The 288,358-nt window shown below is 41.8% G+C and overlaps 1 protein-coding gene across 1 annotated transcript; it reads right to left on the bottom strand.

Moving 5' to 3' along the window:
- Window positions 1-47,855: 47,855 nt before the first annotated feature.
- PLPPR1 (phospholipid phosphatase related 1) lies at window positions 47,856-233,646 on the bottom strand. Its single transcript, XM_056519271.1, has 8 exons — window positions 233,290-233,646; window positions 134,387-134,487; window positions 91,374-91,562; window positions 87,224-87,356; window positions 64,097-64,347; window positions 57,849-58,025; window positions 53,566-53,697; window positions 47,856-48,240 (listed from the first exon to the last, which is right to left on the bottom strand). The coding sequence occupies exons 2-8, from the start codon at window positions 134,447-134,449 to the stop codon at window positions 48,208-48,210; spliced, it is 978 nt and encodes a 325-aa protein (XP_056375246.1). The 5' UTR covers window positions 134,450-134,487; window positions 233,290-233,646; the 3' UTR covers window positions 47,856-48,207.
- Window positions 233,647-288,358: the final 54,712 nt, after the last annotated feature.

Here is a 288,358-nt window from a genome sequence, read left to right as displayed (position 1 = left end):
CAAGTCCTCCTCTCCTGCCGGAGCTGGATTTTTTTTTGCGTCCAAAAAAGATGGCTCCCTACGTCCTTGTATTGATTACCGCGGACTTAATAAAATCACGGTAAAAAAACGCTACCCCTTACCTCTTATCTCGGAACTCTTTGATCGCTTACAAGGTGCCCACATCTTTACCAAACTGGACTTAAGAGGTGCTTATAATCTCATCCGCATCAGGGAGGGGGACGAATGGAAGACCGCATTTAACACCAGAGATGGACACTTTGAGTATCTGGTCATGCCCTTTGGCCTATGCAACGCCCCTGCCGTCTTCCAAGACTTTGTTAATGAAATTTTTCGTGATCTCCTATATTCCTGTGTTGTGGTTTATCTGGACGATATTCAGATTTTTTCTGCCAACTTAGAAGAACACCGCCAGCATGTCCGCATGGTTCTTCAGAGACTTCGTGACAATCAACTTTATGCCAAAATGGAGAAATGTCTCTTTGAATGTCAATCTCTTCCTTTCCTAGGATACTTGGTCTCTGGCCAGGGACTACAAATGGACCCAGATAAACTCTCTGCCGTCTTAGATTGGCCACGCCCCTCCGGACTCCGTGCTATCCAACGTTTTTTGGGGTTCGCCAATTATTACAGACAGTTTATTCCACACTTTTCCACTATTGTGGCTCCTATCGTGGCTTTAACCAAGAAAAATGCCAATCCCAAGTCCTGGTCCCCCAAGCGGTAGACACATTTAAACATCTCAAGTCTGCCTTTTCTTCCGCTCCCGTGCTCTCCAGACCTGACCCATCTAAACCCTTCCTATTGGAGGTAGATGCCTCCTCAGTGGGAGCTGGAGCTGTCCTTCTACAAAAAAATTCTTCCGGGCATGCTGTGACTTGTGTTTTTTTTTCTAGGACCTTCTCCCCGGCGGAGAGAAACTATTCCATCGGGGATCGAGAACTACTGGCCATTAAATTGGCGCTTGAGGAATGGAGGCACCTGCTGGAGGGATCAAAATTTCCAGTTATCATATACACTGATCACAAGAATCTCTCCTACCTCCAGTCTGCCCAACGACTGAACCCTCGCCAGGCTAGGTGGTCGTTGTTCTTTGCCCGTTTTAACTTTGAAATCCATTTTCGCCCTGCTGACAAGAACATTAGGGCCGATGCCCTCTCTCATTCTTCTGATGCCTCTGAAGTAGAGGTCTCTCCGCAACACATCATTCCTCCGGACTGTCTGATCTCCACTTCTCCAGCTTCCATCAGGCAAACTCCTCCAGGGAAGACCTTCGTTTCTCCACGCCAGCGTCTCGGGATTCTCAAATGGGGACACTCCTCCCACCTCGCAGGCCATGTGGGCATCAAAAAATCCTTGCAACTCATCTCTCGATTTTATTGGTGGCCGACTCTGGAGACTGATGTTATTGATTTCGTGCGGGCCTGTACTGTCTGTGCCCGGGATAAGACTCCTCGCCAGAAGCCTGCTGGTCTCCTTCATCCTCTGCCTGTTCCTGAACAGCCTTGGTCACAGATTGGTATGGACTTTATTACGGACTTGCCCTCATCCCGTGGCAACACAGTTGTTTGGGTGGTCGTTGATCGATTTTCCAAGATGGCACATTTTATTCCTCTTCCTGGTCTTCCTTCAGCGCCTCAGTTGGCAAAGCAATTTTTTGTACACATTTTTCGCCTTCACGGTTTGCCCACGCATATCGTCTCAGATAGAGGCGTCCAATTCGTGTCTAAATTCTGGAGGGCCCTCTGTAAACAGCTCAAGATCAAATTAAACTTCTCTTCTTCTTATCATCCCCAATCCAATGGGCAAGTAGAAAGAGTTAATCAGGTCCTGGGTGACTATTTACGGCATTTTGTTTCCTCCCGCCAGGATGACTGGGCAGATCTTCTACCATGGGCCGAATTCTCATACAACTTCAGAGTCTCCGAATCTTCTGCTAAATCCCCATTTTTCGTGGTGTACGGCCGTCACCCTCTTCCTCCCCTCCCTACTCCCTTGCCCTCTGGTTTGCCCGCTGTGGATGAAGTGACTCGTGATCTTTCCACCATATGGAAAGAGACCCAAAATTCTCTTTTACAGGCTTCATCCCGGATGAAAAGATTTGCTGATAAAAAAAGAAGAACTCCCCCCATTTTTGCTCCCGGAGACAAGGTATGGCTCTCCGCTAAATATGTCCGCTTTCGTGTCCCCAGTTACAAACTGGGACCACGCTATCTTGGTCCTTTCAAAATCAAGTGCCAGATCAACCCTGTCTCTTACAAACTCCTTCTTCCTCCTTCTCTCCGTATTCCCAATGCCTTCCATGTCTCTCTCCTTAAACCACTCATCCTTAACCGCTTCTCTCCCAAAGTTGTTTCTCCCACTCCAGTTTCCGGATCTTCTGACATCTTTTCTGTGAAGGAAATTCTAGCATCCAAAACGGTCAGAGGTAAAAGATTCTTCTTGGTCGACTGGGAGAATTGCGGCCCTGAGGAGAGATCCTGGGAACCTGAGGACAACATCCTGGACAAAAGTCTTATCCTCAGGTTCTCAGGCTCCAAAAAGAGGGGGAGACCCAAGGGGGGGGGGGGTACTGTTACGCCCCCGTTCCTCCCCGGAGCGCTCGCAGCGTTCTCTCATTCGCAGCGCCCCGGTCAGACCTGCTGACCGGGTGCGCTGCGATATTACTCCCAGCCGGGATGCGATTCGCGATTCGGGACGCGCCCGCTCGCGATGCGCATCTCGGCTCCCGTACCTGACCCGCTCCCCGTCTGTGTTGTCCCGGCGCGCACGGCCCCGCTCCTTAGGGCGCGCGCGCGCCGGGTCTCTGCCATTTAAAGGGCCGCTGCGCCACTGATTGGCGCAGCAGGCCTAATCAGTATTCTCACCTGTGCACTCCCTACTTATACTTCACTTCCCCTGCACTCCCTCGCCGGATCTTGTTGCCATTGTGCCAGTGAAAGCGTTCCCTTGTGTGTTCCTAGCCTGTGTTCCAGACCTCCTGCCGTTGCCCCTGACTACGATCCTTGCTGCCTGCCCTGACCTTCTGCTACGTCCGACCTTGCTCTTGTCTACTCCCTTGTACCGCGCCTATCTTCAGCAGTCAGAGAGGTTGAGCCGTTGCTGGTGGATACGACCTGGTTGCTACCGCCGCTGCAAGACCATCCCGCTTTGCGGCGGGCTCTGGTGAATACCAGTAGCAACTTAGAACCGGTCAACCAGCACGGTCCACGCCAATCCCTCTCTGGCACAGAGGATCCACCTCCAGCCAGCCGAATCGTGACAGAACGTAAAGTGCTCTGTGGGTGCACTAGAGGGCTCAGAAGTGAAAAAGCGACTATAGGATTTTGGAGAGTGAATTTTGCTGAAATTGTTTTTGGGGGGCATGTTGCATTTAGGAAGTCCCAATGGTTCCATAACAGCAAAAAAAAAAAAAAAAACATGGCATACTATTAAACACATGGCATTAGAAAACACATAGCATACCATTTTGGAATCTACACCGCTCAAGGCACGTAAAAAGGGGTACAGTGAGCCTTAACACCCCACAGGTGTTTGACAACTTCGTTAAATTCTGATGTGGAAATGAAAAAAAAATGCTTTTCACTAAAATGCAGCTTTTTTCCCCAAATTTACCATTTTTACAAGAGGTAATAGGAGAAAATGCCCCCCAAAATTTGTAAATACCCCAAGTGTGGACGTCAAATGCTCTGCTGGTTCACTACAATACTCAGAAGAGAAGGAGCCACATTTGGCTAAAGCAAATTTAGCTGAAATGGTTTTTGGGGGGCATATCACATTTAGGAAGCCCCTGTGGTGCCATAACTGCAAAAAAAAAAAAAAACATGGCATACTATTTTGGAAACTAAACCCCTCAAGGCACATAATAAGGTGTATAGTGAGCATTAACACCTCACAGGTGTTTGACGACTTTTAGTTAGTCGGATGTGTAAATAAAACATTTTTTTTTTTGCTAAAATGCAGTTTTTCCCCAGATTTACCATTTTTACAAGAGGTAGTAGGAGAAAATGCCCCCCAAAATTTGTAACCCCATTTCTTCTGAGTATGGAAATACCTCATGTGTGGATATAAAGTGCACTGCGGGCGAACTACAATGCTCAGAAGAAAAGGAGCTTTTGGAGAGAGAATTTGTTTGGAATGGAAGTCGGGGGGCCATGTGGGTTTACAAAGCCCCCCGTGGTGCCTGAACAGTGACCCCCCACATGTGACCCCATTTTGGTAAATACACCCCTCACAGAATGTAATAAGGGGTGCAGTGAACATTTACACCCCAGTGGTGTTTGACAGACTTTTGGAATAGTCGGCTGTGCAAATGAAAAATAAATTTTTTCATTTTCAATGACCACTGTTCCAAATATCTGTCAGACACCAGTGGGGTGTAAATGCTCACTGCACCCCTTATTACATTCTGTGAGGGGTGTAGTTTCCAAAATGGGGTAACATATGGGGGGTCCATTGTTCTGGCACTATGGGGGCTTTGTAAATGCACATGGCCTTCAATTCCAGTCAAATTCTCTTTTCAAAAGCCCAATGGCGCTCCTTCTCTTCTGATCCCTGTAGTTTGGCAGCAGAGCACTTTACATCCACATATGGGGTATTTATATAAGAAATGGGGTTACAAATTTTGGGAGGCTTTTTTCCTATTACCCCTTGTGAAAATGAAAAATTTGGGATAACACCAACATTTTTTTTTATTTTCAACGAAAATTCTTCAAACACTTCTGGGGTATTGAGGCTCACTGTACCCCTTGTTACATTCTGTGAGGGGTGTAGTTTTCAAACATGTGGGTGTTTTTTTTTTTGCATTTATGTCAGAACAGCTGTAACGATCAGCCACCCCTGTGCAAATCTCCTCAAATGTATTGTACATAGCGCTTTCACTCCTGAGCTTTGTTGTGCGCCCGTAGAGCATTTTACGTCCACATATGGGGTTTTTCTGTACTCAGGAGAAATTGCGTTACAAATTTTGGGGGTCTTTTTTTCCTTTTACTGCTTGTGAAAATAAAAAGTGTGGGGCAACACCAGCAAGTTAGTGTAAAAAATTTTTTTTTTTTACAATAACATACTGGAGTAGGCTCCAACTTTACCTTTTCATAAGGGGTAAAAGAAGAAAAATCCCACAAAAATTTGTTAGGTAATCTCTCCTGAGTATGGAAATACCCAATATGTGGCCCTAAACTGTTGCCTTGAAATACGACAGGGCTCCAAAGGGAGAGAGCGCAATGCTGTGGCAAAACTACAACTCTCAGCATACCTGGACAGCCACTGGCATGTTGTGATTTTTCAGCTGGAGGCACCCTGCTTCGGAAACACAGTGTGTGTGGATGTATATACACGTGTGCATATTTCTTTGTCTATGTAATATTTGTTTTGTGTGTAAATCCTTTGTATGGGTCTATTTAATGCGTGTGTGTGTATATCTGTTTAAAGTGTGTGTGTGTGTGTGTGTATGTATATATATATATATATATATATGAAATGTGTAGAGTATGTGTGGTGAAATGGGGGTGCAAGATATACTTGTCAAATCGTGATGCCAGAGCAAAGTTAACTTACACGGTCCAAGGTGGAGTAAAATCTATCCAATGCATCTTAGCACTTTTTGGATATACATGCGGGGGATACCTCTAGCCTAAGGTTTTCTGGAATCGAAAAGGTTAAAATGCATAAATGGATAGGAGATCATGTTTGGAAGCTCCGTAATCGAGAAATTATGTGTATTTGTTTGTTGAACAGTATATATCCTAATGGTTTGAATAGCAGGGATGTCACACAGTGATATTTGTGTATATTATCCCTGTACTGTGACATCACTGTGTATATTATCCCTGTACTGTGGCATCACTGTGTATATTATCCCTGTACTGTGACATCACTGTGTGTATTATCCCTGTACCGTGACATCACTGTGTGTATTATCTCTCTACTGTGATTTCTCTGTGTGTATTTTCCCTGTACTGTGACATCACTGTGTGTATTATCCCTGCACTGTGACATCACTGTGAGTATTATCCTTGTACTGTGACATCACTGTGTGTATTATCTCTGTACTGTGACATCACTGTGTGTATTATCCCTGTACTGTGACATCACTGTGTATTATACCCGTACTGTGACATGACTGTGTGTATTATCCCTGTACTGTGACATCACTGTGTATATCATCCCTGTACTGTGACATCACTGTGTATTATCCCTGTACTGTGACATCACTGTGTATCCCTCTACTGTGACATCACTGTGTATCCCTCTACTGTGACATTGTTGGGTCTGTAATATTCTGATATTGATTGATATTGATCGCTATAGCTATACTCATATGCCTTTATTAAATCCTATATGCTATTGCTAAATATTGCAGAAGAACTTTCCTTAATTCAAAACATTTCAGTTTGCTCTTTGCCTTTAATTAAGACTAGAACCTTGAGATGGAGTCTGTGGATACAAGAAGTCTAAACATTGGGCTTTGTGGAAGGATGGAAAAATCTCAAGCTAGAGACCTTGCAACATAAGTGACTTATGCTACGCCATGCTCAAATCAGCATATAAAATGAGGATTTGATGCATAGTTTTGGCCTCCCCTTTTTGTCAGATTGTAAAAACTAATGTGATGTCCGGATATTAAACAGAACAACACCTTGACAACATCACTATGTGTTTTATCCCTGTACTGTGACATCACTGTGAATTATCCCTGTACTGTGACATCACTGTGAATTATCCCTGTACTGTGACATCACTGTGAATTATCCCTGTACTGTGACATCACTGTGTATTATCCCTGTACTGTGACATCACTGTGTGTATTATCCCTGTACTGTTACATCACTGTGTGTATTATCCCTGTACTGTGACATCACTGTGTATATTATCCCTGTACTGTGACATCACTGTGAATTATCCCTGTACTGTGACATCACTGTGTATATTATCCCTGTACTGTGACATCACTGTGAATTATCCCTGTACTGTGACATCACTGTGTATATTATCCCTGTACTGTGACATCACTGTGTATATTATCTCTGAACTATAACATCACTGTGTATATTATCCATGTACTGTGACATCACTGTGTATATTATCCCTGTACTGTGACATCACAGTATTATTATTGTACTGCGATTTTTTTTTATTTTTTTTTTAGTTACTAATGGTTACCACATGTTGACATAACTTAGCCTAATGGTGCATTCATACATACAGGATCCTGCGCAGGTTTGATTCGCAGGATTTGTAACTGCCGATTAGAAGCTGAGCTTAGTCATTTAGTTTACATTGAAATCTGCAGTAGAAAATCCTGTGCATCAAATCCTGCGCATCAAATCTGCATACGTGTGAATGTACCCGTAAAGGACAACTGCAGCATTATTACACTTATCCCCTATCCACAGGATAGGGGATAAGTGTTTGATTGCGGGGGATTCGACTGCTGGGACCCCCCGTAATCTCCTGAACGGGGCCCCCGCATAAGCGCTCAGTGAGATCACTAATGCGTGTAGCGTCAACCTAAAGAGGTTGCTGGTTACGCCCCCTCCCCGCCTTTCCCCATACAGTTCTATGGGAGAGGCAGGGAGGCACGAATGCTGCCTCCTCACCTCTCCCATAGAACTACATGGAGGAGTCGTGTCAGCCGCGGCATCATGCTGCGGCCTGCATGCCTCCTGCCCGTGCACGAGATCGCGGGTGGACCCAGCGTTCGTACCCCCCACGATCAAACACTTGGCCTTTAAAACCACTTTGAAACTACTTCCTAGCACTGTTATACAAGGCTTTGGAGCTCTTAGGCAGTGTTGTAGATCTGTTTTGGAGATTATTTTATTGTTAGTTCAACCAGAACCAAACATTTCTGGAACATTCAGAGAGTCAGCGAATCAAACGTTTGCTCCTCTCTAGTCAGGTCTCAAGAAGCTGTGCGCCCATTTGTAGTACTATAAGTCCTAGCACTGCGCCTTTTAATTTTATTTAGGTAAACTTAAAAGACCTGCCTACAGGTTCATGGCATTAACCCCTTAAGGCTCAGGCTTTTTCTGTTTTTGAACCTTCGTTTTTTCTTCCTCACCATATAAAAATCATAACCCTCAAAATTTTGCACCTACAGACCTATATGATGGCTTGTTTTTTGTGCCACCAATTGTACTTTGTAATGAAATCAGTCATTTTACAAAACAATCTATGACAAAACACCCCAAAAAAATGTTGTCAGATAAAATTGAAAAAAAAAAAAATACAATTTTGTAATTTTGGGGGCTTCCGTTTAGACGCAGTGCACTTTTTTAGGAAAAATGACACCTTATATTTATTCTGTAGGTCCATATGATTAAATGATACCCTACTTATATAGGTTTGATTTTGTTTTACTTCTGGTGAAAATTGTAACTGTTTGCACGGAAATTAGTATGTTTAAAAATGTCCTCTTGTCACCCCTATAACTTTTTTATTTTTCTGCATGTAAGCAGTATGAGGGCTCATTTTTTGCACCATGATCTGTTTTTATCGGTACCATTTTTGTTTTGTTGAGACTTTTTGATCACTTTTTATAAAAAAAAATGTTATGGTATCCAAAGTGACCAAAAATACGTAATTTTGGACTGTGGGATGTTTTTACAAGTATGTAATTAACCGTGTGGTTTACTTAACATTATATTTTTATAGTTCGGACATTTACACTCGCGGCGATACCACATATGTTTATGTTTATTTTTGTTTACATATATATAGATATGATTCAGACATTTCTTAGGGAAGGGGTTAATTCACATTTATTAACTTTTTTTTCCATTTATTTTTACACTTGTATAGCCCCCATAGGGGACTATAACATGTAATATTCTGATTGTTATAGCATAGCATTGATCAGTGTTATTAGCGCATTGCTACTCTAGTCTGGATCTCCTCGGACGCTGAGGAGGCAGGTAGGGAACCTCCTCGTGTCTTCTCAGCTGATCGGGACACTGCCCTAATATGTACATCTCTCACTCAACAAGTGAGGAATTAGTATAGCAGAAGTGTTTCCCAGATAAAGATAAAATACAAAAATAAAAATTCCATATTGCACTAGAATAGATAGAGGACTACAAGTCTCATAATGCCCGTTAAAAATCAGTAAACTATCCCCATTTAGTTTAGATGGCAGAAAAAAAATATTAGTGTAGCATAAATTAAAGGACTATAAGTCCCGTAATGCCCTTGGTCCCATAATGCCCTTTTGGTAGTCAGCAAAATCATTCCGTTTGATTGATATAAGAGGTGAATGTGTAACTGGCAGCCAAAGGTGAGAGGCTGTGAGACCCGTAATGTACGTTAGTTTGCTGCTGTTTTAGTGAAATAACACATTACAAGAATATGGGCTGTAAGTGTTGGTTGTAGTTGATATTTGCTTACTATAAGCTTTTTGCAGCTGGTGCTGGGACGGGCTGCAGGTACCGATCGCACGTCTTAGTGAGGTCTACAGTTCCTTAGCAGATGGTGGATAAGTCAAATCTGGGAGGCAGGTGTGTAAACTGATTCCAGGCGGGTAGTGGCCAATAGCAGCATCCTTATGGTTAAAAAGCAGGCATCCAGTTATATGAAGTAGCGATGTGGTAATGTTTTATGAAATGCATAAATATATTAAAGGGACTGGACGCATTTCAGAGCAAGACTCTTTCTTCAGCAGTATAGTTAGTAGGATATTATGCATAGTATCCTACTAACTATACTGCTAAAGAAAGGGCCTTGCCTTCACATTGTAAGCGGTTCTCGATGGGGAGTAACGGCAGTGTGATAGGGGCCTTAGTTAACTTGCTTCACAGCAGGCTTAGCTGTAAGAAGAAACTAAACTTAGCCTAAACCTCCTCTCCTCACATGGTCCAGCAATACACAGTCTGACTAGATGCTTACACTTTTCTATGTAGGGCCAGACTAACCAGCTTAGACTGGTTCAAGCCCTCTGGTGAGAAAAGCTTGGACTTAGGAGACTCCTCCCTCGGATCCTTCTAGCAGATTTTAGTAGAGGCTAGTCTAGAGGAAAATCATGTGATCAAAGTCCCATGTATCCTCTATGTGTGTAATCCACCAGTTTGTTGCAATATTAACCCTTTCACCTTCTAAATATCACAGTTTATGCAAACATAACAATGGTTTGTACTCACTTCAAATTGATATATGTGGGGGAATACAGACATTAAATATAGCGCCTGCAAGAAAGAATATCACCCCAAGAAAACCAAGAAGCAAAAAAAAAAAAAAAGAAGGAATTAAAATTTTATTAAATAGACAAAGTATTGTAAAAACATATAAAAATACATACAGTATCACACATTCATGTTTCCCATAGGGTATAAAACGCTAATGTTTTCCATACAGTATCACACGCTCATGTTTTCCATATGGTATCTCACACTTATTTTTTCTGTACGGTATCATGCGCTTTGTTTTCTGTACGGAATAGCACGCTCGTGTTTTCCATACAGTATCACACTTATGTTTCCCATAGGTTGTGACACGCTTGTGTTTTATGTGGGGTATAACACGCTTATGTTTTCCGTACGGTATCATGCGCTCATGTTTTCCGTATGGTATAGCATGCTTGTGTTTTCAGTACGATATAACACGCTTCTGTTTTCATATGGTGTAACACGCTTAGGTTTTCCATACGGTATAACTCGATTTGGTTTCTATTACAGTATAACACATTGATTTTCACAGAAGGTGTCATATGCTTATGTTCATATGGTATTTCACACTTATGTTTTCTATGTGATATAGCACACTTATGTTTCTTTCGGTATACCATGTATAACACATTATGTTTTCCATACGGTATATCACGCTTATGTCTTCCATACGGTTTAACATGCTTATGTTTTCCATATGGTATAACACGCTTAGGTTTTTATACAGTATAATACGCTTATGTCTTTAGATACAGCATACACTTATGTGTTTCGTACAATATCACATACAGTATAACACTTATGTTTTTCATGCATATCGTACGCTTATGTTTTCATACGGTATAACACGCTTATGTTTTCCATACAGTACATGCTTATATGTTTCGTACAGCATAACACGTATGTTTTACATGCGGTATCATATGCTTGTTTTCCTACGGTATAATGCGCTTATGTTTCCATACGGTATCACACGCTTTTGTTTCTTATACAGTATAATAAGCTTATGTAGCCTTTCGAGATGAGTGAATTTTTGAAAAATGCTAATAAATTCTTCAATAATGTGTTTAATGAAGTGTGTGAGTTTCACTTTTTCCCATTTTATTTAAATTTTTTAGGTAGTATTACTACTCCCAGCACGGAACAGACTATTCCATGATGGGAGTAGTAGTACCTGTGCTAATAGACAGATCACCCTGGATGTCACTCCTGACACCCACTGCAATCGTCCTGTATAATGTATATTTGGTGGCCCACGGTGTATGGTGGGACCACTGGGTATAGCGGTGTAGGTGGTGGGGCCAGATGGTATTAACCCCTGGGGCAAGATGTTGTCAACCCCTAGTGTTCGTGACGCCAGGGTGTGGTTGTATGGTGTAGGGCACCTCCGACAACCAACCCAGAAATGGCATATATCAAATTAGAGTCCAAAGCAGGTTTTGATGCAACTGGAACTTTACTGAAGAAGACATTATAACATTTCTTACAGATAGCCAACTTCCACAGAGGTGACGGGGACACAGGGAACCTCTCAGGCTTGCTTGCATATAACAGACATAGCTGACATTTTTGACTGACAAGGACATTTTATGCGACATTAGATTAGTACTATGATATATCTGACTATGACTGACATTTGACTGACTATTAGACTTGGTATGCTTATATATACACTTTGACATTATACTACTGTTTATTTTTGCTGTTAGACGCTGGTTTGGTTTGGTTGGGTTGCTGGCGGCTTTCTGCCCAATGACTGGGCTACTAGGGTCTATCGGCATTACACACTTCCCCCTAGAATACTTTACTCTAGATAACATTTGACATTCTGTTACCTTACTTTTGTACATGCATTTGGTTAGCTACAGGAATACCTTCTGGCCAGTAAAGTACCCTGGGCACTCAAAGACTAAAAGAAATGACATTAGTTGTATGACATTTTAGTAACTACAGTGGTGTGGACTGATATAAAAATGCTACAGTCCCTAATGTATATTTGACTGAAGTTTGTGACTGATGTACATGACTTTTGTAATTTAGGCTTATGTGTACACACTATTTAGGTCAGTCTAGATATCTGGCTACCTATGTGGTATCACTAGAACACCTTTAAACCATCCTGTACACGTGTACAGTAAACCATTTACACTTTATTACATTTTGTTAGGCATAATTTTTAATACCTGTAGACATGAGTGTTAGGTACAGCTAATATAATAACTGGTCCGGTCATTTTTGGTCCACCTGTTATTCTTGAGTGCAAAATGGTGCACAAAATATATTACTTTGACTATATATACATTGAAGTTCACATATTGCTCAGAAGTCCCAAAACACTATGGAGTCTCTGGTTAGAATCACGGCCATAGCCGGGCACAAGACTTACAAAAACGTTGCAGGATAAACTGGCTTGACAAAAGTCTGTCAGGTACTCTTCTTGAACGTTGCTCTATTTATTGTAAACCTGTAACAATAAGAATGTACTTGTTTACAGAAACAGTTAGTCATATACCCATAGTAGGTACAGTCATTGTACACAAAACTTTAGATGGGCACTCTTCTATCCCAGCCTCGCCTATCCGTATGCTTCCCAGATTGGGACATAAATCTAGGAGCGCAAGACTGGACCCCCTCCATGAGGTTAACATGAGTTAAAGCCACATTGGTTAATCGTGCAATTGTCGGGCTGACAGTGACCACTAAGCTCACAGTAGCAGCTTGCGCCACTGGGGATATTGTAGGTGCCTGTTGGACCAGCCAAACCTCTTTGACATTCTGAGTAGGCTGAGGCACATTTGTTGGTGCCTTTTGATCAGGCCATACCTCTGTGACTGGAGTAGGCCTAGGCACATCAGTTGATGCCCGTTGATCACCTCCTCAGGGGGAGTAGAACTGGAAACATTTTCTGTGAAGGAAGATGAAGAGCTGGATCTCTTAAGAAACTGGGGAGCCATAGCAGGTGCCTCGGGCATGTAGATCTCCTCCTGAAGGGCGGCATCAGGGATCTTCCTCTGTCTCGCCCCCAAAAGGATTTGTGTCCCAGTCGTCCAAAGGGAAGTAGGTGAATGTCAGCTGAGTTGGATTCTTTGGCCTTGTCACGGCTGCTGCCCACTCTACTCGCAGACTCCTCACCGGAGTATACTCCACAATTTCACCTTTCTCCAGGCAATGCAGTGCTGGGGGAAGATAGTCTGTCTGGACAGCTCTCCTGTTGACAAGGATGATGCCCCCAAGCTGGCAGTCCATGAGTGTGTAAAATCCCCTTACTCCACTAAATTTCATAACAGTAGCGCGGCTGTGTTCCAGGGGTGGCTCACCTGCCTGGGGTTGTTCCAGCTTTCGGATATATAGGGCCCCCAGCTGTTTTGTGCCTTGCTGCTGTTCTTGGCGCATCTCATACAGCAGCAGCTTGGGCCCATACATCTTTCTCTTTTGTGCCCTGAGTTCCTTCACTGTGGCAGTAATTTTGGCTTTCCTGCGGGCTTTCTTTCGGCCTGGGCTGTAGGAACTGGGGGATGATGCTTCCCTGGCAGGGGAAGAATGTGCTCTCTCATATACCGGATTAATGCAGGTTCATCGCCGAACAACCATCGGGGTAGAAGGGGTGACTGTGGGCGTGCAGTAGCTTCAGCAGATTTCTAGGCCTGGGTTTCTCTCACTGGGCTAGAAGTGGAAGAGGGTGTAGAAAATGCGGGCTCAGCCAGGGTACTTACTTCTGACTCCTTGGTAGCAATCTCTGCCCAAGATCCATCGGGAGGAGACAGCCTCACTGGCGATGCTTCTGCTGACTTGCATGATTCCCCTTAAGGTTCACTTAACCCCTTGTTACATTCCCCGAGGGGTCTAGTTTCCAAAATGGTATGCCATGTGTTTTTTTTTTTTGCTGTCCTGGCACCATAGGGGCTTCCTAAATGCGGCATGCCCCCAGAGCAAAATTTGCTTTCAAAAAGCCAAATGTGACTCCTTCTCTTCTGAGACCTGTAGTGCGCCAGCAGAGCAATTTTCACCCCCATATGGGGTGTTTTCTGAATCAGGAGAAATTGGGCTTCAAATTTTGGGGGGTATTTTCTGCTTTAACCCTTTGTATAAATGTAAATTTTTTGGGAAACCAAGCATTTTAGGTAATTTTTTTTTTTTTTTTACATATGCAAAAGTCGTGAAACACCTGTAGGGTATTAAGGTTCACTTTACCCCTTGTTACGTTCCCCGAGGGGTCTAGTTTCCAAAATGGTATGCCATGTGTTTTTTTTTTTGCTGTCCTGGCACCATAGGGGCTTCCTAAATACGGCATGCCCCCAGAGCAAAATTTCCTTCAAAAAAGCCAAATGTGACTCCTTCTCTTCTGAGACCTGTAGTGCACCAGCAGAGCACTTTTCACCCCCATATGGGGTGTTTTCTGAATCGGGAGAAATTGGGCTTCAAATTTTGGGGGGTATTTTCTGCTATTACCCTTTTTAAAAATGTAAAACTTTAGGGAAACCAAGCATTTTAGGTAAAAATTATTATTATTTTTTTTACATATGCAAAAGTCGTGAATCACCTGTGGGGTCTTAAGGTTCACATTACCCCTTGTTACGTTCCCCGAGGGGTCTAGTTTCCAAAATGGTATGTCATGTGGGGTTTTTTGCTGTTCTGGCACCATAGGGGCTTCCTAAAGGTGACATGCCCCCCAAAAACCATTTGACGCTCCTTCCCTTCTGAGCCCTCTACTGCGCCCGCCGAACAATTAACATAGACATATGAGGTATGTGCTTACTCGACAGAAATTGGGTTTCAAATACAAGTAAAAATTTTCTCCTTTTTACCCCTTGCAAAAAATCAAAAATTGGGTCTACAAGAACATGCGAGTGTAAAAAATGAAGATTGTGAATTTTCTCCTTCACTTTGCTGCTATTCCTGTGAAACCCCTAAAGCGTTAAAACGCTGACTGAATGTAATTTTGAATACTTTGGGGGGTGCAGTTTTTATAATGGGGTCATTTATGGGGTATTTCTAATATGAAGACCCTTCAAATCCACTTCAAACCTGAACTGGTCCCTGAAAAAAAGCGAGTTTCAAAATTTTGTGAAAAATTGGAAAATTGCTGCGGAACTTTGAAGCCCTCTGGTGTCTTCCAAAAGTAAAAACTCATCAATTTTATGATGGAAACATAAAGTAGACATATTGTATATGTGAATAAAAAAAAATTATTTGGAATATCCATTTTCCTTACAAGCAGAGAGCTTCAAAGTTAGAAAAATGCAAAATTTTCAAATTTTTCATCAAATTTTGGGATTTTTCACCAAGAAAGGATGCAAGTTATCAAAAAATTTTACCACCAAGTTAAAGTAGAATATGTCACGAAAAAACTATCTCGGAATCAGAATGATAACTAAAAGCATTCCAGAGTTATTAATGTTTAAAGTGACAGTGGCCAGATTTGCAAAAAATGGCCGAGTTCTTAAGGTGAAAAAGGGCTCAGTCCTTAAGGGGTTAAATAATTGTGCTGTGGCTGCAGCAACTTTCTGATCTGCTATCTTGGTGCCATCTTGGTGCTCTCTCCATGTGCTCCGATATGCTCCGCCATCTCTGTACTCCTCTCTGCCTTCTCCGGACTGAAGGGCGGCCATCAGGTGCAGCACTGACTTCCGTTCCCCCAGCAATAACAAGCAAATACAAGCAGCTCCCCTTCACCATGGAGATGACTACATGTTTTCCACGCCCAGGGGTGGGATTTTGAGCAGCGCGGGTACATTTTCATGCGTTTCTTAGGTTTCTCTTTAACCCTTGCAGGTACAATTTGCAATGGAGTGCCTAACATGGCTTCGGCCCATATCTTACACATGGCAGCAATACACTATTCTTCACCTCCCCCCTTACTTTTTTCAGTGCCCTGGCAAAGCACAATTTCACAGACAATGTCCCGTTCAGTTTTGTGCACTATTTCTGTCGCAGCTTGCGACAATTCCGGACAATTCTTTGAATCAGTTCTTAATAGGGGGAGGACTGGTGGCTTTGTGGCAATGGCAAACACCCATATCCTGTTGCGGGTGACCTGGTGGTTGAGTGGTTAAGGCACACACCTGTATCCTGTTTGTGACGCCAAAGTTGTGGTGACCCACGGCGTATGATGGGACCACTGGGTGTAGCGGTGTAAGTGGTGGGGCCAGATGGTATTAACCGCTGGGGTAAGATGTTGTCAACCCCTTGTGTTCGTGATGCTGGGATGTGGTTGTATGGTGTAGGGCACCGCCGACAAACAACCCAGAAACGGCATATATCAAATTAGAATCCAAAGCAGGTTTTGATGCAAGTGGAACTTTACTGAAGATGGCATTATAACATTTCTTACAGATAGCCAACTTCCACAGAGGTGACGGGGACACATGGAACCTCTCAGGCTTGCTTGGACTTTTAGTGGTAATAATGATGATACAGGCCACTGTGCTACTGTTATGACTTTGGTAAGGACAGTAGAGACTTGACTTGTAGACATAGATGAGACTTACAGATCAGATGTGGCTGCAGACTTGTAGGCTTTGGCCTAGCTGTACTGGACGGAACTTGTACAGGACTTGTGCTTGCTTTAGTGTCCAGGAAGAGAACTAGTGTGGAGACTACAGCCCTTTATATATCAGGGGCTGGACTAAAGCCCATTGGTAGCTGGTTGCCTGTGGTTACCCATGGCTCTGGAACTCTGGGTATCAGGTGATCACATATCACAGGACATCCTAATAACCTTTGCATATAGCTTATATTCACTATAACGTACATAATTAAAGGGGTTATCCACCATAAGGTGATTTTAGTACTTATACAAAAAAGGGTTACTCAGTCCTCAGCATAACCCCTCAAAAAAGACTGTACCATGGATAAGTAGTCCAGTATGGAAAAGAATTATAGACTTCCAGATCAATATAAAAATATTTAATACTAAAAAGTCAAACAATATTAAAATTATGAAAAATAGATCAAATGAATTGCAGCTGCAGGGCCCTACGGCTGCATATAAAATATATAGAAATTATTATGTAAATTATTCTATCACCAATAGAACCTTGGAAATATATCTATATGGCTAGTAGTATTTCACTGTGATCGATCATGAGAACAGGGTTTGAAAATGTATACAAAAATGTATGCTACACAATGTAACAAAATGTAAAATGTAGCACAGTGATAAGATAAGTAGCGATGTGATAGTAGTAAACCTGTAAAGAAAAAGGAATTGTCCTATGTGGGTATCAGCGTCCGTTCTGAAAAATAAAAAAAATAAATGAGTGTACAATGGATATATTGTCCAGCAATGTATCTGGGGATCCTGTGAGGGGGTTGTTAAGCACCTATGGTGGGGTAACAAGTGACTGGAAGTACGGCTGGAAGGACCTGCTGTGCCAAGCTATTAATAGGAACGACACAGGCACCGATGTGCCACTCACCCACTCCGCGATGGAACCGGACTGATGATCATTCTGCTCTAGCTAAAAACGGCTGGAGCACCGGCAAGTGCAACCGCCGCCGCAAGCTCCCGGCGTCTGACGTAGCGGGTGGGTGGTCACGTGTCTGGCAGTCAGCTGATCAGTTGGACTCGGCCTGCTTCACAGTGATGTAACGGTTGCGATGGTTACGGCAACACTTGAAAGCTTGTGTGAATAACAGCCGATGGAAAAGTCCCCGCACAGATGAATTCCCAGGTACGCTGGAAGATGAATTCCCAGTAGTCCGGTATGTCCGTTAAATGGCAAACTGAATTGTCTTTTATGGAAACAAGTCCCCAATATTAGGGTAAAAACTGATAAAAACGGATAAAATCAATTATCTGCCAATAATATGGAACTAATAGTCTGGCAATGACAGAAAAAACAAAATTAATAAAGGTTAATTTGTTCCCCACATTAATTTTGAGGCTTAACCGATATCTCTCCAAGGTCATTTGATCTATATAAATAAAATAAATACCAAACGCGTTTCAGGGTATAAAAATGAGCATAAACCGCTCTAACCCCTTCCTCAGTTGTGAATGATATGGTGAGATGGTGGATTATGTGAGGTTATATATGGTCTGGAAGTACAACACCTGTAGCTTTAGTAAGGTTTTTCTCAAAATGTGGGATGGATTTAGTAAAAAGTAAAACATGGAGAATACATCCATAATAATTATAGTAAATGGAAAAATTTAGAAACAAGAATATCAGCTTAAAAATTATAATCATAAGAAGAAATGAATAAAACTAAAAATACAACATAGATAATACCCAATGTCAAAATGTATGAATAATAACAATAATAATAATAATAATACCGGAAATAAATATGAATGAAATGCATAATAATGGTAATAATACTAATAAAAAATATGAAAAAGATATGAAAAAATGAAAAAATAAATATGAAAAAATAATAATAAAAATAAAACAAAATAAGATAAAATAAAATGAAAATAAAAATAAGAAAAATAAAAATGAAATAAAATAAAATATAAAAGAATTTAAAAAAAATTCTGACTCGTATTTATCTCATTTTGAACAAATAATTTCCTGATATTTTTGATATTCTTGATTCTTCTCAAATTTATCCAAATCTAATTTAATGTCTGTCTCTCAGACCTGGTTATCCACAAAAGGCTTTTTTGGGTGTGGATCCTGCTCTGGCTGTCAGATGTCGGGGGGGTCCTAAAAAAGTAAAAGAAATTCAGTCTACGGCAAACTCTTTTAAATGGAAAATCCCAGAACTCATCACTTGCAATTCCAGGGGGGTCGTTTATGTCCTACAGTGTAGTTGTTCCAAGCAATACATAGGCAGGGCTAAACGACCCCTAAAAGTCAGAATTTCGGAGCACTTATATAATATCAAAAAAGATTGTTTGAAACATCCCCTATCTAACCATCTTTTTCAATTTCACAATAAGGATCCTTCAGGGTTGTTTTTTGCAGGCATTATGGTTATTAGGAAGGATTGGCGGGGGGATCTTTCTTAATTACAATGTCTAAGGCTGAAAGCCAAAAAATCTTTGAATTTGATAGTATGGAACCCAGAGGATTGAATTCTAATTTAGAACTTTTTGGATTCCTGTAGGCATCTCTCTCTTTATTCTGACTCCTCATTTATGAACAACTCAATCTTTACATTTTATTTTTATTATTTTTTATTCTTTTAATTGTTTTTATTATTTTCTATTCTATTTTATTTTATTTCATTTTTTATTATTTTTATTTTCATTTTATTTTATTTTATCTTATTTTATTTTTATTATTATTATTATTTTTATTTTTTCATATTTTTTCATTTTTTCATATCTTTTTCATATTTTTTATTGGTATTATTACCATTATTATGCATTTCATTCATATTTATTTCCGGTATCATTATTATTATTATTATTATTATTATTATTATTCATACATTTTGACATTGGGTATTATCTATGTTTTTAGTTTTATTCATTTCTTGTTATGATTATTATTTTTAAGCTGATATTCTTGTTTCTAAATTTTTCCATTTACTATAATTATTATGAATGTATTCTCCATGTTTTACTTTTTACTAAATCCCTCCCACATTTTGAGAAAAATCTTACTTAAGCTACAGGTGTTGTACTTCCAGACCATATATAACCTCACATAATCCACCATCTCACCATATCATTCACCACTGAGGAAGGGGTTAGAGCGGTTTATGCTCATTTTTATACCCTGAAACGCGTTTGGTATTTATTTTATTTATTTTTGCTGATATAGATCAAATGACCTTGGAGAGATATCGGTTAAGCCTCAAAACTAATGTGGGGAACAAATTAACCTTTATTAATTTTGTTTTTTTCTGTCATTGCCAGACTATTAGTTCCATATTATTGCCCAATTATTGGATTTATCAATTTTGATCTGTTTTTACCCTAATATTGGGGACTTGTTTCCATAAAAGAGAATTCAGTTTGCCATTTAACGGACATACCGGAATATTTTATTCATCTTCCAGCGTTCCTGGGAATTCATCTTCCAGCGTTCCTGGGAATTCATCTGACTGTTTATTACACAAGCTTTTAAGTGTTGCCGTAACCGTCGGCCAGCCATACTTCCAATCACTTGTTACCCCGCCATAGGTGCTTAACAACCCCTGCACAGGATCCCCAGATACACTGCTGGACAATATATCCATTGTACACTCATTTATTTTTTTATTTTTTCACAACGGACAATTCCTTTTTCTTTACAGGTTTACTACTATCACAGTGAAATACTACTAGCCATATAGATATATTTCCAAGGTTCTATTGGTGATAAAATAATTTACATAATCATTTCTATGTATTTTATATGCATCCGTAGGGCCCTGCGGCTGCAATTCATTTGATCTATTTTTCATAATTTTAATATTATTTTATATTGTTTGACTTTTTAGTATTAAATATTTTTATATTGGTCTGGAAGTCTATAATTATTTTCCATTCTGGACTACTTATCCATGGTACAGTCTTTTTTGAGTGGTTATGCTGAGGACTGAGTAACCCTTTTTTGTATAACTTCTTTTCACTGATTCTTTTTTGGGTGTGAGAATATCTCAGTTAACCTCACATATTTTTTCTGTGAGCTGCACTCATCTATTTTACATATGATTTTAGTATGTACCTGGCAGGCAGTAATGGACATGCTTAGGAAGGATCTGTGCTTGTCTTTGGGCTAAATGGCTGTGAGATTATCATAATACTGTGGCTAGCTTTTTGTGAACTGGTATTTCCTGTTTAGTTTTTTTGACTACAAATTCCATAATTCCATTTTCCTCCCTCCCCACACATCAGCCACCCCACCCATGGAAACATTAATGAGCTGCATCCATTCAAAAGACCTGTGGTTTTCAATCAGGGTGCCTACAGCTGTTCCATTAGTTGCAGATTGATCTCTCTCCCACCAAGCGATCACTCCACCCATTGAAGCAGACATGCTCCCTGTCATCAGCTGACTAGTGAGTCAGGTCTCGGCCGCATTGCAAGCTGAGAAAAATCTGAGACAGCAGTCATTTTGTATGCTGGTAAAAATAAATCTTGGGGTTAAAATCACAGAATTGTGAGAAAATCATCACACACAGGTACAGACACTATATTATGAACTACACTATCTTTACAGCCCCTGTAGCATAGTCAAATAAAAAAAATCCTGGAATGCCCCTTTAATGTACAATATAAATCATAAGAATGACCTAAGGGGATCCTGCAGGAGAGCCCTGTGGACTTGAGGGACTCGAGCTGAGGGGACTTTAGGAACTGTACAGAACCATGTTCTGTACCGGGACACGACATATAGATGCGAGCGGCTTTCTCGCATCTAGATAGGATGATTGCATCGGGTGTCAGGAGTGACACCCACCGTGATTTGTCCTCAACTGCAGGTACTTCTGCTCCCAACATGGAGCACACTCTGCTCCATGCTGGGAGCTGTAGTACCTGCATTAATAGACAGATCGCAGTGGGTGTCACTTCTGACAACCGATGCGATCGTCCTGTATATTGTATAGATGCGGTCGGCTGGCTGCTCTTCTCTTGCCCCACTGTAGTATGAGTATTTGCCATACAGTATATATACCTATTATTCATATTTCCCACAAAGAGCTGTGATTGACTGGAAGCCAATCTCAGCTCTCTGCAGGAAATATGAATAAGTTATGTGAATTCTATTCACATCACTGGCCGGCCGGAGTATATGTGTATGTGTGTGTACATAATTGTGGTACTACTACTACTCCCAGCATGAAACAGAGTATGTTCCAGGCTGGGAATAGTAGTAGTACCACAATTGCTAAAGTAAAAAAAAAGAAATAAAAAATGCCTGCAAAATCGCCAATGTTAAAACCCACATGGTGTTTTTAATGTCGTTTTTTCACTCCCATAGACTTCCAAATTTTTCAGAATGAACACCATAGTCTCAACATGCAGTCGTTTTTTAAAAACTGCCACTAAGCTCAAAAAAGCAGAACAATGTCAAACTGAAAAACACCAAGTAGATATGGCATGATGCAGTTCCCTATTGATTTGCTGCTAACATCTTTTTCACTGGAAAAAAAAAACGCTGTGGGGCAGATTTGCCATTTTACTTGGTGTTTTTAAAAAAAAAAAAAAAAAAAAAACACAAGTGGAAACCTAGCCTCATATTTATAAAACCAAAAGTGGAGGCTACTGTATTTAGTGTAACAAGACTCTGCCTTTGCATTATGCCTTTGAAGTGTGTTGGTTGAACTGGGAAATGTTATACTTATTGCATTGACATAGAATGGGCTTAAAGTGTTAGAATATGTTCACATAGATTTTTTAAGCCTGATTTTGATTCTTAATGGTTTTATTTGTGGCTTGTCCTTAGTGCACAGAGCCCTGTCTGTCCGCCCACATTTTTTGTATTTTGTCCCAGCCTAGACACACAGGCAATAGCTGCAGGGACAAGACAGCATTTATTCACCCAAAAAGATACACATTTTTTACAAATATACCTATAGTGTTATTATCTACATTATAAAAAAGTTTTTGCAAATGACAATTCCCATTTAAAATAAAACTGACAGCAGGGTCATCTGCCCTAACCTGAATTTACAGGAAGATAGTGCTGGCGACCCTGTTTCTAACGCTTCTTATTGGGTAAAAGTCAGTACAACTAGTAAGGACATATTCATTTGCTGCTGTTGTATGAGCAATGCTTTCTCTCACCCCACCGCCTCTGCCAATAACTCTGCCCCTCCATAAATATTTATCCCCTCTTCCTCAGTATGTCCATGAAAAGGGCAGAGGAGGGCAGGGTTATCGGTCAGAGTGGGTGGAAGAAAGCATTGCACTTACAGCAGCAGCTGTGTCCAATGCAGTTAAAGGGGTACTTCGGCGATAAGATGCCTGATCACGGGGGTCCCGCCACTGGGGACCCCCGTGATCTTTCACGTAGCACCGTGTTACCATCAGCCCCCGGAGCATGTTCGCTCCGGGTCTGATGACTGCCGATCACTGGGCCGGAGTATTGTGACGTCAGCTGACACGCCCCTTTCCATAGGCTTGCATTGAGGAGGCGGAGCATGACGTCACACGGGGCACAGCCGTGACGTCACAATACTCCTGCCCCATGATCGGCAGTCATCAGACCCGGAGCAAATATGCTCTGGGGGCTTATGGTAACGGGGTGCTGCGTGAAAGATCACAGGGGTCCCCAGCAGCGGAACCCCCTCAATCAGGCATCGTATCCCTTTAAGAAATAGCTGCACCAATTTAAACCCAGAAGCATTAAAGACAGGGTTACCTGCAATCTATATGTATATTCACGCTAGTGCAGGTGAGCCTGCTGTCAGTTTCTCTTTAATAATCTGGAAACATAACACTGTCAAAATGATACTTATTTAAAAAAAAAATTTAAACATTCTATCATTCATAGTGTTTTACAACAGTTTTTGCTTCTTTGCTATTTATTGTGACAAACACAATGTTTTGTTCATATATGTTGTAGTTTTATGGAAATCTGTTCAATTTACTCCCCTGCCATTGTTTGTGATTTAAAGGGGCATTAAAATATTTAGTGGAAACCTGGTCAGTATTTTAGTTCATTGCTTTATATTCACCAATACATCAATGTAAGGTTGGATGTGCTCCTGAAGATGAGGAGCAGACAACTAGGATTTAATGCCAGCAGACTGATTAACTGCATTCCCATAACCCGACTGGGGAATATATGCACAAAGCAGACAATATTTGTCTTTATAAAGCCAAAGAAAGTGGAAGGCATAACGAAAGTTTAAATCAATGCATACCAAATAAGATTTTTTAAAAAGGTATAAATAAGTCAACCATAAGGAACTGGCAACAATTTGTATGTTCTTAGATTGCAATGTTAATGACAATCACAATTTATTGGGGGAAAAAACTGATTAAATTCCTATTACAATAGAGTGGAAAATAGCAAGCAGCTAATTGAATTAAAAAAATCACATGAGCTGTTATTATTTTTACATCATCTAGCAATTTACCCTTAGAAGTCACATGATGTACATGTACGTTGCAGAGTTCCACGCTCACTGTTTCAGCAGTTGGGACCTCATGGATAATGGCCCAGATCCCCAGGCAGACAGCGCTGCTTTCTGCTGTATGTGCGACTCACGTGCATACAGCAGAAGGCCTCCTCTATGTGAGCCACATCTGTGGCTTACACAGAGAGGAAATGTGACCTTTGTCCCCATGCAACACGCAGTGCAGGCGCCGATGACATCACTCATCGATGCCTGCACTGTGGAGGATGGAAGACGCGGACCCCTTCTGTGCCCTAGAGGAAGAAGATCGCGGAGTGGGAAATAATCAGGTGAGCAGATTATTTTTTTCCATCCTGGGAGGGGAGGTGGTGTTGGGGCAAGGGGGGACTCTGCTGCCTGAACCTACTGTGGGGGAACTCTGTTGCCGCCAATAACTACTATGGGGGAACTCTGCTGCTGCCTATACCTACTGTGGGGAACTCGGCTGCCTGTACCTACTGTGGGGGCACTCTGCTGCTGCCTATAGCTACTGTGGGGGAACTCTGCTGCCGCTTATATCTACTGTGGGTGAACTCTGCTGCTGCCTAAACCTACTGTGGGGAACTGCTGCCTACCAAATGTGGGAGACTATATACTATGTTCCTGCCTAGCTAATATGGGGACAAACTACCAAACTACTAGGCAGGTTTTCATACAGAGGGCAGCTATCTGGGGAATTTACCTACAGGGGGCATGATCTACTAGGGGACACTACCTCTTGGGAACACTACCTACCTGGGGGCATTATCCTACCTGTAACTTCCATAAGCAGCACCTTATTTTCTGTCCACTAACACTCTGATAGTGCTCCTCCTAAGACTAGACTCTGGATCTGCCACTGGGTGGAGGGGGTGCTGGCTACCTACTTGACTAACTACTTGTCTTCCTAATTTTATACCTGGATGCCAAACTACTTACCTACATACCTGGCTATCTAACTACCTACATACCTGGCTGCCTAACTACCTACCTACATATCTTGCTACATACCTGGCTACCTGACCAAAAGCAGTCATGTAAGCTGATCGGGACCCTGTGATTAACTGTGATTACTTCATGGTGGTCCCAATCAGCAACACCATTCAACCACTCATAGGAAATTACCTGCTTTAGGTCCCGCATAGCAGCTGCGGTCCCTGGCTGATGATTCCAGCAGGGGGCCGCATGGTATGGGACGGGATGATGTCACAATCCCGCTCTGGAGCCGATACCCCCTTCCCTCTATAGTAAGAATGGGTCAAAGGAAGTGCTCCTAATCGTATCTTGTTACCTATATTAAAGACACCTGTCCACAGAAGCAATCAATCAACCAGATGCCAAGCTTTCCATCATGACCAAGAGCTGTCCAAGAATGGCAGACAGGATTGTAGACCTACACAAGGCTGGATTGGGCTTCAAGATAATCGCCAAGTAGCTTGGTGACATGTTTACAACAGTAGGTGCAATTATTCACAAATGGAAGAAACGTAAAATAACTGTAAATCTCCCTCAGTCGGGGGCTCTCTGCAAGATTTGGCCTTGTGGAATTTCAATGATCATGAGAGCAGTGAGGAATCAACCCAGAACTGAACCTTGAAGCTGGGACCATGGTCACCATGGAAACAATTGGTAACACACTACACTATGAAGGATTGAAATTGGAGATTTTCCTAGTCCTATGACAGAAAATATGGATTTTATGAAAGACAGGAGACGAACATTATGCAATTAACTTTCTTTTACTGACTCAGCAGCAAAGCATAGTATACAGAATACAGAGTAAAAAACTTTTGCGCAGCCCCACATGACATGTGTAGGTACAGTATCCAATCAGAGTACAGTCACATGGATATATTGTAACCATAGCTCCTCCTCTTTCTTTGCAATAACCGTGGTTGAAGGATATGTCGGAACTGGAACTTGAAGATATCAGGAGGACATTTAAAACCTTCTTTTGGAATAAACAGAAGACTAAAAGATAGTCCATTGGTAATGTAGATGAAGAAATTCAAACTAATAATTATAATCCTTGAAGATCGAGAATTAGGTAAAAATCCGAGTGATGGATGACATCCATGGTAATCTAATATGCTGAAAAAGAATATAAAATAGTTAAATATAAGGGAAGGGTATAAGGGAGGGATAATGTTTGTCTCCTGTCTTTCATAAAATCCATATTTTCCGTCATATGACTAAGAAAATGTCCAATTTTATGACAAGACCGGAGACTTCACATAATGCAAGTTCAAAGCTTAATGATAGTACAGTAAAATATATATAGAACAACTAAATAATAGACACAGAAACATGAGGTTCAGGTCTAAAATAGAAGGTTTTAAAAGTGGATGCAGAATACGAATTGGCGGCTTTGAGTAAATCATTAAGAGAACCTCCAGAATGAACAATTTTGGTAGATGTTGCACTTCTAGTAGAATGAGCACCAAATACAGATATGTCAATACCAGCAAGGGACATAGATTGTCTAATCCATATGGCTAAGGTAGAAGAAGAGACTGGAAGGTGGGGTTTACAATAAGAAATAAGAAGTTGAGGAAGAGCTGGATGGCGAAGAGATAAGGTTCTAGATTCATAAGATTGTAAACATCTAACCACGCAGAGTTTAGGTTGTTGAGAAAAGGAAGGATAAAAGACTTCATGGATATTAGTTTTCGTGTGTCTATGAATAGTAAAAATTACACCTTGAGGTGAGTATTGTCTATGAGATACGTCAAGAGCTTAGACATCAGAGACACGTTTGACAGAGATGAGACATATCAAAGAGGTAAGTTTGAATGAGAGAAGTTTTAAAGATAAGGAATCATTATCGTCCCAAGAGGTAAACAAAAATAGTACATTAACATCCCAAGTATTAAAATATTTGGGACGAGGAGGACGATTAAAACAAATTCCTTTAAGAAGTTTGCACACTAAAGGATGTTTGCCAATAGTAAGAGAATTTAAAGGAGAATGAAAAGAGGAAATAGTCAAACGGTACAAATTTAAGGTTCTATAAGACTTACCGGCATTAAAGGATTCTGTAAGAAAATTTAGGATGTGGGCAAGAGGTGCATGTATGGGATCCAAATCCCATTGTGAGCACCGATGAGACCAAACTTTCCAGGCTGATCTGTAAGCAGAACTGGTACCTGGAGCCCAGGCTTCACAAAGGTTGTCTCTAGTTGAAATTTGAAAGTTGAAATTTCTGCGTCAAGAGAGATTGACCCAAAATTAGCCAGGCGATCAGAGGAAGGTGATCCGATAGAATTAGAGGATGTTGGTTCCCGGATGGATCGATAAGGAGATTGGGTAAAGAGGGAATTATCCTCGGGATATCGATTAACATCGCTAGAATTTGGGGAAACCAAGACTGGGCTGGCCAAAGAGGAATGATCAGGACTAAGGTTGATTCCGGAATGGAGGTTTGAAGAAGAACTCTGGGAATTAAAGTGAAAGGAGGGAACACGTATAAAGTTTCTGAGGGCCAATTTTGAAGCTTCTGGGTCTGGACGCCAGCTGAAAAACGAGGGATTTGACGATTGAGACGGGATGCGAAAAGGTCCATATAAAGAAGACCCCAAAGAGAATCGAGAAGATTGAATATGTGAGGATGCAATCTCCAATCGCTGAAATCTTTCAGAGAAGGAGAATTCCAATTCGTGATGGAATTGGAAAGGCCTGGAATATATTCTGCTTTCAGAACAATGTGTTTGTCCAGGCAAAAGTGCCAAATGTCTTTGGTTATATTGAAAAGTATTCTTGATTTAATTTCTATTTAAGGATTGACAGCGGAGATATTGTCCATACGAAGGAGAATACAGCAATGAGATGTGTCTTTTGAAAAGCTCTTCAGAGCAAAAAAGTCTTCCAAAATCTCCAAGCAGTTGATGTGAAATAGAGATTCTGCAGGGGACCATTTTTCTCCAGTAGAGGGTTGACCACAACGAGCATCCCAACCTTGGAGACTAGTGTCTGATTCCAAGATAATGTCCGGTTTGGAATTGAAAATAGTCTTCCCATTCCATTCTTGGATATGATGTAACCACCAAAGAAGTTATTCTCTGGCTTCTAAGGATAGACGAATTTCTTCTGAATATCCTAACCCTTCTTGTAAATGACGTATTTTCAAATGTTGAAGCGCCCTGTAATGTAATGGGGCCGGAAAGATAGCCTGAATTGAGGCTGAAAGTAAACCTACAATTCTGGCAATAGACCAAAAAAGAAATCAAGTCTTTGTTTAAGAGAGATTTGATTTATTTCCAAATTGTCTTCAATTTCTATGAAGGAAGGCTTAAAAGGGCAGATTGGGTGTTGACAACAAAGCCTAAAAACTCCACTTCCTTGGAAGGAATAAGAACAGATTTCTCATGATTCATCAGAAATCCAAGATTGGTTAAGGGAGAAATTGTCCATTCAATGTGGAGATAAACTAAAGAGAGAGACTGGGCCATGATCAGGATGTCGTCTAGATATATTATGAGACGAACACCTCTGGAACGGAGAGCAGCCACTACAGGTTTCAGAAGTTTTGTGAAACACCATGGCGCTGATGATAGGCCGAAAGGAAGGCAAGTGAATTGCCATTTTTGATTGTTCCATATGAATTAAAAAAAATTTTAGAGGATGGTGAATGGGGACTGTGAGATAAGCGTCTTTGAGATCAATCTTTATCAACCAGTCCCTTTGTTATAATAAATCTCGAAGGAGATGAATTCCTTCCATTTTGAAATGTGGGTAATGAATGTAATTGTTCAATAGTTTTTAATTGATAACTGGACGGTTTGGGTGGGGAAGATGAATTTGAGTCGGAAAATTCAGGAATTTGATAACCTAGTACAGTGTGTAGTATTCAATGGTCAGAAGAGATCATATTCCAATTTTGGAAAAAATTAAGGAGTGTTCCGCCCACAGGAAAATGGGAAAAAAGCGCAGATAATCTTACCTGGAGTTGGTCTGGATCTGATTGAAGAAGATGATCTTCTTTGCCCTCTGGTCCTCCAGGGGCGTCCCCTATAGGGGAACAATGGGGTTGTTTGTGTATAAGGCGTGGTATAAGAGGATCTTTTTTGGTTAAAGGAGCCTCTATTTTGGGATCTAAATTGAGAGGAGTGGCTGGCAAAATGACCCCTTCTTCTGCCAGCCTTGACAAAAACTCTATTAGAGAACACTTTTTTAAAGGATGATTGAGCCTTGTCAAGTTATGAAAAAACACCAATGTATTTATTTATTTCTTTAATGGCCTGGTCGCCAAATAATAGACCCTCAGTAGAGGTGGATGGGTCGGAGGTGGCCAGGTGTGTAAGCTGTGGGTCTAGCTTTGAAAGTATTGCACAGCGCCGTTCGGCGCAACGGCATTGTTTGTGTTGCTGAAAAGACAAATGGCCCTTTGGGACATCCAAAGGGTTACCCGAAATCATGGATTCCTCTGTCATGTCCAGGATTTTAGTTAAAGGACCTAATAGATCCAACAGTTTGTCTTGACAGGCATTTATGGACCTGTCAATACCCTTTCTAGGGTTTGATCTGTTTTTTTGCCAATATCTGACAAGGATAGGGTCCAAGTCAGGGGTAAGGGCAGCATTGGATGGCAAGGAAAGGCGAGGGCATTCTGCCCCCAGTATGTTACGGACAGCTTTGTCAAGGCCCTTTTTTTTTACCCAGGAAGTAAGGTATTGTGTAACCTGGGGGTTACGGACCCATTCTCCTGATATGTGATGTTTAATTTGCAATGGGTCGAAGAATGATTTTCCCATACTATCCAGAATGCCAGATTCAGTAGGTTCAGAATTTTCATCATTTTCAGAGAAACTTCCCTCAGGGTCCTCAGGACAATAGGAGGAGTCATCTAGATCGGAATAATCTGAATATAAGGAAATATCACCATCATATTCAACATAGAAATCCGGTTTGCCACATTTAGTGGATTTTTTAACCAGATTAGCAGAATCTTCCTCACGGGTGGAGGGTTTGAAATGCAACTTTTTGGCACTAGTATTGTGGCCGCTGGGTGGAAGCCTGCCTTTACCTTTGTCTTGGCCACCAGAAATAGAAGAAATGTTCTTCATTTTATGAGTGGAGTGGCCATCATCAAGGTGATGCCTCTTAGAGGGGGCTTTTTTAAGTGTTTTTGAATAGGCATGGGGGATTCCTCAGCAGACACAAATGTATCAGAGGAGGTAGAGGGGTGGATCTGTGAAGATCTCTGAGCTGATGATTGTGCAATTGCCATAGTAACTGACATGGCAGATTTTACTGCACAATGTACTTAATGAGAAATAGAGCGATCAACTAGATCCTGGATCTGATCTCCAGCTAAATATTCACCAGATTTAGAGATTTCTTTTTCGGCAGACATTGTAGAATAGAATAATTAAGTATGTAATATATGTAAATATTGTGAATATGTAGATAGGAATAAAATATATATTCCAAATTTGTACATATTAGCACAATTTCTGAATAGCTCTCTATACCAACCAATACCACTTCACCTGCGCATGCACACGTTGGTCCCGCCCTCGGCCTTATAACTTGCACAAGAAAAGAATTGTCCAGCGCTGGGCTTGCGGTTAAAAGCTTGTTCTTTATTTGGAAAATACACGAATATCACTTGACAAAGGACAACGTCTTTTCTTGTGCACATTTTTAAATATATATATATATATATATATATATATATATATATTAAATAGAAGTTAGTAATAAATAAATAATTACTTAAGAAATAAATAAGTAAAGAGGAATGGGAATTATGAGGTGTTTATGAGGCAAAGATATATCTATGGCCACAATATTATAAAGTAGTGGTTGTAACAAACTGAACAAGCCACAAGGTGGCAGTTTAAGATAATGAGGAGAAACGCGATGACTAAGGAGCTGTCTGAGGAGACTGTCAGCTGTATAGGAGCCAATGGACCGACACAGGGGCGGGAAGAAATGCTTCAGTGAGAGCCGACTGAAGCGAGATTTCGCGAGAAGCAGTGAATTAACACTGTGTCAGCAAGATCAGAAGAAGAGGCATGCGCTGATATATATAGGGAATAGGAGGACAATGTGTATATATATATATATATATATATATATATATATATATATATATATATACATACGAATAATAGGGGTTGGCTGTCCGGGCATGCTGGGAGTTGTAGTTTTGCAACACCTGGAGGTCCGCAGGTTGAAGACCACTGGTAGGAGGTAATACTCACGTGTCCCCGCCACTCCGGACCCGTTACCGCTCATCACCGCTGCCCTGGATGTCGCTCCATCGCTGTCGCCGCGTCCCCGTGGTGTTCCCAACGCTCCGGGCGTCTTCTCCCCCGGGATCCATGCTCTTCGTCGGCCGTCATCACGTCGATACGCACGCTGCTCCTATTGAATAACAGGACGGCGTGCGTGACGATGTGATGACGTCGAAGGAGAGCGCCGGCCATGCAGGGGATCCCGGCCCGGAGCAGACACCGAGGAGGCAGGTAAGGTCCCTCCCGGTGTCCTGTAAGCTGTTCGGGACGCTGCGATTTCACCGCGGCGGTCCCGAACAGCCCGACTGAGCAGCCGGGTTAGTGTCACTTTCGCTTCAGACGCAGCGGTCACCTTTGATCGCAGCGTCTGAAGGGTTAATACAGGGCATCACCGCGATCTGTGATGTCCTGTATTAGCCGCGGGTCCCGGCTGTTGATGGCCACCGGGACCGACCCGATAGGTGTGTATTCGCCATATAAGACGCACCAACTTTCCCCCCCCCCCCCCAGTTTTGGGGAAGAAAAGGTGGGTCTTATACAGCGAAAAATACTGTATATAAAAATGGGGGAAAGAAAGGAAATGTAATGATAAAATAAACAGGTATATACACATATATCTATATCTGTGTGTGAAGATACACACACAATAAATAAAATATATATGTACTAAAAGCAGAGCAATGAAAAACGGTACTTATCCTTCTGCTGAGCAGCAAAGAAAGAGGAGGAGCTATGGTTACTATATAATTTATCCATGTGACTGTACTCTGATTGGACACTGTGCCTACACATGTCAAGTTTGGTTGCACAAAGTTTTTTGCTCTGTATTCTGTATACTGATGCTTTGCTGCTGAGTCAGTAAAAGAAAGTTAATTGCATAATGTGAAGTCTCCGGTCTTGTCATAAAATCCTGCAGCGCCCACAGGGTCCCCTTTACCTGAATGTTGTCAAATCCCCTCAATCCACCTGACCCAGCAGGTTATAATGTTGGCAGTTTGTAAGGGAATCCAAAGTGTCCATTTTATAACCCGATCCCTAACTGGGGAATCCAGGACACTTGACCCAGATCCCCATGTCATCGAGCTTCAGCTGTTGGTGTAGGCCTCAGCCTAAAGATGGCTAAAGCTAAAGTTACGGTGTTAATCAGAAGCGGAGTGTAACCTTTTCCCTGGTACAGGTGATGATGTCACTCATTGCTGCCTGCATTGGAGCATCTTGGCATCTCCATCCAGAATATTTTTAGCTGGAGATTTCATTGTGTGAACAAAGCCTTACTATGTTAAGTATAATTAACTCTAAAATATACTCACTGCCAAAAAAAAACATACACTAGGAAGGAGTTGGAAGGTATTGTTGCAATAGGATGAAATGTTATATGTGTGAACATACTTTTAACTGTAAGTGCATCCTAATGACTCGCTTAAAGGTTAAAGGAAAACTGTCAGCTTGCTACCGCTGCACTAACCAGTGGTACTGGCTGGTAGTGCGGGGGGGGGGGGGGGGGGGGGGGGGGGGTCGCTGATCAGTTTGATGCCTACTGTACCCGGACTTTCGGTATATGCTAATTAGGTGCTATCTGGCACAGGCCGGGCTAACTGGCACTCTGATGTCAGCAACGTTGGCTGCAGCACCACCCAGCTCATCAATATTCCTCCCCCTCCCTCCGCCTCTCCCTCTTCAGTACAAAGTGGGAAGAAGAGGGAGAGGCAGAGGGAGGGAAGGAATGTTGATGAGCTGGGCTGCGGAAGATTACTGCCGAACGGCAGGGCCGATCTGGGCACGGTAGGCACTTTAATATGCACTAATTTGTAAGTTTGAAGAGCCATTGGCTCCTTACCCTGTCAGTCACACTGTATCTGTCATCAGCATTATGCCAGCAGCCACAAGATGCCAATCATCACTTACTCTGCACTTACCTTGCCTGCAGAGTTGAAAGGAGGGAGTAAAGCAAAGTTGTGGACTGTAGTGTAGCTGGGCACAGCTATCTAGAAAAGTCTATCTACAGGAGCAAATATTTCCAGGAGGTATACCAGGATCCAACTATCTAGGGGATCTAACTACAAGGGGCAACTATCTCCAGGGGATCTACTTACAGGGACCACTATCTCCAAAGGGTCTACCTACAAGGCGCAACTATCTTCAGGGGGTCTACCTACAGAGGACAATTACCTACAGGGGAAACTACCTCCAGAAGTAAACTGTCTAATGGGAAGTTACCTACAAAGCGTAACTGTCTATGAGAGACCTACATACAAACGGTAGCTATGTATCTACAGTGGACCCACCTAGAGAGGACAACTACAGGGGGTCGACTTACTCTTCCCGAATACACATGTATGTGGGACACCACTGGGGGTATTATTACCCTCACATGTTGAGGGCAATATGGATGATGGAAAACTATGGAGACTAATATCTTTGCCGGAAAGGTTCTGCAGCAATAAATCATAGCTGGAAGAAATCATCATGATAGACTGGACTGGATGGAGAAGAAAAAGGAAAGGGAAAAACAAGAGAAGATGTTACCTGAGAGCCATTGGATGTATCAGCATTTTAATCACTTATATCCTCTGTAGTGTTAATGATAGCAGTTAACCCATGTACAGGTGATGACGTCACTCATTGCTGCCTGCATTGGAGCATCTCAGCATCTCCATCCGGAATATTTTTAGCTGGAAATTTAATTGTGTTAACAAAGCATTACTGTGTAAGTATAATGAACTCTAACATGTAGTCACTGACAAAAAAAACAACAACAAAAAACATACACTAGGAAGGAGTTGGAAGGTCATCAGCATTATGCTAGCAGCCACAAGAGGCCAAGTATCACTTACTCTGCACTTACCTTGCCTGCAGAGCTGAGAGGAGAGAGGAAAGCCAAGTTGTGGGCTGTATGGTAGCTGGGCACAACTATCTAGAAAATTCTATCTACAGGGATAAATATTTCCAGGAGGTATACCAGGATCCAACTATCTAGGGGATCTAACTACAGAGGGCAACTATCTCAAGGGGATCTACTTACAAGGATCCCCTAAGGGATCTCCAAAGGGTCTACCTACAAGGTGCAACTATCTCCAGGGGGTCTACCTACAGAGGGCAATTACCTACAAGGGAAACTACCTCCAGAAGTTAACTGTCTAAAGTTACCTACAGGGAGTAACTATCTACAAGAGACCTAGATACAGAGGGTAGCTATGTATCTACAGTGGACCCACCTACAGAGGACAACTATCTACAGTGGGTCTACTTACTCTTCCCCAATACACTTTTCTACACATGTATGTGGGACACCATTGGGGGTATTATTACCCTCATATGTTTAGGGCAATATGGATGCTGGAAAACTGTGGAGTATAAAATCTTTGCCAGAAAGTTTCTGCAGAGATAAGTCATAGCTGGAATAAATCATCATAATAGTCTGGGCTGGATGGAGAAGAAAAAGGAAAGGGAAAAACAAGAGAAGATGTTACCTGAGAGCCATTGGATGTATCAGCATTTTAATCACTTATATCCTCTGTAGTGTTAATGATAGCAGTTAACCCTTGTACAGGTGATGACGTCACTCATTGCTGCCTGCATTGGAGCATCTCAGCATCTCCATCTGGAATATTTTTAGCTGGAGATTTAATTGTGTTAACAAAGCATTACTGTGTAAGTATAATGAACTCTAACATGTAGTCACTGACAAAAAAAACAACAACAAAAAACATACACTAGGAAGGAGTTGGAAGGTCATCAGCATTATGCTAGCAGCCACAAGAGGCCAAGTATCACTTACTCTGCACTTACCTTGCCTGCAGAGCTGAGAGGAGAGAGGAAAGCCAAGTTGTGGGCTGTATGGTAGCTGGGCACAACTATCTAGAAAATTCTATCTACAGGGATAAATATTTCCAGGAGGTATACCAGGATCCAACTATCTAGGGGATCTAACTACAGAGGGCAACTATCTCAAGGGGATCTACTTACAAGGATCCCCTAAGGGATCTCCAAAGGGTCTACCTACAAGGCGCAACTATCTCCAGGGGGGCCTACCTACAGAGGACAATTACCTACAGGGGAAACTACCTCCAGAAGTTAACTGTCTAAAGTTACCTACAGGGAGTAACTATCTACAAGAGACCTAGATACAGAGGGTAGCTATGTATCTACAGTGGACCCACCTACAGAGGACAACTATCTACAGTGGGTCTACTTACTCTTCCCCAATACACTTTTCTACACATGTATGTGGGACACCATTGGGGGTATTATTACCCTCATATGTTTAGGGCAATATGGATGCTGGAAAACTGTGGAGTATAAAATCTTTGCCAGAAAGGTTCTGCAGAGATAAGTCATAGCTGGAATAAATCATCATAATAGTCTGGGCTGGATGGAGAAGAAAAAGGAAAGTTATAAACAAGAGAAGATGTTACCTGAGAGCCACCGGCAATGTACCTGCATTTTAATCACTTATATCCTCTGCAGTGTTAATGCTAGCAGTTTTGATGTGGCAGTATTATTTAGGCATGGATATAATTGCACTGTAATGATGATAGAGGTTGTTGTCTCATTCTGATAGTATAGAAGGTTCTCCTATTGCAGTTAAAGAGGTATTCCCACAATTAACTCCTGACACTTTATGTTTTGCCATCAGGCAATGGGTAATTATTGATATATATGGTGGAACTGTCTTATTAGACTGTCTTATTGGGATGCTGTGTTAAAGCTTGTTAACCATCTCTCTGGTTCCCAATTTTCCTAGACTTTAGTGCTCCTTTGGTTACCCTCCGCCTCTTACACTCAAGGTACGGTGATTTTGTTATTCAACTTATGTGTGATGCTTAATTTTTGATTCCCCTACCTTGGCACTCAACCACCCCCAAATGTGGCCAAGTGCATTGCCAAAGCAGACCAAATAGTTAAAAGCATTGGTAAGCTGGGATTGTGGCTCACACAACCATAATTTATGCATTTTGCTACCTTGGCAAATATTTTACCCCACCCAACCCATTTTAATATTCTATTTAAAGGGGTTCTCCACTGCCTTAACCTACTTTTGGCAGTTAGTTAGTTCTGTGTCTATATGTTATTGTTGGAGGCCGGCCTGCCCCTCGCTCCGTACGTGCCCGCCTCCCGCGCGACGGAATCCTCTGTCGTCATCAGGGCGCACCCTCCTTACTTTCAGCTTCTTCTAAGCTGAATGCGGATTGGGCTGCTTTCGGCGAATCGGATGCCGTGATGGGCGCATGCGCAGTTGGTCCTCGCTCCGGAGGATCATCTGCGCATGTGCCATAGTGATGTCAGCATCGGGCCTGACGCGCTGGAGGATTGTTAACCCTAACCTGGCCAGAGGTGAGTCCCTGAGCGCTGGACAGCTCCTGAAGGTTTGCTATGGCAGTGTTTCCCAAGCAGGGTGCCTCCAGCTGTTGCGGAACTACAACTCCCAGCAAGCCCAGACAGCCTTCGGAAGAAAAGAAAAAAAGTGGTCGAGGCAAGGCAGGAAGAAAATGAAGAAACCAGCTTCCGGGTCTGGAAAAAAGGTAAGTAAAACACCACATACAGAACCGTTAGCAACATGAAAAAAAGCCATAATAACATATAGCCACAGAACTAACTAAAGTAGGTTAAGGAAGTGGAGAACCCCTTTAAGCCACCCTGCATACCTCTTTACCCCATATTTCCACTTGTGATATACTGAAGCATATTTCAGTCTTCCCCTACCAACTTTTTTTTTCCCTCTCCGAGGAATATTCTGTCATACTGTTTCCCCCCTTTTGATTCCTAATCTCCATTGGCATCTAGCATACTGTTTAAAGAGTACCTGTCACTAAATAAAACTTTTAATATAGTGTCCCTTGTGTAATTAGCAGACACTTTCCCATTCACTTGCTTTTAAAATTATCAACATAAATATGTTTAAAATGTAATGGCCACTAGGTGGCTCTGTTCTGTTCCCTGCCACAATTAATACAGTGAGTTTGGTCTCCTCCCGGCCTGGCAGGAGTCCAAATTCAGGAAGTGCTTCTCTGCATTGAGCTTGATTGACAGCTGCACAGTGCCTCACTGGAATATGCATAGAGCCTCATTGAAATATGCATAGAGCCTTACTGAAAGCTGCATAGAGCCTCATTGAAAGCTGCAAAGAGCCTCACTGAAATATGCACAGAGCTTGAGGTCTTCTCTTCATCACAGCACTGCAACCATGTAAGGGCGGAAGTTGTTCCCCAGCAGGCTTCAGTGATCTCATGCCTGCTGGGAAACGCCCACTTTCTCCTGCTGGGAGATTACACTCTCTGAGCAAGAAAAAAGGTATGATACACAGCTTTTTAACCCCTTACGGCCCATTTTGGCCTTAAGGACCAGACCAATTTTATTTTTGAATTTTCGTTTTTTCCTCCTCGCCTTCTAAAAAACATAACTCTCTTATATTTCCATCCACAGACCCTTATGAGGGCTTGTTTTTTGCGTCACCAATTTTACTTTGTAATTACATCACTTATTTTACCATAAAATGTACGGCCCAACCAAACAAAAATTATTTATGTGGGAAAATTGAAAAGAAAACCGCAATTTAGCAAATTTTGGAAGGTTTTGTTTTCACGCTGTACACTTTCCGGTAAAAATTACATGTTTTCTTTATTCTGTGGGGCAATGCGATTAAAATTATACCCATTATTATATTCTTTTCTATAATTGTACCGCTTAAAAAAAAATCTCAAAACATTTTAACAAAATTAGTATGTTTGAAATTGCCCTATTTTCACCACCTATTACTTTCTCATTTTTCCATATATGGGGCGATATGAGGGCAAATTTTTTGCGCCATGAACTGTAGTTTTTATCAGTAGCCCTTTTGCTTAGCTTTTACTTTTATTTCAATTTTTAGGAATTTTTTTTGGAATAAAATGTGACAAAAAAGCAGCAATTTTTAACTTTTTTTAAATTTTTTTTACCTTTACGCTGTTCACCATACGGGATAGTTAACAATATATTTTAATAGTTCAGACTTTTACGCATGCGGCGATATCAAATATGTATGAATTATTTTTTTTACTCTTTTTTGGGGGTAAAATGGGAAAAACTGACATTTTACTTTTTTATTGGGGGAGGGGATTTTTCAATTTTTTTTTTACTTTTTTATTCTACATTTTTTTACTTTTTTTTTACACTTTTTATGTCCCCATAGGGGACTATTCATAGCAATCAGTTGATTGCTAATACTGTTCAATGCTATGTATAGGACACAGCACTGCTCAGTATTATCGGTTATCTTCTGCTCTGGTCTGCTCAATCTCAGACCAGAGCAGAAGACCCCGGGAGATGGCCGGAGCCAGATGAGGAGACCTCCGGCCGCCATGCTGGACGATTGGATCGCTGCGGCAGCGCTGCGGGCGATCCGGTCATCCATTCAAAGTACCACACTGCCGCAGATGGCGTGATCTGTATTGATCACGGCATCTGAGGGGTTAATGGCGGACATCCGCGTGATCGCGGATGTCCGCCATTACTGGTGGGTCCCTGGCTGCTGATAGCAGCCGGGACCTGCCGGGCATGACGCGAGCACCGCTCCGGTGCTCGCAATCATGGCGGCGCGTAAATGTACGTCATGGTTCGCTAAGTACCACGTCACCATGACGTACATTTATGTCCATTGTCGTTAAGGGGTTAAAGCTCTCAAATTTGTTTTAAGGGTGGGAGGAGTGTTAGGAGTAGTTAGGGAACATAGCCTGAGTTAGTTTAGAAAAGTTTATTTGGTGACAAGTACTTTTTAATGTTTTGGAATTGTTGCCATTATGGTGGAGTCTGTAAACTCTGATTCCTATTTTACTCAGCAAGGACTGTTTGTTTTTCTCTTCCATAATTGTTTGAAAATGATTACAAACATAATTTCCCCCCAAAAAAGGAAAGAATGTGACACTATAGAGACCCCACCTCACAATCTACAGGATTTGAAGGATCTGCTGCAACCATTTTGGATCCAGATACGATAGGACATCAGAGGGGTGTAAAGTCTGTTTGTACAAGATACCGGTTCCGCTCACCACCTTTTAGGGAACATGCATCAGCTGAGCACGGACGTGCCAGTCCCGCCCTCGGCCAAATACGGAATATGAACAAAGAAGTCGTCCAGCTCCCAAGATGCAATAAAAGAAGTATTCTTTATTGATCCAGCAGATAGGATTGACACACAGAAGCCGAAGCGTCTGACGCGTTTCGCACAGAACGTGCTTATTCGTAGACTCAGTCTACAAATAAGCACGTTCTGTGCGAAACGCGTCAGACACTTCTGCTTCTGTGTGTCAATTCTATCTGCTGGATCAATAAAGAATACTTCTTTTATTGCATCTTGGGAGCTGGACGACTTCTTTGTTCATATTCTGACATCAGAGGGGGACCTATAAAATATTAGGTCCTTGGCTGATATAAGGTTATGGCTGACCAGTATAAAAGCAACAGGAAAGTACATATATAACATAAATAATGTGATGGCAGCCCACAGCTGCAGGACTAGACTGGACAGATGTACCCCTGATTTGTAGCTTAAGTTTTTGTAATCTTACTGCTAAGTGGCATCCATCATTAGCTTATGTAGGAGGTATATGTCAGGGAGGCCTCTGATATATACCTCTGCTGAACACTGCGAAAACACATTCTTAAAAAAAAACTAACACAATTTCTATTTTGAAAGAAATAAAATAGATCATATTGTTTAAAATTGAACAGTTTATTGCTCAAAAAACGTTTAAAATTTTAACATCACCAAGTACTTACTGGATAGGACCAGCATGAAATACAGACATTTCAAAACACGAAAGTGATATACCTTGGTAAGTACTGAAAACTGAACAAAGTCAGCTATACATTACCAAAACAATAAAAATTCCCTATATAAGGATGACTGATCACATTTTTTTCTTACTATTTTAGAAAAAAATTTTGCGATAGAAATGAAACATAGTAAATCGACCAAAAGCAATGGGAGAGATTCATGAAAACTGTTTACTAAAACATGGTTTGCCCATAGCAACCAATCACAATGCAGCATTCATTTTTAAGAGCACTGTAAGATATTGTATCTGTGCTGTGATTGGTTTCTATGGATAACTACATTTTATCTGTCATTTTTATGGATCCCTCCCACCCATTGTCTTGTACCAGTCATCACACTTAACTTAATTCCCAAATACACAAATCCTGTATATATCCATCATGCTTGAGTAGTATTACAAGGAAATCCCAAATAGTCTTTAAAGTCTCATTTGCTGTGAAAATCACCAGGGTTATATTTTACATATATAAATTGAGTTCAGGAAATATACAAACAGCAAGCTTTATTTATTAAAATGTAAGCAAGAGAGGTTTAAATAGGCAAATAAGTAATTGCTTTCTATAGAAGCACTAACATTGTGTTCACAGCCATTGTGGTTCTAGCACAGGTTTTATATGAACACCAGTAAAACAATGGTTAAAAGATTTGGGCAACCTCTAAGAATATTTAATTTATGAAGACTCAACTCACATTATTGTCTAGTTTTCTCTTAGAATTGTAGCTGAATTACTATCCGGAGTTTAAAGGGGTACTCCGGTGGTGTCAGAAAGTTACTGGTGCCAGAAAGTTAAACATATTTGTAAATTACTTCAATTAAAAAATCTTAATCCTTCCAGTACTTATTAGCTTCTGAATACTACAGAGGAAATTATTTTCTTTTTGGAACACAGAGCTCTCTGCTGACATCACGAGCACAGTGCTCTCTGCTGACATCTCTGTCCATTTTATGAACTATCCAGAGCAGCATATGTTTGCTATGGGGATTTTCTCCTACTCTGGACAGTTCTTAAAATGGACAGAGATGTCAGCAGAGTGCCCTGTGGTCATGATGTCAGCAGAGAGCTCTGTGTTCCAAAAAGAAAAGAATTTCCTCTGTAATATTCAGCAGCTAATAAGTACTGGAAGGATTAAGACTTTTTAATAGAAGTAATTTACAAATCTGTTTCACTTTCTGGCACCAGTTGATTAAAAAAAAAGGTTTTCCACTAGAGTACCCCTTTAAAGAAACTTCAGAGAACAAAACATATCTAGTGTTTTAAACACAAAACTATGGCATGGAGAAGTAAAGGAACTATTTAAAAAGGAAAGCCACCCAAAAACATTTTCTAAAATGTCACTTGAGAAAATGTCTTGGTGCAGGCTGATTTGCAGAACAAATTGTTTGTAATGTTCTAAAGAAAGATTGAACCCTTAAAGAGGAACTCCGGTACATAAGTATTTACAGAATCCTGTGGATAGGGGATAAGTGTATGATTGCAGGATCGCAGAGGGTTCTAAAATGCTGGGACCCCCCACAATCTCCTGCCTCGCACCTCTGCTCTCCTCATGCACCGAGCATTCGCCTCTCTGTGCACGAATTACTGTCGACCAAGGCACAAAACTGTGGTCAACATGCCCGTACATGTATGTCTATGAGAGAACAGGAGATACAGCACTCGTGCATATTCGGCTTTCCCATAGAGATACATAGAGGGTTGTGTTGGCCACCGCTGTGGTTGACAGTATTCTGAGCATGGAGCGTAGGTCGATTTGTGCATGGGGAGAGCTGGGGTGCCAAGCAGAGATCACAGGGGGTCCCAGCGATTGGATCCCCTCCCCCCCCCTCCCCCCACTGGATCCTGTGGATAGGGGATAAGCACTAATGCACTGAAGTTCCTCTTTAAGGAATAACCATTAAAAGAAAGTGATTTAAATGGCTGTGGGTTAGCTCCTGTGATTGGACTCTCTGAGAACAAGAGAATGGGTTCCTTTGCTTAAAGGGGTATTTCAGTGAAAAAATTTTTTTTCCCAAATCAACTGGCTCCAGAAAGTTAAACAGATTTGTAAATTACTTCTTTAAAAAAAATCTTAATCCTTTCAGTACTTATCTTTTCTGTCTGACCACAATGCTTTCTGCTGACACCTCTGTCTGTCTCAGGAACTGTCCAGAGCAGTAGAAAATCCCCATAGCAAACCTCTTCTGCTCTTTACAGTTCCTGACATGGACAAAGGTGGCAGAAGAGAGCACTGTGGTCAGACAGAAAAGAGCAACTCAACTTCAGTAGCTGATTAGCACTGGTAGGATTAAGATTTTTTACAAATCTGTTTAACTTTTTGGAGCCAGTTGATATGATTTTTTTTTCCCCCACCGGAGTACACCTTTAATGACTTAGGAAGTATTAAACCTTTTTAAAATGACTTACATTAGTGACATCTTTTAGCAGCGTTTTAGAGCTTGGACACTAACAATTAAGTAATTTCATAATGACAGTTGGTTAATTCATACTCATCAACAGCGGCTTATACAGAAATCTAGTCTATATGTATCCTATGTCAACTTTGGTTAAGGACTACAATTCCTCAAAAATAAAAAATAAACTGTCCAACATAATATCATGACACGCTATCAGTATAATCAAAAGTCTTCATTTCCATTTCAAACACTGGGAGTGGTGCGGTTGGCCATAGCAACCAATCAGGCTGCTTTTTTATATATAAAAAAAACTCTGAAAAATGCAAGAAGCAACCTGATTGGTTGCTATGGGCACTCTTTCTCTACACAGTTTATTTTAATTAATCCCCCCCCCCCCCCATCCCCACCCCGCTTCCCCTGGGTGTACACAAGTAGACAAACACCTCACATAAATCTCAGGACAGAGTGTCATTAATCATGTTGTTGTGAAAAGCTGGTAATGTCACATCATACATCAATATGTTGAGTTCAGAGATAAGTTAAGAAAAGACACATCTGTGAATTATTAGACAGTAATGGATGGATATTGTTCATATAATCATTGGATATATATGTAGCTAAATCATCTTTCTGCTTCCTTTGCAGCCTTAGGACTTTAAAGTACTAGATATGTTCTGTAATAAGAAAAATTATTAAAATCCTTTGAAACGTTCAGTTGAACTACATACAGTATCTCACATAAGTGAGTACACCTCTCACATTTTTGTAATTTTTTTATTAAATCTTTTCATGTGACAACACTGAAGAAATGACACTCTGCTACAATGTAAAGTGGTGAGTACACAGCTTGTATAACAGTGTTTCATGTTGTGTCCCCTCAAAATAACTAAACACTCAGCCTTTATTGTCTAAACCTTGGCAACAAAAGTGAGTACACCCCTAAGTCGAATTGTCCCTATTAGGCCCAATTAGCTATTTTCCATCTCTTGTGTCATGTGACTAGTCAGTGTTACAAGGTCTCAGGTGTGAATGTGGAGCAGGTGTCTTTAATTTGGTGTTATCGCTCTCACACTCTTTAATACTGTTAATGAGCAGACCATATGCCACACACTGCTTTAAAGGGGTACTCCGGTGAAACCATTTTTTTTTTTTTAAATCAACTGGTGCCAGAAAGTTAAACAGATTTGTAAATTACTTCTATTAAAAAATCTTAATCCTTTCTGTACTTATTAGCTGCTGAATACTACAGCGGAAATTCTTTTCTTTTTGAAACACAGAACTGTCTGCTGACATCACGAGCACAGTGCTCTCTGCTGACATCTCTGTCCATTTTATGAACTGTCCAGAACAGCATATGTTTGCTATGGGGATTTCCTTTTACCCTGGACAGTTCCTAAAATGGACAGAGATGTACAGGAAGGATTAAGATTTTTTAATAGAAGTAATTTACAAATCGTTTTAACTTTCTGGCACCAGTTGATTAAAAAAAAAAGTTTTTCACCTGAGTACCCCTTTAAATTGGTCTACATGGCTGTCATCGCAGAACGAATCCTCTTCTAAAGATAAAGCACAAGAAAGCCCACAAACGTCCTTTGTAATATGAAACTGAGATAAGAAGTATAACAAATATGAATTTTGTGTAAGAATGGATCAGTGGGTTCTTTGGCATAAATCTTAACTGTTTATTTTACTTTAATGTTCATGTTTCTTAAATCTGAATTCTTGGGACCAATAATGTGTAATGACCAGCTTAAAGGGGTACTCCGCCCCTAGACATCTTATCCCCGATCGCTGGGGACCCCGGGATCTCGGCTGTGGCACCCTGCTATCATTACTGCACAGAGCACACTCGCTCTGTGCGTAATGACCAGCGATACAGGGGCCGGAGCATTGTGACGTCATGGCTCCGTCCCCTCGTGATGTCACGGACCGCCCCCTTAATGCAAATCTATGGGAGGGGGCGTGATGGCCGCCACAACCCCTCCCATAGACTTGTATTGAGGGGGTGGACCGTAACGTCACAAGGGGCGGAGCGGTGAAGTAACGATGCTCCGGCCCCTGTATAGCCCGTCATTACGCATGGAGCGAGTTAGCTCTGTGCAGTAATGATAGCGGGGTGCCACAGCGGAGATCCCGGGGGTCCCCAGCAGCGCCGATCTGACATCTTATGCCCTATCCAAAGGATTGGGGATAAGATGCTAGGGGCGGAGTACCCCTTTAATTTGATGCTCTAAGAAACCAATGCAAAACCTGTTACCATGTTCCTTCTAATACTGATATCTTGCTATGTGGCTTTTGGGCCCCTTAGGCACCCAAGCCTGAATATTACCTCTGCCCCCTATAGCTACACCTCCTGATACTGAGTATTCATCTCTTTATACACACACTCTTACACATACAGCTATGCACAAGCTATGGTCAGAGATCTCTATGTACATAAGTCTGTACAGAATGAGCCAGACACAAGCTGTATACAAAAATCTATGTCTGGGAGTGTGTGTGAATAATAATATGCATGCTCATCATACAGACCCACTTCCAGGATTTTGGCTCAAGGATCAAATTAAAGTGAAATAAAATATTGTCAATACAAATATTTTAGTATACAATGAATATTTAGTCACTTCTAAATGTGTAAACCATTAACCCTTGTTATAGCAACAGAGCAGTCTCAATTATTGGAAGTTAAACTGAGAATGATAAAAATGTGTATATTGTGTGAACACATGTATGGATATGCCCTTTCCTCATGGCGCAATATATCCCAAGATGTCCATCACCAGAGTAATGACTTGGAAAAAGCATAATTTTACAATACTCTGTTAAGAGATGTACAAGCTATATGTCTATGTGTGGCTAGCCAGTGGTTATCATGTGAGCTTCAGCCTGCAGGGTTTTGTTAACATGTCCTGATACTGGATGGAATTGGAGTCCTTAAAGGGGAGCTCCGGTACTTAATTTCTTATCTCCTATCCACAGTAGATTTATGTTCAGAACACCGACTCTACTTGTGCACGAGGCAGTGGTGGTCAACACACCCCTTTATTGCACTGTCTATGGGAGAGAGACGGAGATACACAAGCTCTGTACTAGTGTATCTCCGGCTCTCCCATAGAGATGTATGGAGGGGGCGTGTTTCCACCGATCAGACCCCACGCTATCAGCCACTTATCCCTATCCTGTGGATAGGGGATAAAAAGTTAAAGGAGATGTCTCACACTTAAGATACATTTTAGATTGTCTGAATGGAGCTCCGGAGCTCCCCGGGAGTGCCGCTGACACACCTCCTCCATATATCTCTATTGAAAAGCTGTCCGGCTATTTTCTACCATAGCTCTACTATAGAGATATATGGAGGGGGCTTGGCGGCCGCCGCTTTGGGCAAGAGTCATAATGCGCTGCTCCCGGGGAGAGCCAATGCTCTGTACAGGAGATCGTGGGGAGCCCCAGCAGTCAGACCCCCCTCGATCTAAAAATTATCCCACATCCCCTATCCTAGGGGATACGTTTTTCTTTAATTTTAAGTATTAGACATCTCCTTTAAGTACTGGTGTTCCCTTAATAAAATTTAAGGGGGGGGTCGACACATCCGTGAATCTCTTTGCATACATACTGTATGTCTGCGTGTATCTTGCTTTAATTGTCATAACATGCATAATAAATTACAGATCATAAAACATGCATGGAGTACTTAAAGTACCAAATTGTATCACTTTTGTTTTATTTTAATTTTTTTGTAAACTATGCACTAAGTTTAATGGAGTTTTCCAGAAAAAAAAAAAATTCCTATCACCTGGTGACAGAAAGTTCAAATTACTTGCAGTTGCTGACATGGCCAGAGGTGGCAGAAGGAAGCACAGTGTCTGACTTAAAAGACTACAAAACTTCCTTCAGAGCATACAAAATCTGATAAGTACTGGAAGGCTTGAGCTTTTCAAATAGAAATTATTTACAAATCTGTACAGCTTTTTTCACCAGTTCATTTACAAACATGTATTTCAGCGTACCCTAATGGTGTAATGAATAACAACGAAAACATGATTTTACAATACTCTGTAAAGATATGTGAAAGCTATATATGTGTGTGTGTGTGTGTGTGTGTGTGTGTGGCTAAACAGTGGTTATTGTGTGAGCTGCAGCCTGCAGGATTTTGTTAACATGTCCTGATACTGGATGGAATTCGAAAAACCGAAAACCCCTCAGTCCTTAAGGGGTTAAAAATCTTAATCATTCCAGTACTTATTAGCTGCTGAATACTACAGAGGAAATTATTTGTGTTTTGGAACACAGAGCTCTCTGCTGATATCACAAGCACAGTACTCTCTGCTGACATCTCTGTCCATTTAAAGAAAATCCCCATAGCAAACATATGCTGCTCTGGTCAGTTCCTAAAATGGACAGAGATGTCAGCAGAGAGCACTGTGCTTGTGATTCAGCAGAGAGCACTGTGTTCCAAAAAGAAAAGGATTTCCTCTGTAGTATTCAGCAGCTAGTAAGTCCTGGAAGGATTAAGATTTTTTAACAGAACTAATTTAAATATCTGTTTAACTTTCTTGCACCAGTTGAAAAAAAAAAGTTTTCCACCGGAGTATCCCTTTAAGGTACCATAATGTCCTCTCTACTGCTCCAAAAATGTATATTAAGGAACTATTCTACAGCAAATACAGTATACCTAAATCTTAAGAATTTTGTTTTGTTATGAAAGCTCAAAATAGCTGCATATGCTGTCATTTGCTCAGAGAAAAAATAAATGGCAGACCAAACATAAGTCCATGGGGGTAATAAATAAAGCCTAAAAAAGAGATCATCCTGTATCCTGTAAAAAACAGAACTGTATAACACCATTGTGAGCCTAGGCAGTTATTAGTGATTTCCATACTCTTAACCCATAAATATTTTCAGGAAAACCTAAATTAAACGATCTCTTGGAATGTATGTTGCTGTAGCCCCCCAAAAAAAACAAATATGTTGCATTTCCAATAATGCACTGCAAAGTAAACATGAGAATTGTTTGGTCACTCCGGACTTCAAGGCCGATACAATCTGGATGCAAAAATCCTTAAGTCATTAGTTTCTTATTAAAAAAGGGGACAATATGTACAAATAACCATTGTGGTTAGCCATTGCTGTAAGTAAAATGGATTATATAGTATAAAGAACAAATTACTAGGAATTCAAGTTATGTCCACTCCTTTACACACTTCAAGTATAGAATTCTTCTGTCTTGAAAAAATAAAAAATAAATAAAGAATGAAAGTGGGTGATAGCGTTTTCATTTACACAGCAGTTTTAATGCTTATAAAATAATACAAAAAAGTTGTATACAAACATCCAGAACAATGACAATGTAAAAGAATGGTCTTTTTTTTAGTGCACCATATACTGTAACAGGAGAAAAATCTTGCTCATGGCATAAACATGGGATGTTGAATGTTGACACTACAATAGAAAATAATATCAGGGCAAGCTACATCACTTCCGTAAACAAAATTGTACAAAAACATCAGCTTCTAACTAGATATAACATAATACTGAGTCACAGTTTAACAATGAGCAACTGTGTTTCGTGGTGGTCTCCATCTAATGTGGTATAAAAAACAGTTCCTTTTATGTCCATTCCGGGATTCAGGTGACCTCAGTCATCGATGAAGAGTGATTCTGTCAGATAGAATACAGATAAAAAGATTTTGTTTATTATTGTTCCTAATACAAGTACATTAATATATTATTTTAGCTTATTGTGGCTTTTCATAGGAATGTAGATAAACAAGCTAAACTGTCTTAGATCACTGAGCAAAAAGACTCAAAAGAGATATATAGTTCGGCTACATATGCAGGTCTAATATTGTTCCATTTTGATAAACACTTTTATTTACAAAAATCCTTTTTCAGGTTTCACATTAAAGGGGCAGTTCCATGCTTAAAATCGGAGTTGGCTGTAGGGAAGGTGGATGAAGGGGATGGGATGTGATTCTTTACTTCTACATATGCATTAATGTATATCTATCTAAAGGATAGGGGATAAGATGTCTGATCGCAGGAGTCCCTCCACTGGGGACCCTCGCGAACTCCCCTGCAGCACCCCCGTTCATGAGCTGCACGGAGAGAAGATCGCTCTGTGGCTGATAACAGGCGATACAGGGGCTGTGTTATCATGACGTCATGGCTCAACCCCCTCGTGATGCCACGCCCCACCTCTCGATGCAAGCCTATGGGAGGGGATGTGATGGCTATGACATCATGGTACCCCAGCCCCTGTATCGCCCGTCATCAGCCACAGAGAGATCTTCATGAACAGGGGTGTTGCAGTAGAGATTGCAGGGGTCCCCAGTGGCGGGACCCCTGTGATCGTACATCTTATCCCCTATCGTTTGGATAGGGGATAAGATGTCTATAGGTGGAGTAGCCCTTTAAAGGTATTATCTAAGATTAGAAAAACAGCACAATTTGTTTCTTAAAACAGCACCACACCTGTCTTCAGGTTTTGTGTGGTATTGCAGTTCAGTTCCATTGAAGTGAAAAAGCCAAGTTGCAATACCAGACATAGCCTGAGGACAGGTGTGGTTGTTCTTTTCAAATCCTGGATAACACTTTTAAAAGGCTATGTTCACGTGGTGAAATGTCAATGCAAAATTCCGCTGCTCAGTCCCATTCCATTCCGCTGCTTAGTCCCATTCCATTCCGCTGCTTAGTCCCATTCCATTCCGCTGCTTAGTCCCATTCCATTCTGCTGCTTAGTCCCATTCCATTCCGCTGCTCAGTCCCATTCCATTCCGCTGCTTAGTCCCATTCCATTCTGATGCAGCCCGCAGCCGGGTCCCATCAATAGGATTTTGCTGCATTGTGCGCATGGTGGAAAATCCTGAATCCAGAGTCAACAGAGTAGATCTATCTATTCTTTTAGAAAATTTTGCTCAGAAATTGGTTGCCATGCTGCGAGTCACCCGCACATGTACAGTTTACTTACAGACATCGCAGTCGCTCCCTCTGCTTCCTGCGCTAAGCCAAGAGTGTCCGCGATGTCTGTGAGTACATTGAACATGCACACACAAAACTTACAGCTCTCTCTGTGTCTGTTCATGGCGGCGGATTGCTGCTATGAGCAGACAACTCAGGACACAGAGCAAAGCAGGAGACTCTTCTGTAGCGTTAGGGTTGTCCTGCTGCCCAGTGCAACCAATCAGATTGCTTCTTTCATTTTTAAAAAGGTCTCTGAACAATAAAAGACGCAATCAGATTGGTTGCTATGGGCAACTAGTCAACTTTTCCTTTATACATTTTGATAAATTTCCCCCTATATCCACAGTTATCCCCTCTCCAGGCTAGGTTTCACAACTTTTTGTGATAGTCGGGTCCAAACTTTCAGACCCTCACTGATCATATACTTCTTACCTATCCTGTTAATAGCAATTAACTTGTAATCTTTGCATAACTTCTTTACACAGGTGTGCCCATCTGTGGAAAACCAAAAGATCTTTTCTATACATATTTTGTTTTTGGTTAGGGAGAATAGTGGATAGACAGAACTGAGTAAGGCTGGGTTCACATATGTCCTGCGTCCTGCAAATATAAACCCAGCCTAAATCTCGACACAACTGATGATAACATGAATCAGTTGTCATCAGTTGGGTAGCATCTGTGTTCATTGTTTCTGAACGCTGGACAGGGGAATGCAGCAAGATGTGTTCCACTCTCCGGTGCTGTCTGGTAAGTCCAACCATCCGGCGTCCAAATTAAGATGCCAGAGGAATATCAACTGTCCCATTCAAATGAATGGGATCAGTTCTAGCATCAGTTTCCCTCCAGTGCTTTTTACCAAGCAACAGAGTAAAAAACTGACTGACGCCCGACATATGTGGACGAGCCCTTAAACAGCAGGACGAGGCCACTCTGGGCTGGTTTGTATTCTGTCCCCATGAATATAAAAAGAGAACAGTAGATATATGCAGAATTGTAAAATTGTTCTAATCCAGGCTAATTATACATTTTACATCAGTATGAGAGGGGTTGGGAGGTAAAAGTGAGCAAGTAGGTGTGCCAGACTGTGTACAGCTTGTTTTATACCCTACAGCTTTTACCAGCAAATACAGCTGACAGGTTCCCTTTAACCCCTTAAGGACCACAGGTTTTTCCTTTTTTGACACCATATCTTTATTCTGTACGTCCATACGGTTACAATGATATCCAATTTATATAGGTTTTTATTTATTTTACTACTTTTTAAAAATTATAACTACATGCACCAAAATTTGTATGTTTTAAATTGTCCTCTTCTGACCCCTATAACTTTTTTATTTTTCCATATATGGGGTGGTATGAGGACTATTTTTTCACACCGTGATCTGAAGTTTTTATTGGCCCCATGATTGTTTCGATCGACTTTTTGATCACTTTTTATACATTTTTTTAGGGTATACAAAGTGACCAAAAATATGCAATTTTGGACTTTGGAATTTTTGTTACATGTACGCCATTGACTGTGCGGTTTAATTAACCTTATATTTTTATAGTTCGGACATTTACGCACACGGCGATACCACATATGTTTATTTTTATTTACATTTTTTATTTAAATGGGAAAAGAGGGGGGATTCAAACTTTTATTTAGGAAGGGGTCAAATCCCATTTATTCCCTTTTTTTTTTTTTTTTTACTATTTTACACTTTTTTTTAGCCCCCACAGGGGACTGTTATTTGCAATCCTTTGATTGCATACACTGTTCAATTCTATGCTATAGCACAGCATTGATCAGTGTAATCTGTTCTCGATTGCTCAAGCCTGGATCTCAGGCTTGGAGCAATCAAACGCTGATCGAACAACGTGGAGCACGGTAAAGCACCTCTCGTTGTCCTCTCAGCTGTTCGGGACGCCACTGCGGCAGTCCTGAACAGCTCCGCTGAGCTAACCGGCAGTGTATTCTCCTGTTTTAGATGCTGCGAACAACTTTGATTGCGGCATATAAAGGGTTAATACTGGACATCAGCCCGATCGCCAATGTCCGGTATTAGCTGCGGGTCCTAGTTGCTGATAGCAACCGGGACCCAGCAGATACGAAGTGCACTCAGCTTCTGAGCAAGCTTCACATTACGGGAGCCGGCCACGGATGTAAATAGGGGTTAAAGGCTATTATAGAAACTAAAAAAAAAGGTATACTGACGTGGAATATCCACAACCTACCCATTGACTTTCATAGACTAAGCATAGCCTAGCAGTGGTTACATTTGTCTGTTTCCCAAATGTATAGAATGTCTTTTAGGGATTTAAAAGCGTAGTAGTACCCTTACATCAGTGGAGCATTATACCTTTTTGCCTGTATACAGATATATACAGGTAATGTTTACCAAAAATGTGATGTGGATTTTTTTTTCCAAGCTGAATTCTTTCTTATCTGTTTATTCTGTTTGCCCACTAGAGGGACCATGTGGCTCTTTTTTTACAGATTGAGTCAAACATCTCTCCACACATTGCAATTTTACATGGTTGCTACTCCTTTTGAAAAATACAGACACGTGTTTTTGTTTAGTGGAAAAAATAGTTATAAGACAATAAGCATTATGTGAGTAAATATATTGCAAACATGATTTGTTGTGTTATCTATGTTGCCTTTAGGGCCTTTAGGCACCCACCAAAGTTAAAGTCAAGTAGGTCAGACTGGGAACTATCCAGAAACTTTGAAGCCAACTATTCACTATGCATAGAAACATTAAAATAAACATGTACATGACATCTTTAACCATGATTTACTAACATTTAAGGCAACATAGAAGTAAACTGTAGCACAAGTTGGTAGTGGATACAAAAGTTACACACGGCATTTTGGTGATACACTAACACTTTCCATGTATTCCAAATTCAATGTGTGTGGGAGGCTGGGCCTCTTTGTACCCCGCCTACTTTATGCTAAATCTTACCAACACAGTGTAAAGTTGTAAAATGCATTAAGCACAATGTGTAAAAGTGTAAAGCACAAAATGTAAAAGCATAAAGCACAGCATAAGGTTGTAAAAAGCCACATTTTTTTTTTTGTTCAGTTGTGTGAAGATATTTTTTGTTAGATATTCCAATATTGGACTATGACCCAATTGTTTTGTTGTGTACTTCTGTTATAGTTGAGTTATGTACCTATCCATGCATTGATACTTATTATGGTATGTTGAGTGGTTGTAAGATCTTTTTAGCAATGGGTTTGAACCGGTATTTGTCTGTGCGGTTTGTGGATCACTGAAGATAGATTTGTCAAATTTCAATATTCTGCATTTGATCATCTTTTTTATTTGCTATGGTTTGAACATGCAGATAAGCACTAACATACATCTATGGTGGTGCCCACCTTCTCCTTTTTGACTGACATATCCCTAAAGTATTTGCTATGAGAAAACATATTTTTGCTCAATTAAGCAACAATATTATTATTATGAATTAAAGGGGTACTCCGGTGGAAATTTTTTTTTTTAAATCAACTGGTGCCAGAAAGTTAAACAGATTTGTAAATTACTTCTATTAAAAAAATAGTAATCCTTCCAGTACTTATAAGCTGCTGAATACTACAGAGGAAATACTTTTCTTTTTGGAACACAGAGCTCTCTGCTGACATCATGACCACAGTGCTCTCTGTTGACATCTCTGTCCATTTTAAGAACTGTCCAGAGTAGGAGAAAATCCCCATAGCAAACATATGCTGCTCTGGACAGTTCCTAAAGTGGACAGAGATGTCAGCAGAGAGCACAGTGGTCGTGATGTCAGCAGACAGCTCTGTGTTCCAAAAAGAAAATAATTTCCTCTGTAGTATTCAGCAGCTAATAAGTACTGGAAGGATTAAGATTTTTTTAATAGAAGTAATTTACAAATCTTTTTAACTTTCTGGCACCAGTTGATTTAAAAAAAAAAAAAAAAAAAAAAGTTTTCCACCGGAGTACCCCTTTAATTCTGCATCAACAGACTATTACAGAATAAACACATCTGGATACAGTAACAAAATAATACCTGTGCACTCAAAGTCTCCAGAGGACTCTCTACTCTGGGGAAAGCCATTAGGGGCATTCCTCGCGTGTCTTCAGGCTTTGGCTTAGATGGAGCACTATGCGTTCCTTTAAAATTGTGTACAACACATAGTCCCTGCAAGGACAACATTTTTCATGTTTATAACATAAAATATGCAGACCAGGACCACCAGCAGATGGGCCATTTTCACGGCGCAACCAGAAAGCACTATATATTTCATCTTCATGAGAAACATTTTTCTTTGCACATATAATGCATTTTAGAAGGTAACACCTACTTGAGACTACTTTGGTACAACTAAGAGCTGATTCTTTTAAACATATTGGTACCACCCAGGTCGTCATAAAGAGTATTCTCCAGTTGTTCTCTTTTTCTATTGAGAGTATAAGGCTACGTCTCCACTTGTTTTTTTTGGCAAAACGCCAAGAAAAACGCCAATTCTGCCGCATGGAGTTTTTTTGGCCAAAAAACTATGTGGCCAGATGTTAGCTGTAAATCAATGAGAAATTGCAAATTTCTTATTCCACTTGCAGTTTTTTCACTTTCGTGTTTTTTTTATCCTTTTGGCGTTTTTTCACTTTTTTTTTGTGCATTTTTTCAGCTCCTTGGCGTTTTGAAAAAAACGCTGTATGTCGCTCAAACCGGCGTTTTTAGTCAAAATTGTGCCATTTTGCTCCAATAGAAGTCTACGGGAGTGAAAAAACGATATGTGGGGTTTAACTTTGGCGTTTTTGCAGGCGGTTTTTAATCTTTTTTGGACTTTAGCGATCCAAAAAAGTGATGGAGATACCTGTTTTGAATAAAATTTCGTAGGGTACCATTAAAAAAAAAAAAGACAGAAGTGAAGGAAAAAAATATATCTAACGAAATTTATATTTTTTTATAAAAAACATTTTATTACTTATTAAACAGGGATCAATTTATGTGTGCGTGGAAATAAACATGTAGCCGACAATTATAAAAATTTATTGTGTGTGTGTTTTTCACTTTTTTCTTTATCTTAAAATTTTTTATAGTTAGTACTACTACTCCCAGCGTGGAACACACTGTTCCATGATGGGAGTAGTAGTACCTGTATTAATAGACAGATCGCCTGTTGCGATCCTCCTGTATAATGTATAGATGCGGCGGGCGCTCTTCTATGGTCCCCTGCACTGACGTATATATACACATATTCATATTTCCCGCAGAGCTGTGATTGGCCAGATGGTTCCAGTCAATCACAGCTCTCTGTGAGAAATAGGAATATGTGTATATATACGGCAGGGCAGGGGACCATAGGAGAACGGCCGCTGCATCTATACATTATACAGGTGGATCACAGAGGGTGTCAGGAGTGATACCCACTGTGATCTTTCCATAACTGCAGGTAATACTACTCCCAACATGGAGAACACTCTGCCTCATGCTGGGAGCTGCAGTAGCTGCATTAATAGACAGATTGCAGCGGGTTTCAGAAGTTACACTCGCTGCAATCTGTCTATCAATGCAGATACTACATCTCCCAGCATGGAGCAGAGTGTGCTCCATGTTGGGAGAAGTAGTGCCTGGAGTTAAGGACACATCACAGTGGATGTCACTACTGACACCCGCTGCGATCGTCCTGTCTATAGCATATATCATCTGGTATACAGCGCTCCCCATCTCTGCACTGTACTCCGGCCACTCATTCATTCATATTTCTCTCAGAGCTGTGATTGGCTGCAACCATCCGGCCAATCACAGCTCTGGGTGGGAAATAGGAATGAATTATGTTCTATTCACATCACTGGCCGGAGTACAGAGCAGAGATGTGAGCGCTGTAAAGAGCGGCATCTGTGCTTTTTAATGGACGATCGCATCGGGTGTCAGGACTGAGATCCAGGGCGATCTGTCTATTACTACAGGTACTACTACTCCCAGCATGGAACAGTCTGTTCCATGCTGGGAGTAGTAGTACTACCTAAAAAATGAAAAACATTTAGAAAAAGTGAAACACACACTTTATTGAAAAATAATAAAAAGTTGGTTATAAAATATATACATTTCGTTTAATAAAATGCTTTCCATCACTGCAGCATCCTAGAAAAAACGCATGATGACGTACAGTGCACTGGCAATTTTCCAGGCGTTTTTCTGGCATTTTATTTATCCCTAAAAACGCAGGACAAAAAAACAAGTGGAGACTGAGCATCACAGAAATAAGTACAAATATACTGCCAACTAACTATTTGGAGGTCTAATTTTTATTGAGATGAATGTTTAACCATCCAAAACTAAAGAGTTCTGCAGATAACTGGAAGTTTGTCTTTGACTGGCCCTCTTAACTGGTACTCACTATTCATTCTGGAAAGAATCGCTCACTCTGAAAACAATCTCCACTGGCAGATCCAGCTTATGGCTTTATTATCTTTACATAGAGAGTCATGTAATGCCAAACTGTTGTTCAACAAATCCTCAGCGGATCGAGTGTTCAGAGTTTTACTCTTCTTTTCCCAATATTAGACAGCAGTTCATATTGTACTTTGCATTAAAGAGGGCACATTTCCTGTTGTCTTATGGTATGGTATATATTTCCTGTTGCCTAGTGACACATGTCCTATTAGGAAATACAGTATGCAGTCCCTAATGCCCAACTGCATACTCCTGTGTACTTCCATTCCCATAAGTGCACAGATACTCATTCATAAACAAAAACATTGTTTCCTTGCACGTCTTTAGAAATGTTTTTCATCTTCTGCAATAGGACATTGAATGGCGTGTAGTTCATTATTAACCCCTTAAAGGGGTACTCCCCTGGAAAACATTTTTATCCTTCCAGTACTTATCAGCTGTTTTATGCTCCACAGGAAGTTATTTTCTTTTTGAATTTCCTTTCTGTCTGACCACAGTGCTCTCTGCTGACACCTCTGTCCATTTTAGGAACTGTCCATAGCAGGATAGGTTTGCTATGAGGACTTGCTCCCACTCTGGGCAGTTCCTAAAATGGACAGAGGTGTCAGCAGAGAGCACTGTGGTCAGATGGAAAGGAAATTCAAAAAGAAAAATACTTCCTCTGGAGCATACAGCATCTGATACGTACTGGAAGGGTTAAGATTTTTAAATAGAAGTAATTTACAAATCTGTTTAACCAACTTGCACCAGTTGATTAAAAAAAAAATGTTTTCCAGTGGAGTACCCCTTTAATATATCAAACATGACTTCTTACCCTAGAAAAACAGCTTTACCACTAGGTGCCTCCCTTCTCTGCCAACTGCTGTTCACAACTTGTCGGGGAATTCCATCTCTAGTAACAGAGACAGCATGACAGAACACAGGAAGTGGGAGCTGAGCTTAGCATACACTATGTGCAGTAGAGAAGACAAGAGAAAGAGAGCAACCCTGGGGTGTGTACATACAAGCTGAGGCTTTCTCCACCTCCAGAGGATCTACACAGTCCATTAAAGGTAGGCTTCTCTATCATCTCAGCAGCAGTGCAGGTTAGCATTTAATGTAACCCATTCCTTACTGTTTTACTGCAGAGCTGTCCACTAAAGGTGGATTGAGGCTTTCCTCTAGTCTCAGCATTGGTTCAATGATTTGGGTAACCCCTGCCTTGCCATGCTGCTGTTTTTCTATTTGCTCACATAACACTTTGCAAAGCCAGTAATTCCTTACTCTTGCACCCCCTTATTTAGGATTAAACAGTGCCTCTCATAAATGTGCATCTGCCTAATAAGATTATTGTTAGGCATACAAATGCCAAAATGCTAACAATGACTACATTGCAGTGCTTCAGCAAAACACACCAGGGTTTTAGGTGGCACTGCAATATTTAGCAGGGAGACAACAGACTAACAGGTGCAGACTCTGCATGGTACAAACATAGTAACAGATACCATATTGTCAAATTAGGTGTAGGGATTAGGGCAGACTTTAGTCTCGACCCTACCTCTTTCCCATCCTACTTGGATGATTCTCCCTAATGGTGCCCCCCCCCCCCCCAACTGGGTGACAGTTCCTGTTCCTGTACTCGCTAAGTGCATCAGGCATATCAGAAAGGTCAAGTCAGCATCATACAGTCAGTTTCAAAATCAGTAAACAAGGGGGTTAACCGGGGACAAGCCAGAAAGTCTGAAACCAGGAGGGAAGCGCGGTACAAAGTCAGGATGAGAATAAGAGGCACAATGATGAGAGACACCACCAGCCGGGCAAGTGAAGACTGGGGGCAGAGTTGGAACCATGTTTGTTAAAGTCCATGGCACATATACAATACAATAATGGCACATTGTTCTGATGCCACTTACCAAAAATAAAGCCACAGCAGTCCCCAGAATGAAGCCACCAATAACATCTACACAGTGGTTTCTGTATTCAGATACACGGTTCAGTCCAGTTAGAAATGCAGAACACAGAGTCCCAAGGCAGAGAACAGGTTTAGCTAGTCTGCTGCTTTTCGTTTTAATTGTGCTCGTGATGTACATCTGAAAGAGAAGAGGGGATCCCTTGTTAGTTCAAAAGGATTATGCTTCTTTTAACTATGACTTCAAAAAGAATTACAAGGTCTGTATGACACATCTGGAATTGAAAAGTATCTACCCGAATTGCATTATTTACAGAATTATACAGACAGCCAGAACATAACAATAAGACCAGAACCCGATGAAAACAAATGATGGCATGAGGTGATTTGTTGGCAATGGTGACAGAAATGAATAAGAGTAAGGGCCATATAGAAATGTATACTGACTTATACTATGAAAATAGCAAGAATGTTTCCTCTTTAACTAAAACAATTTTTAATTATAAAACAGTCTGTTAGATCATAATATTAGATTTCTGCAAGATCAGACAACCTTCTAAGGTTCTGTTTACATTTGGCTTCTATCATAAAGGTGTGGTGTCCCGGTACAGGACCGTGTCCTGTCCCTGTCTTAAGTCCCTCCATTCCACAGGGCTCTTCTTCAGGGTTTACCCTTTACTCACCTCGCATAATGCATTAAAGATATAATGTATATTGGTCAATATGTATACAATTATGTACAAAGTTGTATAGTATAATGTATAAGACCTTCCGGGGTCATGTGATACTGTCATGTGATGTACCCAGAGTTCTTTGGGTTCAGGACCTCCAGGCTTGAAAACCAATGGGATTAGTCCAGCCCCCTAGTATATAAGGGGCTGCAGTCACTAAATTCTCTCTCTTAACTCCCGGATCCAAAGCAAGAACAATCAGCAAATCTCAATTCATCGTACCTAGGCTAAAGCCTAAAGAACCAGCAGCCACTAAAACCGTGAGTTACCAAGCACTTTCTACAAATTCCTAGTGACTACTATTCAACTTAAATCCTATAATTAGTAGCACAGTGGGCATGCTTAAAGCTCAAGACTATTAGTCCCAGCAAAGCCTGTGAGGAGCCTGCATCCCAGTTACCTCAGGAGAAACTGTATATTTATAAAAACTGTTTACTCAAGAAGTTAAGTAAAAGTTCCAGTTATCGCATAAATCCTGCTATGGACATTCCATTTATTCCCTGCTGTTTTTGGGCCAGTTGGCGGCAGGGCCTTCTATACTAAGCAAACCTCACCCTGGTGTCACGACAAACCAAGGGTTAATAACACTAGACCCTGTAACATCATTGCCTCACCCAGACACCACTGGGCAATGTTGTTCTACCACTAATGTGGCGATCCAGGAAGTTGTATGCTGGGACCTGTAGTCCTACTCTGATGTCAACTGTGTTGCGAGTGGTGTGGCAGTCCCATGTAACCCTCCAGATTGCACACAGGTTTGTCAATGAAGGGCTGCACAATACAATAGCTGGAACCCTTGGTGCACTTCCCAGTGTGTTGTGTGCTGGTGGGTGGGATTCCCTTTTTATTGTGTGTAGGTGCAGATAACTGGACCCAGGGAAACAAAGAGAAAGGGCAACACAATTGATGTTAAATAGCAGTAACAGTTCTTTTCACAACTCTCAGGCTGTAAATGCTGCACAGGTTCTAGTGGGGGCAGAGTATAGGTGCATGTTACAATGTATCAGTGACTAAATATATGTGACTTGTAGAAAATACGGCACTCTCTGTTCAAACGTGGGTGCTCAATTGGTGTCCCAAACCATTTACAACCAAAAACAACGTAGCACACCACTTGCAGAGAAAAAAGGAGGTTGTTTTATTAAAGCAATGAAAAAAAAAAGTGTTGTTTCGGTCAATAAAGACCTTCCTCAGACCTATGTAGAACAACATAATATCAGTATATAGTATATACAAAAAACAGTCCACATTGCACTAACATGGTCATTATTAGAACATATAAAGAGATTGCATCACAGGGAAAGAATAGGTAGACATAGGCAGAATTACTATAGTTAATCTTTGTTATAGAGAGTAACACATATGGCGATCATATTCCATAGGACATACATTGTGAATTGATGCAACGCCGCTGCAAACTTATTCTATAGTACACATTGTATACATATTATAATAGTGGACATTGCGCCAACCTGGGACATATCTCATAGTGAAAGGCAATACAGAATATATTCAAATAGAGAAACATTGCACCAGAAATAACATATGCCGGGCAGAAAAAGTACAAATGCCTAGAAGGCGATGAATTGTCTGCTGGTTGGCATGGTGACTCACCGGATTGCTGCGGAGGAATAAGAAGTCAAGGAGCAAAATAGCAAAATATTTATACGTCTTCTCAGCCACATGCGACTACGACACAACTTACCTGTGACTAGGTATTTGACCGCTATTTTGCTCCTTGACTTCTTATTCCTCCGCAGCAATCCGGTGAGTCACCATGCCAACCAGCAGACAATTCATCGCCTTCTAGGCATTTGTACTTTTTCTGCCCGGCATATGTTATTTCTGGTGCAATGTTTCTCTATTTGAATATATTCTGAATTGCCTTTCACTATGAGATATGTCCCAGGTTGGCGCAATGTCCACTATTATAATATGTATACAATGTGTACTATAGAATAAGTTTGCAGCTGCGTTGCATCAATTCACAATGTATGTCCTATGGAATATGATCGCCATATGTGTTACTCTCTATAACAAAGATAACTATAGTAATTCTGCCTATGTCTACCTATTCTTTCCCTGTGATGCAATCTCTTTATATGTTCTAATAATGACCATATTAGGCAATGCGGACTGTTTTTTGTATATACTGATATTATGTTGTTCTACATAGGTCTGAGGAAGGTCTTAATTGACTGAAATGTCACTTTATTTTTTGGATTGCTTTAATACAACAACCTTCTTTTTTCACCGCAAGTGGTGTGCTACGTTATTTTTCTCTTTACATATATTTGACTTGGATAGTGACTTTCTTGCATTAGGAGTTCTGAACTCAGCGGGTGGGTCCATCCCAGGACATGACTTGTCCCTATGAAGAGCATAACCTGACTTGTTCCTTGCCTCTGAAAATGGACCACTTAAAGGGGTACTCCGGTGAAAACCTTTTTTCTTTTAAATCAACTGGTGGCAGAAAGTTAAACATATTTGTAAATTACTTCTATTAAAAAAATCTTAATCCTTCCTGTACTTATTAGCTGCTGAATACTACAGAGGAAATTCTTTTCTTTTTGGAATGCTCTCTGATGACATCACGACCACAGTTCTCTCTGCTGACGTTATTATAATAATAATAACGCTTTATTTATTGTTGTCCTTAGTGGGATTTGAACCCAAGTCCCCAGCACTGCAAGGCAGCAGTGCTAACCACTGAGCCACCATGCTGCCCTTAGCATACATCTGCTATGCATGGTTGCTAAAATGGACAGAGATGTCAGCAGAGAGCACTGTGCTCGTGATGTCATCAGTGTTCCAAAAAGAAAGGAATTTCCTCTGTAGCATTCAGCAGCTAATAAGTACTGGAAGGATTAAGATTTTTTAATAGAAGTAATTTACAAATATGTTAAACTTTCTGCCACCAGTTGATTTAAAAGAAAAAAGGTTTTCACTGGAGTACCCCTTTAATAGGACCAGGACCTAGAGGCAAGCCACACGTTTGACTTGCACAGGGAACAGAACAGAGTCGCCTAGTGGATGTTTTCAATCACATTAAAAACATCTAAATGTTGAAGATTTTAACAGCAAGTAAATAGAAAATTGTCTTATAATTGAATAATATATTATTAAGTTTAGTTTGGTGACAGGTACTCTTTAATGAGGACCTAGCATTTTTTGTGTAACGTCTGTGTGTGGTGCATTAACCCTTGTAATACCTTGCAGCGTGAGCTTAACTAGGCAAACGATACAAAATCATGCATATAAAATAAATAAAACTTATTCTGATATAAAGACACAAGAATGTATCTGCCACCCAGAACTATTACCCATTGTGGGACATCACACTCGCTGACCCCTACTCATGGTTGACCTATGATGTCTATGTCAGAAACATTTTGGATCTAAACCCAGTGGCAAGTGCTGTACTACATACTTTTATGAAAGGTTTAATAAAGGCTATGTTTCAAAACTCAAACCAGGATGGATATCCTTTCTGTTTTGCAAGTTGTGTTTGGGTTGGAGCCTTCTCATGTGGCCATTGTGCACACGTGTTTGTATTTCCCAGAGACAAGCACGGCAGCACAATAATAAAGCATCGGGGAGTGTCATCTGATGAGACGGCTTACAGTTATTGAGGGTGTAGTCACATGTACGGTATCCTGCGCATATTTGTTGATGTGTTCAGTCAATTAGTTTACACTGGAATCCGCAGCATAAAATCTGCAGCTTCAAGTATGGAGCATCAAATATGTGCAGGATGCTGTATGTGTGAATACACCCTTAAACTCATCCACAGAAAAATAGCTCACTTTACTTTATGCTGCACTTCAGGGTCACATGTCTAATTTTCATACAGGGAAGTTTTAATCTTGAAAGTACAGATGTCTCTAATGTAAAGTGGCCATTCTGTGCAATTTTGTAATTCTACTAATAAACACTAGAGGGCAACAGTGCTTTACAGCTGTGAGAGTCTTTTCTAAAATCTGAGATAGTTTGATGGTTGAGGTGCTGAGCTAAACAAAAAAATTGAAGTGCTGAGCTAAACAATACTTAAATGAATAGAGAAAAAAGCTGTTTTCCTAGTAAATATTTCCTGTGCTCTATGCATACTTATTGATGAAAGTATGTAAAGATTGCTCTACCTATCCACAATAACACATATTCTGTTTGTGGCTCGCATACAGATAGCACAGAGATGGAAATCAGATGAAGTTCCCACCATCTCTGAATTAATAAATACTGTGCATAGGAACTATAAGATGGAGAGTTTAGTGGCACAAAAAATGCTATCCATCGGGTTATACGAACAAAGATGGAGATTGTGAAAAGAATTTCGGAGGAATATTTGAATTTCATTTTAGGCAGTTATCAAAGGACACAATGGAGTGAATAGGAATAGATTAATAATGTAATAATCTCTGGTTATGTATCACAGAAATAGACTGGTGTGAATGGTTCTGTGTGTGTTTCCTTCTTTTCCTCTCCCCTCCCCTTTCTTTTGAGGGATTTTGACTCTTCCTGTATTTGTCATATGTATATATGTTACACTTAAATGGACATTCTCATTAATACAAATTTTTGCTATTGCACTCCTTATGGTAAATAAAAAAAAATTTCTAATATACTTTTGTTTAAAAAAAATGAAGTTTTCTTCATTTTATTTGTGTTTAAAAAAGCTCAAGAGCACATTTTCCCCCATCTCATACACAGACTTTGGACCGAAGCCCAAACACAGGAAGTGCAGCCTGGAGTGCTGAGGGGGGTGTGTCCAACCAACAGCATATGGCAGTTAAGCTATGATTGGATGAGGCTGGACACATCCCCCTCAGCACTCCAGGCTGCACTTTCTGTGTTTGGGCTTCGGTCCTAAGTCTGTGTATGAGATGGAGGAAAGTGTGCTCTTGAGCTTTTTTTAAACACAAATAAAACAAAGAAAACTTCATTTTTTTAAACAAAGTATATTAGAAATATTTCTTTATTTACCATAAGGAGTGCAACAGCAAAAATTAGTATTAATGAAAGTGCCCATTTAAGTATAACATTATATATATATATATATATATATATATATATATATATATATATATATATATATATATATATATATAAAACACCAATAAAGCAAAGAAAACTTAATTTTTTAAAGCAAAGTATGTTAGAAATATTTTTTATTTTCCATAAGGAGTGCAATAGCAAAAATGTGTTTTAATGAGAGTTTCCCTTTAAAGAAAAAAACAATAAAAGAGATTTAAGAACAAAAAAAACCATTGCTCTACCTATAGCAGTTGCTCCAGAACTTGAATTTACTTGCGTAAAAACATTTGTTACATCGCAATACATCCTGTTACACATAGTCTTCTGATCAATAAGCAAAGGCATTTTCACCATATACATAGATAAGAACAGTGGTCTCAAACTGAGGCCCTCTAGATGTTGCAAAACTCCAACTCCCAGCATGCCCGGACAACCATTGGCTGGAGGGCCGCAGTTTGAGACCACTGGTTTAAAATGAGATCTTACTTACTGTTGCATATAATGCAGAGTATATACTTAAAGCTGCATGTTTGGATGGGAATGACCTCCTGGCCTTCTCGATCACTTTAGGGTCACCAGTGCAGATATTTCCATTGCTGATAAACTGATGGTGGGCAAGACAGTCTGTTCCAGTGTAGTTTGGTTTACACACAGTCAAGAAATAGGGAGTGAGGTTGCCTGTCACTACTTGGCCTGCGTTTACAAAAATGTCTGTGGCAAACAGACCGAATGCGAAAACACCTGCAAGAAAGGGGGGGGGGGAAAGGAATTAGAAGAGGTTTTGAGTTATTAAGGATTGAATTGTATTATGTTTCATAGGAGCCTGACAGCAGTTTTATATCCCTTAAAACTGCTTACAGGTATACCACTATATAAAGCTTAACCCCTTAAGGACTCAGCCCATTTTGGCCTTAAGGACTCAGACAATTACATTTTTACGTTTTCATTTTTTCCTCCTCACCTTCTAAAAATCATAACTCTTTTATATTTTCATCCACAGACTAGTATGAGGGCTTGTTTTTTGCGCGACCAGTTGTCCTTTGTAATGACATCACTCATTATATCATAAAATGTATGGTGCAACCAAAAAACACTATTTTTGTGGGGAAATTAAAACGAAAAACGCAATTTTGCTAATTTTGGAAGGTTTTGTTTTCACGCCGTACAATTTATGGTAAAAATGACATGTGTTCTTTATTCTGAGGGTCAATACGATTAAAATGATATCCATTATTATATACTTTTATATTATTGTTGCACTTAAAAAAAATCACAAACTTTTTAACCAAATTAGTACGTTTATAATCCCTTTATTTTGATGACCTCTAACTTTTTTATTTTTCCGTATAAGTGGCGGTATGGGGGCTCATTTTTTGCGCCATGATCTGTACTTTTTTTTAATACCACATTTGCATATAAAAAACTTTTAATACATTTTTTATAATTTTTTTTTAAATAAAATGTATTAAAAAAGTAGGAATTTTGGACTTTTTTTATTTTTTTCGTTCACGCCGTTCACCGTACAGGATCATTAACATTTTATTTTAATAGTTCGGACATTTACGCACGCGGCGATACCAAATATGTCTATAAAAAATGTTTTTTACGCTTTTTGGGGGTAAAATAGGAAAAAACGGACGTTTTACTTTTTTATTGGGGGAGGGGATTTTTCACTTTTTTTTTACTTTTACTTTTACATTTTTTTACATTATTTTTTACACTTGAATAGTCCCCATAGGGGACTATTCATAGCAATACCATGATTGCTAATACTGATCTGTTCTATGTATAGGACATAGAACAGATCAGTATTATCGGTCATCTCCTGCTCTGGTCTGCTCGATCACAGACCAGAGCAGGAGACGCCGGGAGCCGCACGGAGGAAGGAGAGGGGACCTCCGTGCGGCGTTATGAATGATCGGATCCCCGCAGCAGCGCTGCGGGCGATCCGATCGTTCATTTAAATGGCGAACTGCCGCAGATGCCGGGATCTGTATTGATCCCGGCACCTGAGGGGTTAATGGCGGACGCCCGCGAGATCGCGGGCGTCGGCCGTTGCCGGCGGGTCCCTGGCTGCGATCAGCAGCCGGGATCAGCCGCGCATGACACGGGCATCGCTCCGATGCCCGCGGTTATGCTTAGGACGTAAATGTACGTCCTGGTGCGTTAAGTACCACCTCACCAGGACGTACATTTACGTCCTGCATCCTTAAGGGGTTAAAGGGGTACTCCAATGGAAAACACTTTTTTTTTTTTTTTTTTTAAATCAACTGGTGCTGGAAAGTTAAACAGATTTGTAAATTACTTCTATTTAAAAATCTTAATCCTTCCAGTACTTATCAGCTGCTGTATACTACAGAGGAAGTTGTATTTCTTTCTCGAATTCGTTTCTGTCTGACCACAGTGCTCTCTAGTTTACTATTTTGTTCCTTTTAAAGTCTTAAGGGCCTAGATACTGGGAAAGGCCAGCCAAAAAAACTACTGGTGTTGTGGACAAATACTGTTTTAAGTGTAGTGGAGCGTATTGTACTCCCCTCATATACGCACTAAGTATGTCAGGCAGATAAGTGCCAGGACGTGCACAGAGGAACGGCAGAGGCTTAAATTTATCAGGCAGAGGTCACAGCAGACTAAGGGCGAGTGGCAGCAGGAGTCGCAGCGAGAGGCCTGAGTTTCCGGTCTCAGCTAGCGGTTGTTTCTCGACCAGCAACCCATCTGCCATCATTGGTTGGTTAACACGGTAATCCACTTCATCACAAGTGACATCTGACACCCCCAGTCAACAGTCGGTGGGTTCCTCAGACACAACCCTAAGTTGGCATGGCCCGGGAGCAGTCCCTGTCCTCCCATTGCCTTTGTCCTATGCTGTTCCCTCCCCTACAGAAGTATCTTATGCTGTAGGTTCAGCTCCACTATTTAGTGAGGACGATCTACTAGAGGACAGTCAGCAGCTACTGCCCAGCCAAGAAGTGAAGGAGACATCCGCCACTTTCTCCTCTGGCAGGCAAGTAGTGTTGAGGAACCTGAGGAGGACATCAGTGACGTGCAGACACAACTCGAAGATGATGAAGCCGATCGCACTTATTTATTTATTTATTTATTTATATAGCGCCTACAGATTCCGCAGCACTTGGGAGCCGAGTGTAGAAGGGGCTTCATCATCAGGATAAGAGGGTCGCAGGTTGCCTGTGAGGCAGCAGCTGAGCCAGAAAGGTGGAAGCATGGTTGGCAGTCAGCATGGTGGCAGAAGTGGAAAGTCTGAGTCCTTTAGGGGGCTCTCTGCCCTCACCTTCCACTGCCATGGCTGTTGGGGAGGGGTGGGGTGGCAGGAACAGTACCAGCTCCATCAACAGCAGCCTGAATCTACAGCGCTGAGGAGCACCTTTCTTCACCCGCACAGTGAAGCCACTCATCAGCAGCAGGTACACCTGGAGCAGGACCTGAACCAGCAGGTGGTGGCATACCTTGACATGACCCTGCCAACACACCTTGCAGATCCACTGGACTTGTGGGCAGCCAAACTTGATTTGTGGCTACAACTAGCAGAGTTTGCCCTTGAAAAGCTGTCCTGCCCGGCCAATAGTGTGCCATCAGAGCGGGTGTTTAGTGTGGCCGGGGCCATAGTCACCTCAAGGAGAACTTGTCTGTCCACAAAAAATGTGGAGAGACTGACCTTTGTAAAGATGAATCAGGCATGAATCAGCCAGGATTTGCACCCACCAATGCCTGATGCATTAGAATAGATTGACCATGGTATCACACCAACACTTCACAAATATAGATAGTGCAAAACATAATTAAGGTGCCGCTCCCCAGTTACAGACATCCCTCTGCATCAGACCACAAGTAAGTATTGAGGATAACTTTTGTTAGGATAAAATAAATGGACCCAAAATTATTTTGAAATCAAATAAAAGGAAAGGTGTGCAAAAAACACCATGTACCACCTAGACCACCAAGTATTGATGTGATGCAAAGACCACTAAAAAGTGGAAGGGAACAGCATATGGTTCATTGTAACCCATGGAGGTAAAAACTTCCCCTGTAAGGCCCTAGTCTCGCATTATTAATTCCCTTCTTGGCAAGTGTTACTCGCCCTAAAAAGGGCGGCCCCCCCACAGGAACACTGCCATTTGTTAAGATGAAAATAGGGAGAGTTTCCTGTGTGTGGCCGCCCTTTTTAGGTTGAGTAACACTTGCCATAAAGAGAATTAATAGGGTGAGAGTAGGGCCTTACAAGGAAATTTTCTACCCCCACCTGCTACAATGGACAATACATTGTTCCCTTCCACATTTTTTAGGAAAGTGTTACTCGTCTTAAAAAGGGTGTCCCCACACAGGAACCTCTCCCTATTTCCACCTAAAAACCCTGGGAAAAGGCAGTGTTTGCAGGTGGAAATAGGTAGAAGTTCCTGTGTGGGTCTGCCCTTTTTAGGGCGAGTAACATTTGCCAAGAAGGTAATTAATAATGCGAGAACAGGGCCTTGGGTACTGGTATTGCCACCCACCGACCCAATATGTCACCGGGTCACTTTCAGGACTCCTGATGCTGCTCATGCCAGGCTGTCTCATACTGCCACCATGTTCTCCTCATGTTGTTGCCAGCTTCATGCTTTCTCATTCTGCCACCATATGTTCTCCTCATGCTGCCACCAACTCCAGGCTGTCACTCGGCCACTCTGTGGTCTCCTCATGCTGCTGGCACATTAAATTAAACTTTTTAGGTTTGAAATCTAAAAAGTTTAAAATCTTCAATTTAAATATTAAAACAATATCTTTAATCTTTTCAATTGTTAGGCCCTATGGTCTTGTCAGGCTGTTGCCACCACCAGGCTGCGTGATTCAGCTACTTTATGGTCTCCTCATACTGCCGCCACCTCCACGCTGTGTCATTCAGCCACTATATGGTCTCCTCATGCTGCCGCCACCTCCATGCTGTGCCATTCAGCCAATATATGGTCTCTTCATGCTCCAAAAGGTGTGTTCTTACTTTCTTACTAATGCGATACTTAATCCCCCTGTACTATTATTCCCCCTCCATCTTTATCCCCCTGTGCCATTATTCGCCCCTCCCTCGGATCCTCTTTTGCCATTAGTCCCCCCTCCATCTTTATCCCCTTGTGCCATTATTATCCGATATGGCAAAAGGGAATCAGAGGGAGGGGGGAATAATGGCGCCAGAGGATCAGAGGGAGAGGGGAATGACAGCACAAGGGGATTAAGATGGAGGGGGAATAATAGCACAGGGGGATTAAGATGGAGGGGGGATTAATGGCACAAGGGGATTAAAATGGAGGGGGGGATAATCAACACCCTCCCTCCCTCTGATCCCCTTTTGCCGTTATCCCCCCCCTCCATATTAATCCCCTTGTGCCATTATTCCCCCCTCCAACTGAATCCACTTGTGCTATTATTACCCCTCCATCTTAATCCCCTTGTGCCATTATTATCTGATATGGTAAAAGGGGATAAGAAGAAGGGGGGGGGAATGGCAAAAGGGGAATAAGAGGGAGGGGGGAAAAAGCACAAGAGGATCAGAGGGAGAGAGAAATAATGATACAAGAGATTAAGATGGATTAAGTATTAATCCCCTTGTGCCAATATTCCCCCCTTCATCTTCATCCCCTTGTGCTATTATTATCGGATATGGCAAAAGGGGATCAGAGGGAGGGGGGATAATAGCACAAGGTGATTAATATGGAGGGGGGGTTAATCATCCCCTTCGTGCAGCTCTCGGCGGGGCCGCACTGACCTGTGACATCCTCCTGCGCTGTGCGGCACCTCCGCGCAACATCAGGGGAGGTCACACGTTTCCCCAGCAATGACACAGCTCAGGCCACGCTAATGTGCAGTGAGCTGCCGCGGCTCTGTGCTGATAAATACTGGCCAATGCATGGCCGGTATTTGTCAGCGATTTGATGTACCCCTGCTCAACCTGTGGTGTGCCCCTAGGGGTACGCGTGCCAGGGGTTGAGAACCCAGGCCTTACATCACCTTGCCTATCTGATATCAGAATGACTAGTACATTTTGAATAATTCTAAAATGAAGTTTAGGTTTAGCCACTGACCACATGTGGCAGGAGTGGGAGCTGTTTGGTTGAGCAGCAGAAGTTGTTGCCCACTGCTTTACCAACTAACTCAGCCATCCTGCTCACAGACATGACTTGGAAAATTGCAAAAGTCCAGGTAATGTTTAACCCCTTAAGGACAGACCCATTTTTTACCTAAATGACCAGACTCTTTTTTTTTTTTTTTTGACATGTGTCTCTTTAAATGGTAATAACTTTAGAATGCTTTTTCTGGGCGGAGCGATTCTGAGTTAGTTTTTTCTTGACATTTTGTACTTTTATATAAGTGGTGCATTTTTGTTGACACGTGCAGCATTTTTTGTGAAAAACTCCAAAATATTGTGAAAAACTGGAAAAATGTATTTAATTTTTTTATGGTGTACACTGTGCAGTAAAAGTTAAGTTATATTTATTCTGTGGGTCAGTATGATTATGGCGATACCCATTTTATATAGCTTTCTATGTTCTTTTTCCTTTTCTGAGCAAAATTATTTTTCTGCCATTCATTTTCCAACAGACATAACTTTTTTATTTTTCATCCGACGCCATTGAGTGAGGGCTTATTTTTTGCAGGATGAGCTGTAATTTTTATTGGTATAATTTTTGCGATACGTGCTATCTTTTGATATTTTTTATTCTGCTATTTGTACCAAAATTGGCGAATTTTGTGTTTTTTTTTTTTACGGCGTTCACTGTGCAGGATTATTGACATTAAAGTTTTATAGTAAATGTCATTATAGACATGGCAATATGTTGATTTGTGTTTTTCATCTTTGTCGGTTATAATACAGGGCTTTTATTGGGAAAGGGGCATTTTTTATTTTCTTCTACACTTCATACTTTAATAGACGAACTTTTTATTTTCTTTTTTACACTTTTTACAGGTTATACCATGCTGCAATACATTTGTACTGCAGCCCAGTATGACCTGATCAGCTCACCGTTCTTGTGATCATTTTGACACCACAGGGTGACATCTTGCGTGGAGCCCCAGATCAAGGGAGATTTTCAGTGTCTTGTCTTCCATTTTCTAATAATTGCTCCCACAGTTGATTTCTTCACACCAAGCTGCTTGCCTATTGCAGATTCAGTCTTCCCAGCCTGGTGCAGGTCTACAATTTTGTTTCTGGTGTCCTTCGACAGCTCTTTGGTCTTGGCCATAGTGGAGTTTGGAGTGAGTGTTTGAGGTTGTGGACAGGTGTATTTTATACTGATAACAAGTTAAACAGGTGCCATTAATACAGGTAACGAGTGAGGACAGAAGTTACTGGTCTGTGAGAGCCAGAAATCTTGCTTGTTTGTGGGTGACCAAATACTACTTTTCCACCATAATTTGTAAATTAATTCTTAAAAAATCAGACAATGTGATTTTATGGACTTTTTTTCTCATTATGTCTCTCATAGTTGAGGTATACCTATGATGAAAATTACAGGCCTCTCTCATCTTTTTAGTGGGAGAAATTGCACAATTGGTGATAGTTGACTAAATATCATTCCTGTCTTCCAAAAGTTTAGCAGAGACAAAGTAAGATAACATCCATAATACAGAAAGAGATCCTCCTGCATATATAACGTTTAATATGAAAGTGATTTATCCTGCTCTTCTGTGGAAATTTCAGGAATTGCTACATTAAATTTAAGCCATTTAAAGATGAAATACATATTGCATTGTCTCTGGAGAATATACCCAAATAAAGCCCTGGCACCTCGATGGACTATATGGGAATAAATTGGACTAACTCTTTAATGTAAAACTAATTAAAAGTGTAACATCAACATTGTCCCAGCAGCAGAAGTGTTTGATTGGTCTTCTGCAATGTACTGTCTGCTCAGCCCATGATGCCCAAGGGGAATTCTACATGATCCACTCTATGGCTGTTTGCCAGTCATCAATATCATAGATGCTCACAGACAGATCAAACTCAAGGATGTCTCAAAGTTATTTATTTAACCCTTACATGGCAAATTCAGAACATCTAGGGGCACATTTAGTTTACAAGATATACAATGTTATTCCCGGAGTTTGAAGACCAAATGTAGGTTTCAGAGGGTTTTGCCAGTAATTCTTTATTAATCTGCATATTAAAAGATTAAACATTGAATGTTCATAAATAATTAATTGAATCATTTCTTAGCTGAGAATTTTCTGTCTCTTATTACTCATTTCTTATCTGTGATCTTATAACATGTTTTGAACATACATTTTTAAGTATTTTCGTATGAAAACACTATCAGCAGTCCCAGAATAAAACAGCATGGTTCCCCTTTAATGTTTAAATTGTGAAGAAGTCTTCTGACACACCAGAAAGTTTCAGAAAGTTAAATTTAAAGATACAGAGAAAAAATACCTATTTCAATTTACACCTCTTATTATAGGAATTACATTATAGATAGATATTATATGAATTATATTATATTATATTATAGATAGATAGATATAGATTACTTCAAGCTTAATTATAATGTAATTCTAAGAGAATTTCTCTTCAATTATTTTAAAATATTCAGAACTTTAAAGAGGCTTGATACGCCGAGCGCTCCGGGTCCCCGCTCCTCCCCGGAGCGCTCACAGCGTTCTCCTATTCGCAGCGCCCCGGTCAGACCTGCCAACCGGGTGCGCTGCGATAATGTTCCCAGCCGGGATGCGATTCGCAATGTGCATCCCGACTCGCTTACCAGACCCGTTCCCCGTCTGTGCTGTCCCAGCACGCGCGGCCCCGCTCCTTAGGGCGCGGGCGCGCCGGGTCTTTGCGATTTAAAGGGCCGGTGCGCCACTGATTGGCGCATGAGGTTTTAATCAGTACCTTCACCTGTGCACTTCCCTACTTATACCTCACTTCCCCTGCACTCCCTTGCCGGATCTTGTTGCCATTGTGCCAGTGAAAGCGTTTCCTTGTGTGTTCCTAGCCTGTGTTCCAGACCTCCTGCCGTTGCCCCTGACTACGATCCTTGCTGCCTGCCCTGACCTTCTGCTACGTCCGACCTTGCTCTTGTCTACTCCCTTGTACCGCGCTTATCTCAGCAGTCAGAGAGGTTGAGCCGTTGCCGGTGGATACGACCTGGTTGCAACCGCCGCTGCAAGACCATCCCGCTTTGCGGCGGGCTCTGGTGAAAACCAGTAGCAACTTAGAACCGGTCCACCGACACGGTCCACGCCAATCCCTCTCTGGCACAGAAGATCCACCTCCAGCCAGCCGAATCATGACAAGGCTATTCAGGAAAAATATATATTCAGCTGTGTAATATGTCCCTATATCACTGTTGTCAGGAACTGTCCAGAGAAGGAGCAATCCCCATAGCAAACCTCTCCTGCTCCAGACAGTTCCTGACAAGGACAGAGGTGTCAGCAGAAAGCACTGTGGTCAGACTGAAAAGAACAACTCAACTTCCTCTGTAGCATACAGCAGTTGATACTGGAAGGGTTAAGATTTTTTAATAGAAGTAATTTACATATCTGTTTAACTTTCTCACACCAGTTGATTTGAAAAAAAAAATCTCCCTTTTACATACAGAAAACACACAGTCTCTGGTATACAACTTTATCATACAGTTTAGAGATAAGAATAATAATGAATTGGTCACTGTCCTTTTAAATAATACTTCTTTTCCAAATAATATGCAGAAATAAATTGTAAGTGCACATGTACGTGGAACTATATGTAGGTGTGTGTTTATAGTATATTTTAAGTCAAGTTCTAGGTAAAATTTACAAAAACTGCTATACGAAGATCTTCACATAAACTGTGGTACAATGTGGACTCAACTTTGTCTCCTAAAGTGTAAGTAATCTAAGAAATGACACTTATAAAAGCGTATCAAGGAGAAGTCCTCCTTGGCAGACAGGCTAGCAATGGTCTGATCAGCAGTCAATAAAAGATCAAGTAAAAAACGTATCCGTTCTTGAGAAAGTCCTCTTGGGCAAGTAAGACTGAAGACTGTATTTTCACACAAATTCCCACAAAAAAAGAGAACCATTACCATCTACAACACTATTCCTACACAGTGGTGAGAAGAAGGCTATGCTTACACCTCAGAATTTCCATGCGGAATTCTGCATTGGAATTCTGTATGGAGATTCCGGAGCAGCAGAGTCAGTTTGAATTCAACAGGATTCTGCTGCACTGTGCACACAGTGGAATTTTCGTGTCAGATGTTTCCGGCACGGAAATTACGAATTCCATGTGATGGTGCATTTCTAGAGAATTTCCTGTGGGGACGTTGCATAGTGTGAACATAGCTTAAGGCTAAATAAGGACAGTACAGAAAAAAAAAGAAAAAAGAAAACTTTTGCTTAATGAAGACTTGTTAACATTTTATAATCCTGGAGTGAAGTAGAAATATTACCAAGCAGTGATGTTATAAGGGCAGCAGCTGATGAAGGGAAGTGTAGAAGCAAGCTCCTCATTATTTTGGGGGTGTGCTACCGCAATAACATGACTCAAAGTAATTACTCAGTGAAAGCCTCATCCTCTGTCTGACAAGTGGTAATGTCAGCAGCCTCCACTATCAATTACTGGCCTCCACTATCAATTACTGACGGAGAGTGAACATTTTAATAGAGGACATATAATAGAGAAGAGCCTACAATGGTGGCTGTACGAGCCCACTGCTTTAATGTGACATACACTGACATAGAGCAATTATAAATGCATTATTTATTGTGGTAAATACGGTAGCAAGAGAAGCTTAAGCCAAACACAATGTATCCTACAGAAAAAAAATATATATATATTCCATTAACTGGGATATGATATATATGTTTATATGTGTGTTTCCAATCAGAATTTTTGTGTAACAGTCTATACCAGTGGTCTCTAAATTGTGGACCTCCAGATGTTGCAGAACTATAATCCCCAGAACGCAGTTTGGAGACCACTGCCTTATACAATCTATATCACCTGACAAGTAATGTTTAGCTTCAGTCTAAGTCAGGGATTCCCAAACGGGGTGCCGTTCGGCAGTGCCCGGGGCTCAGGAGGGGAAAACTTTTTTTTTTTTTTTTTTTTTTTTAATTTAAAGCGGGGATTTTTGTTAAAAATGGCACAAGGGAAGGGGATTGAATGTAAGCAGGGGCAAGGACAGAAGTGGGGCATGGGGGTGTTTGAAAGCAGGGGCAGGAGCAGGAAGGGGTTTTGAATGAAAGCAGGGGCAGAAGCAGGGAGGGGGTTTGAATGAAATCAGGGGCAGAAGCAGGGGGGGTTTGAATGAAAGCAGGGGCAGAAGCAGGGAGGGGGTTTGAATGGAAGCAGGGGCAGAAGCAAGAGGGGTTTGAAGGAAACCAGGAGCAGAAGCAAGGGGGGTTAAAGGAAATCAGGGGGGCAGAAGCAAGGGGGCGTATGAATTAAATCGGCAGGGTTTAAATGAAAGCAGAGGCAGCAGCAGGGGGTCAATGAAAGCAGGGGTAGGAGTGGTGGGGTGAATGGTAGCCGGGGAAGGAGAGTTGGGGTGAATGAAAGAGGGGCAGGAGCGGTGTGGTGAATAGAAGCAGAGGCAAGAGCAGAAGGGTGAATGGAAGCATGGGCAGGAGTGGTGAGGTGAATGGAAGTAGGGGCAGGAGCAGTGGGATGAATGGAAGCAGGAGGGTTTGGGGTGAATGGAAGCAGGGGTAGAAGCGGTGGGGTGAATGGAAGCAGGGGCAGGAGGGGTGGGGTTAATGGAAGCAGGGGCAGGAGCAGGGGGCTGAATGGAATCAGGGGTAAGGGGGGTGAATGGGAGCAGGATTTTTTATGAAAATGGATGCAGGGGAAGGGGAAAGGGTTTGAATGTAAGCAGGGGCAGAAACGGTGGGCTTTGAATGTAAGCAGGGGCAGAAGCAGGGGGTTTGAATGGAAGCGGGGGGTTTGAATGGAAGCAGGGGCAGGGGAGGTTTGAATGGAAGCAGGGGCAGGGGGGGGGTGGAAGCAGTGGGGGTGAATGGAAGTAGAGGTGGATGGTTGGGTGGCTGCGGGTGAATGGAATCAGTGTCAGGGGTGGATGGGTGGCTGTGGGGTAAATGGAAGCAGTGGGTGACTGGGGGGTGAATGGAAGCAGGGGTAGGTGAATGGGTGGCTGTGGGGTGAATGGAATCAGTAGCAGGGGTAGATGGGTGGCTGTGGTGTAAATGGAAGCAGTGGTTGGCTGTGGGGTGAATGGAAGCAGTGGCAGGGTGGATCGGGGGGTGAATGGAAGCAATGGGGGGATGAAGGCAATGGCACTGGGAGGCAGGAAGCTGAAAGCAACGTGGGTGGGTGGCTAGGAGTCTGGAGGCAATGGGTCAGTATGAAGGCAATGGTGGTGGGTGGCTGGGAGTCTGGAGGTAATAGTGGTGGGTGGATGGGTGTCTGGAGGCAATAGGGGTGGGTGAAAGGTTGGAGGCATATGAGAGGTTGGAGGTATTTGTGTGTGGGAAAGGCTGGAGGCATTGTGTGTGAGAAGGGGGCTGGAAATATTGTGTGTGGGTGGGGGAGAAAGGTTGGAGGCATTTGGGGGGATGATGGAGGTATTGTGTGTGAGGCTGTTGGAGGCATTGTGTGCATGCGTGAGGCTGCTGGAGGCACTGTGTGCATGTGTGAAGCTGGGGGCATTGGGGAAGATTTATCAAAACCTGTCCAGAGGAAAAGTTACTTAGTAGCACATAGCAACCTATCAGATTGCTTCTTTTATTTTTGAAAAGGCCTCTAAAAAAATGAAAGAAGTGATCTGATTGGTTGCTATTGGCAACTCAGCAACTTTTCCTCAGGATAGGTTTTGATGAATCTCCCCCATTGTGTGAATGTGTGAGACTGCTGGAGGCATTGACCGGCATTTATCATTGTAGTGTAAGTGAAGCATTTTTCTACACCTTTTTTGTGTTCTGATAATGTGTAGGAGCACCAAATGTATGAAATGGTCACAGAGCATTTGATACATTTTGTGCAGGTCACATTTTCTGAAATTTCTCTCTTCACATACACCAAAAAGCTAAGCTAAGTCTGGGCTGGTGTAGCTTTAGAGACTTTTCAGTGGCTTTGTGCCTTTTTGTGAAAATGCGCAGTTCATAAAACCCTTCCATATCATGTGTATTGCCAAAATCTGTGGATTACAACTCAAAATCAGCAGAAATGTGTAAACGAAAAGGCGCAAGAAAGGTGCAAATAAACCCTGCTTGCACCTTTTTTGGCGCCTTTTGTAGACACAAAAAACAGTCTAAAGACGTGAGAGGCTGCTGGAGGCACTATGTGTGTGTATATGAGGCTGCTGGAGGCACTGTGTAAGTGTGTGTGTGTGTGTGAGAGAGAGGCTGCTGGGGACATTGGAGGACATGTATCAATGTTGGTGTAGGTAGACGTTTTTTGTAGATCATTTTGGTTGGTCTAAATTTGGCGCAAGTGCACCAAAGCTACCATACTTGTGCAAGGCACATGATAAATTTTGAGCAAAGTTCTAAATTTCCACACAGTTCTATTTGTACACCTGATCTACACCTCACAGGAAAAGTGGACACAGGGATTTTGCTCTATTGCTTTGAGGCTCGGATTCCATTGAGTTTTTTTGTCCACCAGCAAAAATCCCAGAAAAACTGTCACAGGTTTTTCCTTCATTTTTTCTTGCATTTTTGCTGGTGTGTGGAAACAGTCGTTTTTGTACCCTGTGGCCATTTTTTTCACTGCCTTAAGGTACCGCTCTGTGGGTCAGAGGCAGAGCGCCCGGCCCACAGAGTGTAAAGACGTAATGAGTGATGCATAGTATATACATATACAGGGTGCATAGCATCACTACTTACCTCTGCCGGCTGTATAGTATACAAGGGTGCATAGTGTACCCATGTATGCCATACAGGAGCCCAGCAAGGAAAGAGTTAACCCATGCAGAGTACAAAAAAATGGACTAACCTTTTTTTTTCTTCTCATCTCAGATTAGTGAATGCAGAGGACTATGTCAGATTCGGTGGATTGCGACAATGACCAGCTTTTTTTTAATGTCAATAAAAGGGTTAAAGGGGTTATCCAGGAAAAAACTTTTATATATATCAACTGGCTCCAGATTTGTAAATTACTTCTATGAAAACAATCTTAATCCTTTCAGTACTTATGAGCTTCTGAAGTTGAGTTGTTCTTTTCTAAGAGCTCTCTGATGACACGTGTCTCGGGAGCTGTCCAGAGTAGAAGCAAATTCCCATAGCAAACCTATTCTGCTCTGTGCAGTTCCTGAGACAAGCAAAGATGTCAGCAGAGAGCACTGTTTCCAGACAGATAAGAACAACTCAACTTCAGTAGATGATAATTATTGGAAGAATTAATAGAAGTATTAATAGAAGTACAAATCTGTTTAACTTTCTGGAGCCAGTTGATCTAAAAAATAAAATAAACATTTTCCTGGAATACCCCTTTAATGAGGGCTGTGGGGGAGTGTTTTTTTTTATAATTTTTTTTCAATGTGTTGTTTTTTTTATTTTTTATTCAATTTTCTGGCTTAGTAGTGGAAGCCGTCTTGTAGACGGAATCCATTACTAAGCAGGGGCTTAGCGTTAGCCCCAAACCAGCTAATGCTAACCCCCAATTATTACCTTGGTACCCACTGCCCCAGGGCGCAGTAACAGGCTGGTGTTTATTTAGGCTGGGGAGGGCCAGTAACAATGGTCCTCTCCCACCCTGGTAACGTCAGGCTGTTGCTGCTTGGTTGGTATCTGGCTGATACTGAAAATATTGGGAACCACAAACTTTTATTTATTTATTTAAAAAAAGCACATAGGGTTCCCTATATTTTCAGTATCAGCCGGATACCAGCCAAGCAGCAACAGCCTGACGTTAGCAGGGTAGGCAAGGACCATTGTTACTGGCCCTCCCCAGCTTAAATAACACCAGCCTTTTACCACCTAGGCCCAGGAGCGCCATATTTGATGCTTCGGGCCTGTTGGTACCGCCTCTTCCCGGAATCCCTGAGGCAGTAGGTACCAGGGTAATAATTGTGGGTTAGCGCTAGCTGTTTTTGGGGCCAATGCTAAGCCATGGCTTAGTAATGGACTCCGTCTACAAGACAGCTTCCACTACTAAGCCTGAAAATTCAATTATAAAAAAGACGACACATTGGGAAAAAAAAATATTTAAAAAAACATTCCCCCACAGCCCTTGTTAACCCATTTATTGACATAAAAAAACACTGGTCATCGTTGCAGTCCACTGAATCTGACATAGTCCTCCACATTCATGTATCTCAAATGAGAAAAAAAAGAAAAACACGAAAAATGGGTTAGTACATTTTTGGCGCTCTCCCCTGGGGAGAGTGCACCTAATGCACTGTGTTCCTAAACAGGGAGCATCCAATTGTTGCTAAGCTACAACTCCCATCATGGAGGCTGTAGTTAAACAACAGCTGGAGTCTCCCTGTTTGGGAACACACTGCCAGAAAGTCATACTTGCCACCCTGGCTTCAGGCCTGAACTGTGTAGCTCTGCCCCCTAATGATGTCATCACTAGGGGCGGAACAGTAAAGGTCGCAGGGGGTCTCAGAAGTGAGACCAGCAAATGGAACAGCAATGTTAGAAGTACACTCAAAGTGCAACATAAAATAAACTGTCCATATTACAAAATGACAATAATAATAAAAGTAAGCTGTGCACCAAGTGGAGAGATATTGGGGTCGATAGGTGAGGTATCTCTCCACTTGGTGCACAGCTTACTTGTCTTCTCATTATTGTTATTTTGTAATATGGAGAGTTTATTTTATGTTGCACTTTGCCTGTACTACCATATCTTACTACCATATCTGTGTCCCTAGCCCTGTATAGGATGACTAGTACTGTGAGATTACCCCTCTATTTCTTCTGATTGTGTTACCATCCGTGCCTTATATATGTTTTTAATAAGCACCTTTGTTTATTGTTTTTAATCAATAAAGTTGTTATAATAATTTTTGGATATCTGCTATCGTGTGGCCTTTTCTTTGGTGAGGATTTGATGATGGCCATAGATAAATGCATTACATTAAGCCAAGTATATTGGTGATTACAGTAAAATGTGTCTGGACCTGATGAAGAAAGGGGCATCCTCTCAAAAAGTGTTCTCCGTCTTTTGCTAAATAAACCTTTAATTTTTATTTTGTATTGAATTTCCAAAATTATTTTTTTGTTACTTTGTTAGCGCCATTCTGCATTCTTTTCTCCCAATTCTTCTGAATCGCCTCTACAACTTCTGGCTTATTAGTCGCTTTAGCCCCCTTAATATGAAAATTAGCTTTAAGCAGGTGCTGCCCCCATTCCAAAATTGACTCACCGTCATGCACCGTCTGTACACAGTATCTTTATATGGGCAGTAGCATAGCTGCACTGTCTGCTATCCCTATGCTCTCTCTTTCTCTAAATAGGTTTACCAGATGCCATACCTGAGGGCTTGTTTATTGCAGGACCAATTGAACTTTGTAATGACCCTTCATTTATCATGTCAATTCTTAAAGCAGAAAATACTCTTTGTGACCACCTTTTATTGTCAATGTGGCTTTGCTATTGTAATGCACTGAATTGATTTATCTGTGATCTTCAAGTAAAGTCTGGCTACAGCAGGAGCAGATCTGTCATGGCAGGCACATTCAGAAGACATTCAGAAGTTTTCAGGTGTCATGACAAATGATTCTTATCACAGGGAGCTGTTCCAACCTTATGAACACCAATGAACTGACATATTACTGTTTAAATGCTGCTATCAGTTTAAAGACTGTCATAAATACAAAATAGTCAAATAGCTGTGCGCAGAGATCGCTCCATACACCCTTAATGGCCCCATTATTATCTCCTCCAAATCTGTGTGTGGGAATCCAGTGATTGTTATGTAAATGAAGCCTTTTAAATGTTCTGATAGCATTTTGTCATAAGTCCTTAAAGCATTACTTTATATACAGGTAGATGATGTGGTATCTACGGACCAGTGTAATTAATCAGCTCCCAAAAATTAAATTGGAAAAAATGGGGGGAGTGTGCATAAAATATAACTTTTAATAACCACCTCTAAAATATTATAATAATAGTGATGAATAATAATCAGCCATTTGACCCGGATAAGGGCCTCTTAGCAATAGTACGCCAAAGCTATGCTGCTAAAATATAGACCAGGGGACAAAATCCCAAGTATATATAACAAGATATCACATCCAGGATACAATCTGCCCAGAGGGACTAGATGTATCCCATGACACAACGGCCTAGTGCTGAGATATCTCTAGATATAGCCTATACTATAATGGAGCCTGTCTCCTGCAATTAGAGCAAGATGGAGCGAGTACCAATTTTGGGGGTGAAGGGTGCTACTGACTGTGACACTAATGTTTTAAAAGACAGGAACCCCCGTGGATGTGGATCTGCTTGACCTGTTTAGCAGATGACTCGGACCGTACCAGGGAGCGGAATCTAAGGTGCCGCTGGTTTTCACCAGAGCCCGCCGCAAAGCAGGATGGACGTGCTGTGGCAGGCGGCACCCAGGTCGCTACCCCTGGCACGGCTCGACCACACAGGCGGCTGAGGAGATGCGATGCACAGGAGGGATAAGACAGCTCATGGTCAGGATAGCAGAAGGTCAGGGCAGGCGGCACAGTAGCGTAGTCAGGAACGTAGCAGGAGGTCAGTAGGCAGGCAGCAAGGTCAGGTCACGGAGCAAAGGATCAGATACACGGCAAGGCAATAACAGGAATGCTTTCTCTCAGGCTCAAGGCAACAAAGATCCTGCAAGGAAATGAGGAGGGTGGAGGAATTTATCAATGAGCCAGAGGTGAATTACACTGATGAGCGCACTGGCCCTTTAAATCTTAAAGGCAGGGGCAGGAGAAGCACTAGGTGAGTAACGGACTGGGGCTCGCATGTGGGAATGTCCCGCAATGTGAGTCCCAGCCCCGCCACCAGCAGCAGGTAACGGGACCATGCGCTCACGGCGAGCATGTGCGGCCGGAGCGCATAGCATAACACTGACGCTTCATCCAACTGTAACTAGAGACTAGTTACTTATTTCCTACAACTAGATTAATTTTCCATTAATGATGCAGTGTCAACACATTTGCCAGAGCTGTACACAGCTTGTAACCACCTGCATTAGTCTGAAGAGGGTGATAAAAATGTGGTACCCACTTTGGCAATTTTAAGTGATGAACGAACTGATGAGGAATTTATCGGATTCACTCAGAATTTTACCCAAAAACTTAATTTGAATCAAAGTGTTCTTTATTCAGTAATTCTAATAGAGACCACAGAATAAAAATACTGACTTGGACCTTGCCACAGACAGGAGCAAGGAAAAGGTGAGTATTACTTTATTTCAAACAGAAGAGAAGTGACTCCAATAATTTTGATATAAGTCCCTGCTCCTCTACAGTAAGCAATGATCCTAACATTTGCTAACAAGGAGGCAAGGGTGCATGTCTCATGTTCTGTATGAGTGTCATGAAAACTAAATGGAGAGCAAGGACTCCTCTTATTTTAAGAGACTCTGCACTGCCCTATGAATCATTGTTTTTTATATGATACGAGGTGGTAAGTGTATGTATTAACACTAAACTTGATACCCAACTCTCTACTGACGAGGACAGCGTATGTCGAAACATTGTTGTCAAACCAATGTTTGCAAAATTAAAAAAAACTTGTTACTAAAGACATTCAATTAAAAAAAAAAGTTTAAAACTCTCCATAGGACAAATGCACTTGGTCCAAGCAGTGTGGGGCCAAATACAAATCCGAAGCAAATTTGTTGGAAGTGAAAGCTTCCAAAATGAGTCTCTGTAGGATTAATTATACTCGAGTATAAGCCGGCCCGAATATAAGCCGAGGCCCCTAATTTCCCCCCAAAATCCCATGAAAAGTTATTGACTCGAGTATAAGCATAGGGTGGGAAATACATCATCCCCCCTGTCATCATCCAGACCCCCATCATTAACACCCTCATCATCATCACCCTGTCATCATCCCCCCTTCTTCATCACCGCCTGTCATCATCCCCCCCTTCATCATTACCGTGTCATCATCCCCCCCTTCATCATCCCCCCTTCATCATCACCGCCTGTCATCATCCCCTTGTCATCATCCCACACCCCCCTTCATCATCCCCTTGTCATCATCCCCTTGTCATCATCCACTTGTCATCATCCCACACCCCCCCTTCATCATCCCCTCGTCATCATCCCCTTGTCATCATCCCACCCCCCTTCATCATCCCCTTGTCATCATGCCACCCACCCTTAATCATCCCCCTGTCATAATCCCACCCCCCCTTCATCATCCCCTTGTCATCATCCCACACCCCCCCTTCATCATCCCCTTGTCATCATCCCCCTGTCATCATCCCACACCCCCCCTTCATCATCCCCTTGTCATCATCCCACACCCCCCCTTCATCATCACCACATGTCATCAGCCCCCCCCCCTTCATCATCACCGCTTGTCAATGTCTGATACAGTGGTCTTCAACCTGCAGACCTCCAGATGTTTCAAAACGACAACTCCCAGCAAGCCCAGGCAGCAATCGGCTGTCCAGGCTTGCTGGGAGTTGTAGTTTTGAAACCTCTGGAGGTCCGCAGGTTGAAGACCACTGCAGCCTTCGACATCATCCAGCCCCCCCCACCCTCTCACCCCCTTTAGTTTTGTACTCACCTCCGCTCGACAGGACGTTATGGTGCGCTGGTCCGGGCCATCTGTGCTGCAGGACTGTCCGGTGGGGAGGTCGTCCGGTGGGATAGTCGTTCCGGGCTGTCCATCTTCACCGGGGGGCCTCTTCTCCGTGCTTCGGGCCCGGAATAGAGGCGTTGCCTTGACGACGACGCAGAGGGACGTTGCTAATGAGCGTCCCTGTGCGTCGTCGTCAAGGCAACGTGACTATTCTGGGCCCGAAGCGCGGAGAAGAGGCCCCCCCCGGTGAAGATGGACAGCCCGGAACGACTATCCCACCGGACGACCTCCCCACCGGACAGTCCTGCAGCACCGGACCAGCGCACCCTAACGTCCCGCTGAGCGGAGGCGAGTACAGAACTAAAGGGGGTGAGAGGGGGGTGTCTGGATGATGCAGTTTCAAAAATACAACTCCCAGCAAGCCCGGACAGCCGATGGCTGCCCGGGCTTGCTGGGAGTTGTAGTCTTGAAACATCTGGAGGGCCGCAGGTTGAAGACCACTGAGGGCGGAGAGTTCACTCGAGTATAAGCCGGCTTATACTCAAGTATATACGGTACAAAAAGAGCTACTAAATCAGGATAGTAAGATGTGGAGGTATGTTTTATCAATCTCTGGGGCGTTACTCGAGCAGTGCCACTAGCAAATCTACAGCAAAAATGTGAGCATCATTTGCATATCCTTTTGTAAATAGATTTCTGATTTGCCATAGGCAAATGTTATCATACCCAAGGAGTTATATTTCATACAGTAATTATTCATATATTTATAATAGTAGAACAAGAAAGAAGTCGGCGACTCACATACATGGGGAGAGAAAGACGTACAGGGGGTACAGCTGTCTGGCAACGGGACCGTTTCACATGTTTCAAATGCTTCGTCAGGCCTGACGAAGCATGTGAAACATGTGAAACATGTGAAACGGTCCCGTTGCCAGACAGCTGTACCCCCTGTACGTCTTTCTCTCCCCATGTATTTGAGTACTAATAAAGAAGAAACTGCTTGAAAATCAGCTCCGGTGAGTCGCCGACTTCTTTCTCGTTCTACTATTATAAGACTACTGCTTAATGTTCAGTCAGAGCACCACCAAGGTTTCACAGAAGCAGCCCAACCAGTAATCCTTTTTCCACTAGTCCCACGTTTACAGACTGAGTAGTGCCGATCTCACTTGTCTATTTTACCTGTATTCATATATTTATATTTAATGTATTTGCCTCTCTTTATTTATTTGCCACACTTTCTTTAAAAAGTGATTTACAATGTAATCAGAAGGAAAATTAATGAATTCATCAGGTCACTTCATATAATTATAGCAGAAGATCATTGTTCATGGGCAGGAAGATGAAATATAATGGAATATAATTGGATATTGAATCAGATGCTCCTGGTTCAATAGTTTTTCCTAGTCGCTGTGATGGTTGAGCTGTTTGGTTAATTGCATTCTTAAGACTTGAATATCATTGCACTAGGATAGCTAATCTGTCGTAATGGTAATAGACACTGCACGCCTTATTTTCACCAGAACGCCCAGCACTCAAAGAGTTCTTGTTTAGAAAGGAGACACATCATTAGCCTTTTACTTGTATTTGGGCAAAGGTAGAGCAGCTATCTTTATAACTACTGGGATTGGGACAAGCCTCACTGCATAAGGATTTAAAGGGGTATTCCAGGAAAAAAAACTTTTTTTTATATCAACTGGCTCCAGAAATGTAAACAAATTTGTAAATTACTTCTATTAAAAAATATGAATCCTTCCAATAATTATCAGCTGCTGAAGTTGAGTTGTTCTTTTCTGCTGGCATCTCTGCTTGTCTCGGGAACTGCACAGAGTAGAAGAGGTTTGCTATGGGGATTTGCTTCTACTCTGGACAGTTCCCGAGACAGGTGTCATCAGTGAGCACTTAGACAGAAAAGAACAGCTCAACTTCAGCAGCTCATAAGTACTGAAAGGATTAAGATTTTTTTTAATAGAAGTAATTTACAAATCTGTTTAACTTTCTGGAGCCAGTTGATATATAAAAAATAGTTTTTTCCTGGATAACCCCTTTAACACTGTTATAATCCTGATACAATGCATGGTGTTGAATAAGAGTAGATAAAATGTATTATGCATTAATAATCTAGATCCAATTTGTGAAGCCCTTAATAATGCTGATATAACAAATGACACTTTAATAACACTGATATGCTTCACAATACTGAAAGGGAAAGGGAAAATTCCACAAATTTGCAGCATTCAAATCTGCGCTTATTTTACGTGGGATTTGCTGCTTGTAAATTTAGCTGAAAGAATGAACATGGCGAAATGCAGATCTGCGTCATTACATCTGTAACGGAAACTCTGCTGTTTGAAAGCAATGGAGGCTGCAGCAAGAGGCTTCTGTGCTGAATTTTCTTGTGAAAATTCAGCGTGGAATTTCTGTAGTGTGAAAATACCCTGGTAAAGGTAATATATGATGCTATAATAAGTAATTCATACTATAATGTCATAATAATGATGATATAATATATAATGATGTAATACTGTAGATTAGAGATGAGCGAACTTACAGTAAATTTGATTCGTCACAAACTTCTCGGCTCGGCAGTTGATGACTTATCCTGCGTAAATTAGTTCAGCCTTCAGGTGCTCCGGTGGGCTGGAAAAGGTGGATACATTCCTAGGAAAAAGTCTCCTAGGACTGTATCCACCTTTTCCAGCCCACCGGAGCACCTGAAAGCTGAACTCATTTATGCAGGAAAAGTCATCAACTGCCGAGCCGAGAAGTCCGTGACGAATCGAATTTACTGTTAATTCGCTCATCTCTACTGTAGATATAATACTAATATAGTACATGATTCTGTAGTAATGCTGATATAATGCATGATGTCATAGTTATGGTATAATACATATAGTACTTCAGGTGCATTACTAGTACTGGGCATCTGAGGGGCAAGCCATGGAATTTGGCCCTGTTCCTTGGATCTCCAGGCAACCCACCATGTTCAACTGTCAGCTCCCATTTACTCCTGTAGGATACAAGACAATTCAATCCTGCATCCTATTGGCCACCGAGACATGATCCCAGCACAGGACATGATCCCAGCAATGATGTAACATTGTGCCCACATGAAATACTCCTTCCAGGGTCTCATAGGCTGCTGGCCTGAACAGAGAGAAATCAGCACAGTCTGCCATAGGAAAGGACTTGGTGAGTTTTAGGGTTTTTTCTATCCCTTATGGGAGGTTTGGGGATTTTGTCTGAACTCCCATGCAATCTATGGGACTTCTGGTACATCTCCTGATTGGGTTACTCTCAGGCTGCAGAGATTTCCAGGACTTTTTAACAACCTGCTTGTTTGGCAGGAAGGTGTAGAGACTAGTTAATGCAGGGGAGAGAATATGAGGACTAGAGTGTCGTTGTTGCTTTTTCAATTTGCTGGACCAGCATATCATTTCATCATGTTGTTGATTATCTAGAAGGGATTGTCTGGTCATTTGGTCCAACAGTAGTTTGTTATCTGGGTCCTTAATATGATTTTTGTCCCAGCCTGTCTCCTGAGTATCCCGGTTACCAGCCACATGAAACGCGTTGGAAATGGAAAATAAATGTGTTTTTGTCATCTAATTTTTTGTTTTCTGTTGAGCTGGGTTGTTTAACAATAACCTTTATTAGGTGGATATAGTGGGTCGGTTCTTTATCTGAAGAGCCATGACCACCTTACCACTAGGAGAAAATTGATACTGAATATAGTTTTCTCTTGTAGTTTGAACCCATGTTTGATTAAGATTGTTGCATAAGGTGTTTTTTTAAATCATGAGGGGTAGTTTTAAGTTTTAATTAATGATGATTAAAGGTTAAGTTTTATTACCGGTGCTTCAGTGATATTGCTTTTTTATTCCCACAAAGTTTAGGTAGGAAGACCATGCAACACCAAGTACTATATAAATAGTACTATATAAATACCCCTTACCTATGAATCGTATGACTCGTCGGATTAAGGGGTTTAAGTAACAGCACTCTCCAGTCAGAATCATCTTTTCATGAGTAATCAGGTTTTCTCTGGTAGACTTTATAAAGTAAGTTGCTACTTCACCAATAAATATCTGAAAAATAAAATAAGAAATATGTGTCAGAAACAAATTCATGTTGTCACAATTTTTAAGTAAAAAAATGCACTCTTTAATGAACAATTTTGCTTCTATAAGGAGAAAGAAATGGCAACGAGTCCACAAAACTCTTAACTTGCAGGTCCACAAGCTTGTAGGTCAGATGAAGCAAGTACTGTACATATTAAGTACAGAAGTCACTAAAGTATCTAATATATTGAAATTTATATATATATATATATATATATATATATATATATATATATATATATCAGCACTCTTGGTCAAAAAAAGGGCGCACTTTTTGATCAAAACATGTCCCGCATCCACCACACGGAGGTGCCTCCTTTCGGATGGGACCCTAATACACATTTCACTCACCTCTGCTGGGCATATGGCCTCTGACTGGGTGACATGCTGGATCCACTATCAATTTAAAATCCTCCTGTGAAAAAGAGAAGGGGTGCACGGCTAGAGAGGGTGCCACTCCCCCTAAATTGCATAGCAAAAACACAAAAAAGAAAAATAGCCAGCACAACTACCTAATACATGGATACACGCTGCTGTGGCAAATATGAAGTACACAAAAAAGAAGGTTGCAGCTGCACTCTTGGTCGGACAAAAAAAATGGAGGCTCTTTGAGCACTTTTTGATCAAAACATGTCCCCCATCCACCATGCGGAGGTGGCCTCTTCTCGGATGGACCCATTCATTCAGAGGCCATATGCCCAACAGAGGTGAGTGTATTAAGCATGTTAGGGTCCCATCCGACGAGAGGCCACCTCCGTGTGGTGGATGGCGGACACGTTTTGATCAAAAAGTGCGCTAAGAGCCTCAATTTTTTTGACCAAGAGTGGTGCTGCAACCTTCCTTTTTGTATCCATTGTATTTGCCACATTTGCCGTGTATTAGGCAGTTGTGCTGGCTATTTTTCTTTTTTCATATATATATATATATATATATATATATATATATATATATATGTATTTATTTTATTATTATTATTATTTTATTTTTATTTTTAAGTAGCCCAAACCTGTTTGACAAAATGCACTTTTCTTTAAAAAAGAATTATTATAGAGCACATTGCACATATCAGCAGAGAAATAATAAATGACTACATTTGGGCAGACAGATGTTACCTCCTTTTGCTCAATTTGTTTGGATATTTGGATCATGTGAACTTGTGATTTGCTGTTCATTGTATAAAACAATTAGCCTTGCAAGGTCGTGCTGTTCTGCATTGATTGTTAAAGGACACGTCACCAGGACTTGTTCCACATTTAATGCACCACTAAAAGGCATTGTGGATGGAATGTAGTATTTTTGACAGCTACTATGTAACCAAACACAGGAGAGGATTCGAACACATGGTAGAATAACTGATACTTTTCCTTAATTTTGATTTCACTCAAGCATTTGGATCAGAAAAATGTATTTAAAAAAAACCTTCACAAACACTGCACATTCAATTCCAACCTAATATTGCTAAATGAGAGGTAAAATCCAAAAGTGTTAATCTGGACAAAAGCAAAAGGTCAGTTTCCTGTTACTGTGACTAGAAACATAGAAAGTGTTGGCTGATAAGAACCATTTGGCCCATCTAGTCTGCCCAATATTCTGAAGTCTACCCAATATTACAATAATTACAATTACAGTATAGGTTATAAGAAAACAAAAAAGGTCTTCTGAAACCCTATTAAAGGAAATGTGTTAGGAGAAAATGACTTGATGCGTAAATTAACTTTTTGTGTTAAACATGCCCCCTCCCTTAGACATTGCATTGAGGGGATGTGGCCGCGACGTCACGAGCCTCCGACGCTGCATCTGACGCCCTTTATATGGATACACTTTAATAAAATGGGAATGGTTGGTGATATTAACTTCCTGTTTGTGGCACAGTAGTATATGTGAGGGGGGGAAACTTTTCAAGGAGGGTGGTGACCATGGTGGCCATTTTGAAATCGGGCATTTTGAATCCAACTTTTGTTTTTTCAATAGGAAGAGGGTCATGTGACACATCAAACTTATTGGGAATTTCACAAGAAACACAATGATGTGCTTGATTTTAACGTAACTTTATTCTTTTATGAGTTATTTACAAGTTTCTGACCACTTATAAAATGTGTTCAATGTGCTGCCCATTGTGTTGGATTGTGAATGCAACCCTCTTCTCCCACTCTTCACACATTGATAGCAACACCGCAGGAGAACTGCTAGCACAGGCTTCCAGTATCCGTAGTTTCAGGTGCTGCAGAATGGGCAAAACAAAAATTGGAACAGGACCCTCAGTTTACGCAGAAGATTTTGTTCAGTGATGAGGCAAACTTTTATGTGTGTGAAGAGTGGGAGAAGAGGGTTGCATTGACAATCCAACACAATGGGCAGCACATTGAACACATTTTATAAGTGGTCAGAAACGTGTAAATAACTCATGAAAGAATAAAGTTACGTTAAAACCAAGCACATCATTGTTTTTCTTGTGAAATTCCCAATAAGTTTGATGTGTCACATGACTCTCTTCCTACTGAAAAAACAAAAGTTGGATGCAAAATGGCCAACTTAAAAATGGCCGCCATGGTCACCACCCATCTTGAAAAGTTTCCCCCCTCATATATACTAATGTGCCACAAACAGAAAGTTAATATCACCAACCATTCCCATTTTATTAAGGTGTATCCATATAAATGGCCCACCCTGTACTACATTCAGTTCAGTTCTAAATGCATACAGTTTTTTTTGTGGGACTGAATGTTGTCACTATTAGAGTAGACTACGTTTGGTCTACTGAACATAATGGACACAGCTCAGGTACATTGAAGTATATGTCAGCCACATTTTTTGCTGCAATTCTGATGTATACCCCAACATTACCGCACTTTTCAAGTGTGAACATAACCCTATTGGTGCCTAAATACCTTTGTGAGGACATGTTCCTCACAAAGGAATTTGAGGTTTAGGCATGGAAACATTTCTCTTATATAAACATACTTCACACAAACTGACCCATGACAACTTTGCTGGTTCCACTCCCAAATGATGCCAACAAAACCCAGTAGACCCTTGTCTTATACCAAGGCTCATCAGATGCTGCCAGGATTCTAGACTTTGCTGTCTTTGCTGCATTGTGAACAGAGCCATAGAGTTTTTTACAATTTTATCCAGTCTATGTAATTCTATGTAAGCTCAACACACCCGCAAAACAAATCTCTCTTCTGCCCTGATAGCTTTCTTTCTTGTCAGGTAAAGACTTCCACAGGGTGGTGGGTGGATAACGGCGCTGACCAAGATAGGACACGTCCGGTGAGTAAAAGGTTTTATTCAAATGCAACACGTTTCACCGCGCTTGCGCGGCTTCCTCAAGAAGACGCGCAAGCCCGGTGAAATGTGTTGCATTTGAATAAATCCTTTAACTCACCAGATGTGTCCTATCTTGGTCAGCTCTGTTACCCACCATCCACCCTGTGGAACACTTTACCTGCCGTGTCTCGTTAAGGTCGGGGAAGCTGCAGACCAGGCTTTCTTACTCAGCCACACTGACCATTGTTCTGGTAAGAGTTTCTTACTACACTAGTTCGAATCTTACAGTGACGATTTTACGCTATGGAGCGCTCTTCCCTTTTGTTTTAGCTGATGGCTTTCTAACATGTATGAGTGTAGGTGGATTTTACATTGTCATTTGCATGTCTTTTCAGCCTTTTCAGATGAAAACGTACACATTAACATTGATTGACAACAAGCAGACACATTGGAAATGAAAAGGAATTGCAAAACAAAGTATATTTAAAAGTTGCTAAACTTTTCATGAAACCGTGATTGACCTTATGGAAGACTGGAAAATGCTATAAGATATGTATTACATAATAAAGAGAGGAATTGTAATAACTCATGTGAAATTTGTTTCCTTTGTGAAATTATAGTTTACAGTAATGTGCATAGATTTGTACAGCAACCACTGGGCAACTCAACGTGGCATTTAAATAATTAAAAAAGCGTAGCATCTGAATTACTTACAATAGCTGTTGGTGTCGCTGCCAGCACACAGTACAGCACCAGAGGGGAAATAAAACTTTCATCCTCAGTCCCTGGGTATGGTTTCATTAGATTTCCATCTTGGCAGAAGAAGCCTTGAATGTGCACTTGAAAGGTATCCGTGCACTCAAAGTAGTATGCAAGCAGAACAGTGCCAGCCATAATGACGAGCTGAAAGTAAAGCATATTAGGTTAAAATCTAGAAGCCAAAAGTCCTGAATCTGAGAATAAATCCTTCCATATGACAATGTCCCCATCACCGGAGCAATCGCCTCTTAACTAGAACTGGTATTGTTGCAGGGTTGATATTTTCCATACAGTGTCTGATACATAAGCCTCTTGGCAAACCAACTTAATGAATGCGTCTGATCGAAGTTTGGCCTGTGCCTGTTGACAGAGGGATATGTGCCTTAAGCCGCTAGTTTATCAAAGGGTACGTTGTGTCATTTATGAGATGGATCAATGCAGCTATGGGAAAAATCTATGTTACACTGTGTTGATATAAAGTACTTTAATGCCAAATACTAAGAATCAATGTAAGTACTTGTATTCAGATAACTGGTATTACTGATCAGCTACAAACTATTCATTTAATTCAAGTATTCAGTGTATTATATGGAATGAATATTAACTACCACATCATTTACTTACTGATGGGAAACTGGATTAACCCCTTAAGGACCGAGCGTTTTTCCGTTTTTGCACTTTCACTTTTTCCTCCTTACCTTTTAAAAATCATGGGGCAGGTCACAGAAGAAGCATGGATAGGTAAAAGCAAGGGTAGTTTATTCTCCCAGCATGCAACGCGTTTCACTGCAACAGCAGCTCTGCTACACCGCTCAACTAGACGCGCTGTGATGACGTCATCAAGGGAGGCCCTTAGACAGTCATCACGGTGCGTCTAGTTGAGCGGTGTAGCAGAGCTGCTGTTGCAGTGAAACGCGTTGCATGCTGGGAGAATAAACTACCCTTGCTTTTACCTATCCATGCTTCTTCTGTGACCTGCGCCATTTGAAAGCCGGCACCTTTGTCTGAAGTCTGCCTCTATACACCTCCTGCTCAGCCTGCTGGCTGCGGACACTACAGGCGCTCACCATTGTTGTGTATGTGGGTACACAACATTTCCAGGTGAGCCTCCTTTTTCAGTGCATAAGTTGCCTGATAAGTTACTCTTTTAATACACCATGGAGCGCTTTGTTCTTTGTCATTTTTAGCTTTTAAAAATCATAACCATTTCAATTTTGCACCTAAAAACCCATGTGATGGCTTATTTTTTGCGCAACCAATTCTAGTTTGTAATGACATTAGTCATTTTACCCAAAAATCTACGATGAAACAAAAAAATAATAATAATTGTGCAACAAAATAGATGAAAAAATGCCATTTTGCAACTTTTGGGGATTCCGTTTCTGCGCAGTACATTTTTCGGTAAAAAAAAATACACCTTATCTTTATTATGTAGGTCCATATGATTAAAATGATATCCTACTTATATAGGTTTGATTTTGTATTACTTAAAAAAAAAAATCATAACTACATCCACAAAAATGTATATTTTTAAAATTGTCATCTTCTGACCCCTATAACTTTTTTATTTAACCATGTATGGGGCGGTATTGAGGGCTCATTTTTGTATTGATCAAACTTTTTGATCGCTTTTTATTCATTTTTTCATGATATAAAAAGTGACCAAAAATATGCTACTTTGGACTTTGGAATTTTTTTGCACGTACGCCATTGACTGTGCAGTTTAATTTACTATATATTTTTATAGTTCGGACGCAGCGATACCCAATATGTTTATTTTTATTCACACAGTTTTATTTTAATGGGAAAAGGGGGTGATTCAAACTTTTATTAGGAGAGGGGTTAAATGATTTTTATTAACTTTTTTTTTCACTTTTTTTTTTTTTTTGCAATGTTATGGCCCCCATAGGGGATTATAACATGCATTACATTGAGGGGTACTTTGAGGGGTGCAGTTTTTATAATGGGGTCATTTATGGGGTATTTCTAATATGAAGGCTCTTCAAATCCACTTCAATTGATGTTGAACTTTGAAGCCCTCTCATGTCTTCCAAAAGTAAAAACATGTCAACTTTATGATGCAAACACAAAATAGACATATTGTATATGTGAATCAATATATAATTTATTTGGAATGTCTATTTTCCTTATAAGCAGAGAGCTTCAAAGTTCGAAAAAAATCTAAATTTAAAATTTTTTCATAAAGTTTTGGAATTTTTCACCAAGAAATGATGCAAGTATCGACAAAATTTTACCACTAACATAAAGTAGAATATGTCACGAAAAAACAATCTCGGAATTAGAAGGAAAAGTAAAAGTATCCCAGAGTTATTCATGCTTAAAGTGACAGTGGTCAGAATTGCAAAAAAACACTCTGGTCCTTAAGATGAAAATGGACTTGGTCCTTAAGGGGTTAAAGGGCCAAAACTTTCATTTTTCATTTTAACCTTTTTGCTATTTATATAGTTAAATGGGCACTCTCTTTAACCCCTTAAGGACCAGGGGTTTTTCCATTTTTGCATTTTCGTTTTTTGCTCCTTGCCTTTAAAAAATCATAACTCTTTCAATTTTGCACCTAAAAATCCATATGATTGCTTATTTTTTGCGACACCAATTCTACTTTGTAATGATGTCATTCATTTTGCCCAAAAATCTACGGTGAAATGGAAAAAAAAATTATTGTGAGACAAAATTGAAAAAAAAAACGCCGTTTTGAAACTTTTGGGGGCTTCCGTTTCTACATAGTACATTTTTGGGTAAAAATGACACCTTATCTTTATTCTGTAGGTTCCTACAATTAAAATGATCCCCTTCTTATATAGGTTTGATTTTGTCGTACTTCTGGAAAAAATCATAACTACATGCAGGAAAATTTATACTTTTAAAATTGTCATCTTCTGACCCCTATAACTTTTTATTTAACCATGTATGGGGCAGTATGAGGGCTCATTTTTTTCGCCGTGATCTGAAGTTTTTAGCGGTAACATTTTTGTATTGATCAAACTTTTTGATCGCTTTTTATTCATTTTTTCATGATATAAAAAGTGACCAAAAATGCACTATTTTGAACGTTGGAATTTTTTTGCGCGTACACCATTGACCATGCAGTTTAATTAACAATATATTTTTATAATTCAGACATTTCCACACGCGGTGATACCATATATGTTTATTTTTATTTTTATTTACACTGTTTTTTTAATGGGAAAAGGGGGGTGATTCAAACTTTTAATAGGGGAGGGGTTAAATGATCTTTATTCACTTTTTTTTCACATCTTTTACATTGATCACTGGTTTCTCATAGGAAACCAGTGATCGATGATTCTGCCGCTTGACTGCTCATGCCTGGATCTCAGGCACTGAGCAGTTATTCGGCGATCGGACAGCGAGGAGGCAGGTAGGGACCCTCCTGCTGTCCTGTAAGCTGTTCGGGATGCCGCGATTTCGCCGCGGCTATCCCGAACAGCCCACTGAGCTAACCGGCATGGTTTCACTTTCACTTTAGATGCAGATGTCAACTTTGAACGCTGCGTCTAAAGGGTTAATAGCAAGCGGCATCGCGATCAATGCTGCGCGCTATTAGCCACGGGTCCCGGCCTCTAACAAAGCAGTGGCCCCGTGTTATAGATCGGGAGCGGACACATGACGTTCCAGTGAAGGGGTTAAAATAAATTTGTCCTTAAGGGGTTAAAATAAATTTTTGCTATTGCACTCCTTATGGTAAAAAAAACTATTTCTAATATACTTTGGTTAAAAATAAATTTTTTTAAAGTTTTCTATGTTTTATTTGTGCTTAAAAAAGCTCAAGAGCACATTTTCCCCCATCTTATACACAGACTTAGGACCGAAGCCCAAACACAGGAAGTGCAGCACTCCAGGCTGCACTTCCTGTGTTTGGACCTTGGTCCTAAGTCTGTGTATAAGATGGTGGGAAATGTGCTCTTGTTTTAAGCACAAATAAAACATAGAAAACATCTTTTTTTTTTAAACAAAGTATATTAGAAATATTTTTTATTTGCCATAAGGAGTGCAATAGCAAAAATAAAGTTTAATGAGAGTTACCCTTTAAAGAACATTTTGGGGTTAGTTTTATTCTCTTTGGCAATGAGTCTTTCTGTCTCTATTTTTGGAGCTTTTATCTGTTTTTTCCATATTTTACATTTTTCTCTATAGCTTTTTAATGCTTCTTCACTGCCGTCCTGTTTTAGTAGTTTAAATGTTTTATTTTCGTCATATATTGCCCCCTTAACATTCTTATACATCCATATTGGTTTTCTTTTATTTCTGACACTTTTATTCCCATAAGGTATATACATCTTACAGTGAGAATTTAAGATATTTTTAGAAGTCTCCCATATAGTGTCAGTATTCATATTTTTGAGGACATTATCCCAATTTATATTGTTGAGGGCTTCCCTGAGTTAGTCAAACTTTGCCTTCCTAAAGTTCATTGTTTTTGTGGCCCCTCGAGAGATTCCCTTATTGAAGAACAAGTTATAATGTATTATATTATTGTCACGATTCGGCTAGCTGGTTGTGGATCCTCTGTGTCAGCGAGGGATTGGCGTGGACCATGCCGGTGGACCGGTTCTAAGATGCTACTGATATTCACCAGAGCCCGCCGCAAAGCGGGATGGTCTTGCTGCGGCGGTAGCAACCAGGTCTTATCCACTAGCAACGGCTCAACCTCGCTGACTGCTGAGAAGGCGTGGGACAGAAGGACTAGGCAGAGACAAGGTCAGACGTAGCAGAAGGTCGGGGCAGGCGGCAAGGTTCGTAGTCAATATGGCAATAGCAGGAGGTCAGGAACACAGTATGGGTAAACACAGTAATAGCTTTCTCAAGGCACTAAGGCAACAAGATCCGGCGAGGGAGTGCAGGGGAAGTGAGGTATAAGTAGGGCATGGAACAGGTGCAAGGTAATCAGGGAGATTGGGCCAGGCACCATCATTGGTGCACTGGCCCTTTAAATCTCAGAGAGCTGGCACGCGCGCGCCCTAGAGAGCGGAGCCGCGCACGCCAGAGCATGACAGTCGGGGACCGGGACAGGTAAGTGACTTGGGATGCGATTCGCGAGCGGGCGCGTCCCGCTATGCGAATCGCATCCCTGCCGGCAATGTCGGTGCAGCGCTCCCGGTCAGCGGGTCTGACCGGGGCGCTGCAGGGAGAGAAACGCCGCGAGCGCTTCGGGGAGGAGCAGGGACCCGGAGCGCTCGGCGTAACAATTATGATCATTATTTCCTAGGTGACCTTCTACCTGCACATTAGTTACTCTGTCAGGTCTGTTGGTTAATATTTAGTCTAGTAGGGCGCCCCCTCTGGTCGGGCTCTGCACCATTTGAGACAGATAATTGTCTTTAGTTATAGTCAGAAACCTGTTTCCTTTATGAGATTCACAGGACTCAATCTCCCAATTTATATTAGGATAAAGTCCCCCATTATTATCACATCATTTTGATTTGCTGCCTTGTTTATTTGCCTCAGTAATTGATTTTCTGCCTCTTCTGTTATATTTGGTGGCTTATAACAAAACCCCTATCAAAATTTTTTATTTTTATCTTCATATATTTCTACCCATAATGACTCCACATTATTGTTTCCCTCCTATATATCCTCCCACAGTCCGGCCTTCAGACTCGATTTCACATAAAGTCAAACTCCTCCCCCTTTCCGTTTTTTCCGATCCTTACTGAATAGACTATATCTGTATGTTGACCGCCCAGTCACAGCTATCATTCAACCAAGTCTCTGTTATACCCACTATGTCATCATTTTCCTCATACATCAACCACTCCAGTTCCTCTGTTTTTTTGGTCAGACTTCTGGCATTAGTCAACATGCAATTCAATGGTGTAATGGCGCCAGTAAGACAACACACTGTTCGGCGATATTTCAATGAAATTCAATTAAACTTCCTGTATTCAATTATTTCAATGAAACTCCCTGAATTTAAAGTCCCTTATTTTTAAGTCCCTCTCACTTTTCTACTTACACTCACTTGTATACTTCACACTCTTGTATACAGACACAAAATCACTAGCTCAGAAATCGCTTAGTATACTTTCTTTTATAGTTACCAGATACCACCTCTCTCTTCCACTGACTGGACGTGAATGCAAAAGGAAATTGCATTTCTGTTCTCAAGATAAATAGGCAAATTGTGGTAATAATCTCTTTACACCTGCATTGTGGTTTCCATTTACAGTAAAAACCTTAAAGCGTCACTGTTATTTGTAAAAAAAAAAAAAAACGTCAGACGTGTCAAAAGTTTAGATTGCACTGGGTTTAGACCCACTGCAATCGTGAGTTATAGCAAAATGAATACAGTTCACCGTTCATTATTGTCAGCCATACTTTATGAATTCAATAGGACATTTCAACCACCTAACATGGAAAACAAAGATTTGGGCAATTGGATATCATGAACATGTTCGTTTTAAGAGTTTTTTTGGCAACAGTTTTCCCACCCTTTTGGTTGCACTTGTATGGAGAGTATCAGAATGGATAGTTGTTGATCAAGCTATCTAATATGCTAAGCCAGCTTTGCCTGCATCCCTTGTCACCACTTATGTGGTGTAATGCCCCAAGGGTGTGGACCCACTGTGTCAAAGGTGGCAGCTGGTCTGGCAGGCAGAAGGGGCAAACTGACACTAAGTTAGCATCAGACGAAACAAAGTTGAATTAGGTGCTTATTAGCAGAGCAGGCACTGTGACAACAGCTAGCCAAGATGGCTACTGGCTCAGGCTAGCTGGAACAAGCTACAAGCAGATAGGAATTGTTGTAGACAGACCAAGTACATACAGAGGAGATGCAGGTGAGAGTCCAAGTGATGAGGAAAAAACAAAGTCCAGAAGGAAATTAGGAAGGAATCAGGAACACAAGATCAGCAGATTGACTTCACTTTAGACAAACAGGCTACAGAAACCTTAGCAGTGCAGGGTACAATCCAAAAGGTAACCTTGTTGAGGCCTATAACAGCAAATGTGGCAGACTTATATATGCAGATCCTGGATGGGATTGGAGGAGGCTCCATTAGGGAGTGCACACTGGCTCTATAAAACTCAGCCATTGCTTGCTAGCGGCCCCTAGTGGACAGAGCAGAAACTGCAGCACGATACACATCTGAGCAGGAAGACCAGGAAATACAGCAGACACATGGCACAGAGAATGTCACTCAACACTAGTAAGAACCAGGACACATGTTACGCTGGTGGTTGCCAGCCAGCACAGCAGCATTACGAGTAGGCTATCCCACATATAGACAGACTATTATTATCTATTTACAGTCTCTCTCTATCTATCTATCTGTTAAATCGCAGCACACAACGTATCTTCAGGGCAAAAAAAGTAACTAGTTTATTCTATCATCAGCAAGAAAAAGTGCAACGTTTCGGTAATCTCACATCACCATCCTCAGGCGATGTGAGATTACCGAAGCGTTGCACTTTTTCTTGCTGATGATGGAATAAACTAGTTACTTTTTTTTGCACTGAAGATACTTTGTGTGCTGCGGTTTTTTCAATTTTTTGTTGAAGTTGGAGTCCCTAACCAAGTCTCCTGTGACTGCATGCACCTTACAACTTCTTGGATCTGGATTGTCAGTTGTGCTGCTTTTCTGGAAACCTGTTTTATCTGTCTATTTATCTATCTGGCTATCCTATCTTTACTATCTATTAGGGATGCACCGATATATCGGCGGCCGAAAATACATATCGGACGAAAATAGCTGTTTCGGGGAAATGCCATTGGGGGGAGGGGGGGGCTGGGGGGGCCGGCCGCAACATCTGGGGGGGGGGGGTGTTTTGGTGTCGCGCTCTCTGGGATAGGAATACTTCTTTTTATGTGCCCGGGCCGGCTCCCGTGTGTGGCTGCAGGCCAACCAGAGCATATAAAACCTAATACTGCAGACTAAAAACCAGGGGGCCTCCAGCTGTTGTGAAACTACAACTCCCAGCATGCCCGGACCGGCAAAGTCTGTCCGGCCATGCTGGAAGTTGTAGTTTCACAACAGCTGGAGGCCCCCTGGTTTTTAGTATACAGTATTAGGTTTTATATGCTCTGGTTGGCCCCCGCCTGCAGCCACACACGGGAGCCGGCCCGGGCACATAAAAAGAAGTATTCCTAATCCTATCCCGGACATCCCTGTGTCACGAAAAATCTTTTCGGGACAAAAGGATGTCCGCCGGTCACTCACCATTCCCCCGGCGTCCTCCTGCGATCCTCCTTCGCTTCTCCGCCTCTATGGATGTACGCACGGGACGTCACTGACGTCCCGTGCGTACAACCATAGAGACGCAGGAGGACCGCAGGATCATCACAGGAGAACGCACGCCGGCCGGGGCCTGGTAAGTGACCACGTCATCTTGTTCAGTGTTCCGGTCACCGCTCCCCCGGTCCCGGCACCTACTGCTATGGTCCATGGGCCATAGCAGTAGATGTGACCCCGGGCCAGATGAGCGGTGACCGGATCACTGTGGGGGCAGCAGTACAGACATACAGCCTCCAGCCATACACTGTATATGGCTGGAAGCTGTATGTCTGTGGGGTGGGGGGAAGCTGCCTACTATTGTGGGGGAGCTGCCTAATATTGTTGGGGGGGAGCTGCCTAATATTGTGGGGGGAGCTGCCTAATATTGTTGGGGGGGGAGCTGCCTAATATTGTTGGGGGGGAGCTGCCTAATATTGTTGGGGGGGGGGAGCTGCCTAATATTGTTGGGGGGGAGCTGCCTAATATTGTGGGGGAGCTGCCTAATATTGTGGGGGGAGCTGCCTAATATTGTGGGGGGAGCTGCCTAATATTGTTGTGGGGAGCTGCCTAATATTGTGGGGGAACTGCCTACTATTGTGGGGGAACTGCTGACCTAATGTGGGGGGGAGCTGCCTAATATTGTGGGGGAACTGCCTAATATTGTTGGGGGGAGCTGCCTAATATTGTGGGGGAAATGCTGACCTAATGTGGGGGAGCTGCCCACTATTGTGGGGGAGCTGCCTATTAATGTGGGGGAGCTGCCTATTAATGTGGGGGAGCTGCCTATTAATGTGGGGGAACTCCCGACCTAATGTGGGGGAATCTAATGAGCGGAGCGCTGCATTTTACCAGAAGACGGGGAGAAGTCATTTTCAGTTTCGGTATCGGTTTCGGCCGGACATTTTTTTTTATTTCGGTTTTGTTTCGGTTCTGAAATTTCCATTTCGGTGCACCTCTATCTTTCATACATCTATACTTCCTATCTATCTATCTTTCAATAGAGTGTGGCCCAACAGTGCAGTTCAATACTTCTGCAGTAGATGTCAGCAGAGAGTTATGAAATCAAATAGAGCTGTACACAAAATGCTGATAGTTTTGGCTAAATTAAAAAACTAAATTAGTATTAAAATACGCATCTGCTGCCATAATTAAATAAGTATTCTTACTAATTAACATTATTCACCATTAAACTGAAATACAGATGCGTGAGTAGGATGTATAAACAGTTGTTCCTCAGGTACCGCGAAAGACGCCTAATATATATTTTATATTTAACTTTTTTTCTATTCTAAGTAAATAGAGCTCTAGTCCTTGGCTTAAATATAGGCCTTTGAAAAATAATGAATGTTTCCTATAGATATGTTTTATTTTATTATTGTTATTGTATTTATTTCCTGAAAAAAGGCCGGTGGTTTGATTGCTCATATTTCCCACCCCTGTGAACCATGCTGCTGGACTACATAGAGCAGGGTTGAGAGTACCTGGGTCCTAGGAACCTGTATAAGGCATTAGGTTGCAGGCATTGTGATCCCATGTGCAAGGGATGGGGACACTAGGAAAATAAAATAGGTAGGTTTTCCCTATAGCTGGAGTTCCACTATAGAGGAAACTTTTTTGTGTGGTCTGAAAAGCAGTGCCACAGTGCCCTGTACATGTAGTCTAATAAATGGGATTTTTTTTATGGCTCTTTTCATTTTTATGGCTCTTTTAATGTCTTCAGAATAAACACATCCTTTGTTAATGTTCAGCTAGAAAGAAAAATGATCAGGGTAAACACAAATCATTCTGACACCCATTCTTTCCCATGGGAGGATATTTAACTGACATTGATGTAAAGAGTAATTCCGCAAGGTGTAAGATGCACTTGTGGTGGTCTTGGGTGTTGCGGTGATAGTGTAGGGTATATTGGGGTTAACCCTTAATTGTCGTGACGCCAGGGTGAAGTTTCCTCAATGTAATGGTCCTACAGCCAACCGTCCCACAAACGGCAGGGAGAAATAACGGAATGTCCACAGCAGATTTTATTAAGTAAACTTGAAGTAACTTTACTGCATATTTTATGCAATGGCATGGGACATAACAGTCTTTGAGAGAGAGAATTGTGGTACAGGTTTCTCACAGGTTTGCTGGGACTCCGGGATCAATGAGCTTTGGTGCTAGCCACTGTGCTACTATTTTTAGGAGATTTGAGTTTCTAGTAGTCACACAGGATTCAGTAGTTTGAACTTTGAGAAACTCACGTTTAGTGGCTGCAGATTCTTAGGCTTTGGGCCTAGCTTGAATTGGTGATACTGATGAGATAATGAGATGTGCTTGGCTTTATAATCCGGAAGGAAGAGAGAGAATTTAGTGGCTGCAGCCCCTTATATATTAAGGGGGTGGGACAAAGCTCATTGGTCAGCAAAACCTGTCAGTCCTGACCCAGTGAACTCTGGGTATCACATGACCCAAAGGTCCTTAAACAATTTAATTAAAGGCACGTGACCTCTAAGGTCCTATACAGAGGTATTCCTATATAACATATCCAATATATATATATATATATATATATATATATAAATTAAATACCATTTATATGAGCTGACTAGGGGTTAGCCCTACAGGAGAGCCCTATTGGAATGGAGGGATTCTGGCTGAGGGGACTTTAGACAAAGGGACAGGACCAGGTCCTGTACCGGGATACACATGTAGCACAAAAATTAAATACAATACACAAAGTACAAATTGTAAAAATCTCATGTACACATAAGAAAAAAATTATAATAAAAATGTCCACTTACTGGAAAGTAACAGGGGGGGGGGGGGGTGGAGAGAGACAGTATGGTAATCTGTGTTTTTTCCATAGCATTTTTTTCTGCAGGAAAAGCAGACGCTGCCATTACAGATTTACCTGCAAATACTTGCAGATTTTCTGTGGAAATTACCTGCAGAATTTCTGTCAGCCTAGTCATAAAGTGTTAAAGGGGTACTCCGGTGAAAATTAAATGTTTTCGATTCAGCTGGTGCCAGAAAAATAAACAGATTTTTAAATTACTTTTATTCAAAAATCTTAATCCTTTCAGTACTTATCAGCTGCTGTATACTAGGAAGTTGTATAGTTCTTTTCAGTCCGACCACAGTGCTATCTACTGACACCTTCATCCATGTCAGGAACTGCCCAGAGGAGGGAGAAATCTCCATAGATAAACCTCTTCTGCTCTAGACAGTTTCTGACATGCACAGAGGTGTCAGCAGAGAGCAATGGGGTCAGACTGGAAAGAGCTACACAACTTTATCTGTAGTATACAGCAGCTGATAAGTACTGGAGGGATTAAGATTGCAAAATAAAAATAATTTACAAATTTGTATAACTTTCTTGCACCAGTTGATTTGAAAACATTTTTTTCCCACCGGCGTACCCATTTAACCCCTTAACGACATAGGACGTAAATGTACATCCTGGTGTCCTGGTACTTAATGCACCAGGACGTACATTTTCATCTTATACATGACGTGAGCTCTTGAACCCGCTGGAAATGATGTATGGTGAACAGCGTAAATGTAAAAAAAAGATACTTATTTTGTAACAAAAAAAAAAGTTTGCGTTTTTTTAACCCCTTAAATGTCACATAGTGCACAGCGCTGTACATTTACGCTGTGACGCAAGCGAAGGAGATGCGCGACTACTGACAGTGTAAAATAAATGTCAAAAAAAGTTAAAAAATAAAAAGCGTATGGAGGGCGTATGGATACGCTCACGCGTCCCGGTACTTAAGGACGGAGGGCGTACCGGACTGGGATTACTGCTGATATCTATCAGCAGGCATCCCGTGGCAATGCCTAGGGGGTTCATGAGACCCCCTCATGTCGGCGATCACGGCAAATCGCCGGTCAATTCAGACCGGCGATTTGCGATGATCCGGGCCAATTGGGTCACTGGTGACCCGATCGCCCGGAAAATAAGAATGATCAGAGCTGTTAAAGACAGCCCAGATCATCTTAAAGGACAGGAGCGAGGTGGCAATGCTCCCACCTCTTCCTATCCCCTGCCATTGGTTGGTCAGTACGACCACCAATGGCAGTTGGGGGCGGGGGCTTAGAGTTCATTTCCCCCGCTCTGCCCACCGATCAAAGTCCGGGCAGAGCAGGGCGGGAACGCGAGCGGCGAGGGGGGAAGCATGGCCAGCTTGCCCGGAACGGCGGCAGCAGCAGGAGGAGCAGCAGCGGCAGCAGCAGGAGGAGTGCGGCCGGAAAGTGTGGCGGTGGAGGAGGCTGCAGTGAAGATCGCCGGTGAGTGATCTTCACTGTGTCCTTCTAAAAGTTGCAAAACTACAACTGCCAGCATGCCAAGACAGCCAAAGGCTGTCTGGGCATGCTGTGAGATGTAGTTTTGCAACATCTGAGGGCCACAGTTTGCAGACCACTGTGTAGTGGTCTCTAAACTGTGGTCCTCCAGATGTTGCAAAACTACAACTTTCAGCATGCACTGACTCTCTGGGCTTGCTGGGAGTTGTAGTTTTGCAACATCTGAAGTGGCACAGTTTGGAGACCACTATACGATGGTCTCCAAACTATAGCCCTCCAGATGTTGCAAAACTACAATTACCAGCATGCCTAGACAGTCAGGGATGCTAAGCGTGTATTACTGCAATATCTGGCCCTTTACATGTTGCAGAACTACAACTCCCAGCACGCCTGGACAGTCTGGGCATGCTTGGAGTTGAAGTTTTGCAACATCTGGAGGGCTACAGTTTGGAGACCAAACTGTTCTTCCCCAGTTGTTGCATAACTACAACTCCAAGCAGGCCCAGACTGTCCAGGCATGCTGGGAGTTGTAGTTCTGCAACATCTGAAGGGCCAGATATTGCAGAACTACACGCCCAGCATACCTGACTGTCTGGCCATGCTGGGAATTGTAGTTTTGCAACAGCTGTAGGCACACTGGTTGGGAAACACTGAGCTAGAGTCTGTTTCCTAACTCAGTGATCCTAACTTGTGTGCCTCCAGCTGTTGCAAAACTACAACTCCCAGAACTGACAGACCGTACATGCTGGGAGTTGTAGTTTTGCAATAGCTGGAGGTACACGGGTTGAAATTACTGAGCTAGAGTCTGTTTTCTAACTCAGTGCTTCCCCGCCAGTGTGCCTACAGCTGTTGCAAAACTACAACTCCAGGCATGTACGGTCTGTCAGTGCATTCTGGGAGTTGTAGTTTTGCCACAGCTGAAGGTTTGGGGCGCCCCCCCTGCCAGGGTACATTCACACAGGTGGTGGTTTACAGTGGGTTTCCTTCTTCAAGTTTGAGCTGCGGCAAATTTTCCACCGCAGCTCAAACTTCCAGCGGAAAACTCACTGTGAACCTCCGCCCGTGTGAATGTACCCTAAAAACACTACACTACACTAATAAATAATAAAAAGTAAAATACTATATATACACCACATTACACCTTACACACCCCCCCCCCCCCCCCCCATAAAAATGAAAAAGGTCTCATACGGCAGTGTTTCCTAAACAGAGCCACCAGCTGTTGCAAAACAACAACTCCCAGTATTGCCAGACAGCCATAGACCGTCCTAGCAGGCTGGGACTCTTGCAACTGCTGGAGGCACCCTGTTTGGGAAACACTGCTGTAGGGTTTTGGTGGAGACCCATCCTTGTATCTGGGTCTGCAACTATTGCAAATTCCTAATTTATTTTTTCAATGTCATAAGTAAGTGTAGAGGTTGAACACGGTACATTCTACCATTAAATTTACGCTTACTTATGACTTTCAAAAAATAGAATTTTCAGATGTAGAAATAACGAAAAATGAAAATAACAATTTTGATACCACATTATTCATTATAAAAACTGATAAATATAATATGCCACATAAAAAAAAATTCACAACCCAAACATCTTCAAAGGTTTACCTAAAAGTCAATACATCAGAGCTGCATGAATTATTAATAAGGAGGAGGAATATGAAAAAAATAAAATCATAATTAGTGAAACTTTAAAAACAGAGGATATTCTAAAAGATAATTAGAAAAAATAGAACAAACTTTTTAAAGAACCCCCCATGTTTGCATATAATCAAGGCAAAACCATAGCAAATATACAGGGTGGGCCATTTATATGGATACACCTTAATAAAATGGGAATGGTTGGTGATATTAACTTCCTGTTTGTGGCACATTAGTATATGCGAGGGGTGAAACTTTTCAAGATGGGGGCTGACCATGGCGGCCATTTTGAAGTCGGCCATTTTGAATCCAACTTTTATTTTTTCAATAGGAAGAGGGTCTTGTGACACATGTAACTTATTGGGAATTTCACAAGAAACTTTATTCTTTCATGAGTTATTTACAAGTTTCTGACCACTTATAAAATGTGTTCAATGTGCTGCCCATTGTGTTGGATTGTCAATGCAACCCTCTTCTCCCACTCTTCACACTCTGATAGCAACACCGCAGGAGAAATGCTAGAACAGGCTTCCAGTATCCGTAGTTTCAGGTGCTACCGAATGGGCAAAACAAAAATTGGAACAGGACCCTCAGTTTACGCAGAAGATTTTGTTCAGTGATGATGCAAACTTTTATGTGAATGGTGAAGTTAACAAACAAAACCACCGCTATTGGTCTAAGACTAACCCACATTGAATAGATCCCTCCAAGACTGTTGGAAAACAAAAATTGATGGTATGGTGTGGTATATGGGGTACAAAGAAAGTGGGGCCAATTTTCATCAATGGAAACCTCAAGGCCACTGGATATGCGTAATTGCTACATGATGATGTGTTTCCCTCTTTATGCACTGAAGCTGGCACGTTCCCTGAGTTTTTCCAGCAAGATGGTGCACCACCACATTATGGGTGTCAGGTCCGAGCATTCCTAGATGAACAGTTTCCTGGAAAGTGGATTGGTCGTCATGGGCCAGTTGAATGGTCTCCTGATCTGACCCCCTTAGACTTTTATCTTTGGGGTCATCTGAAGGCAATTGTCTATGCTGTGAAGATACGAGATGTGCAGCCCCTGAAAATACGGATACTGGAAGCCTGTGCTAGCATTTCTCCTGCAGTGTTGCTATCAGTGTGTGAAGAGTGGGAGAAGAGGGTTGCATTGACAATCCAACACAATGGGCAGCACATTGAACACATTTTATAAGTGGTCAGAAACTTGTAAATAACTCATGAAAGAATAAAGTTATGTTAAAACCAAGCTCATCATTGTTTTTCTTGTGAAATTCCCAATAAGTTTGATGTGTCACATGTGCCTCAAACAGGAAATTAATATCACAAACCATTCCCATTTTATTAAGGTGTATCCATAGAAATGGCCCACCATGTACTTATAAGAGGAGACATCAGTAAAAAGAAAAAAGATCATCAAACGTTCCTAAGTTCTAGACGAAAAGTGACATATCCTTCTCTAGCATGTTCACATTGCAACAACATAATAAAGGGTAAAAATGTCCATCACCCTAAAAGTGGTATTAAAATCCCTAGTAAAGGCTTTTTCACCTGTAATATGGAAAATATTATTTACATGCTAAAATTCCCTTGTGGCAAATGCTACGTTGGGCAGACTAGCAGAAAAATAAAAGTCAGGATATTGGAGCATAAAAATAATATCAGTCTCCTGCAAAGGGAAGCATATTGGATAACATACCTGGAAACGATTTCCCCATCAGGCTTGAATGAAGTATTTATGAATAATATTGTAATCCAGGATATTTAGGAGAATGCACACTATATTTGAATTTACTGTTTTTTTAGGAAATAACTATATATGTCTCTTTAAGATAAAATTCTCAATTGACTATAGGTGTGCATCCTGCTTAAAATATCCTGGAATCCCAGGCTCTAGTACGCATGAGTAAAGGGGGCATTCCGCCAAAACGTTGCATCAGACCCTGATGGCGCCCGACTAGTGCAAAAAGATCTCTGCTAGTACAGATATATGCCGAATATAACATCAGCAAGCTTTGAATTTTAAAGCTCTGAATTTTATGGAAAAAAGATTGAATAAAGAAAAAACGAACTTGAAGCATCTAACAGTGAGTATCTAATTGCTTAGAATGAAAAGTAAAATGTTGTACAGCTCATGGTCTTGAATAACATGGATTTGCATAGTGGGATTGGTGAATACCCACACCTGAGCATTGTCTAGCATTGTCTAGAAGTCTACACAGGAATGGTTTATTATTCTAACAATATTTATTACCTACCATGCTGTCATTGTTTTGCATGTCTTTGTAAAGACAGTGGTGTACAGTATTTAGGGATTTGGATAAAAACATGGCAGTCTCTATGACAGCCCTTAAGAATAGGTAAAGAACGGCCCTCTAATGGACTGGGGTGTAAGAGTTGCATTGGGTGGGCTGCATCGGTAGAGGCCTTATTGACAATTACCAGGGTACATATAGCCATTTGTTTACCTACTAAGTTATTTCTTAACATTGCTAAAACTTGTATATGCTTAGGTATTGCATTTCATTATGTCTATATACCTTCCAAAATCTATTCAATACCATATCACGTTAACAGGTCACGCAAGACTGATAGTTCCATTAAAAGTAAATGTATCGACATAGTGCAGTAAGAAAGCTTTTAATAAAATTAAAACATGTGAAAAGCAGCCAAGCATTGGCATAACGCTCACAGTCGTACATTTCTGTGTCATTCTACACTATCCACTTCCAGGAAAACTTTTGAGAATTCCATAAACCTTTGACCACAGCTTTCATCAAATATGTCGGGTATAAGAAAGTGCATAAAGAAGCAGAAAAAAAGTGATGGCCTCCAGCATACAGCGTGCAGATTTATACTGTTGGATCCAAATTTGGACTTTCTTGCCAACAAAGTAGCACATTTAAATTGAATATCATTAATAAAAAATTCTAGGCAAGTAGTTCTTTATTCAAGAATATCTACTTTTATCCTTTAATTTTTTTTCTTTTTACCAGAAATTGCATTCCGCATAAATATAATCTTAAATAGAAAAGTCTAGAACACAAGAAAATTTTGGTATATTTGTTTCTTAAGCACCCATGGTACTGATGTGATAAACTATAGGCACAGCCCAAGTTCTGACTGTAAAATATGTGCACAGAAATACTATGTGGTTCCTGAGGGATGTTAAGAGATGAAAGATAAAATTTTTCTTTAAGAAAGGTCATGAGTTTTCAGTTCAACATTTCCCCACAAATGGAAATCAAAATAACAAGCAAATAGATGCTGTCCATATATGGCTCAGTTTATACCGCGCAAAAAGTAAAACAGACATAAAAAGCAGATATTTTTTATAATCTAATGATGTGTTTCATTTGTTTACGAAAAAGTGTCTATCAGTGTACACACACACACGAGGGGGGATTTATCATTGGTTATACCCTGCTGTTTTGGTGGTAAATTGTCAGAAATTTTATGCAATGGGTGATCTGCACACACATTTTTAGACTTTTTCATTTAGGCTCTTTTCAAGAAAACTGTTTGGATGTAGTGTGTCATTCATGCTTAGCTTTTTGCAGTGGCCGGTGCAACTTTTTGAAATTGTTGCAATAAAACACTCACCAATATAATATATAATGCCAATTTAACCCCTTAGTGACACATGGCGCAAATTTACTGTGATGCATCAAGTAACATCAGGCACAGTGGCATACATTTAAAGGATGGCTATGAAGGGTGTGCAAGGACAGCGATAGCTACATAGCAGGTGAGCTCTGGCTGCCAACAGCAGCCATGGACTTACCGATAATTGTGGTCATCAACTATCAACCCTAGACAGGGGCGTTGCTAGGGGGGGCTAACAGGGCTGTAGCCTCTGGTCTCAGGCCTATACGCCTGAGTCTCTGGCTACCGCTGTGTTTTTTTTTTTATTGCCACTGCTGCTTTAAGACAGTGGTGGCTTCTGGGAAGTGACATCCTGGTGCCTGTCAGCCCCACTGTTCTCCTGCCATTCACGCATAGCCACGGTCACAGAAGATTTCAGCCTTTTGGCTTGGTGCAGAGGGCAGGAGAACAGCATCTCCTTACAACAGACAGACTTTACTCACTCACTGGAGCATACATTTACGGCGCGTGTCCCTAAGGGGTTAAAAAAGAAAAAAATGCATGATATTCCCCCTTTATTTGCTAACCAGCCAGGTAGGAAAAAAAAAAGATTTTAAAAATATATAACCCTCCCACCCAATAAAAATAAAAATTGGCACCTTTTCCTATTCAAAAAATGTAAAAGTATAATAAAAATAAAAAAACTACTATAAATCTGGAATTGCCGCATGCGTAAATGTACATTTTTTGAAAATATAACGTTTATTATCCCACGGAGTAAACTTTAAAAAATTCCAAATGCCAGAATTGATGATTTATGATCATATCACATCAACCATTGCTCTTAGAGGTATTCCCAAAATTTTAAATGATCCCCTAGCCACATGATAGCTAGGTGATTGGTAAGGTCTGCCTGCTGGGACACCCACCGAACACTAGAATGGGGGAGTAATGTCCCTCATAATGCTTTATGCATTCTCTTAGGGGCATGTCTGAGGGTGTGGTTAGGGGCGTGGCTGGGCTATGGGTTCTTTCAGAGACCTAGCAATGCCCCTGACCCTAGAAATGCCATGATCAGTGCTGATCACAATATTTGTAGTGAAACTAGAGGTTCTGCTGAAATTATCGCACCCCCGCTGTGCAATTGCAGGGGGTCCAATAAGCTCAAATGGCTGCCAGAGGTCTCTTACCGCCTTTCGGCATTCAGAATTGCAGATCTTTTTATGCAGCCTGGAGAGCGAGGTTGTACAAGAAGATCGCCAATAATACTGAACAGCACATAGCAATGTAATTAAAAAGTGTAAAATAAATATAAAAGCCCTCCCCCCAATAAAAATAGAAATCACTCCCGTTTTCAATAAAAATGCCCTGCATATGTAAAAATTAGAAAGTTATAGGGGATCAGAATAGGGTAATTTTAAACATATTATTCTGTGAAAAAAATGTGAGATTTTTTTAAAGTGGTATAGTTACATAGTTACATTGTTAATAAGGTTGAAAAAAGACCAGAGTCCATCAAGTTCAACCTATATCCCTAATGAGTCCCTACTGAGTTGATCCAGAGAAAAAAAAACCTGAAGGTAAAAATTCCTTCCCGACTCCAATATGGCAGTTAGAATAAATCTTTGGATCAACGTTCTGTCCCTATAAATCTAGTATACATAACCAGCGATGATATTATTCTCCAAAAATGCATCCATACCCCTTTTGAACTCTTTTATAGAGTTCACCATGACCATCTCCTCAGGGAGAGAATTCCACAGTCTCACTGCTCTTACAGTAAAGAACCCCCGTCTGTGCTAGTGCAGAAACCTTCTTTCCTCTAAACGTAGAGGATGCCCCCTTGTTATAGATACAGTCCTGGGTATAAATAGATCATGGGAGAGATTTCTATACTGCCCCCTGATATATTTATACATAGTTATTAGGTCGCCCCAAGCCTTCTTTCTTCGAAACTAAATAACCCTAATTCTTATAATCTTTCTGGGTACTGTATAGTGTTGGGCGCGAATATTCGCATTTCAAATTTTTATCGCGAATATCGCAAATTTGCGAATTCACGAATATTGCGAATATATTCACTATATATTACAAATAGTGAATATTCAATTTTTTCCACATATGCGCATATGTGAATATTTGCATATGTGAATATTTGCATATGTGAATATTCACATATTCCTTCTTTTCACTTGTGGGCCAATTAGAATGATGCAAATACACTTGTCAGAGGTTATCAACAACATCCCTAGCACCAATAGTAAAGTTGCCCACCCCCTCACTGTTTTCTTCCTCGAATACGCGAATATGCGAATATGCAAATATTCACATATGCGAATATTCACATATGCGAATGAAACAAATACGCGAAATTCGCGAATATAGGACAAATATTTGTCTATATATTCGTGAAATATCGCAAATTCGAATATGGGCAATGCCGCTCATCACTAGTACTGTAGTCCTCCCATTCCCCATATTACTCTGGTGTCCCGTCTTTGAACCCTCTCCATCTCCCCTATATCCTTCTTGTACACAGGTGCTCAGTACTGTACACATGTTTGGTCTGACTAGTGATTTGTGCAGCAGTAGAATTATTTCCTTGCCGTGGGCATCTATGCCCCTATTGATGCACCCCATGATTTTATTTGCCTTGGCAGCAGCTGCCTGACACTTGTCACTACAGCTAAATTTACCGTTAACTAAGACTCACAAGTCCTTTTCCACGTTAGTCGTCCCAAGTATGCTCCCATTTAAAGGGGTATTCCAGGCAAAACCTTTTTTTACATATATATCAACTGGCTCCGGAAAGTTAAACAGATTTGTAAATTACTTCTATTAAAAAATCTTAATCCTTCCAATAGTTATTAGCTTCTGAAGTTTTCTGTCTAACTGCTCAATGATGATGTCACGTCCCGGGAGCTGTGCATGATGGGAGAATATCCCCATAGGAACTGCACAGCTCCCGGGACGTGAGTCATCAGAGAGCAGTAAGACAGAAAACAAAAACTCAACTTCAGAAGCTAATAACTATTGGAAGGATTAAGATTTTTTAATAGAAGTAATTTACAAATCTGTTTAACTTTCCGGAGCCAGTTGATATATAAAAAAAAAGTTTTGGCCTGGAATACCCCTTTAATACATAATCCCAGCCCAGATTTTTCTTCCCCATGTGCATTACCTTACATTTATCAGTGTTGAACCTCATCTGCCACTTCCCAGCCCAAACCTCCAACCTATCCAGATCCATTTGTAACAGTGCACTGTCCTCTATTGTGTTGACCACTTTACAGAGTTTAGTATCATCTGCAAAGATTGCTACTTTACTATTCAACCCCTTTACAAGGCCATTGATGAATATATTAAATAGAATAGTACCCAAGACTGACCCCTGTGGCACCCCACTAGTAACAGTCACCCAATCAGAATAAGTACCATTAATAACCACCCTCTGTCCCCAATCACTGAGCCAGGTACTTACCCACGTACAATAATAGTAATTGTACGTGGGTAAGTATTGTACCCATGGAACAATAATAGTAAAGCATATAAACATGGGTATCATTTTAATTGTATTGACCTAGAGAATGAAAAAAAAAACACGGCAGTTTAACTGTTAAGTATACAGCATTAAAACGAAGCCGCCCAAAAGTTGCAAATAATATTTTTTTGGTTGCACCGTACATTTTGAGGTAAAATGAAAGGTATCACAAAATATAATTGCAAAAAACAAGCTCTCATATGGGTCTGTAGATGAAAAAAAAGTTATGCCTCTTAGAACATGAGGAGGAAAAACAAAAATGTAAAAGTAAAAAGTGTCCTTAAGACATTTAGTCATTTTATCCCCTATCCAAAGGATAGGGGATAAGAAGACTTACCCCCTCGTGATGTCAAGTTTTGCCCCCTCCCTTCATGTCTATGGGAGGGGGCATAACGGCTTTTATGCCTCCTTATGCCTCCTCTCATCGACATGAATGGAGGGGGCGTGACATGATGTTATGAGGAGGGCGTGGTGTTATGTCATGTCTCAAGTCCTGAAAACTTCCGGTTTCCGAGCCTGGATAGGGGATAAAATGTCTAAAGCTGGAATACCCTTTAAAGGCCAAAATGGGCTGTATCTTTAATAGGTTAAATCTGTGTTGTAAACATGCTGTGTCCCGGTATATCAATAAATGTCTTAACCCCTTAAGGACCCAGGGCATATGGGTATGCCCTGGCTCCTTGGTACTTAAGGACCCAGGGCGTACCTGTACGGCCGTGGGTATTTTGGTCCCTGTCGGGCAGGGACCAGGATGCCTGCTGAAATCATTCAGCAGGCCCCTGTGCAAACCCCTGAGGGGGTCCTGAGACTCCCCCATGTCAATTCAGACCGGCGATTTGCAGCAATCGGGTCTCTGGTGACCCGGTGACCCGGAATAAAAGAGTGAAAGGGGACATTCACCTGTACCTTTACCCAGCAGGAGTGAGGTGGCATGGGTGCCACCTCAAGATCATGTGATTGATCGGTCAGAACGACCGACCAATCACTGCCCTGCTGGGCAGTGATCGGGGAGGCGATTGGGGTGGCAATCGGGGCCGGCTACTACCTCTCCCTGGCCCGGTGGCAGCAGAGGTGGCGGTCCCGGCAGCAGGATACAGCAGGAGTTGAGGCCTGTACACCTCCTGCTGTTGCTTAGCAACAACTCTCAGCATGCACAGCCAAACGGCATGCAGGGAGTTGCAGTTTTGCAACAGCTGGAGTTCCAACTAAAACTCCAAGCATGCCCTTTGGTAGCCTGTGCATGCTGGGGGTTGTGGTTATGCAACAGCTGGAGGCACATTTTTTCTATGAAAAAGTGTGCCTCCAGCTGTTGCATAACTACAACTCCCAGCATGCACAGACTACCAAAGGGCATTCTGGGAGTTGTAGCAGTGTGCCTTCAGCTGTTGCAAAATCACAACTCTCAGCATGCCCTTCGACTGTCAATGCATGCTGAGTATTGCAGTTTTGCAACAGCTGGAGACACATTGGTTGTGAAACAGAGTATGTGTCCTAACACAGTGTTTCGCAACCAGTTTTTGCAAAAATACAACTCCCAGCGAGAGACTGTACATGCTGGGAGTTCCAGTTTTTTAATAGCTGGAGGCACACTGGTTGAAAAACACTGAGATAAGTAACAAACTCTCAGTGTTGCGCAACCAATGTGCCTCCAGCTGTTGCATAACTCACAATTCCCAGCATGTATGGTCTGTCAGTGCATGCTGGGAGTTGTAGTTTTGCAACAGCGGTACAGGGTACATTCGCCCAGTTTCCTGCCGCAAGTTTGAGATGCAGCATATTTTCCACCAGAGCTTAAACTCCCAGCGTGAAACTCACTGTTAACCCCCGCCCGTGTGAATTTACCCTAAAAACACTACAGTACACTACATTAACACATAATAAAGGGTAAAACACTACATATACACCCCCTTACACGGCTCCCCCCCCCCAAATAGTAAAATAAAACGTCTTGTACGGCAGTGTTTCCAAAACAGAGCCTCCAGCTGTTGCAAAACAACAACTCCCAGTATTGCCGAACAGCCACTGACTGTCAAGACATGCTGGGAGTTTTGCAACAGCTGGAGACACCCTGTTTGGGAAACACTGCCGTACGGTATTTTGGTGGCGGATTTCACAGGCGTCAAAAAGGGAAAAAAGACCCCAAAAAATGTGTAACGCAATTTCTCCTGAGTACGGAAATACCCCATATGTGGGTGTAGAGTGCTCTGTGGATGCACAACATGGCTCAGAAGTGAGAGTGCACCATGTACACTTGAGGTCTAAATTGGTGATTTGCACAGGGGTGGCTGATTTTACAGCGGTTCTGACATAAACACAAAAAAATAAATACCCACATGTGCCCCATTTCGGAACAACACCCCCAACGGAATGTAACAAGGTGTATAGTGAGCCTTAACACCCCACAGGTGTTTGACAAATTTTTGTTAAAATTGGATCTGAAAATGAAAAAAAAAATGTTTTTCACTAAAATGCTGGTGTAACCCTACATTTTTCATTTTCACAAGAGAGAATAGGAAAAAAAGCCCCCAATATTTGTAACCCCATTTCTTCTGAGTAAGAACATACCCCATATGTGGATGTAAAGTGCTCTGCGGGCGCACTACAATGCTCAGAAGAGAAGGAACAACACTGGGCTTTTGGAGAGAGAATGTGTCCTAAATTGAAGGCCATGTGTGTTTACAAAGCCCAGATAGTGCCAGAACAATGAACCCCCCCACATGTGACCCCCATTTTGGAAACTACACCCTTCACGTAATGTAATAAGCATTTACGCCCCACAGGTGTCTGACAGATTTTTGGAACAGTGGTCCGTAAAAATGAAAAATTTTATTTTTCATTTGCACAGCCCACTGTTCCAAAGATCTGTCAAATGCCAGTGGGGTACAAATGCTCACTGCACCCCTTATTAAATTCTGTGAGGGGTGTAGTTTCCAAAATGGGGTCACATGTGGGAGGGGTCCACTGTTCTGGCACCACGGGGGGCTTTGTAAACGCACATGGCCCCCGACTCCTATTTTAACCAAATTCTCTCTCCAAAAGCTCAATGGCGCTCCTTCTCTTCTGAGCATTGTAGTTTGCCCTCAGAGCACTATACATCCACATATAGGGTATTTCCATACTCAGAAGAAATGGGGTTTAAAATTTTGGGAGGTTTTTTCTCCTATTACCCCTTGTGAAAATGAAAAATTTGGGGTAACACCAACATTTTAGTGGAAAAATCTAATTTTTCATTTTCACGTCAAAATTTTGTGGAAATTTGTCAATCACCTGTGGGGTGTTAAGGCTCACTGTACCCCTTGTTACATTCCTTGAGGGGTGTAGTTTCCAAAATAGTATGCCATGTTGTTGTTTTTTTCTTGCTGTTCTGGCACTATAGGGTCTTCCTAAATGTGACATGCCCCCCAAAAAACATTTCAGAAAAACTCACTCTCCAAAATCCCATTGTCGCTCCTTCCCTTCTGAGCCCCTATAGTGCACCCGCCAAACACTTTACATACACATATGAGGTATTTCCTTACTCAAGAGAAATTGGGTTACAATTTTTTTTTTTTTTTTGGGGGGGGGGGCTTTTTCTCCTTTTATCCCTTGTAAAATTTCAAAAACTTGTTCTACAAAAACATTAGAGTGTAAAAAAGAAAGATTTTGAATTTTCTCCTTCACTTTGCTGCTATTCTTGTGAAACACCTAAAGGGTTATCACACTTTTTGAATTTCATTTTGAATACTTTGAGGAGTGCAGTTTCTATAATGGGGTCATTTATGGGGTATTTCTAATATTAAGGCCCTTCAAAGCCACTTCAAACCTGAACTGGTCCCTGAAAAATTCCAATTTTTTAAATTTTGTGAAAAATTGGAAAACTGCTGCTGAATTTTGAAGCCTTCTTAGGTCTTCCAAAAGTAAAAACATATCAACTTTATGATGCAAATATAAAGTAGACGTGTTGTATATGTGAATCAATATATAATATGTTTGTTATGTATAAATTCCTTATAAGCAGAGAGTTTCAAAGTAAATAAAATGCCAAATTTTTCATCAAATTTTTGAATTTTTCACCAAAAAATTATGCAAGCATCGACAAAAATTTACAAAACAGACCCTAAAACAGGTTGGAGCGCAACAGATACTGCCGGGTTCCAACAGACACCATTCACTTGAGTCTACCAGAGGGAAAAAAATTGTGCATGCACTATGTTTTTTCTTCGCTAAACTCCCGTCATTTTGACTAAATTGTTGATGGTGCTCCATGTAGCATAGCCCAGTGGCAATGTAAAAGAGGCCCTTAAACTCTCAAAAAAACTCCAGAAAAATAAAAGCTGGACAAAAAGAGTTTGTGACTTCAACAGACTGATAAATGTGGGCTATGTTTTAATTGCAGGTAAAGGTTTATAACTATTTCTTTATATTTATTGATGTAGAAGTTTAGAACATATATTAAAAATGTATTTCTGCTCATTTTGTTATTCCATGCTTTGGGGTGCAGTTATCGCAGGATTACTAAACAATGGACAGGATTCTGCCTTCTCCAGACAATAATCTACAGTCTGTGGTTGGGAAGTGGTTAACCACCTTTATACACGAAGGAGCACGTCTGCCAGGATATCATTCCATGGTCTCATTAAAAAATGGAGATAAAAAAATTGAAATTGAGTCTGGTAAAAAAAAAAAAAAAAAAAAACACTGCATTTTGTGAAAATATAGATTTCTACTAATCCAAATTACTGCTGCTCCAATATCCTAATATACCTCAGTGATTTTATTAAACTTGTATCCCGTAAATGGTAGCTAAGCACAGTTTTATGATTTGTATCTTAGAGCCAATTACTGTTAGCCGGCGGCATAATATCAGTGGTATTGAGGTAAATATTACGACAGAACTGTACTGCTGGGGGACCTAGTGCACCTAGTGTTAGATAATAGGGAACAATAACTTGTATACTTTTGGTGGTGGTGTGGTGACATGCTCATTGCTCAGTGATTGTTATCATGCTATATACGGTACTATAGGAAGTGGTGTAGTAAGATGCTAGTTGCAAAGCAAATAATCATGCTTTATGCAGCATATAATAAAGCATGAAATAAAAAGGGTGGTACAAAAGTAAAGCAGAAAAAGGAAGGCTTCCAGCTTTTCTGCCCTTCCCTTCCCAGTGGACAGTGGAGTCCATATCTGAGGATATGTTGGCACATGTCTGGACTGAACTGGATTACAGCCTAGACATCTGCTGTGTCATCAACGGAAATCACTTTGAACATTTGTAGCGTAAGGGTAGGGTCATACATAGCTATAGCTATCACTGAAAATAGGTAACTGATGTACTGATAAGTCAGGAGCCAATATGAAACAAATTCACAGTGGAAGTAGTATTAGCTCTTTAAAACATAACTTTTACTAATGACAATTAAAATAAAGTGTCCTCAAATCAAATAACATCAACATAGAAAGAATATGTACAAGTAGGGTGGGGACAGGAGGCTAGCCATGGACCACCTCTGAAATTCAAAATAATTAGAAAAAATGTTGTGTCAATGGCCACAACCAAATTACAACAGTACTGACGCATTTCTCCCCCCCCCCCCCCCTCCAAAATAGATAATAGGAGCCAATGCGGAATTCATCAGGGGAACATAGGTAGGAAAAACAAACATATGTAAATCACATTTGATATGGCTACCATCAATGTTTACCAAAATAATGAAATAATACCAAGTCCAGTATGGACCACTCACCCACTCACCATGGATGTAGTGTATGAAACAGGTGGGTTACACAGGATCAAAGTGTCTTCCCTGCAAAGCGGCAGCCAATTTTTCGCCCTTTCACCCTGCAGAAAATAATTCTCCATGGCAGCCCTGTGTGTGCAATGAGGTTTGGAGCGGGTCTGCGCATCACAGTCACTCTGACACGCTAAACCTGCCTCCAAAATACGCTACATATTTCCTGCTGCCTGGCGTATTTCCTTTAGAATGAAATATGCAGCGTATACGCTATGTGTGACCCTACCCTAAAGTTACATTTGGATAGATAATTGCCCAAGTTTATAAATCAGCCTGAAACCCTAATTGTCTGTTTTTTTTCCCATAAAAACCAATCACAGTTTAGTTTTCATATCTTAACAAGCTTTGGTAAAGTGAAAGTTGAGCTGTGATTGGTTGCTATGGGAAAAACCAGACAGTTAGGGTTTCGGGCTGATTGATATGTTTTTTAATTTTAATACATTTGTGTTATATTTTCTTGGTTATGAATACTAGGCTATAATTTAGCACAGTCTTATTTGAATTATAGAAGCTGGTGTAGCTACATGGCACTATGGTATATTATGCTATACAAAGATATTGCTACATATTGTATACATTTTAATTGTTTTTCTATCATCATATCATTGGAAATGAACAAACTGAAGCTGTTAGATTACAAGACACAACTAGGCAGAGTTGTTGTTTCGAAAAACTGAGTAGTGTTCCTGTAAGGGGTTTAATGGTGGTGATATTAATTGCCTCCCAGGATTCTTATACCAGCTCCCAACACTCAAATTGCAACACCAAGAAGGAAAAGTCATGGCATTATGGAAATAACAGGATTGATAGACATGTTAGCTATATGCAAATGATAAAAAATGGAAACAAAATACTTCACATGGTTTGATTTATTAATTATTGGTATAAGCTCTATGCCCAGAAATACATTCACTTGCATGCCTTGACATGCTATTAATGAGATTATAATATGTTCTGCCCCACTCAATAGGACTAGAGACGTTGCAGGCCATGGTAGTTTGTTTAGGTCATACAGGCTGCAGGGCTCACACTACTTCAAGCTAAATGTGTCCTGGTATTGTGTTGACAACAGTTGCTGGGCTAGAGAAATGGCTGCACCACTTGTTCCATAAACAAATCAATGTAATGCCAAGCTGTTAGTGAACCTGGAATGAAGACTAAGGGTCAGGCTACTGTACATTATGAAACCCCACACCATAATCCCAGGAGTAGGACTGGTGGACATTCCCTTGTGAAGGCCTTTACATTAGCTTATCCTTCTTGATGTTGCAATTTTGGTGTTGAAGAGTCCAGATATAGTTAAAAAATGGCTGAGCAGATGCTTTACTATGTGCAAGCATTAAAAAAGCACACACTAAGAAATATGTTATGGAGTTTTTGCTGTGCTTGTACTGTAGGAGTTTTTTTAATTGTTAAAATAGTTTTTAGGAAGAGCTTTCATTAAAGGAGAACTATCGTGCAGGACAACTTATCTTATATCCAAAGGCGGTTGGACCCACAGTGATTTCCCACATGGGACCTCTGCTTTCTACACAGAAACATGTCGATCCCCGTAAGAAGTGGCGGTGGCAGGCACGTCCCCTCCATGTATCTCTATGAAATACAGAGTTCGGCTATATCCGGCTCTTTGATAGAGATACATGGAGGGGGCATTTCGGCCACTAGATGGGGTCCCGTGCAGGAGATCACAAGTGGTCCCAGTGGTTGGACCCCCTGCAATCCAAGACTAATTGTCGATCGTTTGGATAGGGGATACATTTTTCTGCACTACAGGAAACAGAATTAACAGCACTACATTACAAACCTAACCTGGGTTATCCTAAGATGCAAAGTTATCCCCTATCTACAGGATAAAAGATAAATAGGTAGGGGTACGACCACTGTGACTCCCCACTAATAAAAGTATGTCATTTTTTATATACTATATAATTGAATATGAATATATATATATATATATATATATATATATATATATATCTCAAAGTTATGGTAACCACATGTTTAAGCTCACCAGTTGTCATAGGAAATCATGTATATTTGTATAGAACATCATATGACACACTATATCCTATGTCAATATGATGCAATTTTAGAATGGTCACATAGCTTCGTCTAGACTTCAGAGAAGTACCATATTTGTAAAGTTAGTATTGACCAATCAGAAGGAAAGAGTATGGCTATGACATAATGTATACACCCACAAGTTAAAGGGATACTCCGGTGAAAACCTTTTTTCTTTTAAATCAACTGGTGGCAGAAAGTTGAACATATTTGTAAATTACTTCTATTAAAAAATCTTAATCCTTCCAGTACTTATTAGCTGCTGAATGCTACAGAGGAAATTCCTTTCTTTTTGGAACATTGATGACATCACGAGCACAGTGCTTTCTGCTGACAAATCTGTCCATTTTAGCAACCATGTATAGCAGATGCATACTAAGGGCAGCATGGTGGCTAAGTGGTTAGTACTGCTGACTTGGGTTCAAATCCCACTAAGGACAACAATAAAGAAAGTGTTATTATTATTATTATTATAATGTCAGCAGAGAGAACTGTGCTCGTGATGTCATCAGAGAGCATTCCAAAAAGAAAAGAATTTCCTCTGTAGTATTCAGCAGCTAATAAGTACAGAAAGGATTAAGATTTCTTAATAGAAGTAATTTACAAATATGTTTAACTTTCTGCCACCAGTTGATTTAAAAGAAGAAAGGTTTTCACTGGAGTACCCCTTTAAATATATACAAGTTGAGCTAACTGAATCCTATAGATAGAATAGCTGAAGCTAAGATGTATTTCATGACCATAACTATATACCATAACTATATGCTTACATGAGCAAACCTAAATAGAATCTTTGGCTTGTGAGGAAGTGATCAACATTCAATCAGAGTTTAGTCAATGGTATATAAGTTCAATACTTCAAAGCTGAAAGAACTAAGGAAGGAGGCAGGGCCATGCCAGACCAGACCAAGCCAGCCTGAGGGAGGATGACAGCTAGAGGAAGTTAACAGAGGCGGCCATCTTAAAAGGACATGTCAAGATGGATCCAGCACATTGGATAAGTAAGAAATCCCAGCTGGTGAGACAAGATTTATGGACATGCCTACATAACCCTCCTACATTATTTACTTATGCCAAGGACTGCCTATATATGAAGATTTCTTGTTTTATGTACTGTCTGCCATGATGTCAAGAATATTACAATAAATGTATGTTTTTTTTCATACAAACAATGAAGCTAACTCTTTCCATGGTCAGACCAGTTATATTTTAGCATTCCGGTTATATTTAACACCGATCCTGAAAATGAAGGATATATGGAGCACTGGCTCTGCGTGCATGTGGCTACTCCATTTGATCAAGGAACAACTGTCCACAGGATAGTCAATAACTAGCTGATCAGAGGGGATCGGACCACTTGGAACCCTACCTATCCCTAAAATGGGAACAAATGAGGTGGCACTGTCCATCCTAAACACTCCATTCTTGTGGGGCACAGTTGGCCCCCATTCTCTAGATTGGAGGGGATGCCAACAGTGGGGCCTCCAGCGATCAACTAATCATTCCCTATCTAGTGGATAAGGGAAATCTTTTCATCTTGGGATAACCCCTTTAACATACTCTTTTGTCATATCCTACTATTTTGTACAATGTGTGTGTGTGTATCTGTAGTGATGAATGGCAGGGGCCATATACGAATTTGCGATATTTCACGAATATATGGACGAATATTCATCATATGTTTGCAAAATTTGCATATTCACTATGTTCTTTCTCTCTTTTTTTTTCATGCGAAAATTCGTAAAGAAATTTGCATAGTGCGCATATGCAATTATATATTTTACCTTAAAGAAGGGAGGAATCAGTGTCCAGTCTGGAAGTGCCAATCTTCGCATAAATGTTTGCATAAATATTTGCATAAATGTTCGCATATAAAAATAAAAAGAATATTCTTCATTACGAATATATATTTGAAGTATTCGTGAAATCGCAAAGTGACGATATTTGCGGCAATATTCGCAGTGAATATTGGTGCTCACCACTATGTATCTGTTCTGACAGTCAAGCCAAGAATGACTAGTGTTATTGTATCCTTCCCATGCAGACCAGTGCTGAAATGCAATACATAGTGAATATAAATGTAACTGTTTAGATCACTATAAGAAAAGGTGTGGTTATCATCAGGGGGGCATGGAGCCTCATTAATTAGCTCCAAAACTGCCTGTATATATTGCCCTTCCAGAGGAAATTTGGAATATTCAGATGGAAACATTTAACACAGATATAAAGTCCTAGACAGTGATACTCAGAACTGTAACAAGCTTGAAATAATGTCAAAACAATTATTGGCATTTTTAATTAATATTGTGTGGGTGTTAGTAGGATCAGGCATGCAGCACGGTGCCTACAGATTTCATTTCCCCTGCCTGCCTGAGAATGTGCATCTTGTGCAAAAAATCCATAATGAAATGTGATTCAGCGTGAGGTAAGAGTTGAGATGAGGATGATATAACCTAAACATAAGAGACATTTTAAAGATGAAAGGATAGAGCTTTGCATTTGTTTTACGTAGACAATTAGCCCCATAAAGCAAGATAAGCAGCAGCGGCAGCACATGGATATTAAGAAGTAATACTCAAGACAATCAATGTAATAGATGGCAGCACAACATTGTAATTGGATTCTTAAATCAGAGACCGGGTCATTCTAAATTACACTGCCGTAAAATATTCTGATGTGCTGGAAGAGCATTGTTATTTGTTTAGCTTGTTTGTCTAAACCTGCTCACTAGAAAGTGCTGAAGTGCTGAAATAAGACATTCTTAAATCCAGTTCAGTTCTATTACTCTATAGTGTTGATCCAGAGGAAGGAAAAAAAAAATCAAGAGGTAGAAGCCAACATTTCCTCACCTTGTCCAGAATCTAGTGATGTATACTATTATTACTCTGTAGAAATGCATCCCGGCCCCTTTTATTGAGTTCACTATGACCACTTCACCCTGCAGAGTTCCATAGTCTCACCGCTTTTGAAGTAAAAGAATCCCTGTGTGTGCTGGTGTAGAAACTTTTATTCCTCTAGATGTAGAAGATGCCCCTTGATTTAGATACCGTCCTGGGTATAAAAAGATCATGGGAGAGATACTGTAGTCCTTCCATTCCCCGTATTACTCTGGTTGCCCGTCTTTGAACCCTCTCCAGCTCCACTATATCTATCTTGTACACTGGTGCCCAGTACTGTACACAGTATTCTATGCGTGGTCTGACTTGTGATTTGTACAGCGGTAGAATTATTTCCTTGCTGTGGGCATCTATGCCCCTTTTGATGTACACCATGATTTTATTTGGCAGCAGCTGCCCGACACTGTGATTGAATTTACTGTCAACCTGTCAACTAAAACAAATGTAGCACTAAAGCAAATGTAGCACAGTTAATAGTCATAGCATGATTATTAGAGTCATCGAGTTTTATTTTTAGGTCTGCTGTATATGTATATATCTTTATGCCATTGGTGGGTCTGAAATGCTGATGGCCTATGAAGGTATTCATGTGTGGAGGGGGGGGGGGGGGCACCATATGTTTTATCTGCCAAGGGCACCAAAATACCTTGTCCTCACCCTGATGACCACAATGTTCCCATCAGTACTATATGATGGTGCCCTTTTAGAACCATTCACAGTTCCCATTATGCCCACAGAAGAACTAACAACCTTAATGCTATGCCATATTGTACTCACCTGCTTTCAGCAACCATGGTGTTCAGTCAGAATTCAGAAATGCAAGAAGTTACAGAGGGCTCTCACATGTAAGGTACATCTCTATGATCAGTTCTAGATGTGCTGACATTGAGTGACAGCACACTCGTTCTCAGGAGAAAATCGTGGCTACATTTTTGTGAGGGGTACCTATAAACAGCCCCCTTAGTAAACAGGGACATATACACCCTAGGCAGCTGCTACTTTGGCTATCACTTGGCCCCAAATAAAAGTGGCCTACAGCTTAGATCCATATGACACTAATGTGGCCTGGCATAATAATTAGAAAAATCTGATTCACAACACAGGCTAAAATAGAGAATGACAGAGTCTGACTACTGCCAAGTATTTTCTTCTCTTCTGTCAACACAATGCCAATCTAGCTTTGAAAGAAACAGACAAGCCATTCAAGATAGATTGTTGCTAGGGATACGCTGCCTAAAAGCTATATTATTTAAAATTAGTTGTTAGGCAGAAAAAGTCTGTTTCAAACAGCTCAGCTGTTTAGTTTAAGGAGATAAAGCAGCCTTAGGACACACCCTTAATATTAGAACAGCACAGGTATGACTCCCTGTGCTTAAACCACTTAAATGTTTACATTTGCTCATACTTACTGTATTTGTGGTGACATTGCAAGGTATTGCAGCATAGTCCCATTTAAGATAAAGGGACATATATATACATACAACCAGTCCACAACTGCCTGCTGACTGCTGGCTACTACAACACCAGTCTACCATCACCCTTGCTGCTGCTATTACCAGCTAGGCCTAACTATACATACACAACCCATGATCCTCAAAAAAGGGATAATTATTTCAGCTTTTCATACAAACGCTATGTCTTCCTCACTATTTTGGGACACCAATCCTGTTGCAACTCCCTAAAGGGAGATGTTTTAAAATGCTTGGAAAAATAAAATCTGCCTTCACTTACTCACCAATAGTGATGTCGCGAACATAAAATTTTCCGTTCATGAACGGCGAACGCGAATTTCCACGAATGTTCGCGAACGGGCAAACTGGGCGAACCACCATAGACTTTAATAGGCAGGTGAATTTTAAAACCCACAGGGGCTCTTTCTGACCACAATAGTGATGGAAAAGTTGTTTCAAGGGGACTATCACCTGGACTGTGGCATGCCAGACGGGGATCCATGGCAAAACTCCCATGGAAAATTACACAGTTGATGCAGAGTCTGGTTTTAATCCATAAAGGGCATAAATCACCTAACACTCCTCAATTGTTTGGAATTACGTGCTTTAAAACATTGTCACGCCCGCTTCGCAGTGACAGACCAAACTCCCCGTTTAACGCAGCGCAAACAACTGCAAACAGTCCATTTGCACAACCGCAAACTCCCCATTTGCACAAGGTTGGATACCAAGCTAGCCATGTCCCGTTCCTTGTCCTCACTGATGTCATTGAAGGTCTCTTCCTCCACCCATCCACATACAACACCAAGGGTCCCCGAAAGGTGACAACAAGCCCCCTGTGAGGCCTGCTGTGTTTGGTCTTCCACCACCTCAACGCCACCGTCCTCCTCTGACTCCTCTTCTTCAGACTCTTCTCTCTGCGTTGCCTCTCTGCGTTATTATAAGGTGTAGTACTATTCCTATCAGTTTAATCCCAGTTACGTCCCCTATCAGGGGAAGTGTATATGGCATTGATTTTAGGAACCGGAAGATGGAAAAAGATGCTTGGTTGGATCTCCTACTTCAAATTTGGGGCACTGCGTGTGCAATCTAATGTGCCACCAGATAGGAATGGTGTGTTAAGTAGTACTATTCTTATCAGTTTAATCCATGTTACATCCCCTATCAGGGGACGTGTATATGGCATCGATTTTAGGAACCGGGAGATGGAAAAAGATGCTTGGTCGGATCTCCTACTTCAAATTTGGGGCACTGCGTGTGCAATCTAATGTGCCACCAGATAAGAGTGGTGTGTTAAATAGTACTATTCCTATCAGTTTAATCCCTGTTATATGCTTTTTTTTTTTTTTTTTGAAGCCACAGTGCAGCACCAGAGGCCAGAAAAATTAGGCATGTACACATGCCTGAAAAATTAGGTATTGTTGCAGCCGCTGCTGTAGCAGTGGCCAGAAAAATTGATGTTTGTTTCCCAGGCAGAAAGTGCCCTAAAACATTGCGGCTTGAACCCTAGTTGGTGGCGGATAAGTCATCCGGCATTCAGAGATAAAATATAGCAGCGCGTGGACCATTTTTAGCCCAAGGCAGCTCATCTCATCAGGCCTTTTTTAGTTGAATGTATCGCCCACTGTCAGTCCCTCTGGCGTCTGAACACTGGGCATTATACTAGGGCGAAAGGGAATCACAGCACCACGACCACGACGGCCCCTGCGGGGTGGCCTGCCTCTGCCTGTCTTTTTTTTTTTTTTCCGATTAGTGGTACTATGCATGCAAGCTACTGTGACAACAGATATGAGTGGCACTGTGCACTGGCAGAAGCTGGCAGAGTAGACGCTGTAGGCCTGACACACACGCTTGCAGGCATCTAACTGCTATTCAATCTATTACAGTCAAAATGATATTCTTTTTTAAATGTACACTACTGTTACACCAGATATGAGTTGCACTGGTGTGACACTGTGCCTTGGAAGGCCCTGAAACGCACACATGTGAAGGAAACTGACTGCTATTATTTCACAGTCAAAACATTTTTTTTATTTTTTATGTACACTATTGTTACACCAGATATGAGTTGCACTGGTGTGACACTGTGCCCTGGAAGGCCCTGAAACGCACACGTTTGAAGGAAACCGATTGCTATTATTTCACAGTCAAATTTCTATATATTTTTTTTATGCACACTACTGTTACACCAAATATGAGTTACACTGGTGTGATACTGTGCCCTGGCAGGCCCTGAAACGCACACGTGTGAAGAAAACTGACTGCTATAATTTCACAGTCAAATTTCTTTTTTTTTTAATGTACATTACTGTTACACCAGATATGAGTTGCACTGGTGTGACACTGTGCCCTGGCAGGCCCTGAAACGCACACTTGTGAAGGAAACTGACTGCTATTATTTCACAGTCAAAAAAGTTTTTTTTTTTTTAATGTGCACTACTGTTACACCAGATATGGGTTGCACTGGTGTGATCCTGTGCCATGGCAGGCCCTGAAACACACACGTGTGAAGGAAACTGACTGCTATTATTTCACAGTCAAAAAAGTTTATTATTATTTTTTTTAATGTACACTACTGTTACACCAGATATGAGTTGCACTGGTGTGACACTGTGCCCTGGCAGGCCCTGAAATACACACGTGTGAAGGAAACTGACTGCTATTATTTCACCGTCAAATTTCTATTTTTTTTTTTTTATGTACAGTACTGTTACACCAGATATGAGTTGCACTGGTGTGACACTGTGCCCTGGCAGGCCCTGATACGCACACGTGTGAAGGAAACTGACTGCTATTATTTCACAGTCAAAAAAAGTGTATTTTTATTTTTTAAATGTACACTACTGTTAAAACAGATATGAGTTGCACTGGTGTGACACTGTGCCCTGGCAGGCCCTGAAACACACACGTGTGAAGGAAACTGACTGCTATTTCACAGTAAAATTTCTATTTTTTTTTTTAATGTACACTACTGTTACACCAGATATGAGTTGCACTGGTGTGACACTGTGCCCTGGCAGGTCCTGAAACGCACACGTGTGAAGGAAACTGACTGCTATTATATTACGGTCAAAAAAGTTTTTCTTTTTTTTAAATGCAAGCTATTGTGACACCAGATATGAGTGGTGCCACTGGGCCAGTGGGCACAGTATACCCTTTGAGCCTGACACACATGCTGGCAGGCAGGCAACTGCAATTAGATTACAGAGGGAAAAAAAAGCAGACTGATATTCTAGCCCTAAAAAGGACTTTTTGGGGTGCTGTCCTTACAGCAGAGAACAGATGAGTCCTTCAGGACTGTAGTGGACACTGAATACACTAGCCTAGCTATCGATTTCCCTAATAAATCAGCAGCAGCTACACTGTCCCTCCTCTCACTAAGAATGCAGCTTCAGAATGAATCTAAAATGGATGCTGTCCAGGAGGTGGGAGGGTCTGGGAGGGAGGGTCTGCTGCTGATTGGCTGGAATGTGTCTGCTGACTGTGAGGTACCGGGTCAAAGTTTACTCAATGATGATGAATAGGGGGCGGACCTAACATTGCATATGTTCGCCCGCCGCGGCGAACGCAAACAAGCCATGTTCTCTGGGAATGATTCGCCAGTGAACTATTCGGGACATCACTACTCACCAATCCTGTTGCAAGTCCCATAAGGGTTGAAATTTAGATTTTTTTTTTTTACTTTTCAATGTTTTCAAAATGTATTTTCTTTGTTGTTTACCGTTTCTTCAATATTTACATATCTACATGTTCTTCACTATTTTGGGAAACCAATCCTGTTGAATTTCCCCAAAAAGATGCTTGGAAAAAGCTATTGCATCTTCCGATATCTCCATGTGTATTTTAACACAGGGAGGCATCTGCCAACAAACAGGGATACTTTATGCACCTTTATTTATTTTAGTGTTATAAAGCATAGAAAATCCACTAGTGCAGTGTGTTTTTAAACAAGCTGTTAGCTACTATGGGTTACCATGTCACTGTATCTTTGACATTGAATTAGCCTTTTAAGTAAATGAAAATAGCTATTCACAAGAAGAAGAATTAGCTAAATACACTGCTCACACATATATCGAATGCAGGAACCAGCAAGCCTGGCTTTTTTGATCTTCTCATTCTAAAATAGCGGGACCCTAATTCTTATATTAAGCACTGGGGCTAGTCTGTCATTTTATATATCACCTCAGTGAGACAGATCTCTCATTTTTAGTGAGACAGAAGAAAAGGATTTGGATATCTTCTGCAGTTTTATAGCAAGTGAATGGTGCAAAGGGGCACCTGCTTGACCGCTGCTCCAATCACACAGGGGGACAAGGGACCCCTATTTTCATGATCAGTTGTGCTCCCAGCAGTTGCATTTTAATATACGGGTTGTACCAGTGTATGGGTGTTGTATATAGTAGGGACTTCTAGGGTGAGTCCAATGGGGTAGTTTGGGGCAGGGTCCCCATTGGTCCCTGTGGGAGTAGGGTGTAGGGATCACTACGTCTCCCTGTCAGGGACTTCCAGGGTTTTTAAATCCAAGGCTGTGAGCTGGATCCTTTAGCTGTTTCCCTCCCCCCCCCCCCCCCGAATGATTATCTACCTCCCAGGTGGATGGTTGGCTTGCTAATTGATAACCCCTACCCCCTCCTGCAATTCACTGGCAATAGGTGGTCTCAGTTGCTGGGACCTCTGTGTTTGATTTTTGTCTGGCTGTTTTGTTGTGGGGGTCATTGGGTTTAGTGTCTCCATTAAAAGTTATGTTTTAAATGTGTACCCCCCTGTGAACTATTTTCATTATTCTAGTACAATTCATTGTCACTGATCAAATACTTATGGCCTGTCCAATAAACAAGTGATAAGTAAAAATCTTGGAATAAACTGAATAATTACTATCCTTGCACCCTTCAAAAAGTATGGTTCAGATATTAGAATACAATACATCACATGATTTTATATACAACATGACTTTATTTCAGAAAATATATTTAATAAACTCCTATAATCCAGCAACCAGCACCATATTTCCCCACATGCAATATATTAATCATCAGATTTCCTATTTTTGAGAACTTTTAAGATCTAAAGGTAGAAACAAGCAGCAAAACACAGTATTGGGATCAATGGAAATCTTATGTAGTTTGTTCCCTTGTGATCAAAGCAAGCAGGGCTTGTAGTATAAAAATGGTCTACCTCAAGGTATGCCATTGTGACAGACTGCAGATAAAACTTCACACACCACTTTTGAATAGAATAAAGGTAACTTTAATAGCAATCCCAAAAATAATGATGTTTCAGTCCACACTGGACCTTCATCAGACCAGATTGCTGCGGAGTAACGAAGAAGGCATATAGCAGTATAGAAGGGTATGTGGTAACACGACCTATAGTCACTGGAAGCATTGAGACAGACTGATCATATGGGTAAACATTAGAGCAGTACATGTCATATTACTGTTATGGGTTCAGCGGGAAGCAGTCTGTCTCACCCATGGCCCAGTAATTATCCTTTCGGACCTGCAGAAAGTTTTTCTTATTAAAGGGTTTACACCAAGATTAATATTAATCATCTATCCATAGGAAAAGTGATATGTATCTGATCAGAGGGGAGGTCCCCTTGTTCTCGGTATCAGTGGGGGTCCCAGTTGCTGGATGCATCAGTTTCTTATACCTATCCTATGGATAAGTTTTAATCTTTGGATAACTTCTTTAAAAAGACTACTTGATTGGCAAACTCCATATAAATGTTCCATTCATTTGGTCATTGGTTCAATCTGGCCGAGAGCAGAGTTTGCATGTTCTTTCAGTGGGTTTTCTTTGGTTTGCTTCTAGACTCAAAAACTTATTGATAGGCTGTTTTGGAATTTAGATTGTGACTGCAAATACCTCCAATAATTCTTATGATACACTATCTTACAAATACATTTCCACAGATTACTAGATTCATGGGCCCCTGTGCATGGCAAGGGGATAATCTTTATGCAGGAAAAGGGTTATGACATCACCCCAAAATTTTACCAAGAATACTGAATGGCATCCAAGATGAAGCAGAAAAGATGCAAAAAGAGTCGTCCTGACCACTTGTCTGTTTTGAGCTCCAACACTTGTTGTTGCCTGAGCAGTCAGGATTTAAACATGAATTAGAATAAAAAAAAGTTTGCCTGACACCAAACCAGGATCATCTGATGCAGATGGCTAACTAACAATGGAACAAACATAAATTGTTTCATTATTTACAGAAATCTTCCTAATTTTTGATCATTAGTGTTGATATGTTTATGTTGCTATTTTAGTCAATAAATTGACGAATATTTTAACAATTGTTCACAACACACGTATATTCATTTTATAGTATTCCTTTATAAAGTATAAATTGTGCTATTATCATTGGCACTGATATGTAAGCCTAAGTGAGCCTGTCATTAGGTTCAGCACCATGGACAGATAGAGCAGTATTACCCTTTAAAGGGGTACTCTGGTGCTTAGATATCTTATCCCCTATCCAAAGGATAGGGATAAGATGCCTGATCGCGGAAGTCCCGCCGCTGGGGACCCCCGTGATCATGCACGCGGCACCCCTTTTGTAATCAGTCCCCGTAGCGTGTTTGCTCCGGGTCTGATTACCGACGACCACAGGGCCGGCGGCATGTGACGTCATGCTCCACCCCTCAATGCAAGCCTACGGGAGGCTGTCACGCCCCCCTCCCTTAGGCTTGCATTGAGGGGCGGAGCGTGACATCACACACCGCTGGCCTTGTGGTCGTCGGTAATCAGACCCGGAGCGAACACGCTACGGGGACTGATTACAAACGTGGTCCCCAGCGGCGGGACTCCCGCGATCAGGCATCTTATCCCTATCCTTTGGATAGTGGATAAAATGTCTAAGCACCGGAGAACCCCTTTAAGTGAAAGAGACACATACTACATGCTTGACATTTCAAAGCACTATTGGAATTATATGTGAGTATATGTTATGAGTTCCTTATGAGCCTGTCGGATGGTTAGAGGATGTAGAGGACAATTTAGTGTGAAGTGCTGCGTAATAAGAGATATCCCAGACCTCACAGTTTATTAATCTTGTCACAGAAGATGCGGCAGAGTTGACCACTGGAAATGTTGGAGTATTGTAGTGTTGTAGACTTTCTAGACCTTGACATATTGTGTAAAGTTTTGGAGTTGTTAGGAAAAAATAATTGTGTCCAATAAGTGGTCATTGTGTTTTACAGGAGATCGGTTGCATACTGAACCAATGGAATCGACTTTACCATTGTACATACAATTTTACTGAACATACAGAACTTTGTATGGAAAAAGTTAATACAGAACAGTAAGGGTGAGAAATATAGCTTGATATAGCCGTGTACAATTCATGACTACATCAAGGTACATAGTTGTTTTATAAGATGGTACAATACATTGGTAAGCATGGCACACGGATGATTTTTGTAAATACATATATTTGCAAACCAATGACACATTGAAAGTGTTTTCTTATAATGACCACTTATGGCCTATTTACAGGACAGCTGAGAAGTATCTGAGAACCATGAGAACTGGGATTCCAAGAGCCTTTGTTTTACAGCTGCTGATTTTGGTAGGACAATGCAGCTGCTGCGGAGGACATATCATGCTATGGCTGTTATTCAAATAACAGAGCAGATTAAAGACCAACTCTCTATTCTGATTCATGGAGAAGGTCCCAAGTGGTCATTTCCCCCTCCATTTTATCAATATGCCCTAAAAGGATAACCAAGGTAGGAAAGCAAGTGTTTTTTTTACAGCTGCCCCCAGCAACATAGAAAGTTTTTTTTTAGCCAACACTTTTTAAGTCATGCAATGGTTCACTTTCGCTGTGCGGCCAACACCGGTGAAATACACTGGTGTAAATGCATATGAGCAGTAGGTCACATGAAAGTCCCTCAAACAGGCTTCTTCCTAAAAGCCTCTAGAAAGTTCTGTGGGAGGCATCCCCTAAGTCCAACCTTCACTCCTCAGAGGGCTGGATACAGTTTAATCTAGTTAGTATTGTAACCTGGCTCAGGCCCAAGAAGCGGCCCCTGTAAGCTGCTTCCTGCCAGCAAGAATGCCGTACAAAGTTTAGCTAGCCCTGACTCTGCCAGAGGATCCTGTTCAAGTTGCTAACCAACTTAAATCAGCTCTGGGTTACTCAGAGTAAACTACATGTGGAGTTAATATACATTCAAGAACTGTCTCCAATACAAGCTGAAAGGTTGTCTGTTCTAAACTTATTTTCCTACTCCAAGAAGGAGATTCACTTCAAGTTAGAAGAGAGGGTCTGGGCAAGCGCTCGTCTGTTTTCATTGGACTCTTAGTAGGCTTCCGGCCAGAGCCAGTGCCACCATTCTTACAAGCCTTTACCACCTTACACCCTGCGAGCGTGTATTATAATGCAACTAACCATGCATAACAAATTACTTTTACATGTGCACCAGCGTGTGCCAAGCTGCAAAGACCCCTGTCAGTGAAGTTAATCGTATCTGGCCTGTGTGGTAGAGTTAATGTTATCTAAACTTATCCAGACCTGAATGTCTCAGGGTCAAGGACTACTATTACATGAGCTGTCACCACCTACCACCTCCCCCCCACGCCTTTCCCATTACAAAAATTGCTGTGACCACAACAGGAGGGCATTCAGGTATTCAATCTACTCTGATACAATAGATTACTATATGGCTACTAATACACCCATCCATCCTGTGGTTACCACATTTCTACATGAGTCCTACAAAAAGAAAAAACATAATATATAATAGATTGTTTTATGGTTTAGAATACAAGACTGTCTTCTGTAATACAGTATATCTAAAAAAAAAAAAAAAATCACATAGCATCATTTTGTCTGTCTACAATATCTGCTTGTGAATTCCGTGATCCCCTCCAGCTCATCAATCATTGGACTATGTTTGGTTCATGTGACATCTCTGTAAACCACTGCCATGATGTGAACCCTGCATGACATGTTGTTATCACTCCTGGCACCGAGACCAAATGACACTCACTGTGACAGATCAGCATCTGTTCATTCATGTTCCATGTAGTCTCGTGAATTTAATGGCCAGAGAGTGACAAAATCTGCTGTCACTGCTAATGTAATAGTAATGTTGTGTATACTATTGGCTTCAAAGTCACATTCAGGGAATAAATAGCATCTATGAGGCTACAGCCATGTACAAATCTACGCGATTGCCTTTATTATTGGTTTCTATTGTTTTATTGATCTACAAATCTGATACTTTTTGTTTACACTTTATTATTGATCCATTTTATAAGACAGGATTGCATATGTTCTGTACACAGATTGCCATCTATGACTTGTTGTCCAGCTGCTCTATAAGATGTTTTCAGGGACACATGCAATATAATAACTATAAAAACAGGTAGATATCTACTGTGGATGAAGCCTTACAGTCAAATGTTTCCTGAACTGCAACTGTAACCATAGCAACCCTGCCACTTTCTAAGAAGAAACATAGCACTTACCTCCACAAAGATGAAGCATGGTATAATTGAATAACTGCGATGGGTATTGTTCTCCAAAGCCATTTCCTTTCAGTTGGAAAGGTCTGTGATACCTAAAATGTCTGGAACAGAAAAGAAAAGAAAGCTGTAAAGATTTTTAACCTATTTTTGGGTCAGTTAACATTGCATTTAATGTAGCAGCCAGCATTTCATAGTTCATAGCAAAAAGAAATAGCACATAAACATACCAACATATTCAAACATACATATTAATATAAATAGAAATAAAGACCATGGCTCTACAGTTTTCTCAGTATCAGCAGCTCCTAATAACTAAGTAGGTTATCGGAAACAGTTTCACCACTTATCCCTGAATTTACCCTTGTATGTCAGTTGTCCTTCAGTAGATCCTTTACAAACGGATCACTAGCCTTCCTTTCGATCCATTCGTCACAACTACACTGGTATCTACACCTTATGTATCCTAATGGGATACATAGGGTATCTTTTTAAAATTAATTTTGGGTCCAATTCTATTGAATTATTGGTCTGTTTTGGTCTAGATTCAGAGGCTGTTTCTGATTCAGAATGGACCAAACTGCAACGAAAAGTTGTGTAAGAAATATGCCCAGGCTGTGAAATAACATAAGAAAGCTTGTACTTACCTCCCTTGTCCCCCTGCAGTCTTATCATGGTGCCTGGTCTCAGTTGAACTTTGCTTCATGATGCTGCACATAATATGTCACATTTTTACTCAGCCAATCAATGGCTGCAACATGTTCCATCACAGCCATGTGACATATGTGACATATAACCTGCAGCATCATGAAATGAAGTTCAACGGAGACCAGGCACCATGATAACAAGGCTGCAGGGGAACAAGGTGGGGTAAGTACAGGCTTTCTTATGTTATCACACAACCTGAGCACGTCTGTTGAAAAAAATAGTTTTGCTGGACAACTCCTTTAACACCAGCAAAAGGATTTACATTTTCACTTTGAGAAGGACAAAAGTATAATGACATTCTATAAATACTTGCTTAGTCAAAAGAAAATGGGAATATTTGAAACAACTAACAATTTCAGAGAGAAGAACAGGACAGGGGTTTAACTAAAAATAGTTTTTTTAATGGGCTCCAACATCCCTAGAGTGGACAAACCAAACCCGTAAAATGGTTGTAACCAACCGCATGAATTGCCTATGCTAAATGCCTGTAGTTCTCTGGCATGCAGCCACAATGACAGCTATTCTGCGCAACTCTAAGAGCATGTTCACAATGTGAACATTGGCATGAAGCCGAAGCAGATTTCGGAGCAAAATAGTGTCCTATTATCTTTAATAGGTATAATGTGTGGGGCTGATATACAAGCAAAAGTACAGTGAATCACCTAAAAAATGAAAACCTGCTCACAATTCTTATGGTATGTTTCAGATTTCTGATGCTAAAACTAAAAAAGTTTTTCTGGAGCTGAGATGCCTACAGGATTGTTCTCTATGACATAATACCAGAGCACACCAGCATCCATACCCATGGGGGCAGCTCATGGACACAGAAATAATTGGATGCACCAGTCCCTCTCCCCCTATGTGCACGTGAACAGGACTGGTTGTAGATATAGTGTGGCCATGGGCAAAATTAAAAGCAGGGCCTCAAATGCTCAAATATTAGACCAACAGCACATAGTTATAAAAAAAAAAAACAGCTATACCAAGAGAAAATATTACCCCCATGCAGTGATTAAATGAAGTATGAGAAGACTTTAGAACACTTAGATTTTGCAGAGCAATAAAGAGTGCACAGTTCTATCAGCAGGTAGTTTATATTCCTGTAAGAAAGCAGTGTAAACATTTGCTTGACGCAGAATAAAACAATATTTGGCCCTAAATTTGAGTGTACAGTGCTAACAACAAATCCAGGCCTCCACCCAGTCATCTGATCCTCCTTCCTCATACTCCTATTTTAAAATTCCAAATGCACAGATTTGCTGAACCTCAGATATTTTTAGATGTTTTTGTGTCCAAACAATTCACACATCTCTATTCCCAAACAAAATACTCTTGTATCGCAGTAGAGAATTGTGTAGGGTCTTGTTTTCATCCAGTAGTATACAGGGATTGTATTCCGTGTCTGTATAAACAAGGATTGATGCTGTACATCAGGTCAAAATCTTTACTAGCATCTCATTTTATTTAGTTCTTCCAGAAGGAATTACACTCTAAAGTATATTTAATAAAGAATACTGTACAACCAGACAACCAAAGTCCACCCGAATCTTTAGTCCTCATAATGAGATAAGTTATGAACTGTTAGTAAAAATAAGATGCCTCAGGATTATGAAAAAAAAAAGCTCTATATTCAAGCAGAAATGAAAGATATATATAAATATTAAAGGAGTACTATGGTGTGTTTCTTTTATTATCCCTTTGTGCCCAGGCTGCAAAATGAAACAAAACAAACTTTAACTCACCTTCCTACATTCCCCCGTTGCGCCCATATTGGTGTCCCGTTCTCCGGCCCCTGTCTTCCTCCGCTTCCTGTGAGACGGTGAGTCACACTGCACTCAGCGTAGTGATATGCTCCGAGTGCAGCGTGATTCACCGGAAGTGGAAGAAGACAGAGACCAGTGAACAGGACACCGATATCGACACAACAGGGGAACATAGGAAGGTGAGTTAACGTTTGTTTGGTTTCGTTTGACAGCCCAAGCACAGAGGCATAGTAAAAAAAAAAAAAAAACACCATAGTACTGCTTTAAAGGGAAACTGACAGCAGGTTCACTCACACTAAACCCAATACACTGGGTTATTGGTGAACTGGATTAAAATGAGGTGTCATTTACTCGGATTTGCGGTCTGGTTCTGTTTCTGTAGGTCCATCTATTTCATGATGGGGATAGTTTTATTCTGGTGTCTGGCTCTGAGGGGGCATATTAGAGTTCAAAGAGGGGTCCTTAAGAATAGAGAGGGCATATGATATCAGGCTAGTTACAACGGGTGGTGGGACATTATGACTGGACAGGGGGCATAAGGCATAATGACTGTACAGGAGGGCATAGTGGCTACAGAGGGGCATTATGACTGTACAAGGGGGGCATAAGGACTGTACAGGATGGCATAGTGGCTACAGAGGGGGCATTATGACTGTACAGGGGTCATAGGGGTACTGGCTAAATAGTTGTCATTATGACTTCCAAGGGGGGCAAAGTGGCTACAGAGTGGGCATATAAAAAAAAGTTATATGGGGTCAGAATAGGACAATTTTAGTGCATGTAGTTATAATTTTTTTAAAGTAGTAAAATAAATAAAGCATATATAAATTGGGTATCTTTGTAACCGTATGGACCTACAGAATAAAAATATGGTGTCATTTTTACTGAAAAGTGCACTGGGTAGAATCAGAAGCCCCCAAAAATTACAAAATGGCATTTTTTTTTCCAATTTTGCCCCACAAATATATTTTTCGGGATTTGCTGAAAATTTTCTGGTGAAATGATTGATATCATTACAAAGTACAATTGGTGGCGCAAAAATAAGCCCTCATATGGGTCTGTAGGTGCAAAATTGAAAGCGTTATGATCTTTAGAAAGTGATGAGGAAAAAATGAAAGTGCAAAAACAGAAAAACCCTGCGTCCTTAAGGGGTTAAGACCCTTCAGTGAAATGATGCTATAATTCTGTGTGATTCATATTTTATTTTGTAGCGGGATGTTTGATTTTATTTTGCAACATTGTGGCCTCAAATAAACAGATAGCATTATAGTTTTGTAAAGAATTTAACAGGATATTAAACAAAATAGCCCACGACTAGTGCTATTCCAATTCTGCGAATCACACAAGAGGAATCAGCCACCAGTTTATAACAAATAACAGACGTCTTCATTTTTAGCTGCCATTGGCAAACTATAGACCTACATCTCTAGTGCTTTCATGTGACAGGTTGTTAGAGAAGAATCCATTCTAGCTTTTGGTCACTATTGTTGGAAGCAGTGAGAAAACAACAGGGGATTACAAACAATGTTTTGGAGCCATAGCCATAAGCTTAAGGGGTTTTCCAACATTCCAGCCTAACCTTAGGAAATCCCACTGATCAGAACAATAAAGAGGCAGGTTTGCCAAAGCCCATTTACTGTAGCACAAGACACAGTAACTTCTATATGAGCGTGTTTTCTATCCGGTACTATAGTAAATGGAGCTAAGTGCCGATACCCCTTCATTCTGCTTATTAGTAAGGATCTCATTAAGCATTCATAGACAGTCCATTATAAGAATAGGCCATTAATGTTATATCCTGAAGCCCCATTTAAGTTATGTGAACACCTGTATGTACTATAACTTTAGCAAAAAGTAAAGCTGTTGCCATGAGGCTTGTTTCACATAGTTATTATATCGGCACACTTTTCCATCCTTATTAAAGCTACAACTCGGTATCCTTCATATTTTCTACTAAAAATAACCTGGAAAAACATTGAAATAACCATTATGCAGATAATAGTCATTTTGAAAGGGTAGATTGCTATCTCAGGGAGATATGAACCTACACAAGGCTCCACTCCTCCAAAGACATTGCAGCATAGGCAAACACAGTTGAGGGCTTAAAGGGGTACTCCGCCCCTAGACATCTTATCCCCTATCCAAAGGATAGGGGATAAGATGTCAGATCGCAGGGGTCCCGCCGCTGGGGACCCCCGGGATCTCGGCTACAGCACCCACCTGTTGCAACTTCTGGAAATGCTGGAGGCTTCGGCTCCCGACCACGGTGACGTGAGATTGTGATGTCATGACTCCGCCCCCGTGTGATATCACGCCCCGACCCTCAATGCAAGTCTATGGGAGGGGGCATAGGCAGCCGTCACACCCCCTCCCATAGACTTGCATTGAGTCGTGACATCACGATCTCCCGACACCGTGGCTGTGAGGCGTTAGGATGAGAGCCTCCATCGCTGCCGGAAGCTGCAACAGGTGGGTGCTGCAGCCGAGAAAGCTTTAGACTTAAGAAAAGAGAGGTGTGGTAGCAATAGGCTCTAGAAAGTTAAACAGATATGTAAATGACTTCTATTAAAAAATCCTAATCCTTTCAGTACTTGTGAGCTGCTGAAGTTGAGTTCTTTTCTGTCTAAGTGCTCTCTGATGACACCTGTCTCGGGAACTGTCCAGAGTAAAGGGAAATATCCATAGCAAACCTCTTCTACTCTGTGCAGTTCCCGATACAAGCAAAGATGTCAGCAGAGAGCACTGTTGCCAGACAGAAAAGAACAACTCAATTTCAGAAGCTGATAATTATTGGAAGGATTAAAATTTTTTAAAGGGTACCTCTCATCAAAAAAACTTTTGATATATTAAATATTAATGTATGCAGAATAACTTTACAATTGCATGTTATTAAAAAAATATGCTTCTTTCTATTTAATTTTCCACTTTGAAGAAATGACCACTAGGGGTCTCCCTATCAGTCCTGTCAGCAAGCATTTCAGACTCATGCTGGAGTCCTAAACACTACGAGCTGCCATTCTGCTTTGTTCACAAAGGAGAACACGCAGAGCTGCCAGCCTGCTTTGTTCACAGCCTGTTTGACTGTGAACAAAGCAGGCTGGCAGCTCTGAGTGTTTAGGACTCCAGCATGAGTCAGAAATGCTTGCTGACAGGACTGATCGGGAAAAATACAATAGAAAGAAGCATATTTTTCATTAACATGCTATTGGAAAGTTATTCAACATTCATTAATCTAAAATATATCAAAAGTTTATTTGATGAGAGATAATTTGCAAATCTGTTTAACTTTCTGGAGCCAGTTGAAATAAAAAATAAAAAAAAGTTTTTCCTGGAATACCCTTGTTGTATTTCTTTAATTTGAAATGTTTTCAAATTGTTTTTAAATTGAAAAAAATTGTGGGTTCTTTATATAACAGAAAAAGTGACAGAAATGACATCTTGCATTACAGCATCTCATCTTACCTTTATTTAGAGATTTATTGTTGCTGAGCAAGGTAAAGTTTAGTGTTCGGACTGAAGTTGAAAAGTGAGGTGTCAGCAGCATGATCTACAGCTACACTCATTGACAAAAAAAATGATGCACCAAAAAGGAGTTGTTGAAATCGAATTAATCATTTAAAATATTAGCAAGTGAGTGAAAGAATATATTTATTAGGGAAAACTGTACAATTGAAAGGAGGCTTTATAATCCTGTTGGACATTCTAGACTGGATATAAGATGAGATATGGTTGGGTATGGAGGTATAGAGGTTCCATATGGCATCACGTAGCACATTTGCCCACAGATGTTGCAGCTGGCCCTGTTGAGCTTGTACATTTGTAGTTTGCTGAAACTGACTCACCATAATTGCTTAACTGGCAACAAAGCTGGTGAGTGGGCAGGTCAAGGAAGTTTTAAGGAGTCATTCCTGGGAAACCCTTGCTGTAGGTGGGCAAGCATTATCCTGCAAATAGATGGCAATAGGAATCCCTGCTATATCACTGCAGGATACATTGACTATCCTGAGCTGTAAGTGTTCCCTTATCAATGTTAACTGACTGTAAGTACCATGATTTTAGATCTTCACATCATTAGTGGAGGTAGTGTTCCGCACCACAGGATTGAAGCACTCACCACATAGCTTCCCTACTTAAAGCACAACCATAATCAGATGCCAAAGAAAACCAAAATCAGTCCAGCTTTCTCATTCACAACACTATTGCACACAAAGGCAATGGTGGCGGACTGTCAATGGCAAGACATGTAGCGGGCTCTTTGACACCCAATTTCCTTCTGATAAGTGCCTGAAAATTGTTTGGGCAGAGACAGAGGTGTGTAATGAATTGGCCACCTGTGTCTGGGTGGTGGACAAGAAAAATGTGAGAAATGCTTATGCTTGTGGATGGATAAAACTATCCTCTCTACTGATGGTCTGTCTAGGCAGTCCAGAACCTGCTGTGTGCATGCCCTCAATTAACCACTGCTCCCAGCACCTCCTAACAGCTTAGTCAGAACAACCTAGCGGGTGGGCAATTCATCTAAATGACCATCCTGATTCTCAAAGTTGTTGATGTAGTTTGTTAACTAGGGTAAATATTCCAGTGAACTGTAGAGGCACGTATAGCAATCAATGATCTCTCATCAAGAGATACACTAGCCAAAAGGAGCCTCTGAGAGTCTTTATTATTACCAGTGGGGAAGTACTTTTACACCTTCCTGTGGCAGGACCCAGCGTCTAATCAGACTACACATGTAATATTTTACGTATCTGCCTGAGACATAACTGCATGCGGAGGTTTGCAGCAATGTGGGTTTATTTTTATTTCTTTTTTGTCATTGAGTACGTTTCTGCGTCAGGGTACAAATTGTTATGGGATATCTGTGGTTGCCACAAGCTGTGTGGAAAAGTTGATGGCTGGCACTTGTGAAATATGTGGGTGTTACATAGTTATGGGATACTGTATGGCTAGTACAAACTGCTATGGAAGTATCTGTGATTAATTCATAATGATATCTGAGTATGTGTGGCTACTTTTGGATCTTTGGGGCCAGTGGAAAAGACTAATTTTTCCATTACTAAATGGTGGAGAATATTTTATCAACTCACTGGGTTCGTATGACTCATGTTTTGCAGAATCAATGGATAAGAGATGTTTTAAAAATTCCCTTTACTTAACAATATTATTTCTGTTTTAATGAGCCAGAGTCATGAATCTGGAGAACTGTATCTAACATAAAGCCTTCAGCACTGTACAGATATTTCAAAAAGCATAGTGCCTCATATCTCTGTCTGGGAATGAGCATACATCTGTGTGTTAGAAGCAGCACATGTTATTTTGCCTCAAGTGTGAATTGATATCTAGTGCTGCTTTTTATAGCAGAGAAAGTTTGTAAGTCACTTCATAGGGAATAATTATTCTAAAACAAATTTATGAAAGTGTAAAGTATTTATCTGAACTGTTCATCAACTAATTAATATGAATATATTGCACTACTTTCTACAAGAAAACGTAATGTTACTGTCACTTTATAAAACTTATGTCATGATATAAAAGTTTTGATTGGTCGGGGTCTTAGTTTTCAGGGTCTTTGCTTGTCCTCAGTTTACAGAACCCTGCTTGTCCTCACTGCACAGAGCCCTGCTTGTCCTCACTGTACAGAGCCCTGCTTGTCCTCAGTGTACAGAGCCCTATTTGTCCTCACTGCACAGAGCCCTGCTTGTCCTCAGTGTACAGAGCCCTGCTTGTCCTCACTGCACAGAGTCCTGCTTTTCCTCAGTGTACAGAGCCCTGCTTGTCCTCAGTGCACAGAGCCCTGCTTGTCGTCACTGCACAGAGCCCTGCTTGTCCTCAGTGCACAGAACCCTGCTTGTCCTCACTGCACAGAGCCCTGCTTGTCCTCACTGCACAGAGCCCTGCTTGTCCTGAGTGCACAGAGCCCTGCTTGTCCTCACTGCACAGAGCCCTGCTTGTCCTCAGTGTACAGAGCCCTGCTTGTCCTCAGTGTACAGAGCCCTGGTTGTCCTCAGTGCACAAAGTTCTGCTTGTCCTCAGTGTACAGAGCCCTGCTTATCTTCAGTGCACAGAGCCCTGCTTGTCCTCATTGCACAGAGCCCTGCTTTTCCTTAGTGTACAGAGCCCTGCTTGTCCTCACTGCACAGAGCCCTGCTTCTCCTCAGTGTACAGAGCCCTGCTTGTCCTCACTGCACAGAGCCCTGCTTGTCTTCAGTGTACAGAGCCCTGCTTGTCCTCAGTGCACAGAGCCCTGCTTGTCCTCAGTGTACAGAGCCCTGCTTCTCCTCAGTGCACAGAGCCCTGCTTGTCCTCAGTGCACAGAGCCCTGCTTGTCCTCTGTGCACAGAGCCCTGCTTGTCCTCTATGCACAGAGCCCTGCTTGTCCTCAGTGTACAGAGCCCTGCTTGTCCTCAGTGTCCAGAGCCTTGCTTGTCCTCAGTGTACAGAGTCCTGCTTGTCCTCAGTGCACAGAGCCCTGCTTGTCCTCAGTGTACAGAGCCTTGCTTGTCCTTAGGGCACAGAGCCCTGTTTGTCCACCCACACTTTCTCTATTTGTCTCCTCACAGAGACACACAGACAATAGCTGTAGGGACAAAAATATATATTTTTTCAACCAAAGTATATTACAAATATACATATAGTATAATGGTAATATCCACATTATATAAACAGTTTTCGTTAACGACAGGTACACTTTAACCCCTTACCAATGCAAGATGTATATTAACATCCTGTGTCGGCTCCTGCGATATAATGCTGGGTCACGCGGTCACCCCGTGTCATATCGGGTTGGTCCTGGCGGCTAACGGTAGCCGGGACCCGTGGCTAATACTGGACATCATTGATCGCAGTGATGTCCGGTATTAACCCTTTAGACAACTTTGATCGCCGCTTCTAAAGTGAAAGCAAAAGCAATCTCTGCAGCTCAGTCAGGCTGATTGGGACCACCGCGGTGTCCCGATCAGACACAAGGAGTGGCCCTACCTGCCTCCTCGTTGTCTGATTGCCGAATGACTGCTCCGTGCCTGAGATCCAGGCAGGAGCAGTTGAGCGCCAAAACCATTGATCAGTGTGGGCAATCAATGGCGACTATAATATTGCAGAAAAAAGAGAAAAAAAGTTAATAAATATGATTTAACCCCTTCCTTAATAAAAGTTTGAATCACCCCCCTTTTCCCATTAAAAAAAACAAAACTGTGTAAATAAAAATAAATATAAACATATGTGGTATCGCCACATGCAGAAATGTCCGAACTGTAAAAATATTTTGTTAATTAAACCACACGTTCAATGGCGTACACGTAAAAACAAATCCAAAGTCCAAAATAGCGTATTTTTGGTCACTTTTTTATTTAATAAAAAAAATTAATAAGCAGCGATCAAAAAGTCCACTCAAAATAAAATTTGTATCCATGAAAACTTCAGGTCATGGCGCAAAAAATGAGCCCTCATACATCCCCGTATGCGGAAAAATTAAAAAAGGTATAGGGGTCAGAAGAAGACATTTTTAAACGTATTAATTTTCGTGCATGTAATTATGATTGTTTCCAGAAGTACGACAAAATCAAACCTATATAGGAGGATATCATTTTAATTGTATGGACCTACAGAATGAAAAGACGGTGTAATTTTTACTGAAAAATGTACTGCATAGAAATGGAAGCCCCCAAATGTTACAAAATAGCATTTTTTTTTTTGTTAGTTTTTTTATGTTTTTGCACAATGATTGTTCTTTTTTAGTTTTGCCATGAATACCTTTGCGGCAGCAATGAGGGAATTTGGTTACATATACCGCACTGCTCACTTGGGACTAAGTCATAGAATACTATCTTTCTCCACTGCTATATCTGCTAAAGCTCAGCTGCTCAGTGGATCTTTCTTCCCTATTTCATAGAGAAACTCACTTTATCTTATATAATTCAACTATTCCTACTAGGAAAATTGCTTTGCTGGAGCAAAAGGGATTGTTAACGATACACAACTGTGCCAATAGAATTTAAACATTGCAAGGACGGACAACAGCAGGTACTGAATATGTCAGACAGAGGGGAACTGATCATTTTCCCAATGGTGGTCTCTGGATAGTTTAGTGACACATTAACTAGATGTATCTTTAACCCCTTGAGGAAAGGCATATTTTGAGCCTTTAGGATTAATACATTTTTTACCACCTAATCACCAGACCTGGGAGGGCTCAGATAACCAACTCCTTTTTTCATTATTGCTTCTCTGAATTTGAGCAGACCATTTTTTTTTCTTACAGACTATCTGTCATCAAACCATATTTTCTAAAATAACTCAGATTATATTCCCTAAGTACTCCATACACCTCTCCTGCCCTTGAAAAATGTTTCGGAGCTTTAAAAAGCTCTATATCATACCTTTTCCCTTGCTCACATTAATTTCTTCACAATAACAAAAGAGGTTCTCAGAACACAATATCAGCTTTGTTTGGGGTATCTCTAAATGTCCCAGCTACAATGTCCTTCATAATGAGACATTATCTATAAACAAAGGTGTAGTTAAGAGGTCATATCTCTCCTTATTTTACTTATATTTTTGGTATTGAACTATTTAAACCCTTAATCCCTGAATAGGGCCCTGGGCATGATAAGTGGAGTTATAGAGACACCTAGAAGGAATTGTATTGTCACTGTTCCAGGGGGGCTGCCTATGTACCTATTGGTTAAGAGTTTAATACCAGGGGCATAGGTAATAAACAACCATGGGTTATGAATATATCTTCAGGCCACAGTAAGGGGTGCACATGGGAGAGAAAATACCAGCAGGAGGTATTATGTAATAATTATACACTGCTCAAAAAAATAAAGGGAACAACACAATGTAACTCCAAGTCAATCACACTTCTGTGAAATCACACTGTCCAATCCGGAAGCAACACTGATTGACAAGCAATTTCACATGCTGTTGTGCAAATGGAACAGACAACAGCTGGAAATTATAGGCAATTAGCAAGACACCCCCAATAAAGGAGTGGTTCTGTGGGTGGTGACCACAGACCACTTCTCAGTTCCTATGCTTTCTGGCTGATGTTTTGGTCATGTTTGAATACTGGCGGTGCTTTCAATCAAGTGGTAGCATGAGACGGAGTCTACAACCCACACAAGTTGCTCAGGTAGTGCAGCTCATCCAGGATGGCACATCAATGCGAGCTGTGGCAAGTAGGTTTGCTGTGTCTGTCAGCGTAGTGTCCAGAGCATGGAGGCACTACCAGGAGACATGGCAGTACATCAGGAGACGTGGAGGAGGCCGTAGGAGGGCAACAACCCAGCAGCAGGATCACTTCCTCCACCTTTGTCCAAGGAGAAGCAGGAAGAGCACTGCCAGAGCCCTGCAAAATGACCTCCAGCAGGCCACAAATGTGCATCTGTCCACTCAAACGGTCAGAAACAGACTCCATAAGGGTGGTATGAGGGCCCGAGGTCCACAGGTGGGGGTTGTGCCTACAGCCCAACACCGTGCAGGAGGTTTGGCATTCGCCAGAGAACACCAAGATTGGCAAATTTGCCACTGGCGCCCTGTGCTCTTCACAGATGAAAGCAGGTTCACACTGAGCACATGTGACAGATGTGACAGAGTCTGGAGACACCGTGGAGAATGTTCTGCCGCCTGCAACATCCTCCAGCATGACCAGTGTGGCGATGGGTCAGTAATTGTGTGGGGTGGCATTTCTTTGGGGGGCTGCACATCCCTCCATGTGCTTGCCAGAGGTAGCCTGACTCCCATTAGGTACCGAGATGAGATCCTTAGACCCCTTGTGAGACCATATGCTGGTGCGGTTGGCCCTGTGTTCCTCCTAATGCAAGACAATGCTAGACCTCATGTGGCTGGAGTGTATCAGCTGTTACTGCAAGAGGAAGGCATTCATGCTATGGACTGGCCCGCCTGTTCCCCAGACCTGAATCCGATTGAGCACATCTGGGACATTATGTCTCGCTCCATCCACCAACGCCATGTTGCACCACAGACTCATCAGGAGCATGCCCAGGCGTTGTAGGTAGGTCATACGGGCACGTGGAGGCCGCACACACTACTGAACCTCATTTTGACTTGTTTTAAGGACATTACATCAAAGTTGGATCAGCCTGTAGTATGTATACATGAAGAGAAAGAAAAATCACACTCACCCGTCCAGGGAACACAAACAGCTTTATTCAGGAAAATGCACAGCATCATTCATCATGCAGGTAACGTTGTTGCCCTACTGCACACACCCCACACCTGTGTTCCACTTGCCCAATCCCCTGACCCCACGCTGAATGGAATGATGACTGATGCTGTGCATTTTCCTGAATAAAGCTGTTTGTGTTCCCTAGACTGGTGAGTGGGATTTTTCTCTCTCTTCCAGTATACATGTCACATTGGATCTGTGTCTTCGCACCCCACATCAGGAACCGGGTAAGCGAGAAGTTTAGCCCCAGCAGTGTGTATTCAGTTATATCCAAAGTGTTGCCGCCGCTCTTGGTTTTCTTTGCTTGTTTCAGCCTGAAGTGTGTTTTTTTATTTTGATTTTGAGTGTGACCCCATATCCAGACCTCCATGGGTTGATAAATTTGATAATTTTTGTGTGATTTTGTTGTCAGCACATTCAACTAAAGACGAAAGTATTTCATACAATTAGTTCATTCATTCAGATCTAGGATTTGTTATGTTAGTATTCCCTTAGTTTTTTGAGCAGTGTATAATCTTCTAGAGAATAATGGGGGCACAAGGGAGATCAGATGCTACCAGGAGGTATTAAATAAAAATAATATAGTCTTCCTCTAAAGAGAAGGGGGCCTTTCTAGAAGCACCATGAGGCACAAAGGTATCATGGGCCAATAAGCCTTCCTTTGGAAGTTATCCAAAAGACAAGGCCACGAGGAGCCAGAGAGGTCCTATCAGATGCAGCAATACGGCTGTACGGTAACTATACAATGGTCCTATAATTACACCTTCTTCCCCTCTTTCCCATTACTTTAAGTTAGAGGTCTCACATACCACATATATCTGATAGCATAAAGCTAATTCTTATTTGATTGAGATCATTTTAATATGGGGATGGAATTACCGTATATACTCGAGTATAAGCCGAGTTTTTCAGCACGATTTTTCGTGCTGAAAACACCCCCCTCGGCTTATACTCGAGTGAACTCCCCCACCCGCAGTGGTCTTCAACCTGCGGACTTCCAGAGGTTTCAAAACTACAACTCCCAGCAAGCCCGGGCAGCCATCGGCTGTCCGGGCTTGCTGGGAGTTGTAGTTTTGAAACCTCCGGAGGTCCGCAGGTTGAAGACCACTGCGGCCTTCAACATCATCCAGCCCCCTCTCACCCCCTTTAGTTCTGAGTACTCACCTCCGCTCGGCGCTGGTCCGGTCCTGCAGGGCTGTCCGGTAAGGAGGTGGTCCGGTGAGGAGGTGGTCCGGGCTGCTATCTTCACCGGGGAGGCCTCTTCTAAGCGCTTCGGGCCCGGCCTCAGAATAGTCACGTTGCCTTGACAACGACGCAGATACGTCGTTGTCTAGGCAACGGCTCTATTCCGGGCCGGAAGCGCGGAGAAGAGGCGCCCCCGGTGAAGATAGCAGCCCGGACCACCTCCTCACCGGACGACCTCCTCACCGGACAGCCCTGCAGGACCGGACCAGCGCCGAGCGGAGGTGAGTACTCAGAACTAAAGGGGGTGAGAGGGGGCTGGATGATGTTGAAGGCCGCAGTGGTCTTCAACCTGCGGACCTCCGGAGGTTTCAAAACTACAACTCCCAGCAAGCCCGGACAGCCGATGGCTGCCCGGGCTTGCTGGGAGTTGTAGTTTTGAAACCTCTGGAGGTCCGCATGTTGAAGGCCGCAGTGGTCTTCAACCTGCGGACCTCCGGAGGTTTCAAAACTACAACTCCCAGCAAGCCCGGACAGCCGATGGCTGCCCGGGCTTGCTGGGAGTTGTAGTTTTGAAACCTCTGGAGGTCCGCAGGTTGAAGACCACTGAGGGCGAATGATGAGAAGAGGATGATGAAGGGGGGGGGGGGTGTGGGGATGATGAAGGGGGGTGGGGATGATGAAGGGGGGGGGTGTGGGATGATTACAAGGGGATGATGAAGGGGGGATGTGTGGGATGATGACAAGGGGATGATGAAGGGGGGATGTGTGGGATGATGACAAGGGGATGATGAAGGGGGGATGTGTGGGATAAGGGGATGTGTGGGATGATGACAAGGGGATGATGAAGGGGGGATGTGTGGGATAAGGGGATGTGTGGGATGATGACAAGGGGATGATGAAGGGGGGATGTGTGGGATAAGGGGATGTGTGGGATGATGACAAGGGGATGATGAAGGGGGGATGTGTGGGATAAGGGGATGTGTGGGATGATGACAAGGGGATGATGAAGGGGGGATGTGTGGGATAAGGGGATGTGTGGGATGATGACAAGGGGATGATGAAGGGGGGATGTGTGGGATGATGACAAGGGGATGATGAAAGGGGGATGTGTGGGATGATAAGGGGATGTGTGGGATGATGACAAGGGGATGATGAAGGGGGGATGTGTGGGATGATGACAAGGGGATGATGAGGATGTTAATGACGGGTCTGGATGATGACAGGGGGGGATGAGGTATTTCCCACCCTAGGCTTATACTCGAGTCAATAACTTTTCCTGGGATTTTGGGTTGAAATTAGGGGTCTCGGCTTATACTCGGGTCGGCTTATACTCGAGTATATACGGTATATCAAATTAGGATCGTGGATAATCTCTCAAAATCTCCAGGATGAGATTGTAATAGAGTGTAGGATACCGGCCACATCACCTCCTTCTGCAGAGGACGCGTGTGGCCAATGCCTCTCAGTGCACTATATCATAGTCTTTGACCCTCCACCAACTAATTTGATATAAATAAAAATATTTCTAGGGGATATCAAGAAAGCATTCCTCCAAATGTATTAAGAGATAATAAATATGGTATTGTACCTAAAATGTCCAAATTTAGTACCACCGATTTTATATCTGTACTTAAATATGTACTGCCAGAATTGTGTGGTTAGTTAGAAGTAGCTGGAGGGTTCATATAAGTCACCTCGATTTAATATATCCAGAGATTAGATATTTGCCCCATTCCTTCTATAATCTGATATAACATTTTCTCTCAGAGTAATACCATGATATGATATATTGCCTAACTATTGTTGCAAACTGATACCATTGTCTGTAATGTTAATTTTAATGTAACTACTAAGATAAGCTTAGAATGCTTTATTAATGTTCTACATATGTTCCTATCTCTTTAAGAATTAATACCATGCAGATGTAAGTTACTAACATTAGCTCCTAAAGATTTAGCTTAGCTTTTTGGTGTATGTGAAGAGAAAGATTTCAGAAAATGTGACCTGCACAAAATGTATCAAATGCTCTGCGACCATTTAATAAATGTGGTGCTCCTACACATTACCAGCACACAAAAAAAAAGGTGTAAAAAAATTTTTCAATTACACCTACAATGATAAATGTGGGCCATTGTGTTTACATTCTCATGTATGTTTATTACTCTTAACCAATAAATCTGCATTTTCTATAATACTTGTGTATCATTTATGATATTGCAAAAAGTACCGCCAAACTACTAAACTTTAGAACTAAACAATTCTGGGTAAATAGTCACACCCAGAGACATGCATTGCATGGTTTATATGTTTGGCAATTCATCAGGTCACATATTTTGAATTTTGTTAACCATAGGTCATAAGGTCATAATGGCGTCATGACCACATTAGCGTCATAATAATCCTGACACAGAGCTTCAATGGATTTATCGACCGCTGGGTGGGAGGGAGATCATTCTCCACAGGGCTGCAGGGAATTGTAGTTTCAAGCACAGCATGTAAGGGTGCTCAGCTGTGGGTGGGGTGACTGATGTGTTGGAGGGAGAAAAGTGACCTCACACTTACAAGCAAGGGATCCTGGGACTTGTAGTTGGAGGGAGTGAACTCCAACAGGAAATAGCCATTTCACACAAAGTAAGCAACAGTGTTGCAGTAGACTCACAATGCAGCCATAAAAGGGGTACTCCGGTGCTTAGACATATTATCCCCTATCCAAAGGATAGGGGATAAGATGCCTGATCGCAGGAGTCCTGCCGCTGGGGATCACCGGGATCTTGCACGCGGCACCCCGTTTGTAATCAGTCCACGGAGCGTGTTCGCTCCGGGTCTGATTACCGGCGACCACACGGCCGGAGGCGTGTGACATCACGCCTCCCCCCCTTTGTGACGTTACGCTCCGCCCCTCATTGCAAGCCTACGGGAGGGGGCGTGACAGCTAGAGCCTTCCTAAGCATGTCCATTACTGTCTGGCAGGTAAGGACTAAAGTCACCTTATAGTGAAGTGTTTTCTTTGGCAAGATGAAAATATTCTTTCAACAAGCATAAAAAGACATGCTCCACAGGTTATGCCACAGATGTGTGTTGTTTGTTGTTGTTTTGTCTTTTATTACAGGTAAAACAGCTCCTGTCATGTCATATAAATGATCACAGGCTCGCGCTGAATGCATGGCCTCTTTTTAATTCAGTATGGCACTATCATTCTATCCGCTGTATGTATGTTCGCCTGTGTTCTAATGAGAATGCATTTACCAAACAAACTAACATTTCATTTCCATACAATTAATCAATCAAAGCGCATTACATCCCACAAACAGATTCCAGCAGTTTGCTTCTGTTAGTCACTGCTGGAGGATATTAAATTCAATACAAACAACGGTAGGGCTAGTAAATCAGACTATTTTTATAATATTTAAAAAAAAACATTTATGTAAGAAAATGTATAATTCTTAAAACATTGACCACATTTTCAATATATTCTCTCAAATATACAAGTTCTACCAGTTTAGTGACAGACTGGATGTATGAACTTTACCTTCACATTAAAAGTCAAGGATTGGAATTGAAAAACAAGTAAAATATCTATTTAGAGATAGGGTAAGTTCACAAGCACCATATTTTCTTCATATGTTCATGTGGATTTGTGGAGGGAAAATTGGTAGTGAAATGTAGTAAAGTGCAAACCACAGTAAAGTGAAAAAGAAGTACAGGCGCTGCTATTTTCAAAAGCCGAAATTGTGAAAAATCTGTCGATCATGGGTCAAATTTGCTGTGGAATAATGTAAAGCAAATCCCACTCATGTGATTTTACCTTTATAGGGATTTCCAGGATCCTTTTAACCATGGATATGTCTGGTACTCCATCTTAGCAAACTAAAGTAACTAGACATGAGCTATTATACTAGGTAGGTCCCATGAACAAGAGTTGTGCTATCTGGATAGCCTGGACCACCCATTTAATGTGAATGACACAATAAATGTAAATGACACCCTAAAGAGTGTTATTTGTGATTAGTTTATGCACATTTAAAGTGCTTTTGCATTCATTAACACCTTTAGGATGAAGAGCATACAAGTATGCCCTGTCCTGGTACTTAAGGACCGAGGGCGTACCGGTAAGCCCTGGTCCCATTACCGGGGTTTGACTTGTGCTCACCAGCTGAGCATGCTTCAAACCTGATGGGTCCCAACTGCTATCAAGAGCCAGGACCCACGATTAATACTGGGCATCGCCAAATAGTGTATGCAATCATAAGATTGCATGTTATAACCCCTATAGGGACTAAATAATATTATATTATAATATAATAATATAATAATAAAAAATTGTAAAATAAAAAAGTTAATAAAAGTGAATTAACCCCTTCCTAATAAAAGTTTGAATCCCCCCTTTTCCCAATTTTTAAATAAAATAATGTAATGAAAAATAAACATAATCATTTGTGGCATCGCCGTGTGCGTAAATGTCTGAACTATTAAAATAAAAGGTTAGTTAAACCGCACAGTTGATGGCGTACACGTAAAAAAAAAAAAATCCAAAACTGCACATTTTTGATCACTTCATATACCATAAAAAAATTATAAAAAGCAATTAAAAAGTCCCATCAAAATAAAAATGGTACTGATAAAAACTAAAGATCACGGTGCAAAAAAATGAGCCCTCATATAGCCCCGTATGTGGAAAAATAAAAAGTAATGGGGGTCAAAAGAGGACAATTTTTAGCATAGTCATTTTGGTGCATAGTCATTGTTTTTTTTTTTTTTTTTTAAAGTAGTAAAATAAAATAAAACCTACATAAATTGTGTATCCTTGTAACCGTATGGACCTACAGAATGAAGATAAGGTGTCATTTTTAACCAAGAAGTGCACTGCGTAGAAAAGGAAGCCCCCAAAAGTTTTTTCTATTTCACCCCGCAAATATTTTTCTTTTAGTTTCGCCGTAGATTTTGATATGAAATGATGTCATTACCCAGTACAATTGGTGATGCAAAAAACAAGCCCTCATATGGGTCTGTAGGTGCAAAATTTTAAGTGTTAATATTTTTAGAAGGGGAGGAGGAAAAAATGAAAGTGCAAAAACAAAAATTGGCCTGGTCCTTAAGAAAGTTAAATATTATATATATATTATTTTCTTAAGTACTTGCTTATACAGAATTATACATAGAAATGACTCCCTAGAATAACCTTTTAAGTCTGTGAGTGCAGTATAAGGGATACACCTAATAAGATTACCTTAAAATTATGAGAGCTGGTCATCTGGGTCATTAAAATTAAAATCCAGGACAATTTAAATGGATACTCTCAGAATCAAAAACTTTTATAGGTTGTGCATCTTGGCAACATCTTTTATATGTTGTGCATCTTTTTATATGTTGTGCCTCTTTTTGTCTGTTGAGTGATGAACCCTTTTCGATAAGTCTTTTTCATTTGTCTAATATTGTGTTGTTGGCTGCCAGGATCCATATTGCCTCTCAATGGAAGCAACCTGACTTATTTTGGGATGTCTTTATTGAACGTGTTAATGTTATGAAACTCTTGGCCATTAGGGAGGATGGGGTGGAGAGATTTCAGAAGGTGTGGGAGCCGTAATTGTCTTGCTCTCATTGTCCTGATCTTAGGTGCACCATGTCACTATATTGATTTTCCCCTTTCTTTCTTTTTTTTTTATGGGGAGGTTTCATCACAATTGGGCTATTTCTTTTTGTGCATGTTCTGTTTGTTCTGCTTTTTATTTTTTATTTTTTGTATGATATATATTTCTATGTCTCTAGGCCTGGGTTGCTTCCCAGATATTGTTATGGAGCCATGTTCTCTCTTTACAACTCTCAATAAACTAGCTTATAAAAAATATCAATAGGTGTCCCCATACCATCCAGAACATAATCCTGTCCATCTGCAGCATCAACTTTGTTCCAGATGAAGCCCAGACTAATAAAAAGTAGAGAAAGTGAGGACGGGCCTAGCACTCCTCTGTGCTCGCTCCTGTTCTGTCTAGCAGACTCTGTCTAAAAACAGTAAAGCGGGGGTTACAGAGTTAAACAGAACAACCAATCACAATGCAGGCTTTATTTTTTTAGAGCTTTTTCAGAAGCATAAATTGAGCTTGACCAGTTAATATTGTCCATGTTTTTAGTGACATATCGGTGGTGACAAATGAGGCCTAATATTTCAATTGTTTATCCTTTACACTTGGCAGTTATTGTACGAGCGCTCACATCTAGCCGATAATTGCTACGTGTAAACAGGCCCAAAGCAAAGCAATTTCATTTTAATCTAATTTAATCTCCATTCATGAAAACAAATACATCCAGATATGTAGAACCATCTTTTATTCATGCTCTGAAGCTAAGCAGCTAAAGCACTACTGTGCAAATAATGGCTACATTCAGGGGGGAAAAATACATTGCAGAATAAGAAGAAATTCTCCCATAATCTCAGTGTCTTATTTTGTAACTGAAGCTCTTGTCCTTGACTTAACTGAAATCTCTCAGTTTCCATGAAGAAATCCTACCTGCACGCACAAAAGATATATTTTTGTTTTGCTACAGAGGAGCCCCACTGCGCAGCTGGTTTCACAAATGGCGAGCGCGACATGAAGGAGGAATTGCTTGGCAGCATGGCGTGCTAAGCAGTTCTTTTCCTTTTTTTTTTTTTTTTTTAACCCTTTACACACAAAGCATAATAGAAATGTATAAACTGTATTTGCACAGGCAATGCATACGGGTGTTATATCAGATATTTCAAGGACATTACCTTCTGCCTTTCTGTGATTCATCATCCACGGAATGAATAGCTAACTTAATTGGGTCTGAAAATCTTTTATGTATTGCATCTACATTGTTCAGGGACGCTTTCAAAGCTTTTGTTCATTATCAAATGGACATATTGCAGACATAATGTTTTTACACTGGTTTCCTACAGTCTTCATAGCTGTATTTTAAATAAAATAAAAAAAATACATGCTGCTGAAATTTTATATATGCTGCTTACCAAATGTATCAAGGTAAAGGGGTTAGTTGTGATAAAGGAAACAGAATATTTGTTCAGAGAATAACTCTAACTTTGTCAAGCTATTGCCAATGAAGGTACACTATAAATACAAAGGACATCCATAAAGAATAGAGAAGGATAGATTTATTACATTATGCTCAGAAGGACGCATATATAAAGAATACATTAAGTGTTGATTTGTGCATTGTTGTGATTATGATTATTATTTTATATTATATTATTACTAAATATGATTTTTTTTACACAGTTGTGTTTATTTAATTTATTACCTCACTGGAACAATGCCAATTTAAAAAATGGAATCAGCCATATGGGGACCAGTGGGAGACGAAGTGTAGAATAATAGGGGGGGTTTGAACATAGGCCAATGCTAACACATTTACAAAATCTATAAAGAGTGTTCTTTGAGGATAGTAGAAAAAGAACTGGATGGCCATTTCAATCTTTATCTTTTATACTTTCTAAGCCACTGCTAAGTTCACAGAACTATTTCTACATGTTACAGAATCATATATGGTTATTTTAAAAATTATTTTTAATTAAAAAATTTATAAGAGAGAGAAAAAAGAAAGACCGGTGGGGGGCGCCTCGTGTATTACCACTTAAACCCTGAGAGAACTAGGGTGGAGGGATGGGCTTAGTGAGCCCTTAGGTAACGACCACTTACCTGGAGTGAATGTAAAATTTGCATATAACCCAACAGAGTGGGTAGCTGAGGAAACCAGGAACTGCTGCTGTGCCTAGGGTTGCAGGAAAAGGAGTAATCCAATCCTGTAGAAAGTAGGTAGAGGCAGAAGAAGAAAACCCTTTGGATGGCGCTGCTGTTCCAATAGAGGTAACGTCCAGACCAGGAATATTATCTACTACTATTAACAACTGGAGTGGTTTATTTAAAGAAAAGTAAAATAAAAACAAAGTACAGTAAAAGATGACGCGTTTCAGGGGAGCCACCCCCTTCCTCAGATCAGTGTGGGGTACATAGACAAAGCCAGGGTATAAATACATTTAAAATTGGTGCCAATACAATAGGGGGCGGAGCCAATAGTATTGCATCATACATTCACAGTCTGGTGGAGGCATACAATTTTCACATAAATCATATCAGGATGTGAATAAAATGGGTAAAACATATAGATGCAGGGTGGATAAGGCAGATATTTCCGATATTTGCAGGAACACTATATAGATGTTACGGAGCGATCACAGGCTCGAAGATCGCAACATCCGGCCTCCAGATGCCAACATCTGCAGGGGATGTTTGACAGAGCTGGAGCCGGAGGATACGATGACCTGCCGCGTCAGCGCAATCACGTGACGGGAGACGTCCTATCAGGAATGAGGGGCGGGTACAGCTGTCACTATTCTCGCAGTGAACGTCTGTACTCCAGCTTGCTGAGGCGTCCTATAAGAAAGAGGTGGCGAGTACCACTGTCAAAAGAGGCATTGCGGTGAGAACTACTGATGTGTTCCTGCTGTCAAGATGCTGACAGCAGCGCAGGCTCGTGGCATGCAGCGATTATAAGTATGAGCCAATAGCCGTCATGGATCCTGGGTTTAGCATAGTGTAGATGGGGTTTTTTGCCCAGAAGTAATACAGATAATGGGCACATATAGATGGCATATACCACGGCCTAGTGTGGCCGTCAGTGAAGGCTAGTTAGGATACTGCTGCTCATATGAGGGAACAAAAAGGGGATACAAAGGGATGGAAAACAGCTGAGGAGTACTGTGCTAATTTTAGGGAAATGGTGTACTGTGTCTGGTTGGAATGATCCAGCTCTTAGGTGTCAGTTCAGACTTGGTTTATCTGATGCTATTAAGGATGTTCTTGTAAGTTATCCATCACCTGATTCATTAGAACAAGCCATGACTTTAGCAGTACGACTTGACAGACATAAGAGGGAAAGAAGTCGAGAATGTACCGTCTCTTCTGTTCATCACTCTCCTTCCTCCATGTTATCTTCTTTTCCTACCTCTCATGTGTCTTCTGAGGAACCTATGCAAATAGAGAAGTTATCTCCTCGGCAGAGAAAACAACATGTATTTTATTTGTGGAGAGAAGGGACATTGGATCCAGAATTGCGCCAAACGCCAGAAGCCGGGAAATGCCAGCACCTAAATTACAATCAGGGAGGTCATTTGGGCACACAGGTATCTCCGAAATCGTCTTCTAAAATCTTGTTACCCGTTCAAATATGTTTTCAAAAAAGAAAAATATTTGGTAAAGCCTTTGTTGATTCTGGTTCTGCTGCTAATTTTATTGATCTGAATTTTATTAAGTATTTGAATTTACCTGGAGAGCCCGATTCCAATTGCTGGAGTGGATTATATACCCTTGTCAGGGGGTAGTGTCAGTTCTTCCACTCCAGAGGTGGGATTACTGGTGGGTTCTCTGCATTTTGAAAAAATCACATTTTATGTTCTGGAAAATTTGTTGGTAAATGTGATTTTGAGATTACCTTGGTTGAGGAAACACAATCCTGTTTTTGATTGGTCCTCTGGGGAACTCTTCAAGTGGGGGACTGAATGTATAAATAAATGCATTACTATATCTGTTGCAACTCTCGGTGTGATCCAAAGTAATCTACCCGAATTTATTTCTGATTTTTGTGTCCTCTGATTTGCCCCCACGCCAAGATTATGACTGTGCTATTGAACTTGTACCTGATGCCAAGTATCCTAAGTGGGGAATTTATAATTTTTCTGGTCCTGAAAGGGAAGCTATGAAGGATTATATTCAATCAAGTTTACAAAAGGTTCATATTCATCCATCCGTTTCTCCCATGGGAGCAGGGTTCTTCTTTGTAGCAAAGAAGGATGGAGGGCTTAGGCCTTGTATTCATTATTAGGGTCTGAAAAAGATCACAGTCAAAAATCAATATCCATTGCCTTTAATTCCAGACTTGTTTAATCAATTACAGGGGGCATGTTGGTTCACTAAACTGGACCTCTTTGTTAAAACGTTATGTTCTTACTCCAGTCCCGGTTCCACCTCCTCCAGTTGAGGTCAACGGAGAACTGGAGTATGAGGTCTCCAAAATACTGGACAGTCGAAAGGTACAGAATTCTTTCCAGTATTTGGTTCATTGGAAAGGTTATGGTCCGAAGGAGAGATTGTGGGTTCCAGCCTCTTCTATTCATGCTTCCACTTTGATAAAAAGGTTCCACGATCTCATCAGGTCAAACCGAAACCCAAATTAAAGGGTCCAGTGGCCCCTTTTTAAAAAAAAGGGGGGGGGGGTTACTGTCAGAACCTATAGGGTTAAAAGGTTCTGATTGGTTCTTTGTTTGTTTTGTTGCCGGGTTACAGCTAGCTGTCTAGCTGGTCAGCTGACTGCTTGATGAGAGCACCTATGAGTTGCCAATGTTGTCTTTTGCTCCAGTAGCTAGCATGTATTCCCTGTCTCTCCTGTATAACCCAGCATCTTTTGGCTTTCATCTCGACTTCTCTCTGGTATTAGCGACTTGGTACTTTGACTTCTCCTGGCTTTGATGCGGTTAGTTGACTCTGGACTATTGTGTGAGTATGTAGTCGTATTTTGTTAGTCTGTCTGTAATCCCACTGTTCCCGGACCGAGTCAGTGTCATTGTAGTTTATTATTTTGACTATTACTCCCCTCACTTATACAGGAAGGGACTGTCTTCGTGGTTGTGGACCTGTCGTTTAGGGCAGGTACGTAAGTAGGGAGGGATTGGGGAGTGGGCAAGATTAGTATGCACTCCTTCCCAGCCCATACGTGACAGACATATGTATGTATTTTTTTCAATCACTCACATTGCACAGATGACATTTCTACAGCATTGTTGCCGTCTAGTAACAAAATGCCAACTACAGTACAGTTTTAACATATCTAAGAAAACATTGAATGAAACTGCTTTAGGATTTCCCCCTGTAAATGTCAGTACAGTGAATGGTAAATAAATGTGTCCCTGGAAAGCACATCTAGCAAAAAAACAAATTGCTGTTTTAAGCACAAAATTATTTTAGAGGTCCTTAACATGGCTATGAAATAAGAACAGAACATATTATCATGAGGACTTACTTAAAGAGGTACTCCGCCCCCGCACATCTTATCCCCTATCCAAAGGATAGGGGATAAGATATCTGATTGGGGGGGTCCCGCTGCTGGGGACCCCCGCATTCTCGGCTGCGGCACACCAGACATCCGGTGCACGGAGAAAGCTTTGCCCCATGTCGGATGACAGATGATGCAGAATGGAGGCTCCTGACGTCATGGTCACGTCCCGATCGTGATGTCATGGCCATGCCCACTTAATGCAAGTCTATGGGAGGAGGCGTGACGGCCATCACGCCCCCTCCTATAGACTTGCATTGAGGGGGCACGGCCATGACGTCACGAGCCTCCGACGCTCTCGTACTGTACCCAATGCTCTAAACAAACGCCAGGTGCAGCAGGGAGATCGCAGGGGTCCCCAGTGGTGGGACACTCATGATCAGACATCTTATCCCTTATCCTTTAGATAGGGAATAAGATGTCTAGGGTCGGAAACCTGCCTGTTACTTTCAAGAAAAACTTTTTTCCCCCCCTGTTCAAACAAGGTTCCCGTCCCACTGAATGCCCACGTAACCTAGTGCGTGACTCTACAGCTTCTTTGCTGTATTAATCTACAGCTTCTTTGCTGTAATAATCTACAGCTTCTTTGCTGTAATAATCTACAGCTTCTTTGCTGTAGACCAAAAGTCACTGGCACCTACGTAATTCTACAAGACGCTCGATCAAGTCTCATAGAGCTACACAGGCAGCAGTCTGGTCTACAGCCAATAGGCTGTAAATTATGGAAAGTCAGTGACCTGGACACGTGAGCATTCAGCCAGTCAGAAACAGCATTGGAATGGTAAAATAATGCTACCCCTTGAAAGAAGGACCAGCTCATGTGAGTATCCTGACACCTTTCTGTTGGGTAGACAAAAAAATAAAAAACAGTGCATCTTTAAGCAGATAAAATATTTTACAATCTGGCCACTGCTGTTCCCTGGTCCTAAGAACCAGGGAACAGGGGTGGCCAGATTCAAAAATACCATTGCAGGCAGGGGGCATTTGCTGTCTTTCACCACCTACTGCTAGTGACAGAAGAAGACAGCATAGTGACATCACTACATTATTTCCTACTCCTCATAATTCCTGCTGTCAAAAGAGAGAGGAACTGTTTGCTACGTCGCACTTATCAGAGCTTACCCTTGTCCTAGCTTGTAGAAATTGTTTTAAAACTGCCCAAAAACCTTTTCATTCTTGCAAATTTAATTTAAAGGAAGGCTCCAAGCAAAACTGACATCTAGTTATTTAGTGCAAGGGCTGAAGATATATAAAATAGGATTTAAAGGATATCTCAGGAGGAATTCTTGTGTCAGGCACCAACCCCTGAGGCCTGCACTATATATCCGTTTTGCCCACAGTATTTCTTTATGAGATGTGGCTGCATATGAAAGGGAAAATGTATGTTCTGATTTATCATGAAGAGATGTCAGTAGATCAGTGCTTCTCAAACTGTGAGGTAGACGTGAGTTATAAGTGAGACTTGACTGGGCAGAAAGCTTTGTTAGTAGCGATTGTACTGGATGTTTATCTCTCCTGCTGTACTGGCCTTTCCCTGTCAATAGTATGTGATTTAGCAACAAAATTGACTATTGCTTATTTCATGATAATATAAATGAATATTAAAAATAAACATTAACCCCCGTTTTTGCATTTTTGTTTTTTACTCCTCACCTTTAAAAAATCATAACTCTTTCAATTTTGCACCTAAAAATCCATATGATGGCTTATTTTTTGTGCCACCAATTCAAATTTGCAGTGACCTCAGTCATTTTACCCAAAAAATCTACGACGAAACGAAAAAAAAAATCATTGCGAGACAAAATTGAAAAAACAAAACACAATTTTGTAATTTTTGGGGGCTTCCGTTTCTACACAGTACATTTTTGGTAAAACTGACACCTTCTCTATATTCTGTAGGTCCATATGATTAAAATGATACCCTACTTATATAGGTTTGATATTGTCGTACTTCTGGAAAAAATCTACATGCAGGAAAATGTATACGTTTAAAATTGTCATCTTCTGACCCCTATAACTTTTTTATGTTTCCGCGTATGGGGTGGTATAGGGCCAGTTTTCGCGCCGTGATCTGAAGTTTTTAACAGTACCATTTTTGCATTGATAGGACTTATTGATCGCTTTTTATTCATTTTTTCATCATATAAAAAGTGACCAAAAATACACTATTTTGGATCTAGGATTTTTTTTGCGCATACGCCATTGGCCGTGCTGGTTAATTAATGACATATTTTTATAATTCGGACATTTGCGCATGTGACGATACCACATATGTTTATTTTTATTTACACAGTTATTTTTTTAAATGGGAAAATAAATGGGAAAAGGGGGGTGATTCAAACTTTTATTAGGGAACTTTTTCTTTGCAGTGTTATAGCTCCCATAGGGGACTATAACACTGCTCACACTGATCTTTTACATCGTTCAATGGTTTCTCATGGGAAACCATTGATCGATGATTCTGCCGCTTGACTGCTCATTCCTGGATCTCAGGCACTGAGCAGTCATTCGGCAATCGGACAGCAAGGAGGCAGATAGGGACCGGCTGTCCTGTAAGCTGTTTGGGATGTGGCGATCCCGAACAGCTCCCTGAGCTAACGGCAACATTTAAGTTTCACTTTAGACGCAGCGATCAACTTTGAACGCCACATCTAAAGGGTTAATATCGCGCTGTACCGCGATCAGTGCCCCGCGCTATTAGCCACGGGTCCCGCCCGTTGTTAGAGGCTGGGCCCAACCCGCACACCGTGGCCCCGCGTTATAAAATGGGAGCGGACTCATGACGTACCGGTATTTGGCATACAGTAATGGACATGCTTAGAAAAGGATCTGTGCTTGTCTTGGAGCTAAATGGTTATGTTATCATTATCATTATCATAATGCTGTAGCTATCTTTTTGTGATCTGAGTATTTCCTGTTGGAGTTCGTTCTCTTAAACTACAAATCCCATAGTTCCTTGTTTGTATGTGTGAGGTCACTTTCTTTCCTCCTACACATCAGCCACCCCACCCATTGAAACACAAATGAGCTGCATTCCATTCAAAAGATCAGTGTTTTCTAACCAGAGTGCCTCCAAGCTGTTGCAAAAATACATCTAGTTGCTGAATGATCTCTCTTTCACCCAGCGATCGCTCCATCTATTGAAGCATGACAGGCTCCCCTTGCACACCTGACTAGTGATGTCATGTTTTGGCTGCACTGCAACCTGAGCAATTTTGTATTGTGTTAAAAATAAATATTGGAGCGAAAATCAGATAAAAATTTCGAGACCATATTATGAACTACACTAACTTTATACAGTGTCATATAAAAAAAATCCCTGGAATACCCCTTTAAGTAATATTTTTAATTTTTTAATTCAGTTTAATAACCTGTCTCACTAATCCTTTATTAAGCATACAAAAGCTTGATAAATGCTGGGTGTTAAAGTCATAAGGCCATTGTTGACAATAAACACATTGGGGGGAATTTATTATTGTATGTGTAAACCAAGTAATTTTTACCATTGTTTGCCTGTGCGCATGTCATGTATTATCTCACTGCAAAAGTCAAAGCACATATTTCATAAAATAACTTAAGGTGAAGAAATGAAAAATTAACTCTAAATGTTTGCGCAAATCGGCATTTGCACAAAGAAATTCCAACAAATATACACAACAAAGCAGTGTAACTACAATGATGAATTCCCTTAACAGGATTCACATATTGTGTGCCGTAGCTGCCATCTGTTTCTTCTGTTGGTACTATCTGCGCCAAATGTCTCCATTAAAGGTTTACTCCTTTAATTCAAAACTTATTCCCATTTGCAGGGTTGGGGGTTAGTGTCTGATCGCAGGGGGGGGGGGGGGCAGATGTCAGAGATCCACAGACCGGGGCCCTCCAATCCCTTCACTGACCAAGACTAGCAGCTTTGATTGGATAGTGTGAGGCCCCAGAATGGTAATACAGTATTGTCTTCTTGGACAAGAGAGTGTTTGGGTAAAACAGTACATGGTGATCAGAAACAGATCCTTGTCAAACACAAAGTAAACAATGAGTAAGAACAAAGAGGTTATCACCAACAAGTTATAAACCACTATAATTGGCAATAGTAGCTTCAACAATTGGTCAGGCAGCCTGCGGACAGTCCTTTACAGTTATCCTCCTTTTTATATGTTATTGTGGTGGTTTTTGTTATCTATTGCATTACTTTAATGGTTTACTTTTTGAGGCAAAACACCACAATCCACATATATCTATTAAAATCTTTACTGCCATGAGCATAGGTTGAACAATATTGGATTATTTATATACAGTATATATTATACATCAACATATCATTCCTATGCACATGTTCAGATTTGTTTTAGATATGTGCATCTTGAACATCTAATACACGTTTCCCCCCTCACTTTGGTTATTGATACGATCTGTGTGCTCAATTGACAATAGTTTTTTTTACAGTTTCCTATAGCCTAATGAGATATGGAAATGTTGTATGACAGATTTTTTCTTTTTTACATTTTATGTGTGAACAGGTTTTTATGTACTTTGATTCATTTTGTGATGTTAAGGGTTAACATGTGCCCCAGTGAGATCACCAATTTGTGTGTTTCACCTCCGGGTGTCACGTGGTTTTCCCTATAAGAGAATGTCTGTTCTTTGTTCATACTCATGTACGATTAAGGGTGCCTCTAACGCACCTGAAACGCGTCACTTTATTCTCCTGTATATGGCTTTTAACCTTCAATAAAGAAAGATCTTTTGCATGAGACCAGCACTGGACAATGTCCTCTTTCTCCGTTCCGCAAAGTAAACATTAAGTAAGAACAAAGAGGTTATGACCAACAAATGATGAACCATTTTAATTGGCAATAGTTGGTTCAACAATTGGTCAGGCAGCCTGTGGACAGTCCTTAACAGTTTTATTTGATCCCGCTCTATGAGCCACAATGGAGGGACATAGGAAAGAGCATAACCTGCTCTGACTGACTCAGCTAGGCCATACATTATATCATTCACTATTCAGTTGAATAGGTGGCCTCACTCCCTGAGGGTTACAGTAATTAGACCTGCTGCGTTGAGCTGATTGATGGACATCTTTATTCTAAGAAGGGCATGTCAATTGTTTCACGCTTAGTAAGTGCAACATATGGAGAGAGGCTTGAGGAAGGATCATTTAACAGTAAAACAAAACCCTATTATGTAGTGGGTTAAAAAAAAAACATCACTAAGGTATAGGATAAGGCAGCACTACCTTTATTAAAGAAAATGTATTGTTATGGTACTATTTCTGACAAAAAGGTCAAAACCAAAAGCCTATTCTGTATGTTACTGAATAGTGTTACTCGCGAATATTCACAATTTGAATATTATTCGCGAATATCGCATATTCGCGAATTCGCGAATTTCGCGAATATAGCGCTATATATTCGTAATTACGAATATTCGTTTTTTTTTTGTTTTTTTTTTCTTCACAGTACACATCACAGTGATCACCCCTCTCTGCTTCCAGCTTGTGTGGTGTAAAGAAGACTCTAATACTACTGTGTGAGACTGGCATGCAAAATTCGCATATGCAAAAATTAGCATATGCTAATTTTCGCATATGCAAATTTTCGCGTATGTTAATTTTGTATATGCTAATTTTCACATATGTTGATTTTCGCATACACGAATTTTCGCATATGCGAAAATAAAACGAGAATATAACGAATATGCGAATATTCACGAATATATGACGAATATTCGTCCATATATTCGCGAATATTCGCGAATTCGAATATGGCCTATGCCGCTCAACACTATTACTGAACAGTGTATGACAAATTATTCATTATACTTCTCTTGCCAGCTATGCATCCAGGATATGCTGTATGGTTTAGGGCTGTGATCCCTCATCAGTGCAGATTCTACAAAGTAAGGCTCATCATGGGAGTCTTATCATAAGCCTATATCTTACATTGTTTTGTGGTGTCCCGGTACAGGACCTGATCCTGTCCTTTTGTCTAGGGTCCCCTCAGCCAGAGTCCCTCCATGTCAGTGGGGCTCCCCTGTAGGGATGACCCCTAGTCGCCTCATATAAATGGTATTTAATGTATATATATATATATATATATATATATATATATATATATATATATATTTATATATACATATATATATACACATTTATATTTAATATGTTATATAGGAATACCTCTGTATAGGACCTTAGAGGCTATGTGATACCCAGAGTTCACTGGGTCAGGATTTAGGGGTCTGCTGACCAATGAGCTTTGTCTCACCCCCTTAATATATAACGGGCTGCAGCCACTAAATTCTCTCTTCTCTCTCTTCCTGCTGGACTATCAAGCAAGCACATCTCAGCACAAATATCAAATCAAGCTAGAGCTCAAGCCTAGTCCAGCAGCCACAAAACCGTGAGTTACTCCAAGCTCAATCCTACAAATTCTGTGTGACTACTAGAAACTCAAATCTCCTAAAAATAGTAGCACAGTGGCTAGCACCAAAGCTCATTGATCCCGGAGTCCCAGCAAACCTGTGAGGAACTTGTACCGCGGTTTTCTCTCTCACAAAGACTGTTATGTTCCATTCCGTTGCATAAAATATGCAGTAAAGTTACTTCAAGTTTGCTTCATAAAATCCGCTGTGGACATTCCGTTATTTCTCCCTGCCGTTTGTGGGACGGTTGGAAGTAGGACCATTACATTGAGGAAACCTCACCCTGGCGTCACGACAATTGAGGGTGTGGTGCAGAACTGTGTGAAAAGCCTTGTGGGGTGTAGGTTAGTTGGGGTGTTGCTGTTCTAGATACTGAAAGGGCGCTGTTAACCCTTGTCACTCGTGACGCCAGGGTGAGGGTTAAAACTCTGTAATGATGCTGGGCCTATCGCCACCCTTCCCAAGATCAATAGGTGAGTGTGAAATAAATAGATTGTCCACACCAGTGCTGAACTTAAAACTTGCGCAATCTTTACTGAAGATTTTCTGTATTTGCAATAACGGTAACAGTCCAGATAACAGAGTCTATTGAAACCGCACAGCAGTGATTGACAGATGCTTAGGACCGGAAAGTTCACTTTAGCTTTAGAGGATTGTGTTTGCATAGATCCTCCGGATTTAGGGGTTTGATTAGGTCCGGAGATCTTGCTGAGGTAGCAGGGAATTGTATGAACTATCCGTCTCTAGCGCAGGCCTAGGCTGCAAGGCTTTGGCCTACTAATTGTTTGTAAGCTGCGGAGGTCCTACCTCATCCAGAGTCAGCAACCCAAGAGAGCATCAAGATGGCGCAGCTCCCTTATATGGGCAGGGACTGGCCGGTTTGGATTGGTCCAATCAGCTGTCACTCACCGTTACATTGCATTGTGGGTGATCACATGTCATGAGAACCACCAAAGGTCCTTCAGCAAACCATAGAGTTCTAAACCAGGTCACATGACCCGCAGGTCCTGCGACGCTAACAAGGTAGGAATCTTTAAGAGACATATTTAATTTTTTTTTTACATAAATATTAACTAATTATGGGGTGACGAGGGGCTAACTAAGGTAGAAGACCCCCACTATTCCTAGGCACTCTGTCTTTGGGGACCTCACCACAAGGTAATGTATGAAATACGGGGTACCGGGACACCACAAGGGTTAATATCAATATTCCCTACACTATCACTGCAACACCCCAGACACCATTATCCTCCTGGGTACCACAGTTTATTTAGTATTTTTATTGTTGCTGCATGTGATCATTGTCGCAGAAAATTATTTTCTTATAGCACAAAAAGCAGATGCTTGAGAACCATTATTGTATATGCATATGCATTATCTTACAATTTAAAGGGCATTAACTGTCATGCAAGTCAGATTTGCTTTGCTTAAAGGGGTGCTCCGCCCCTAGACATCTTATCCCCTATCCAAAGGATAGGGGATAAGATGTCTGATTGCGGGGGTCCTGCCGCTGGGACACCCGTGATGTCTGTGCAGCACCCGGCATTTATTTAGAAGTCTGGGAGCAGATGGCGGGGGTTGTGACATCACGGCCACACTCCTCATGATGTCACACCACGCCCCCTCAATGCAAATCTATGGCATCCACTACGCCCCCCCCTAGACTTGCATTGAGGGGCGTGGCCGTGACATCACAACCCCCTGCCGCCCGCTTTAAGTGTTCAGAACAAAATGTTCCAAAGACTGGGGCAGTGGAGTACCCTTTGAACATTTAAAGAAAACATGTCTATGCTTCATGCCGAGGAGAACATCTCAATGTGTGGGAACGTGTTCTCTTCTGCCTTTGTTTAGTTTCGTAAACACGGAAACCTCAGGGAGATCTCTGTTCGCTAGATTATGTTTTTAAAGAAATTCAATTATTCTATTAGATTAATGAATTGCTTATAAACGGACTTGAAAGGTAAGATGGCAGCAAGATATACTGCTGTGGTAAATCTATTTTAGGCAAACTGATACATAGATTTGCTCCTGACAGCAAACAATTTACAACCACATAGAGGACAGGAAACCTGTCAAATACAGACAACTGCAAGATTTTTCTAAGAGGATTCCACTATTAAAATTTTTCAGATGGAATAGTAATACACTTTATGCAGGGCAGTATTTGCCATTAGGCACTAGATGGCCAGTGCCCAGAGTGGTACCTTGCGAGGGGCGGCAGCAGTGGGCATATATGTATTTTCAATCCCCTCCCCTGCACTTTCTAGTAAATCTGCCGTGTTTTGGATGTGGAGGAGGAGAAGGTTTACAGGGCAGTTCCTGAGTCCTCGAGCTGGCAGAAGGGGGCAGTTCCACGGCAAAGCACAGCGCTGGCTGCACACATGATGTTACATGGGGAGCACACAAGAATGCACTCTTTCCTGGGCATTGCACTCAGCCTCCCTTTGTTTTCATTGCTGCCCATGATGTGTGTATAAGTGTATGTGTGTATATATATATTTATATATATATATATATATATATTTATATATATATATATATATATATATATATATATATATATATATATATATATACACAGTCATGGCCGTAAATGTTGGCACCCCTGAATTTTTTCTAGAAAATGAAGTATTTCTCACAGAAAAGGATTGTAGCAAAAAACCTCCAAACTCCACAAGGACTTGAATCAGCGCGGAATGGATGAGGAACAAGAAGATCACTAGGCGATTTATTTTGTTCCAAATAAATTGCTTAGTGATCTTGTTCCTCATCCATTCTGCGCCGATTCAAGTCCTTGTGGAGTTTGGAGGTTTTTTGCTACATTTGCTACACCGTTGCGGTGGTAGGACTGGCTGCATTGTTGAATACCTTTTACAGTGTTGTGCCTGACTTTGCACAACCTATTGGGTAAGCGCATCCGATAATATCGGCTAAGTTACATAACCCTTTTAATGCACTATGGAGCGCTTCTTGTCTTTTCACAGAAAAGGATTGCAGTAACACATGTTTTGCTATACACATGATTATTCCCTTTGTGTGTATTGGAACTAAACCAAAAAAGGGAGGAAAATAAGCAAATTGGACATAATGTCACACCTAACTCCAAAAATGGGCTGGACAAAATTATTGGCACCCTTTCAAAATTGTGGTAAAATAAGATTGTTTCAAGCATGTGATGCTCCTTTAAACTCACCTGGGCAAGTAACAGGTGTGGGCAATATAAAAATCACTCCAGAAAGCAGATAAAAAGGAGAGACGTACACTTAGCCTTTGCATTGTGTGTCTGTGTGCCACACTAAGCATAGACAACAGAAAGAGGAGAAGAGAACTGTCTGAGGACTTGAGAACCAAAATTGTGGAAAAATATGAACAATCTCAAGGTTACAAGTCCATCTCCAGGAATCTAGGTTTGCCTTTGTCCACAGTGCGCAACATTATCAAGAAGTTTGCAACCCATGGCACTGTAGCTTATCTCCCTGGGCGTGGACAGAAGAGAAAAATTTATGAAAGGTGTCAACTCAGGATAGTCCGGATGGTTTATAAACAGCCTCAAACAAGTTCCAAAGATATTCAAGCTCTCCTGCAGGCTCAGAAAGCATCAGTGTGAGCACAAACTATCCGTCGACATTTAAATGAAATGAAATGCTATGGCGGGAGACCCAGGAGGACCTCACTGCTGACACAGAGACATAAAAAAGCAAGACTACATTTTGCCAAAGTAAGCCAAAATCCTTCTGGGAAAACATCTTGTGGACAGATTAGACCAAGATAGAGCTTTTTGGTAAAGCACATCATTCTACTGTTTTCCGAAAACAAAATAAGGCCTACAAAGAAAAGAACACAGTACTTACAGTGAAATATGGTGGAGGTCCAATTATGTTTTGGGGTTGTCTTGCTGCCTCTCGCACTGGGTGCCTTGAATGTGTACAAGGCATCATGAAATTTGAGGATTCCCAATGGATTTTGGGTCACACTGTACAGCCCAGTGTCAGAAAGTTGGGTTTGCACCCAAGATCTTGGGTCTTCCAGCAGGACAATGACCCCAAACATAAGTCAAAAAGCACCCAGAAATGGATGGCAACAAAGCGCTGGAGAGTTCTGAAGTGGCCAGCAACGAGTCCAGATCTAAATCCAATTGAACACCCGTGGAGAGATTTTAAAATTGCTGTTGGGAAAAGGCGCCCTTCCAATAAGAGACCTGGAGCAGTTTGCAAAGGAAGAGTGGTCCAACATTCCGGCTGAGAGGTGTAAGAAGCTTATTGATGGTTATAGGATGTGACTGATTTTAGTTATTTTTTCCATAGGGTGTGCAACCAAATATTACGTTAAGGGTGCCAATAATTTTGTCCAGCCCAATTTTTTGAGTTTGGTGTGACATTATGTCCAATTTCCTTTTTTCCCTCCCTTTTTTGATTTTGTTCCAATACACACAAAGGGAATAAACATGTGTATAGCAAAACATGTGTTACTGCAATCCTTTTCTGTGAGAAATACTTTATTTTCTTGAAAAATTTCAGGGGTGCCAACATTTACGACCACGACTGTAGGTATGTGTGCACTGCTTATGCATGTGTCTTATGGGTGTGTCAATGCATGTGTGCACCATACATGCATGTATGTATATACAGATATAGCCAGTGTTAAAGGCCAGTGTTAGAAGAAGGGGACAGCTAGGGCCCCCATCCCTAAGGGCGCCCCCAGTAGTTTATGGGGGGGGGGAGGCAAAAGAAGTAGTATATGTGGGGGTGCCATAGGGAGCATTGTGTGGAAATGAGTCTTTTGGTCCAATCTGAGGTCTGTATACTTAAATTAAAAGTCATCACCTATCCACCGAATAAGTGGTAAGTATCTGATTGGTGGGATCCGACCACTGGGACCCCCACTGATCTTGAGGTCCCTGTCCTCCAGGTAAATGTCGCAGTAGAGCACATGATTGCTTGTCCCTCCATTCATTCTCTAAGGGATCTCTGCACATTTAGTTCAGCGCTCAGCAATATATATGTTCAAGTTCCATAGAGAATGGATGGAGTGGCGATTGATCATGTCCTGCTGCTCCATTCACCTGGGGGACAAGAACCCCGTTCTTCAGATCAGTGGTTCCTGTAGTCGTACAGTACTGATCAGATACTTAGAGTATGCCAGGTTCCATGGACAGGTGATTTGTTTGAATCTTTGAATAACACATTTATTTTACAGTTAGTCTGGAGCCCATTATTTTGTAGTTACTCCCCTGCTGTGATGTTTATCCCCGGGCTCAGGCTCTATCATACCTGGAGTATAATATTTAGGGGTATTGGACAGCCGAGTAGTTATGGTAACAGGGAGCACATGGGGCAGCCACAGGCTGAGTAGCAGCAGCATGGCAGTGTAAATAATGGGGGTTGTGTTGCTATTGAGGATGGTAATGGCTGCAGTAGTGAGGTGCCACAGATGTCTTGAAATATTCTGCAGTCATCAGGAGACATTATTTTAATTGTCTTGGCCAGATAAAGAAGAAGGAAGGAGAGAACATCCTCAGTCAGAGAAGTCTTTTTCGGATGTAATACACTGCTCAAAAAAATTAAGGGAACACTAAGATAACACATCCTAGATCTGAATGAATTAACTAATTGTATGAAATACTTTCGTCTTTACATAGTTGAATGTGCTGACAACAAAATCACACAAAAATTATCAATGGAAATCAAATTTGGCAACCCATGGAGGTCTGGATATGGAGTCACACTCAAAATCAAAGTGGAAAACCAAACTACAGGCTGATCCAACTTTGATGTAATGTCCTTAAAACAAGTCAAAATGAGGCTCAGTAGTATGTGTCGCCTCCACGTGCCCGTATGACCTCCCTACAACGGCTGGGCATGCTCCTGATGAGGTGGTAGTCTGTTGTGCAATGTGGTGTTGGTGGATGGAGCGAGACATGATGTCCCAGATGTGCTTAATTGTATTCAGGTCTGGGGAACGGGCGGGCTAGCCCATAGCATCAATGCCTTTCTCTTGCATGAACTGCTGACACACTCCAGCCACATGAGGCCTAGCATTGTCTTGCATTAGGAGGAACCCAGGGCAAACCGCACCAGCATATGGTCTCACAAGGGTTCCATGGATCTCATCTCGGTAGTTAATGGCGATCAGGCTACCTCTGGCAAGCACATGGAGGGATGTGCCCCCGAAAGTAATGCCACCCCACACCATTACTGATCCACCACTAAACTCATCATGCTAGAGGATGTTGCAGGCAGCAGAATGTTCTCCACGGCGTCTCCTGACTCTGTCATGTCTTTCACATGTGCTCAGTGTGAACCTGCTTTCATCTGTGAAGAGCACAGGGCGCCAGTGGCGAATTTGCCAATCTTGGTGTTCTCTGGCAAATGCCAAACATCCTGCATGGTGTTGGGCTGTAAGCACAGCCCCCACCTGTGGATGTCGGGCCCTCATACCACCCTCAAAAGTGTACCCCAGGGGCCATTAAGGGGTTAAAGGAAAGGTGGCAGGGCCTCTAGACAATTTATTCAGCCGAGGTTTAGTAGCTGAAAACAGCCGATCTGGCTAATTTGCGCAGTTTGCATAACTCTTATTGACATTAATAGGAGTTTTGGAAAGAGCACAGCTTGCTGTGCTACACTGTTATAGGTAACTCCATTAAAGTCAGTTGGACATCCACAAATGTTCAGTGCATATGTTATAATGAGGCTTTATGTTGAAATAAAATCATTTTCCCATGATTGTGCACTCAACACACCATAATGAAAATGTTAACAAATGCATATCAGAGCAAAAAAAAAAAGCCATAAGGCGGAAATATCTGCCTGTAGAGCTCAGAGACAGGATTGTGTGAAGGCACAGATCTAGAGAAGGGTACAAGCATTTTTTTTGTACTGAAATTTCCCAAGAGGACAGTGGCATAATTCTTAAATGGAGGAAGTTTGGAACAACCATGACTGTTCCTAGAGCTGATCGCCCCACTAAACTTAGTAATTGGGGGGAAGGGCCTTTGTTATGGAGGTGACCCATTAGTCACTCCGACAATGCTCCAAAGATCCTGTGTGCAGAGGAGGAAACCTTACAGAAGGTCAGCCATCACTGCAGCACTCCACAGTCTGGGCTTTATAGCAGATATGACAGATAGAAGCCTCTCCTCTGTAAAAGACACATGAATGAAGAACCTAAAAGACTCTCAGACTATTAGAAACAAAATTCTGTAGTTTTATAAATCCAAGATTAAACGTTATGGTGTCAATTCTACGAATTTATAAACAAACAATACATTTTGCAGCACCACAAAAGTACTGGCTGTGGACATGTGCACAGAGCTTACTCGTGATTTGCTTCATATATTATATTATAATTGAGCTATACATCACTGATCAGTAGACGTGTGTTACATATTATGCAATTAACCAACCAAGTCACTGAACAGCTGACTAGTAGCAGTGTTTTTGTAACTTTGATGGACAACGGCCATGTGAGGCCAAAATGTGTCAGTCAGTGTTTTATGTTCTGGACATGTTTTAAAATATGGAATAATGAGGGAACACATCTTTTATGGGATACTATCATGCTGGATATAAAATATATAAATTTATATATATATATATATATATATATATATATATAATATATATATATATATATATATATATATATATATTTTATTTTTTTTTTTATCAAAGCACAATATAATGGACCACTCATCTCAGGGTATCTTATGCCAATACAAAAATAATATATGTATATATAAAACTCAATGGGGGAGATTTATTAAAACCTGTCCAGAGGAAAAGTTGCTGAGTTACCCTTGTGCAACCAATCAGATAGCTTCTTTCATTTTTGAAAAGGCCTCTGACAGTGAAAGAAGGGATCTGATTGGTTGCTATAGGCAACTGGTCAACTTTTCCTCTGGACAGGTTTTGATAAATCTCCCCCAATGTGTGTATGTGTGTGCGTATGTTTCAGCATCACGTCCAAATGGCTAAAGATGCAGTAGAATCTCCCTATAGCGGACACTCACGGGGAATAAAAAAAAGTGCCCACTATTAAGAGATATCCCCTATTGGGAAAAAAGGCTCAAAATCTTCCTAAATGATGGAATACTGTCCTGTACTCACTCCAGAGCATACTCACCCATGAAACACAATAAAAAGGAATATTACAGTAGAATCTCCCAGTGCTTTTTAATCACCCCTTATGCCTCCAAGGTCACATAAGCCTGGTTGTCCCCTATTGGGAGTGTTTCGTCCCCTAATGGGAGTGTTTTATCCCCTATTGGGAGTGTTTATTCCCCATTGGGAGTGTTTTCTGCCCTTTCGGGTGTGTCCTCGACCGATATTGGGAGTGTCCCCTATTCGGAGGGTGCAAATACATTAAGCCTTATGGGACTCTGCTGGGGAATTAAAAACTTTCTGGGAGGTGTCCCCTATTGGGAGGTGTCCGCTAAGGGAGATTTTACTGTATCAACATGAAACTTGGCACATGTTACTAATATGTCAACAACAAACATAGGATAGGTAATTTACCCTTACCCACCCCCATTTGCCAGGGGCGGGGTTTTTATTTAAAGTCACATGCAAGTCTATGGGAAATATATGTAACTTCCAAACGGCTGGAGATATTTCGATAATACTCGGTCACATGTTACTTATATGTCCACTTAAAATATAGGATAGTTAATTTAACCCTAACCTACCCTCATTTGTGAAGGATGGGGTTTTTGTTTCAAGTCCCCTGCAAGGCTTCTGGTGCCTTACTCCACAAGCTCCACTTTGCATCTACTGGTGAATGTGTCAGTCCGGCTGCTCCGCATTCCATGCCCCATCTTGCAAAGGCATGTCCACCCTTTAAGCCACACCCCTTTTATTTCAGCTTACAATATCTTTACGACAACTCAGCCCCACCTAAGGACGGTATATGAGGATTAGAAGTGAGGATTAGATATGAAGACAGGATATGAGGATGGGATATGAGGAAGGAATATGGGGACAAGATATGGGGATGGGATATGGGGTCGGGATATGAGGATTAGATATGGGGACGGGATATGAGGTCGTTATATAAGGACAGGATATGAGGTTGGGATATGAGGACGGGATATGAGGTCGAGATATGTTGACAAAATATGAGGACAGGATATGAGGTCGGAATATGAGGAGGGGATTTTTGGGGGGGATATGAGGGGGGGGATATGGGGTCAGGATTTAAGGACAGGATATGAGGACAAAAGGTTCCTCTTTTGTTGCTTTTTCTGCCCCACAAGGATAAGGTAGAAAAAAACGGGCAGCGCCGGGTACTCAACTAGAATTAGATAAAGAACAGCTAGACTTTTAGTGTCTACATATTTTGTGTTTAATACCAGCTCTAATGTAATATCTAACCTTAATGGTATAGTTTCCATAGTACTGTAATCATGTGATCAGTGTTCTGAGCCAGGTTACTGTAGCCATCATTTCTGCCCCACCTTCCTCTCACAACATACACACAGTTACATAATAAATAAATAAAAAAATGAAGTTGTAGTAGCAACTCCTCGTCACTGTCTATAGGTCAGTGGGTTATTGCAAACAGATTTTCATGCTTTTTGAGTTTGTTTTTTTTAACCCCTTAAGGATGCAGCTTGTTTTTACCTTAAAGGAGTACTCCGGGATAAAAAAAAATAAAAAAAAACCTATCCTAAGAATAGGGGATAAGTGTCAGATCGCAGGGGTCCGACTACTGGGACCCACGCAATCTCCCATAAGGGACCCAGCTCTCTTCCTATATGTGGCAATTTGGCCACCGCACAAAGTAGCAGCTGACACACACCCTCAATGCAGCTCTATGGGAGATCCGGAGTACTGACCACTGCATCTTTACGATTGACAGGGGGAGGGGGCCTTCCCTGTCCCAAATCAGGGACCATGCAATGCAATTGCGGGGTCCCGATGGTTGTCATGGCAGCAGGAATCCAACTGTTGTTCTTCTGTCTGCTGAGTACAGAAGCTGAATGTCAGTGTAATACTGACAGTTATAAAGAATGTTTTATAATAAATTGAGTATAAAAAATAAAATAAATTTCTCCCTTCACAATAAAGCCTTGTATTATCACAAAAAAAAAAAAAACACAAAACCTATACACAATAGGCAGAGACGGTTCTAGCCTTAGGCAGAGTAGGCAGCTGCCTAGAGTGCACCCTTGATGAGGGCGTGCCCTTACTGTGTGTGTGATATGCTCCTGATGGCTTCCAGATAGAGGAGGGCAGTACTGCCGCTGCACACTCCTCCTCGGCACGACCATATGATCATCCAGGGCTAGAGGACCTACTCATGAAGTATGTTTATCCCTCCCTCTGCCTCCTCCACATACTGGCCTCCTAGATGGTGATGACGAATGACATTTGATGATGTCACCATCCAGTGACCAGTTACATATTGGGGGCAGTGCTCAGCCGTGCAGGATAGGAGAGATTGTGGCTGAAGGACCTTTGATGATACTCTGGAAAAGGCGGGGCTGAGCTGGAGTGGTGGTCACATGTTTCCTGCAGTCACTACTGTTGTGCTGTGTGTCACCCCAGTAGTTAGGAGATTACATGAGGAGGAGGTTTGTTACCGTTTCACCCCAGCAGATAAGGAGAGTACATGAGGAAGGTTTTTTTACACTGTGTCACCCCAATAGTAAGGTGAATATATGATGTTGGAGTTTGTTACAGTGTGTCAACCCAGTAATAAGGTGAAGATATGAGGTGGGAGTTTGTTACAGTGTGTCACCCCAGTGGTAAGGTGATTACATGGTAAGGTGATTACATGAAGATGAGGTATTTTCCCCTCGCTTCATGCCCGTACCCCTTTGTCCTGCTCCTAACCGAGGGACGTGATCCGATGTCGGAATGAACTACTTGTTGCAAGACTCCTAATTGGGTGAGTGCTCCATTATTCCTTTTCTCTCTGGATAATATTTGCACTATGTGAACTGCCTTCTATTAATGTGAGCACCACCTGAAGCCATTTACACATGAGCCATACAGCCATTCATCGAGACCTTCGCTGCCATCAACTAGGTCCGATATTGTATGAACTGCTCCTTACCATAGACCGTGGTTCCAGTGTCAGCTCTCTATATATTGCCTATGAAGATGAGGTATGTTATAGTGTGTCACCCCAGTAGTAAGAAGGGTGTGTCAAAGGGCGGAGCTGATGGACAGAGTCAGTCAGGGTGGCAAAATTAGCATTTGCCTAGGGTGGCAAAAATCCTTGCACCAGCCCCGATAATAGGTATTACCACATTCATAATAACTTGGACTATAAAATTTCTATATTTGGCCCAAAGAGTCAAAGGAAAGTAATCAAAAGGTGTCATGGTGGCATGTATTGACAAAAAAATGGTACCATTAAAAAGTACAGCTCGTCTTGCAAAGAATAAGCCCTCAGACAATGCGGTCGAACACACTATAAAAAATTGTTATGGCTGTCGGAATATGGCAACACAAAAAAGGGGAAAAAAAGTATTTTGTTGTGAAAATGAAAAATACTACTGCCGAAACGTTGCTCTTGTTTTGGGGACAATAAAGACAACCCAGCTTTTTAAAGATCCATGACCCGTCTGGTGCTGTGATTTTGGACTACTTGTACAATTATCCTGGGCTGGCTGCTTGGGCAACCATGGACACAGAGGTCGAACCCCGGTGCTGTCTCACACATTTCTTCTATTTATGTATATATATATATATATATATATATATATATATATATATATATGTATATATTTTGTATTTGGTATGGCCATAGCCATACCCAGCCACAAAATGAAGACAACATATTTCATATATAATTTTTACTGCACAGTGATTCGCCAAAAATCATTAAAAAAACGCTAGAAATTTTCAAATTTTAAAACATTTTTCCCCAAAAACACTGCATGTATCAACAAAACTTTACCACTAATATAAATTACATCATGTCACAAAAAAAGCTATGTCAGAATTGCTTTTCTCAGTAAAAGCATTTCAAAATGATATCCAATGATAGGATAAGTATCAGATCGCAGAGGGGTCTGAGCAACGGGCCCCGACTCCCCTTCTAAATGGAGCACGTCCATTGACCATTCCATGAAGCGGAGGTTGACACGCCCCCTCAATGCAGCTGTATGGGAGAGCTGAAGAGTTAAGAGCTGGCGAGTTAAGCGGCCCAGCTCTTCCATAGAGCTGCATTGAGGGGGCATGTCGGCTGCCTCTTCCTGTGGTGGTCGAACACAGGAGGAGAGCATGGGCTCCGTATGGGATATTGTCGGGGTCCCAGCAGTTGGAACCCCACGATCTGACACTCATCCCCTATCCTAAGGAAAGGGGATACGTTTTTGTATCCCGGAGTACCACCTTAATGACCAGGCCCAAATATTTTTATCTGGCATGTGTCTCTTTAAGTGGTAATAACTTTAAAATGCTTTTACTGAGAAAAGCAATTATGACATAGCTTTTTTCCTGACAAATTGTAATTTTTATTAGTGGTACATTTTTGTTGATACACACAGCGCTTTTAGTGAAAAACTCCAAAATACACTGTTTAAAAAAATAAAGGGAACACTTAAACTACACAATGTAACTCTAAGTCGATGACACTTCTGTGAAATCACATTGTCCACTCAGGAAGCAACACTGATTGACAATCAATTTCACATGCTGTTGTGCAAATGGAACAGACAACAGGTGGAAATTATAGGCAATTAGCAAGACACCCCCAATAAAGGAGTGGTTCTGCAGGTGGTGACCACTTCTCAGTCCCTATGCTTACTGGCTGATGCTTTGGTCACTTTTGAATGCTGGCAGTGCTTTCCCTCTAGTGGTAGCATGAGATGGAGTCTACAACCCACACAAGTGGCTCAGGTAGTGCAGCTCATCCAGGATGGCACATCAATGCGAGCTGTGGCAAGAAGGTTTGCTGTGTTTGTCCGCGTAATGTGCAGAGCATGGAGGCACTACCAGGAGACAGGCTAGTACATCAGGAGACGTGGACGAGGCCGTAGGAGGGCAACAACCCAGCAGCAGGACCGCAACATTCGCCTTTGTGCAAGGAGGAGCAGGAGAAGCACTGTCAGAGCCCTGCAAAATGACCTCCAGCGGGTGGTATGAGGGGGGGTATGAGGGCCCAACAGCCATAGGTGGGGGTTGTGCTTACAGCCCAACACTGTGCAGGACGTTAGGCATTTGCCAGAGAACACCAACATTGGCAAATTCGCCATTGGCGCCCTGTGCCCTTTACAGAAGAAAGCAGGTTCACACTGAGCACATGTGACAGGCGTGACAGAGTTTGGAGACGCCGTGGAGAACGTTCTGCTGCCTTCAACATTCTCCAGCAAGACCGGTTCTGCGGTGGGTCAGTAATAGTGTGGGGTGGCATTTCTTTGGGGGGGCCACACAGCCCTCCATGTGCTTGCCAGAGGTAGCCTGACAGCCATTTGGTACCGAGATGACATCCTCAGACTCTGGGTTCCTCCTAATTCAAGACAATGCTAGACCTCATGTGGCTGGAGTGTGTCAGCAGTTCCTGCAAGAGGAAGGCATTGATGCTATGGACTGGTCCGCCCGTTCCCCAGACATGAATCAGATTGAGCACATCTGGGACATCATGTCTCGTTCCATCAACCAACGCCACGTTGCACCATAGACTGTCCAGGAGTTGGCAGATGCTTTATTCCAGGTCTGGGAGGACATCCCCCAGGAGACCATCCACCACCTCATCAGGAGCATGCCCAGGCATTGTAGGGAGGTCATACGGGCACATGGAGGCACAAACACTACTGAGTCTCATTTTTACTTGTTTTAAGGGCATTACATGAAAGTTGGATCAGCCTGTAGTGTGCCATAACCATTTTTTTTAGTCCATCCAACTGCATTGAGGGCTTATTTTTTGCAGGATGAGCTGTACTTTTTATTAGTACCATTTTTTGCAATACATGCCACCTTTTGAATATTTTCTTTTCACTTTTTGGACCAAAATTAGAAATTATTTAGTTCAAATCAGTATGAACGTGGCAATGCCTATTATGTATAGGTTATATGGGTCTTTATGTAATAATACAAGGCTTTATTGTGAAAGGGTATTTTTTTTTTTTTACACTTTATTTGTTTATTGAAAAACAAGTAATTTTTTTTCCCTTTAACTTGTTATACTATACTGCAGTAAATCTGTACTGCAGCACAGCATAACTGTCAGTATTACACTGACATTCAAGCTTCTCTACTTGGCAGACAGGAGACCAACAGTTGGCCTCCTGCTGCCATGACAACCATCAGGATCCCGCAATCGCATTTCAGGGTCACTGATGTGGGACAGGGAAGGCCCCCTCGTCCTGTCAATCCTAAAGGTGCCGTGTTAAGTACTGGCCATGCCATCTATGGGATTAACACTACCCAGAACAGCTTGATCTTGGTATCAGCAAGTGTATTTCACAATACAGTATATATATATATATATATATATATATATATATATATATATATATATACATATATATATACATAAAAATATATTGTAAGGATTCCTCCTTGGGGGTTAGCTCTGGGATCGTCCTGGTCACTTGCCACGGGACACGTTCCTCACAATAACACAGCAGACCACAGTTCCGCATACAAGTCTGGCTCCTTGCCAGCTTTATTTCCACAGGTTGCAGGTAAAACAAAACATGAACAGGAACAAAATAAAGTCCTAGACCGTCTGGTCACTGACTACACATATCAGCATGCCCTGACTACGAACTGGTGAGCTACCCTCAGCCAGTTAAGCATGTGTCTCCTGCAACCTGTTACTCACAGTTCACACCACTTCTTGGACCACTAGCAGCGCCTTCTGCGTGTTACCTAAACAGGGTCCGTGTGTCTCCCCCTCTAACAGCCAGCATACTGTTTCCCAGGGAGAGCCCCAACTATTTCCTTTCCTTTTAAACACACTTCCCCTTCCTGATACCTCATTAATCAGGCCACAGGTGGATTCTCCAGAGTTAGCAAGGGAAATACACCCTTTCCTTGCCACACTGCCACAATATATATATATATATATATATATATATATATATATATATATACTTTATTATGAAGAAGTGATCCCATTTAGAGTAATTCATAATCATAATCTCAAATTAATCTCCATAATTCCTCAATTTGCTCGATCCTGTAACACATTGTTAAAGTTTGTATAATAAGTATCTGTTGCCCAAATAATTTAACTAATCTGATCCACATTCCCATATCACTTACATCACTTACACTATACATATCCATACTTTCATGTGCAGAAATGATCATATATAAACGCCCATAAGCTGAAAAGGTCGATTTCTTACAAAACCAGATGGACCTATTTAATATGACAGATGATACAAAAAAAAAAAATTAGCACAATTCATAGACCATACATTTATACAATTTAAAAGAAATCTGTTTCTCTGTTCATATGTCATACAATTGCTGGAAGGTATAGTATAGGATAAGTCAGTGCAATCTGCTAAAATAGAATAGAATTTGCACTAAAATTTACAGCAGAGAAGATGCAGTCAGGCGACAGGAACCGAGATAGTGTCATCATTCATACACTGATACTCCTTGTCTTATTCTGGTAGGCAACTTTTATTTCTTTATCATAAATATGACAAGAGCAGATGGATGTAACATAGATTTTTATTCTATTGCCAGAAAGTAATTGAGAATCATTTTAAAAGTCAACGTAAATGCCAAATGATATACAAAAATATGCAATTTATAAAAAATGGGATTTCTACCACTGAATGGTAAATCTGACCACCAAATAACAATGTCCATAATGCTAAACTAAACTTCATTCTCCCACCTACATGGGTAGACAGTATTTTTATATTGGTGTCAGAAAGGACAAAGTTCTTGTCACCTTTACAGTCAGACAATTTTTTTGTGTCCCAAGTCATAACTTATAGCACTAGCAAGACAAATTATAATATAGCCTCTGAGGTTAGGCCTCATTGTTTCTTTTGGCAGATGATGGAAAGCATTTAAAAATATTTTAACCACTTAGGGACCCAGGGCGTACAGGTACACCTTCGTACCCTGCTACTTAAGGACCCAGTATGCCAGACCGGGGTGACTGCTTAAATCTATCAGCAGGCACCTCCTGCAAATGCTCAGGGGGTCCTGAGACCCCCCATGTCGGCATTCATTGGTGATTTGCGGCGATTCCGGGTCATACGGGTCTCCGGTGACCCCGTCACTTGGAAAATAAGGTGGATTGGGGTTGTCTAAGACACCCACGATCCCCCTGAAGGAATAGGAGTGAAGTGGAAGGGGTGCCACCCCTCCTATCCCTGCCACTGGTCATTCAGAAGCGATGGCCAATAGCAGATCAGGGGCAGGGGGGGTTAATGTTCAGTTCCACTCTCCCACAGTAGTCCGGACAGAGCGGGGGAACCAACGGTGACCGGCGCCGAAAGTCCACCTCCCATCGGCGGCGGCAGCGGGCAGCAAATGGCGGCAGCAGAGGATGGCGTTGCGGCTCCCTGGATCCTACGGAAGCTGGTGAGTTTCCTAGCAACATCTGGAGGGCTACAGTTTGGAGACCACTATACAGTGGTCTATAAACTATAACCCTCCAGATGTTGCAAAACTACAACTCCCAGCATGCCCACACAGCAGTTTGCTGTCTGGGCATGCTGGGATTTATAGTTTTGCAACATCTGGAGGGCCACAGTTTGGAGATCACTGTGCAGTGGTCTCTAAACTGTTGGGGTACCACAAGAAGATTATATCCAGAGCATACCGGAGGGCCCAGACTACGGATAAGAGGAACTTACTGCTCCCTAACACTAAACCAAAAGTTGATGAAACACTAAGGTTTGTCTCCACCTATAACAACCAATGGGGAAGGATTAAGGACATTCTAACAGATAACTAGAACATTTTGCTTTCAGATGCCAGGGTACGATCAGTTATTCCAGAAAGACCTTTATTGGTCTCCAGACGTGCCCCCAATTTGAAGGACTTGTTTACCAGAAGTCACTTCCAGAAACCAATCCGACAGACTGGAACAGGTACCAGACATGTAGGATCATTTCCTTGTGGAAATTTTAATATTTGCCAGTATATGACACCTACCCGGACTTTCTTGAATCCTTTGGACGGCAGGGAATATAAACTCAAAAAGTATGTTAACTGCAAAAGTACACACGTCATATATGCCATCATTTGCCCATGCAGAAAGGTATATATAGGACAAACTGGACAACAGCTGAAGAAACGTTTACAGAAGCATTTATCAACTATTGGACTGGCCAAGAGAGACAAGAAAAATGGGAAACTGCTAACTTCAGTTGCTGGGCATTTCCTGGAATTCCATAATGGTTGTCCGAGGGGTGTCGAAATAATTGGTTTAGAACGAATTTCTAATAACATCAGGGGCGGTCCCATCACTAATCGATTGTTGCAGGCAGAATTGAGATGGATTTATGATCTACAAACGGGTTCACCAGATGGATTGAATGAGGATCTGCTCTTTTCAGGATTTTTAGGTGAGTAGTGACTTCTATATATGTCTCTTCACTTTCTATAGATTTTTAATGACATTTCCTATTCATCATGGTCTCTGATTTATCACTCTCTTCTCTGCTCTACTAAAGGGTTTATTTTCTTTGGATTATATGACTCAATTGGTTGTATTCTTGGGCCATCTTACTTTGGTCTGGCGTTATTGGACCTTTATGTTCACATTATCTTGTAGAGGCTTCTCAGTTCTTTATTAGTTTTTGACGGTCTTCTCAGTGGCCATCCTTTATGTATATCATGCATTAATTCACCCTTTTTTCAGACATTTATACTTTTTCTTGGTGTCCTAGTTTACTGTCCATTTAGGGGATTCATTATTGTTGCTATGCGATATGTATGGGCTTTTTCTGTTCCCCGTATATATGACTATACTTGGTGATAATGGTTCTTGGATTCCGTCACAGTGGACAGATTGGATCGACCCTAACACAGGTTTGTTTTGGAGTGTCACTAATATTGGCAGTGTATGTTCACATCACCACACACACACACATGTGGACTGTGCGGTTGCGCCATGTATACTTTGTGACCGTGGGGCGCCCGCACAACCACATTTTCCACTCACATTCTCCATTTCACACATAGTGCTCACATTTTTCACGCCCATTTTTTCACACGTTTTTCACATAGCTCACACACATTTTTCAGGCACTATCACATTAGTGCACACACATTTTCACACAGCGCACAGCCACTGTGTTGTGTGATTTTGCTATTTCTTCGCACATCTTATAGGGTTCCCATTCACACAGACACATCGTGCACACACATTATTCAGGTGTTTATTACACTATTCACATGCACATGTAGTCTGACACCAATTTTCAGTCTACCACCTACACTACATTTCTTCACTTTCTTTTCATGACTTTTCATTTTTCTTTTTCTCTTCTTCATTCATGCACCATTTTTCATCTTTTTCTGGGTCTTTTTCTTTCATTTTATATCCTCTCTTGTGAACACCATTATTTGTAAATAATACATGCTTTACTTCTTCCAGTACCATGGTTGGGCTTAATGAACCCCCATTTGTTGATTTTATGCAACTAATGGTCCCCCTTACTTCTATTTAGAACTGTGGATCAGGGTTCAACACATCCACCTGAGATTCTAAGGGATAATGGCAAGAGATGACATCACTCCATGAGAATTCGTGGGAAAGATGGGGATACTTCAGAATTTATAAGAAATCTGGTGACTGATGTGGAGCTGATGGACTCCATATTGGTAGCTGACTGACAGTGGATGGCTTTTAAACTGGGAACTGATGGACCCTACTTGGGGAACTCATGGACCTGTAATATGTGGTATACGTGAACCAAATGACCCTTTTTGGAAACATGTGGCACCTCTCACTCTTTTTTATGGATACTGACTCTTTGGGTCAGTTGATTGTAGAGACTTGATGCTGGGACTCGGACAGTGGGGAGTGATAATGCACTCACTTTTCAATCTGCTTCAAGATTGAGACAAATACTATCATATTAGTGATGTTTTTGTACCAGTTTATGTAACAATTAGATTAAGGCACTTTTTCCTTGCAGATGGGAGAGGGATCACATTCCCAACATTTATGCGTCGCTACTGATATTATATAATAAGGTCTGTCTATATACAACTGCTAGATTTCACATTTATATTTTTGATAGTATACAGACCTGAAGACTGATGTAAAATATGTCAGGCTGCTTTGAATAAAGCGCAAAGCAATTTACAATAAAGCGCTTAGCGATGTCATGAATGAATGAAGTTGGGGATATCATCTCTATATTTGCGCATGCGTGTACCATTGAGAGATATTCATGCAAATTTTGCAGTCAAGCATGCATGCATTACAGTTTATCTTTGTTGGAGCATGCGCAATTGATCATGGCCGGGACTTACGTTATGTGCTGTGCTACGGTGTGGCTGATCGGGGCGCACGGACAGTGCATCTGGATCTGCCTCACTGTGGCGCATGCGTGAATTGTGAATTGTGTGCTGTATCCTGGTGACGAGTGGAGTAACACGCATCATGGCCGATGGTGCGTTCCACTGGTCATGTGCTGCGTTCCACGACTCACAGTGGATTACATGCACCCTGTTACCGGAAGTGCACGCCGGGACCATGGCGCTACACCATGGAGGTGATCCCTCCGCATCTGCAAGGTATTACTTTTAGATTTTTAGAATATTTGTGCTATATTAGGCTGGACGAGCTTGCGACACAGTACCCCTGAGGAAGTCACCTTGTAGCGACGGAACGCGTGGGGCTCCGTGGCACCATCCTGTTCCATTTGTCTGATCTTTTCCATGCCGGTCGCTTCCATATGTTTACATACAGGTTGAATATATTGGTAGGATGTATGTATGGTCAGGGTTATGTATTGGTGTATATATCTAGCTATTATTTATTATTTGCTTTTTGATTTTGCTAGACTGTATAATTACATCATACTTTCCTACCTGCATATAGTGTTGTTAACTCATTGTGACACAGATGGTATATGTCATTTACATTTACTCCTCATTTCGGGACGGTGGCCTACTAGTTTATAGGGTTCATGGCCCCTTGCTAGGACTGTGTTGTGGCTCCTAATGAGCCTTTTTAATTGATTTTAGAGCTTTGTCCACTATTTTCTATATGTATTACATTTGTGTGCTTTTCTCTTTTTTGTACTTAATAAAATATGGAATACTTATAAATTATTGGTGTGCTCTCTAATATAGTGTGCGGTCTGTTTGCTTCTTTTGGATCATAGTGTTTTTTGCACACTTGTAGAGCACCCATCTTATGTATCACATAGATTGAGCCCCCCCACCACCTATTTGTTCTAAACTGTGGCCCTCTAGATCTTGCAAAACTACAACTCTCAGCATGCCCACACAGCAGTTTGCTGTCTGGGCATGCTGGGATTTATAGTTTTGCAACATCTGGAGGGCCAGAGTTTGGAGATCACTGTGCAGTGGTCTCTGAACTGTAGCCCTCCAGATGTTGCAAAACTGCAAATCCCAGCATGCCCAAACAGCAAACAGCTGTCTCTGCATGCTGGGAGTTGTAGTTGCGTACCTCCAGCTGTTGCATAACTACATCTCCCAGCATGCCCTTCGGCGATCAGTACATGCTGGGAGTTGTAGTTTTGCAACAGCTGGAGGCACACTGAGTTAGGTTACAGAACCTAACTGAAGCTTTTCCAACCAGTGTGCCTCCAGCTGTTGCAAAAGTACAACTCCAAGCATGCACGGTCTGTCAGTGCATGCTGGGAGTTGTACTTTTGCAACAGCTGTAGGTTTGCCCCCCCCCCCCCCCTCATGTGAATGTACAGGGTGCATTCACACGGGCGGGTTTACAGTGAGTTTCCTGCTTTAAGTTTGAGCTGCAGCAAATTTTTCGCCGCTTGTGGGAATGTACCCTAAAAACACTACATTACACTACACTAATGTGGTGCTCGGGGATGAGGGGTGAACAGGGGTGTTGCAGTGTAGTGTTGCTGGGTATAGGATTAACCCTTGATTGCCGTGACGCCAGGGTGTGGGTTTCCTCAATGTATCTATATGTCCTACCGCCACCCGTCCCAGGAACGATAGGGAGGAATAAAGAATTGTCCACAGCCGAAATTGTATTGAACTTGAAATAACTTTACTTCAGATTTTATGCAGGATGCAATTAACAACTGTCTTTACAAAAGGACCGGAATGTAGGCTCCTCACAGGTTGGCTGGGACCTTGTAGGGAATAAGCTTTGAATCCTTGCTTTACGCTGTTCCACTGAATTTAGGGGTATATTTTAGGTTCAGTAGTCATGTAGGATTTTAGGATGGAGTTGGATAAACTCACGGTTTAGTAGGCGGCTGAAATTATGTGGCTTCAGGCCTAATTTTCTTGTAGAATTGTACAGAGCTCCGCTCGTTGTCATATCCCAGAGGAAAGAGAGCGATCATTGGATACAGCGCCCTTATATCTGAAGGCTAGAGAAAGAAAGGAAGGCGCCTCATGTGCGGGATCAGTAGATCTTGCAGGTGGGGGTAGGGGACGGTGATTCCCAAGCCGCTTACCGAAGTTGGTTGTGCGCCCACACACAACAAGGTTAAGAGCAGAAGAGATATTGAGGAAGGTCCACTGCAGCCCTCCTGGGTGAGAGTAAAATCAAAAACGAATGACCAGGGAGTCAGGAGTTTGTCTGGCGCAGAGAGGAACCATCAGGCAGCCAAGTAAAATCAATGGATTTATTAGATGCAACGCGTTTCGCTGCGCATGCGCAGCTTCATCAGGCATGACAAGGGAAGGCAGGTAACAGGTCTATATACCTCCAGGAATTAACCATTAGAGTGCTTTTTGAAAGAGTTGTTACATAGAATTACATATCCATGTGACAATGTATGAAAAAAATATATAAATAGATATAAATAAATATATATAGACAAACAAAAGTCACAAAAATAGTAATAAAACAGCAACATAAAAGCACAATGCAATCCTATAAACATATAAATATATATATATAATATAATATAATTATCGCATGTGTGTGAATATAACACCACAAGCGGCTCAAGAAGTCACACCGCTTAATCACCGGTGCGGCATTCAACAACACAAGTTGGATATTATTTCGAAAAAAGTATATGATATAAAGAGTTATGTGTATTAATTCAAAGAATAGAAATTTTTTTTATTGTATATCGCTGCCTTATGTAAATAAATGACAGTGCGGTAAACCAAATCGCAACTGACCAGAAGGAAATGTATGAACAATACTTAGAAAAAAGATGAACTAGAATGACTAGTGCGGTATTGAATACAGCACCCGGCGAAAACGCAGGGTGTGAATATTCGTACAAAGATCCAATTTTACAATCAATAAATAATAAAAAAATACAAAAATATTTATATGTAGAAAAGAAAAGAGAACTTAAATAATAAAACATAAGGAATAATAAATACACAGTGGGGCGCTCCAGGGTGAACAGCACAGAAGGAACGAAGAAAAGTCAAGGTATAATATTTTGGAGATTAATCCATATGAAAAAATGGGAAATTTTTAAACCCCAAATTATCAAATTATTTAACTGTATCGATACATTCATTAAAACCTTGAGGGTGCAAAGTATGTAGTTTGTGAATCCAAAAGGATTCGCGATTATTTAATCTTTGTATTCTATTAGGTAAATGAATGGGGATAGTTTCTAGAATAATTAATTTCAAGGTTTCTGTGTTTTTTTGATGATGAAGAGTGAAGTGTCGGGACAAACTATGCAACAAAAAACCATGTTTTATGTTCCATCTGTGTTTGTTCATCCTGGAGCGCACCGTTTGTGTGGTACGGCCAACGTATTGGCGGTCGCAACCACAGGTTAATAGATAGATAGCAGCGATATACAATAAGGCAGCGATATACAATAAAAAAAAAAATTCTATTCTTTGAATTAATACACATAACTCTTTATATCATATACTTTTTTCAAAATGATATCCAACTTGTGTTGTTGAATGCCGCACCGGTGATTAAGCGGTGTGACTTCTTGAGCCGCTTGTGGTGTTATATTCACACACATGCGATAATTATATTATATTATATATATATATATTTATATGTTTATAGGATTGCATTGTGCTTTTATATTGCTGTTTTATTACTATTTTTGTGACTTTTGTTTGTCTATTTATATTTATTTATATCTATTTATATATTTTTTTCATACATTGTCACATGGATATGTAATTCTATGTAACAACTCTTTCAAAAAGCACTCTAATGGTTAATTCCTGGAGGTATATAGACCTGTTACCTGCCTTCCCTTGTCATGCCTGATGAAGCTGCGCATGCGCAGCGAAACGCGCTGCATCTAATAAATCCATTGATTTTACTTGGCTGCCTGATGGTTCCTCTCTGCGCCAGACAAACTCCTGACTCCCTGGTCATTCGTTTTTGATTTTACTTATATCTGAAGGGGCAGGCTCAATGCTTATTGGTTCCCCAAACCTCTCAGTCCTAGTACAAAGGATTGTGGTTATAACATATGACCTAGTCACATGACCCGAAGGTCCTTAACCTCCAATACAACACAAATATCATTGATCACGTGACCTAAGGTCCTGTACATTACTTACACTACATTACAATACATTAAATATATACAATTTTAAGAACACTAGGAGGCGACTAGGGGCTATCCTACCAGGAGAGCCCTATTAGCATGAGGAACTCTGACTATGGGGACTAAATACCACACTAACACATTGTAAAGGGAAAAACACTACATATACACCCCTTACACTGTCCCCCCAAATAAAAATGAAAAATGTATCGTACAGCAGTGTTTCCAAAATAGAACCTCCATCTGTTGCAAAACTACAACTCCCAGCATTTCCGGACAGCCACTGACTGTCCAGGCATGCTGGGAGTTTAGCAACAGCTGGAGGCACCATGTTTGGGAATCACTGGTGTAGAATACCCCTATGTCCTCCCCTATGCAATCCCTAATTTAGTCCTCAAATGCGCATGGCGCTCTCTCACTTCGGAGTCCTGTCGTATTTCAAGGAAACAGTTTAGGGCCACATATGGAGTATTTCCGCACTTGGGAGAAATCGAACTACAAATTTTGTCCTTTTACCCCATATGAAAAGGAAACGTTGGGCCTGTTTGTGTAAAAAATAAAAATAAAAAATTTACATTAACATGCTTGTGTTGCCCCATACTTTTTATTTTCACAAGCGGTAAAAAGAAAGCCCGTTGTCACTTACGGTCATGTGTCTCTGTTCCATGTGTCCTCGCAGCCCCTGCGCGTGCCTCTGCCTTCTAGGGTGTGCGCGCGCCGGAGCACACTTTCTTAAAGGGCCAGCACCTAAATAGTTCTAGTACCTGCACCTGTTCCCTCGGCTATAAGTATCTGCTCCTCCCTGCTTTCCCTGCCGGATCTTTGGTTGTCTTGCCTTAGTGAAATCCTTGTTTCCCAAAGTCTGCATATCTGTTCCTGTTCCGTCCTATCCTGTACCTGTGTTCCTGCCCTGTCCTGCTGTCATCCCGCCACTTCCTGTCAGCCCCATCCGGTCAACCACGTCCTGTCAGCCACGTCCTGTCTGCCACGTCCTGCCAGCCACATCCTTCCAGTCTCTGCCTGTGCCACGTCACCCCTCAGCTACCTGTGTGGAGAAGTCGTGCCAGGGGTAGCGACCTGGGTGCCACCTGCCACAGCAAGACCATCCCGCTTTCAACAGGCTCTGATGAAAACCAGTGGCACCTTAGACCCTGCTCCCTGGCACGGCTCAAGTCTCCTTCCACACAGGCCCAGAGGATCCACCACCTGCTGTCCACCTGCCGTGATTCCTAACAACTATGGTCACTGAAATCCACGACTTTACCAAGACCAAAAGTCAGGGTGGGTGATAGACTACTTCACTGTGGGTGCAGCATATTGTACGGCTTTATGCAAAATTGTGGTTATTTTTTCTGATATACTAATTTGTTGGGGCACTGTAATGGTACAACATCATGCAGATAAGATATAAACTATCAAAGCTGCATTGACTCCCTTTGTTCCTTTTGGAAGCTCTTACTGTTATGCTATGCAAGACGTAATAAAACATCATATGACAAAATTCTTTATAGAAATAAATTATTCACATATTATAGTCCACTTTAGACTCAATTCCTTATAAATTAACAGATGTTAGGGTGCTAAAATAAAGAAAGAAATAGAGAGTTAAGGGTAGATTATTGTTTGTAAGATAAAAAAGCCAATTTATGATGTAGGACATTGTTGGACTTATGACATAGTGTTAAAGTCCACTTATGCTTTTCATGCATGGACTGTCCTTAGGTATAGCGAGATATGACTAAGGACACTCTGTGTGCCTGAGATGCGTAAGTCTTTTACACTTTGTCCTGTTATCCTGTTTGAATTTTAACCTTGTGTCTTTAAATAAAACAGAAAAATTTGCTAATATCCCCTGGTGCTAGAGTTCTCTATCCTCCACCATCAAATCCCAGGGTTCCCGGACAGAGAGGTTGTGCACAGAGATCTCAAAGCCTGTAATGAGCTGTTTTCTACATGTGATGTATAATGTTGGAATAAAGGTAGTGACCACATCACAGTATATGTATGGTATAGCTCAACAAAGTAATCCACTTTCTAAAATCCACTGTATGTTGACTAGCTAAACAAGAATGGTCTATGGGTCCCTGCAGATAAAACAAACCATAACACATATTTGGCTAAACAGTGAAGCACCAGGGAAATATTTACCAGGGTTACCTTATGGATTTAGGAAAGACATGTTGTATATTAAAAGATTATCTTTAAAGTGGTTTGATGGTTTAGGTCATTTTTATGTAAGATAGGCGAGGATCCAACTCCAGTTGGATATTAATGGCCTTTCCTAAGGAAAGGCCATGAGTATAGTAGTCCTAGAAAACTCATTTAAAGGGGTACTCCAGCCTTAGACATCTTATCCCCTATCCAAAGAATAGGGGATAAGATGCCTGATCTCGGAGGTCCTGCCACTGGGACCCCCTGCATTCTCGGTGCAGTTCCCGAGACGGAGACTTGATGTCACGCCACACCCCCTTGTGATGTCACTCCTTGCCCCCTCCATTTATGTCAATGGGGGGGGCGTGATGGCCTCCAATAGACATAAATGGAGGGGGCGTGATGTCACATCTCCATCTCGGAAGCAACACCGAGATCAGGGGGGGTCCCAGTGGTGGGACCCCCGCGATCATACATTTTATCCCCTATCCTTTTGATAGGGAATAAGATGTCTAAGGCCGGAAAACCCCTTTAAATCTCTTGCCTGTAGTTATGTAAATTCAAGAGAAAATCTGAAAATGTAATTAATTAAATACATACGTAAGGTTCTGGGCAATGATAACTTGTTCAGCATACATAGCACAGTAAGTGTTAAATAACAGGCACTGTACTCTCCAACTTGCAGTTAGCTGGTTCAATTATCAGCTTAAATATGGCAATTCATTCTTTATTCCGACATGCCACGTATAATAACTAATGCTAATGAGAACCGGGGTCATACCCATAAAAACCAATCTGATTCCAGCTGTCCTCCTGCTATGAAATTAACAAATTTCTGATTGGTTGCCATGGGCAACACAACTCTTTATAACACAATAACACAAGGCAGATTTATTGCAGAAATTTCTGCGATTATCCCAGGAATTCATTTACATGCTGCAGAAATAACCCTTTCAGATGCATAAAGTGGATTTTTATTTCATTTTTCTTTATAATTTTTGTGTTTTATAAACTATACATTTTGAGTTTCATAAACCATAACAGTAGGGCTTTTACATAGGCAGAATGGATTTTTAGTCACTGAAAGTTAAGCTACAAATCTGCTCTAACATGTGCACATATAATATTAATAGATAGAAATCTCCCACTTGGTGTAGTGATTTTGCAGATGTATACATCATTGTTGTAGATGCTATGCTATGGTGCATCTTACTAAAGCAAAGAAATGGTAAAAAGATGGGAAAAAAAGGATGAAGAGCTACAGAAAAAACATAGCGTGTGGTGGTGAACTGTACACCGTACTTCCAATAACTACTATAGGAGTTATGCAAACTGAGTCTGCCTGTTTGTCTGTTTATGGGTCCACTTTAAAGGGGTACTACCGGGCTGACAGCTTATCCCCAATCTAAAGGATAGGGAATAAGTTGCCTGATCGCGTTGGGTCTCGCCGCTGGGGACCCCCACGATCTTACACGCAGCACCCCGCTCTCATCAGGCCCCGGAGCAAACATCGCTCCGGGTCTGATGACTGCCGATCACTGGGCCGGAGTATCATGATGTCACAGCTCCGCCCCCATGTGACATCACGCTCCGCCCCCTCAATTTAAGTCTATGACAGCTGTCTCGCCCCTGCCATAGACTTGCATTGAGGGGGCGGAGTGTGATGTCACACGGGGGCGGAGTGTGACGTCACGATCACCGGCCCCTTCATCAGACCCGGAGTGGATGTTCTCTCTGGGGCCTGATGAGAGCGGGGTGCTGCGTGCGAGATTGCGGGGGTCCCCAGCGCGGAACCCCGTGCAATCAGGCAACTTATCCCCTATCCTTTAGATGGGGGATAAGTTGTCAGCATGGTAGTAGCCCTTTAACCACTTTACTCCCCCACAAGCAAGGATTTGAGCCAGAATTTTGATTCTTTGTTGGTACAGATTGTTGCATTTTAAGCTACATCCCTTTACAAAAGCTACACCCCTCTTGTCAGACTCGGAGGAAAACTTTAAAAAAGTTTTTAAATGTCATATTAAATGTGGCGAAAGTCATGCAAGACATGCAACTTGCACCAAAATTCTGGTGTAGATCTAATAGTAAACGTGGACCATTATATACATTGCAGTATTATTCCTGTTTTATGTCCGTCTTACTCCAAATAATAACTCCCCAAATGTCAATTAAACATTGTGACTTCCAGTCTCAGTGACCATCAAGGTTAGTGTCCTAACAAACCTAGTGGAGAACAGGACACGGAGGTGCCACCCATGAAGCCAAAGGCAGTTATGGAAGAAGGCTCCCAGCCTTGAGCTAGGTCAGGACTGCGTGAGCCTAACTTTAGGCTAAAAATGTGGGGGGGGGAATGATAATTCACCTATCCTAAGGTTATTTTTTATGTTGACTAGAGAAGGGTAGCTTTAAAAAATGCATACTGTATATCCCTAAAATACTATAAATAACACTAATAAAGAACTACATAAAAGAAATGACAGCCGCTCATTGATGATGTATTTTTTGTTGCAGTCTGCATTCATACTTTTATAGGGCTTGACTTATTAGTGGGCTTAGCTATAGAATACAGGACTTTTACTGTAAACATCTTTATTTTTCTTATGAATGGTTTATTCCCATTAAATGGTACAGTGAAGTAGCCTTAACCTAACAACACTGTACGTATCTGTGGACTCTTGGGGCACTGGTAATTAACTTGTTTTGCTTTGAAGATGATATAGTGTAACAAACTGTTGTTCTTCCAGTATCCAAGCAAGAGATGTAAACATAGTAAAAGAGGAATTCATATACAAGATGACAAGACTTGGAAATAAAATAAATAAATTGCATAAATACATTATAATGTATTACTTGTCACATTAATACAGCTACAACAGGATGGGTTGTGTTGTGACACAGAGTATAGGACCACGGTAATTCTTCCTCCCTCATATGTATGCTGATAATTAGCATGTTACATTTTATTATGTTGAGATAAATGTAGGTTTCTGGATGATATTTATATTTATCACAATATTATACTAGGATTGCCAAACTGTGCATTGTGTGTGTGTGTGTGTGTGTGTGTGTGTGTATGTGTCTATGAGACTGTGTGAGAACTCAGCACACAAAGTCCCAACTGAAATTAGGAGAGCAGCAAGGTGCAGGCTGTTTTTGCTTCGGATTTGAAGCTGAAGGAGGGATAAGGTGAAAGTTGGTGTGGTTAATGTAGTTTTCTGACAGTCTGCATGTAACCCCTCCTTCTTACATCAGCTGTGTCTCTGTGTGTCGCTTTGGCTATGCAGGACTTGAGTGCTGCAAGACACATTTAAAGGGGTACTCCGCCCATAAACATCTTATCTTATCTCCTTTGGATAAGGGATAAGATGTCTGACACCCATGATCTCCGTGCTGCATCGGCATTCGTTTAAAGCGTCAGGAGCAGCACAGGAGGCTCGTGACATCACGGCCACGCCCCCTCGTGACATCATAGCCAAGCCCCCTCAATGCAAGTCTATGGGAAGGGACATAGACTTGCATTTAGGGTGCGTGGTCGTTACAGCAGGAGTGGGGTGTGACCATGACGTCATGTGCCTCCATCCCGCATCGCCAGTCATCCGCAAGTTCGCTCCATGCATGGGGTGCCACAGCCGAGAATGTGGGGGTCCCCAGTGGCGGGACCCCCGCGATCAGACATCTTATCCCCTATGTCTAGGGGCGAGTACCCCTTTAAAGTAAGAACTGCATGCACCTCGTTGCTCCTTCCATTTCAGCTTTGTCAATGTGCTTGACATTCTTGCATTGTCATACAGTCGAGGCATAGTTTGGCAATCCTTTAGTAAAATATTGGGATAAATGTTGGTAGCACCCAGAAGCCTACATATATCCCAATATAATAGAAGTTATGTTAATTAGAGGCAGAGCAGTGAGGACAGCTCACATTGGTCCTTTGCTCTCTGTCATAATGCAACCCATCCTGCTGTATACTAGGACGGGTTATATTTCATAGCAGCCATTTTGAATAAAGTGTATATGTTGTGTATTTATTTATTTTTTGTATTTATTTTTTATTTTTTCAAATTACAAAGAACCGCTTTAAGAACTGTTTATTATGTTGGTTTTAGTTTGGATCATAACTCCATTTGATTAATCTTTTAAAGAATTAAAGTGACCACTATACACATTAGGGCTTATTTATATCTGCTTCACAGGGGTACTCTGGTGGAAAACCTTTTTTTTTTTTTAAATCAACTGATGCCAGAAAGTTAAACAGATTTGTAAATTAGAAATATGAAGAAAACCGCACTCACCCGTAAGTTGTGCAGCGTATCTTTATTCCGTGACAGCAATCGACATGAATACAAGACAGCAGACGGTCAGCAGGAACACCAGGGACACACACACGTTCCTGCCGACTGTCTGCTGTCTTGTGTTCATGTCGATTAAAGACAGAATAAAGATACGGTGCACAACTTATGGGTGAGTGCGTTTTTTTTCATATTTCTAATGCCATAGCGCTTTGTGCCCTTCTTATCTGCACCCCGTATTAGCACTACCAGTGGTCTCACTGTACTCCACCGCACGGATCCTGTTACATCGGAGCACACCCTATGCTTGCCAGTGCTGTGCCGGACATTCATTTTTGTATCTCTACATTACGTAAATTTGTAAATTACTTCTATAAAAAAATCTTAATCTTTGGGGGCATGGCCTGAATGGCGTGCTGAGCGTGCTGAGCTAGAACGACTCCTTATTACCCTGAATTAGTCCCCCTGTGTGCCCTTACTCACCCGATTGAAGCCCTTGGTGCTGGGGAGACTTGGCTGCGGCTGCTGGAGACTATTGCGGCTGCCGGAGGCTGGTGCGGCTGCAGGGTCGAGGATCCTGCAGAGTCGCGCGGCCGGTGGTCAGGCAGGGAGCAGCTGTTCTGAGGAGTGGGCGGTGGTGTATCCTGAGCACAGGTGGAGAAGTGCTACTGTAGACCGGAGGAGCCCGTGAGTTTGCTGACGCAGGAGCAGCTGGTGACTTGGAGGCATATCAGAGCCTGAAGGACAGAGCTCTGCCATTGCTGTGTTTCATGGGCGGAGCCAGCTTGTTAATGTGGTGACTCCCACACCTGGACTGAGTGGCAAGAGCATGCTAGTGCTCTAGTGGGCTTGCTCCTGTGGCTGCTGTGGGGAGAGAGGGCTCCCACTTACCCTGCCATATCTGTGACTTCTGCATTGGCCTGCAGTCACCTGGAAAAGCTGTTGTAGAGGTGGCCGGCTGCCCTAGTTAACCTCCTGCTGCCTGACTGGAGAATGCTGCTGTCTACTGGCATCTGCTGTTGGAACACTGGGGGTCTCCTGCATGTACCTGCCCTGGGCTGAACAATGAGAGCAACTGCCAGTGTTCTATTCTCTCCCTGCCTCTGGGATACCTGCATTACTGGACCTTGTTGTGATGAGCCTGCCTGCAGCATAGCTATTGCTGGACTTAACTGTATTGCTACTATTCTCCTGTGTAATCTGCAGAGAGTTGCAGTGCCCAGTTGGTCCCCCTGTGTACCACCCGTGCTGCTAGTTCTAGTGGTGCTGATTCTGCCCGCCTTCTACTTGTGTATACAATGAGACTTGCTGTGAGGCTGCTGACATTCTGTAGGCTCTGATGTGGGCTTTTGGATCCTGCTGTGCTTGCTCCTCTTACCTGAACTCTGCTGCTAGGCTGAGACTTGTGGTGTCTACATTACAGCTGATTGCTATCCTACAGGAGATATGGGTGGCTTAAGGAACAAGACAAACAAATCTAAACAAGCTGCTGAGGCCGCAAGGAAATCATCAGAGGAAGACGCATCTTCAGATGAGGGTCATTCCCAGGTTAGCAGACATTTCAGGCGGGATTCATGTGTTCCCACTCCTCTGGTTTCTAAGGTTTCTACACATGCTGCCAAGGCCCTCAGTCAATTCTTCAGGCCTGCTGAGGTTTTGGATAGAGCCTCGCTCGAGCCCTCTCCTCCCATGTTTCCGGTTGTCCTAGCCCTGAAGGGGGGTGTTCTCCACCACATACTTCCTACCATGCTGAGTCTATTGATCAAAAATGTAATCAGTTGCTGGGAGGCCCTCCTAGCCTTCTTGGCGAAACTGCTTCATTATCGTAACAGAGATGGTATCCTGCGGGCGGTTTGCATCAAAGAAGAGGTGCGCTTTAATAACTCCAGGGTTGCCTTCTATCCGTACTTCCCCGTTGTACTAAGAGGATTAACAGAGGATTACATTTACAGAAGTCCGTCTTCACCTGCGCACTAAAGGATACCGCTATGCGATGCTCTTCCCGGCTAGGCTTCGAGTGGTGGAGGGAGCGACTGCACGGTTCTTTATGTCGCCAGCTGAGGCGCTGCAGTGGGTGGACTCTGCACCTGTGGTGGGCCCTCCAGACTGACTTCCACGTCAAGACTCCTGCTGCCCCCCCTTTTAGTTAGTCTTGTTAGGCTAGGGAGTTAGGATTTCTATATAAGATTTTTCCTGCTAGAAGACAACCTGCAGACGCTCATCTACAAGTATCTGACCAGTTTAAGGGGCTCTTTAGTGAGTTGGCCCATTTAGCTAGTTTAGGTGGGGTTGGGTTGGGTAGAGGGAGTGGGATGGTTTAAGTACTTGAGTTCTTGCTACTGCCCATCTGTTAGAGTTTAGGGTCTAGGTCTGCATAAGTTCCCAGTGTTAGATAGGGTTTAATGGGGATATTATTGCTATATTTTGCATTTGTTTTTGTGTTGTTTTGGTCTAATGTTCGTATGCCTGCTGTGTTGATGTGTATGTGGTGTGTGTGTGATCCGTGTTCCCGGAGAGCCCCCCCAGGTAGGAGTTTTCTGCCCGGTTGGTTTTTCCTGATATCTTTGATTCTCTAATGGGATTATTTGGGACTCTTAAGGTATTGAAATGGAACCTCAGAGGTCTCAACTCTAAGTTTAAAAGATCTCTTTGTCTAGATTTTATCAAACACCAGGCTCTACATTTGATTTGTCTCCAGGAAACACACATCACGGGGCCAAAAATCTTAACCCTTAAGAGGGCATGGATTGTGAGGGGTTATCATTCCACTTACTCTTCTTCCACTAGGGGGGTGTCCCTGTTAGTGTCTAAATCCCTCCCCCTGGTAATTGAACAGGTGGCTTGGGACCGTTTTGGAAGATTTGTGATTGTCCATCGCTCCTTACATGCCTTTCGTTTTCTCCTGGTGTCAGTGTATGTCCTCACTCCGTTTCATGTTGATGTCTTAGAGCGTATTATGTCTAAAATGCTTAAATTTCCCTCACTTCCTGTTCTTATTATAGGCGATTTTAATGCAGTTCCGGATCCAAGTGTCGATCGCACTGGTGTGGTGGATTTTGGCTCTCCTGGTCTTAATGCCTGGAGTTCTGCGTGGTCTCTTACTGAGGTATGGCACTGGAAGTACCCGTCTGACCCCGTGTTCACCTTTTATTCACTAAACGTTCTCCAGAATTGATCTGGCATATGCGTCATCAGATCTTCTGTCTATGGTAATAGATGTCACATACACCACTAGGGGGATCTCAGACTACTCCCCCTATGTTTGGGCCCTAGTCATTCCTCTAGAATTTGGCGTATCCATGCCGGCTGGCTGCAGGAGGAGGTGGTGGCGGCCTCATTGCTTGAAGCTCATAATAGTTTTTGGGAACATAACAGGTCTCACCCCGACAAATTAGTGCAGTGGGATGCTTATAAGGTGCATTTATGGCAAGGGTTGCGGGGAAGAGGATTGCTTATTCTGCTAGGGAGCAGGCATTGCAGATGGAGATTGGGGTTTTGGAGGCGAAGATGGTGAAACCCTTCCCACAAAGTAGAGAGGAATTGGGTTAAGGCCCAGAGAACTTTATTGATTAGTCAGAAGGAAAGAATTCAGAAGAGGATAGTGGATAGGGAGGCAGCCCTTTTTGAGTTTGGAGATAAAGATGGTAAGCTGCTGGAGTATTTAGCTAGGGAGAGTAGGCCGGTGGTATCCATTCCTTGTATTAAAGGAGAATCTGGGGTGTTGGAGACGGACTTGCTGGTTATTAATGATGTTTTCCAGGCCTTCTATAGTACTCTATATGCTTCCAGCTTATCAGATGTCCCAGAGGGCTTAGTCTCGTTTTTGAGGGAATTGCCCCTTAAATCCCTAACTGAGGCATAGGCAACTGCTTTAGATGCCCACTTTTCTGCTAAGGAAATCTCCCTGGCTATTGCTTTGCTGCAAAAGGGGAAAACTCCAGGTTTAGACGATATGATTGGGGACTGGTACAGGGTGAACGAGGAGAGACTGATCCCTATTTTGCTAAATCTCTTTAGCGTTGCTGTGGAGAATGGGAAACTTCCAGACTCCATGAGGGAAGCCCTTATTGTGGTTCTCCGATGCCGGGGAAGGATCTGACTCTGCCAGATTATTACCAACCAATCTCCCTCCTTAATGCAGATATTAAACTTTTGGCTAATATTCTGGCTAATCGCCTGAAAGGGGTCATAGCAGCTATCGTTCATCCTGAATAGACAGGATTTATGCCTGGGAGAGCTACAGACATTAATGTGAAATGCTTACATCTTAATTTTGCTTCTGCGGAGAATGATGCTTCTGTGGGCTACGTGGTCAGTCTTGACGTGTATAAGGCTTTTGATTCAATAGAATGGCCTTATCTTTGCACTGTGCTGAGGATCCTTAGTTTTGGTCCAAGGTTCAGAGCTTGGGTAAGGTTGCTATATGATAATCCGAGGGCTACAATATGAACAAATTTGGATTTCTCTGACTCTTTTCTACTGGGCAGGGGTACAAGGCAGGGGTGTCTGTTTCTCAGTTTCTCTTTGCTTTAGCTGTTGAACCATTGGCAGTGGCCATCAGAGCTTCACCTGATATCCATGGGTTACGTAGGGGGTTTCTTGAAGAGAAGGTCTCCATGTATGCAGACGATACTTTGGTCTACTTAGCGGATGTTCGTGGTTCCCTGGGGGCGTTATTTGATCTCCTGGAGTGCTTTCACGTTCCACGGAGTGCCCATTTTCGGTACCTACAGTTGAGACATGCAATTGTGGCACAATTTGGCTCTCTTGATGTGACTCCTGTCTTTTCTGAAGTGGAACTGCTGCTGGGTACTACTGACCATGCCAAACCCCTAACACAGGCATATACGTTACTTTAGTCGGTGGGTCCAGATCCCTTTGAGTTGGCGGTTGGCGTCTGTGAAGTGGGTGGTGGATATCCCAGAGTTGACGGAGGTTTAGTGGCAGGAAATTGTAAAAACGTATTACCCTACTGTGGTAAGTGCTAGGGATATGCTTATCCAGGCTAGATTAATACTACATCTATATTATACTCCCTTAAAAAGTTCTGTATAGGTGTCTCCTCTTCTGATACTTTCTTCTGCTGTCAGTCAGATGTGGGCTCTCTTATTCATGCTGTGTGGAGTTGTCAGTGTGTAGAACCATTTTGGAGGGCTGTCATGCAGTTCTTGTCGGACCATCTAGCGTTCCCCTTTGTGTTTTCCCCGGTAGTTTGCTTGTTGGGAGTCATTAATGATCTGAAATCGGGTTCATATAGACGCTTGCTTTTGCGTTTCTTACTGTTTTGCACATGTAAGGTTGTGATAATGGCGTGGAAAGACACTACCATCCCCCCTATTTCTTGGTGGTTTAATTTAGTTAACAAGTATGTTCCTTTATATAGAACTTTATATATCAGTCGTAGGTGCCCAAATAAATTTGATAAGGTCTCCTCATTAAAGTATTTCCTCCTTGTGAGTGGGGGCTGGGTGGGGGGTGCTTCTCTGGGTGTGTGAGTGTGGTGTGTGTGGGTGTCCGTGTGCCGTGTTACTGTGCTGCCTAGCGATCAATTCCGCGCGCTATTAGCCCCGGGTCCCGGCCATTGTTAGAGGCCTGGCCCGACACGCCGTGGCCCCGCGTTATAGATCGCGTGACTCATCATAAAGTCACATGGCACACCATTCAGCAATTCCAGTGCGTTTACCCAAGTCGGGTTCACACTAGCTAGTACATCCTGGTCATCACATCTTTTTGTCATCCAAAACTTAAACTTTACACAGGGTTATCCATCAGGTGTTTGTACACATTTCCATATGTTGTTGTTCTGTGATTGCCTGGGGGATGTAGGGTATGGGGAGTGTAGCTGTGTGGTTATTAAAGGGTGCTTGTTAACCCTTGCTATTCGTGATGCCAGGGTCAGGGCCCCTCAGTAATTCTTGTCCTACCACCACCCTTCCCAAGTGCAATAGGGAGGTAGATAATAATAGATTGTCCACAACCGGAGAGTTTTCTGAAACTGTATTAACTTTTACTGAAGGTTTTCTGCAAGCTTCAATAACATAACAGTCTCTAAGCACAACAACGGCTTTAGCATTTAGAGTCTTTTAGTACTGTGCGTTGTTCCACTGGATTTAGGGGTTTAGTTGTGGTCCAGTTGTCACGCTAGCATTAGCGGGGATTTAGAATTGAACTCACGGTTTTGGTTCAGCTGAGGCCGGCAGGTTTTTGAGGCCTAGCGTGTCTTTGAAAGTTATGCAGCACCGTCCTGTTAGTCTGGCATCCACGAGAGCAGCAACCCAAGAGAGCAATATTTGGATGCAGCTCCCTTATATGGGCAGGGGCTGGACTAATGCTAATTGGTCCATACTGATGTCAATCCCCATTACAAAGATTTGTGGGTAACACGTGACCCAAGGACCTCCAAAGGTCCTCCAACATACCATAGAGGTTATTAGCATGATCCTGCGAAGCTGAACAAGGTAAGCACTATACATTACTATAAAATATATATTATTATTAAATATATACATATATATTATCATTAGAGATAGACTTGAGGATAGGCGACTAGGGGCTGCCCCACCTGAGGAACCCTACCTGAACGTAGTTACTCTAACTTTGGGGACCTCTACACTAGGTACGGTATGCAATACTGTACCGGGACACCACAGTTCTATCTCTAACCCTATACCAAAATGCATCATGTCCCTACATACACGATTTTCAACAATCAGTGGTGGCCTATTCCTGGAATAGGTGGATTAGTCATATCCCTCAGGACAGAACCATCAATAGCCCCACTTATTTTTTCCCCCTAGCAGCCACCATCATCCTTGGTGCCAGGGGCGCTGTTCAGATATTACCAAGTGTTCACAGCCTTGTCCCCAAAAACATATTTCAGGCCATGCCTCTCTTACTGTATAGATGCTGCATCTGCAGAATCCTGGCATGCTATACCAGTCCATGTTATTAGGCATTAGGTCACAGGAAGCCTGCCTGTTATTATTTAGATAGCTCTGATCCACAAGCAGCGTAACACATGCGTTTAGGAATTTTTTGCTCACATGTAGATATAGATATCTCAATAAAGTATTTATTCTAACATACTAACAGTGTATCACTAACTTAGATATGGTGTATCATTCTACCCCCTTTGGGAGTACCTATACGGCTGGCCTTGGCACACCTTGGGCTAGCATACATTTTTTTTTATGAGTATGGCATGTAAAGCCTCTTCCATATGATAAGAGATCTATGACCACAAATATATTTATGTACAAGTGTGTAATCGATACAGAGCTGTCCAAGTTCTTAATGGTGCTTTATCCTAAATGCTTTTTCTTTCATATCTTAGCTGCAAGCCTTGTCTTGTAATAAATTTTAAAGCATCTTAAGCGCAATCTTTGTAGAGACATGTTGATTCTTTAAAGTATTGGATAAGGATGGTTGTTGTAGGCCGAGACAATCCTGCAGTTTCCAGAGTATTTCTCTGAATTACTGTTTACTCAATGTGTATGCACAGTAATCATTAGCCTGCCTCTTTTTTAAATCCACCGTGGATATTGAACATCTCAGAGGATATTAGTGCAAAAGAACAGGAATTAATCCCTTAACCTATTATGGATGCAGCCAATTTTCATTTAAAAATGTTTTCTTCTCACAATTTTATAGTCATAACTCTTTTCCTGTTCCATTTACAGATCCATATGAGAGCTTTTTCCAGAACCAATTGTACTTTCTGTATATGGGGCTGTATAGGGACTCATTTTTTGCACTATGATCGGAAGTTTTTATCTGTACAATTTTTGTTTAGATGGAAGGTTTTTTTTATCACTTTTTATTGATTTGTTTCGCATACATGAATTGACCAAAAATTAGCAGTTATGCTTTTTTTTTTTTTTTTTTTTTCTTGGATGTTTTTTAAAGGAGTTATCCACCACAAGGTGATTTTAGTATGTACCTGGCAGACAGTAATGGACATGCTTAGGAAGGATCTGCACTTGTCTTGGGGTAAATGGCTATGTTGTGAGATTACCATAATACTGTGGATAGCTGTTTGTGAACTGGTATTTCCTGTTTGACTTTTCTTTTTTTGACTAAAAATCCCACAATTCCATTTTCCTCCCCCCCCCCCCCCCCCACACATCAGCCACTCCACCCATTGAAACATAAATAATCTGCATCCATTCAAAAGACCTGTGGTTTTCAATCAGAGTGCCCACAGCTGTTGCATTAGTTGCAGATAGATCCTTCTCCCACCAAGCAATCCCTCCACCCATTGAAGCAGACAGGCTCCCAGTCATCAGCTGACTAGTGAGTCAGGTCTCGGCCGCATTGCAACCTGGGAAAAATCTGAGACAACAGTCATTTTGTATGCTGTTAAAAATAAACATTGGGGTGAAAATCACATAAGAATTGTGAGAAAACCCTCACACACATGTAAAGACACAATATTATGAACTACGCTAACTTTACAGCCCCTGTAGCATAGTCAAATAAAAAAAAATCCTGGAATACCGCTTTCATTTTCCACAATTAGCTATGTGTTTTATTTACATATAAGCATAGCATAACATTGATCAGTGTTATTGGTGATCTGCTTGAACAGCCTGCCTAAGGCTGACTGAGTCTCTCACCAGGTATAAAGCATGCACAGCTTGCTCATCAGTGAGGAGCATGTGCCAACTACTGGTAGAAGGCGTGCCCTCCATTCATTTTTATGAGAGCGCCGATAATGCCTGAATACTGTACTTGGATCTTTTCAGGACTACCAAAGAAATGAATAGAGCGTGTGACGCCTGCAGCACATACTCCTTGTTGAGCGGCCGGTTTCCATTCCGTTGATCACTGGGGTCGCAGCACTTGGACCCCCCCCCCCCCCCCCAATCAGCTACTTATCTCCTATCCTATGGATAGGGGATACATTTATTTTGACACCTTTAAGGGTGTCTAGGGTATTAGCTTTTCAATAGCTTCTCAGGGACCCCACCTATCACGGGCCCTCTACCACTTTTTAACATACTGAGATTTTTTTTTTAAAAGCCACTTGTGTATGCTATACTTATAACATGATCATTGCTAGGAAATTTAACTAGCAGGGGCACAAGCCCCAAGGCATGTGGTCCTCCCTATGCCCCCCATCTCACAGACTGTTCATTTACCTCCTTATGACACAGACATCCCTTTATGCCCCACTTCACAGATTGTTTCTTATGCCCCCCTTTTCAGAGATTGCTACTTATTCCTCCTCTTAGGCCCCTTTCACACTGCCAGTATGCCCCGTCAAATACGGCCATCAAACTCCCTTTTTTTTTTTTTTTTTTGCAGTTTGACGGCCGTAATTTTGATGGCTCATAATGGCCAATAACGTGTCCTGATGGACCCCCATTATAGTCAGTGGGGTCCGTCGGGTCCGTTTTCTCCGGCTATTCTTGATCCTAAAATAATGTGCTTGACAACCGACAGTGTGAATGTAGCCTAAAACTGTTCTTTATGCCAACATCTTTCACAGACCGCTCCTCAAGCTTCTTATGTCCTCTCTCACAGACTGCCTCATGTCTTCATCTCTAAAAGACTTCTTCTTATGCCCCCTTTCTCACTGACAGATCCTTATGCCCCATCTCTCACACAGACTGCTTCTTATGCCCTCTTTCAGAGATGATCCTTATGCAACCTTTTTCTGACAGCTTCTTGTACGTCATCTCTCAAACAGAATTGTAAGCCCCCTTTCTCACAGACAGCTACCTATGCTCTGAACTCTTGTGCACAGTTCTTTATGTGCCCTATCATAAAACTCCTGTAGCCCCTTGTCACAGACTATCCTTCTGTCACAATCTCCCACAGAATGCTTATTATGCCCCCTCACTTGCAGACTGTTTCTTATGCCCTTATCTAACAGACAGAAACGTATGCGCCCACTCACAGGCTGTTCCAATATCCCCCGTCTTATATGGTCCACAGCAGTAAATGGAGCCTTGAATGTTCAGGTTCCTGTTTCCTCACTGCACTGATCAATAAGATGTGTGTAGGAAAGGGACAGAGGGGACTATAGTAAACTACAATATTTCTTATATTCATTTGTACTATGGATTTATGCAAAGTTTGTTAAAATGACAGTGCCTTCTCAAGGCATGCAAAGTTCCCTTTTTGCATTTGTGTAGATTCCTACTTTTTAGAAGGATCCTATACCAATAAAGTTATTACAGACAGCTGAGACCCTCAGATATCAGCTGTAGTCTGTGGGGAAACTTGGCAGCATGTGTTTAATTTTCCTGCAGTGCCACCACAGGGAAGCATTACACAGTCTGTCTCCAGGTTGGGTGTGGTTTTGCAGCTCAGTTCCATTGAAGTGAATGGAGCCAAGTTGTAAAACCACACCCAACCTGGAGACAGACATGGAACTGTTTTTGAAAGAAATTAGCTGTTTTTTTCTATTCCTGGATAACCCCTTTAAGCCAATACAGCAATGTTACGTGTAGGATGTACAGAGCCCTGCATGTAAGTCAAGAGGGGCTGGGATGTGAGGGCAAGCGAAGAAGCTTATCAGGTTCTAGATCTTAAGCAGCTTGTCACAGTCTCCTTAACATTTTGCTGAGAAATAAAAAGAAATATAAAATAAAAGGAAAGATACAGTTTGCTTTTATATCCTAACAGCTAACAGCCCCCTTACGATACAATAGCATTTTGGTATTGTAGTGGACTCAGATGTACTAATATAAAATGTAGTGGATTCAAATGTACTAACACACACACACACACACACACACACACATATATATATATATATATATATATATATATATATATATATATATATATCCAAGAGGTAGGCAGCACAACCACAAAAGTAGTGACAAAGTCCCGGGGTGCAGGCAGACACTTGCAGTCCCAGTCGCAGACTGCTCAGATAATGCAACCAAAGAATTTTCAGCAGCACACCAGTAGATTCCAGTGAAGCAGTGGGATTTTTATTTACCGATATCAGATACAATGTTTCAACTGCATCTCGCAGTCTTTTTCATGCTTGAAAAAGACTGCGAGATGCAGTTGAAACGTTGTATCTGATATGGGTAAATAAAAATCCCACTGCTTCACTGGAATCTACGGGTGTGCTGCTGAAAATTCTTTTTGGTTATATATATATATATATATATATATATATATATATATATATATATATATATACTTATTAAAATGTCTATTTTTCTAAGCTGCATACAGAAATCCTCCTCCAGCTAAACTACTCCCTCCTCCTTCACCTGAAATGCTCCTTACCCCTCCCATCATGTATCGAAGATGGAGGCTAGCTTTGAAATCTAGCAAAGATAAGGAAGAAAATATATCTCATGAAAAATACGTAGAAGGAGTTTTAACCAATTAGTTGTTTTTCACACCCAATTCACGTAACTTCCTGCTCACAGCATTGTATAACCTATAAACCCCCCTGTAGTTGCCTCCTCTGTAATAAAGAAAGTATCAACCCAGCTTACAGGTATCTGAGTGGTCTTTCTTAGTGCATGCACCGCTTCTTATAAAACTAATCAGGAAGGGGGCAGATCTTGACCTATATATTATATACACCCAAAGAGCACAGATCACAGTCCTTTCATGGAGAAGCTGTAGGGCAGTTTTCTGTATTCATTCCATCAGGAGCCTTTAACTTGCTTGGCTGTCGCTTAACTCCATGTTCACATCAGAGTATGAACTCATTGTCTGAGCAACGACAGCAAAGAAACTACTAAGTGATTGAAAGTGACCAAGGACCAACCTTCACCGCCAATGTGACCAAAGTAGTGTGGGAGGCACTGGGAGTTGCCTTGGTTTTTCACACACCCTATTATCCTAAGAGCAGCGGGAAGGTAGAAAGGTTAAATGGAACCCTAAAAAAGGCAGATGCTGAAAATAGCCCAAGAAATTGGAATGTCCTGGCCTGATAATCTGCCCATTGCCCTGTGTAGTGTTAGGTAAACACCAAGGGGGGAACACTCCCTGTTGTGTTAGGTACACACCAAAAGGGGAACACTCCCTGTCCCCCTAAGAAATCCTGTTCGGTTCTGCCCCAAGACTCGGTTGCTACTTCTCCCAAAAACTTTAACTCCAATCTGATGTTTTGACTAAATATGTGACTTCACTAGCACATGAGTTAACTAAAACACATGCCCGAGTATTTTCCTCTATTTCAGATCCAGAGGCTGACACAGGGATGCATGATCTGCTCCCAGGCGACTGGGTCCTAGTGAAGAAGTTTGTGAGAAAACACTCCCTTGTGCCCAGACACGACGGCCCATACCAGGTCTTGATGACCACCAAAACATCTGTCAAGCTAGATGGCTAGAGCACTTGGATCCACGCCTCCCATTGTAAGAAGACAACAGCACCGGTTGAAGTGGATCCACAGACTTCGCCAGCCCCGTCCTGAAGTTCCATATGCTTTTTGTAACCCTTGGGTTGTTGGGGATGGCTAACATCCAACAGGTGCTTACTGGCTCCCAGGTTGGCACCGGACAGGTTGCTATGACCCGGATAGGGATCACTATAGTCATTATCTTGAGAAACCTGGACAAAATTATCTGTTGTGTATTTCCCTGCCTAAAGTAACTTTGTGAGAGGACAGTAGAGATTAGTTCACCTGTCTTACTCAGTACAGATCCTCCTAATGACTATGATAAGTCTTACTCCCCATTACAAAGCTTACTGGTCAACACAAACTTATAGGCTCGTAGGGAAAGCATCTGACTTCCTCATGTGCAGGGACTGCAACAAGGGGAGCGATGGAGCAGCCATGGCTCATCTAACGTGCAGCACCAAAAGAATTCCAGGCAACATAAGGACAGATGAGTTAGGCACATGTTAAGGGATAGGTAAAAAAGACGTTTTAAGGGTGGACTGTAGTGGACTCAGATGTACTATTATAAAATGTAGTGGATTGAAATGTACTGACAGATATATATATATATATATAGAGAGAGAGAGAGAGAGAGAGAGAGAGAGAGAGAGAGACTTATTAAAATGTCTATTTTCCCAAGCTGCATACAGAGATCCTCCTCCATCTAAACTTCTCCCTCCTCCTTCACCTGAAATGCTCCTTACCCCTCCCATTGTGTATCGAAGATGGCGGCTAGCTGTGGAATGTAGCAAAGATAAGGAAGAAAATGTATCTAATGAAGAATACGTAGAAGGAGTTTTAACCAATTAGTTGTTTTTCACACCCAATTCACGTAACTTCCTGCACACAGCATTGTATAACCTATAAAACCCCCTGTAGTCACCTCCTCTCGAATAAAGAAAGTATCAATTCAACTGACAGGTGTCTGAGTGGTCGTTCTTAGCGCGTGCACCGCTTCTTATAAAACGAATCAGGAAGGGGGCAGATCTTCACTGGGTACCACCAGAGAAGTATTAGCTGTGCTCTCCCCACAACCAAAGGTTTTCTTTTTTCATTTGTAAATTGTATGTAATTCCGGGACCAGATCTTGTAGAAAGGACTGTTGAATTGGCTGGATGTGACACATGCAGAGACTAATTCCATTATTATTATTATATGCTGTACACGATAATGTGTGAGGGTGAAGCAGGTAACACATTGCACAACTACACCCCATCACTACCAAGGGTGAGTACATTCCCCAAATACCTTTGTGAGGATGTTAATGATTGGGAGGAAAAGTCAGAAAGCTCTATCCAGACATCTCTTGTTTTCTCTTTTTTGTTGTATCTTATCATGAAAATCAACTGGTTCTTTTTAAAACCCAAGTTTATTCTATTATTTATACATCAATAAACATTCCTCAAGCTAGGTTCTTCTGCATAAAGTGCTAACATTCTCTGGCTAAAGCAGAGTGGATGGTTGGTGCCTCCAATGTTCCCCTACCCCAAGTGGCAAGTCCCCCCAACATGGCTGCATCTCTGGTACCTGGGAATTCAATGTTTTGTATAAAACCAACATTGTAATTACTAGTACTAGACAGATGAGTGAAAAGTACTATTAAAGTATTCCTATAGTCTGATTCTAGCACACTGATACTCACAGTATATTAGGCTAATGTGAAGTACTTTTACTCTATATCCAGAGGTTTGTGTAACATGTATATAAGTTTCAGTAATTTGTATCTCTATATTCGTGTATCTCTATAAAAAAATAGTCTGTACTTGACCTGCAGGTTACACCACTGACCAAGGCCTCTCACCCACTCATAATGGCACTGCTTTTCTACCCCCACTTTTCATAGAGATGTTCTTTTTCTATATAGGCTGAGCTATGTTAACATGTTTTACTTAAGTCTTCTGAAGGAGTAAATTAACATCTTCGCTCTGCATGTTGCCATGGTTTTATTCTGATCTGAAACAAAGTTCAGTCTTAGCAAAGTACTGTGCCATTTATCTTGCCAACAAGCTAATCTGTCTTTCTTATGTACTGGGCTTGAGCCAGAAGGGAACTTAAAGGAACGTCCCCATCAAATGTTTACAATGTTTTGCTTCTTTTCTCTACCTTTATAAAGCATTACACAGAATGCTCTTTCTAGATATTCTCTACTTTGTAGCCATGAAGGTTATTTTATTAAAGGGGTACGCTGGAAAAAAAGAATTTTCACTGGTGCCAGAAAGTTAAATGGATATGTAAATTACTTCTATTAAAAAATCTTCCAGTATTTATAAACTTCTGTATGCTCCACAGGAGGTTCTTATCTTTTTGAATTTTCTTTCTGTCTGACCACAGTGCTCTCTGCTGACACCTCTGTCCATTTTAGGAACTGTCCAGAGTAGAAGTAATTTATAAATCTGTTTAACTTTCAGTCATCAGTTGATTAAAAAGATGTTTTTGAGTGGAGTACCTCTTTAACACAAATTATTTCAGCACCTTTGTCAGCCATATTTTGGTTACTTCTGTCTACACTGTTGTCAGGCACTTCGTACTACACATCTCCTAGGTTGACAAAAATAGAAGAACCCATTCATCACAGACCTAGGAAAATACCCCTCAATGCTTCATCATCATCAGTGGCCCGGAGCCAAAGGTTTAATCATTGCAAAATGTCATTAAAAAAAAGTTGTCTATATTATATTTACTATGCTGACCCCCAAGTAGCCCATAACAGTGCTGCTCCATTATCATGGATATACACTGGCTTTAACTGAAAAAAAAAAATAAAAACATATAAAATATATCAAAGGCATATCTGGAATACTGTAAGAATGAGAAAACCTTAGAACAAATATGCTTTCTAAATATGACAAGATAATAATACTTTAACCCCTTAACGACAATGTACATAAATGTACGTCATGGTGACGTGGCACTTAGCGCACCATGACGTACGGGAGTGATGCTTGCATCATACCCGGCAGGTCCCAGCTGCTATCAACAGCCAGGGACCCGCCGGTAATGGCAGACATCCGTGATCGCGCGGATGTCCGCCATTAACCCCTCAGATGCCGTGATCAATACAGATCACGGCATCTGCAGCAGTGTGGTACTGAATGGATAATCGGATCACCCGCATTGCTGCTGCGGGGATCCGATCATCCAGCATGGCTCCCCTCACCTGGCTCCGGCCGTCTCCTGGGGTCTTCTGCTCTGGTCTGAGATCGAGCAGAGCAGAGCAGAAGATAACCGATAATACTGATCAGTGCTATGTCCTATACATAGCACTGAACAGTATTAGCAATCAAATGATTGCAATAAATAGTCTCCTATGGGGACATAAAAAAAAAGTTAAAAAAAATGTAAAATAAAAAAGTTAAAAAAAGTAAAAAAAAAGTAAAAAATCCCCTCCCCCAATAAAAAAGTAAAACGTCAGCTTTTCCCATTTAAAAAAGCGTAAATTAATACACATATTTGGTATCGCCGCATGCATAAAAGTCTGATCTATTAAAATATATTGTTAATTATCCCATACGATGAACGGTGTAAATGTAAAAAAAATTAAAAAGTCCAAAATTGCTGCTTTTTTGTCACATTTTATAAAAAAAATAAAAAAATAAGCAAAAGTGGTATTGATAAAAACTACAGATCATGGCGCAAAAAATTAGCCCTCATATCGCCCCATATATGGAAAAATTTGAAATTTATAGGTGGTCAAAATAGGGCAATTTCAAACATACTAATTTTCTTAAAATGGTTTGAAAATTTTTTAAAGTGGTAAAATTATAGAAAAGCATATAACATGGGTATCATTTTAATCGTATTGACCCACAAAATAAAGAAAACATGTAATTTTTACCAGAAAGTATACAGCGTGAAAACAAAACCTTCCAAAATTTGCTTAATTGCGGTTTTCTTTTCAATTTTCACACATAAATAATATTTGTTTGGTTGTGCCATACATTTTATGGTAAAATAAGTGATGGAATTACAAAGTACAATTGGTGACGCAAAAAAACAAGCCCTTGTATGGGTCTGTGAATGGAAATATAAGAGAGTTATGATTTTTAGAAGGTGAGGAGGAAAAAATGAAAATGCAAAAATAAAATTGGTCTGGTCCTTAAGGCCAAAAGGGCCTGGTCCTTAAGGGGTTAAAGGGATATATTTTTTTCAATCTAGGCAAGAACCTCTTTTCTCTAGGAACATTGCCCAACAGTGAGCTGATCATCAAGTATGGAGGCCTTATACAATATATAATCTGATCTACAAGCCATCAAAAGTCAATGGGAACTAATGCATTTAATGCATGGCTGTGCTTAGGTTGCATTTTAACTTGGCAGTTTTTGGAATACTGTCACTGCAGTTTTTAAGCCAAAGCCAGAAGTGTATTCAAAAGGAATGGGAAATATAAAGGAAGGATATATATTTCTCCTTCCTTGTGGAGCCTTACTCCACCATAGCAATTACAGATCTTTCCAATGGCTCTTCTTTCAGACTGAAAGGAGGATATGGTGAGTAGGGACCCGTCATGTAAGTCTTTTCACAGTCAGACTAAATTAAGAGAGTCATATGACTAAAGTTACATTGTGTAAATGTATTTGTATCTTAAGCTTTATAATGTTCTATTGCTCTCCTTGAAGTAACGTGCAATGATACTGTAATGTCATGCCAATGTGGAATTTCCTTTAATTTCTTTAATAGTATCAGACAGCACAAAACTTGAGAGAGTTGACTTTCTACAGCAGTACAGTTTTGCACACACTGTGTGACCTGAAGCATTTACAGTCATGGCCGTAAATGTTGGCATCCCTGAAATTTTTCAAGAAAATGAAGTATTTCTCAAAGAAAATGATTGCAGTAACACTTGTTTTGCAATACACATGTCAATTCCCTTTGTGTGTATTGGAACTAAACCAAAAAAGGGAGGGAAAAAAAGCTAATTCGACATAATGTCACACCAAACGCCAAAAATGGGCTGGACAAAATTATTGGCACCCATAACTTGATATTTGGTTACACACCCTTTGGAAAAAATAACTGAAATGAGTCGTTTCCTATAATCATCATTAAGCTTCATACACATCTCAGCCAGAATGCTGGACCATTCTTCCTTTGCAAACTGCTCCAGGTCTCTCTTATTGGAAGGGCGCCTTTACCCAACAGCAATTTTAAGATCTCTCAACAGGTGTTCAATGGAATTTAGATTTGGACTCATTGCTGGCCACTTCAGAACTCTCAGCGCTTTGTTGCCATCCATTTCTGGGTGCTTTTTGACGTATGTTTGGGGTCATTGTCCTGCTGGAAGACCCAAGATCTAAGACTCAAACCCAGCTTTATGACACTGGGCTGTACAGTGCAATCCAAAATCCATTGGTAATCCTCAACATTCAAGGCACCCAGTGCCAGAGGCAGCAAAACGACCCCAAAACATAATTGAACCTCCACCATATTTCACTGTAGGTACTGTGTTCTTTTCTTTGTAGGCCTCATTATCGGTAAACAGTAGAATGATGTGCTTTACCAAATAGCTCTATCTTGGTCTCATCTGTAAATAAGACTTTTTCCCAGAAGGATTATGGCTTACTCAAGTTCATTTTGGCAAAATGTAGTCTTGCTTTTTTATGTCTCTATGTCAGCAGTGGGGTCCTCCTGGGTCTCCTGCCATAGTGTTTCATTTCATTTAAATGTCGACGGATAGTTTGTGCTGACACTGATGCTCCCTGAGCCTGTAGGACAGCTTGAATATCTTTGGAACTTGTTTGGGGCTGCTTATCCACCATTTGGACTATCCTGCATTGACACCTTTCATCAATTTTTCTCTTTCATATATGCCCAGGGAGATTAGCTACAGTGCCATGGGTTGCAAACTTCTTGATAATGTTGCGCACTGTGGAAAAAGTCATATCTAGATCTCTGGAGATTGACTTGTAACCTTGAGATTGTTTATATTTTTCCACAATTTTGTTTCTCAAGTACTCAGACAGCTCTCTTCTCCTATTTCTGTTTTCCATGCTAGTGTGGTACACACAGACACACAATGCAAAGACTAAGTGAACTTCTCTCTTTTTATCTGCTTTCAGGTGCGATTTTTTATATTGCCCACACCTGTTACTTGCCCCAGGTGAGTTTAAAGGAGCATCACATGCTTGAAACAATCTAATTTTTCCACAATTTTGAAAGGGTGCCAATAATTTTGTCCATCCCATTTTTGGAGTTTTGTGTGACATTATGTCCAATTTGCTTTTTTCCCCTCCCTTTTTTTGGTTTAGTTCCAATACACACAAAGAGAATAAACATGTGTATAGCAAAACATGTGTTACTGCAATCCTTTTCTGTGAGAAATACTTCATTTTCTTTAAAAATTCAGGGGTGCCAACATTTATGGCCATGACTGTTTAGGAATTGTTGCTATGTTTCCGAATCCATGTGAAACATATTTTCACTCCCTTCTTTGTGTAAATTGGTCATCTGTAGATAAGCCTTTGAGAATGGATTAGGGGGTTATGTTGGTTATGATGTTCACACCATGCTGTTTTCCATGTCTCCTTTACTATTGGAGCATTTTGTATGATTTTTTGGCATGGGAAATTCACAGAATGGGATTACAACACGAAAAAGAAATATGTGGTTAGTTGATTGTTTACACCATGTGGATTTTTTTATGCTGAAATTATTATTGCAGTCTTTTTCAGCCATTTTTCAGCTAGGTAAAACCGCAGAATATGACCATGACACTTTACATGTCTCCCTATGTGTTTGGGTGGAACAATACTGATTTTACATTACCATGTTAGTTTACTGTTGGAATACAATGTTGTCTATTATTTGCTGGATCTGAATAGCTTTTTATAGATTTTTAGATTGTAATAGCCTTTGTAAAAACTTCTGGTACTTTAGGCATATGGATATACAAGCAAAGTGTTCCTGAAAATTCCAACAAAAGATGTACTCGGCACTACATGTAGTAAACAATAGGACTGAGCAAAATGATTCCCAGATTGCAGTGAACGGCTCCCTGGAAGCTGAATAAGTCTGTACAGGTGCTGACTTGTGAATGACGGAGAAACAAAGCATATAGTATTCAATGGAAGAACAGAGCACTCACCCAGACAGGTTAGTAGGAGCTTCTTTATTGTTTGTTAGAACAGTGTGGGTGAGTGCTTCATTCTTCCATTCAATACTATGTGTTCCTGAAAATTATTACATGTAACTATGTTAGGGCAGTTAAAATGTGCTGTAATTCTCGATTCTATGACATAACTACTGTAACTTACTGGGTATTTTTAGTGGTTGAAGCTGAAAAACATCTTTAGATATACCATAAGGATATGAACATGTCAACTCTATATCATACTTAGAGCTGCCAATATGGGAAGATAGCTCATAGGGATATAAAACAAATAATGTCTGTTTGCAAAGTTATACAAATAATGTTTTCCTTCTAAGCTAAAGAGTCATAGAGGCCAGGCTGAGATACAGTATGCATGCCTTCTCCCTCCCTGTTCTGAATTATTTTTGTACAACGCTTAGAACTGAAAGCCAAGCAGAGAGAGGTGGAGGAGGGAGGAGGCACGCATGCTGCAGCTGAGCTCACTTTTGAGCTTGCACATATTTTATTATCCTTTTAACTATCTACCTACACATGCAGCTCTGAGCATGAAATAGAGCTGACAGATTTCCTTTAAACATTTAACTTGCTTAAAAAGTGATAGCATTCAGGAAGAAAAAAAAACAACATAGTTATGTGAATAACAGCATTAATATTGTAAATTCACTATAAAGTTTCCTTATTTTAGCATGTGCAACTTGAATCTGTGGTACCAATCTTGAAGAATGTCATTTCATAATATAGCCCATTTTTCACTGGTAATGTCAGAGAAAAATTGTGTTTTATCTTTTGAAGTGATCCTCCCAACACACAAAAATGTCAGGGTCATGGATTATGGTTTAAAATAACTGCAACATTGACCTAGACACAGTGTAGCTCAGGGAAACCAAATGTAACCTCCACATTTATATTCCAAATGTCATCTGTAATTGGTCCAGGGACATAAAGAGAAAAGAGATCATGATGTTGGAAGAAAGGACTATATCAAACTATACATTTTTCCATGGTCAGTGTGGTCCTACACATTTACTTTTACAATGCAGTTGGATATGTGCTGAAAAACCAGACAATGTGGAGACAGTAAAACATTTATTCACAGTATGCAACGCGTTTCACGCATGTGCGCTTCATCAGGCATCAATGATGCCTGATGAAGCGCACATGCGCGAAACGCGTTGCATGCTGGGAATAAATGTTTTACTGTCTCCATGTTGTCTGGTCCTTCAGCGCCTGAAGTCCACTTTCCTTGGAGGTTTTTGTCTTGCAACAGCATGAGGAGACCATATGGTGGCAGAATGACACAACCTGGAGGTGGCAGCAGCATGAAGAGACCATATAGTGGCAGAATGACCCAGCCTGGGGGTGACAGCAGCCTGACAAGACCATAGGGCCTCACAATTGAAAGGATTAAAGATATTTTAGAAAATTTAAACTGAAGATTTCAAATAAATTAACATAAAAAGTTTTATTTAATGTGCCAGCAGCATGAGGAGACCACATGGCCACGGTGTTTCTGGTTCCTCTGTCTCGTCTTCCTCATCACCCTGTAGCTCCACAGCCTGCTCCTCCTCTCCTCTCAGATGACTATAAAAACCACCCATTTCCCAAAACCTTGCTTGTGCTCCACTGTCCCCCTCCCCCTCCTCCTCCTCTTCCAGTTCAGCCACGACAGGGCTCATGTGGCCGTGAGATGTAGGCACCACATCTCCAGTGCCCTTACCAGCCATCGTTTCCAACACGTATTGTGGGAAATTAAGCAGTGGAATGACGTTGTTCATCCCGTAATCCTGGTGACTGACTAATAAGGTTGCTTCCTCAAAGGGCCTGAGCAAACGGCAGCTGCCACTGGTTGACATTGAAGTTACACAGGGGAGTCCTCCTATCTGCTTGGATCATCAAGAAATCGGTGATGGCTTTTTTCTGTTCGTATAGTCTGTACAAAATATGGATGGTGGAATTCCAACGTGTGGAAACATCGCAAATAAGACTATGTTGGGGGATGCCGTTCTGACGCCGCATCTCGAGGAGGGTGTGTTTTATGGTGTACGAGTTGCTGAAGTGCATGCAAAGTTTTCTTTCCATTGTTAGGATGTCTTGCAGATGGGGTTCTATCAGCAAGAAATCGGTGATGGCTTTTCTCTGTTTGTATAGTCAGTCCAACATATGGAGGGTGGAATTCCAACGTGTGGAAACATTGCAAATCAGACTGTGTTGGGGGATGCTGTTCTGACACAAGGAGGGTGTGCTTTGCGGTGTACAAGTGGCTTAAGAACATGCAAAGTTTTCTTACCATTGTTAAGATGTCTTGCAGATGGGGGTAACACTTCAGGAACTGCTTGACAACCAGATTGAACACGTGTGCCATGCAGGGCGCATGGCTCAGGCTTCCTTGATGCAGCGCAGACAAGATGTTCTTCCCGTTATTGGTCACCATGGTCCCCATTTCCAGTTTTCGTGGAGTAAGCCATGATTCGATTTCTTGATGAATCACTTTTAGCAGTTCCTCTTCTGTGTGACTCCGTTCGTCGAGGCAAACCATGTGAAGAACAGCATCACACCACCGTGTCCTGCACACATGGTATGCTGGAGGGGCACTGAGTCTTGTCTGTGCAGTGGAGGCTGAAGACACGGTGGGGGATGAGTAAGCGGAGTCGCACACTGTTGCAGGACCATGGAGGCGGAAGCGGCGTGACCTATCCAAGTTGCTGTTGTGGCTGTGCAGGAACCACATTCACCCAGTGATCTGTAAAGGACATGTATTGTCCCTGACCCTAGTTACAGTTCCACACATTGCTGCTGCCATGCACTTTGGAAAACACCGACAGGCACAAGGACTGGCCCACCTTCTGCTCCACAAAATAGTGCAGGACTGGTACTTTTTGCAAAAAATGACAGCTTGGGACTCTCCACCTCGGCTCGGCACAAGCAATCAGTTCTCTGAAAGGTGCAGAGCCCACCACTTGAAAAGGGAGGGACTGCAACACCAGCAACTTGGAAAGGAGCACATTCAGCTTCTGCACCATTGAATGAGTGGGCACATACTGCTATAAGTTGCAGCAGTGAAAAAGCTCGTACTTGTATGTTAAAATAGAGGCCAGCTACCCCCCCTGCCTTTAACCCCCCCCCCCCCCCCCCCCATGCTTATGAGTTTCCGGGGTACCCGAAACATTTACTTTTAAAAAATACTGTCAAACTACAAGATTAATATAACAAGGATGTCACATGGCGGCAGAATGACAGAGCCTAGAGGTGGCAGCAGCATGACGAGAGCATGCTGTGCCTGGATGTGGCAGCAGTATGAGGAGACCATTTGGCGGCACAATGACAGAGCCTGGAGGTAGCAGCAGCAGCATGAGGGCCATCCCAACTGAGGGTTGAGTCTGAGAAACCCACCGAATGTTGACTGGGGGAGTCGGATGTCACTTGGGATGAAGTAGATGACCGAGTGAACCAATCAATCACGGGTGCCTGGTTGCTTGTCGAGACATGACTGCTAGCTGACACTGGGAGCTCAGACCTCTCGCTGTGACTCCTGCTGCCACACGCCCCTACTCTACTGCGACTTCTGCCTGCGCCTGATGAATTTAGGCCTCTGCCACTCCTCCTGGCACTTCTCTACCTGACATACTTATACACCAACTGAGTGCATATATGTTACACTTATGAGAGGAGGACAATATGCTCCACAATGCTTAAAACTGTATTAGACTACAAAAACAAGTGTGTAGCTTTGGCTGGCCTTTCTCAGCAACTAGGCCCTTATGACTTTAACAGAAACAAAATTGTACACCACATAGGTGTACGTACAGTTTACACTTATGAGAGAAGGACTATACGCTCCCCTACAAACGTTTGTAAGGCTACAAAAACAAGTGTGTAGCTTTGGCTGGCCTTTCACAGTAACTAGGCCCAAATTAGTTTAACAGGAAACTATATAAAGGACATCACATAGGTGTATGTACAGTTTACACTTATAAGAGGAGGACTATGCGCTCCAATATGCTTAAAACTGCATTAGACTACAGAAACAAGTGTGTAGCTTTGGCTGGCCTTTCACAGTAACTAGGCCCACATTAGTTTAACAGGAAAACATAGAAAGGACACCACGTAGGTGTACGTACAGTTTACACTTATGAGAGGAAGACTATGCGCTCCACTACACTTAAAACTGTATTAGACGACAGAAACAAATGTGTAGTAGGGATGAGTGAATCAAATCTGACAAATTCGAATTTGTTACAAATTTTAGTAGAAATTAGAATATTGCCGCGATTCGATCGCACAAATCGCTTCATTAAACTCCATTTAGTGCGGTCCAGGTTCCAGGGCATCTAAAATGGTGGATCCACATGCGAGGACATGGGGCAAGGAACTCTGGGAAGGCGGGTAGGTGGGATGACCCTGAATCCCATGCAGCCTATCAGCAGCCAGCCACCCCTGTGATGTCACAGCCCTATTTAATCGACAGCCATCTTGCGGCCAGTTACATTAGCGTTTGTTAATTTCACCGATTTGGGGTAGCAAACACTTAAAAGAGATAAGGAAAATCATGAATTTCACGGATTGGGGAAGGAAGAGTATAAACTTGGTTCCTCATCTTTTTGAAGAGGGGGAATTAAAGGAATGGTCACAGATAAAGCAAGAATTTGGGTTGGGGGAAAGAAACATATTTGGATATTTTCAAATAGGGGATGTTTATTTAAGGGATAAAGAAAATGAGATATGAAAAGTGGTGTCACAACCTGTGTTGGAATATGTTATGGAGGCATGAAATTGGAGGAAGAAGAATCTACTCGGAGTAGTATATAAAATGATAATCCCATGTAAGGGGGAAACACAAATAATTAAAAGTAAGACTATGTTGGGGGATGCCGTTCTGACGCCGCAGCTCGAGGAGGGTGTGTTTTATGGTGTACAAGTGGTTGAAGTGCATGCAAAGTTTTCTTTGCATTGTTAGAATGTCTTGCAGATGGGGTTAAGACTTCAGGAATCGCTTGACAACCAAATTGAACACTTTGCCATGCAGGGCGCATGGCTCAGGCTTCTTCTCATTGTCAGTCACCATGGTTCCCATTTCTAGTTTTCGTGGAGTAAGCCATGATTCGATTTCTTTATGAATCACTTTTAGCAGTTCCTCCCCTGTGTGACTCCGTTCATCAAGGCAAACCATGTGAAGAACAGCGTGACACCACCGTGCCCTGCACACATGGTATGCTGGAGAGGAACTGAGACTTGTCCGTGCAGTGGAGGCTGAGGACACAGTGGAGGATGAGGAGGCGGAGTCACACACTGTCGCAGGACCAATGGCTTGAGAGCGTGGAGGCGGAAGCGGCGCGACCTGAACAAGTTGCTGTTGTGGATGTGCAGGAACCGCATTCACCCAGTAGGCCGTCAAGGACATGTATTGTCCCTGACCGTAGGGAGGAAAATTTTGGAAAGAGTTGGGAACATTGGGAGATATGAGTAGTACTGTAATATATGTGGCATTGTACTGTTCTGTATACAATGTAGAATAATATATCACTACAGAATGTGTGGTTCCAAGCTGTGGGAAGGGGGATGGGGGCATTGGAGAGGAAGGAAGGGTGGTGGGTAGTTATATGTTGATCATCATTTTGTGAAAAAACATTTCTTTTTTTGGATTATTGTAATGATGGAAAAATAAATAAAGTTAAAAAAAAAGACATGGTGCAAGGAACTCTGTTAAGGTGGGTAGGCGGGATGACCATGAATCACATGCAGCCTATCAGCAGCCAGCCACTCCTGTGATGTTACAGCCCTATATAATCGGCAGCCATCTTGCTTCAGCTTTTTATGTTAGAGAGAGAGCATTTCACTGCAGGGGGAGATAGAGCATTGTGTGCGTTGCACAGAAAAACAGCTTTACAGCAGCAATTCACCACAAACCCAAATCACTGCATGAGAGAGAGAGAGAGAGAGAGAGAGGGAGAGAGGGGGAGAGAGGGGGAGAGAGAGGGAGAGAGAGGGAGAGAGAGGGAGAGAGAGAGAGAGAACACTTTTGGGTGTAATACATAGCGACTCCACTTCTGCAGTGGGATGTACAGCAACTCTAAAGCTTAAAAAGGGCCAGTTAGGCAGAGCAGTAAAAGCCATTATCACCTGCTATTAGTGCCTAATAGTATTGTACTGGGCTCTACTACACAGCGATTCTGTACTGCTGCAGTTGGTTGTACAACAACTTTAAAGCTAACAGGGGCCAGTTAGGGTGAGTAAGAAAAGCCATAGTCACCTGATTACAGTGCCTAATACAGTGTCACAATTCGGCTGGCAAGAGGTGGATCCTCTGTGCCAGAGAGGGATTGGCGTGGACCGTGCTAGTGGACCGGTTCTAAGTTACTACTGGTTTTCACCAGAGCCCGCCGCAAAGCGGGATGGTCTTGCAGCGGCGGTAGTAACCAGGTCGTATCCACTAGCAACGGCTCAACCTCTCTGACTGCTGAAGATAGGCGCGGTACAAGGGAGTAGGCAAGAGCAAGGTCGGACGTAGCAGAAGGTCGGGGCAGGCAGCAAGGATCGTAGTCAGGGGCAACGGCAGGAGGTCTGGAACACAGGCTAGGAACACACAAGGAAACGCTTTCACTGGCACGATGGCAACAAGATCCGGCGAGGGAGTGCAGGGGAAGTGAGGTATACATAGGGAGTGCACAGGTGAACACACTCATTAGAACAACTGCGCCAATCAGGGACGCAGTGGCCCTTTAAATCGCAGAGACCCGGCGCGCGCGCGCCCTAGGGAGCGGGGCCGCGCGCGCCGGGACAGGACCGACGGAGAGCGAGTCAGGTACGGGAGCCGGGGTGCGCATCGCGAGCGGGCGCCACCCGCATCGCGAATCGCATCCCGGCTGGAGGCGGTATCGCAGCGCACCCGGTCAGTGGATCTGACCGGGGCGCTGCAGTAGTGAGGATGTTGCGAGCGCTCCGGGGAGGAGCGGGGACCCGGAGCGCTCGGCGTAACATACAGGTTGCATAGCGGAGCTTGTTGTCCTCTCATAAGTGTAACCTGTGCATACATAGGTGGTGTACTTTTTTTTTTTTTTCCTGAAAAATTTATTTTGCCCTAGATACTGTGAAAGGCCTGCCAAAGCTACAATACACCTTTGTTTTAAGTGGAACGAATTGTCCAGCTCTCATGAGTGTAAACAGTACGTACAAACACCAACGGGGTGTACATTTTTTTTTCCTGAAAAACTAATTTTGGCCTAGTTACTGTGAAAGGCCAGCCAAAGCTACACCCTTGTTTCTGTAGCCTTATATAGTTTTAAGCTGAGCGTATTGTCCAGCTCTCATAAGTGTAAAGTGTAGGTACACCTATGTGGTATACATTTTTTTTCCCTGAAATTTAATTTGGGCCTAGTTACAGTGAAAGGCCAGACAAAGCTACACCTTTGTTTCTGTAGTCTAATAGAGTTTTAAGCGTAGTGGAGCGCATGGTCCTCCTCTCATAAGTGTAACACCTACGCACTCAGCTGGTGTATAAGTATGTCAGGCAGAGAAGTGCCAGGACATGCACAGAGGAGTGGCAGAGATCGCAGCAGAGTAGGGGCCAGTGGCAGCAAGAGTCGCAGCGAGAGGTCTGAGCTCCCAGTGTCAGCTAGCAGTCCTGTCTTGACCAGCAACCCAGCAGCCATGATTGATTGGTTCATTAGGTAATCCACTTAATCATGAGTGACATCCGACACCCCCAGTCATAAGTTGGTGGGTTCTTCAGACTTAACCCTCAGTTGGCATGGCCCTCATGCTGCTGCTGCCACCTCCAGGCTATGTCATTGTGCCACCATATGGTCTCCTCATGTTGATGCTGCCACCTCCAGGCTCTCTCATTGTGCTGCTATATGGTCTCCTCATGCTGATGCTGCCACCTCTAAGCTCTGTCATTGTGCTGCTATATGGTATCCTCATGCTGATGCTAGCGCCTCCAGGCTCTCTCATTGTGCTGCCATGGATACTGCAAAACATAATTAAGGTGCTGGTCCCCAGTTACAGAAATTCCTCCGCATTAGCTGTAACTACGGTCAGGGACAATACATGTCCTTGACGGCCTACTGGGTGAATGCGGTTCCTGCACATCCACAACAGCAACTTGGACAGGTTACGCCGCTTCCGCCTCCACGCTCTCAAGCCATTGGTCCTGCGACAGTGTGTGACTCCGCCTCCTCATCCTCCACTGTGTCCTCAGCCTCCACTGCATGGACAAGTCTCAGTTCCTCTCCAGCATACCATGTGTGCAGGGCACGGTGGTGTCACGCTGTTCTTCACATAGTTTGCCTTGATGAACGTAATCACACAGGGGAGGAACTGCTAAAAGTGATTCATAAAGAAATCGAATCATGGCTTACTCCACGAAAACTGGAAATGGGAACCATGGTGACTGACAATGAGAAGAAGTTCTTGTCTGCACTGTGTCAAGGAAGCCTGAGCCATATGCCCTGCATGGCACACGTGTTCAATTTGGTTGTCAAGCGATTCCTGAAGTCTTAACCCCATCTGCAAGACATTCTAACAATGCAAAGAAAACTTTGCATGCACTTCAGCCACTCGCACACCATAAAACACACCCTCAGAACGGCATCCCCAACATAGTCTGTTTTGCGACATTTCCACACATTGAAATTCCACCATCCATATTTTGTACAGACTATACGAACAGAGAAAAGCCATCACCTATTTCTTGATGATCCAAGCAGATAGGGGGACTCCCCTGTGTAACTTCAACGTCAACCAGTGGCAGCTCATATGTGACACATGCCGTTTGTTCAGGCCTTTTAAGGAAGCCACATTATTAGTCAGTCGCCAAGATTATGGGATGAACAATGTCATTCCACTGCTTTATATCTTACAACATGTGTTGGAAACAATGGCAGGTCAGGGCACTAGAGACATGGCACCTATATCTCGAGATCACATGAGCCCTGTGGGGGGCTGAACTGGAGGAGGAGAGGGACAGTGGAGCACAGGCAAGGTTTTGTGAAATGGGTGTTTTTTTAGTCATCTGACAGGAGAGCTACAGGGTGATGAGGGAGACGAGACAGAGGACCCAGACACACCGTATGTGTGTATGGCCAAGTGGTCCCCTCATGCTGTTGGCACATTAAATGAAACTTTATCTTAATCTGTTTTAAATCTTCAATTAAAATTTTCCTAAATATCTTTCATCTTTTCAATTGTGAGGCCCTATTGTATTGTCAGGCTGTTGCCACCTCCAGGTTGGGTCATTCTGCCACATTATGGTCTACTCATGCTGCTGGCACATTAAATTAAACTTTATGTTAATCTATTTTAAATCTTCAATTCAAATTTTCCAAAATATCTTTAATATTTTCAATTGTGAGGCCCTATGGTCTCTTCAGGCTGTTGCCACCTCCAGGCTTTGTTATTGTGCCACCATATTGTCTCCTCATGTTGTTGGCACCTTAAATTAAACTTTTAAATGTTTTATCCATTTTAAATCTTCAATTTAAATTTTTGCAAAATATCTTTAATCTTTTCTATTATGAGGCCCTATGGTCTTGTCGGGCTGCTGCCACTTCTAGGTTTTTGTTCTGCCATGTGACTCCTTGTTATAGTGGGTTTTTTGGTCATACAGTATTAGTTTAAAGTAAACTCTTCGGGCACCAGGGACATTAAACTTGTGAATCTAATCAAAATCTTAAACTAAAATTTAAAAAAGTCGATGTAATCGTTTCAAGATTGAGGCCCTATGGTGGTCGACGTCATATATTACCTGTGGAATTACCACAAAAATCCAATGAAACCGGTTGGAGCAATAACAATAAACCATGACCGATTAAATAAAACATTCGCACTTTCACAGTCAGGGGGGTGCTAAGAGGCAGGGGCTGGAACATGTGGTATCTCGCCTGGCAGAGGACCGCCAGCTTGATTTTAAGACACAAGTACAAGCTTTTTCACTGCAGCCACTTCTAGCTTTATGCACCCACTTATCCAATGGCACAGAAGCTGAATATGCTTCTGTCCAAGTTGCTGGTACTGCAGTCCTTCCCTTTCCAAGTGGACACTCAAAGCATGGGGTGCACTGAGGGCAGGGACTGGGACAGGCAGTAGCTGGCCTTGTGGCGGACCACCAGCTCGATTTTAAGATACAACTAGGATTTTTGCCATAGTTTACACTGCAGCAATTATATACTATTGGAGCTGGAATTACCGTGGCTGCTGGCACCAGACTTGCCTTCCAATGGGTCCTCAAAAATGGATTTAAAGTTCATTCCAATTACCAGGATCTGTCATTTTGCCGCCATGTGATCTCCTCATGCTGCTGGCATTGGGAATCTATTCAACATCTTCTATTTAAATTTAAAAAAATCTATGTAATCTTTTAGGCCCCATGGTCGTCGTCATATATTACCTCTGGAATTACCACAAGAATCCAATGAAACAACTTGGAGCGATAACAATGAACCATAATTGATTAATTGAAACATTTGCAGTTTCACACAGAGTAAGACAGTTGAAAAGGGGGGGGGGGCACTGAGAGGCAGGGGCTGGAACAAGTGGTAGCTTGCCTCAATGCTCACCAGAATGGGTCCTCAAAAAAGGATTTAAAAACATTTAAATACATTGAAATTAAATTAAATAAAAATTACATTAAAAAACTCTTTAATCTCTTCAGTTGTGACGCCATATGGTCTCTCTGCTGCCACATCCAGACGCTGTGCGGCAGTGATTATAATAACGATGCCTGTAATCTGCATGTCATACTGAATAACAGTATTATTTCACTAATTTCACTAACTATGAGTGTTACGACAAGGAAAGTTGTTCTAATCCCCTATTGGGGCTCTCTGCATCCCAGAAATAGCTGTTTTTAATAGCGATTCACCGCAAATAAATTTGGACCGTTACGCGTTTCAGCCGGTGTAACCAGCTGTACTCATACGTATGAGTAAGGCTGGTTACACCGGCTGAAACGTGTAACCCTGTATCCTGCTGTCTTTTGGCATAAATAAAAAATTTTTTTTTTTTATTTGAACCTTATCCTGCGCTGGACTTCTGCTTCTGTACACCACCTATGTATGCACAGGTTATACTTATGAAAGGACAATATGCTCTGCTATGCAACCTGTATTAGGCGCTAAAATCAGGTGACTATGGCTTTTCATGCTCACCATTAGTGTTGCTCACGAATATTCGCAATTCGAATATTATTCGCGAATATCGCATATTCGCGAATTTCGCGAATATAGCGCTATATATTCGTAATTACGAATAATCGTTTTATTTATTTTTTATTTTTTTCACAGTACACATCACAGTGATCACCCCTCTCTGCTTCCAGCTTGTGTGGTGTAAAGAAGGCTGTAATACTACTGTGTGAGACTGGCGTGCGAAAATTTGCATATGCGGAAATTCGCATATGCTAATTTTCGCATATGCGAATTTTAGCATATGCTAATTTTGTATATGCTAATATTCACATATGTTAATTTTCGCATACGCGAATTTTCGCATATGCGAAAAAAAACAAGAATATAACGAATATGGGAATATTCGCGAATATATGACGAATATTCGTCCATATATTCGCGAATATTCGCAAATTCAAATATGGCCTATGCCGCTCAACACTACTCACCATAACTGGCCCCTGTTAGCTTTAGAGTTGTAGTACACACCAAAGCTGCAGCACAGAGTTGCTGTGTAGTACAGCCCAGTACAGTATTATTATGCACTAATAGCAGGTGACAATGACTTTTAGTGCTCAGCCTAACTGGCCCCTATTAGCTTTAGAGTTGTTGTACACCCCCACTGCAGCAGTACAGAGTCGCTGTGTAGTACAGTCAAGTACAATATTATTATGCACTAATAGTATGTGACAATGACTTTTAGTGCTCAGCCTAACTGGCCCCTATAATCTTTAGAGTTGTTGAACACCCCCACTGCAGCAGTACAGAGTCGCTGTGTAGTACACCCAAAAGTGTACTTTCTTTCTCTCTCTCCCTTCCCAGTCAGTGCTTTTCTGCAGTGATTTGGGTTTGTGGTGAATCGCTGCTGTGAAGCTGTTTTTCTGTGCAACACACACACTGCTCTATCTCTTTCTGCAATAAAATGTTCTCTCTGACATAAAACGCTGGAAAGGCTGGCCGCAATATAACTACTGATTATATAGGACTGTGACATCACAGGGCTGTCTGGCTGCTGATAGGCTGCATGCTGTATATGATTTAGGGTCATCCTGCCTACCCGCCTTCCAGAGTTCCTTGCCCCATGTCCTCACATGTTGATCTGCCATTTTAGATGCCCTGGAGCCCGGAACGCATTAAACTGAGTTTAAAGAAGTGATTTGTTTCATCGAATCGTGGCAATATTTGGATTCATTAGAAATTGAATTTTTCCTGAAATTCAGAATGAATTCAGATTTGTCAGGTTCGATTCGCTCATCCCTAGTCCTCATGATCTCACATCCCTCTTTCTGTTTCAGTGACTATACAGAGCTTGCGGTTTGCATTGTGAACTTGTATTCTTTAGAGTAGGAAGAGTATAGTAAATCTTTAACACAGTAAGTTATTATAGTAAAACAATGGATATACAACTTAGTATGCATATTAAAGCACCCCTGTCATTTCCATGAAAACCTGAAGAACACATGAACTGCCAGCACTCATCACATACAGTACATTGACTTACAGCTGCCTTTCTTGCCCATACCAGTGATCACAGCAATACATTGACCCAATTCCATTACTCTCTGTTCCAGACACTTATTTTCAGTGGAAAGTTAACTTACCTAGCCTGATTTATCTGCCAGCACTCTATATGCTGGAGCTTCCTTGCCCTCTGTACATTCTCCAATAACCCTCCGCCCCCCTCAGTAACCTTTGCTCTCTGTTATTGTATGCTATTTGAAATAGAGGCCTGTGGCATAAATAGCTTTTGTTCTCATATAAATGATGAAAGTTATGGTCAGTGTGCACATTGTATTGGCATTAATATGACCACCGTCTAAAGCATCATGTGTGGGGTCTGTGAGGCAGTGCAGGCATTGTGTTCTACCATTACTTACCCACAACTAAAAATAGGAGCCAGTAAGTAAGAAAAAAAACACTATGCATTATGGGTATTGTGTTCAGACCTACAGTACTTCTAATATCTGGGACCAAATGATGCTACCTCATTAGACATGAGGTTATATGCAATAGTTTGTTGCTAAGGACACCGTTGCTGTCGCGATGCCTGCCACACTTGTGTGTGCTCACAAGTGTGCATACCCTTGGAGAAATGGTAATAAATATGTAACACTTTATAGAGATTGTGAGTGAGCGGTTAAAACAGAATGGTATAATGGTTAAAAAAAAAAACTAAACATGGCAACAAAGAAGAAAAAATTATAATTAAATGACTTTTGTCCAAAAGTCTGCATACCCCTAGTTCCTAAAACTTTGTATGTCTCTCTTTAGCATCAGTGAAAGCAAACAGTCTTTTGCAATAGTTGTCTATGCAGCCCTGAATTTATGTAGGTGGCATAGCTTCCCATTTGTCTTGGCAAAATTACTCCAGGTCATGTAAAGTCTTTGGTCGTTTTGCATGAACCATGTTTGAGATCTCCCCAGAGTATTATGATGATATCAAGGTCCGGAGACTGTAATGGCCACTCCAGAACCTTTTACTTTTTTGTAATGTGACCCCTGGATGGTCAACTTTGCCCTGTGCTTCGGGTCATTTCCTGATAACATGCTGCATTCACCTTGCCATTCATTTCCCCACAATTCCCTGTGGTTTTAGAGCTCATCCACCCCAAAGCATCAGTGACCACCACCATGCTTCACATGGTGGGGTTCTTTTCACTCTAGGCCTAGAGACCATAAATCTCTCTTTTGGCCTCATCATTCCAAATTATAGCGTGCCAGAAGCTGTGAAGTGTGTCAAGGTGTTAACTAGGCTTTTTTGTGGCACTGGTACAGTAAAGGCTTCTTTCAGGCAATTGAACCATGCAGCTCATTTTTATTCAATTGTCCTTGTTGTGCTCCTTGAAAGAACCACAATATATTTTTCCAGAGCAGCCTACATTACTACTGAATTTACCTGTGGGTGTTTCTTTATATCCTGAACATTTCCTCTGGCAGTTGTGACTGAAATCTTTTTGGTCTACCTGACTTTTTTCTTGTTGTCAAGAGATCCCCAAATTATTTGCCACTTTGTTTTTTAATCAATACAGTTTTTTATAAGATTTAAATAAAAATTAACATATTAATAATCCTAAAAATATAAATCCACTTCTTAATAAGTGATTGAACAGTACTTCCATCTTTATAAAGTTCCATTACCTTGTTATGCAGGTCTTTTGACAGTCCTTTTCTGCTCTTCATGGTTCAGTATCTAGATTACTCAGTGCATCTATATGAGAGCTGACAAACTATTTATGCACAGGCACCAATTTCAATTTAAGAAACAGGTGTGGGAAATTAACCTTTAATTGCCATTTTAACTTGTGCATGCTTCTTATGTCTCTGATATATATATATATATATATATATTCTCCTTAAATAATGTTATGTGCCTTATAGCAGATTACTTCACTCCTTCTAATCTCTGATGGTGGGGGTAAGAGCGCTCAGGAGTATAGTAAGTTCAGCATGAGAGTTGGGCCCTATACAGGAGATTGCAGGAGGCACAGTGGTCAGAGTCCTTTCTCAGTCAGTGAGTGGCTGAGCAGGCCATCACTCCTGTTCACCATGAGTGTGTCTCCGAAGGTGAGTGCTGGAGCGCTCAGGGGAGAAGACAAGACTGGTAAATTGACTGGGCCAAGACAGAACTTTAATCCACTTCAATAAGTGATTTAATAATCCACTTCAATAATTATATTCTATTTTGGATCTAGCTACAAGACTACTATATAACCCCTTCCTGACCCCTCACATTTTAATTTGTAGCTTACGTTTTCTTCCTCCTCACCTTCTAAGACCAAGAACTTTGTATTACGGCTTGTTTTTAGTGGGACAAGTTGTACTTTTCATTGTCGTATTTTATCATATAATGTATTATGAAGCCAGAAGATATAGTTTTTACAGGACCACTTTTTTGTAGTTGTGGCTTTTTGATCCTTTTTATTACATTTTTTCTGGGATGTGATGTGATCAAAAATCAGCAATTATGGAGTTTGGAATTTTTTTATGTTTATGCTGTTGACTGTGCGGGATTAGAAATGTAATAATTTAATAGTTTGGACAACACAGTGATCCATGCGGGGATACCAAATTATTATTATATTTTTTTGTTTGTTTTGTTTTTCAACAGTGTATTATTTTTATTTATTTTTTTAAAAGGGGAGGGGAATTTTTAAAACTATTTTTTAAAACCTTTTTTTTTTCCCCGATATGAGCATGTTTCTCTTAGTATTTGCAATACTTTCTAGATTGTCACTGGTATTCTTTTAAGGTGATTTGTTTGTTAACACTGATTTTTACCTTGTGTGCCGCTAAGATGAGGTTTGCACATGCGTTAGCTATTATGCACACTGGTTGCCATAACACTACGGCGCTGATAATGTATTTATACAGCGCCAGCGCCACATCAACCAGGGGGCTGAAAGAAGCCTCTGTGAAACACCCTTGCTCCACTCCAGTGGAACGCACCCACTTATATACAATACGTTCTTTCCCACCATCTTTGAATAAACAGCATCGGAAAAGAGTGAGTGCCGCTTTGTTCTTTTCTTCTTTACATGTGATTAGACATTGGATCTTACATTTTCCTGACAGAGCACCACCAGAAGCTGTTGATCTTAGTGACTTACTGTTTTGCTATAAGTGAACGCAGGATATATAACCAGTAATGTACTGTATATAGTTGTGCCCGCTACCTCTCTTCGTGTTTTTTTTTTTTTTTTTACACATTTTGCTCCTCTGATCAATGTTATTTGTGATTAATTGCTAAAGTCTGCCTAATGCAGGCTTTAACAATCCCTGATGCAGGGAAGACACCAAGGCACAGCTAAGGCCCCTGACTTTCCCGGAAACCCATTGGCACCCTGCAATTAAATTTTGGGGATGCCAATGAAACCACTAGACACCAGGGATTACCGGCATGTAATGTTTAAATGATTGGTATAGATTGGGGGAATTTCACCAATTAAATGATGGACATCAAAGCGATCTCCAATGTCCGTCATTACTGACAGATGTCTGCAGGCCCACGCTATGCTCCCCTCACTCATTCCATGACGTACCGCTATGTCAAGGGTCAGGAAGGGGGTCAAAAGTACTTGGAATGCATTGCAGTATAAGGTTGGGTTTACATGTAGTATTTTTGTCATTATTTAAATCTGTATTTTTAGCCAAATTCTGAAGTGGGTCCAAAATGCATAAGAGTTGCAAATCTTTCCATTATAGCTTTTCTATCTGTCAATGCCACTATAACAAACAAAAATACATCCAAATGGCTTACTTTAATTTCATGTAATATGGTGAATATGGAAACCACATTTACTACTATGTAGCTTTTGTTATCTTGCTTTGACGACCAATTCCGATACATTTGAGGTCCCAGTCATATCATCTGTACATGTACAAGGTGATAAGCGCAGACGGATATATCCATTACATTGGAATACATTGTCTGTGTACATTAAGTAACTGTCCAATATCAACCAGGATTTATTTTCCATAACAACTTCTTCACATTACTCCTTTAGTAATTTTCTTTAATGTAATTGCTGGTAATTGATATAACAATTGCTCCCAGTGCAGACATTACCACAGTAACTAGAATGCTTGCTCTCAATTTCCACAAATAACACATACACCACAAGATGAATCAATAAGCATCAGAAGATCACTGTTCTGCCCAGACGTATACTAACAGTTCAGTATCCACCAATCTTAGTACAAAAAATACAATAAAACAAGTGTAACCCAACACTATGCATTGTGGCTTGACAAACATTAGCACATCACTCCTAAAAGGACCAGTGCCTGCTACTACACTCCCAAGTAGTTAGTGAGCAGCTTGGACCAACCCCCCTCTCCATTCATAGCAAACCTTTCCTATGTATGTGTCCCAGAATGTGACCACACAGTGTGTTAAATAAATGCACAGCAGATGCTACTACAGGGTTTTTGTTGCTTTGTTTGTTTTTTTATTTACTATGATTTTTGCTTCAGTGGGTTAAAAATAATTTTGAAATGGAACATTTGGCCACATTTGTGTATGTTACCTTTTATTATTATTACTACCCTATGTTACTATTGCTATTTATAATATTTACATATTATATTTGATATTTTGTTTTAATAAATAATAATGGTGATAATAATAATAATGTACACATTGTATATGCTTTATTCTAGAAAACACTACATATTATATATTTAGTCACATGCTCAAAATATTCCATCCATCCCCCTGTCATTAAAAATACAATTTCGCTGTGCAGATTGCATTCTATCCCATGGGAACATGGCCACCAATGATTATTTGAAAGCAACACCAGCCCCTGGTTCATTTCACAAGCTCCCAGATACTTTGGGGTAGTATTAAATAATAAGTCATCATGTCCATGAGTGACCTCAGCATCACCCTTTTTTTTTTTTCTATTAACCAGTTCAACAATTAAAATAAAGGAGGCCTCCTGCTAGCTCCTCATGTGTCACATGCTTTGTTTTGAAATTTCACACCAATTTTCATGCATCTTCCCTACTGGTTTCCAACCTGGCTGCACATTGAGTCTGTATCCTGTCTATTGCAAATTTCAAAGAGCACAGGCTGAAAAGGAAGCAGCACATGCAAATGTAGCATCTATTAATGCCAAGCTGAATTATCTGATGTCTGACAGAACATGCATCTTAGCTGTCCAGGGCTGCAGTATCCTGCATAATGTGCAATAGCAATAAAGGAAATGCATTGTAAGATTATTAGTACATAAACATCGCCTTATTAGAAAAAGCATCAGTGCAGATATAATGTCAGGTGTGCTGCAAATCTCCCAACCGTGCATGCAGCATTTGCCATAGGATCCTGTCTTTTTACTATCTGGGGCAAGCATCCCCCATGCAAGCATTGTTTGCTTGTCACAACATCTCATTGTGTGCTTCTTACCTTTTCGTGCCCTTTCGCTTTCAGCCTGTCAGTCCAGCTAAGAGTCCCAATATACAGTCCAACTTGCAAGAGACAAAATCCTAAATGTTGGCATTGTGATGCCAGCTCTGAGGTCTAATATCCCTGGTAATGATCTGGTGATGGTGATGCTGATACCTTGTAATCCTGGATGTTTGCATCAACCATGCATTTCTATGTCCATCTCTTTTTCTGTGTTTGTTTTTCAAATACTCTAGCTCCTGGGTTTTCAGGCTTCCCCTATTCGTATTAATGGAAGGAATTAGAAAGCTACTTGCTCAGTAGAGGAGGAGGGGGAGTAACAAACACAAAGAGCATGCGCTAGGCAGGTCATTAGTGTCTTTCTTTGAGGCACGCAAACACATCCAGTGGGTAAAGGAAAAAATAGCTGTAAAATATAATATAGATCATCAGCTAGAGCTCAGAGTTTACCAGCCCTGGTGCTCAGGATCATCTCCAGAAATCTCCGCACTGATCTTAGATCTACAATGCAGATTTATTATTTTGTAAAAAATATACAACCAAGACATGATGACTACAGAATCTGCAGTACTGTATGCCTTCTGCAGAGAGGAGCTAGGCAAGTGGGTGATAATCCTTATGGGATACAAGCAAGCTGTAGGAATGTAGGTTTATTAAATCCAAATGTATCGTCTGTTGGTCCTCTTTTGGGTTATACTCTATAGTCAGCACCTAGGACAGAGCTAAAATAGGTACTAGTAGTAGCATAAAGTTTAAAAAAACATGGTTGCTTTCTTCTAGGAACAGTGGCAGTCTTGTCTGTGGGTTATGTCTAATAGTATAGCTCAGCTCCATTCTAGTAAATAAGATGTAATGACAGACACAGCTCATGATCAAGAGTGGTGCTGTTTGAGAGAAATCAGGGACGTATTTCTAAATCTCTAAAGGGGCAGTTCACACGTCCTTCTTTTTCCGCAGCAGATTTTCTATAGCAGATCTTGTTGCCTTTGATTGAAAATGGGTAGCAAAATCTGCTGCAGCATAGTGTTGAGCGGCGTAGGCCATATTCGAATTTGCGATATTTTGCGAATATATGGACGAATATTCGTCATATATTCGCTAAATTCGCATATTCGTAATATTCACGTTTTTTTTCGCATATGCGAAAATTTATGAACTTTATAGCAAGTATACCAGTGTAACTTGATAGAAGCAGCGGAAGGGAGGGATCAATAATCGTGAATATTCTCATATGCACCCGGCGGTCTCACACAGTAGTATTAGAGCCTTCTTTAGACCACACAAGCTGGAAGCAGAGAGGAATGATCACTGTGATGTGTACTGTGGAAAAAAAAGGTGAATATTCGTAATTTTGAATATATAGTGCTATATTCGTGAATATTTGCGAATTTGCGAATATGCAATATTCATGAATAAAATTCGAATTGCGAATATTCACGAGCAACACTACTACAGCAAATCTGCAGCAGATCTGCAACAGAAAATACGTACATGTGAACTGAGCCTTAAGGGTAGGGTCACACACAGCCAATAGGCTGCATATTTTGCTGCGTAGGTTCTGTAGCTGATTTAGCTACCCATTGACTTTAATGGATTTAGCTACCCATTGACGTTGCAGCCAATATGTGGCAGTATACACTATGTGGGACCCTACCCTAAAGGAGTATTTTGAATCATAGAAGAGGTATTTCTGTAATGTATATATATATATATATATATATATATATATATATATATATATATACATTTATTTATTTTTGACGGAATTGTTTTAAAAATAGGTGATGCTCACTTACCTAGATCCCCCACAGCACCTTCCAGTCCCCTGCTGATGACCATTTCTTCCTGCTTCTGAAACCAGTCATCTCAGCAGGACCTGCTATCTCCCCCAATCTGTATTAAAAAATGGCTATTTCTGCCCTACAGAGAGCCTCATTTGGGGTGTAGAACACTTTGCCTTGCTGTAACACGCATAGAGTGTGTGCTGGGTTAGGGAAATAATACTGTTATTCAGTATGACATGCAGATTAGAGGCATCGCTATTAGAATAACTTTCGCAGAGTGGCACAATGACAGAGCCTGGAGGTGGCGGCAGCATGAGGAAACCATATAGTGGCTGAATGACACAGCGTGAAGGTGACGGCAGCATGAGAAGACCAGATAGTGGCTGAATGACACAGCGTGGAGGTGGTGGCAGCATGAGGAAACCATATAGGGGCTGAATGACACAGCGTGGAGATGGAAGCAGCATGAGGAGACCATATAGTAGCTGAATGACACAGCTTGGAGGTGGCGAAAGCATGAGGAGACCATATAGTGGCAGAATGAGCTCAGGCCTCTTGCTGCGACTCCTGCTGCCACTCACCCCTAGTCTGCTGCGACCTCTGCCTGCGCCTGATGAATTTAGGCCTCTGCCACTCCTCTGTGCACATCCTAGCACTTCTCTGCCTGACATACTTAGTGCATAAATGAGAGAAGGACAATATGCTCCACTACGCTTAAAACAGTATTTGTCTACAACACCAGCAGGTGTGTGCTTTTGCCTGGCCTTTCACAGTATCTAGGCCCTTAAAGAGGTAGTCCAGTGGTGAAAAACTTATCCCCTATCCTAAGGATAGGGGATAAGTTTGAGATCGCGGGGGGGCCGCTGGGGCCCCTTGAGATCTCTCTGTACGGGGGCCAGGCTCTCCGGACAGATAGCTGGTGTCGACCTCCGCACGAAGCGGCGGCCGACACGCCCCCTAAATACATCTCTATGGCAGAGCCGGAGATTGCCGAAGGCTCTGCAATAGTTGTATTGAGGGGGCGTGTCGGCCGCCGCTTCGTGCGGAGGTCGACACGCCCCCTTCCCACGGGCTGTCGGGGCTCCATACAGGAGTTCGCAGGGGGCCCCAGCGGTCGGACCCCCCGCGATCTCAAACTTATCCCCTATCCTTAGGATAGGGAATAAGTTGTTCACCACTGGGTCACCACTGGACTACTCCTTTAAGACTTTAACAAAAACAAAATGGTACACCACTTAGATGTACGCACAGGTTACACTTAATAGAGGACAATACGCTTTTAGTGCTCTGCTCACCCTAACTGGCTGGCTACTATTAGCTTATAAGTTGTTGTACACACCAGTGCTGCAGCACACAGTCGCTGTGTACTACACCCAAAATTGCACTCTCTCTCTCAATCTCACTCCCTTCCCTATCAGTGCTTCTAGGCTGGATTTGGGCTTGAGGTGAATCGCTGCTGTGAAAAAGCTTTTATGTGCAACACACACTGCTGTCTGTCCCTCTCTCTCTGTAATAAAACGCTGATGTGACTGGCCGCAAGATGGCTGCCGATTATATAGGGCTGTGACATCACAGGGGTGACTGGCTGTGATTCAGGGTCATCCCACTGACCCTTGTTCCCGCCTTCCCAGGATTCCTTGAAAAGAAAGTAATACAAATTTGCATTAGGTAACTGCCTTTAAATGTGTCAAAACACAACTCTATTGAAGGCCTTATGGAAAGAATGGCTGCGACTCCATCAGCTGCACTGCACATGGATGGTTATAGGGTGAAGATCCTTCTTTATTTTAGTCAGACAGTGCTTTTCAAAATCGAACCAATGTCTTCATAAGATCATTTTCAGCTTGATGAAGGGATCAGTACAATCTCGAAATGCAATATCCAACTGAACAAAGGGGAATCTTTACCCTACCATCTGTGTGCAATGTATCTTATTATAGTTGATTCTCCTGTAGTGACACTGATAACTGTTAACTTGTCAGATTGCTTACCCTGATCCTATCCACCACCAAAATCCTTTACAATGGATACATGTGGCCAGAGCTGCTCTTTGATGCAATGGAAAAAGATGGTCTAGTCTAAAGAATTACATTTCTTGTACATGACATATGGATGGCCAGGTGCATATGCATTGCTTACCTGAGAAAGAAATGGCCAACAGAGGCTTATGATGCTTTGGGTAATGTTCTGCTGAGAACCCTTGGGTCCTGGCATTTATGTGGGTATTATTTCAAGATGTACCACCTACCTTAAAGGGGTACTCCGCTGCCCTGTGCCGGAAGCTCCGCTCCCCAGCGTCAGGAAGTTTATTGTTCCGGACGCTGTGTGCGGGCTTCCGTGTTCAGGGCTGCCCCTCGTGACGTCACGCCCGCCCCCTCAACAAAAGTCTATGGGAAGGGGGCATGACGGCCATCGCGCCCCCTTCCCATAGACTTGCGCTGAGGGGGCGGGCATGACATCACGAAGGGGGCGGGCATGACGTCACGAGGGGCGGCCCTGAACACGGAAGCCCGCACACAGCTTCCGGAACAATAAACTTCTGGACGCTGGGAGGCGGAGCTTTCGACACAGGGCAGTGGAGTACCCCTTTAACTTTGTTCATTGCAACCATATTCCATAATCACAGGGACCTCTTTTAGTAAGTGTCCTACCACATTATAAAAAAGTTGTGACTTCAATAGAGAAAAAAAAACAACAGACATGGTCGCACATCTACAACATTCACAGTGATCCTAGGCTTCTCAGCAAAATGTATTAAACTAACAGGTTGTTAGTGTACTTGATGATCATGAAGTGCAAGCCCACTAGCCACGTCACTGCCACCTGTAAGTAGCGGGTGCCTAACATCCCTAGCATAAAATGGCGCTGCATCGAGTGGCAACCACTGCCACCGCAACACCAGTGCCCACATGGGGAACAACCCACTGGCAGAGCAGCCCCAATGTAACCCAGACTCCGGGCCGCACCACCACACAGGCAGGGTGCTGCTGCAACAATGGCCGCAACACAGCACAGCACCAGTGTGAAAAGATTGTTCAAGAATAGTTTGAGGAACATGACAAAGTTTAAGGAGTTGACTTGGCCTTCAGATATGTATCTGATCAAGCATCTCTGCGCTGTGCTTTATCCCACAGGTACTTCAAATCTAATCTGGGAGGGTGGGGCACCTCACAAATTACAGGAGTCTGCTGTTTAGGTCTTAGTTCCAAATATCTCAAGACAACTTATCTTGTAATGCTCATGTCTTTGCAGGCCAAGACTATTAGCACGAGAGGATCCAGCACTCTAGAAACTGATCTAGTGAAGGAGTTAACACCAACAGCTTCAGTGGTCATGGGTAGTGAACTGACACCTTTCTTTGTAGTCTTGGATAGTCTAAGGGTTAATGACAGCAATTTTGAAGGTCTAGGGTAGTAGGAGTTAATGCCAAAATCCCTATTGGTTCAAAGTAGTGAAAGGGATAATGCTTGTATAATAAATGTATAAATAATAGTCTGTCATGTTAAATGCGTATTTCTCAATTAAGGGACTGCTTAAATGTATATTGCTATGTGTTTTAAGTTTGTATATAGGGAGAACTGTTAGCTAGTAAATTGACAGGTTTAAAAGGGAACTTGCCACAAGTTTTACCCTATATACTATAACTAATGGCAACACTTAATAGAGGTTAATATTGTGTGTCCTACCATGCCTGGATGTCTTCTGGCACGTCTGTAAATGTGGGGAAAAAAAAAAAACTTTTTATAAATATCACCAAGCATGATCAAGTAGTCACCAAGCATGAGGTTGCTGAAGCACTGTGCTCGTGATGTCAGCAGAGAGCTCTGTGTTCCAAAAAGAAAAGAATTTCCTCTGAAGTATTCAGTACTGGAAGGATTAAGATTTTATAATAGAAGTAATTTACAAATCTGTTTAACTTTCTAGCACCTGTTGATTAAAAAAAAATAAGTTTTCCACTGGAATACTCCTTTATCCTCTATTATATGTCACCACTCGTTATATAGGGTAAAACTTGGTGACAGGTTCCCTCTAATATGCTGAGGTTAGAAAGACTGGCCCTGGATGTGGGTGGCTTGCAATATTCTCAGTGGGCTGTTGCCGAAACAGTCAACTAAGTGCAAGGTAGCTAGCAGTGGAGAAATCTGGAACTATAACAAACTACTAACAAAGTCAGCCCAGTATGGGTAATCTGTAGGGGGTGAGCATAGAGTGCATAAAACCTGGCTGAGACTGTAGCTAGGTCCTTCTTTTCATAGATAAAATAAAGGAGCATATATTTAGATAAAAAGGCGTGACAATATTGGTACAATCCAGTCTGCTGCCATGGAGTTAGCTGTTCTCACATTGCCTACTGTGTGTGTTTACCTTTGCTTAGTAATAGTGACATCGTTTTCTGGTATTGTTTCTCTATATTAAAGAACACATGGAGAGACGGGGGAGAGATTTCAGAAATAATGAAACTACTCCAGCCATAAAAATACTTTCTAGGACTCGTAGTTACCAGTGGAGAAAAACACTTGTTCTGATTTCAGTTCATACATCTTCACACCAGGATGTCATTTCTTACCAAGTAGTGAATTGTAACCCTATGCGCCAGTTTTAATCCTGTAATATAGTGAATGTGCACGTTTTCAGTCTTTTATACCAATCAGTCATCAACTTCAAGGGAGCAGGGGTGTGAGATGACCCCTAACCAAGGGGAATCTAGGAGAAAAGGCTTCTGTAATAGAGCATTTAATACAGTATGTCACATTATGTCAGATTCTGTATATATAATACATTAGGAAAGTCTTTAGATCCTTTCACTTTCTTGACATTTTATGTTGTAGCCTTGTGGATCAATTAATAAACAAAAATTAATGTTCTCCCCCTTAGTGACAAAGTAATAACAGAATGTTAGAAATGTTTGCAAATTTATTGAAAAGAAAAAACTAAAATATTGCATTGACATAAATATTTAGACTCTTTAGTTATTACTTTACTTAGTTGAAGCATTTTTGGCTCCAATTACAGCCTTCAGTAATTTAGGGTATGATCCACAAGATTTAGCACCTAGATATGGGAATTTTCTGCCATTACCTGAGCAGATCCATTCAAGCTCTATCAGATTGGATGGGGACCATCAGTGGCCAGTAATTTTTAGGTATCATTAGAGATATTTTGATTGTGTTCAGTCATAGCTATTGTTTGGCCATGCAAGGATGTGGTGTCTCAGCACCAAAGGCTGTCCTGTGGGCTACGGATCTCCTCGGGCATGCCTGCTGCACGTGTATTGGGCCCACTGAGAAAGTACCAGTTATGTATAATATGTTCAAGCACTTTATTTTATACTTTATTATGTTTACCATATTCACTGTATAATATGTTGTCGAGTACTATGCCTTTAAAGGGGTACTCCCCTGGAAACCATTTTTTTTACTTTCTGGCTACAGTTGATTTAAAACAGATTTGTAACTTACTTCTATTTAAAAATCTTAATCCTTCCAGTACTTATCAGCTGAAATATGCCCCACAGGAAGTTCATTTTGAATTTCCTTTCTGTCTGACCACAGTGCTCTCTGCTGACACCTCTGTCCATTTTAGGAACTGTCCGGATTAGGATAGGTTTGCTATGGGGATTTGCTCCTACTCTGGGCAGTTCCTAAAATGGAAAGAGGTTTCAGCAAAGAGCACTGTGGTCAGACAGAAAGGAAATTCAAAAAGAAAAGAACTTCCTCTGGAGCATACAGCAGATGCTTACTACTAGAAGGGTTTAGATTTTTAAATAGAAGTAATTTACAAATCTGTTTAACCTTCTGTCTCCAGTTGATAAAAAAAATGTTATCCCTGCCTGCCCAATGGGGGAGGAGTTGACCCAGTCTAAGCCGGAGCTAAAGTGTTGAAAGGAGGTGAAGTCGTGTTTGGAGAAATCCTAAGGGAAGCCAAAATATCTCTTCTAAAGTCAGCCCCGCTATTCTGCAAGTGTTCCCCCGTACAGCAGAAAGTCAAGCCCTGGCAGTGTTCGTACTTGGACCTTGTCAGAACTCTAGCCAGCATGGGAAATCTACAGTCTCTAATCTCAAGTCAGTATTATTCAAGTGGGTGAAAAGCACTTGAAAAGCACCATAAGTCCGAGCAAGGAAATCTGTAACCCAACATCGGTGTGTTTCCCCATGTCTGGCCCAGGAGAAGCTGTCTCCACCTCGGACTTTGCATGAGTGCCCTGGCATCACGAAAAGATAGGAATTCCTTGCACCCCTGTGTCACCACAAGGACTTTTACAAAGTTGCCCCTAAGGCACTCCTGTGTTGTCTTAGCTTTGTGCTCAGGGCAGTGTTTCCCAAGCTGTGTGCCGCATCATGGCGCATCATCTTGGAGAGCCAGAGATGGCTTCCAAGGGCACCACGACGTAGCTGCCAGGGCAAGCCTGGCACAGCCCAAGGGCCCCATATCACAAAAGCTACCTGTCTGCAATAAAAGCAAGCAGAAAAGGTAGGTACAGCCGCTCCTCCCATTCACTAAAGTGCCAACATTGTCTTCTCCCCACCCCTCCCTTCCTTTTCTTACTGGAGGCTGTGTAGCTGGAGGCCTCTGCCCCTGAAGAAGTGGATGTCATATGGATACGGCATCACCGCGATGATGTTGCCAAGGACAGTGTTCATTCCTTGTGTTGAGAGGATACTGGCTGGGGTGAATCCCAGTAACCAGGATGGATCAGGTCCTGGAGTTGCTGAGCCGGGAGTTAATGTCATCTGTACTACCATTCCTCCATTGTACTGTATCAGTGCTATGTGTCATACTACAACTACCCCATTCTACTTTAAAAGTTCTGTTTCATACTAATACTACTCTTATTATACTATACCAATGCTGTGTGTGTCATACTACTTCTGCTACCATCCTATTTTACTACACTAGTTCCATATGTGTCATACAACTACTACCCCCATTATACTATACCAGCACTATATGATGATGTGTGTCATACTATTTCTGCTACTACTACCCGCATTATACTATACCAATACCATGTGTGTTAAACTACTACTATCACCACATTTTACTGTACTAGTAATGTATGTGCCAGTAATATTTCTACTGCCATCCGAATTATACAATATCAGTGCTATAAGTCAGTGGGACCAGTGCTATATGTCAGTGGGGAGCCATGCAACCAGAGCACTCTGGATCAGGTTATATGCTTCTGCCCCATGCTTAACTTTATGGATAGTACTGGGCAGGTGATGAGCAGTGCCTGGTTTCCTACAGACATGATGCTTCAAATTGAGGACACAAATTTCAATCTTGGTTTCATCAGATCAGCCAATCTTGCTTCCCACAGTCAGAGATTACTCTGGGTGCTTTTTTGCAAACTCTGGGAAATAATGGAGACCACACAAACGATTGACAATTTGGGCCCAATTTGGACATTTCCACATATGGGTGTCCTCACTTGTTGCCAAGATTTAGACATAAATGGTTGTTTATTGAGTTATTTTGAGGGGACGCAGCATTAAAGAAGGTACTCCACTGGAAAACATTTTTTTAAATCAACTGGTGGCAGAAAGTTAAATAGATTTGTAAATTACTTCTATTCTATTAAAAAGCCTCAATCCTTCCAGTACTTTTCAGCTGATGTTATGATCCACAGGAAGTTATTTTCTTTTTGGATTTCCTTTCTGTCTGACCAAAGTGCTCCATTTTAGGAACTGTCCAGAGCAGAGCAGGATAGGTTTTCTATAGGGATTTGCTCCTACTCTGGACAGTTCCTAAAATGGACAGAGGTGTCAGCAGAGAGCACTGTGGTCAGGCAGAAAGTGCATTCGAAAAGAACAGCAGCTGATAAGTACTAGAAGGATTAAGATTGTTTAATAGAAGTAATTTACAAATCGGTTTAACTTTCTGCCACCAGTTGATTTAAAACATAATTTTTTTCCAGTGGAGTACCCCTTTAACCTCTTAAGGACCCAGGGCGTATGGATACGCCCTCACACCCTGGGCCTTAAGGACCCAGGGCGTATCCATACGCCCTGGCGTTTTCCGGAATCTGCCGCGCGCCGGGCAGAGATCGGAACCGGATGCCTGCTGAAATGCTTCAGCAGGCATCCAGGGCAAACGCCGAGGGGGGCCATGTAGGCCCCCCATGTCGGCGAACGCCGCAAATTGCAAGGGAAATCTCTGGGACCCGACCGCCCGGTAATTTCGCATGATCCCGGCTGTCAAAGACAGCCAGGACCATGCTAACGTATAGGAGCGAGCGCCTCCTCCGATCCCCTGCGATTCTTCGGTTAGTTAACCGACCAATCGCAGGGGGGGGGGGGGGGCGGTTACTTCCTCCCACCCTGCCCGGCTCCTGGAAGTCTGGATAGGACGCGAGGAAGACCGGAGGACGCGGCAGGGGACGGGGGAGTGCTGGGGCCCGGCCCCGGTACTTACCTCGTCCGTGAAGACCCGGATCCCGGCGATGAAGGCGGCGGCGGCGACAGGTGAGTGGATCTTCAGCCGCGGTCGGGCCCTTTACAGCAATGCACGTCGCCGTAAAGCGACATGCATTGCTGTATTGGGACCCTGTAAACTACAACTCCCAGCATGCCCAGACAGCCCTTGGCGTCTGGGCATGCTAGGAGTTGCAGTTTTGCAACATCTGGATGTTCACAGTTTTGGGACCACTGTGCCCTTCCAGATGTTGCAAAACTACACATCCTCAGCATGCCCTTACTGTCCAGGCATGCTGGGAGTTGTAGTTCTGTAACATCTGGCCCTTCAGATGTTGCAGAACTACAACTCCCAGCATGCCTGGACAGTAAGGGCATACTGGGAGTTGTAGTTTTGCAACATCTGGAAGGGCACAGATTGGGAACCACTGTATTAGTGGTCTGCAAACTGTAGTCCTCCAGGTGTTGCAAAACTACAACTCCAAGCATGCTGGGAGTTGTAGTTCAGCAACATCTGGCTCTAAAGATGTTGCCGAACTACTACTTCCAGCATGCCTGAGAATGTTTGGGAGTAGTGGTTTTGCAACAACTGGAGGCACACTGGTTGGGAAACATTGTCTGTTTCCTAACTCAGTGTTTCCCAACCCGTGTGCCTCCAGCTGTTGCAAAACTATAACTACCAGCATGCACTGATAGACGGTGCATGCTGGGAGTTGAAGTTTTGCAACAGCTGGAGGTTCCCTCCCCCCCCTGTGAATGTACAGGGTACACTCACATGGGCAGGGGGCTTACAGTGAGTATCAGGGTGCAAGTTTGCGATGCAGCAAATTTTGCGAGGCAGCTCAAACTCGCAGCGGGAAACTCGCTGTAACCCCCCGCCCGTGTGACTGTACCCTAAAAACACTACACTACACTACACTAACACAAAATAAAATAAAAAGTAAAACACTACTTATACACATACCCCTACACAGCCCCCCTCCCAAATAAAAATGAAAAACGTCTGGTACGCCTCTGTTTCCAAAATGGAGCCTCCAGCTGTTGCAAAACAACAACTCCCAGTATTGCCGGACAGCCGTTGACTGTCCAAGCATGCTGGGAGTTTTGCAACAGCTGGAGGCACCCTGTTTGGGAATCACTGGTGTAGAATACCCCTATGTCCACCCCTATGCAAATCCCTAATTCAGGCCTCAAATGCGCATGGCACTCTCACTTTGGAGCCCTGTCGTATTTCAAGGCAACAGTTTAGGGTCACATATGGGGTATCGCCGTACTCGGGAGAAATTGCCTAACAAATTTTGGGGGGCTTTTTCTTCTTTCACCCCTTATGAAAAGGTGAAGTTGGGGTTTACACCAGCATATTAGTGTAAAAAAATTAATTGTTTACACTAACATGCTGGTGTTGCCCTATACTTTTCATTTTGACAAGAAGTAAAAGGGAAAAAAGCCCCCCAAAATTTGTAATGCAATTTCTCCCGACTACGGAGATACCCCATATGTGGGCGCAAAGTGCTCTGGGGGCGCACAACAAGGCCCAGAAGGGAGAGTGCGCCATGTACATTTGAGGTGATTTGCACAGGGGTGGCTGATTGTTACAGCGGCTTTGACAAACGCAAAAAAAACAAAACCCCACATGTGACCCCATTTCAAAAACTACACCCCTCACGGAATGTAATGAGGGGTGCAGTGAAAATTTACACCCCATTGGTGTCTGACAGATCTTTGGAACAGTGGGCTGTGCAAATTAAAAATTTCGTACAGCTCACTGTTCTAAAGATCTGACAGACACCAGTGGGGGTAAATGCACACTGTACCCCTTGTTACGTTCCTCAAGGGGTCTAGTTTCCAAAATGGAATGCCATGTGGTTTTTTTTGCTGTTCTGGCACCATAGGGGCTTCCTAAATGCGACATGCCCCCCGAGCAAAATTTGCTCTCAAAAAGCCAAATATGACTCCTTCTCTTCTGACCATTGTAGTTCGCCCGTAGTGCACTTCAGGTCAACTTATGGGGTACCTCCATACTCAGAAGAGATGGGGGTTACAAATTTTGGGGGGTATTTTCTGCTATTAACCCTTGCAAAAATGTGAAATTTGGGGGGGAAACACACATTTTAGTGATTTTTTTTTTTTCTTTTTTACGTATGCAAAAGTCGTGAAACCCCTGTGGGGTATTAAGGCTCACTTTATTCCTTGTTACGTTCCTCAAGGGGTCTAGTTTCCAAAATGGTATGCCATGTGGGTTTTTTTTTGCTCTCCTGGCACCATAGGGGCTTCCTAAATGCGACATACCCCCGAGCAAAATTTGCTCTCAAAAAGCCAAATATGACTCCTTCTCCTCTGAGCATTGCAATTTGCCCGTAGTGCACTACAGGCCAACTTATGGGGTAACTTCATACTCAGAAGAGATGGGGGTTACAAATTTTGGGGGGTATTTTCTGCTATTAACCCTTGCAAAAATGTGAAATTTGGGGGGGGAAACACACATTTTAGTGAAATTGTATTTTATGTTTTTTACATATGCAAAAGTCGTGAAACACATGTGGGGTTTTAAGGCTCACTTAATTCCTTGTTACGTTCCTCAAGGGGTCTTGTTTCCAAAATGGTATGGCATGTGGTTATTTTTTTTGCTGTTCTGGCACCATAGGGGCTTCCTAAATGCAACATGCCCCCCAAAAACATACTCTCCAAAATCCCCTTGTCGCTCCTTCCCTTCTGAGCCCTCTACTGCGCCCGCCGAACACTTTACATAGACATATGAGGTATCTGCTTACTCGAGAGAAATTGGGCTACAAATATAAATATACAGTTTCTCCTTTTACCCCTCATAAAAATAAAAAAATTGGGTCTACAAGAACATGCGAGTGTAAAAAATGAAGATTGTGAATTTTCTCCTTCACTTTGCTGCTATTCCTGTGAAACACCTAAAGGGTTAAAAGGCTGACCGGATATCATTTTGAATACTTTGGGGGGTGCAGTTTTTATAATGGGGTCATTTGTGGGGTATTTCTAAGATGAAGACCCTTTAAATCCACTTCAAACCTGAACTGGTCCCTGAAAAATAGTGAGTTTGGAAATTTTGTGAAAAATTGGAAAATTGCTGCTGAACTTTGAAGCTCTCTGGTGTCTTTCAAAAGTAAAAACTTGTCAATTTTATGATGCAAACATAAAGTAGACATATTGTATATGTGAAAAAAAAATATTTTGAATATCCATTTTCCTTACAAGCAGAGAGCTTCAAAGTTAGAAAAATGCAAAATTTTCAAATTTTTCATAACATTTTCAAATTTTTCACCAAGAAAGGATGCAAGTTACAATTTTTTTTTTTTTACCACTATGTTAATGTAGAATATATCACGAAAAAACTGTCTCGGAATCAGAATGATAACTAAAAGCATTCAAGAGTTATTAATGTTTAAAGTGACAGTGGTCAGATGTTCAAAAAATGGCCGGGTCCTAAGGTGTAAAATGGCTGGGTCCTTAAGAGGTTAAACACTATTACACAGGTTGTGCAATCACTACTTTACATTGTAGCAGAGTGTCATTTCTTGAGCATTATCACATGAAAAGATATATGACAATATTTACAGAAATGTGGGGGGGGGTGGACTCAAGTGGGATACTGTATATTTAATGTGAGGGGTGGACTCACTTATTTGAGATACTGTACATGAAATTATTAAATTGTGAGTTGTGGTGGACTTGGTGGTTTTAATATCCTCTACTAGTGATCCCTAAGGCCCAGAAACTAGTTCAGTCTTTTTTTTTTTTTTTTTTTTTTTTAACAAATATATAACCAGATGTCTAACATGATCAGTTCTTAATAGAAGAAAATGTCTTTCTAGTATAACAAAATGAATATTTGTGATTTCCACTGTATTCTTCTCTTTGCTTGTAAGATAGTAGTTACAAGAATAACCTGTCAAGCCATAAAACACCACACTTTACTGAAGCCCAGGCTGTTTTAAGACATGGTAATGGTTTATACTGCAGTCTAAATATCAAATCAATAATAGAATGAATAGAAGACTAATTTATCATCGATTTGGTATGTACATTATTCCAGAAAGAGGAAGCTGCCAGTAAATATACAACACAACAGTCATTCAAAAAGAAGTGTTCAGCCCAGCCGCTCAACCCAAAATGTATTCCTGAATTAGAAATTCTGAATTAGAATTAGGTTGTCAGCATAGTTCCCCCCACATTAGGGTGTCAGCATAGTTCCCCTTACACTAGGTTGTCAGCATAGTTCCCCCACATTAGGTTGGCAGTATAGTTCCCCCCACATTAGGTTGGCAGTATATTTCCCCCCCAACATTAGGTTGACAGTATAGTTCCCTCACATTAGGATGGCATTATAGTTCCCCCACATTAGGCTGGCAGTATAGTTCCCCCACATTAGAATGTCAGCATAGTTCCCCCACATTAGGTTGTCAGCATAGTCCCCCCCCCCACATTAGGTTGTCTGCATAGTTCCCCCACATTAGGTTGGCAGTATAGTTCCCCACACATTAGGTTGCTAGTATAGTTCCCCACACATTAGGTTGGCAGTATAGTCCCCCTTCCCACACACACACATTAGGCTGGCAGTATAGTTCCCCCCACATTAAGCTGGCAGTATAGTTCCCCCCACATTAGGTTGTAGTTCCCCCACATTAGGTTGGCAGTATAGTTCCCCCCACATTAGGCTGGTAGTATAGTTCCCCCACATTAGGTTGGCAGTATAATTAATTGCCCCGTTACCCTCCCCCCCCCCTGGATCCGAAACTGGCAGGGGGCAGGATAAAGTTATGGATAAGAGATGTGTGCATGTATGCTAGAAAGATAGGTAGACGTATGTAGAATGTATGTGTGTATAATGCATGTATGTATGTATGATAGATGTGTGCATGAATGACAGATGTATGTATGTATGTATGTCGCCCTATTTTTAGAAAAAAAATAGTTTCGATCCGAATTTATTCGTATTGAATCTATATTAAAAATGGCTATTTCTGACCTACAGAGAGCCTCAATAGGGGTGTAGAAAACTTTGCTGTGTTCTAACATGCATATGGAGTGTGCTAGGGTAGTGAAATAATACTGGTATTCAGAATGACCTGCAGATTACCGGCATCACTTTTAGAATCACTGCCGCAGAGCGTCACAATGACATAGCCTGGAGGTGGCATCAGTGTGAGGAGCAATTGTGAAAAAACGCCACCAACAACTTTATTACTTTATAAATTGCTTTAGTGAAAAATATTTTAAAACATTCACAGTATGAAAAATAGAGTCTTTGCAAAAAAGTAGAAATTACAAAATTTCAAATCACCCAAAGTGCACCTTCTTCGGACGCGCTAGACACTCTCCAGGCTGTAGCTAATTTTCAGCCCATGTCCGGGCTTCCTTCAGTGCATAGACCTTCCTCTCACGAAGGGGAACAGGCTGGCGCTTACATCGACACCTTACAACGTTTCCGTGGACAAGCCCCCTTTCTCAAGGTAGGAAGGTATATGCGCTGAAGGAAGCCCGGACATGGGCTGAAAATTACCTACAGCCTGGAGAGTGTCGAGCGCGTCCGAAGAAGGTGCACTTTGGGTGATTTGAAATTTTGTAATTTCCACTTTTTTTTGCAAAGACTCTATTTTTCATACTGTGAATGTTTTAAACATTTTTTCACTAAAGCAATTTATAAAGTAATAAAGTTGTTGGTGGCGTTTTTTCACAATTGTTACTTGGATTCTCAGTGAGTTTGAGCCCTCACTATTGAAAAACGCAAGACAACCGCCCAAGTGTGAACAGGTGACATATACAATATATTTGCTGATCAGTGTGAGGAGACCATATATTGGCTGAATGGCACAGCGTGGAGGTGTTGGCAGCATGAGGAGACAATATAGTGGCTGAATGACACAGCCTGGAGGTGGCATCAGTATGAGATGACCATATAGTGGCTGAATGAAACAGCATGGAGGTGTTAGCAGCATGAGGAGACAATATAGTGGCTGAATGACACAGCATGGTGGTGTTGGCAGCAAGAGGAGACCATATAGTAGCTGAATGACACAGCGTGGAGGTGTTAGCAGCATGAGGAGACCATATAGTGGCTGAATGACACAGTTTGGATGAGGCTGAAGCATGAGGAGACATATAGTGGCTGAATGACAAAGCATGGAGGTGTTGGCAGCGTGAGGAGACTATATAGTGGCTGAATGACACAGGGTGGAGGTGTTGGCAGCATGAGTAGACAATCTAGTGGCTAAATGACACAGCGTGGAGGTGTTGGCAGCATGAGGAGACCATATAGTGGCTGAATGACACAGCTTTTATGAGGCTGAAGCATGAGGTGTCATGACCCGCGCTCCGACCGCGAGCACATGGTCCCCTTGTCCCCTACTGCCGGTGGGGCTGGGATTCACATCGGGAGACGCGCCCGCATGCGAATCCCAGTCCGTCACTCACCTCCTGCTGCCTCCACTCTGTCTCATCTCCGGCGTGTACGGCCCCGTCCCATAGGGCGCGTGCGCCGAAGCAAAAAAATTTAAAGGGCCAGTATGCTCGTAATTATTGTGTACACCTGACACTATCCTATAAATCTATGCACCTCCCACACTTCCCTGCCCGATCTTCAGTGCCTATTGCCTGAGAGAAAGCATTCCCTATTGCCTGTTTTGCCATACCCGTGTATCCAGACCTTCCCTCTAAGTTTTTTGACTACGAACCTTTGCCGCCTGCCTTGACCTTCTGCTATGTTAACCACGCTACAGCCTCCTCCTTTGGTACCTCGCCTTGCCCAGTTACCTGTATGATTGAGCACTGTCGGGGGTAGCGATCTGGGTGTCTCCTGCCGCAGCAAGCCGATCCTGCCTTGCGGCAGTCTCTGGTGAAGACCAGTGGCACCTTAGACTCTGCTCCCCGATACGGTCCGAGTCATAAGCCACACAGGTGGAGGATCCACTTCCAAGCTTCCTGACAGCCTACATCCCGGTACGTGACATGAGGAGACCATATAGTGGCTGAATGACACAGCCTGGAGGTGTTGGCAGCAGGAGGAGACCATATAGTGGCTGAATGGTACTCCGGTGGAAAACATATATTTTTTTAATCAACTGGGGCCAGAAAGTCAGATTTATAAATTACTTCTATTTAAAAATCTTAATCCTTCCAGTACTTACCAGCTGCTGTATACTAAAAAGTAAGTTCTTTTCTTTTTATTTCTTTTCTGTCTGGCCACAGTGCTCTCTGCTGACACCTCTGTTTATGTCAGGACCTATCCAGAGCAGGATAGGTTTGCTATGGGGATTTGCTCCTGCTCTGGACAGTTCCCGACATGGACAGAGGTATCAGCAGAGAGCTCTGTGGACAGACAGAAAAGAAATTCAAAACGGAGCATACAGCAGCTGATAAGTACTGGAAGGATTACAATTTTTAAATCAAAGTAATTTACAAATCTTCAAAAGAAGAGTGTAATGTCCGGCACTGCTGCTGATATTCTCACGGTTTTGGACTATGGGACGTGTAGGAGTGTTCCCCGAAGTGTTGGTGGTGCTCTGACTGTTAGTAGCAAATCACAAATCTTGAAGCAAAGAGGAATAGGAGAAAAAGTCGGCAGACTCACCATAAACTTCTTTTCCAGGGTAATTTCTGTATTGCATACTCACATATAAAAAACTGATACAAAAGGAGGGAGAGAAGGATCACAGTGGGGGGTATTCACTGTCTGGCGACAGAATCTGTTTCGCTCGGTGCTCTAGCTTCTTCTGGCCTGGACAACTAGGAATAGTGGGCTGGTTCTTATACAGGTGGGTTCGCAGATCTAATTTCTTAGTACCTCCCAACTGTAGTGACAAAAGGTGTGAAGGCGTTAGCTTAAAAACAAGCATCGATTACGCCCTCATTATACCTTCTGTCGTAAGAAGACAGCTTATCATAAAAACATTCAAAAGAAAAAGAAATTGTAATTTAAAAACACGGTGCATAATCCACTTTATCATTCAGGCCTAAAGGACCTGTTGCTGCGGTGTGAATAATCCAATATGTTTCTCGCTGCAACAGGAGGCGATCTAAATCAATACCTGGTCTGTATTTAACTCTTTACACTCCGGAAAAAGTAAGTACTTCTGGTTTTCCCCCGTGGACCTCTACTATATGGGATATTAAACGTGGGGCACCTTTCAGTGTGCGCAGTGAGTACATATGCTCACGTATTCTTGCGCATAACTGGCGTATAGTTTTTCCAATGTAGTAGAAGCCACATGGGCAGTATATAACATATACTACATGTTTGGTACGACATGTTATTAAATCTGTAACAGTGTGGGTCACCGGGCCCATGCGCATAGTTTTCAATTGTGCATTGAATTTACAAAAATTACACGACCTACAAGCATAATTCCCCTTTGGTGTAGAACTCTCTAACCATGTTGCATCTTTTTTAGGAAGTGTTTTTCGACTTTTTTGCAAAATGTCACCTAAGGATTTATTTTTTCTATATGAGATAAGTGGCTTGCGGCTGGCTACTTCTTTTATGTCGGGATCCCCCTCAATGATGTGCCAGTTCCTTCTGACCGCCTGTTCAAGTATATAGTTTATAGGTGAATTCTGGAAGGTAAAAGAGAATCGTTTTTTGGTTGGTTCTGATTTTTTCCACTTTTTGCCTACTAAAAGGTTTTTTCTGTTTAAATTATGTGCTCGCTCTCTTCCTTCTTTTATCAATGCGTTAGGGTAGGAGCGTTCTAGCAGGCGTTTAGTTAAATCTTCCGCTTGTGCGTGATAAGACTCATCAGATTCATTATTTCTCCGCAATCTTACAAACTGCCCATACGGAACTCCCTTCTTCACTGAACTAGGATGAGAACTGTTATAGTGAAGAAGGGTGTTCTTAGATACGGGTTTTCTGTATCCTTCACTTGTAAGTCTGTTGCCTGTTACTAGTAGTCTCAGGTCCAGAAATTCAAGTGACGTACCACCATAGTGAGAGGTAAAAGACATATTTACTGTATTTGTTAAATTAAGGTGGGTGACAAAATCGTTGAACTGGGATTCGGAGCCTGACCATGCTATGAGGATATCATCTACGTAACGCATGTACAATTTTACACATGCGATGTATGGATTCTGAGATGAAAAAATTATTTGACTCTCTAGGACTGCCAGGAACAAATTTGCGTATGTACAGGACACCGGGGTACCCATCGGGGTCCCGGTGTCCTGTCTATACCACTGGTCAGCAAATTTAAATGTACTGTTACTTAGCAAGAAAGTGAGCGCCTCCTCTACAAATAGAATGAATTCTGGAGACTTATTGGACCATTTTAGGAACTCTTTTACAGCTCCTCTACCCGCTTCATGGGGAATGCGGGTATAGAGACTGACTACGTCAATGGAGCATAGGTTCCATCCTGGTTCCCAATTAAGCATTTGGATAGTTTGTAGTAAATGTAAGGTGTCTTTGATGTAGGCTGGTATGGAGGGGAGTAGGGGAGATAATAGCCATTCCAAGTAGTGAGACAGGTATTCGGTGGCAGACCCCACTCCCGAGACGATGAGACGTCCCGGGGGTGGGGTCTGTCCTTTGTGTACTTTGGGAAGATGGTACCATGTTGCAGGTTTGGGTGTATCTGGTATAAGGCGTTCCGCATTCTTTTTTGACAGCATCCCTTGTTCAACGAACTTGTGTAGGAGTGTAGTTAGACCTTTAAGAATTTTAGGAGTCGGATCAGTTCTAAGGGGAGTGTATGTTGACCTATCACTTAATTGCCTTTCGGCTTCTTGTGTGTATATGGTCTTGTACATAAGTACAACACTTCCTCCTTTATCTGCTCTAATTATCACAAGGTCATCTCTCTTTTTAAGCTCATGGAGTGCTGTCTGTTCTGCTTTTGTTAAATTCACTGGTACTTCCCTGTATAAAATAGACCGAACATCTTGCAATACTGAATTTTGAAACAAGTCCAGCTGCCCTCCGGGTGGTATCGGAGGGTTAAATCTGGATTTCTTTCCTTTAGTACCGTATATACTCGAGTATAAGCCGACCCGAGTATAAGCCGAGACCCCTAATTTCAACCCAAAATCCCAGGAAAAGTTATTGACTCGAGTATAAGCCTAGGGTGGGAAATACCTCATCCCCCCCTGTCATCATCCAGACCCGTCATTAACATCCTCATCATCCCCTTGTCATCATCCCACACATCCCCCCTTCATCATCCCCTTGTCATCATCCCACACATCCCCTTATCATCCCACACATCCCCCCTTCATCATCCCCTTGTCATCATCCCACACATCCCCCCTTCATCATCCCCTTGTCATCATCCCACACATCCCCTTATCCCACACATCCCCCCTTCATCATCCCCTTGTCATCATCCCACACATCCCCTTATCCCACACATCCCCCCTTCATCATCCCCTTGTCATCATCCCACACATCCCCTTATCATCCCACACATCCCCCCTTCATCATCCCCTTGTCATCATCCCACACATCCCCTTATCATCCCACACATCCCCCCTTCATCATCCCCTTGTCATCATCCCACACATCCCCTTATCATCCCACACATCCCCCCTTCATCATCCCCTTGTAATCATCCCACACCCCCCCCTTCATCATCCCCACCCCCCTTCATCATCCCCACACCCCCCCCCCCTTCATCATCCTCTTCTCATCATTCGCCCTCAGTGGTCTTCAACCTGCGGACCTCCAGAGGTTTCAAAACTACAACTCCCAGCAAGCCCGGGCAGCCATCGGCTGTCCGGGCTTGCTGGGAGTTGTAGTTTTGAAACCTCCGGAGGTCCGCAGGTTGAAGACCACTGCGGCCTTCAACATCATCCAGCCCCCTCTCACCCCCTTTAGTTCTGAGTACTCACCTCCGCTCGGCGCTGGTCCGGTCCTGCAGGGCTGTCCGGTAAGGAGGTGGTCCGGTGAGGAGGTGGTCCGGGCTGCTATCTTCACCGGGGGCGCCTCTTCTCCGCGCTTCCGGCCCGGAATAGAGCCGTTGCCTAGACAACGACGCATCTGCGTCGTTGTTAAGGCAACGTGACTATTCTGAGGCCGGGCCCGAAGCGCTTAGAAGAGGCCTCCCCGGTGAAGATAGCAGCCCGGACCACCTCCTCACCGGACCACCTCCTTACCGGACAGCCCTGCAGGACCGGACCAGCACCGAGCGGAGGTGAGTACTCAGAACTAAAGGGGGTGAGAGGGGGCTGGATGATGTTGAAGGCCGCAGTGGTCTTCAACCTGCGGACCTCCGGAGGTTTCAAAACTACAACTCCCAGCAAGCCCGGACAGCCGATGGCTGCCCTGGCTTGCTGGGAGTTGTAGTTTTGAAACCTCTGGAAGTCCGCAGGTTGAAGACCACTGCGGGTGGGGGAGTTCACTCGAGTATAAGCCGAGGGGGGTGTTTTCAGCACGAAAAATCGTGCTGAAAAACTCGGCTTATACTCGAGTATATACGGTAAATGGTATCTGATCATGTTCCTCCCTTTCCATATAATTAGGTTCACCAAAATCACTAGCTAGCATTTCTATACATTCCTGTTCTAGTAGAGTACATTCCTTTGGAAAGAAACCCAAACTATCTATCATTGCTGGTGAATCTGCTTCACATTTTGTCTGCTCAGTGATATTTTTATTGTGAAAAAATGTTAATAAATTAATGTCCCGTATCGACTTGATCAAGTCTATTTCGAATGTCACTTGTGAACCTAATTACATGGAAAGGGAGGAACATGATCAGATACCATTTACCAAAGGAAAGAAGTCCAGATTTAACCCTCCGATACCACCCGGAGGGCAGCTGGACTTGTTTCAAAATTCAGTATTGCAAGATGTTCGGTCTATTTTATACAGGGAAGTACCAGTGAATTTAACAAAAGCAGAACAGACAGCACTCCATGAGCTTAAAAAGAGAGATGACCTTGTGATAATTAGAGCAGATAAAGGAGGAAGTGTTGTACTTATGTACAAGACCATATACACACAAGAAGCCGAAAGGCAATTAAGTGATAGGTCAACATACACTCCCCTTAGAACTGATCCGACTCCTAAAATTCTTAAAGGTCTAACTACACTCCTACACAAGTTCGTTGAACAAGGGATGCTGTCAAAAAAGAATGCGAAACGCCTTATACCAGATACACCCAAACCTGCAACATGGTACCATCTTCCCAAAGTACACAAAGGACAGACCCCACCCCCGGGACGTCTCATCGTCTCGGGAGTGGGGTCTGCCACCGAATACCTGTCTCACTACTTGGAATGGCTATTATCTCCCCTACTCCCCTCCATACCAGCCTACATCAAATACACCTTACATTTACTACAAACTATCCAAATGCTTAATTGGGAACCAGGATGGAACCTATGCTCCATTGACGTAGTCAGTCTCTATACCCGCATTCCCCATGAAGCGGGTATAGGAGCTGTAAAAGAGTTCCTAAAATGGTCCAATAAGTCTGCAGAATTCATTCTATTTGTAGGGGAGGCGCTCACTTTCTTGCTAAGTAACAGTACATTTAAATTTGCTGACCAGTGGTATAGACAGGACACCGGGACCCCGATGGGTACCCCGGTGTCCTGTACATACGCAAATTTGTTCCTGGCAGTCCTAGAGAGTCAAATTATTTTTTCATCTCAGAATCCATACATCGCATGTGTAAAATTGTACATGCGTTACGTAGATGATATCCTCATAGCATGGTCAGGCTCCGAATCCCAGTTCAACGATTTTGTCACCCACCTTAATTTAACAAATACAGTAAATATGTCTTTTACCTCTCACTATGGTGGTACGTCACTTGAATTTCTGGACCTGAGACTACTAGTAACAGGCAACAGACTTACAAGTGAAGGATACAGAAAACCCGTATCTAAGAACACCCTTCTTCACTATAACAGTTCTCATCCTAGTTCAGTGAAGAAGGGAGTTCCGTATGGGCAGTTTGTAAGATTGCGGAGAAATAATGAATCTGATGAGTCTTATCACGCACAAGCGGAAGATTTAACTAAACGCCTGCTAGAACGCTCCTACCCTAACGCATTGATAAAAGAAGGAAGAGAGCGAGCACATAATTTAAACAGAAAAAACCTTTTAGTAGGCAAAAAGTGGAAAAAATCAGAACCAACCAAAAAACGATTCTCTTTTACCTTCCAGAATTCACCTATAAACTATATACTTGAACAGGCGGTCAGAAGGAACTGGCACATCATTGAGGGGGATCCCGACATAAAAGAAGTAGCCAGCCGCAAGCCACTTATCTCATATAGAAAAAATAAATCCTTAGGTGACATTTTGCAAAAAAGTCGAAAAACACTTCCTAAAAAAGATGCAACATGGTTAGAGAGTTCTACACCAAAGGGGAATTATGCTTGTAGGTCGTGTATTTTTTGTAAATTCAATGCACAATTGAAAACTATGCGCATGGGCCCGGTGACCCACTTTGTTACAGATTTAATAACATATATATTAGGGCTCAGGGTTTGAGACAACTGGACAGGTTGTGTTTAAAGTAATATTTCAATTTATTGATTGTATATAATGTGACAATTGAATATTAGATAAAATGTAAATAGCAGCAACTGCGTCTCACAGGGCCCTTGTGTAGGCGCAGCACCAACTATTAAGAACTATAGCATATGTATAGTACAGTATATAAAATATAAAAATATACTTGTAAAAAATGATAAAAGATATAAAATAAGAATATAGAGACCACCATAAACATATATATAGAGAGGGATCTGGATGGGAGAGTCTTAGTCCATCCTCTATGGTAAATAATCTCCTCTCATAAAAAAGTCCTGCTCATATAGACCGATTCTGGTATTGTGGTAACCAATGGCAACCATAAGGTTAGTAACCCGTAGCAACCGTTCTGATGAGTCCGGCTATTTAAGCACTTCAACGTTTAAGTAGAAGATAAACTTGATATTTGTAGACAATATTCAACATGAACAGCTAGTGTGCAGTCACTGTTAATATGCATGCATATTTGTATGATACTTTGTATCTCACCGCTCCCGGACACTGATGCGCTGGACTTCACGGGGATGCTGCGATCTCCTCCTGATGCGCTGTGTAATCCTGCAGTGTATTAGCACTGAGCAGCTGTCTTGGTAAGCGGCAGCATCACCGGAGACTCGGCAGTCTCCCACAGTGGTGATGTTGGTAGATGGTGGGTTGCGGGTGGTGTTGTCGCAGCGGTTCTGCGGATGCGCACGTACATGTGCCGGTGGCGTCCTCGTGGCAGCGAGGCGCGGATGTCTCCTTCACCGGGTGTCGGGTGATTGACAGTTTATTGTCCGGTATCGGACTGCTATTGACTTAAGCAGGGCAAATATACTGGTGGTCTCAATAGGTATTGAGGGGACGCTGGACGCGTTTCAGGACTCTCTCAGTCCTTTCTTCAGCAGCAAAGAAAAATTTCACCCGACACCCGGTGAAGGAGACATCCGCGCCTCGCTGCCACGAGGACGCCACCGGCACATGTACGTGCGCATCCGCAGAACCGCTGCGACAACACCACCTGCAACCCACCATCTGCTGAAGAAAGGACTGAGAGAGTGCTGAAACGCGTCCAGCGTCCCCTCAATACCTATTGAGACCACCAGTATATTTGCCCTGCTTAAGTCAATAGCAGTCCGATACCGGACAATAAACTGTCAATCACCCGACACCCGGTGAAGGAGACATCCGCGCCTCGCTGCCACGAGGACGCCACCGGCACATGTACGTGCGCATCCGCAGAACCGCTGCGACAACACCACCCGCAACCCACCATCTACCAACATCACCACTGTGGGAGACTGCCGAGTCTCCGGTGATGCTGCCGCTTACCAAGACAGCTGCTCAGTGCTAATACACTGCAGGATTACACAGCGCATCAGGAGGAGATCGCAGCATCCCCGTGAAGTCCAGCGCATCAGTGTCCGGGAGCGGTGAGATACAAAGTATCATACAAATATGCATGCATATTAACAGTGACTGCACACTAGCTGTTCATGTTGAATATTGTCTACAAATATCAAGTTTATCTTCTACTTAAACGTTGAAGTGCTTAAATAGCCGGACTCATCAGAACGGTTGCTACGGGTTACTAACCTTATGGTTGCCATTGGTTACCACAATACCAGAATCGGTCTATATGAGCAGGACTTTTTTATGAGAGGAGATTATTTACCATAGAGGATGGACTAAGACTCTCCCATCCAGATCCCTCTCTATATATATGTTTATGGTGGTCTCTATATTCTTATTTTATATCTTTTATCATTTTTTACAAGTATATTTTTATATTTTATATACTGTACTATACATATGCTATAGTTCTTAATAGTTGGTGCTGCGCCTACACAAGGGCCCTGTGAGACGCAGTTGCTGCTATTTACATTTTATCTAATATTCAATTGTCACATTATATACAATCAATAAATTGAAATATTACTTTAAACACAACCTGTCCAGTTGTCTCAAACCCTGAGCCCTAATATATATATTTCTACAGACAAACTACAATCTGACACCTTGGGTATAAGTGTCTAATTAGGTAGCCCGGGTTTATTTGGTGGGTAGTCAGACAAGAGCCTCTCCAACTCTTCTAGATTTAATAACATGTCGTACCAAACATGTAGTATATGTTATATACTGCCCGTGTGGCTTCTACTACATTGGAAAAACTATACGCCAGTTATGCGCAAGAATACGTGAGCATATGTATTCACTGCGCACACTGAAAGGTGCCCCACGTTTAATATCCCATGTAGTAGAGGTCCACGGGGGAAAACCAGAAGTACTGAGAAATTAGATCTGCGAACCCACCTGTATAAGAACCAGCCCACTATTCCTAGTTGTCCAGGCCAGAAGAAGCTCGAGCACCGAGCGAAACAGATTCTGTCGCCAGACAGTGAATACCCCCCACTGTGATCCTTCTCTCCCTCCTTTTGTATCAGTTTTTTATATGTGAGTATGCAATAAAGAAATTACCCTGGAAAAGAAGTTTATGGTGAGTCTGCCGACTGTTTCTACTATTCCTCTTTGCTTCAAGATTTGTAATTTACAAATCTGTTTTCTGGCACCAGTTGATTTAAAAAAAATAATAATTCTCCAGCGGACATAGGACGTAAATGTACTTATCGCACCAGGACGTCCTATACAGGAAGCTGACATGATTGCACTGATGTCCGCCATCAACCTCTCAGATGCCAGGATCAATACTGATCACTGCATCTGTGACAATGCAGAAGTTTTAATGGATGATCAGATAATCCGCAGCACGACCACAGGGATCTGATCAACCAAGATGACGGACTTAGGTTCCCTTACGTACCTCCACTGCTCTACTGGGGTCTTCTTGGGTCTGCCTTCTAACAAAAAATCGCTGATAATACAGATCAGTGTTACGCCTATGCCGTATTAGCAATCAAACACCTGCTATGAATAGTCCCTTGTGGAGACATAAAATTTGAAAAATAAAAGTTAACAAAAAAAATGAAAAAGCTCCTCCCCCAATATAAATGTAAATCAACTTTTTTCCCATTTTAACTCAAAAAGCATAAACAAAAAAAAAAAAAAATGTATTTGGTATTGGCACACAAACGGGGTAAACATTTTTTTTAAAAGTCCAAAATTGCTGCTTTTTTTCACATCACATTCCAAAAAAAAAATCCAATGAAAAGCAGTAAAAGAGTCACATGTACCCAAATAAAAATTAGAGATCAGGGCACAAAAAAGAGCCCTCATACATCCCTGCTAGCGTAACTGGATGTCTGCATACGTCCTGGCGTTATCCTGCTCAGCGTGATGCGCTGCAGGAGCTCGCAAGTGGGACCTGCCTGTCAACCACAGCCGGGGTCCCGCCACAGCTGCTGAGACTGGGATCGCGCCAGTCTATGCAGCATTAACCCCATAGATGCCGTGATCAGTTCTGATACGGAATCTAAGGGGATGACAGGGGGAGGGTGCTCTACCCCCCCCCCCCCCCCCGTCCAGCAACAGCAATCTATGATGCGATCTTGGGATCCCGTTGCTTGCCAGCTGATGACCTCCTGTCTGCTAATACAGCAGCCTGTGAGGTACAGCCATAGGCTGGATGGCACAGGCTGTTAAGTCAGTGTAGTACTGACTGTTATACTTTGCTGCAGTACAGATGTACTGCAGCATAGTATAACCTGAAAAAAGTAAAAAATAAAAAATTTTTAAATAAATTAATAAAGTGTAAAACATATATATATAAATGCCCCTTTCCCAATAAAACCCTATATTATCACCCAAAAAAATAAAAAACACCCAAACCTATACATAATAGGTATTGCCACATCCGTAATGACTTGTACAATAAACTGATAATGGCATTTATCCTGCTTGGTGATCACCGTAAAAAAAAAAAAAAAGAAAAAAAAAAAAAAAACACATTTTGGTCCGAAACAAAATTTTGGTCCGAAACGTGGAATAAAAAAGATCAAAAAGTAGCATGAATCACAAAAATTATACCAATAAAAAGTACAGCTCATCCTGCAAAAAATAAGCCCTCACACAATGGCATTGGGCGAAAGATAAAAAAGGTATGGCTGTCCGAACATGACGACACAAAAAAGGATTTTGTTTAGAAAAGGAAAGTGAAAATAAAAAAGCTACCGTATTTATCGGCGTATAACACGCACTTTTTAGGCTAAAATTTTTAGCCTAAAGTCTGTGTGCGTGTTATACGCCGATATACCCCCAGGAAAGGCAGGGGGAGAGAGGCCGTCGCTGCCCGCTTCTCTCCCCCTGCCTTTCTTGGGGTCTAGAGCGCTGCTGTCGGCCCTTTTCACCCCCTGGTTATCGGCGCCGCTGCCCGTTCTGTCCCCCTGACTATCGGTGCCGGCGCCGATAGCCAGGGAGAGAGAAGCGGCGCCGACAGCCAGGGGGAGAGAAGGGGCAGCGGCACCCATTGCCGGCGCCGCTGCCCCGTTGCCTCCCCCCATCCCCGGTGGCATAATTACCTGAGTCGGGTCCGCGCTGCTCCAGGCCTCCGTCGTGCGTCCCCGGCGTCATTGCTATGCGCTGAACGGCGCGGCGCATGACGTCAGAGCGCCGCGCCGTGCATAGCAACGACGCTGGGGACGCACGACGGAGGCCTGGAGCAGTGCGGACCCGACTCAGGTAATTATGCCACCGGGGATGGGGGGAGGCAACGGGGCAGCGGCGCCGGCAATGGGTGCCGCTGCCCCTTCTCTCCCCCTGGCTGTCGGCGCCGCTTCTCTCTCCCTGGCTATCGGCGCCGGCACCGATAGTCAGGGGGACAGAACGGGCAGCGGCGCCGATAACCAGGGGGTGAAAAGGGCCGACAGCAGCGCTGTAGACCCCAGGAAAGGCAGGGGGAGAGAAGTGGGCAGCGACGGCCTCTCTCCCCCTGCCTTTCCTGGGGGTATATCGGGGTATACACGCGCACACACGCACCCTCATTTTATCATGGATATTTGGGTAAAAAACTTTTTTTACCCAAATATCCTTGGTAAAATGAGGGTGCGTGTTATAGGCCGGTGCGTGGTATACCCCGATAAATACGGTATATAAATTGAGTATCGCCATAATCGTACGAACCCACAGAATAAGAATAATATAACTTTTATCATACAGTGAATACCATAAAAAATATTTTTAAAAGACTACAGAAATTTTCCAGTTTTTTCATAAAATTTAGGAGATTTTTTTTCCAAAAAATTCTGCATGTTTCAACAAAGATTTACCACTAATATAAAGTACACTATGTCAAGAAAAAACAAACTTAGAATTGTGTCGCTAAGTAAAAGGTTATAACCACTTAAAGAGACACAGGACAGATTTAAAAAACTTGGACTGTGTCATTAAAGGGGTTATCCACCATAAGGTGATTTTAGTACGTACCTGGCAGACAGAAATGGACATGCTTAGGAAGGATCTGCGCTTGTCTTGGGGCTAAATGACTATGCTGTGAGATTACCATAACACTGTGGCTAGCTTTTTGTTGTTACGCTGAGCACTCCGGGCCCCCTGCTGGCCTCGGAGCACTCACAGCGTGTGTCCCCAGACAGCGCTCCGGCATCACAGCGTGTGCATCCCTGCTCTCTAGGGCGCGCGTGCACCAGGACTCTTAGATCTAAAGGACCAGTGCACAGGTGATTGGTGCCCGATCCAAAGTGGTTCATTAAGGGTTAAGCTTTGTGAGAGGGAGTGCTGTTTGGACTTAATTAGGCCTCACCTGTGCACTGCCTATAAGTACCGTCTCCTCCCACAGCCTCCTGCCGGATCTTTGTTGCCTTTGTGCCTGAGAGAAAGCATTCCTTGTTCCTGTGTTACCGTTCCCGTTGCTATTGACTTCCACCTGTGAACCTGAGCCGCCTGCCCTGACCATTTGCTACGTCTGACTACACCTTTGCCTGATCCTCATGTACCTTGCCATATCTCAGCAGCCACTGGGTGGAACGACCTGGGGGTTACTTGCCGCAGCAAGCCCATCCCGCTTTGCGGCGGGCTCTGGTGAAAACTAGTAATTCCTTAGACTCCGTTCCCCTGGTATGACCCACATGATCTCCTCTCTGGCACAGCGGATCCACCACCAGCCTCCGGCACAGCGGATCCACCATCAGCCTCCACTACCAGCTACCAGCCCGGATCCTGACATTTGTGAACTGGTATTTCCTGTTTAAGTTTCCTTCTTTGCCTACAAATCCTATAATTCAATTTCCTCCCTTACACACATCAGCCACCCCACCCATTGAAACATGAATAAGCTGCATCCATTCAAAAGACCTGTGTTTTCCAATCAGGGTGCCTATAGCTGTTGCAAAAATACAATAAGTTGCAGATTGATCTCTCTCCCACCAAGCGATCGCTCCACCCATTGAAGCAGACAGGCTCCCTGTCATAGTGATGTCAGGAAAAACCTGAGACAGCGGTCATTTTGATTGCTATTAAAAATAAATATTTGGGTGAAAATCACAGAAGAATTGCGAGAAAAACCAGACGCTATATTATGAACTGCACTTTTTTTTTTCCACTTTTAAATACTTTTATTAGTTCATTTTCCATAATAAAAAAAAAGAAATAAACAACTTGTCCATTCAACTTCATCATTGTACATTGAAAAAAATAAAACCTTTTTACCCTCCCCCCTACCTACCCACCCCAAGTCCCACATACATTATGCAATAAATGGAATCAGGAGGACAGGAGATAACCCGAAGACATCAATTCCTCCTCCCCATATTAATCCCCTTAATAAAATACTATTTTAATCTAATAATTTATCTCTCAATAGTCCAACAATTCCCTTTCAACTCTTTAGTTACCCTTAAACGGGTTATCCACCATAAAGTGATTTTAGTAAATACCTGGCAGGCAGTAATGGACATGCTTAGGAAGGATCTGCGCTTGTCTTGGGGTAAATGGCTATGTTGTAAGATTACTATAACACTGTGGCTAGCTTTTTGTGAACTGGTATTTCCTGTTTGACTTCTTTTTTTTACTACAAATCCCACAATTCCATTTTCCTCATTCCCACACATCAGCCACCCCAACCATTGAAACATAAATGAGCTGCATCCATTCAAAAGACCTGTGCTTGTCAATTAGGGTGCCTACAGCTGTTGCATTAGTTGCAAACTGATCTCTCTCCCACCAAGCTATCACTCCACCCACTGAAGCAGACAGGTTCTCTGTCATCAGCTGACTAATGAGTAAGGTCTTGGCCGCATTGCAAGCTGGGAAAAATCTTAGACAACCGTCATTTTGTATGCTGATAAAAATAAATATTGGAGTGAAATATTATGAAGTACACTAACTTTACAGCGCCTGTAGCATAGTCAAATAAAAAAAATTCCTGGAATACCCCTTTAAACCTGTAAATATATTTACCCCAAAAAAAAAAAAAAAAACCCTTCCTCTCTACCACTCCTCCCATTCCCTCTCCACAAATAAATCTTCTATCCTCCTCATTATTATACCATTCGACACAACTAGTACTCCTGGGGGAAATCCAATTCTTAATAATCAGCAAGCAGGCATAGAATAAGATTCTTAAACATCTATTTTTTTTCCTTTTTGCTGGCTTTTACACTTGAATCATCACCCAAAATTGCCAACAGGGACGAGAACTCCATACATATTCCAGTTATCTCTTCAATTCTGCAGTATATTTCTCTCCAATAATTAACGATCTCAGAACAACTCCATAATAAATGCATTTGACCTGCCTTCTCCACATTACATCTATTACAATTACTTCCTTTTCTTATACCTATCCTTTCCAAAAACAGGGTGTATAGTAAAGTCTGTAGACAATATTAACCCCTTAAGGACCAAGCCCCTTTTGACCTTAACCCCTTAAGGACCCTTGACGTAAGCGTACGTCATGACACCCTGGGCACCGGGCGGGGATCGGATCGGGATGCCTGCTGAAATCATTCCCGTGCCCCCCCCCCCCCATGTCGACGATCGCTGCAAATCGCAAGTGACTTGCGATTTGCGCGATTCCGGGTCATTACGGGTCTATGGTGACCCAGTGACCCGGAATATAAAGGGGATCGCGGATGTCTAAGACACCTACGATCCCCCTGAAGGGATAGGAGTGAGGTGGCAGGGGTGCCACCCATCCTATCCCTGCTATTGGTGGTCTAGACGCGACCACCAATAGCTGATCGGGGGGGTTAACTTTCGTTTTCCCCATCCTGCCCACCCACAATAGGCGGGGCAGAACAGGGAACGGAAGGAGATCGGCGCCGAAGATCCACTTACCAATCCGGGCGGACAACGGAGATCGGCAGGCGGCGATGACGTGCGGCAGGATTCGACAGAATCTGTGGTCTCTAACTGTAGCCCTCCAGATGTTGCAAAACTACAACTCCCAGCATGCCCAGACAGCTGTTTGGTCATGCTTGAATATGTAGTTTTGCAACAGCTGGAGGGCTATAGTTAGAGACCACTATACAGTGATCTCTAAACTGTATTCCTCCAGATCTTGCAAAACTGCAACTCCTAGCATGCCCAAACAGTTGTTTGCTGTCAGGGCATGCTGGGATTTGTAGTTTTGCAACAGCTGGAGGACCACAGTCTGGAGATCACTTTGCAGTGTTCTCTAAAACTGTAGCCCTCCAGATGTTGCAAAACTGCAAATCCCAGCATGCACAGACAGCAAACAGCTGTCTCAGCATGCTGGGAGTTGTAGTTGTGTACCTCCAGTTATTGCATAACTACATCTCCCAGCATGCCCTTCGGCGATCAGTACGTGCTGGGAGTTGTAGTTTTGCAACAGCTGGAGGCAAAACTGGTTGGAAAATACTGAGTTAATGGGTTAACTCACCGTAACACGCCAGTGCGAATGTACCCTAAAAACACTACACTACACTATACTAACACATAATAAAGAGTAAAACACAACATATACACCCCCTTACACTGTCCCCCCCCCCCCCCATAAAAATTAAAAACGTAGTGTATGGCAGTGTTTCCAAAACGGAGCCTCCAGCTGTTGCAAAACAACTCCCAGCATTTCCGGACAGCCACTGAGTGTCCAGGCATGGGAGTTTAGCAACAGCTTCAGGCACCCTGTTTGGGAATCACTGGCGTAGAATACCCCTATGTCCACCCCTATGCAATCCCTAATTTAGTCCTCACATGCGCATGGCGCTCTCTCACTTCGGAGCCCTGTCGTATTTCAATGAAACAGTTTAGGGCCACATATGGGGTATTTCGGTATTGCACTACAAAATTTGGTGGGCTTTTTCTCCTTTTACCCCTTATGAAAAGGAAAAGTTGTGGGCTACACCAGCCTGTTAGTGTAAAAAAAAAAAATTTACACTAACATGCTGGTGTTGCCCCATACTTTTTATTTTCACAAGCGGTAAAATGAAAAAAAGACCCCCCAAAATTTGTAACGCAATTTCTCCTGAGTATGGAAATACCCCATATGTGGGCGTAAAATGCTCTGCGGGCGCACAACAAGGCTCAGGAGTGAGCGCGCACCATGTACATTTGAGGCCTAAATTGGCGATTTGCACAGGGGTGGCTGATTTTACAGCGGTTCTGACATAAACACAAAAAAATAAATATGCACATGTGACCCCATTTTGGAAACTACACCCCTCTCGGAACATGATAAGGGGTATAGTGAGCCTTAACTCCACACAGATGTTTGGCAAATTTTCATTAAAGTTGGATGGAAAAATGAGAAAAAAAATGTTTTTTCACTAAAATGCTGGTGTTACCCTAAATTTATTTTCACAAGGGAAAATAGGAAAAAGCCCCCCAAAATTTGTAACCCCATTTCTTCTGAGTAAGAAAATACCCCATATGTGGATGTAAAGTGCTCTGCGGGCGAACTACAATGCTCAGAAAGAAGGAGCGTCATTGGGATTTTGAAGAGAAAATTTTCCGGAATTGAAGGCCACGTGTGTTAAACAAAGCCCCCATAGTGCCAGAACAATGACCCCCCCCCCCACATGTGACCCCATTTAGGAAACTACACCCCTCATGTAATGTAATAAGGGGTACAATGAGCATTGACACCCCACAGGTGTCTGACAGATTTTTGGAACAGTGGTTCGTGAAAATGAAAAATTTTCATTTGCACAGCCCATTGTTCCAAAGATCTGTCAAACGCCAGTGGGGTGTAAATACTCACTGCATCCCTTATTAAATTCTGTGAGGGGTGTAGTTTCCAAAATGGGGTCACATGTGGGGGGGTCCACTGTTCTGGCACCACGGGGGGGTTTTGTAAACGCACATGGCCAATGACTTCCATTGCAAACTAATTCTCTTTCCAAAAGCTCAATGGCGCTCCTTCCCTTCTGAGCATTGTAGTGCGCCAGCAGAGCACTTGATGTCCACACATGGGGTATTTTCATACTCAGAAGAAATGGGGTTACAAATCTTGGTGGTCATTTTCTACTATTACCCCTTGTAAAATGTAAAATTTAGGGAAAAAACTACATTTTAGTAAAAAAATATTTTTTTCATTTACACGTCCAACTTTAACAAAAAGTCGTCAAACACCTGTGGGTAGTTAAGGCTCACTGGACCCCTTGTTACGTTCCTTAAGGGGTGTAGTTTTCAAAATGGTATACCATGTGGGTATTTCTTGCTGTTATGACACCACAGGGGCTTCTTAAATGTGACAGGCCCCCCAATAACCATTTCAGCAAAATTTGCTTTTAAAAAGCCAAATGAAACTTCTTCTATTCTTAGCATTGTAGTTCGCCCGCAGAGCATTTTACGTCCTAACATGGGGTATTTCCATACTTAGAATAGATGGGGTTACAAATTTTGGGGGGCATTTTCTCCCATTACCCTTTGTAAAAATGATAAATTTGGGGGGAAAAATGCACTTTAGTGAAAAAAGATTTTTTCATTTACACATCCGATTTTAACGAAAAGTTGTCAAACACCTGTGGGGTGTTAAGGCTAACTGGACCCCTTGTTACATGCCTTGAGGGGTGTAGTTTCCAAAATGGTATGCCATGTGGGGTTTTCTGCTGTTCTGGCACCATAAGGGCTTCCTAAATGTGACATGCCCCCCAAAAACCATTTCAGCAAACTGCACTCTCCAAAATCCCATTGTTGCTCCTTCCCTTCTGAGCCCTTTACTGCGCACTCCGAACACTTGACATACACATATGAGGTATTTCCTTACTCGGGAGAAATTGTGTCACAAATTTTTTTTTTGGGGGGGGGGGGTCTTTTTCTCCTATTACCCTTGTAAAAAATCAAAAACTGGGTCCAAAAGAACATGCGAGTGTAAAAAATGAAGATTTTGAATTTTCTCCTTCACTTTGCCGCTATTCCTGTGAAACACCTAAAGGGTTAACACACTTACTGAATGTCATTTTGAATACTTTGAGGGGTGCAGTTTTTATAATGGGGTCATTTGTGGGGTATTTCTAATATGAAGGCCCTTCAAATCCACTTCAAAACTGAACTGGTCCCTGAAAAATTCTGATTTTGAAAATTTTGTGAAAAATTGGAAAATTGCTGCGGAACTTTGAAGCCCTCTGATGTCTTCCAAAAGTAAAAACCTGTCAACTTTATGATGCAAACATAAAGTAGACATATTGTATTTGTGAATCAATATATAATTTATTTGGAATATCCATATTCCTTATAAGCAGAGAGCTTCAAAGTAAAAAAAAAAAAAAAAAAAAAAGCATCATTTTCAATTTTTTCATCAAATTTAGCAATTTTTCACCAAGAAATTATACAAGTATCGACAAAATTTTACCACTAACATAAAGTAGAATATGTCACAAAAAAACATTCTCGGAATCAGAATGAAAAGTAAAAGCATCCCAGAGTTATTAATGCTTAAAATGACAGTGGTCAGATGTTCAAAAAATGGCTGAGCCCTTAAGGTATAAATGGGCTGGATCCTTAAAGGGGTACTCCGGTGAAAACCTTTTTTCTTTTAAATCAACTGGTGGCAGAAAGTTAAACATATTTGTAAATTACTTCTATTAAAAAATCTTAATCCTTCCTGTACTTCTTAGCTGCTGAATACTACAGAGGAAATTCTTTCCTTTTTGGAATGCTCTCTGATGACATCACAAGCACAGTTCTCTCTGCTGACGTTATTATAATAATAATGGTTTATTTATTGTTGTCCTTAGTGGGATTTGAACCCAAGTCCCCAGCACTGCAAGGCAGCAGTGCTAACCACTGAGCCACCATGCTGCCCTTAGCATACATCTGCTATGCATGGTTGCTAAAATGGACAGAGATGTCAGCAGAGAGCACTGTGCTCCTGATGTAATCAGTGTTCCAAAAAGAAAGGAATTTCCTCTGTAGCATTCAGCAGCTAATAAGTACTGGAAGGATTAAGATTTTTTAATAGAAGTAATTTACAAATATGTTTAACTTTCTGCCACCAGTTGATTTAAAAGAAAAAAGGTTTTCACCGGAGTACCCCTTTAAGGGGTTAAAAAGTTTGAGGACCCCTGCCATAAGGCATACAGTGTAATAATGAAACTTAGCAAAATCGTGGTTTTCTTTTTCATTTCCCCACACAAACAGTATTTTTTTGGGTAAAATGAGTGATGTCATTACAAATTAGAATAATATTGGTCTGTGGATGGAAATATAAAATCGTTATGGCTATTAGAAGGTGAGGAGGAAAAACAAAAAGTTCACGCACCAAGACGTACTGTCACGATGCCGGCTGGCAGGAGGTGGATCCTCTGTGCCAGAGAGGGATTGGCGAGGACCGCGCTAGTGGACCGGTTCTAAGCCACTACAGGTTTTCACCAGAGCCCGCCGCAAAGCGGGATGGTCTTGCTGCGGCGGTAGTGACCAGGTCGTATCCACTAGCAACGGCTCACCTCTCTGACTGCTGAAGATGCTGAAGATAGGCGAGGTACAAGGGAGTAGGCAGAAGCAAGGTCGGACGTAGCAGAAGGTCGAGGCAGGCAGCAAGGATCGTAGTCAGGGGCAACGGCAGGAGGTCAGGAACACGGGCTAGGAACAGACAAGGGAACGCTTTCACTAGGCACTAAGGCAACAAGATCCGGCCAGGGAGTGCAGGGGAAGTGAGGTAATATAGGGAAGTACACAGGTGATCACACTAATTGGTAATTGGGAAGATTGGGCCAGGCACCAACATTGGTGCACTGGCCCTTTAAATTGCAGAGACCCGGCGCGCGCGCGCCCTAGGGAGCGGGGCCGCGCGCGCCGGGACAGGACCGAGGGAGAGCGAGTCAGGTACGGGGACCGGGGTGCGCATCGCGAGCGGGCGCCACCCGCATCGCGAATCGCATCCCGGCTGGAGGCGGTACCACAGCGCACCCGGTCAGTGGATCTGACCGGGGCGCTGCAGCAACGAGGATGAGGCGAGCGCTCCGGGGAGGAACGGGGACCCGGAGCGCTCGGCGTAACAGTACCCCCCCCCTTGGGTCTCCCCCTCTTCTTGGGGCCAAAGAACCTGAGGAAAAAAAAGTCAATTTTTCCGTGATGAGGTCCGATGCACATTAGGAGGGGTTCTGTGCGGAAACGCATGAGACAGTCCAATCTTTTATTGTTAATACAATAGATGTAGAGGGGTCTGGCGAGACTGGTCACAGGGACGTAGAACCTGTTGATAAGAGAGGCCAAAAAAAATTTTCCTGCAGATCCGGAATCCAAGGAGACCATAGTAGAGAAGGAGAAGGTAGAGGCAGATATCCGCACAGGCACAGTAAGGCGTGGAGAAGCAGAGTTGACATCAAGAACTGTGTCACCTTTGTGCGGAGTCAGCGTACGTCTTTCCAGGCGGGGAGGACGGATAGGACAATCCTTCAGGAAGTGTTCGGTACCGGCATAGTACAGGCAAAGATTCTCCATGCGGCGTCGTGTCCTCTCTTGAGGTGTCAAGCGAGACCGGTCAACTTGCATAGCCTCCGCGGCGGGAAGCACAGGAACGGATTGCAGAGGACCAGAGGAGAGAGGAGCCGGGGAGAAAAAACGCTTCGTGCGAACAAAGTCCATATCCAGGCGGAGCTCCAGACGCCATCCGGAAGAACGCATGTCAATGCGAGTGGCAAGATGAATGAGTTCATGTAGGTCAGCAGGAGTCTCTCGTGCGGCCAGAACATCTTTAATGTTGCTGGATAGGCCTTTTTTAAAGGTCGCGCAGAGAACCTCACTATTCCAGGACAACTCGTAAGCAAGAGCACGGAACTGAATGGCGTACTCGCCAATGGAAGAAACACCCTGTTCCAGGTTCAGCAGGGCAATCTCGGCAGAAGAAGCTCGGGCAGGCTCCTCGAAGACACCACGGACCTCAGCGAAGAAGGACTGGACTGTGGCTGTGGCAGAATCATTGCGGTCCCCATCAAACTTGTCCGGCAGGGACAAGCAGGGGTTAGGAACGGCCGGTTGCTGCGGAGGAGTTGCAGGAGCCGGCGGAGGAGATGGTTGTTGCAGCTGTAGCTGTGACTGAAGTTGCTGTATCTGCGGCAGCAGCTGCTGTGACTGAAGTTGCTGTATCTGCGGCAGCAGCTGCTGTAACTGTGACTGAAGACGCTGTGTCTCGGAGATCAAGTATGCCAGCTGTTGATCTCGTTGGGCGATCTTTACGCCAAATTTGTCCGGCAGGGACAAGCAGGGGTTAGGAACGGCCGGTTGCTGCGGAGGAGTTGCAGGAGCCGGCGGAGGAGATGGTAGTTGCAGCTGTAGCTGTTGCTGTATCTGCAGCTGCTGTATCTGTGACTGAATACGCAGTGCCTCGGAGGTCAAGTATGCCAGCTGTTGATCTCGTTGGGCGATCTTTAAGGCTAGCTGGGCGACCAGTGTAGGAACTTCAGCGGGATCCATGGCCGGATCTACTGTCACGATGCCGGCTGGCAGGAGGTGGATCCTCTGTGCCAGAGAGGGATTGGCGAGGACCGCGCTAGTGGACCGGTTCTAAGCCACTACAGGTTTTCACCAGAGCCCGCCGCAAAGCGGGATGGTCTTGCTGCGGCGGTAGTGACCAGGTCGTATCCACTAGCAACGGCTCACCTCTCTGACTGCTGAAGATGCTGAAGATAGGCGAGGTACAAGGGAGTAGGCAGAAGCAAGGTCGGACGTAGCAGAAGGTCGAGGCAGGCAGCAAGGATCGTAGTCAGGGGCAACGGCAGGAGGTCAGGAACACGGGCTAGGAACAGACAAGGGAACGCTTTCACTAGGCACTAAGGCAACAAGATCCGGCCAGGGAGTGCAGGGGAAGTGAGGTAATATAGGGAAGTACACAGGTGATCACACTAATTGGTAATTGGGAAGATTGGGCCAGGCACCAACATTGGTGCACTGGCCCTTTAAATTGCAGAGACCCGGCGCGCGCGCGCCCTAGGGAGCGGGGCCGCGCGCGCCGGGACAGGACCGAGGGAGAGCGAGTCAGGTACGGGGACCGGGGTGCGCATCGCGAGCGGGCGCCACCCGCATCGCGAATCGCATCCCGGCTGGAGGCGGTACCACAGCGCACCCGGTCAGTGGATCTGACCGGGGCGCTGCAGCAACGAGGATGAGGCGAGCGCTCCGGGGAGGAACGGGGACCCGGAGCGCTCGGCGTAACACGTACATTTACGTCCTTTACATTACCGCGAGCATCGCTGCATGCGTAAATGTCCAACATATCAAAATATAATGTCAATGAACGGCATAAACCTAAAAAATTAAATTAAATAAAAAAGGCTAAAATTGCTGCTTTTTGGTCACATTCACATAAAAAAGAAGTGATTTAAAAGTTTCATATATGCAAATGTTGTATCAATAAAATGTACAGATCACGGCACAAAAAATTTGCCTCATACTGCCCCATATACGAAAAAATTTAAGTTATACAGTAGATGGTCAAAATAGGACAATTTTAAACATACTGATTTTGTACAAAAAGTTTAATATTTTTTAAAAGCAGTACAATAACATAAATGTTTAAAGATGGGTATCATTTTAATCATATGGACCCACAAAATAAAGAAAACATGTCACTTTTAATGTAATGTAATTGTGGTTTTCATTTAAATTTCCTCACAATAAAAAAGTTTTTGGGTTCACCGTACATTTTATGGTAAAATGAGAGGTGTTATTACAAAGTACAATTGGTCACGCAAAAAAAAAGCTCTCATATGGGTCTGGGAATGGAAATATAAAAGAGTGACGGCGAAGAGGAAAAAACAAAAATGCAAAAATAAAATGGGCTGTGTCCTTAAGGGGTAAAGGCCAAAATGGGCTGTTTGGGGAGGCCACAGGTCCTCTCTAAGTTTCGTTGCAGCATGTGGCAGCACTCCGGGGTAAATGTTACTTTAGGGAGGGTGCAGCTTTGGACCCTACTACTTACCTGATCCTGACCAGTTGTAAATGTTTTATCTTCAAATATGTATGTTATCATTTTGTAAATACTTTGATGATGAGAACTCTTAATGAATGGACCATTTTCTGTTATACCATCATTCAGATCTGTTGTCTATAGGATATGCCCTGTTTGTTAAATAAGATCTGGTTTATTTGGATGATGACATTTAAACTGACACATTTCAGTGCACAGAGAAATAGGTCATATGAATCACTGTGGCATCTAGTTAATATGCATTCAGGGGCCACTCTATTGTTCTACTAGGTAATGAGTTTCTGGCTTAGTAAAATAATGTGTTGATCTGGATAGTAAGCCAATGTGTTACAATTACCTAATAATCCCTGTGGGAACTGTTTATACATAGTAAGAACGGTCAGTGATGGAAGATCTACACAACTCCTCACCTGAAATAAAAATATCATGAAAAAATGTTAATTCACTTTTTAATACATGCTGGTATTCTTTTAGGTAAGCCGTGAGGATTTCTAGACAATACCAATGTTAAATAGGATGAATTTTAACTAACTCTCCAAAAGACCACTTCTTTGAGAAGACCACATCCTTTTCCAGACCAGATTTCCTGTGACGGATTAGCAGTCCACCATACATGCATAAAGACCTATTCTCAAAGAACAACACCCCTGAGGAAGTCGCCCAGCGACGGAACGGGTGGGGTTCTGGCGTGACCCAGTCCTGATCTATCGGATATCCACCTTTGTCCTTATTATTAAGCATTAGCTATAACTAGGGACTTTTTTGTTACTGAAGGGCAGCATAGGTGGTTGTGATACATTGTTTATGTTTTTGTTTATGTTCAGTATTGCATTGTATTTATTCTCCAGCTTCATTATCATAGGACGGAGTCACTTACCTGTGGGAAGGGGGTCATGGCCCTTCCCCAGGGTTGTGCTAGGCTCTTTTTTTGAGCTGTTTTAATTGGTTTTAAATGTCCTTGTATATGTGATATTCTGCATGTTTTAATAAAATATTTTTCTATTTGATTATATATAATTGGAGGCGTGCGCTCTTATTTTTTCAGTGAAACTCTGGTTTAGTAGCTGTTCTCAGAGAAGACTACCTTCATAGAAGACAACTTTTATCCAATTTTAAAGTGTCTTCTCAAGGCGACTTCACTGTTTCAGATTACCTTATCTTACTAAATAAAAAGATTAGTAATAAACTGTACATCTGAACTTTTCTTTCATTATATTTATATATTTATTTTTATTATATACTTTCCCTAACATGACTACATTTATCCCCATATAATCCATTAACTACATATCAGCTATACTAGCTGTTATATTGCTAACACTGCCCCTACACAGTATAGGATTGTCACTTCTTTCTTTCCTCCATTTCTCCCTCTCTCTCTCTCCCCCTCTCTCTCTCTCTTTCTCTCTCTCCCTCTCTCTCCCCCTCTCCCTCTCTCTCTCCCCCTCTCTCTCTCCCCCTCTCCCTCTCTCCCCCTCTCCCTCCCTCTCTCCCTCTCTCTCACTCTCTCTCCCTCTCCCTCCCTCTCTCTCCCTCTTCCTCCCTCTCTCCCCTCCCTCTTTCTCAACCTCTCCCTCTCTCTCTCCCTCTCTCCCCCTCTCCCTCCCTCTCTCTCCCTCTCCCTCACTCTCTCTCCCTCTCCCTCCCTCTCTCTCCCTCTTCCTCCCTCTCTCCCCCTCTCCCTCTCTCTCTCCCCCTCTCCCCCTCCCTCTCTCCCCCTCTCCCTCTCCCTCCCTCTCTCTCCCTCTCCCTCCATGTATCTTCAACCAGTTTAGTCATGTGGTCAGCCTGTCTATTAGACAGTGGGCGCACATTAAAATTTGAGCCGATACAAAGGACTCATTACACTATGGGACTGGCAAGACGTGCCCGGCACCATGCTTCTTTTTTTTACAGGGATTTTTGGCCTCCGGACAATTCATCCATGCATAGCACGTTCAATACATCTTACACCCCCTCAGGATATAAGTGATTATCAATATTTTTAGGAAAAATGACAATTATTTTGTGACTTCTCCACAGGAATGATGTGATTTATATCTCGTAGCAGGAGACTGAAGGTGCACAGCACCAACCTTGTTTACAAACACTTGAACTGGATGCTCGGTTGGTATCCATTACCTGCAACATTCGGCATATGAAACATTTTCTGATGATAGCAACTATTTTAAAGTTGCCCTAACAGCAGATATTTTAGGTGGCCATTCATCCATTTATACTCTATGGTTTTATTGCAATATCTATTTTATTTTGCAATTTTTTATATTAGTTGCCAAAAGTGCCCATGTCCTTTTTACTGTATACCATTATACCATACTTGATTTTATAATAAAATTAAGGTTTATTAACTTAAGGAGTTGGTCTACAATATAAGAATGTCACTGTATACCTCCTTTTCCCCACCGGTCCATTTTCTGTCCCTATGAGATATACAAGAGGACTGCTCTCTTGCTTGTTACTGATCACAACTCTATTTGCACATTTGGGTATTGGTGCAATTTCCCAGTTAGCTTCAGTGTACTCTAGAACCCTGTTGTAAGCTGCACTATTTCTATTTTTACTATCTGGTAATTTGTATAGTGAGGGGGGGGGGGGGGGGGGCTTAGGCACAAAATTCTTAGAGGCAACATTCTTAGGGACTCCCTGCTCCTGTACTGTACAGTCGTGCAGGGTAAATGACTAACCTATATACCTACTGGTGCCATTGACTTAATGGGAAATGATAATCTATCCAATGGGGGCATCTACCTAATAGGGTATTACCTACCTAATGGGGGCATTAACATAATTGGAATTTCTTACCTAATGGGTACATTGATATATTTAGGAGAATCACCTACTGGTGTATCTGATGGGGGGGATTATATTTCTAATGGGGGCATCTACCCCAATCAAGGAGGCATTATTTGGGGTATTGAGAATAGAAAAAATATGGAGTATCTGCTGTAAAGTATAAAGCCTAATATGCTTATCTGGAAGCTTCTGCGGAGATAAAACATAGTTGAAACAAGTCTATATGGCGGTCTAAGCCAGACATAAGAAAGGAGAATTAAATCAAATAGATGCCCTTTGTGAGTGTTTGGATGTAACTGCAATCTAACTACCTATCCAGTCTGCAGACCCTGAGTAGAGCTGTGATCACCACTATATGGTCACTGTATGGGGAATATTGCTCTCTATACAGTAATTTTTAATCAGTATGGTGGTATAATCCAGTCATTATATGGTGGTAGTCATAGTGTGGTGGAATTATTTGTCTTATATAGTGATGATATTGATCTGTGTATAGTGGTTTTTATTAACTATCTATATGGTAGTATTACCCAGTCACTAAACTGGGGTAATGTGTAGTCATAGTGTTGCAGTATTTGTCCCTTGTTTACTGGTGTTAATTGTGATATTGGGCTGTGTATAGTGGGTTTTACTTAATAACAGAATGCTGGTATTATTTAGTAACTGCAGTCACTTTTCTCGATTTTTGAAATTACATTGCTTGAGAAAATCCTGTGTGCGCCCCTAATAGGGGTGGAATCAGGGGTCAAGTCTTGGGGAAAAAAAGTATGGGAACTACCCAAGATTTCCACTCAAGGGCTGGTCCTGCTAATGGGAACGGTGTTTATGCTGTGGAAAAAGTGCAGGAACTCAGTTCCCATGTGTTCCTGCAGGACTTGAGCCCTTGGTGCAATGCAATACTTTATTTTTATGTTTGCAACCCATGCTACACCACTGCTCCTATGACACTCTGCTTTAGCAAAAGGGCGATACACTGCAATAGAAAAGTGATAAAACTTTATAGGTTACTAGTAGAGATGAGCGAACTTTCAGTAAATTTGATTCGTCTCGAACTTCTCGGCTCGGCAGTTGATGACTTTTCCTGCATAAATTAGTTCGGCTTTCAGGTACTCCCGTGGGCTGGAAAAGGTGGATACAGTCCTAGGAGACTCTTTCCTAGGACTGTATCCACCTTTTCCAGCCCACGGGAGTACCTGAAGGCTGAACTAATTTATGCAGGAAAAGTCATCAACTGCCGAGCGGAGAAGTTCGTGACGAATCGAATTTACTGTAAGTTCGCTCATCTCTAGTTACTAGAAGGACACTAAAAATGTTTAAAAGTTCAACAAATAAAAAAATATATAAAAGACAAATATAAAATAAAAAGTACCTCCTTTTTCACATTTGTCACAATAAAAAAATCTAAACAATAAAACTACAAATGTGCAGCAAGCAAAAAAAAGTTATCAGAAGCCGTTTTATGATATCCTCTTTTTTTAAATTATATTTTTGATTGCAATTTGTAGGAATATTTAATTTACCTTCCCACAACCTCTATTTATTTTACCGCTCTCTCTTATGTATTATCATAATGCTGTCTCATTAGATTTCATAGATTTTCTAGACATTATGCAGGAGTTCACAGAAATGTAGCATTTATGTAATATAAGGTCAAAGGTTTTCCTTCTCGGCAGCAAGTGTTCACATTCCCTCTACAGTTTACACAGTCAATGTTGCTGTTTATCGGAGTCTCATGTCAAGGGTCTGAATATATCTTGGTGTCTGATGACGAGGCCATGTGCAATAAGTTGGGGTACATTTTAGAATGTGGTGGTGAACGTAATACACAGAGAAGTGGTGGTTACTAAACTTAGTGTAATTGGTTGCTACATGCAAGTACTGTAGATTTCCTTTGTACATGTTATCATATATAACAATCATAGACAGTGGTACCTCAAGTTACAATATTAATTGGTTCCAGCATGACCATTGTATGTTGAAACCATTGTATGTTGAGACCAGAACTCTATGGAAACCTGGTAATTGGTTCTGAAGGCACCAAAATGTCATCCAAAAATAGGAAAAAGTGAGGATTAAACAAAAATAAGTAGATAACTAAGATAAGATAAAGAAAATCCTTACATATAAAAGTAAGAAAGATCTGCTGGGAGCTGTAAATCACTGTCTGTCAGTGTTTCCCAAGCATGGAGCCTCCAGCTGTTTCAAAACTACAACTCCCAGCATGCCCGGACAGCCAAAGGCTGTCCGGGCATGCTGGGAATTGTAGTTTTGCAACAGATGGGGGCACCCTGCTTGGGAAACACTGGTCTATGTAGAGGACAGGAGCTTCTTCGGGGTCCTGTACAGTACACGCAGTACTGTAACATGGAATAAAGTAACATGGAGCCGCCCTTACCTGGTGTCCAAAGGAGCAGGTAACCCTGGTACAGGTAAAGTGTACAGACATGTAATACCTCCTTGTACTGTAGGGGGCGCTACCAGACATCAGTCAGTTCATATGCTTCAGTAATACAGGGGTTTTACCAGTGAATTCCCATTCTGATTGGTCAGTTCTTCCGGCCATTGACACGAGTCACAGATCTGGACTGTATGTAGCATTGCATGTAGAGTCTAGTTTCAACTTGCAATGGTCCAGAAAAGACCATTGTATGTTGAAACTATTGTATGTTGAGGCCATTGTAAGTTGAGGGATCCCTGTAGTATATCTGTCTGAATCTTTCTAATGAACTGTAGATTTCTCATTGCCCTTGCAAAAAAGTTTTCCTTTTTCCTGGCATAAATTGCATATACAAGGCTCCTTTTACACTATGTTATTCACTGTGACGTATGATTATGACAAATACACATTAGTGTCATCTGTCAAACATAGGGACCATAGAAACCACAAGGTATACATCCTTTTGCCGCATCCAGTATTGGTGGAGAGGTTTTCTCTATTGCATCTAGAAAACCCTGCTACATGCATACAAATTACACACTTTTGGCCACTGGCATATGAGGGCCTATAGATCCAATTAACGTACACACCAGGATCAATGGGTCTTATGTACAGTGTAAAACTAACCTTAGAAGTATTAAAATATTTAACTATATAATATTTCCTATTTATATCAAATATTTCTGGTATGTGACCTTATGAGGTCACTTTATAAAACATGCTTCACATTACAAAAAAGTGAAGAAGCATGCACTGTTCCCTATACAGCGACTTTACATAGAATAAATAAAGCCAGCTACAACCCTGTCAGGGCACAAGACATTTCTTCCCTCGCTAGTCAACTCCAAGCTTATAAACATGTGTTGGCGTTACAGAGATTGAGGCTGTCTTAATATTGGCATGGCAACAAACCAAGTGCCTTATTAGCTGGGCAGCTTAAAATTCAAGCAGCAAAATCTCAAATTCTATTTCCTTAATAACGTTCAAATTAGAGACCAGAAAAGTATTGCTGATGTCCTGGCTGATTATTACACTTCATTGTACAACTTAAAGGATGACAGTGGTACAACTCAACCTCAGCTGCATGTTATTCAAAATGTTCTTGCTTGTCTTGAATTACCGAAAATAACTTGGCAACAACTACAGACTTTATCGCAACCCATTACCGATGATGAGGCTCTTATTTCCATTAAAGCTCCTAAGTCTATTAAGTCACCAGGTCAGAACAGACTTACAAATAAGTACTCTAAAACTTATAAATTGCAGTTAACCTTCTATTTCACTAGAACTTTCAATTCACCAATACAACAGGGATTTTTTTCCAACATGGATGTTGAAAGTCTTTCTCATAAGACTCCCTGTGTGCCTGGTAAGTTTAGGTCCATGTCACTTTTAAATACAGAACTAAATGTGTATGCTACAGTATTGGACCACAGGCTTTTCAAGAATTTTACCCCAAATTATATCCAGAGAACAGGTTGGATGTGTAAGAGGCCATAAAACTCTTGATGGTACCCATTGCTTTATAGATATCATGTTAGGATACATCTCTGGTACACTGTCCAAACTATTTAATTAAGATCACAAATGCAAAGAGGCAGGAGTGCCCCTTGACCTTGTTGATATTTGTTCTGGTCATGGAGCCATTGACTCACTGTATTTCCACTTCCTTGGACATTTCTGGAATAGAAAATGGAATACTGAACAACTCATTGGATTGTTCGCAGATGATGTGATTCTGTGTCTTTCCTTTTGGACTTTTTTTCTATGAGGTGTGGAAGGTGTTCTCCAAGAGTTTAGATCTATTAGTTACTTTAAAGTTCATGCATCCAAGTCCTTAATCTCTTGCATGGGCAGAACATGTGATACCCAATTACATTTGCAAACTGTCTACATATTTAAAAGGTGATATGGTCACATGACTAACAGAGCAGATCATTTTGCAAACTACCTCCAGCCTGCATAATCTGAGGCTCAGCACAAGACTTCTGAATAGAGCTGGCCAGCCTAATACAGTTACTTCATAGCACCTGCCTGCAATGAACCACCTTGGCAGGGGGTCATAGGATGAATTGGGGAGCAGGAAATTGTCAGCTCCCCACCCTACCATTGTATTAAATGGTATTTACATCCTGGGGACCAGTTAAAAGCTGACTGACACAATGAAACATACATGTTACGTACTAACATATTTTTTCTCCGGCAGTGGGTCTGGCCTTTATGAGGGTCAGGAGCATCATTTCTTCACCCTAGCATTCAGACGCTGATCCCGGAGCCCCACATTCACATAGGAGGTGGGGAAGACCACCCAATCAGTGAGTGGCACACTGGGTCAATCAGGAGCGGCAGCAACATCCTGTGCATTCAGGCAGCGATCCATTTAACATAGGAGTCCAGCCTGTCATTGGAGTTTATACCCTCACTAGCTTTCCTGTGCTCCTCTTTGCTGCCTGCACTTGACCATTTGCTGAGATATATATCTGCTGATTTAGTTCTGATGCGTCATCTCGATTTGATTCAATTAAATTATTGTTATTGGTTCTGTCTCTGTCTTACTCTGGCTGGTTATTCTGCCTCTGATCTGGTTGTCTGGGTCCGATCCAGTCTGCCTGACTTCTCTATATAAAGTAAGCCCTGAAAATTAAGTGATTGTAGGGACTGTCACCCAGTTGGGGGTTGCTCCTTAGGGACAGTGTGTGGGGTGAGTGCAGGGCTGCAACTTAATTATATGTAACAGTAGTAGTCCATAATGTCATACTGTCTACAGACCAGTGAGTAGGAAAATGTTTTGTCATGTTTTCGCTTGAAAATGTAATAAAATTCATTATATACTAATTACATATATATTACAGAAATGAATAATAATCCCCTTTCTTTATTACTTTTAAATGGTGTTATATGTAGTGGTAATGAGCAAATCTTAACATTTTAATGTAATGGTCCATTAAAATCACACAATGGAGTCATATCTAAATTAACCCATTTTGACAAGATGTAGCCCATTGAAGGACAACTTTTTAGTTTTATGATTTAGAATTAGACTTGAATCACACATGCCATCTTTTGTAATAGAAAATATGTATGAAGGACTGATATGTTCCCTTCTGCATAAATCTACTTCTTAAAAAACTGCATCTCAAAATGCACCTCAAACTGCACGTGTGCTTTACCTTTATGCTTTAACCCAAATGCTTCATAAATCTTCGTAATGACCAGTTAAGTCTATGGACATTGGGCGAGATATAATAAAATCAGGAAGGCACTGGGAGAGAGATAATAAAACATAAATTTTAGATTTTTCAGCTCGTGACTATACAATAATTCATAGATCTAAAACAAGTCACAATTATGTACAATACATAATCAATTGTTAATAGGATGCAGCATTATAGAAAATCTAGGAGCTTCAGGCTAGAAGTGATGGGGAATTAAAAAAAAAACACCAATTAAACACAGAATGCATGTGGTTTCACTGAGTAATAAAATATGAATATTTGCTTATTTATTTATTTACACACAAAATATTTTCTTATTTCTTTGATCACTATTTGTAAATGCAAAAAAGGAGAAAATATGGCTGAAAAACAAATATGGAGCTATTTGGATTTCCTCTTGAAGAAAACGAACTGCCTAAGGCCACTCCTGTCGTACTGGGGAAGATGACAAATTGCATACATAATAACCCCAGTAACTGACTTAGTATATTTTTAAATAAATAAAAAAGTGTATATGAGAGAACTTAAGGTTTTTTCCAAGATTTTACAACAATGGTTTATATACTGGATATGCCTAGAAATAACAAAGAATCATGTTTATCCCTTACTTTGTCACCCTCCTCTCCTAAGCAATAACATCCCATCTATATTGTTGAGTAAATGTTGTTGTATTTTTAAGTACGGTATTTTTAGGCAAATCCAGCTTATAAAACATTATAGTGAGCAACACTTTACGGAACACTCACAGGAACACACGGTCTGCCCAAATTTTTTTTTTACTTATCACTGACTTCAGACACACTTGCCAAGTAGGCGGGGCTGACTATGGAGTGGAGGTGGTTTGCGTGAAGGGGATTGGTCGCCTAGAACTGGTGAAGGTTTCTGAAGCTGTTGCACATGTGCCTGGATTTATCAAGACGCATGCGCCTCTTGATAAATCCAGTAAGATCCTATAATGGTGGGGATTTACTTTAGATTGTCATGTAAAACGGCAGACTTAGTAACCCCTCCCCATATGTTTTTCCAGCAGTCATTTAATTTCTTCTTCTTTCCCCATGTGAAACAGATAACATAACCACATTACTGCTGGATGAATGCTATAAAGCCCAAATGTTGTCCAAAAGAATTTCTCTAGATACTTTATAACACTGTCAGCCTGTTAGATATGCCTTTAGAACTAGTGTATAAGCCCTGTAGTTACCATAGTTACTTCCAAAAGAATAGACTATATTTAGCAGTGTATGTTTCTTTTTTTCTCTAGAATTCTAGATAGAAGAATTTTAAGAAATGAAAGCTTAACTGTATGTGTATATATATATATATATATATATATATATATATATATATATTCAGTAAATATTTCAATGATCTTTCATGATAGTAAAAATCATTTGACAAAAAAAAAAAAATGGCCAAAATGGCATAGCTAGAATGTAAACAGGTAGGAGTCATACAAGGACTGTGGTACCTAAAGGGTCCCAAAAGCCTTTCTGGATCATAGCAGCATCATAATGGGCCTATGTGATGGTGTTTCCTAATAACTGCACAATCACTGTAGATAGGACGGCTCTAGGATACAAAATAATTTATCATTTTTATTTTGGGTGTAGGTCATACATTGGTGAACTTATTGCACAAAATAGCTCATAAATGTTAGAGAAAGGTCAAGGAACAGAATTTGCGAAGATGCAAGAAAGAGCATTTGACGCATAGGTTTAGCTATTAGAGCTCCTTTGTGGCACTTGGAGAACAGAGATCCGATTGGTTTAATCTCCTTTAAGTGGAGAGAAACTTTGTAGCAAACGTCTTACCAGAGTAAAGTGAATTGTTAGTAAACAAAATGGGTGAAGAGCTTCCATTGTTGATCTTGTCTGATGTTGTTTGAGTGTTGTGTTTTCTATACACACAACTAGAGATGAGCGAACTTAAAGTAAATTTGATTCATCACAAACTTCTCGGCTCGGCAGTTGATGCCTTATCCTGTGTAAATTAGTTCAGCCTTCAGGTGCTCCGGTGGGCTGGAAAAGGTGGATACATTCCTAGGAAAAAGTCTCCTAGGACTGTATCCACCTTTTCCAGCCCACCGGAGCACCGGAAAGCTGAACTCATTTATGCAGGAAAAGTAATCAACTGCCGAACCGAGAAGTTTGTGACGAATCAAATTTACTGTAAGTTCGCTCATCTCTACGCACAACCATTGCAGGTGGTGAGTTGTACTTACAGGTGGTTATACTTATTAGTAAAATTCAGCATTTGGGCATTGTTTAGATTGTTCTGCACAAGGATGCACTTTTTTCTTTCAATATCATGGTTTTTAGTCTAGTAAGGAATCATATACAGTCCAAAAATTAGCTGATCTGAGTCAATAACTGACTCCGTCTGGCTTATTGAAATTAACAGGGTACGGTATGGGTCCAGCAGGGATATAGCAGCAACCAGTTTTCAAATTCTCCTGCCAGACCTGACTGCCATATGCCCTACACTTACTTTGGCATGCACCACCAACCTAAACATTGTTGCAGTCCCCTATCCCTTCTTGATAAAGGCCAGTTAAAGCAAGGTGATGTATATGCAAGGCCATGAAATTGTTTGTGAAATATGATATCTTAAAGGGGTACTCCAGTGGGAAAAAAAAATCATCTGGTGGCAGAAAGTTAAACAGATTTGTAAATTACTTCTATTTAAAATCTTACTCATTCCAGTACTTATCAGCTGTTGTATACTACAGAGAAAGTTGTGTAGTTCTTTCCAGTCTGACCTCAGCACTCTGCTGCCACCTCTGTCTGTGTCAGGAAATGTGCAGAGCAGAAGAATTACTATGGGAATTGCTTCTACTCTGGACAGTTCCTGACATGGACAGAGGTGGCAGCAAAGAGCACTGTGGTCAGACTGGCAAGAACTACACAACTTCCTGTGGAGCATACAGCAGTTGATAAGTAATGGAATGCTTAAGATATTTAAATAGAAGTAATTTACAAATCTGTTTAACTTTCTGGAGCCAGTTGATGTTTTCCACCGAAGTACCCCTTTAAGGCTACGGCCAAGTATTGTTAGTACATTGTTAGTACACAAATCACTGATATATGGAACATAAATCCAATTTAGCTAATTACTAACTCAAAACCAACCAAAATAGCTAAAATTTAACAACTTTTATTAAATCCAGTTAAAACCTATAGTTACTATAAAATGGATACAGAGTCATCGGTCTATAATACATAAAGACTCAAAACAGGGTAGATTCCCTCCAGGGTCGATCCCCTATTTAACACCCTTATCAAACCCGACGCGTTTCCCCGTGGGTTAGCTATGTCCACGGTTCATCAGGGGTTATAATTAAACCCCGGACACACAGTGGAGAAGTATATCTTATAACTTATTCTATTCAATGTATAACAGGCATGAAGAACACATAAAACACACAGCAAGCAGGGTTAATAAATGTACGATATATGTGGGATTCTTCTTTATGGATAGTCTCCAATAGTGTCTTTGATAACCAATAGACCCAAGGTCCTTGATATGACCTCCAGGTTTAGTGCCACCTCCTGAATGTCAGAGTACATCAAAGAGCGCCCATATGATATGAAATAGGCTAATGAATACAATTATTTTCTTCCTCAGCAATGGCCCCTGGATCGGAGTCTGGTATGGTCATTATCCGTACCCGGATCATAGTGGAGACAGGATAGACCTTAAGCAAGCAGGGGAGATTTACCTGTGTGGATTTGTGGCAGTCAGGGATATATAGAGCCTCTCTGCAGTGAAGTATAGGAAGTATGGGAATTATTATCGGCTACATAATCCCTCACATAAAGGAAACCTATCTTTAAAGTGTGGATTCTGTGGGAGCTATAACAGTACCTTGGTTATCATCAGTATATACACACGGAGCTAATAGGGGCCATTGCTGAGGAAGAAAATAATTGTATTTATTAGCCTATTTCATATCATATGGGCGCTCTTTGATGTACTCTGACATTCAGGAGGTGGCACTAAACCTGGAGGTCATATCAAGGACCTTGGGTCTATTGGTTATCAAAGACACTATTGGAGACTATCCATAAAGAAGAATCCCACAGAAACGATATCGTACATTTATTAACCCTGCTTGCTGTGTGTTTTATGTGTTCTTCCTGCCTGTTATACATTGAATAGAATAAGTTATAAGATATACTTCTCCACTGTGTGTCCGGGGTTTAATTATAACCCCTGATGAACCGTGGACATATCTAACCCACGGGGAAATGTGTCGGGTTTGATAAGGGTGTTAAATAGGGGATCGACCCTGGAGGGAATCTACCCTGTTTTGAGTCTTTATGTATTATAGACCGATGACTCTGTATCCATTTTATAGTAACTATAGGTTTTAACTGGATTTAATAAAAGTTGTTAAATTTTAGCTATTTTGGTTGGTTTTGAGTACATTTTTAGTACGGCCAGTTTAACAGTGCATGTATATATTTTCCAAATATCATTCAACAATAGGTGTGATTTCAGATAAGGGGCATAAGTGAAATCTCTATAAGATTCTTTGTAAATATGTTTACTTTGGAAGAATCACATGCTTGTGTAATGTTTGTATGAATTTGTTGGTCCGGCCTGCAATCCACGCTCCTCCCACAAGCCCCCCCCCCCCCCCCCCACACACACACACACAAACACACACAAAGCCAAGCCAGCCTCTATTTTCGGCCTACAATACCTCATTACAGCTCAGCCCCAACTAAAGATGGGATATGAGGACAGGATATGAGGTCAGGATAGGAGGATGGGATATGAGGACAAGAGCATCATTGTCGCTTTTCCTGTCCCATAAGGTTTAGGTAGGAACCTATTTCTGAATGGACAATGCCAGGTACTCTTCTAGTTTCTATCATGTTAACATTCTCAGTAAATAAAATATTGTTAAAATCAGAACAGTCAATTCTCAGTAAATATTGTTAAAGTCAGAACAGTCAGACATAGTTTAGCATATATCACAAAACACAACTACTTTTTACAATATCCAGTAAAGTAGTCCTAGTCTAAATTGCCATCTTCTGAAAACACTCTCTGGTGTAATGAGTGTGGTCCATCTTCAGTGCTGAGACCTGGGATTAGTCTGTAAGAAACACACTGGGGAATATTTATCAAAACCAGAGAATCCATAGAGAACACCTACCTAACATGCAGCCAGTTATCTGCCATACAAAGAGAAGAGACACGTGGAGAAGTCCTAATCCTAATGGCTGCAATCTTATGTTTAAAGGGGTTGTCACACCTCAGCAAATTGCTATCTGCCACAGCCGAACTTGGTCGGGAAAGCCAAAAGCAGCCAAACTGCAGAAATTATGCAATTTATGCAACTTCCATTGACTTTAATGGGGTTACGCAAACGGTGAAGCCCCACAAGTTATACTGTTTAAGTAACTTCTGGAGTTATGTAAAAGAGTAGCCAAGCACCTCTAGCTGCTGCATACAGGTCGGAGGTGGCGAGAAAAATCAATTTGCCGAGATGTGACAACCCCTTAAGGGTGTGTTCCCACTTGGCATTTTCTCGTCCAATCCCTATACATACCATACGCTCTGTATCATTTTATATTGTAACTAATTTAGAAGACATTTAGAGCAGACTCTCACAGTGTAAGAGACATTCTAACCTTTTCTCCAGAATTTCCTCAGTGACAGCATAAAAAAGTTATTGATTTAATGACTTACTAGAAACAGCCAAATTTTTATATGACAGGAACAATTTGTAACAAGCAATGAGGTGTAGCTTGGAGAATAGCCAAGGCCAGCAGGGCATGAAGTCTACATTTGAAAGACAGATTAGGGGGAATTTTCACATAGCATGTTTAGAGACTGATGTGCTTCTTTTTTGCTTTTTTAATTGCTTTTTTTTCTTCTGAATTTTTCCTTTTCCATTCCACATACTAAAATACTACATAAAAACAATGACAGAATTATTATTTTGCTCATTTTACAACGGGGCTCCCCCCCCCCAAAAAAAAAAAGATAAAAAGGTCACATATAGTAACTACAGCTTGTTCTCCAAATAAAAATAAGCCCTTTTACAACTCAGACAGGCAAAAAATAAAAAAGTTTTGGCTGTCAGAATATGGCAACACAAGAACAAGGATTTTGTTTTTTAAAAGGATTTTGTTGTGCAAAGGAAGAAGACTATAAAGAAAACTATATAAATTGGTTATGACCATAATCGTGCTGACCTGTAGAATAAAGATTACATGTCATTTTTACTGCATTGTGAATGTCAAAAAATAAATTAAAAACAGTAACAGAATTTATTATTTGTTTCATCTTGCCTCCCCAAAAAATAAAAAAAGATCAAAAAGTCATATGTACCATCAATAAAATCTGCAGCTCATTCTGCAAAAAAGACTTCACACACAGCTGTGTCAACCGAATATGTTGATAAACACCCTCAGAAGGCCCCAAAATTCGTGTGGTGGTCCTTTATTTCTGAGGCTTGTGTGTGAGTCAGGCAGCGAACTAGGGCAACACATGAGATATTTCTAAAGACTGCAGACCCTGGGTATTAAATAATTAGTTACATTTTTCTGTTAATACCTGCTGTGTTGCAGAAAAAAATACTTTAAAAAAAAACTACTCAAATTAAAAAATTTGCAATTTTTTTTT

This window comes from Hyla sarda, chromosome 1 (assembly GCF_029499605.1).
Source record: "Hyla sarda isolate aHylSar1 chromosome 1, aHylSar1.hap1, whole genome shotgun sequence".
NCBI classification, from domain to species: domain Eukaryota; kingdom Metazoa; phylum Chordata; class Amphibia; order Anura; family Hylidae; genus Hyla; species Hyla sarda.
Note: the sequence above shows the minus strand (reverse complement) of the source record. Positions and strands in the feature narration are given on the sequence as shown.

What these genes read in the sequence shown, in the direction of transcription:
- PLPPR1 (XM_056519271.1), bottom strand. Translation starts at nt 134,449, where the DNA reads ATGGCTTTGGAGAACAATACCCATCGCAGTTATTCAATTATACCATGC. An exon ending in CAGCGACACCAACAGCTATT is followed by an intron (nt 87,357 to 91,373) that starts GTAAGTAATTCA and finishes TTTATTTTTCAG; the next exon opens with ATATTTATTGGTGAAGTAGC. An exon ending in CTGCTGTGGCTTTATTTTTG is followed by an intron (nt 53,698 to 57,848) that starts GTAAGTGGCATC and finishes TTGTCCTTGCAG; the next exon opens with GGACTATGTGTTGTACACAA.